The sequence below is a fragment of the Aquila chrysaetos genome, chromosome 1 (assembly GCF_900496995.4).
Source record: "Aquila chrysaetos chrysaetos chromosome 1, bAquChr1.4, whole genome shotgun sequence".
Taxonomy (NCBI): domain Eukaryota; kingdom Metazoa; phylum Chordata; class Aves; order Accipitriformes; family Accipitridae; genus Aquila; species Aquila chrysaetos.
The window spans coordinates 60,061,476-60,305,268 of record NC_044004.1 but is presented as its reverse complement, the minus strand read 5'-3'; the positions used below and the strand labels follow the sequence as shown (position 1 = coordinate 60,305,268).

General features: G+C 39.4%; 1 protein-coding gene and 1 long non-coding RNA gene across 3 annotated transcripts; one reads left to right on the top strand and one right to left on the bottom strand.

Moving 5' to 3' along the window:
* Positions 1 to 1,202: 1,202 nt before the first annotated feature.
* On the top strand, positions 1,203 to 9,753 carry LOC115346872. Its single transcript, XR_003925289.2, has 4 exons — positions 1,203 to 1,435; positions 2,339 to 2,750; positions 4,842 to 5,064; positions 5,423 to 9,753. It is a non-coding gene; the product is annotated as an uncharacterized LOC115346872 (long non-coding RNA).
* Positions 9,754 to 15,521: 5,768 nt separating this feature from the next.
* On the bottom strand, positions 15,522 to 165,919 carry FAM241A (family with sequence similarity 241 member A). 2 transcript variants are annotated; one of them, XM_041124480.1, is made up of 3 exons: positions 165,867 to 165,919; positions 113,289 to 113,292; positions 15,522 to 19,342 (listed from the first exon to the last, which is right to left on the bottom strand). In XM_041124480.1, the coding sequence occupies exons 1-3, from the start codon at positions 165,911 to 165,913 to the stop codon at positions 19,097 to 19,099; spliced, it is 297 nt and encodes a 98-aa protein (XP_040980414.1). In that variant the 5' UTR covers positions 165,914 to 165,919; the 3' UTR covers positions 15,522 to 19,096. The 2 variants fall into 2 exon arrangements, with proteins under 2 accessions (XP_040980414.1, XP_029875920.1); XM_030020060.2 differs by lacking the exons at positions 113,289 to 113,292; positions 165,867 to 165,919 and adding an exon at positions 33,668 to 33,826.
* Between the last annotated feature and the right edge of the window lie 77,874 nt (positions 165,920 to 243,793).

Here is a 243,793-nt window from a genome sequence, read left to right as displayed (position 1 = left end):
GTAACACCCTGACTTCTTTCTTTCCTCTTTAAAAAGCAAACCTTAAACGAGCTTTTCTGTTCTCCCCAGTGTGGATAATGTGATGCACAGTCCTCTACACCCAGATTGGCCCAGGCTCTCACTTTCTGTAGAAGTCGGTCTGAAGTTTGCTGCTAACAGATCTGTATCAAAGAAGGGTCATCAAAGCTGAAGGCAGTGTTACAGGCAGCATCCTGTATGTACTCATGATCTAGCTATATTTGCTGTAAGCCCCACACCAAGCCTGCAAAAATGAATGAAAAGACTCCAATTCATGGAAAGCTAGTTCCCAAACATGTATTATTAAACACAGCAGCTTTCAAGCATCTCTGTTTATGTACGTAAACCTTCCTCAGGGAAAGTGGGCCCAGAGTTCAGTGAGACTAACGGTCTGTATGTAACAGGTTGAGCTACCGTGCAAAGGTTCAGAGGATCAGAGGTAATGGTGTTGGAAATCTCAATGGCAGAGAAGTGGTATCTCACAGCAGTAGGATGGAAATTGCCCACCTCTCTTTACTGTCTTAAAAATGAAGAAGTTGGCTTAGATGAGGTTTTAATTGAATTTACCTTTTCCTTTCATCTGCTTTTCAGTCTTCTTATTGCAACTTATAAGGCTTCTCCAACTTCCAGGTTGACCAGATTTAGGGCTCAGAGAATAAGTCCTGCATTTTGGGGGGGGGGCTTGAAAAACAGAGCCCAAGTCCTGTGTTTTGGGAGTTTGAAACCAGGCTCATTTGGGCAGCTTAGGGTCTTGAAAACAGAGACTAAGTCCTGTGTTTTTACTGCTTGAAAAACACGGCCCAAGTCCTGCGTTGTTGGGGCTTGGAAGCAGGCTCATCTGGGCAGCTTTAGGGTTTGAAAATGGAGGCTAAGTCCTGTGTTGTTGGGCTCAGAAACAGTCATGTGGTTCTTGGAGGCTTGGCTCATTTGGCCAAGTTTATGGCCCCGAAATTGAGACGAAATGCTGAGTTTTGGGGACGCAGAAACAGAGACTACTGTTGCATTTTGGGGGGCTTGAAACCAGGCTCTAAATTTTGGGCAGTTTTGGGGCCTGGAAAACAGAGACCAAGTCCTGCGTTGTTGGGCTCGGAAGCAGAGACCGAGTCCTGTGCTTTGGGGCTTGGAACCGGGCCCGCGCTGCCGCTCCAGGGCTCGGCATGTGGTGTGCTCCGGCCCGGGCCCGGAGCGCCGCAACTCCCGCCGGCGGCGCCAGGACGGAGGCGGCGAGGCCGGGCTGGCGGCTCCGGGCGCTCGGGGCAGGCCGGCCCCGGCACGGTGCCGCGCAGAGGAGTCCGCCGGCCTCGGCCGGCGGGGAAAGACGGACACCGGGGCCGGGTAGCCCCCGTCTGCCCCCTCTTCCTATCTCCCCCGCGGTGGGGCGGCAGCGGCCGGGCCCGGCTCCCCCGGCGGGGCCTAGGTGAGGCGCGGGGGGCTCGGCCCGGGGACCAGCGGCGCCGGGGTTGGGGGGGAGGAGGCCAGGAGCGCGGGGAAGGGGCCACGGCCCCGGAGGGGGCGTCTCGGGGCCGGTGCCCGGGCGGCCGCGCTGCCGGTGGCTCCGCCGAGGAGCAGGGGGAGCCGCGGGGCTCGGGGCGCGGCGGAATAAAGCCCGGAGGGCCGCAGCCCGGCGCCCGCCGTCCTCGCCCGAGCCGCCCGCGGCCACGCGGGGGCGGGGTCCCCCCGGCCGGTTCCCAAGCACCGCCCGGGGCTCCCGGGGCCGTCCCCGACACCACACGCGGGGCTGGGGGGGTCGGGGCTCAGCCCCGGGGGCTCAGCCGGGTGTTTGTGGGACGCGAGACCCGGCTCCCGGGGCCGGTGTTGGGGCCCCGACCGAACCGGGCGTTTCCCAGGCTTGGAAGCGGAGCCCAAGTCCTGCGGTTTTGGGGCTGGGAAACGGGCTCCTGGGGCGGGGCTGGGGGGTTGGAGCAGGGACCGAGTCCTGCGTGTTCGGGCTCGGGAACGGAGACCGCCTCGGCTGTTTCTGGGGTCACAGCCAGGGGCCAGGTTGGCCGCTGGTGCAGGGGGGTGGGAGGGTGCTGGGGGCTGGGCAGGGTGCCTGGACCCCCGCCGGAGGTTGGGGGTCCGGTCGCGTTGGTCCCCGAAGCTTGGGAGGCCGGCGTGCACCAGGCCGAACTCAACGCCTGAGACAGTCTCTGGGGGAAAAGGCGCTTTTCACACCGTCTTCACGTGTCCAGCTCTTTATTCGAGGTGTGTACAACAGCCGGAATAGTCATTAACTCATTAGTCCATATTTAGACAATGTACAATTCTGACAGTTCATATTCAGGTTGTGACAGTGATTGATTTATGACCCTGTCGAAAGTCAAGGTTGTTTGTACAAGCACAAGCTGTAATGAGCTGAAGCGGAAATGAACTGGAGCTGGAACCACAGACCAACTGGAGCTGAAATGAAGCCAGAGATGATGAAACCCAAGTGGAACCTAAAACTTGCTGGAAGCAAGAACAAGCTGGAGGTGGACCTGAAACAAGCCAGGGGCAGAAACAAATGAGCTGGAGCCACAGATGAACTGGAGCCGCAAACAAACTGGAGCCATCCGTGAGCTGGACCTGAAATGAACTGGAGCTGAAATGAGCCAGAGCTGTCCATGAGCTGGAGCCACAAATGAACTGGAGCTGTCCGCAAGCTGGGGCAGAAACAAACAAAACAGGGGCAGAAGCAACTGACCTGAAGCCACAACCAAGCTGGAGCCACGAACTCCCTGCAGTGTATCCGGGTGGGCAGAGCTGGGTGGGTGCAGGCAGGGCTGTCCCCAGCCATGTGCAGGGTAGGCGGCAGCATAGTCCTTGGCGCAGGCAGCCTGGCTTCTTCCTGGGGGCTCCACACCCCACGTCAGGTCTCTCTGGTATGGGTGGCTTCTGGCATGGCTGGGGGTCCTCTGTCCATCCCTGCACAGGGAGAGGTGTGGGATAGTCAGAGCTCCCTGTGGTGTGGCATGGCCCAAAACACCCCCAGAGCTGCTGCCCCTGCAACCACTGCTGCCTCCTGGGCACAGGCAGCTCTTCCCAGCCCCTAGCCAGTGGTTTTGGCAGCGACTCTCTGGTGCTGCACACCCACAATGGGAGGGGAAGGAGAAACGGGGATGGGCCACCAGAAACATCCCATTTCTCCCTGGGGAGAGTGGGTGAGAGCCAGCATCTGGCTGAAAACCCACCTGCCCTGTGCAGCAGCAGCAGCACAGACCTATGACCAGCAGCCCAGGGGCTGGGGACGGGGCTGGACCCTGACAGTGTTCACTCCCACCTCCCTGACTAACCCCTTGCAGCTGTGGCCCTGCCAAACATGTGGCACTGACCTGCCTGGCCTGGGCTCAGGGTGGGCTGCGGGGATGGGAGCTGTGGGGCCACCTGGAGTCCCCCCTGTGCTCACAGCCTGTGGCCATGGGGGGAACCCACCTGGGTGGGCACAGGCCCTGGTCCTGAGCTTCCCCAGGGACATGCACCAGCACCCACAGCAACCTACTGGTTCTGCCCCTCTGGTACTGGGACCCCTCCTTTCCCCCAAGGGCCCAGCAGGGAGCCCTGCCAGGAGATGGCATCTGCCCTCCCTGTCCCTTGGCTGCCCTGCTGGCAGGACAAGGAGCAAAGCCAAAGTGCCCCGAGCACAAAACCACTCCCCGAGCTCTGGCCAGGTCTGGCTCCTTTGTGCCCGCTCGGTCCCAGCACCCCGCTCCCAGGGCTGGGGACATGACTGATGACCCCTGCCCGCCCCTCCATCCCCAGGGACCCATCCCCTCCTGTGGCACTGGAGACCCTCCGGGTCCCACCGGCACAGCTGGTCCTACCAAGCAGGTCTGCCGTGGGGGACTCCCGTCACTGGGCACGTCCTCCTCACTGGTGTCCACCCTGGCACTTGCCGCCTTGGGGCCGTGCTCCTTGCCCAGGCGCCGGGATGAGCCTTCCCCACGCTTCGGCCCAGCCACGCGGCCTCGCCTGTGCCGCCAACACCTCCCGAGGGACCGGCAGCACCGGGACAGCCGTAGCTCCCTGTGCCCGGCCAGGCTGGCTTCACCGTGTCACCGATGGGGCTGCAGGCGCCGGCGCGGATCCCTGGAGCGGCCTCTGCTCCCACCGCAGCACGTTTTGAGCGGGAAAAGGTGGTTTTTCAGTAGAAGCAGGGCTTTGTGCAGGGCCCGGAGCTGCCCCAAGGCCCCACCGTGGCAGTGCCCGAGCTCTAGCCCTCGGGCATCGCCTGCAAGGGTGACGCCGGGCAGGACTGAACCCCGGCAAAAGCCAGTTCCTCCCCAGCAGCAGCTCCCACAGGCACCGGTTCGAGCTCTCCCCGGCTCCGGCAGAGCCAGCCCCAGGCCGGAGGGGTTTGTCCTGCCGGCAGCTGCTCCGGAAAAGAGCTGGGGAGAAGCAAGCAGCCGGGAGGAGGGAGCCCAGGGGCAGGAGGGGTCACCGGCTGCCCTGGGAGACTCCCAGCCCCACCAGGTTTCCATTTACCCCAGGGGACATGTACCTTGTCACAAATATTTATTTTCTGTGCATCTGATTGATAATGTTTCATGTCTGTCTTTCTTACATAGACAGGACAGGAAAAAGACAGGAAGGAATGTTTTACTGACAGCCCAAAAATAGCCAAGAAGTTTATTATTAAACTGTTAATAAGAACCACTGTTAGGTGAGGAGATCAGCTGGATGATTTACTGAGATGTGGTACTTCAGGGATGCCCATGTGCTGTTAGGAATCATTGCTGGGTTTTTTTTTTGGGGGGGGGGAGCGGTGCAGGGAGAACCTTGTGCGTATTGTGTCAGACTGATGTGGTCATGCCACTCTGCTTTTTCTTTTGATCCTTCACCTGCAGGTTGGATCAGAATTACAAAGATTGGTGGTTAAACGCTGATGCTTGACCTGCTAGTCGCTGCCATAAGCGCTCTATTACTGAAAGGCTGTGGCTTTAAACAATAGGTTACCTCCCTCCCAGAAGCACTGATTTACCAGGGGACACATCACTGGGCAACAGAGGCCCCCCCCCGAAGCATGTATTTGGAAAAAATCCATCACAGCATCTGGATTCCCCTGAAAAGGTAATGCCACACAGCTCACAGTGCTGCAGCCACAGTTGTGATGACTTTTTAACAACACACTAAGCTGTGACAAATGAACCCCTGCTGTACTTCATCAGGTAGTAAAGATTACCTGTTTCTTCAGTCTACTGTGGCAGACTTCTTTCCACTTCCTAGCACGCTGTCTGGCACCATTTCTTCATTTATTTCAGTCAAATCCCACTGGCTGATATTTTGAGGGTTCATAGCTTTACCTAATAGCAGATCTTGAAAGTCAAGCTTGTTTTTTGAGCAAGAAATGTATCTTTGAATGAGGCTCCCATGTGCAAGATAATGATTTTTCTATTGGTGCACTAAAACTCTTGAATCTCATTTCTAGGTATTCCCATTGGAAGATCTGAAACAGCCAACTGCACAGGATGTAACCACTGTTGGATGATAGCATTATCCTTTCTGCAGAGCTCCCCACGTCCTGCCAACAGCTGCCCAGGCAGACAGAGTTCAGGCTGTGCCTGCCCAGCAGGTTCACCAGCAGAGCCGGTGTTTTCTAATGACATAGTTGAGGAACATTCAGGCCAGTAGAAACATTTATTCTTCTTACTGGAACTGAGACCAGTAATTTGTTACTGAGCTGAATTCAGACTGGTTACCTACATTTTCACAGATCTTGAAATGAGCTCCTGAAGCATGGGCCTCCAGCAAAAGTATGAGTGGGAAACATGGTGAAGTACTAGACTGGGACTCTGGAGGGCAATGCTCAGTTCCCAGCTCTCCCGTAGATTCCTCTGATCTCAGAGAAGTCTCTCAGCTCCAACTATGACCACTCCATACCTCCCAAAGAAAAATACTGTTTTCAGCCCTCTGCCTTTTTTCACTTCCTTAGCTGTAGCTGTTTCTAAAGGCTTATATCTTCTTACAACAGGATTTTACAGCATCAGATGCATGGAGGTTTGCAGGTACTGATGGAAAGTAAATAATAACATATGCTGCCTTCATGTACAGCCTTTGTGGTAGTGGACTCTGCCACAAGGGGGATCACTGATCACCCTGCAATAACATTGCATACGTTGACATAGTATCACATGTCTAATAAGTTATTTAGAAGTGATTTTCTTAAATGACATCTTCTCAGTGTGTTCTCTTCAGCCGCAAAAAAACCCCACATACATGTTTTTAAAGAGGGCATGCACAGATGTTTTAACCACACCTACCAACAAGCTTGGACTACAGGTCTGCTTTGCTGTTGAATGTTTTCCAGAGAACTCTGTGCTCTGAAGAGCACATCACAGAGATGGAGAACTTTTATGTACATGTTGAAGCAGCCTAAACTTGCTGGTCTCAGAATGTCATCCCACTTAGCTTTGATATTCCCTTAAGTGACCTATTTTATATATGTCCCTCTTCCTTCCACCTTTACAAAAGGGGAGATGAAGTCAAGTCTTTCTCCTTCAACAGAAGTAAGGAGGAATTAATCAAAGTTATATGATGTACTTACCCAAAGTTCTAGTCTTTGGGCTACCCCTCCTTTAAAGCTGAATTCAGACTCCCATGTTTTCCTAAGCCTGTATTTTTTGGCTCACTGAATGAAGTACAGTAAATAATGGCACCTGTAACAGTTGCTTTGTGGCCTATGGATTTACTGAGTAGGAACTGGGTTTGAGTCATTTAGTCCAACTGCAGAAGCCCTACAATAAACCCTGAGGTGATAGCAGTTGTGGTTTTCCTGGTGACTTGGATTAGATCTGAATTGTTAGCTAAAGCTGAAAAGGTTTCCCTTGTGCCATGGCTCTCACAAAAGGCTGTTTCTGCCCAGGCATCTGTGTGCTGCTGAACTGCACGTGTATGGGGATGTATGTGCTGTAACTGTTGAGCAATTTTTGTTAAACTGAAAAGGGAAGTGTTGCTCACATCATTGGCCACGAGATTATCAGCTTTTATGGTCACAAGTAATTTAATGTCCAACCCAGGATGCTGAGGGCACATTGCTACAACATACAGTTTATTGAGCAAACCAAAAGCAAGCAAGCAAGCAGAATTTGGCAGTAACTTAAGAGCCTAATCATTTAACTCCTTTCTTTCTTCCACTGCAGTGATGCTAACACAGATCGTATCAGCATGGTTGTTCAATAGGAAGTAATATCATTCCTGCCTCCAAGCTGGAGAAATCAGATATTTGGAAGCAGAACAGTATTAAGCAAATTATAAACTGTGTTATCTCAGAAATGAATCAGTTAAACCAGCCAAAATCAGAGCAAAGATAGGGTTAGATAATCTCTCTGTGATACACAGTAGTGCAACATGTTGACAACAACTAGGACAGGGGAAATGAGCAAAAAGGCAATCTCTCCAGACTACTTAACATGCCCACCCTGCACTGACATCTCTGGAAAAGCACAAGCAAAACTCAGCTTAGCTTTTAGTTGTAGCTGTACCAGAGAACTGGAAAAAAAATCTGATTCAGAGCTGGAGTCCTGTCTTCCCCTCTTGCATGAACCATCCCATAGCAGCTCTTATGGAAACAATCAAGCTTTATGCTAAAAGCTGTTCCCAGTTCTTGCTGGCACTGATGTACTGCTTCAGAATCTAACTCAAATGAGGGTTTGAAATTTTTCCTAATATCTGGACTAAAGTTACTAACAGTTTTTACCTAATTACCCTTCAGCAAACATCACCCTTTTGCTTAGTTTCCCCCACTATGTTTTGCCCTATGACTTCATTTTACCTTTACAAACAAGCCAGCGTCCATAAGATTTTCATTTTCAGGAAATCTCCTCTTCTGTACCAGATTGAGTTTGTTATTTTTTTATATGTATATTTAAAAAATTTAACAAAATTCAGTGCAATGCTATGACTTGTTACACATCTATAGTAAAAATATATTTTCTAGAACATGCTAGGATTATATTTTCTGACAGCCACATCTTATTCTTAGTTCCTGTTTATCCTGTGTTCAGCTAAAGCTCCAGCTATCCTCCTTTGTCACTTTCAACAGATAAGCTCTTAGAGTGCCTTATGAATTCAGAACTATATGATCTTGCACAGCATACTATGAAATTTACCCCCCCCCCCTTTTTTTTTTAACTCCAGGCCTTAACTCCGAGGCATTCTTGCATAATCCTTCCTGTTACTTCTGTAAGTTTATTACACGCCTAATTCTCCTGCTACCATCACTACTGCAAATATGAACATGATAGGTGTACAGACCCCACTGTGAAGAATTCTCTTATAAAATTTCTTCCAGTCTGACAGCTTTTTCTTCATTTCCCTTGTCTTAGTTTGAGTTATTTTACACTTTTCTTCCCACATAGTGTAACTACTTTACTGATTTACAGGTAGGCTAAATCTGCCACATTTCTCCTGGCTATGAAATCAGTTATCAAAAATGTATGGCTCTAAGAAATAAATTCACATTATATTTTATCTAGTTTTGTGAATAAGGTAAGTTTTCTATTATGGAAATAACACAAAGAGCACGGATGTGGGAAGTCTCAAGTAAGCAATTTTAGAAAAGCACAGCAGCTTCCTAATAACTCTAAGGAGTCTGGGCTTCAGGCAATCGGTTCAACAATTTCACTGTTCAAAAGGCAAACTAGGAAACACAAGCAAAAGATACAAAAGTGCTAAACTTCCTGGAAAAGCCAAATACAGGAAAAGGCTTAAAGCTATTTTAATTTTGTTTCTTAAAGGAGAAGACTTGCGTATGAAAGTGTTAAAGCCCCATTATGATCGCACCAGGCTCAAAAAAGCTGAGCTTGCTGAAGATAAGCTCAAAAGTGAGCCATGAGGCACATACATAATTGAAATTCCTTTTTTGACACTCTGCATCCAGCACAAGTTAATGCTACTGCAGAGCTTGGTTCCTGCTTTGCACTTACCACAAACAAGCAGGGACCCCCTCTGAACAACAGAAATGGCTCTTCTGAGACCAAGCAGGAACATGTTTTAGCATGTTAAGAGTCCAAAAGTATTGAAAAAAATGCTCTGGAGAAATGCTTTTGGAGAAAACAGTGACTGAACTGATGCAGAGAGGCACTACAGAAGACTTTTCTCAGAACCAGGACAAATTTGCAGTTTGGCTCACACACGTCCAACCTGTACATTGCTGAGAAGAGCTGGAGATCTTTTGAGAGACCGTACACAACACAGCCTACATACACAAACCAAATAAAAGTTCAGTGTAATTACACAACCAATAGCTCTTCAGGCCACCCAGAACTCAGCATCAGTCCAGTCCTATTTTAAGTCAGTCATCTACAGCTGATTTTGTTCTAAACTGACAAATAACATGCTTGTATGGGTTGTACCTATTGGGTTTCTGATGTCACTGCCTTTCATTGCTGAACACCCCTCTTCGTGATCCTTAAAGTCATTTGGTGATTCGTTCCCATCCTCACGTGAGCTTTTGTTTTGTATCTGCAGGACACTTTTCAAGAACAGTTCTATGTGACTATGATAAAGAGAGAAGTGCACAACCCTGTACTTGCAGCTGGGCTGGGGACCAGAATGGGACCCAGGGAAATGCCAGGCACAGCTCAAGGAAGGAGGCAGCCCCTTCCCTGATGCATGAGATGAAGGACCTATGTTTCAAGAAATAAGATCCTACATAAAGATACTGCCTGCAGTATCTTTTTAAAAATCCTTTGTGAAGACATTTCAGACTGGATTTTGTAGTGCCAACCTAAATAATACAGTGGTTTCCATTCACGTGTATATTACTACTAGCAGAATATGAAGCGGACACTCCTAAAAGAAACAAATCCAAGGTTTAGTAAGTTTTTTGCTTGTGACAGCTCAATGGCCAGATGGAAAGGTAACGTATTACGCAGCTGTGAACTGCAACACTAGAATGGTTTTGCAAATTTTTGCTGTTAATAAAATCATTGAAGCAGGAAGAGATGACCAAGGATTATCATCCCAATGTATGGCACTATTAACTGTTAAATTTTTCAGTGGAGTGCTTTTACAGTAATGAAGGCGTGGACTCTTGTGCCTGTGTACATATTCGATACAGTAAGCTCCATTTCTCCTCCACAAGATAAAATGCTTTTCAGAATTCAGCAATGAACAATGTTGATTCAGAAACACACAGGAGACACCCACGTGCATGCAGCTGCTGAACCAGCCACGGCTAGGAAATAGGCCATAGCACAGCTCTTCAGGCAGCTGTAAGACATCTGGAAACCCCAGGATGTCCCAGGAGGTGGAATGAGAAGTGTTATTTAAAGACTCACTGTATTTTCATTTTACAAATGAATAGTTCAAATGCTACTTCTTTATTTGAGAAAGAAACTATTCTATGTATTCCTTATAAAAAGCCCCAAAGGAGAAAGGCAGAAGCCTACGCTTAGTTTGGTTTTAAAGTTCAGAGTCTGTTCTATTTCAGTCCATACAACTATGCACTTGGCAAAGGATTCCTCTTAAACCATCAATCAGAAATCTAGGTAAAGGCTTTACAATCCCATAGAGTGCCAAAATTATCCTTGCCCAGACACCGGCACAGAGACAGAGGAGAGGCAGCACACGACTTCCCCTGTTTAAGGTCACTGGAGATGTGGGTGACTTCTGTCGCAAAACACATTAACCTTTGAAACAGCACTCTCATGAAACAGTCCCAATGGGCTTTTTCTTAGAGTGCAGAAAACCCAGGATGCAGGTTTGCTTTTCAAACCCACCACGGCATAAGCCTCGCTGGAAACACACCTTGGATCCCAGGCTGACACAGGTGACACACAAGGACATTTTTCTAGGCAGGACTAGAAAGGGCAGGACTGCTGTCCTCTATCCCCTGTCAACAGCAGCATCTAACAAGCTTTCATCAGGAGTGACAACGATGTGATTGAATAAAAACAGCGCAAAAATGTCAAGACGGAAAATGTCATAGCTCAACGCTACTCAGGAGATAAAAATTAACTCTACTGTTCATTGAACACAAACATGGAAAAAAAACCTACCAGGGCATGTAGCAAATAAATCATTAACAGTGCTGAAAGTGGAGGGAATGAAAGATTTCACTACTTCAGTGTTTTATGGGAAACGCCAAAAACCCTTTTTGCTTCTTATCAGATCCCATGACAGTTAAACATCTCAATTCTGGCACACTTCTTCCTGACTTTGTGTAACAGAGAAGGTTATCGCAGGCTGAAAACCCCCTTTGAATTTTCACAGTGATTTTGCAGCAAGGGGGTTTTGGACTGATTCTTAGAATAAAAGGACAAGACCAGTTAGAGTGGGACCAAGAGCTATGCTGGGGTTTGGAATAAGCTCCTTCCATTACGATTTGAATTTAACCCTGGGGACTTTGTGCAAAAGCAGTACAATTGGGCATGCAGGACAAATTCTTCCTTTAGGGACTCCTACAGGGGGCTTGTTTAGAACGCAGCAGCAGACCCAAATAAGCTCAGTCAGAAACCTGCTTTTAAATGTTACTCATCGATGCAAGTAAAAAGAAACAGCATATATAATTATACTGAAGCAGAGCTGATTCCGAGTTAAATGGTTTCCGATTTCCCCAGGAGATGTCTGAAGCACTTAGGAAGGAAAAAGCAGCCTGCACTACCACTACACTGGAAGCAAGTGCCTTCTACCTGGCAATAGCCACACTTTTTTCCTCTACTGTCTGTATTACACAGGGCTTTGGAGGGGAAAAAATAAAGGTGGCAGTCAGGAAGCTTTCAGAAAAGATGTGAGAAGGGTAGTGTCAAAAAGGATCTGTGCTACCCGTCTCAAAATTTCAGTGGAGGATTTAAAAATGCATTGGATTTTTTTTTTAGTAACAAAGGAAGACCAGAGCATTTATGGCAGAGTTGCTCACGAAGACCTGAATTCTTTTTACAGTCTTTAGCTTATTTTCTAGAGTCCCTTGCAATACTGTCGTTACAACACATTGCTTAGTCTCCTGGGAAACTGTAGCGTAGCCACCACTGCACAAGTAAATTCTATTAATCATCTCAAGCCTTAACTAGACTTTAAAACCTACTTGCTTCTTCGCACAGAAATCCCCCCAGCTGGTAAAGCCCAGCTGACAAGACAGGCAGGTCTCATAAACGCTGAAACCCACGCCAAGTGCAGGGTCAAGACGCTAAATTGTCCAACAGTCCCATCTCCACTGAGGTATACGCATAGCAAGGAACAGACTCTCCCCAAAACATGTTAAAAAGCCAAAAAAGCTAGGCTAATGCATTAGCACGAGAAAAAATGGAGGCTGTGAAGGAAAGCTAAAAAAATACAGCAATTTGTATGTACCTGTTGAAGACCCTGGGATAAGAATTTGTTAACTAAGAGCCAGGTTAACTCCATTGCTAACAGAGCTCAGCCAAATACCTTCTTATCTCTCTAATCACAGATGGAATGAAGAAACTAGGAATCAAAACGAAAAGATTTTTTATTCAAACACTTGCATGCCTTTGGTTCTCTTATCTACTAAGCATCAAAAATGGGCAATAGACTCAAGACTCTTAAATTTTTTTTCCCTCTCTGCAACAGGAAGATTCACAGACTTACTGAAGTCAGCTTAAAGGCATAGAAATGTTTGTTCTCTCAGGAAAACTGCATCATCACGCTCTTCCTAATCTTATTAGGGTGAGGACATGACTGCAGTATGCCCGAGTATGTTTCCACTCTTAACAAGAAGTGAAGGACGGTTCTGTGGGTGCCCAGTGGAGATAGGCAGAGTCTGTTCAGTAGCAGAAAAGTCCCAAGCTCAGGAGACTCAAATGCCTGAGGAAATGAGGTACTTGGCTAATGTCAGCTCTTGCTAAGTGCCTAACAAGATGCATGACTACAGAAAGTGACAGCAAAAAAAATGCTGGAGACCTGCTTTAAGGCTTTGTGACACCAGCCAGGGAGCACTAAAGACACGCCAGTCTCTCCCTGTGACCCTGTATGCGCAGGCTATCTTCAGCCCTGCTGGTAACAGCTATTGACAGAGGAGCAGCTTTCAAGAATTTTGAACTAACGGCTTTTAGAAAGAACATCAGTGAAAGAATGACTTAAAAGGATAACCAGGTAAAATGTTCAAGATAAGGAATTAACAAGCCAAAGCACTAAAGAGCTCAAATCTTGTTCAAGTCAAGAAGAGACTTCTCAATGTCCGATACTTACAGAACAGGATTTTCGTTGCCAAAGGATTTTCCTTACCTAATAATTCATCTCTTTGCTACAGACCTCTTGTACCTGGGAAGTATGTTCCAGCTAGCTTGAGGAAGATCGCTACATTAGAAAACAGATAATTCATTCGTGAATTAGGACAGAAAAATGGTCACTTTCCACCACCCATTCTGGACAGCATGCAAACCCACGTCTCTTGTACCTTCGTCATCCACACATCAGATAGCAGCTTGTTCCTCTACAAGGAAGCCCTCAACAGTTTGCCAGTGACTAATTTGGCTCCCTTCTTACACATATTAATTAAACCCTCATCCAAATGAGGACTGGAGGATGAACCCTTTTCCCTTGTAAGGCTTTAAAATGCAATTAACAGTAAATGGTACGTCTAAAATATGCCTAGGCAGACACAGACAGGTTCCAGAAGCAGAAACATTTGCTGCAAGCAGTGTTCATTCTGAACACAAGGTGATGTGCCAGGCCAAGCCAAGAAACAATTGGGCTTAATTAACTTACATTTAATGAACATAAAACCTAGGCACCGTACTCCGTAACAGCTCTGTCTCAAACACTGTCTGATCAAATCCCTTGGACTGTGGTGTAACACTCCTTCCCCTTCCATGCCACTTGGACTCCTGCTATTTCAGTGATGCCTGGGGCTGGGCAAGACGTTTTCCCTGGCACTCTGGTAGCCTGCTGTACCTTGGGAAGGAGCCGGTTCACCTGAGGCTGCACCAGGAGCAGCTCCTCTCATCAGCAGGGCTTTATCCTGTCAAACCCCTCCTGCCACTTGGGGGTAGGGGGGGAGTTGTTTTTAATAAATTCTTCAGGGAAAAAGCATATATTATCTCTGCTGCTTCACTTCTGTATTAATTGGGAAAAATATATAGGCTGGGGCTCATATAAAGACTTCTGACAACTACATACAAGACAAGAACATTATCTGGGTAATACAAGACTAAAATTTGAAAAGACCACAAGCTTGCACACAAGTTAAAAACACTATTGTAACTCCAATTCCCCTTTCCCATTCTCAGCTCCTTTTGGTTCCTCTGCGTAAAACAGCTGATGAAAGCTCAGTTTCTTCAGAGTGAGTGCAGAAGGAATATTGATTTTATATGCATTTGGAGACATTCTTGGAAGAAACTGAGGTATTCGCAAGAGTTAAGGGAAGTTAGCAGTCTACCTGCCTGTGTAAGCTTGAAACAAGCCTAAGCCACATGCTGCTTGACCATCTATTCTCAAAATTCTGGTGCCAATCTACCAACAGTTCTTTACCCTACACCCTAAAAAAGAAGCGACTACCCAGCATATACGTATTTTTTAAAATCCTCTAATTTCCTCCTCTCTGGTGTTAAGCAGGCACACAGTAAAACAAAATATCCAACTAAAAATAGATTTTTCTGCCTAGGTAGCTTTTAAGAAGACTAAATGATGAAAAAGCCTGAACCCTTGGCACAGAGAGAGACTGTTCTAAGAGAACAGCCCTAGAGAAGGCAACGCTACAGAGTGAAAGAAGGAAAGTAAAAAGGGGATAGATAAAGCTGTCATTTCTGGTAGAGGGGAGGGGCTAAGAAACTTCCAAAACATAGAGTAAAGCCCAGGATGGAAAGAATCAAAGAGTCAAAGCCAGGTTGTTCTTGAATTTGCATGCACCCTATAAAAGGCCTGACCAAGATACTTTATCAGAAATAGAACCTGAAGGCTTGAATTTATTCAAGCAGTGAGCCTTACTTATTTGTGCACAACCACCAGTATGAGTTTGAAGGACCAAAATTCAACTTTGCTACTTTTAGGAAACCTATACTGCTTAACTCACTGTGCAGCCTGAGCAACACAGATACATTTAAGTGTCTGTTGGATCTGGCAGAATGACCACTCTTCTGACCTGGAAAAAAAAAAAAAGAATGAACAGTTTGAAGAGGATTTGCTTAGAAACCATATGCTGTTCTATGCATATTTAAAAAAAAACACAAATGAAAACACCCAAACCTTTCTGTGGCACAGCAATTGTCACTTTAAAGGATTTTTCACACCTCTGACCACATCTGATTCAGTCAGAGGCTGCTCTGGATACAAAATAGATATGCTGTGAAATTCAAGCTACTTTACACCATAAAGTTGCCATTATTTGTTAACATCTATCTCTACTACTTTTTTTTTTTTTTTTTTTAATTCAGTGTAACTTGCGGCATACTCAATTACAGAGACCTGACACAGTTTATTCAGCTCTTCTACTGCAGTTATTTCTCCACTAGCTGCAAGTTAACTGATTTCAGTGGATATCTGAACGCTGCCTCGTTTCATCTGGACCTACCATGAAATTTTGAAAGGAGTCAAGTAACCTTGAACAAAGCACCACAAAGAATTCACAGTTCCCATTGATGGCAATACTTTTTATTAGAAAGAATAACAAAGTGCTTTCCATAGGATTCATTTAATACAGAGTTTTTAAGAAATATGATTTTTCCTTTTTATATGGACAGTTACGATGTGATGATTTTTCAGTGCAAACAGGGTTCTCCAAGATTCTCCTACACGTAGAGTTTCTTCTCTGTACACAGTCATTCAAGCATTTATGCATTTGGCAGGTGTGAAACAGTAGTGAAGAGTCCATCCTTTAAAAAACAGCTGTTATGTAAAAAGCTTTCAATATTTTAACACTGACCAACAGGAATTACATCATTTGTTGTTTAACACAGATTTAAGGGACATAATTCCTTCATACAGTCCTACACACAGATGCATAAAGGTGCTTTCAGTTCTATCAACAATAATAATCACATATACCAATATAAATAACATTATCAATTTTTACTATATAGACAACAGTGAAATTGTCTTTTTTTTATATTAACCACCCGCTTTTTAGCTAGGGACATCCTTTGAATGTTTGGTGCTTCCTCTGCCTTGGAACTATGTCTGGATGGAAGGAAGAACACAATGCAAGGACTGTTCATCCATTCCCCTCTCACTTTTGGCACACTTTTACGATCAGATTTCTTTTGACACACATATGCATCATTTCACCGCATTCCATTTTCCAACTCTTTCTGTCCGATTCTGTCCTAGTCCCCTTTTTTCCTTGACTGCTCTTTCCTTTCCTGCAAATGACAGGAAAGTCATAGCAATAGCACAAAATTAGGACAGATGATTCAGTGCAAATTCTTATATACAATGGAATGTATGAAACCAAACAGGTGAGGGGTATCTTCCATGCAATACGTTATTTTTCTTTTTTCATTAGTCAACCTAACTCCATTAGGAGGGCTATTTTTTCAGGTTTTTAAAAATGAAAAACTTCTGTGAAGGACAAGATGTATTAAGTTACCCTTAAGAGAAACCATATAAATCATTCACTGTACACACTCCAAAAGCTACCTGTATACAAACATGGAACATTGAAAGAACAACTGAAATGACTTCATGAGTGAAACAGTCATAGTTATGCACATACTAAAAGGTAACATGCATATAAACAATGTCCTCACTGAACTTGTCAGTCATACCCTTGCTGCATTGTTCCCTATTCCTTACGTACAGAACAAAATCACCACTTCAAGGAAATACTACATGCCATCTCACAGCACAGTGTCTTTACACAAGAGTATTACTGCCACAAGGATATCACAGAGACACTTCTTCCTACAGGACAAAAGGAAATGGATGAGATCCTCTGAACAGTGACTTGACTGTGGGAAGAAAGGAAGGATTTTTTTTTTTTTAAATGACAAGATGCTTTCATAGTACAGCCCTTATACAAGAGAAGAATACACATAAACCCACCATTATATCTATACAAATATGCAAAGGTGTAAACAGATGTTCTGCTTTCTGAGTTTCTTGAAACAAAACCAAAGTTTACCCCTAGGCACTTGTGAGTACAGAGCTCCTGCCTCCGAGTTCAGCCTGTACTTGCTGTTTGCTTTGGGGCTTCCAGCTGTGAATAAGAAACCCCTGTATCCAGGGTCACCTTCTGTTGTCAAACATTTCCCTGTCACCAGCGTAACTATTTAACGAGGTGCCACTCAACGCCGGCTGCCATCTAAACACACAGCTGGGCCTCAGTCCCACTCCCCCGCAGTCCTGCCGGTCCAGCAGAGCATCTGGGATCCACAGCCAAGGTCATCTGAAGGTCTGGAGAGGAGACCTGGCTCCTCAGAAGGTAACTACGCATCCATTAGAAAAGCACAGAGACACGTCTACAGATGGCGTTTAGGCACATAGAGGCTTTAGAGGAGCTGGGCCTTCACGTTCACTGCCCTAAATAACAATTATTTCACTAATAGGAAAATCTGTAAGGACTGGGGCCAAGGGTCCTGGAAGTAGAGCCCAGCAACCAACATGATCCATGTAGGCATAAAATCAGCCTTCAGAATCCAGTTGCAGGACTGGGAACATAAAGAAGCTCCCCTTAACTTCAAAAGTCTCTGGATAAGACAACATTTTCAACTAATCTATTGTTGATCTCTGGTAGTATAAAAATGTTTAGGAAAAAAGTCACTGCAAAAGGTTAAGTAGTTTTCTGTAAATTTCACATCTTCTATTACATTTCTTTAAGTAAATGTAAAATCGCACTCCACCATAGATGAAGTCAATTTTGCAATTAAGTTTCTTACTAAAAGTAACGTACAGCAAATATTAAATTGGTAGCCTATTTAGTAAAGATTCTGTCTCATTTTACTGTTTTGCTTTAAACGAGCAGGTTCAACTTGGAAATATTCAATATACCCCTGGTGTGGCTCCTGGGGAGCCAGAGTGAATTTTGCACCTACTCTTGAATGTATATATCCTATCCTCTGATTTGTGTTGCCCATGATATGCACCTATAGCTACGCATTTTTGTTGCCGCACATGGAAATCAATCAGTTAAGACTACTAAATAAAATGACCACCTGATTTCAACTACATTCTTGCCTTGCATGAGGAAACAGGTCTGATTTGCTTATGTACGCAAAGGTTCTAGCTTGTATTGGGTCCACACTGCAGCAAATTAGGGAAGCGTTAAGAGATCTGGTCTGATACATATCTGGTTGTTCAGACACTTCACACACAACCCAGAGGAAGCAAACAATATTCTAGCATTGCCGTCTGGAATGGCAACTCTCCAACACTGCAGCTGTAACTACCTACAAAGTCCATGAATTATCCAAATATTTATCCCAGTATTTATCTTCAGAACAAGGGCTGGGGGAAAGAGCAAATATAAAACAAAAGAAAGAAAAATAGCAGCAGGAGCCGAGTATGTTTCCAAAAACAAGGCAGAGCTACATTAGACCATTTGGCCAATATAGGACTGCGATTCCTCCTAAACAACAGCTGAAGCCTTGTGTGAAGTCACTAGTATTAGTATAAAAGCATTTTGCTGGCATAGCTTGTTTCCTGGGGGAAAGCCTGCTATAAACTAAACTAACCAAAGATGCTTTTGTGTTGGGAAGTTGCATTCACCTTATGAATGTTTGCCATTGTAGGTTTGTTAGCAAACCTCCCTTGTGCAGATTTAGCTTTTCAGCAAAAACCTAGCAAATTATGCAGATTCAGGGAACAAACAGTACACAAGCCCCCCCCCCAACAGTGAAACAGGACACTCACATCAAGTGTTCTCTTACAACCAGACAAGAAATTTTCACTATACAAAGCAAGAACATTGCGGGAGGGGAACAAAAAGCCAATCCTTGGACTAAGGCCCCAAGAGTGCTGAAAACAGTACATTGGACATCATTGTGTTTCAAACATCTCCTTTTTTGCCCTTCAAAGATGTAGTAGGGCACTGCTGACTTTGCTTAATATGCATAATTTTAGCACCCCCTCACCCCAAATGTTGGAAGTTCAGTGAAATGCAATTCGAAGCATTGCAGCTTTTGATATGCCACCCATTTACCTAAACACGTAAATCCACTGACATAGTGACAGTGTTGAAATACATAATTTGAACAGCATCTATAAAATTTTACTGTTGTACATAAATAATGACAAGGCACAGAACAGCAACCAGTCCAAGAGCTTGTAGGCCAAGAAACCAGAGCATTAGCCAGAAGAATATAATTATTACAGGTTCTACTATCCGTTCTCCAAAGTACATCCTTGTGAAGCCTATTCTGATAAGGCTTTTGTTCAGTTCGCCAAAGAGAGTCCCCATCTTTTTATAGTCATCTATTACAGGTTCTGTGGTGTGGTTTCTTGGTTCTTGCTGGACCTGCGGACAGAAGACAAAATTAGGAAATATGTTGTACAATCAATTCTTATTACTGTGATTCTGAACGAGTCTCAGCCGTTTCTATTCAAATGTGTAAAAGTAAGATATACATGGTATAAAGCTACTCCTTAAATCAAGAAATTGAAAGTGTTATGTAGCTTGTGACTTCAGTACAACGTTAAGGATGACACTCACTTGTCCAGACTTGGGGCATCTGAAGTGATATTACAAACATATGACAGCCTGTCTCCCCTCCAAATGCCACTCTAGAGGGGTAAAGCTCTCCTGTAGGTCATACATCTTACCTGTCTGTGCAACGTGGATGTCAGGGCAACCAAAATGGAATTAGATGCTTGTAATTTCAGGGAGGGGATTTGACTGAAGTAGATTTGTTGTAAATTATTTCCAGAGTATCTTCAGAACCACAAGAACAATACAAAACTATTAAGCATGAACTATTTCACACCAAAGCAAAGGGAACTGAAGGGCTGCTATCACCACTGAAAGAAGGGCACTGGATTCGACTGGGAAGAAGGCAAACATCCATCCCCACATTGGCATAGAAAGCCGTGAAAGTCAGGCAAAGGCAGACAGACCCAAGGACCGCACAGATGCAAAGTGGTGGTACAAAGAAGCAAAGGGGAGGGGAAACAAGTTCTGCACTTTTCCCCGAAAGAAAAATGATGGGGCAAATGCATAGGAAGGCAGAAGCACATCTTTAGATGAAGATGCCATATTTAAATATCACTGCAGAAAACATGTTACTGTTTCAACATGTAAACTGTAACTAGATTAGAGCTTGAAATCCCATCTTGCCTTCCCCAGTGTCCAGAGATCCTTTGCACAAAACCTTATTGCCTTGTGTTTGGGTATGACAGGGAGAACACGCTTTCAAGATGATGAACACGAGTCTTCTAATCCTTCCATTAGGCAACAACAAAAACACATGCGGCAGGTACTCATCAATATTTCAGTCAACTGATCAATAGGTCCAACAAATTGCCTGCAAACTCTATGTGCAATTAGACTACTCCTGGATTCAAAGCAAACATGTATCTTTAGTCCTTTCTTCAAGGATGAAAGCTATTCTGTGTCCCTGGTTATACAGCATGGTCTCGGTGGAGAAACAGACATTCCCTCCCACAGCAGTGCCAGGCTCTCCATTAGAGAGCAAATAATAAAGTGAATTCCCATTCCCATGGAAAAAACATCCAGCAAAGACCAAAGGAAGCTCGTATTTTTTTCCTAGGCCAGACTTTAGGCCACGATGCAGAACCTTCTGACTGAATGAGGGTTGGGTAAAGCACCACAGCCGCTACTGAAAAAAAACCCAACAAAACCCCTACGGTCCCTCAGCTCTGTGTGCTTGCGTATTTTTTTATTTGCTTATTCATAAAGATTTTGGTTTAAGCTTCAGTACTGAATCCCAGGAAGGGAGGGGTGCAAGAAGCCTAAACAGCAATGAATATTGTGTTCAGTTCTTCTGTGGCCGACTCAGGAGCCTGACTGTGGAGAACTGCAGTACTGGAGGTTCCGTGCTGACCGGCACCGCCTTGCCTCTTTTCCGCCTGCTTCTCAGGCCCAGGTTGTTTTCTCCTCCTCACTGGATATGGAAACCCCAATTTTCAGCATTTTGGCTTTAGCTGTGCTTTATTCAATTCAAATAAATGTTGATGCCTCCTTAATTCCAGCGTTTCAAGATTAGTCTCCTCAAGAAAGGCAGAGCCTCTTGTGAGCTCCTGCAGACTCAGCAGGGCAGGGGCCTTGCCACCCCGGGGACACAGCGTTATTACGGGAACGCTCATCCCTCCACTCCCACAGAGCACAGGGAGACAAACAAACGATTAGCCTAAGTGGTATATTGATCACAACGATTACGGAAAAGAGAAAGGACGTGCTGGGAAGGGAAAATATATTTGCTTGCTCCCCGCATGCAGAGACCCCAGGGAGCATGAGCCTACGGGATGACGGCGGAGGGGGTCAGCGCGCAGCTCGCATCAAGCGGCACGGAGACCACTTCTGAGAGAAACAGGTAACGTGTGCTGGAGAAATCATTGTATTTTCTACCAAAGTAGCTTAGGCTTTGAGCCAGCAGCCAGCGCAACTAGGAGAGGGAAAACAAACAAATCACTTCTTTGCCTCTGGATTATTAATGGTACTCAGCAACGTCCTGGAAGCCTTTGCACGGAGCAAGCAGAGTGCAGCACTGGCAAGGAGACCGCCAGCAGGCACGTGTCCACGAGCTCCGTCTCACCGGGCCAGCTAAACACGATTAACTGTACCTGTCCGCGCTGACGACGTCTCCCCTGGTACGAGGCAGCTGCAAGACACGGGATTTCCCTAGCAGCCCCACCCTGCTTTGATAAGATAACAGCAAGAAGTTGCACAGAGTCTCTTAAGCAGGTTACAGAGTAAATACCACCTTACTTAGGCTGCCCAGGTCTTTTTTATTTTTTTTTTAAGCAAGACATTATCTCACCCTCTCCTCAAACAAGGTTAGATTCACGACATCCTAAAGCGATTATGCAAAGCAAGCTTCTAGGCACAGAGACTGACAAGTGTGTAATTACAAAACAAGTGTCAAGTTATTTTTCCAAATATTTTCAAGAGCTTACAAAACCTTTCAGAATGATCATGGAAATTCTCAAGATTTCAAGGTCTGCTTCAGTTAATTCAGGCTGAGTATGTCTTGCTTCAGGCAACTCAGCAAAAACCAAGTGAAGCTTAAAACAGATGATCAGCCATAAAACACACATGACATATTTTTCTTTACTATTGCATAATATCTCACATGCTGGACAAATATGTTTCTTCAGAGGTGTAGCTAAAATAGTACCATTAGGGCAAACACCAGTAATGTTACAATACTCCAAATTGCTAAAAAAAATTAAATAAGCTTTAACATTGCAGCTAGAAGTTCTCTCACTAATTTTCAGGGCGACAGTAAAACAGTGTACAGTCCCGCATCTGTGCCAGTAGCTCTCAAACCATATCCTTAGAACGAAATACTTTTTTTTTTCCCCCAAAAGTACTTTTCTAAATGTTTTTAGAAATTGTCTGTCTTCACCAAGCACACAGTTCCCTGCTGACTCTTAATTTCCATAGAACTGTTTTCATAATAAATCTTGCTGAATCAGCCTGAAGCTGGACAGACACTACCATAACAGAAAAATGCGGAAAGAGAAATGTACCCATTCTGAGCAGCCCCCGCCTCCAACAAAACAGAGCTTCCTCATTTAAAAGCAAAAGAAGTTTCTGTTTCAAAGTTGGTAGTTTTAAAAATCAATGCCACTGCCTTGGTTTCATAACTTTTAAGAATTTTTTGTGTATCAAGAGAGAGCGGAGGGAATTTCTTTACCTGCACTAGCCCCAGAGAAAGCGTGCTTTCAAGGCCTTTACAGCAGCTCTTCTCCTCATAGCTAACATGCGCTATGCAGGGGGCACCCCCAGACTTCATTTGCCACAATGCAGGAGGGAACCTAAGAGAGGTCTACTTCATCTGCATTAATTTGTTTGCCTATCCTCACTCTTTGAAAGACAGGAGTGATGAAGAAGTTCAGAGGGGCTTGGGGAGCAGAAATGCCGCCAGAGATCTAGATGGATATAGATGGATGCCCAAAATGTCTCCTGAAAAGGGAGGAACAGCAGTACTATCTCCCCAACTTCCCTCCCCTCCTCCCTCCAACTGGCTGAAAGACACTCACCAGATACAGACATATGGGATTATTCCTGAAGGCGAAAGGAGAATGGGACTTTCCTGGGTGAATGAAGCTAAAAAAGAATATATTAGAAATGCTGATTGCCTTTGTTTCCTAACCTAATGTTTCTTATCAAATTGCTGTAATGAATTACTCGTTACTGTAATTTAAATTAATTTTACATCTAAGTGATACTGGCATCATCAACACCCTTAGAGCAAATTACACTAGCAGATTCCTTTATACAAACGTACAACCACTGTGCATGGCTTCATTGCCTCAATTGCCTTTTCATTTTATATACCTTAAATGCTTTCATATAGTGTAATAATTTTTTTTTGTCATTTAAAAATATTTCATAGAATTGTAGAATAGTTTGGGTTGGAAGGGACCTTTAAAGGTCATCTAGTCCACCCCCCTGCAATGAGCAGGGACATCTTCAACTAGATCAGGTTGCTCAGAGCCCCATCCAACCTGACCTTCAATGTTGCCAGGGATGGGGCACCTACCACCTCTCTGGGCAACCTGTTCCAGTGTTTCACCACCTTCATTGTAAAAAATTTCTTCCTTACATCTAGTCTGAATCTGCCCTCTTTTAGTTTAAAACCATTACCCCCGTCTTATCACAATAGGCCCTGCTGAAAAGCCTGTCCCCATCTTTCTTATACTCCCCCTTTAAGCTGTGAAAGGCTGCAATAAGGTCTCCCCGGAGCCTTCTCTTCTCCAGGCTGAACAACCCCAACTCTCTCAGCCTTCCCTCAAAGGAGAGGTGCTCCATCCTGCTGATCATCTTCACAGCCCTCCTCTGGACCCGCTCCAACAGGTCTGAGTCTTTCCTGTGCTGGGGACTCCAGAGCTGGACACAGTACTCCATACTCCATTTCATATTTGGTTTCTATTTTTTAACTTTGAATTATTTAAAATTAAAAATGGAGTTATCATATAGAACAACGAGGGAAGTGTCTGATCTGTCCTGTTGCTCAGCACGTATGTACAAACAATGTTCTTCGCAAGCCTACTGAAGTACCTGAGGGTTCCCAGCAAGCACCCAGTTTTCTCTTGTCTTTTCAGATGTTTAGTGTTATAAAATTTCCCTCCCTATTCAAACTGGCACATTTGCATCAGCAAAGCTGTTGTCTGCTGTCTCCCACTGTTTACTGGCAGAAAGTCAGAACTTGAAGATCCACACTCTGAAGAACTTTACTATGGAAACTAACCAAATTTACCCAGCTGTTATGACCAAAGGGCTTAGGGGCTTGGATGCTTTAAGGAGAACCATGACGTGCCCTCTCAGACGCAGGATGCCATAAAAGGACCTTTTTCAGAATTAAAGTCTCTGAGGAGGTCGCAGAGGAGATACTAAGCTCAAGTTCTGTCCACTTCCAGCACAGCTAGTACTCCTACATCCCTGAAGTGCTTCTGACAAAAAAATCTCCTGTGTAATTGAATGTTTTCCTGGACTAGCGTTAAAACAACAGAGAAGGTAAAGTCAACTCAGCATACTAAACCCAACAAACATCTGGCTGTGGCTTCACCAATTATGTCTGTCATCAGCATAACACGCAAAATTACATGTGTTCTAACCACTGACTACCCTTGCTTATGGCAAACTTCCACACTCAAACTCACTGTTGCCTAAATTCAGGAAAGCACATGGTAAGTCACAAGCAGAGGCCAGTCCACACTGGTCTGACAGCAGGAACTTTTTCTTGCTTACCCCCTTCCCATCAAGGGTGTTTTGACCATGCAGAGAAACAGGAGAGCCCATCAGAACATACCCCCCTGCAAAGAATCCATCTTTGCAGTGATTCATACGCTACTCACTAGGAAAGAAGGATAAAGTTAGCACTGAACTTTTCACAGTCATTTAAGGCTGATCCCTGTCTGCACCTCCTAAGTATAATGTAGCCAGCTCAAGGTCTTTTCCCTTCAAATTGCTGGGAGCACAAAGTTCCTGCCCCTGACCGTTTGCAGATCACACCGAGTAACTTTGCCAAGCCCTCAGAGGATGCAGAACACGAATGGATCCAAAGGGGACATGAACCTACCCAACGTGCTTGGAAAGCTGTTCTCCTGTGGCTCATCAAAACAGCATGGAAGCACAGATTTAGCATTTTTTTCTGCTATCAGCAACGCTACCTCACTGAAGGACAGTATCAATGATGTCCTTACACAAAGACTAGATGTCCTTACACAGCGTTGCCAACAGGATCTGCTTGGAAGTCCCTGCAGCTTCTCTTAGGGGCACTGCCACTGCTGCAGCACTTCCCTCGGCAAGAGATGGAGCCCGGTGCCCACATTCAGGGCACCCCACGCTTGCTGGATGTGGTGGATTTGCTGGCCACGTGCAGATCACATGTGACAAACCACTGCAACATCTGTGTGCAGGTGAATCTCTGTGTGCTCAGGGTTGCCAACCCTGCCAGAAGAACTTGGGCTTCCCAGGGCTCATCCTTGGACAGAGGTCTGAAAGGAGCGACCCCAGCTGCTCCAGCAGCTGCGGCCGGTGCCTCCTGCCAGCCTCCGGGAAGAAAGACAGCCCTGCTTCATCACACACCCCTCTGCCACAAGGCTAGCGTGATGGGTGAGGTGCTACGGGGCCACCAGGAAAGCCAGCAGTGGGCTGGATGAATTGTCTGGGAGGAACACAAACTGAAGGGCTCCGAAGCGATCGCAATGATTCTCAGTCCTGTAACCTCACCACTGCACTAGCCGTGAGGAAAACAGGTGTAGTTGTGGTCTTGCCTTCCAGGCATTTCATCTGCTGAAGCAGCAGCTTGGTCCAGACTATTCCGCACTTAGCCTAAGGATCTTGAGATGGTTTGCGTGGTTTGCGATTTTCTTGCGTGTGTGGAAAAAAAGTCCTAAGTCACTGACTTGAGTGAAATAATTGGATGAAGTTCAACAGCCTTCATTCTGTGGGAGGAGGGAGTGGGTGAACATAAGGGACCTGCTCCACCTAAAGATTCAGGATGTTTTGTTAAAGAAAAAATAAAATCCATTCAACTACTTTGAAGGTACAAGATCCTTCAAAACAAACCAAATAATATCCGTCTTCCTATGTTTCATGACTAATGAATCGAAGAAACCCCAACAGTCTTCCGTTGCTCAGACAACTTGAAAAATTCCCACCCCGCACTCAACTTGACAACAGCACCATGCCGAGTACAAGTCTATCAGTCTTCTCTCTTCTTACACCAACTGCCCAAAAGGCCATTACACAAATGTGAACTCCAGCAATGGAGGAGAAGAGTCCAATGGACTGGGAAAATAACTGCTCTCCACGTAAAACCTTGTGATTTTACAGTTGAGTAGCTGCTGCTAGGCAAAGAAAGCAAAGAGAAAGAGGAGTGGGAAAAAGGTATCCACAAAGTTCATCCCCAACACAGAAAAGCAGCAGTGTCTCCAAATTATTTGTAACATGCTTCAGATCACAACTGGTCACATTTATAGTTATAAAAGAAAGAAAAAAGAGATGGCATATTTAAGAGAATTACTTCCACATTAGATAGAAAAGAAACCTCTTTTGAGTTTAGTAGCAAACACGTGTTTAACAACATCTGAGACATTAAAGAAACACAGGGATATCACATTTACATACCCACCTGCACATTTTCCTTTTTTTCAAGTAAACTGTCTCCTCTGCAGTATTTAACTGCTCCCTATCTATTTCACTCCAGTCATGGTTATTTTTACTCCAGGGAACAGGTGGTATGTCTGATAGCTGAAGCCCATAGGCACTTAAATGTCAAAAAAGCCAGAGATGTGACTTTAGGAACTGAGAAACTGAAAAATACTCCTGTATTTTTGAAAGCCGGAACATTAACGTTCAGAAGAGAGCACCTCACAAAGTCATCTCTTTTTAGAGGATGTAAACTAAAACTGAAAATACTTCAAGCTCACTCTTACCGAAAAATATGAGAAGAAAGCGAGCAGACGACAGAGACCAGGATGGAAGAAACCACAAGTTCCCTCCCCTCCAAAATAAGAGCCCAACTTCTGTTGGGTGCAGACGGGGACACGTACCAGCCAACACACAGCTACAGATATTTTATAGTTAGGTAAGTCCCAGAGGAATGAATTAACCAATCTCGCTGGTACTCGGCCCCATCCGACTGCCCAGCGTACCGACAGCCCACGGACCGGCTTTGGAGAGTTTCAGCAAACAGCAAGTTCCCAGGCCGTGGCCGCCTCTTTCTCCGAACCGCAGCCTCGCCCCATCGCAGGGCACCAGCACAAAACCCTGCGATGCGTGGGTCGGCCGGGCGCAGGCTTTCTGCCTCCTACTCCTCCGCATATGCAAACTAGACAGTTTTCTTATTAGTAACACCTGGCACGTGACTGGGATTTCACCCTGCCTTCCCGTACTTAAAAGGATTTCTTACGTTTAATTAAAATTAAGTGAAATTTGCCCAAGAAGGGCAAATAATTTTATTGGAATAAAGTTTCCGATTTTCTTCCTTTTCTACTACAGGAGGAAGAGAACAGTATCCCTTTGTGTCCTTTGCTAGCATGAAACTAACAATTAGTATTTGACCTTGTAAATGTAAGCAGTAAAGAGATCTTGATACTCAGCCAACAGACTATTAAGACAAAAAAATTAATTTCAACTGGAGAAAAGAAAAAAAGGGTTCAGTTCTCTAGGCTAATTTTAATCTGATATTTAAATATGAAAAGATTAATAGATTAGGAAAAAGTCATACCTCACATCCAGATGAAAAACAAGACAGAAAAAAAAAAGTTTAACTTGTTCCTCTGGGAAAAAAAGGCAAATGCAAGAAAACTAGAAAAATTCTTAATACCAAAAGTGCTTTACAACAGCTCCAATAAAAGTGACATACTTAGAGGGAGTTTAAATAAAAAATTGCAGAACAAAGATTGGGTTAAAGTTCATTTCACAGCAAGAATCCAGACACCATTTACAAAATAGAAACAAGATGTTTCTATAGAAACAAGCAACAACATAAGAAAAGCAACTGCACTGGACTCCCTTTAGTCTGCTTTTACGGCAACTCAAGTTTAGAATCAACAGTTGCTGGAACAAACTTCGAAATACCAGGAGCGGATTTGTGTTAAGGAGATGAAAAGACTTTTCCAGATACTGAACTTGTGCATGTGCAGAGGAGAGACAGCTTCAAGAGCAACAGAGGCTTCCCTCGATAAACTGTGTTTGAGTCCCATACTTTCAGGAGTAAATTTCCCCACTAATGCGGCACCAGATGAGAAAGTGTCACAGACAAGAACCCAGCACGGGAGGGTTAAGATCCCCCAGTTAAGATCTGCTGCCTCTCTCCCCCATTTTAGGCTCCTGTTTATACTCTTCCTTCCCCTCCTGCTACTGTCCCTGTAACTTGATCCCACCCACGCTGCAATTTTAGATAGAGGCTAGATCAAAAGCAATTTCTAATCCACCTTTTCCTTACACCTGCAACACTTCGTTTCCATAGGATTTTGTTTATCAAGGTTCCCCCACTAAAAATGGTCAGCTTGACCCAGCAAAAGGCTTGCAATCCACCACCGTACGTTCAGCGTGGTATCAATGCACTGGCTTGCTGAAAACCAACAGCTGTTAATTTTGCCTTTTAAGGAGAAGAAATTTCTATTCGCTTCTATCTCCAGAATACTTTTTTCTTTAAGAAAATGGGATCTTCACATTATTCAAGCAGCATGCTATCCTATCAACTGTAGGTGCTACAGATATGTCTGAAGGGGTTTTTTGTTGTTGTTTTTCTTCAAATGCTGTCAAGCCTCAGAACACCCACTAATACTTTTTAGAAAGTTATTACCACATATTATTTTGTAGCTATGAACCTCTGCAGCAGAGTTAAATTATTTGCAGAGCCAGAACACATTTGGGATTAAGCCCTCCCTGTCAGGTATTACTATTTTCGGTTTGGAAACAAATCCCAACAACTGCAAGCAGGAGAAACCTACAATTTTCAGATTATCTCAGTGTGGAATAAATTAGAAATAGGTTTCTAGCCTTAGGCACTGTCATGGTTTAACCCCAGCCAGCAACTAAGCAGCGCGCAGCCTCTCACTCACTCCTCTCCCTCCCACCCTGGTGGGATGGGGGAGAGAATCGAAAACAAGCAAAGCTCATGGGTGAGATAAGAACAGTTCAATAATTGAAACAATAATAACGAAAAGGAAGGTAACGAAAAGAGAGTGAAATACAACCCAAGAGAGCCAAGTGATGGCTCACCACTTGCCGACCGATGCCCAGTTAGTTCCCGACCAGCGATTCAGCCCCCACAAGGCCAACTCCCCCCCAGTTTATATACTGGGCATGACATCACATGGTATGGAATACCCCTTTGGCCAGTTGGGGTCAGCTGCCCTGGCTGTGTCCCCTCCCAACTTCTTGTGCCCCTCCAGCCTTCTTGCTGGCTGGGCAAGAGAAGCTGAAGGATCCTTGACTTAGTCTAAACATTACTTGGCAACAACTGAAAACATCAGTGTGTTATCAACATTCTTCTCATACTGAACCCAAAACATAACACTATACCAGCTACTAGGAAGAAAATTAACTCTATCCCAGCCAAAACCAGGACAGGCACCACAGTTTCCACACACACAAGCTTACTTTAAAACATTCTTGGCCTCTACTGACTTACGACTGGAATAATACTGTTCCAGGCAACACAGCACACATCCATCCTACAGTCCGATGAACAATGAAACATTTACATGATGGATACCACAAGGCTGTTGCTATTACCCTCTAGTTTTGTTTCTGCTCATTCTTTCTGTGCTGGAGAAATACTAGTGATACTGGAAGCTTACTCAAAAAGTTCAGGACTTGAACTTTGTTAAGACACCCATACCTCTTCAACATAATTCTCAGTGGAAAACACCAAAAACCTTTTGTAATAGCTCCTCTAAATCTGAACTCATCTATTAGAAGATAAAATACTCCACTTACAGAGATAAAACGCTGTTCTAACTAATAATACAACATCCCAAAGGGTTACAAACTCAGGTTAATGAAAAGGTGACTGTCTAAGCTAATTTATCTACTTGCGAATACACGTATCACATATTAACTCTGCATTTAGACAGTTTCTAAGAGAATAATTGTTTTTAGCTTAGCTGTTGGACAGCACTTCGGAATCTATGCATCCTAAACCAGCGCGAGGTGGAGATCCTGGCCTCACTGAAGCAACTGGGAATTTTGCCATTGCCTTCAACTTAAGATTACAAGAGACTAAAACCCATTACTGCCCAGACAGACAATTTTCAGTACAGAAAACAGCCACAGTGCCTCAGCTTTCAGGAACCCTGCCTGCTGTAACACAGCTCGGCTCCAAAGTCCCCATGGATGGACCAGGTGGTGTGTCTCCTGCTAACACCACACCTCATGCCCTAGTGTAATGCAGGACTTTTGCCTCCCCTTTTATTATTACACACTCGCATGCATTCCACTTTTCTATTTTTATTTTGTCATTTAATTTATAGGTGTTGATGAGATTTAGACTGTACTAACATGACAAAGGCTAACCTATTTTAGAAAGTGGGTTAGGGAAGGCGATTAGAGGTCCTTAACTCTAGCAATGTTGAAAATACAGGACAACTTGTATGTCTAACTCTCAACAGTTAGGAAAAAATTGTGAACTCGTAGGGTGAAGCAGCAACCTACTCCCGTGGCTTCAGGAGCACCTGAATCTTTCAGTGCCTTCACATACCACTTGTGAACACCAGCAATGCAATACAGAAGAGGTGGAGGAAACTACCCAGGTTCTGCAGCGCTTTGAAGACTGAAGTAAGCGCAATTATTCTCACCTTTGCACGCAAACTTATAAAGGATATTAATCATGTTATCATCCAGTTCAGCTTTTCAATCTAATCACTGAACTACATAACTCTACAGTCTATTGCAATCATGAATTCCAAAGGCTACGTATAACATTTAGTAACATATCCTTCTATTCTTTTAAAAATGTACCTGTCAGTAATTTCATTAAGCATGTCCTTGCTGACATAGTAATAAGCTTCAATAGAAGATTAAAGCCAGAGGGTTTGGCATTAAATAAATAGATTTCTTTCCTACAGAGTACTCTCTTTTAAAAATATATTAAAGGGTGTATAGATTATGATTTTAGTCCTGCTTGTCAGGAAGGTATTGTTTTAGCATTATGTTACTAGGTATGATCCTACACAAACTGAGTTTATGTTGGAGGAAACGGGGAAAAAACAAATCACACCCAGGTTACCAGCCCCAGAGCATCACTTAAAAAAACCTCTCAAAAAATGCCCAAGGATTTGGTCTCACGCAGGCTTGGCTTTACACCAGCTGAGAGAAGTAAGAATTTACACCATCGTCAAAGCAGATTTTGACCCATTTCTTTTGCATTGCATGTATCATGAAAGTGGCACACAAATTTATACTTCAGGAGAGAACACGAAACAGGAAAACACAGGCTGAGGACCTGCAGTTGCGTTAACAGTGCAAACACCCTCAGCAAACACAGCGACAACACCAGGCCTCCACGAGGGACTCCAGGTAAGGACCCAGCCTGGAAACAGGATTCCTGCCTGCCGGAATGGCAGGGTTCAGCAACAGCCCCTCCATGAGAGCAGAGAGGCCGGGCGTGAGGGCAATTATTTTGAGAGAAATCTGGACACATTCATGAAAGCGAAAAAGTGACAGCACGCGATTAGGCTTGATGACCCAGGAGCCCCTCCAAATCAAACTACGTGTCTGTGCTTCCCTTGAACAAGAGAATCTGGGACTGTGACAGTCAAAGTTTGCAGCAAGTGTATGTACCGCTAACTCCTCACCCAGCTTTAGTATTCCCTGAACATATAAAAATAAAATACTCCCATTTAATTATCAAATTATGATTATTTTTATTGTTATACAATATTCACATTCTCCATGTATATTAATAAAGGCAACTGATACTCCTTATTTCCAAATCTAGTTTATTATTTGTCCGGCTGCTGGCACCTCAGTATGCAGAAAAAATACTTCACACTATGACAGTGCGACATTTCCAGTAAACAGGAAGGATTTTCTCTTTCTTCCTCATGGCCTATTTAAAATTTCTGCCTTGCTATCCTGATGTTACGCCCCAACTTGTCAGAAAGGGCCGCGATCACTCCCTGTGCCTGAGAAAAGCGGAAAGAGAGTTTCTCAGCCAAGTGTGCCTGTGGCCACCCAAGCGGTACCTTTACCAGCTTCATTTTAAAATGTGTTTAGGAAACACTGGAAAGCAGTTCTTCAGCCCGCACCATCCCCTGAAACCACACCACCACACTCATCACTGAGAGAGCGGCGGTGGTAACCTGCAGGGAGCGAGGAGTTACAACCAGTTTCAGAGCAGCAACATCCGAGATGATCTGATGCAACTTTTGAACCCCTCTTTTCAGGGAAGCCAGCAGCCAGAACCAGTGAATATTCCTGACTCTCCCCCTGCGATATCCTGCGGAAGGGCTTGTGGACACAGAGAGGGGAACTGCTGCGCCTCTCTTAGCGCACCTGGCCTCACCTCACATTCAGGTACGGGCCCTGCTCTGCCCCATTTTTCTAGAGAAAGGGCCAAGGGAGATGCACTGACTTACGTAAATGGTCACCAAGAGAACTCTCAAGTACCAGCGTCTTTCAGAAGTGGCCCGCTCCTAGCTGTAACATCAGGCAAGTACTACCAGATACTTGCAAATATTAAGCTATTCTAGCTGTGAAAGGGCTCGCTTACGGTGGAGCGCAGTCATGACCATCTTAAAAGATTTTTCAACAGAAATTATTAACGAATTAAACAAAACTGTCTGGAAATTACTTTGGGATGTACTCTAGCAGCTCTGTTTGTCCCTGTGCAATTATCAGCGCTAGTGCATTTCTCTTACTTAACCGCTCGAGGCATTCGGAACGGATCATTTTTAAGTACTGAATATGAAAAAGGTCGCGTTCTTTTTTTCTTTAAATGAAACGTCAACAGAGGTGCATTAAGACCACTGCCTTTGTCTGAGCACAGGGACAATGCTGTCTGCAAAACAAAGAGTGCGTGGAAAAGCCATTTTACAATTAACAATAGGGAACCTTACGCGGCTCCTTTCATTTCCTAAGCGAAAAGCCCACTTCCACCCACCACGCCATAAAAACGCATACCCCGAAGAAAGCAGGCGAGCCAAAACAACGAGTCGATGGTTTTCCCCCAATTACAACACACTCAATTTCACGAGTAATAAAGAGACCGAAAGCTTGAAATATTCAAGTGAACAAGCGCCAAGTCTTTAAAAAGACAGGCCGAGAGCTGAACGACCGTGGAATTCCGGGGATGGCAGCGGCACCCCAATTACTGCCAGCGATGCTGCTGCTCTTCTGCATCCGCTCCCATCCTCTCCCACGCGGACTAAGCCTGTCGGAGGGGGGCGGGCGAGTACACTGGGGGTTACTCCAGCACCACGCGTGGGCAACAACCCCAGGCAGCTCGGCTGGGTCGCGTAAACCCAGGCGTTTACGGTTTTCTCTTGCTTGACGGCGGGGGCGAGACGCCGGGAGGCGGGGGGGGGGGCGGGCGCCCCCCCCCCCCGCCTCCCGGCGTCTCGCCCCCGCCCCGGGGCATCCCCAAAACCTCGGCCCGGCCCTCCCAGACCCCCCCCCCCCCCCCCCCCCGCTGACACCCACCTGCTCCTCCGGGCGCCGCCGGTACCGGGCGAACGCCGCCCCCGCTTCCCGCTCGCATTCCCCGAGGAGCGGCGGCAGCAGCTCCGCCGCCGAGCCCATGGCTCGTTGCGGGCCGAAGGGAACCGCACGTTCCCCGCCGGTGCCGCCTGGCGGGGCGGGGGGAGCGTCACGGGGTGCGGGAGGGCGGGGAGCGAGGGGGCGGCCCCTGGCAGCGGGGGCCCGGGGAAGGGAACCCCGCCCCGCGCCTTCGGCCGGAGGGCCCGCTTGCTGCTGGTGGAGGCAAGCAGAGCAAAAGCAGAGCAGAGCAAAAGCAAAGCAAAAGCAAAGCAGAGCAAAAGCAGAGCAGAGCAAAGCAAAAGCAAAGCAAAAGCAATTAAAAGAAAGTAAGAAAACCCAACCCCAACAACCCCATTCCCCAAGCTCGTATTAAACCCAGGAAACGCCAGGTGTTAATTTTAGCACCGCTCCTTCTTGGTGTGTCACCGGGGAGGAATGTCCTGACTGGCAGGCGCGTGGCGGTGCGAGATGCGGTGTTTGCTGCTCTTCCCCAGAGAAAGAGAAAACAGCGGCCTCGCTCTTCTGAAGCGGCCTGAATCTGGTCCTCCTCTCTTAAAAACGAGCTCACACACACGAGGAGGAAGGAAACGCAACAGCAAACCCAGAAGATAAGACTCGGCATCCAGCAAAGCTCGGGGCGGGTAGGGAGGGACTGCGGCGTTGATGGAGACGTGCCACGGCGCAGGGGTGCGCCGGGGTCCCGCTGCCCGTGGTGGAGCAGCGCTGTACCCCGGCAGAGAGAGGCCTCGCTTCTGCCAGTCACCGATCCTGTCCACCCCGGTGCAGCAGAGCCAGGAGCGGGCCTGAAAGGGCAGCTGGATTTCAGCGCGTGGCACTCCCAAGCCGTGGTGGGACCGCTGGCGGCACCTTTGTGCATCTTTTCTCCTCATCCAGAAGGCAGTGCGTGCGTTAATTGTGGCAGGTCTGCTTAGCTCAGTTTTGTCTCCACGGGCAATTACCAGAGGCGCTAACGGGTTGCGTTGACAGTAGGATTCTGCGGAAATCAGACATTCAGATGAATTTTATATGGCTTTCTGGTTGGGTGTGGGTCCCACTGTTACTTAGAGGGAATTCTGCCTGCTTTTTGCTTTTCCTGTCATTACTGTTGGGCAATGAACAGCCAATAGCTGCAGCAAACCTAAAACCATCACAAAGAAACATTCAGTGTGTCGTGGTATAGTCGCATCTTCAGACTGCAAGCAAGTGTTCTTCAAAAATGCGGAACAATACGCAAGCCGCACCAATTGTCAGGCCCCTCGGTTTGGCTGCGGGGGCTGAGGGCCAGGGCAGGGACAGCTGGGACGGGGCACTTCTCGAAGGGCCCCTGCTCTGCCCGCCTTGCTGCACTCGGCTGCAGCTCCTCTTCCTGATGGAGCAGCTGGCCCCAGCTGGCCAAAAGCAGTTTGCCTTGATGACTAATTGCTTGCCCAGAGTTCTGGTCCATGATCCGTTTGTTAGTGGTGTTTCTCAGGTATGGGGACAGGCTTGGAGGAATATCAAGCTGTTGAAACAGTGCCCATAAACCGTTGCAATCCCTCTGGCATGGGGAGATACTGGACACCAGGAAAAATCCCACGGACTTCACCACTGAGGGCCATGGTGATATATTCTGCGTATGACCTTGACTGCCTAGCAGCAGGTCTGTAAAACATCCCCGAGGTTCTCTGCTCCTCGGGTGATTTGCAAAGAAATGAAGTGTCACACATAGTACTGACATTCAGTAAACTTTCTCTGGAAAAAAGGTCTTAAATAAAGCATTGATTAGGTGTCCCTTTCAGTGAGCTTTTTAGTACACTTAAATCCATAAACCTTTGCTGGTTTGTGGATCACAAAAATGTGTATTAGAATATTTTTTTAAGTAAAAGTTGATGCTGAGGCCTCTCTTGTTCTTTACAGCACAGCCTCTGATCCCTGCTGCCTCTTGGGGACCGGCGACCGTTGTGCCAGGAGTACTGTAACGTGTGCTGGCTGGCTTGGTGCTGCAGTTTCCTCCTCACCTATCTGCCGTCCTACTGGTTTGATGTTGATCTCCCCGTAGAGGAAGATTCTTCCATAGCTTCCGCAGTGCAGGAAAGCTCATTGTACTTCAGAAAAAGCTGCACTCCTCCCCACTGCAGCTATCGGCCTTTGACTGCCTCGTCACACCCTGAGCAACAGCCAGATGCCCAGTGCACAGGAGCTGCCTCCGGCTCCCCGGCACTCTCCGTGGGGGGAAGCACCTCTGGGGGCAATAGTCCCAGTGTCCAGGGGAAGAACGGGGACTCGGAAGCCCTCACTGAGATTTCTTAGGATGCAGTTCACCATTACAGCCTGCGCAACTTCAGTAACCTCAAAGACACCTGTTCCCCTTTCATAGCAAACACTCATAGTAAAAGCAATGCCACAATCACATCACTATCTCTAGCTCTTCCTATAACCAACTGTGCTGGTTTTGGCTGGGATGGAGTTAATTTTCTTCATAGCAGCTGGTATGGGGCTGTGTTTGGGATTTGTGCTGAAAACAGTGTTGATAATGCCGAGAGGTTTTCGTTCCTGCTGAGCAGTGCTCACACAGAGCCAAGGCCTTTTCTGCCTCTCACCCCACCCCACCAGCGAGGAGGCTGGGGGGGCACAAGGAGTTGGGAGGGGACACAGCCGGGACAGCTGACCCCAACTGACCAAAGGGGTATTCCAGACCACGTGACATCATGCTCAGCAGATAAAGCTGGGGGAAGAAAAAGGAAGGGGAGGACATTTGGAGTGATGGCGTTCATCTTCCGAAGTAACCGTTACGTGTGATGGAGCCCTGCTTTCCTGGAGATGGCTGAACACCTGCCTGCCCATGGGAAGTGGTGAATGAATTCCTTGTTTTGCTTTGCTTGCGTGCGCGGCTTTTGCTTTACCTATTAAATGGTTTTTATCTCAGCCCACGAGTTTTCTCACTTTTACCCTTCTGATTCTCTCCCCCGTCCCACTGTGAGGGAGGTGAGTGAGCGGCTGCATGATGCTTGGTTGCTGGCTGGGGTTAAACCACGACACCAACTTCCCTGGGCTTCATGTGCTCTGAGCACTGGTGCCTGGGTCTGTGAATGTAGCTGAGCTGCTGCAAAACTGCTTTGAGTGGCTGACGTTTCGACTTTGTCTTACTGAAATCAGGATTCTTTCCAATTATTCACAAGCATGTGGTAGCTTCGTAAGGATCTAATCACAAGAATAAGCTGAAGGATCTAGGTCACCAAAAGAGATCCCCACAACTTAGCAACTTTCCTTTTGAGATCACTGTCTGAGTGAAGTTTCGCACCCCCTCAGACCTCTGGACATGGCTGACCTTCTGCTGATGGTACCTTCTCCCAGGATCAATAATCTCAGAAAATGCCAGGATAAATCCCAGCATAACTTAATGGTAGGCAAAAAAGCCATGTGCCAAAGGAAATTGCAGAGATGCAAGTTAAAGGGCAGATTCTGTAAAATAGTTGTTTTGCATGGGGCAACCTGTGATCAATTTGTAATACAGGTACAGACCAAATACCTCCCACGGGGTAAAGAGAGGTCCTCTTGCATGACTGTCATTTGGGGATCACTAAGGAGAGTCAGAACCTCACGGTAAAAATCTGTAATTAAAGGATTTTCTGGAAAAACAGGTGCTTGCAGTAGGAAGAAGACTGAATGCTGCAGCTTTGCTCAAAGCTAGGACAGGCTGAGCACACTGGCCTTTCTGAAACACGGCTCTTGACTGCAAAACGTAGAAACAGCTGGGGTCAGTGAGAGTAAAACTCCCTCTAGATGGGTATCTGCTCTTAAACTGTAGCCAATAGTAGGTGCCGAGTAACAGATGCTGCAGCAATACTTCTTGAGAGTATTCTTTTGGCTTCCACTAACCTGAGGTTCAAAGACTTCCCGAGCCCAGGCGCCGAGTTGGATAGTGAGGGCAGTATTTCGGTTGTGGGATCAAAGGCAGCTGAGGAAAGGCATGCTACCACAGGGATCACATGCGGCCAAGTCATACAGACTGCTTATATTGGTCTTGTTGCCCAGGGGAATGTATCCCTTTCATCCTGCGCTTTTTTTTTTTCCCATGTCCCTGGCATTCGCTAGGGCCTCCTTAGACTGCTGTCGTGGCTGGGGCAGTGAGCATCCCCTCTCCAGGGATGTCAGCTGCTCCTGCCCTCAGGACTTCCCCATCCCAGCTACCTGCCCGAGAGCACGAAGGCAAAGATGAAGCCTGCCAGAGTGCAGGCTGTGGTGTGATGATACAATAAAACCAGTTTTAGGCCATTTAATTCCAGATTGAAAAGGCCATAGCCATGCAACACAGAGACACCTTGCTGGTTCAAACAGGTCAAAAATTTTTCATTGGTTAGCACTGTGTGTACAGGTCTTACGCCACAGCAGGTACCGTGTGTCCTTCTCTCAGCTGGCAGAAAGCTGGCATGAACACCTACCACCAGCCTAAAATTGGGCCTTATACACTAGCCGATTCAACAGATACACGACTGTGTGCCTGCATCTGCTCCAGACCGAGTTGGGCCTTTGGGGTTATTCTCAACACAAAACTTACCCTTGTGGGGACTCGGAAAGGACAGGGACAAGATACAGTGGATGCGCTCAGTTCTCACCTGCTTGCTACCTGCCATTTCCTATCAGTGGCAACTCAGCTAACTTCCTCTAGTAAGTATGTGGTTAAGGACTTCAGAAAAAAAAAAAAAAGGAAGAAAAGACTATTTTTTTTCTTCATATGCACCTAACGGATGTAACTGACTTCAATATGAGATTCACTCAGATTGCTGAGTGCACAGTTTAATCCCAAATCTTTCCAAACTCCAGAGTTCATCTAAATATTAAAAGGCTTGGAAAAAACAGAGGTTCTTTAAACCTCTGGTAATGGAAACTTTTGTCATAACTGGGAAGAGGTCAATGTGGTTTTGTACAGTATAATGGATTTACTGATGAATGGAACATTTCAAACTCCCTGATGGGTTTTATCTACTTTATATTCCAGATGCTAATATAAGTAAATTCTCTAAACTCTCAGACAATTTGTCCAGTATGACCATGCAGCTTATGGTGGTCATTGGAGCTCTTACATGGATTTTTGAAGTAAAGCTGTTAAATTCTGTAATTTCCTCAGATCCTTCAAGCATATTAAGAAATACAAGAAATGGCTTTTCCAACACTGGATACAAAGTGAACTAGGAGAAATTGGAATTCAAACCATGAAAATATATTAGAGTATACTGAATAAAAATGAAATGAAACAATTAATTTGGTTCCTTTTTCTTCCATGTGTAATGACAAAAGGACATTGAAGACAGCCCCCATTAGCAATCCCTGTTCTCCAATAGTTGATATATATCATGCAATCTCATTTAAGGGCCAAAGCAAAATACACATGGGCTCATATATATGGGCTCAGAAAGAGAGAAACAAAACAGTAATGGAGAAGTTCTATTACAAAAGGTCACCTGGAGCACTCCCAGGCATTGGAGGGTAGTTTTCTGCACTACCTTTTCTAATGCATTCACCAGTCTAAATTTTTTTTTTTTTTTTTAATGTCTCAAGTGAATTCTGCCATTTCCCTTGGATATTATTTCACAGCATAAAAAAATCTGACAAAAGGCTCCCCCCTAGCTATCAAGTCTAAATTTTTCCTTTTTTTATTTCATTCTATTATTAGGTTAGGTTAATTTATCATCCTTGATGAAAGCCTGATTTTCTGCACAGCCAGCTTGCATGATCAATATTTACCTCGAACCCTATTAGGATTAGTAGGTTTGCAAAACAGAACCTTAATTTTGCTTACTCCGATCGCTCTGGTCTTTCTTAATTTAAGACCTTTCTTCTTGGCTACCATTTGAGAAGAGAGTTTTGATTTTTTTTCTTGCCATGAGCCTTTTATAAGCATTTACTCCACTGCAGTATAAGCTCAAAGCAGGCAAAAAAAAAAGCTTTGAAAATGTATAGACAGTCCAAATTCATAGCAGTGTATTTATTTATTTGTTTATTACTGCAGGACACTGGAAGTATGGGTCCAGTTTGCTGCTTGCTGCCACTCACAAAACTCTTGTGCTTCCACCAGTTCTGCACAGTAACATAGCCTTTTCTTTTTGCAGTCCTCTTTGCTGTGTTCGATAGCAATATAATTGTTCTCTCAGTTCGTCTTTAAGTTGAAATAAGTCTGACGGGCTCCTGATATGATGCTTTGTCTTTGCAGTGCAAACCCATTTGTGTGCCATACCAGTTTCACAAGTCCCTCCCTGCCTTTCCCTTCCTCATCCACGCTGGTGGCCCATTGCGCTCCCACAGCTGTTCCCACAGACTGCACAGGGGGCCGTGCTGTGGGCCTGGAGAGAAATATATTGGCCAAGTATTGTAAAGGGCTCGCGATCATTCCCAGCCTAGCCCCATGAACAGTTTTGTTGCCGCTAAAGCAAGATGGTGCTTTCAGTCATAGGAACAGAAACAAATGGCTTGAGGCACGAGAAAGAGAAGGGAGAGGGAAACTCCTTAATAAGGCACTGGTGCTGAACACTTTACATCATGGATCTATAGCCTCATCCCCAACGTTTAATTATGCTTCCTCTCCTCCACCGACAATCTGTGTTTAGATGAAAAAAAAAAGCTTTTTTTTTTTCTTTCTTTTTATTTTGAGAACAAGGATATTCAGGCTATGGGCACCTTAACAAGTATGAGCTTGTAATGTAAAATTTGTTAGGCTAAAATAAAACCCAAGCTTTCCTTAATGTTGCACCTTGTGCTGTCATTTGTCCAAGTGCAAGTAAGGACAGGCCAGAATGGCAGGGTGCTCTATGGGGGGTTTGTGTGTGCATGTGTGTTAAATCTCGTGTGGACAAATGAATTATGGGTTTAAGTGATTCTGAGTATATAAAACTTAACTACAGAGAGAACAAAAGGGATGCTAGATATGTGGCGGCAGGAAAGGTCTTTTTGTTAAAATTGGGAAAGGTTACGTTAATTCCTGATTAAAATCCCAAGCATCCAGGCAAGCAAAAGGGATTGCGGTAACCCGATATTCTCAAAGAAATAGCGATGAATTTATATGAGCACAAAGTAGACAGGATAAAATGAAGAGGAATGGCCTTACTCAAAGTACTTCATTGAGAAGGCTTCCTGGCACCCCACAGAGGGCAGATGAACAGACATTGGGAGAAAGACTGACAAAACCCACACACAATTCATGTTTTGTTTTCAGCCTGGCTGAGCCTTTTTTTTTTTTTTTTTGCCTGCAGTAGAGACAGTATTTTATTTTCTGACAATAGCAGCCTGTGAGAAAGCTCCGTGTGTGTGTGCATGTGTGTAAGACTTTGCAAGCCAGGCTTGAGGAGTCAGGGGTATGCTTGGTGATGACTTCAGTTTATGTGGCCCCAGTTTCATTTTCCGTAATTATTTTAACATAACTACAAATCTGATAAAGTTCATCCAAGTGAGTTATTAAAGACTCAGAAAGGCCTAAGCGATATGCTTTAAACTTCATTTTTTAAATTTTTTTTTTTAACAAAGCCTAGTTACTTGAAGCTCTCACATACTCTTGTGCTTCAGGGAAGGGAGTAATAAATTAGGATCTTTATCGCGCACTAATTTAAAGTTTTCCATAAAATTATGTGAATAATTCATAATGGATAATTTATCTGATGAATTTTACCTCTCTTCTTTGCTAATTGTCCCCAAGCAGAGCAAGTCTTCCTCAAATGTGTTAGTTATTAAAAACTATTTATTCTTTTCTTTAAATAAAGTTCTGGGTCTGCAGCTCATCCATGAATAAATCTCTGTGAATATCTGACAGTCATCTTGTGTGACAGGAAGATAGAGCAGGATATGTTTTCCTGACTGGGGTCTCTTGTTTACTGAGTGGCCAAGTCCCTCAGGTGGGGACCCACTTGGAGTGCTGCGCGGGTCTCTTCTGGCTCGTGTGCCCACATTTCCTTCCCCGAGGAATCAGATGTGGAGAGGAAAAAGATAAAGTGATAAAAAACTCATCTTGTCAGCCTCAGGATGTCCCTGGGAAGTGATCTGCATCCCAGCTGCACCATTGACTATTTGGATAAAATTTCCATTATGAAAGGTGAAGACTGTGAACTCATTGGCTGTTTCTGGGGTATATGCCAAAATAGCTGCCTAACATTTGCCTTGCTTAAGACTGCAGCATCCTCGGAAAGAGGATGCGAGAGTCAAGAACATAGTCAGAGTGTTTAGACACCTAAGGATGCAGATAATGCCACAGCTGGATTTTTAAAAGTGGCCTGAGATGTTTGTGAAAATCCCAGGGAACACCTACTTGTACCTTTGGGCACATAAATAACCTTTAAATCTGGTTAAAAGTAATATGAACCATCACCCTTTGAAATTTTCCTGCTCTTTCTTCAAGCCCTAGCTATCTACATTTCAGTATGATTGAACCAGGCACTTCTAACGGCCAAATTGTAACACTTAGTTCTTGGACAAGAAGAAACGATTACAGATCAAGTCTTTAATAATTTAAACTACAGAGAGCTAAAAATCTCAGAATTCTCTACCGGATTGAAAAAACAATCCAAAACAATGCAGCAGAGACCTGTTGTGATGACAGGCTATACTTTAACTAAATGGCAAGACTTAATTAACACTGCCCCAGCCTGGGTTCAGAGTAAACTAAAGCCTACTATACGATTAACTCCTCTGTGCTTTAGTAAGAGAAAGGGAGATTGCAAATGGAAGCATCTGGTGCCTTTCAGAATTTAATTAAAGAAATGCAAAGAAGCTACTATTGCTACTACAATTTCTCCTTGGGGCAACAAACATAGCAAATGGGAAAAGAGAAACTCAGATATATGAAGGACACCCCCCCCCCCCCATCCCAAATAATTGAGTTTTTCATGGCTGTCAGACTTTCTGTTCCTCATCTCCTGAGCAAATTGGCTTAAATATTATCTATTAAGGTACTGAGAATACTGAATGAGTTCTGCTTTGAAATGACTATTATTTTTTTAAACTTTGTTTTTCCTTCCACATCAGTGTTGGAGGGCTAATATAAAAGATTATTATGAACTTACATTAGAGAAACAGCTATTAAGTCTTTAAAGCCACTCAGGGATTGTGATTTGGCTTCAGTAGAGGTTGTACTTAGACAGAATGAAAAGACTTACCATGCCTAGATGACTTGTCTAATTATGGAGAGCTGGTGTAGTTCATAAAAAAACTAACTGAAGCCTTTTAACTTTTAAAATACCCTAGGATTTTTGCCTTTTCAGATTATTTTTGTACTTCATATTCAGGGGAGATATCCAAACAGAACAGAGCAAAGTTATCACCACCAAAGAACTGTAAGTCTGATTCAGTACCGCATGTCTGTTTTCCTTGTTAAAAAAAAGGAAAGAAAATGACTAATTACAAGGGGAAAAACAATGGAAAAGGAAGTCAGTGAAAAGCTTTTCTAAAAGCTGTTTCATGTTCTTGTTTGTGTCCTCATTCCTCCCTTTTTAATTACTAAAACTACATAGGTCTTTAAAAAATATCAGAACATAACACTACTGGAGTAAAGCTATTTTATTTTTAATGGGGTTTCCACTCTGCACAGCTATCCTGGAACATTCATAGTAAGACAGCTTATTCCAGTCCGATCTCACAGGCACCAGCCCGTCAGACCAGCTTTGCTGATCTAACAGATGCTAAAATAGTTATTCAGTTTAGATAAACTCAGGGCAATGATTTTGAGAGAGAGACGCTCATTAAATTAAGACACCTAGTCAAGAAGGAGGCAAGCTGTTGAACCCATGCCTGTTGTTAATCCAAAGTTTTGTTTAAACTGTATTATGACCTTCTTGGGCACATTTAGCACCCTGTAGCCTTTCCTTCTAAGTGCGGTGCCAGTGTCACCCGAAAGCCAGCTGCCGGGCAGAAATGTGCTGCTCACGCTCAACATGGCTAGAGCAACAGGAATCAGAGGAGTCGTAGGCAACAGCACCATATTTTGAGGCTTGAAGGAAATGTTTGGTGCATGATTGTTAGAGAGGAGAACTGATGCTAAAAGCTATAGATGTGGCGCAAGTCTAACGTGAAATTACAGTGCCTTTGACACTGCAAACGATTATTTGAAAAGTGCTACTTTACCTGCAATACTACACATGCAACCTCAACCTGACTTCACTCACTATAGAAATTCCCAGTAAGTTTCATCACTGTCATGTGAGTGAGGGTATGACCAAGCAAAAGAATAAGGAGAACTTGTGTTGCTCCAAAGCAGCAAAGCCTGACTGCGTAATGCAAAAAATCCTTTATTTTGGAAGTATTTTTATAAGGAGAAAATGTCAGAAATTTTAAGAAATGGTTATGCTGAAATGTTCCTAAATATATTATCCAATAAAGCTTCTGATCTTTACATTTGGAAAGGCAAGTGCTGTGAAATTAAGCTAAACCCCATTTAAATTCAAATTACTTGCTCAATTCAATGCCTTTCCTGCTTTTTTTCTTCATTTTGAATTTCTTATCAAGTTATGTGATCCTTAGTTTTTCAATTAGCATTCCTTGTCCTTCCTATCTGATTGGCTTTTTTCTCTTGATGTCAGCTGAGAGATTTTGTAACTTGATGAACTTTATAGAGAGGCATTTCTGCAAACCACAGTATAAAATTATGAGGTTGTGTGCTAAAAAGCTGCACTGAACTTTGACTATGGTTTTCATTGTTTTATGCAATTGTTTAGTAATGGCTATGGTATACGTGTGATTCTATGAAACACCACTGAATCCTTTAAAATAGCAATCAAATAGTGCATATCACTATAAGAAACCCTTTACTGATCAAAGCAGCTAAAAATGTAGCCATTATGAGACTTACTTGTGTATCGAGTCCACAGATGAGCAATACTGACACACCTCTAGTCTTGTAAAAAACGTGTGTAAGCTTAAACTTTGCTTTTAGTCCTTGCCTTGGTGTGGAGAATGTGAAAAAAATACATTGTCATTTGCAGCTCCAGGACTGAAGTTGGAACCAAGTGTTCACCAATCTCTTTCCTTTGAAGTGAGGTCTGGAAGGGAATATATGTGCCTGGAACAATATGTCAAGGAAAGTGGTCTATGACTCCTTAGTAGTGTTGTTCCTCTGAGATCCTGGGTCAAGAGTCTGGCACTGGGTGGCATTAGGAGGAATCCTAAAACATGAAGGGGACTGCCTGCTTCTCATCAACTGAAAATGTTGTTTCTGCATGTCCATGTCTTAGCCTCCTCCTTCCTCTCTTTTGTCACCTCTCTCTCCTTTCTCAGTAGGAGCACATTCTCATCCTTGCCCTTTTTTCCCTCTTTCCTCTTTGGAGATACTATCATAAAACTCTCAAACATTTAATTTCTTTTCTTTTTCATGGCTCAGAGATTTGTTTGGTTTTCTGCAGTTAATCAGACTCCCATCCAGGGACCAAGTTCTTTAGCATAACAGAAGTACAGGCTGAAAAATGAAAAAAAAAAGGTACTGCCCTAATTTTGATCACCATGGCTACAATGATAAAGTATAGTCTTATTTCCCATTTTAGAGCACCATTCCTGTAGTACTTTTTGGAGTGAATTTGGTAAAGGTAAGAAATTTTTCCCTTTAATTCCTTTTGTAAAGCATTCCAATATTAATTCTAGGTTGAGGGAGAAGTAGAACTAGGGTGGAACTAGCAGGATTGGAGGTGTGAAAGGAGGTGGAGATGACAGCAAAGAGAAGGCTAGAAATTGTTCCTTTGCAGAAAGGTTTTACATCAGAAGATGTTCCTCTGAGATGTATAATGAAGATCTGCTCAGAGGCCTTCAAACACCTCCATTGTGGCCGGATAATTAGAATAATACAACGACATATTGAGGATCTAAGGCATAGCAGATAGAGCAAATTTTAAGCGAAGTAGCCTATCTCTGTAGGCAAGACCCAAGTGTCAGTTTTCATTTCAGTATTTGTTTTTAACAATTCAGCTAAAACTTATCATGAGAACACTAGCAAAGTGTTTCAGATCAGAAATAGCAACAGCATGATTCCAGGATGCTGTTATGTTTCTGGTAATTGCTTGAGCTGCTTATTTTCTACAACTGTAAACTAATTGGGCCTATAATTTCCAGTTCAGCGTCTCCTTCCAGTGACGGTACAGGGTCAGGCAGATTCCTACCCCATAGTGTAGATTAGCACACAATTGCACTTTGTAAAAAAAGCTGATTTAAGCAAATGCCCTGGAAACAGTTGTCCTTAACAGAAACAAATTGGTCATAGTAAATGGGAGTTTTATGCCAGTTTTGTGCATTGACAAGATGAAGCTTTTTATTGTTTCCAAGTAAGAGAACTAGATATTTTAGATACTGTTTTCTTGTATGTGCTCTTACAATCATTACTCATCCACTCGAAGCCTTTTTCCAGCTCACTTACAAGCTATTGATATCAAACCCCGCTTTTTCAGCAGAACAACACTAGCCAGTGTTCAGGAAACGTTCAATAATTGTACATGTATTGCACTAAGGAGACAGAAACTTTCATTATTTTAACAAGAAGTTATGTATACAGAGTGCTTTCAGCAGCCTCTGAGAAGCCTGGAAAGTAAATGGAGAAGCAAAGCACGAATGGTTCTAAATCACTCTTGATGAAAATGAACAGAAATATAAGGCCAAAATGTGAGCTGGCTAGTTGGGAAATGAAACTCTTCTCCAGTTCCATGTCTTCAATGCAATATTCCCTAATCACCAGCTGAGACAGTGTCAGAGACCTGTTGTAGCACAAAGGCCTTGGCAGATCTTCTCTGTGATCTCACTGTGTTGCTTCTGGGAAAGCCATCTCTGTCAGAGAGCTGCTACGGAAAGAGAGGAAAGGATTGAGAGGGTCTAGAGGTAAGGCCTGAAGTTGTCTGTCCGGGAGTGTATTGGTTGCGGGTACTGGGGTGCACTGGCTGCTACCACTTGAGGTGGATCTGTTCCACTGGGGAAACAGTTTCAGATTGCATCAGTATGTTGCACATCACCTACACCTTACATTCCTACATTTACCTAAATATACATAATCATGCAAATGGTGCAGAATAGAATAAAACATTTTTAAACAAGATTAAACTACAGGTTTTGCACAGATGACTGGTAAAGAGACAGTTTCCAAACTCAAACTGTGCTGCTCCCACCAGAGATATTTTTTCCCCCTCATTTACACTGTACAAATATCTTTACACTGTACTAATGTCTGCAGCCTAACTTCCAGCTGGTATGGTGGAAAAGGAACATCAGACACCGTGTGTGTTGGACTAAAACTGCATCAAAATAAAGGTTTATGAGTTCTATACTAGGATGTTTTCCATCAGGGCAGGAAGATCTTGCAGAAGGTGTTAATCTGCACACTTGCAGTACTATCTCTTTGGTTTACTCATTGTCCAAAATTCTGAGTTTGTGCTACTCAGTGACTGTCCCCTTTTCCATTTCCCTTCTCTGTTGCATTAGATATAAATCACTCACCATCACTCATATAGCTCTTCTAACAAATCAGAGAGAAGAAAAATAGTCTGTCCTGCAAACTGCAAATAGATTTTGTTTCCCTAATGGTTCCACCTAATTGAGGCCAAATTGCTTTTCTTCTAAGTCAATGACAGAAATCCCATTCCCTTCATTAAGATCAAAATCCACCCCCCAGAATAGATCTGACTGCATTTCCAGAAACAGACAGATCCTTGCTCCATACTACTTCACACCTGGTATAATCATAACCTAGTTTGTTTTGCCTTCAGGTGATTTTTTAAACACAGAAGTCCGATAACAAAGTGCCGCCTGGTGGACAAAATGACGTTTTTTTTTCTGTTCCACACCTAACTGCATACTAAAATTTCTCCTTCCAGCAAGACTTGAGCTATAGAAGCCTCTAGGGAAGAGACCTAAATAAATTAATTTTAAATTTCTCTATCTATATCTAGCTTTACCTATAGATATGTTGGTTTAAAAAAAAAATTTAGAAGTAGCCAAGGTGCCCATCTATTGTTCCTTGCTACCATAACTCCTGCTGTCACAAAGAATGCTGACAGTTCTTGTAGGAGCAGCTTCTGTGGCAGGCATGCAAAATGCCAAGAATTAAAAGTCATGTAGTGTGAGTAGCTGGAAACTCATCTCCCTGAGGAGGAATCCTTTCCTCCAACTAGCTGTTATCACTGTCAGCTGCAGAAGTAGTTTTTACTACTAGTGTTTTCCTCTAAGCTTCTGCAAGAGCCTGATTTTTTGCGAATTTGTATATTGCTGCTAGGATCCATGGCATGGGGTTGGGAGGAAATGGGAAAACCTGGAACTCCTGAATGATTTACACTTAGAGGTCAATACACTCATGGGCTTGATTTTGTGAACTTAGGCAGGTACAGGAAAACCAGCAATCAATGGGAAGTAGATGCCTGAGGGCTTATTGTATCTGGATCTGATACACTGAGCAAGATAGATAAACTCTATTCACCACCAAGCCCATGCATGTTTGGGCCACAAGAGCTTTGTAGGAAGATGCAAGAAACTCCTCACTGGACATCTATAACACAATCTACCCCAAGAATGTTTCTTTCTAACAATGACAACTGATAAGATATCTCAAACATGATGGCTGAAGTCTTTCTCTACAGCTCATTTTTAAAGTAATTCTATCTCAAAATGTAACTACATTAAAAGGGAGATCCTGTTGACATTAAGACTGAACTCAATCACTAGTAGTGCTCAACATGAGTATTAGTGTCCTTCAGCATGGAAACTTCTCTGGTCTTCACTATATTTGGCAACACTGTTACTGTGTGGACATATAATACACATAATATGGTTTCTAAAAATGAATGAAAATAATAATATAATATACATAACTACTATATATCTGTATCCATATATAAAGCGTAGTGAAGATGTACAGAGACTCATTTAGATCTTAGCCACTAGGCGGTAGTATAAGATTAACTCATGTAAAAATAACAGGTAGTTTTGTATTAATTTTGTAGCAAACTTTGAAACACATGCCCGCTCCATAAGAAATTTTGTAAAACATTTTCTTGCTTCTTTATCAAATCAGGAAGACACTTGGAAGAAAAATGTGTCTCACAAGATTCCACGGTGGGTTAAATGCATTATTTGAAGCCAATTAACCACAAGGACAAACGGTACCTAAAATCCCCCCATCTTTTTCCTTCACCTTATATGTTTGTGATTAGTAAGGTTCAAAAAATGCAGTTTAGCCATTGTGGAATCTCATTTAGATTAAAGAACTACAATATGATCAACTTCTTCACAGTGTGCCATCAGTCTTACACCAGAGCTGAACTCAATGGACTAAATATTAGATAAGTTCCTCTTTTCACAGACTCACTGAATGGCTGAGGTTGGAAGATGCTTCTGGTGGTCATCTAGTCTGTGCCTCCCGCTCAAGCACGGCCACCTAGAGCGAGTTGCCCAGGACCGTGTCCAGCTGGGTTTTGAATATTTCCAAGGATGGAGACTCCACAACCTCTCTGGGCAACCTGTGTCAGTGTTTGACCACTCTCAGAGTACAAAAGGTTTTTCTTGCGTTCAGATTTCATGTTTTTTAATCTGTGCCCATTGCCTCTTCTTCTGTCAGTGAGCATGACCGAAAAGAGCCTGGCTCCCTCTTCTTTATTCCCTCCCATCAGTTCTTTATACACATCGATAAACCCTCCTAAGTCTCTTAATTTCATTTTTGCTAGAGTTTCAGATAAATATGGAAATTTCAATTTGGGTCTAATATGACAAATTAATTTTATAGGGTTAGAAGCATAAAAAGGAAGATTATATGTCTACAGTACGCAATACTGAGTGCGTTTTGGGAAGCTCCCAGCTGTAATAGAGTAAGTCAGCCTGGTTCCCTTCCTCTGCTGTGTTTGATTTCTCAGTGCTCATGTGATAATGTAGTTGATTGCCTTCATTGAGTGCTAAAAAGGTTATGCCAAAAATGAATTTGGGTAACAAAAAGGCTAGGTATGCAGCATTTTGGGTCTTTTTCATGCAAAAGAAACAGTCAGGTCTTTCTGCAGCACCACCTGGGAGACCTGAATACATGGTTTTTTTTGAGACCTCATCTAATGTTCTTTTGTTCTACCAGGCATGTATAGTTCTTCCTAAAATACCTGGGGCTATTGTTTACTGTAGCACTGTACTGCAGTATCTCTCTTGGATTTATTTTTTATTGATGGGGGAATGCAGGGAGATCACCAGGAAGAAAGCCTTTTTTAGATTTTCATCATTTAAGAATATTTTCTCTGGTGGGAAGAGGAATACAGTACATTATTAGGAAGATTAAAAAGTTCTCCCCAATTTATACTTCTTTTGCTAAGAAAAGACTAACTTTCCTTTGCAGTATATTTTTCAAAAGTTTGGTTTTTTAATGTTTGGCAACATCCTTATCAATGTGCATTTTGTAGAGTGCTGTGTGTATTCAGAGTATTGTAAAATGAATTTTAAACCAGGCCATAAAGACCAAAATGAAACAGTAAGGTGTTTTAATTTCAGGATTTGTTTTAGCCTGTTACGCAGAGAGGAGCCAAAAGCTACATGAGATTGTGGGCTGACCCTTTTTGAAGAATAAATCCTATAAACGTTCTTATTTGACTGGCGTACTGCCCTTTAAATACAAACAAATTCATGAAAGTTCATGCTCCTTAATTCTGAATTCTATATGGTATGCATAAGCTAGCAAGCATGAAAAGAGTAATTATACTCCAACTAAAACTACCTCAGTCTAACTAAACCTTCCCACAAATACTAATTTGTACTAGCTTATTTTCATCCTGAATTTGAACCATCCTTGATGAATGTTTGCAAAACCAACCAGGGTTCTGTCCATTTTTATTTTAGCACAATATTTTTGAATTGTGGGACCTGATCCCTCACGGAAAATGGAAAGACTCCCAGCACCTCTAATAGTGCAGGAAGAGATCATACAGGCTAATATGGAAAAGTCTTTTTTCCATCTCCTTTCATCCATTTTAAGTCTGATACAAGTCATGTATCCTCAAGACCCTTTCCCTTTTTATTTTCTGTTCTTTTTGGAGGAGCTTCATCCTATCTATTCCTCTTTCTCTGTTGAACTGCAACATGAAGACAGATATTGTGGTAAGTACTGTGGGGGGGAGGTCTCAAAAAAAAAAAAAAGCTGTCCTTTGCTTTTCTGTTTTTCTCATGAAGAAATTTCAATTAACATGGGTCGTGGTGTGAACAACAAACGTGACACTGCAGTTCCCTTTGCTGTGTGATAGTATAGCTATTTCTTGGTTTTGTAGATATTGATATATTACATAAAAAGGCTTGAGGTTCTTTCTGTAAAATAATAATATTAAACCCTTGCATCTTAATATATTACCTTGAAAGCTCAAAGAGTCAATAGCTATTTTAGGAGGCTATCCAAAGGTTAACCAGGTAAATTTAAAATTATGGTCATAAATAATCCAAACAATGACCAGCCGTAGAAACAGATGGTGCTTCTGGAAGGGCCCAAACCATTTCCACCCTTAATTCAATGTAAACCTCTTGTTTGGACCTCTGCAGTTGAGGTCTTTCGTGCCTGCCTTTAAATGCATTGTTTCTTCAAAGGTGAGATTTATGACACAATGTGTGAAGCTGCTTTAACCAGAAAAAATGCTAAGCCCCTGCATGCATGATTGACAGAAGAATTTGGATAGTTCTCCTGAAATCAGAGAGACTGTTTATGGATCTACAGTTACACAAGTTGCAACCAAAAATAACAAACCCAGTCAGCCTTAGTTTCTACTGCTGTTTGCTTACCGTTTGTAGCACCAATCAGTACCTGTTAACGGCACTGAATTTTCTTAGTTTAACTTACCAGTACAGATTACTCCATGACTGAAAACAATAAATTTTGCTACCCACTTTTGATCTTACCCTAGTTTTGTTCTAGTACAGCTTCATTTACTTCTGTTACTGGATTTGTCAGAATCAGATGTTTGGTGCTTGAAAGATACCAAGTTACTGAGATGAATGCTCCGAAACAATCACCTGAGTGAAATGACTTAAATACCACGACTCTGCAGGGGCTGGTTTCTTAGACAGCATGCAGGTTACCTGAATGAGAATGAATCCAATAAAGGAGCGTGCAGATCAGGCAGTGGTGGTGTCCTCCAGCAGACCTACTCCCAGTTATAGGGCTTTTTTTGGCCAGTTCCTGTCAGGGGAAAAAACAAACAAACAAAAAAGTGGATGTAGGGTTATTGCTAGGATGTGTTTACTGGACAAGTTCTTGCCAAAAGCCCTCTTTATGGAACAAAAAAATCATTACATCATAATAATTTTAAAGAATTATGTGAAATAAGTGCAGGATATGTTCACTCCATGTAATGTATTAGTTCCTGTGCTTCATCAATCTTTCAGTCTCTTCTGCAACAGCTTATTTTTTACTTCCATGGTACAGAGGTCTGCCATTCCAGAAGGAGGTAAAGTTATCCAAAGTGGGAAAAAAATGTCTGGGAATTTATGAACTAGATACATGCAGACATAAAAAAATCATAAAAAGATTAAGTATGAAGAAGGGGTGCAATAATTAATAATTACAACTCTGGGGCAGCATAAGGTAGGAATTAAAAGCACTTCCTCCTCTTCTAAAAATATATTGGAATAAAAATTTAAGAGTTAGTTGCATAAACTTACTTTTGCTCTGAAGTGGTTGATTATAGTTGTCTTTGATCTCATTCAAGAACTAGGAATCAGCTGTATTTATTTATTTGATTGGCTTATACCCATAAAGGATATTTATAACCATGGATAAAATATGTAAGTCAGTGGATGGAGGTATTTCATACAGAATAATGCCTAATGAGTCACTGAAAAGGAGGAAAACATCTTTTTTGTACCCACTTACAGAGTCAAGGTAACACAGCAACATTTGCAGCTCCAAAGACTAGATAATGTTTAATGCATGTAGCTCTGGAGTTTCAGGACCATCTCTTGAATAAGTTAAAAGTAAATACCTTTCAGGACAAAGAAGTTAATATGTTTTACAGAACATGGGCGCAGGGAGGAACAGAGAAAGAGAGAGAGAAAGAAAGCATATGTGAAGGGAATAAATCTGTCTAGACCCCTGGAGTACTCCAGAGGACATAAGTTTTAAAAGCTCGCATAAGAACAGCTTCCAAATATTTGTGTAAAAGGCCTCTGTCACTAAGGCATCTGAACTTTAAAACAATACTAAATAAATAAACCTTCACAATATTTTAAAAGAGGAGGAACTGACCTACAGGGACACTAAAACCCTGATTTCCCTTTCCTTCAAGTAGGCTTACACCATTACAGAGCCATGGATGTGAGAGAAAGCACTTCATGCTCGCAGCAACACGAGTGGGAGATGTGAGCAGCCCCCAGCTCGTCCTCTTGGGGGGCAGCTGAGAGTGCCAGATATGGGACCCAGCGTTGTGTACATGGAAACCAGTGTGCCCCTCAAAGCCTGAGCTGCTGAGCAGTGTTTCTCTGTTACCCCACGCGTGCTTATCAGCTTCTACTGGCCAAGTATTATCCATCGCTGTTGCAGTTCTTGCCACTTACATCACTGTTCATTATTATCTTTTTATGAGTTAGTGATGCAGAATTACATTCCAGCATACAGCATGAAATACTTCTTGTCCCTTTGAAGCAACATGTCCAGATGAAAACCGGACTGATCTGGTGGCTGTGTGGACAATGAGTTCCTCTGAGAATTGAATGAGGTAGATTTTCTCTACAAGTATTACTAACTCCCAAAACGCTTCAGGGCAAAATGTGATTACTGTGTCTTACTGCACATCTTGGAGCTTAACGAGGCATTTGGTGTTCGGAGGATGAGTAATTTCTATTACAGGAGTGACTTTGCTGAGGGCTCTCCAAATTGTTGCAAGCTTTCCTAGGCAGCCGGTATGCTATTACCAAGTTCGCTTTAGAGCCTTGCACAGTAGCACCTTATCTTGAGTTGTGCTCCTGTGCTCTACTGTAATATAAATATTTCCTAACAATATAGTGGTAAGTCAGAATGATTCAAAGCATTGGCAGTGTCCTGAGGCAGGCCCAGGCACTTCAGCATTTTCTCTATCTGTATCGTGGAGCTGGTCCTGAGAGAGGACATGGCCTGGTTTGCCTGAGTTGCCTTCGAAGAGTCTGTTAATTCTCCTGTGCTTTGGGGTTCTCTTGTTCCTGATGGTTACTCAGCACGGTTGATCCAGAGAAGTGAATTTTAGTTACTGATGATTGTTTTCTTTTGCAAGGTTACTTATATATAGACATGTTTATACATAGATTTAAACATATATATGTATGTATAAAAATATGTAAATGTACATATGTAGAAATATAGATATATATCTGTTTCTCCAATGGCCAAAGGAAAAGGAGAAGGAATAGGAAGAAGAAACAATGGAAGAAGCACAAAAATGTCAAAGAATGATGAAAGATGAGTTTCTGGTTTACTGAAGGTCAACTTTATCTTGATGACAGTGAAGACTTTGCGGTAGCAGGAAACATCAGGCTTTTGTTTCACTGAATGAGTTCAAAGATTTTAAATAGCACTTTTTCCTAGATATTCTTCCAACACCGAGGTAAGCCCGACAAACAGGCCACTAAGAAGAGTGTTAGCATTTCTACGCAGGAGGAGAACTCTGTGCTCCTTTCAACCTTATCTTTCCACTAGCCACTCTCTAAGCAGAAGCAGCTTAGAGAGTTTTCAGTATCAGCACATGACTCCTGCATCTCCCTAGCTGTTAGTATTACTGAAAATATTTAATTGTTACTGCTACTTCCATGCAAGATGTGAGAATGACTGTTCTTTTCATTAAAATGGAAAAAACTGAACAAAGACCAAGCAGGGACGGTTTCTGCCAAGTAGGGTAGCTTAAAATACGTTAAGCAGACTTGTTTGCAAAAAATTATTCCAGCGTTAATCCTGAACTTGTTTCAGTGATGTTTCTCACAAACGGTTGTGCCACCATTCTCACAAACAATCTTAGGTGTCAATCCTATTTTCTGACAAATGATGACCATAGGACTATCTCAAAGGTATCTTGAGTTCTCCTCCTGCTTATAAATATTTCTATCACCTAAACAAGGACTGCACGACATGATAGCGGTGTAAAGTTAGCTTGAGCATTTACAGATGCAACCAGTACGGCTATCTCACAATTATCTTTGGTTAAAAAAATAAAAAGACCCAGTTGAAAATTAGACCAGAAAAGAATTTTCTTCTAGCGTAGCTTCATTAATTCAACGGAATTACATTGAAATTACTAAGTTCAGCCTAATCATCATACAGTTAGAACAGAAATCACACTTCCCACACTTCTGCCAGTGTGAGAGTTATAGCTGAAACAATTACTGCATGAGATGATTTTTAATTTCCACAAAAGCTGTGCTTACTGATTCAGCACTACATTTTAAGTTTACAAATCCAGTGTCAGAAATCAATGGCATAATGTTCTTATGGTAATCTAGGGAAAAGCCTTTTCTAAACCTAATGTACATTGTATTTATTCCTAAAATCTCATCAGCTAATCCCTTAGAAATAAACTGTTGTGCTATAAATGTCATGTATTTTCCTGTCTGTGTTTTCAATTCAAATGTATGCTTCCTTTTCTGAATTCTCCCACAGAGTATTTCTTACCTCTCTGGATACAAAGAAAAAGCATTATCCTTCCAGGAAGATGGAAGACCCCTATGCAGAGTTCATAATAAAAAGTATGTACGCATGTATTATACACCTTCAGCGGGCTATCCGTTGCGCACAGGTCATGTAAGGTGTTGTCAACAGACTTATGCTGGGGAGCCAGTCTGCTGTAGAAAGTCCAGTTGTATGATGTACAAAAGCAACCCTAAACTGTACAAAATTAATCTGGCATGGATTCTATTTGTGTAGTTCAATGGAGTTCGGATTTGTTTATATAAGATTTGACAGAAAACCCCAATTAAAAAATAGATACATCTTCATTGCACTGTTCCTTAGAAGAGAATGGGCAAGCATTAACTCTAGTATCATTTTAACCCAAATCATTAACAATTTCTTTTATATATGTGCTTCTATTGCAAACACTTGCCACTTATTTTTTTGTGTGGAAGATCGCTGCCATCTATTACCACAAGGGACCTATTTTTTCCCTAGTGTGACTACATCTCAGTCACCCGTTTATTTCATGGATAGTCTGGGACAGCTAAAATTGCTCAAGTCAGACAAGGAACAGGTTTACAGATGGCTACACTTCCACAAAAATGATCTGAAGGTATTTTGAAAAATATATATGTGCACTCACACACACAGAGTCATGGAAACCTTTTCATTTTTGGACTCTGCAAGGAAACTCCCAGCAATCCTCAGGGACGATGCCATTTGCATACCTTGCCTCTCAATGCCCGGGCATTAACTGGCCCTCCAGCTGGCCTTTTGGTAGCGCAAGCACTCACCCTAGCTGGTAAGTTACCGTGGCTCTTGGGAAGGCAGGACCTACCACAACATATCAGATGATTTTTCCATCAAGGCTGGTATTTTTCACTTGCAAGCAGTAAATATTCAATGTCCCAGAGAAAAGCAGAAAATCCCATTGGAGGAATATGGTATAGAAATAGAAGAACATACCAAACTGATGCTGAAACCTGACTACTTTTCTAAGCATGCTAAAATCTTTAATTACAGGCAATTAGATTGGTGAATGCTTTTGAAAGTTTAGTTATACAGCTTAGCCAGTGGAGTCCCCATAAGAACAATCTCACTGAGATTTTCTCACAAATGGCGAAGACGATCTACCATTTCCTTTGCCACCTATCAACTGCAGAAACAAATTCAGATTCAGGTGCTAAAACTTTATTCCTTGATTAATGGGCATTCAAATCCGGAACTTTGGTTTGGGCCCATCTCTAAACAGAAAAGTTATTCAAACAACTAGTACGCTGCTGGAGAGTCATCAGTGCAATAACTGTGTTGAGTAACGGTGCTTCACAGAGCTGCTCCATCACCCACCATCGGCTGTGAGAGCCTGCCTTTAAAAATGACTTTGCATCACTGATATAAAACCCTACAGGAACCAACGGGAATTGAAGATTTAGTGCAAGAAATCTTATGCTGCGTTGTTTGACAGTAAAAGGGCACTTGGCTCTAATAGTTTTCCTAATGGCTTGTAGTGCATTACAAAACTAAACTACCCAAAGACTGATTGCCAAAATTAACAAACTATGAGATCACTCACTTTTGAAGGAGAGAATTGAAACTCTGTTTGCAGTAGAAGTTCAGACAATTAAAATGTGCATTCCAGATAGGACCACAACATTAGCATCGCTTCTTTGTGCTAGCTTAGAAGCCTATCTTTTAAAATAAATTATGTATCCATCAGAGGAGTCAGTTCTGAACCTTGTTCCATTTTTAAATTCCTCTCTATCAGGCGGCTCAGAAGTCTCAATGCTCTCATTTCAGATTTGGCCAAAAATAATGAAAATACAACAGATAAAATAAAGCTTAGTGGTATATTTGAGTATAAAATGGCCTCATATAAAATGAGGTCAGCTTGGCTTATGTTATACTCAGAGCATAAGTGAACATGCTGAACTTTTTTAGTTGTTCTTTTTGCATGCTGTTCTTTATATAGTATGAAAGGCATTTATGATATATATTGTCATTTCAAGTATTCTTGCCAAGCAGTTTCTTAGTCTTTTCATAAATTTAAAGGAACTTTATAACAGTTCAGCACATTTAATAAACATACTTTATATGGAAATAACTTTTTGGATAGTAGCAAGATACAGTTTATCTTAGAAAGTTCTGCTTTAGCTTTGCAAAAGCAAGCTAATCATAATCTGATTTAAGACCTTATGCTAACAATAACTTAAATGCAAATGCAAGCATAAATTGTCTGCACTGATAGTCCCTTACTGCACTTTAAAGACTGCAGATAAATCTGGAATGTGCTCAGAGACAATCTTGCAGTGAGAACAGAGAAATAGGAAAAAAAAAATCTAAGTTTGTAACAATGATCGGCTAAAAGTATACTATGCTGCCATGGGACACAGAATATAAGATGATTCAGACAAAGAAGTGAAATATGGCATGCAGTGCAGTAGGGGAAAAAGTACATTCACTTCAATTCTCAGCTTGCAACAGATCTTTTGTGCCCTCTTTGGTGAAAAGAAATGTGTCTATTTGCCACAGAATTTCATGGAAATGAAATTCACCCACGTTGCAGTGGGTGAGTGGCAATGTCTCACATCATGCTGGCTGTCTTCTCCTCCAAGCCCCGTGCAGCACTGCTGCTCCCACAGCAATATCGAAGCTCTTACCCTGTGACTGCTTTGACACTGGTGCTGCCTCTTTGCCTGATGCTTTCTGAAGGGGATCATTCACAAAATGGGACAGAAGCTATGAAATGTCAGCAGAAGGAACAAAGCTGCATATTCCAGACTGACTGTTGCTAGGAAAGGATCAGAGATGACGGAAACAACAAAGACTTGTAGCTCCCCTCCTCTTTATCAGTAAATGCAATCATTACTTATTATTTACACGATGGTTCAAAGTATACTGGGCATTGTACCCTGGATGTGCCACATTCTTATGTCTTCTTTTAATCTGCTGCAATTTATTTTGAAGTGTCATGCTCAAGTATTACTGTATGTTTTGCCTCCTGCCTTGTTGCATTTCCAAGGCTTGATTAAGCAGGTTATAATCCCTGAGAAGATGTCTACTCAAGGCTTAGTGAATGCCACAACATCTTGCTTTCTTATGTACTCATGCAATGCTTACAGATTTCTAATATTTATTTTCTAACCCCCAGCAAAAAGTATTAAGTGCTTTTTCTGGACCAGACTTCCTCTCACCCCTTCTCTCCCAGACCTTTTGTGAAAATCTCTTCACAAGAGGGTATGGGGCATTCATCCAGGCTTAGCTATACTTCTTTGTGAACTTGATGAAAGGGAAGTGAGGGCTTTACAGCATGCACCACTGCAATACATTCTGCTGTGGGATTTTGATATGCCTTAATTAATCAACACTCTTGGTTAGAAATAAAGCAAAATCTAACGGTTACTCAGAATGTACCACTTCCATAGGGATTTTTATCCTACTGCTTCAAGTAGGAAATTGTCTTGCTCAATTTTTACAAAGACCTCCCACCAGATGTCCCCCTTTCCCCACCAAAGTGATGACAAAAGACTACTTAACTGACAATTTAACCCCCTCTGTATTAATTCAGTTCTTCATTACGCTATATATCCTGTAAAATTAGTTACCATACTTGCACTTTGACACAAATAGTAGCTGCTTTTATGCATGATGTAGTAATAGCCTCAGCCTGTAGGAAGAGTAGGTGATCTCAAAGTGCGCTTTACCTTCAGAGAGCTGGAGCTGGGCAGAGCAGATACCTCCTTGCCTATCTCACAGCACATGGGAAATGAGGGGATACTTCAGATGCCTGTTTTCCAGCACTGGCAATTACCTGCAAACCGACTGGGATTGATTTTGGTCACATATTTTTAGGGAAGTCAAAGAAAGACAAAGGTACATTTAAATCTTTTGGCCTACTCATTAGGAAGATGTGATTTCTGCACTTAAAAGTGAAAAAAGTGGGCTGAGCTTATGCATCTTTACATAGTTTTAAAACGCTGAATAAGAACTAAGAAAAGAAATCTCAGGGGCAGAACTATCATCTTTGATATTTTACAGGATTACTACTTGGAATATTTATTCTGATTCCTCATTGTCATTTGTTAGGATGCCAGTAAATCAAAGGGCATGTTTTAGCATTTACTGTACCACTGAATATGGCAAGCTAGTTGCTATTCCCACTTATGCCTTTGCTAGCATAAATTAGGCTTTCTGATCTTAAAAAAAAATGCTTTCTGACCATTAAGGGGGCAATGCAGAAATGAGAGAATATAGACTAGAGGACAGAGACGTGTAAAGTTTGATATAACAAAGCCAAAATATTTCAGAGAGTCTTCAAGAAGTAATAACATGCAACTGAAATGGGCATTGCCATGAGGTGAGAATTTTTGAAGTGCCCTTTTATTAACATGCTTGCTGGCACATATGTCACTAGCCATGATGGTGCACAAATGAGCCTGAAAAATATTGGTTGCACTTCTCAGCCAGATTTAATTTCATCCATGGCTGCAACAATTAAAATCACTCTTTCAGATATAGCCATCTTTCTTTCTCTGCATACACCTGTTTCCACTCATTCTGACAGTTTAGTACTTAATGTGGAAAGGGCAGCAGGGCCTGACCATAAGATCCCGCTTACATTCCACAGAGTCTGAGACGAACAGGAGAAATGAGTGCATGACACCTACTTCATAATGCACACAGAATAATGGGATATTTCTGGTGCTTGATTTCTAGAAATTGACAATTAAATGTGGACTCTTATAAGAAGAAGTGTGCTTATTTGATATCTTGCCAACTAAACCATGAGGCAAGATGCAGTGGATTTATTCTTCTAGCACTGCTAGTCACAATGTGAGCCAAACCCAGAACCTCAGTATCACACAGGGTAAATTGGTTTAAGGGAGTTGAGAGCCCATGATAAACCTAGCCAGTTTTTAGACATGGTTGGGAATAGAATAGCATCTGCAAGCCACAGATGGTGTATTAACCCAATCCTATTGTCGTATAAGCTGGAACCTCTGTGTTCTAAGTGGGATCAGCACTGTAAATACACAGCCATCCCCCCAAAAACCCCAAAACCAAAAAACCCAACCACAAAAATCTAGGAGCATGAAGACAGTGAAGTATCTTTACTTTCTCTGTATCCCAGCTTCTTATGTATATAGCAGAATTAAGGATATTTCTTTCATCCCACCTTTTCTCAGCTTTACACTGTCCTTGTACATCCCTTAACACAGAGGAGGTCTTCATCTGATAAACACATTGGATGGTTCAAGTAATAGTAATAACAAACGGTGGGGACAGCTTGACTGACATAATCTATTTACAGACACAAGGTGTAAGGAGCAATCTTGCAGGGTGCTTCTCTGCCAAATCAATGGCTAACAGTACTGGGCAAAGATAGTATTTTACAGGCTTAACCTTGTAGTTCCCTTCTCACTTTCTTCATGCAGAATTCTGACGTGTAAAATCTGACTAAACTCAAAAGGCTACATGAGGAATAAAAAGGGGAAATCTGGTTAATAAAAGGATTTACTTCAGCTATTAAAAATAAATAAATTCCCAAACCTCCACTGCAATTGAAATGGACACTTCAAATATTCTAAGACAGACAACTACTCAGTTGTAGCTCTAATGATTACAATATGAGCTTATGATTTGTATAAAAAGTGGCATAATTACTGTGAATATCCTACTGGATTTTGCAATAAGGAAAGAAGGAATTTTCATGCTTTCTACATTAAGGATAAACATAATTGATTTATGATTAACATGAAGGTCTAGGCTTATCTTCCAAATATATTGTATTTCACAGACAAATGAGGATAAAGGCATTTTTCTCATTTCTGTTGAAACAGGGTATCTGCAAGCCAGAGCAGCTAGGAACAATCCTGGTGAGAGCTCCTACTAGATGAAGACTTGGCCATCGTTCATGCTAGATTCAAGTCCATCTGTTGTATGGCAGGAGAAAGATGAATGGGAGGTCGAAAGTCTAAAGAATAATATGAACAACGTTTTTAAAGGACATATTTATAAAGTAACACAATTAGGAGAAAATAGCTCCACATCTTCCTGTCAGTTCACCACAAATTAATTAAGCAACACTGATCACTAGGCATTTCTTGGGAACTAATGGGAGTCAGAGGTTAATAGTCCAAGCTTGTGCCCCAGACCACCAGTTCTTGCCAACTTCGCATGCCACTAAAGTGCCCCAGACTAAGGCTCTCATCGTAGTTTAGATTAAAAAAAAAAACAAACAAAAAAAAACCGGTACAAATATATTCTAAATTTAGGAAAGCTATATCAATCATGAAGCAATAGTTATTCCTAAAGGGTTGTAGGTCTGATCCTGAGAAACACCTAGATTCACCAATTCCCATCAATCCCTCTGGACCTCTGTTCTTCAGCAGCTGACAGAGGCTCTGGCAAGTCTCACTGAATCCCACCCTCAATTTCATGACTTTGGTAGTCCATTTCAGATAATAACACAGAAGATGACTACATCTTCAGGCATTTCAGGCATCCTCAGCCGCCATGAATACTGCAATAAAATCACAGCAGTGGGTCAAATTTTACACTCTGCACTCATTTCCAGAAACTCTTGAGTTACACACAACCCTCTCCAAAAAGGTCTCTTGCAAGGCCACACAAAATCAGACTGCTTCAGAGAAAGTACGGGAAAAGTTTCGGAGACCTGGTGAGTGCTAGAAAAGGCCTGTTCCCTCATTAAACCTTGCATTTTAAACATCTCTCTGGAGTACTGAATAATTTCGCAGCATCCTGCCCTGTTCAGCAGCAAGGATGACTCCTTACAGGTGTAAGATGGATGAAAGATTACGTGTGAATCCGCTGTTAGAGAAGGATAAGTATGATTCTGACCATCCCATGTGACAGGATGAAAAAAGCAACTAGTTGTCATCTCTGTGTACATCTGATCCCTTACTTTCTCCAAAGGTTAGACATGTCATCCGTGGCAGGATAGCCACTCCATGTCTGTATGGCTGGCTGAAGTGCCAGTCAGCTACAGAGCTCCCTGGCATTAAGGATTTGTGGTCAGGAGTTTCCAAATTCGAGACACTAGTTTAACCCGGACTAAACTGCCAGTCTGACTCTCACTGACATTGATGACAGCGTTGGCTACAGCTCATTTCTTTAAGACTTCCTCTGAAGCTTCCCTGCTCCCCCCACTATCCCGGGATGATTCCCTGCAGTGTATAAAAACCAGCAATTTCACGAGGTTGTTTTAAACACTAGTCCTTATATCTAAAATCTCTCCCTTGTTAGCTTTGCTAAAACACATGGCACTCAAGTCCTGGGTACTTTCTAAATGGCTATCAATGGACTCTGCACTTAAAGGGCAAGTGTAAAAAGAACAAACCGCACACATGTATCATATACCTTTTAGGGCTGAGCCATTAAAAAGCAGAAGCCTAATCTTTGGAATTTTTCAGTATAAATAACTGAGCCTGTTTATTCAACTCCTGAAAATGTCTTCCACACTTTTACATGAAATCTTCTCTAGCTAGTGCTTTGAGGAAAAAACTTCTCAGCTTTTCACACTATCATTTTCACTGTTTTCAATTCATCAAAAGCAAATACAGCTTATTAAAAGTTATTGCAGTGTATTGCTCTGTTTTAAAACACAAGGAGAAATGCAAGACACTGTGCGAGAATATTCTGCTTTTTTGAAAAACTAATTTTTTGATACAATTAATCTATAGTTGTTGCTTTTATTAAGAATGACCTTCCTGACTTCTCCAGTTTGACAAAAAAAAATCAAGATGGTAGCCACAAAATACAACAGAGATGGTGGCAGTCTGCTCTGTCTGTTCCTTATCTCCAGAAGAATTGAAATTATGGCCACTGAATAAGGGTAAAAAGCCATATGTAATGCACTTTACTGAACGTTGATCTCTGCATATTTTTCAGATGTCACTAGACAAATGCTTGCACAGTGTTTTAAGAGTGCAAAGTATGGTTTGAAAAGTTGATAGTATTTATTAAGTGCTAAGACCTTCTCTAAGCTAGTATACAATGAAATGGAGCAACTCTCTTTAGAAGAGTTGTGCATGTATTCAATATTAAGAGCAGACACACTAAAATATATGTGATTATTTAAACATTTCTAGTTAATGATGTTGTCCTACAGAATAACAGGAAAGGAGACTTTATAAACTGCAAGCTACAGCCAGTCAACTGTGTACTCTGGAGTTTACAGCCTCTCTCTTTATTGATTAATAAGGTACATAGGCCTTAACCTACATTCTTACTTAAGCCAAGCTCCATGGCATTTTGCTTGAATATACACTGCAAGGTTGCATCCCAAACACGGAGAACACTTGTCCTTGGGCATTGCTCCTACTACTGCAAGTGGGTCTTGCTGACCACCAGTGGCATAACTCAGCCAGGTAGAGCTGAATCTGTGCTTGCAGAAAAATTCCAAAATGCTTCTGAAGGTAAACCTAATTTCTCTTTAACTTTGCATATATCAGGGAATTTTCTGAGCAAAGGAGATGTGTCCTTTCATTTGGCGACTCAATACAAGGGATATGACCATAGCTGCTCCAAACAATAGTAACAGCCAACCTCAATGAGCATGGAGAGAGCCAAGGGAGCTGGCTTTTGTGAATGCCTCTCACATCATGTAGTCAAGTATGAAGAATGAAAGGCAGTTGTACTCCCAGCTGAAGTGAGCTTCACACAACTGCCAGTGAAGATACTTTCATGTGATTACTGAAGTATTGAATATTTCATTATGGAGTATGCACTTATTAGTAAAACTTGGTAGAAAGAGAACAAAAACTCTTAAAATATAAAAATGGAATTGGTTAGATTTGGCTTTCCCTTCTACTTTCGTGGTTAATGTAAGCTAAACAGTAATGTTATGGTTTTCAGCTTAATAAATGCATTGACATGCAAAGTCTGTATAAGATGAACGTGTTACACGTTCTCATATGCAGCAGGGTGAATATTCTTTAAAGCTGCTGGTACATAGTCTATAGTTTTGCTCTGGGAAAGAAGATGTGAAGTAGCAAGGGAAATAAGGGATGACTTTGGGCTTGTAATAATCCTGTAAATTATAATGCCAGTGGGTGTTCTGCTTTTCTTTTCTATGCATACTCCTGAAAAAACTCTTTGTTATTCAAAATATTGTGCCATGGTTTAGCATGAATGATAGATTTATTACGCATTGCTCATTTGGGGTTTTTTTTTGGATGAAATTCTAATTCTTCCCTTATTATTAGAAAGTGTGTGGCCAGGAATCTGAGGAAGGACTGGTGCCCAGGAACTGAATTAGAATTAGGATTCTGTGCCTATGACTTCTTTCCTCTTCTGTCTATGCCTTTAGGGAAATTTCTACTTTACCTTCCCTATGCATAAAAGCCTACATATCTGCAAATTTTAATTAGATGGAGTACAACACCTTCAGGATTTTAAGTGCCAAGCATTATTATAATCTATGACCTTCAGCTAATGAAGGAGTGCTCTGCTTTCACATAAAACATGTCAGGTATTAGATCAAGATACTGTTTGAGCGCTCTGTCCTTCTGATACAAGCTGTGCATGACCTAGTATGTTGGTAAACCCTCGCTTACACACATACGCAACACCGTTGAAGTTTGTCAAGGTACAGTGTTTAGTGCAAGTCAAGGGTGTGCATGTTGTAATGTTTATATTCAGCTTATGCAAAATCAAAGCCTTTTACAATAAGCCCTGAGACAGATCTCAAAGTAAAGGAGTATGATAACCTCTAATTTAACATATCTCAAATTACAAGATCAAATGCAGATTCGGACATGTTGGAATAGAAGTTCTGCACTGCTGATGATAGCTAAAAGAATTTAAATAATGTGCTCTGATATGGCCTAGGGACCTCTTACAATTTCCATGGAAAGTAACTAATTTTTCTTTATTTCTGTCACTTTTTCATAGTTAAAAGATTTTTTTTCCTTCTCCCCTAAAGCTCATAATGTGGTGAAGAAGCTGTCGGGAACAGTTAAATCAGTGTATAAATCCCCATGAGAAAGAGTCCATCACATGTTTTGCATATCTCAGGGGTTCAAGGACAGTGGGCAGGAATCTGATCTGTGTTACAATAATTTAAAACCAGACTAATTTCAGTGAACTCACTGGCATTCCTCCAGATGTCAGTTAGAATAACAGAGAGCAGAGTGTGGCTCAGGAAGTGAAAAATAAAACAGAAGACCTGTGTCTTTCACCATTGATGCTGTAACTTGTGACAGAAACCTTCTCTGAAGCAGCAATGTGCTGGTGTTCCAACCATGCTGAATTAATTTACTTTGGCAGTTTCTTGATTGTTCCACTGTCTATTTATTTGAAATGGAAACCAAGTCATGTTGCCTGCTCCTTCTCCCGGCATATGATTACACAATACATCTTCCATTTTTTGCAATCAATCACTCCCACTGCTATTTTCCCATTGTGTACCACAGTACCTGGCTTTTGGAGAGGTTTCCATTTGAACATCAGCGTAAAGGAAAAAGTTAAAAATAAGAGAAAGTGTCTATGCATTTGCAATGTGTGAAGAATGTCTACGTTGTTCCATGCATTTGCTCGGTCATTTAATGACAGCTGATTTGGAACATATGCTTCTCAGACATTCAGTGTGCTTCTCAATTTTGGGTGTCAGAGCCAGAGATTTTAGTGTCAGATAAGCAAACCTTGTTTTTCAGAAAGAGTCAAGACCTGTCATTATTATAGACATCTCCTAGTTGGCTAGGCGCAACTCCGGTAATGTGGCTGTTCAATATCAGAGACAGATGAACCAAATGTTTGGTATTCTTTGGATTCTATTCAAATTGTTCTGCAGTCAAATAAAGTAAAAACTAAAATAAGGTAGATAAGAGACAAGTCACATCTAACGAATTATATGCAACACTTGTTAAAATGCATTTCAAATGGAAAGGAAATGCATTAGAGAATGTTTTGGTTTTTAAAAAGGTAATTTAATCTAATTAAAATATTTTTTCTCTCTTCTAAGTTCAGAGGTCGCATGTATTGGTTGATAAGGGCACCCTTAGAGAAGTCATTTTATGGTTATTATACAGATGTAGAAACTGAGGTACGTAGATTAAAAAAAAAATGCCCAAGATAACCAGCAGGCCAGTGGAAAAGCAAGGAATAAAGTTTAAGAGACAGGAATAAAACTGAATAAAGGCCATATCTGAAACCAAAAAAGGTCTCAGATAGTGAAACTATGTGTTGCAGGTGGCCACTGGCTTCATCCAAATGCTGATGAAGTTCCCTTCCCTGTTGTGGCACACCTATGTCTGCCAATATCTAAGGAAGGGCACAGATTCTGTCAGCAACTGATTTACTTTCGGCTAGTGCTTCATCTGTCTATACAAAAGGTGCAGTAAAGCTACATAATGGATCAACTAATGACTCAGGAAAAGTGCTTCTGTCACCAAGAGTCTGTCATTCTCAAAGGGTTGGGATTTCCTCTCTTATTCCACTAAATCACTCTTCTCTGTCTCCTAGATGGCTGGTGTTTCTCCCCACTGGCCATGCTGACCTTGTGGTCCTTTCATGATGCAATATCTGCTAGTGTCCCTTCCCTGTCACCCTCTCCTTGTGCCTCTTTGTTGCTTGTACTCCTACCACTGACTCAAGCCGCTGTTACTGTCTCCTCTTTCTTGACCTGTTTCATTCAGTAACATAGAGACTGACCCTATGCACAGAACCATTTATTTGTTCTCTGCATTTTACTTAGTCCCTCTGTACCTCCACTCATTTTGCTGATAGAGGACTGATGCTTTAAGGAAGGAGCACTGCTTGATTTTGAAGCTCTGGAGGACTGCCACTGTATGGAGGCACTGTTCAACGCCTCAGACAGGGGCGATGGAGTCTTCTTGCATCATTCACTTCTGCATACAGTAGCCACAACCTGGTCTCTGGCTGCAGAGTCATCAGACCATCATAAGTGTTGCAATCACAAATTACTGAAGAGCTAACTTTTCAAAAGCTGGGCCCACATCCAACAGCTCTCTTCTTTGACAGTTACAATTGCAGGGATTGCACATGCACATGTACTCCAACTGTGGGCGTAAAAGGCACCTCAGACAGAACAAGTGAGATCATTTTTCTGGAGAAGACTACAAATCCTACAGACTTGAATGGAGCAACCTGGCAGACACCTGACACATGCACAGGGCTCATCAGGCTTAGAAGAAAAGATTTGCAGTTTTGTTGCCAGACTTCCTGAAAATGAAGGGACAGACCCTGGGCAAATGTAACTTGGGACAGTGGTGTTGTAATGATGAGAGCTACATTATCATGCTTCCTAGAGGAGCTACTTTCATACCTTCCTGCAGTGTTAAACCAGGTGAGCAAGTCAAATGAAGAAAATGAAAACTTTAAAAGGAAAACCAACCAAGAGGAGGACTTATTTTGAAATGTATTTGCGGTTAATCCCTTCTATGCTATTATCAGGGAAGACTGCCACAGCTGCAGGGTATGTACATCTCAACCCACTGACATGCTTAACTGGAAGTGAAAAAACAAGGGGTGAAACTTCCACTGAACTGGCATCTAAATTACACCTTATTAAACAGAAAGGTGACATGCGGAGCATATGAGTTTGGACTTGCTTTTTTCAGCATCTGAACATTCATTTGTAAAACTGGTTCTCTCGTTATTGTGTCAAAATGAGAGATTCCCAGCAGGGTGGTTGACAGGTTAGACAAAGAGTCTTGTTCAATAATAAAATAGTTATGCAGGTGTTCTCCAGTTTTCCCTCCAGCATTTGCACAGAGCATATGAACTGTGCTTGGGCCTGATACACTCTTGCCCTATCAAGGATTTGATAATTATTGCTATGGAAGTTGAGAAGAAGAGATGTTTGGACTAGCACTAGAATATGTGAAAGAAAATAAGAGGGTCAATAATATTTTGCTTCTCAGGAAGGTTGGTGACGTGTTCACTGTACCCATTTGTTGCAGTAAATGTTGGTAATGTTTTCTGCATTAAGCACTGATGTCAGAGATTCGGTCTATCAGAAAGATTATGATTTTTCTCAAGAAACATATGACCATCATGTGCCATAGGTACAGGCCAGAACTAAACTAGGGATGGCATAGAGGCAAGTGCAGACCATCCACAGCCAAAGCTGTTGCCTTCTTTTATGTCCTCCTCCTATTTGATAAGTATTGCTTGTAGCCTTATTTTCTTTCACATAATTACAAGCCACACCTAGCACAGACAAGAATTTGGCTTACTTAAGTCCCACTGCAGTTAAAGTTGCAGGCTCCCTCGGATGGCCTTCGGAAATAACCATTTCTTGGGATAAGCATTCAGCTGAAGAAGTTCTAAAAAAACAGTCTGAAGTTCCCTGATGTGTGAGTTTCATCAGTTCTTGGGTTCTTTGAGAGTACTGTGCCCTTTTACAGCAAATTATTCAAAGCCATTCTCTTCTCAAAGCACTGTAGAAGAGGAATAAGTTGACTGACATGGATGGAGCTATCCAGGAGCAAAACAGGCATACAAGAAGTGGACCAGTTGGCGTGACATGGAACAACTTACATTTAAAAGAAACCTCAACTTGAACAAAATACCGAACAAGGCCCTGAGTATCTTGAGCTAGTCTGTTCTGCTTTGAATAGTGGATTCAGCGAGGTGACTCTAGAGGTCCCTGCTACCTAAATTATTCTATGATTCTGTGAAAAGTATGCTATTTGTTAGAGACAGAAGATGATGTTGCTGTTCTTCACCGATACAATATAAAGCTGCATCTGTTAGCATCCGGCTTCACAGACACCTTTGGAACTGTTACCAAGTTACTAAATACAATTAGATTTTTTTTTTAATCAGTAATATCTTGTGCTTATTAGCCATTTATTCAGTAAATGATAGCTTCTCAGTCCAGTTAGTCTGCACATATATGCAGCCAAAGCACTAGGCCTTTCCAGGAAGCAAATCCCTTGTGAAGTGTTGCCCATCCTGGTGTCTAGCGTAGTGTGGTACAGCCCAAGTATGAGTTCACGCTCTATGGTTATTTGGAAAGCAACTGTGAAACAGGCAACCAGTAAAGATGGAAAGTATATTGTTTATCAAATCATTGGTGCAATCTCATAGAAACAGTCTGAGGAAGGCAGAAGCTTCCTATCTTCCTCTGCTTTCATCCAAACGCTTTTTTTTAGATATTATCAAATAGTTCATTCCTTTCCCCTCACCTTGTTGATGACTATACACCTCTTACAGACTTAGGAAGATTCCTCCTTTCCTCTGTCTCACCTTCTCTTATCCCCAGTTCTCCAGTGGCCCTAAAATTTAGCCATTAATACTCTGCCAAGCAAGGCCTACACACACTACCCAAGGCCACTGCAAAACCAGGAATTAAAAATTGCAGGCTTTTCAGACTCTGCAGTGGTCGTTCCTCATCAGTCCAGGATATGGGAAAAAGCCTGGCCATGTGACTGTTATTCAGACCTGCAGTACACACCATCGCCACAGAACGTAAAGCAATTCACCGGGAGGACCTTTGTCTCTGTGTCTCATGTTTTGAATTTCATTGCTTTTGGTCTTTTGGTGTCTGTCACTGCTGAAGATGCAGTTCTGTAAAAAGGGAATGCCTACTGACACACCAAGAGGACAGGTGGCCTACCAGTAATACAGTACATACCAAAAGGCAACCTTATGTCACATTCTCCTGAGAAATGTGCTTCAAAAAGCATCAGATATGATGCTTTTGCAACCACTCTTAGGTATGTTACTACCCAACACTCTTTCTTACCCAATAACATTCCCTAATAGAGATAGCTACAACCAAATGATATATCATTTCTGTCTAAAAAAAAAAATTGGTGTTTGTTGTGTTTGTGTTACTCCTGGTAATGGGGCAGACATTCTCACATACAATTTGAAATGGAAAAGGGAAGAAATTGCTCATTCTTGCTCTCAAAACCTATATTTATATTGCATTTATATTTGCAACCCTATCAGCTCAGGTAGCAAGAAACATAACTCTCCCTGAATATCTGCAGGGGAATACTTATCTGTATTTGATGATCACAGGACCAGGAGTGCCAACACTTACTTTCTCAAATGCCAAGAACCTTTAACTGTCAGCAAAGCAAATAAAATAAATCATACATGTGTGCTGGAGGAGTGGTATGTAAGGGAGAAATGGATATAGTGATTATAGTTCATACTGGAAACAATGGTAAATCCCGATGCATGACTAACAGAATTTGTGAAAACATTTCTAAAGTAATCTTTGTTACGCTTCTCCCCCAGCATACAAGGCCAGCTAGCCAAAAGGAAAAATGGGGACTCAATACACAGTGTAGAAGAGACAGGAAAGTATCTTGATATAATGCTGGAGAACTTTTGGTGCTCCATCTAACTGAAGTAAAGCCAGACCTGCATCTGAGATAATTGGCAAAGATTGGGACTACATAAGCAGCAGCTGGGAGAAGACCAACATATATATAGTGACAATTCCAGGAGAACAAAGACATTTGTTAGGCATTAATGGGATTGCTATAATTTAACAGGCAGTAATAAAAGTTCAGACAGAAGATACAAATGCCCTGGGGGAGGAGCAGTTGATCAAGTATTACAGTGTAGTAGCCACCAGTATGTCTTGCACATGTCCACATCACAGTGTACAAAGGACAAGCTACAGTAATTTAACACAAATGAGCCCAAATTAATTTAAAGAATTTAATGATGTCCTAGACAGTCACAAAGCAGAAAGTTACGAAAGTAAATGGTGATGGATGCAAGAATAATCTAAGACAGAAACAGAATGGTAAATTTTCCACATTGCAAGATACCAAGCAATGGGATGTATCAAGGATTTAATTTGATGAGTTTAGTAAGGATTTACTTTCCATTTCTGTGAACACAAAGAATCATAGAGCCACCGACGCTGCTTAGATGCCCAGTTAAACATCAGGCTAGAAAACATAATCATACAGACAGCTGGTGAGAAATTTTTAAGTACTCCGTAATGGTTTAAACCCTGTGTAACCATTGCTGATCTTTGACTAAAATGAAACAAGCCAGCTCTGAAGACTTTTAAACTGGCATCAATCACACACACAATTAGTGCAACCCCCCTCCCTGCAACCCTCCTCCATTAAATTGTTGGTACAAAATTAGAGACTAGTAATGACCAAGCTGAAAAATCAGAACATAGTTATACATTTTCCTAACTTTCAGCTATAAAAATTTACAATTATTCCATGTACCCATTCACTGTTGTTACTACTTTTAAATATTTAAATTGCTCCCCAAAATGACAGTTACCCAAAGATAAATAACAGAATCACTGACAAGACACGGTATTCCTTTTTCAAGAACATTTATCGCATATTTTAGGAATTAAATGCTTCCCCATTTCTAAATATTTTTTCCACATTGGGCTATAACACAAAACTCTATATGGGCATAAATCATAGCTTTGATGTAAAATTAATTTGTTCATAAAATTCAGGTATGGTTTATTATTGCAGCTGAAGTGTCTGTCTAAAGGAAAATTAATATATTAAATATTTTTCCATAGAATAGTCTCCATAAACTAGAAATGTTTGAAATAAGCTTGATCCTAAGGAGATGTGAAGGAGGTACTATTTTTAACATGAGAAGCAAATCATAGCTTCCAGTGTTTGACTTCCCAAATCCCTTTTAAGTTTCTCATTCACTTTCAGATTGGTCTGTTTACTAGATCTTTTTCTCTAGTAAACCTGTATTTTATATATTTGGTGTGTTTGTGACATGACTTTCTGATCTTTCTTAATTCCAGTCTAAACCAGTGAGGCATTCTGGCAACCTGAAAATGAATTTAAATGATCCTTGCCTTCATTTATATGAGTATTGTAAATAAATATTTATGCCTTGATAAAACAAGGCACTTAACTACGTGCATAATTTAATCACATCCCTATTTCCTGAAATATAAACTCTCAACTACATGGAAAGGATCTGGGGCTGTTTTCCCATGTCGCTTTTGCCTGTTTCTTTTGTTACCCTGACATTTATGCACATACTGGAAAATAGTCACAAAAGAGTTCAGCACGTGGACTCCAGAGGGTGATCCACAGAGCGGTGGCAGCACAGTGCTGCCACGGACACCTTGAAAAGACAAGTCTAGTGCATTTGCACAGCTCTGAACAGCAGTGAAGGGAGATTATTGCAGATAATTGCGCATGTCCCCAGACTGGGGGGTAGCAACCAAGCCCTGGGCCTGAATTTAGCTGCATACACAACCACTTGAGTTTCTTTCTGCTGGCTGACTACTGTCAATGTTGAGTTACAAGCCCGTTTCCTCTCTGCAGTATCAGCTCATGGATTTCCTTTTATGTTTGTGCTGCCTTGCTAGGCAGCACCTGTCTGTGCCGCTTTCCTCATTTCCTTTAAAATGAGGCTAATAGATAGCAGCCTGCCTCTGAGATGCACTGCGGGACATTCCTCTTTGTGCAATGCTTAGATCTTGTGAAAGCCTGATTTAATGCCGTCAAACCCAACGGAACCCATTCTCGTCAATATTTGTAGTGCCTTGGAACACAGGACAGAAAAAGTCCAGTTGTCAGCCCCACCAGCGCTATTGGCGAACTTCTCAGCTTACAGTAGCACAACAGCTCTGCGTTTAGACCCACTAGTTAAAGGCAGGAAACAAGAGTATTTGTTGTCAGAGCCTCCACTGTTTCTATTTCCAAAACTCACGGAGAGTGTGATCTGGACAAAAGTTTCTTGAAGAAAAATCTGGTACCCCAGGATTCCAAAATTTAACAAAAACATGACAGTTTTCATTGTGATAAAGTGCTCAGATCTCCAACAGTAGTTTAGTCGTGCCCAGTTTTTGTTACCTTCTAACACAGATGCATTAAGAGGTCTGTATCTGATCTAATACAATATTTGAAGAATATGATATGCTGGCAAAGAAGCAATTTTCTGCAAAGATTGATGCCAGACTATCAAATATTTAGATTATTCATAATTTTAGAAGTATACAACAGTACATATGCATCTGATGTCAGAACTAAAGCATAAGTTACGCAAAGCACAATAGCTTTGAAAATATATAGCCTATTACTAAGAAAAAGAATAACCCTACACAATTTCAGAGACTTTTTTTCTACAAACATTAAAAAAAATTCTGGATGAATTGCCAAGTTTACAAATATGCACACACATTCCACATATGGATATGCTTTAGTAATCATCTTTACAAACCTTTTAGGCTACACATGGCTCTAATAAATAACCCATTCACAAACAATATATTATCATCTAAAAAAAAGGAAAAAACCCCAAACCCTTTTCATATATAGCCCAACAGTTCGAGCCTTCACTTTCAACCCCCAGCTTCATGATCAATCATTACGTCAGTGTTCATTTTTCATGGTTTGGTGTTGAACAATAAATGGAAAAGAAAATGACTGAAATAATTAATATTGTCTCTGACAATGAGCAAAGCTCAAGAAAGAGCTTGCAAGCGACAGCTGAGGACAGTCTGCCCTCTGTAAGTTGCAAATGTAATAAAATCTGAACTTTTTTTCTCTTTTCTTTTTGAACAAAGTTCACATGGGCCAAACTGCATGATGGGAAGGCTCACATGTCAGTCCCTTTGTGTAAATAGTAAACAGCTGCAGTTAAATGTTTTACCCCTTGAAGGACAATACTTATTAGCTCAAGGTTAAGAGCCTTGCAGAAGGTCAGCCTAGCTACTGCAGAGCTGTGAAATATCATCCTCTGGCTATCTGCTGACACACAGTCAAGGGCTGAGTTATGTGGTATGGGCAATGCAAGCTTCATTGCTCAGAAGACAACAAAAAGTTGTGTTCCCCAACCCCCAAATTATTGGGGCAGTAACTACTTCTGATTGGTAAGACCCTTTCTCAGCCTTGATCCCATGAGTTGTCCTCACTCCGAAGTCTCACTGGATTCAGTTACCTCTATCACAAATGTATGCTTCTTGTGTACGTGAGAGGCAGACAAAGACCTTTTGTCTACGCGGCCTGTTTTGTGCAGGGATGGATGCAAGCCAGGAGGAGCGGCAGAAGAGTCCGGGAGAATATATGACCAACTGGCTCAAGTTGTTCTCTCCCCGTGTGTGAGATCCTGCGTATCTGTCCATACATAGGCCGGCTTCATAACAGGGAAAGACAGTAATGCCAACGCAGCTGGGTAATTATGCCTTTCTGGATGTTTTTTTTGAAACTGGGTTGCCCTTACGGGAGGGACTGACAAAGCCTTTTTGTACAGTGGATGTGGAGCTGAAGCAGGAGACACTTGGGAGTGCGGTGCTGGGACAGAGGGAGGTGAGGGCTGTAGGAGAGCAAGTGCTGAGGACCATGTTGTCTGAGCTGGGAGGTAACGGCATGATCTTGACTGCACTGTCTGCATTTCCCCTAGTGTGGTGATGGAGGTGGCGGGGAGAGGGAGGTGACACACTCCCCCACCTTCCTCCATTTAAATCTGTGCCTGATATATCTAGCCAAAGTGCAATATATCATATTCATTCATGGTCTGCGTTAATACTCCTTCTTCTACTAAATCGCACATAAAAATAATAGGAGGGCATAATCTGGCTTTTTTTTTTTTTCCTCATTGTTATTATTTTTTCTTACATTTAATGAGGATTCTGACTTCTCAGATTTGTGAGAGTTAACAAGAATATGCACCTTTTCCTTGTCATGTAGGACTCAAACTTCTCGTCTTAGTCTAAACATGCCCAATTTTTGTTTTCTCCTAATACCAACACATTAGACATTCAGCCTATCCCAAGATACGGAAGATGTATTTACCTTGGCAAAGAAACCATTTTGAGCCTGACTGATGCCAGACCCTAGGCAGTACTGATTATTTCTCTTTTTGGTGGTATGCAAAAGTCTTTCATCAAAATTAAGGCCCAGGGCATTCAAATCCTGATATATTTTAGCTGAATGTGACCATGGTTATGTTTCTGGCACACTGAGCAGCTTTTGTCACAAAAATAAAATGCTCTGTGTGGCTCTATTTTCAGTCTGTATCATCTTTGTTTATCTAGTGCCTAACAATAGAATATACCCACCTGTGAAACTCAGTGTGCTTACAGAGACCATTTCGGCTTTCTGCAGGTTGTTGCAAACTACTCCAGTACTCATTTCGTGTACAAATGCTACTTGTTTGATTGATGAAATACACCTCTGAATGCAGAAGGTAGGTACATAATAAAAACAATAAATTAATAAGATTCTAAAAAAAAAAATCTCCATCATAAGTCTTCCTATCTCAGATCTGACTGCACAACACTATTTCCCAGGCAAAAGAGAAAGTAAAAAGGTGTCTTGAACTGCCAACAGGTTTCAGTTCCCTTGGACTAACACCATCCTGATGCCTCTCCTCTAAGAACATCTTGGGTTAGAGTGGGGTCCTGGACACTGCAGCTGATCTCATCTTTCTCCCAACAAAAAGAAGCAGTGTCTAATCCAAACCGACTTCTAGAGAGTCAATCAAAGCATTTCAAAGGATGAGTTTTTGTTAATGGGTGAGTAGTACCGACCCCTTGTGTAAGTTTAACGGGGATGATAAAGGACCTCCCTATTGCCAGCAGTTACAGCAGGTTCTCTGTTTCCTCCACAAAAAGAGGTTTTAAGGGTCTGGTCTCAAGTTCTGATTTTTGTAAGTGGCAGTGCAATAACTGTAGATAGTCCCCTATTACCGGTCCTGTGAGAAATAACCCCAGCAAACCCAGCAGCACTGAGCACTGTAGCACTTAACTGGAGGAAGCCTAGAAGGGAACTGGGCCCTCCGCCTGTTGTTTGCAGTGCATGAGCTCACTACGGTTTGGAGACACAGAATAACACGCTCCCTGCAGCTAACAGCACCGAGCAGGTGGGCAGCCACATGTCGCACTAGCCTACATTTCCAAGTGACCTTCACTAGCAGCCCCGTGCACAACATATTGCATTAATCCTTTCTGGAGGTCACAAAATCATGGCTAAGTGTGCCGCGGTACAGATCCAAGAGAAACAGTTGCAAATGCCTAGCCAGATGCAGATGGAAAAATGTGCTTTTCATGTAGCCTGTTCAGAAGACTGAATAATTTATTAGTGCATCACATGCTATTTTTCAAAACTATGCCACTTTGAAGGAAATCATATATTTTAAATTATAAGCAGGTCCTACTAACAAAGTGGATCGCAAATGCCAAAGCAGACAAACCATTGTGCGCCTGCCAATTCCACGTCAAGTGACTTTGATTACATCATTGCCAATGGATAGCTTAGAGAGAAACAGCACCTCACAGTAATGAAACAATTACTGCTGCTCCGTTCAAACAAACATAACGCGGTGCGCTCAAACCTCGCTAGAAAGCCCTTGGGGTAACCCTTCCCGGAGTGCCCCCAGTACCTCCACCCAGCCTCTCAGTAACAGACTATCAAAGGCTGCATAGTGGATTAATTCCAGTGGCTTTTCTGGAGTTGAGCGAGGCTGACAGATGAAATACAGTTTGCCTGTCTCAGGGTGGGTATTGTTTTCTGCACTGTAATGCAGCACAGGTGTTGCAGGCCAGGAAGGAGACGCGCTGGCAGAAGCGTGATAAGGAAACTCGTGAAGGAAACCGTGCCACGGAAAGCCGGGGAGAGGAGGTGAGACGAAGGGCCCCCTGGCCCCCGAGGGTACCGCTGGGCCCTGGCGTTCCCCCAAGACTCACGGCGTATCTCTAGGTGCCATATGGTTTGAGGATGAACTTCCTGTGCTTCTAAGGGGTGGAAGAGACGGAGGAAGCATCTACGTATGGGGAGAATAATTGCTTCCCTCTTCCGCTCCTTCTCCCCCTGTGCCCCGAGCATCAACTTCACAGCACCATAAGAATGAGGTGCGGTCTGATCTGCAAGGAGGCATTTGTAGATAAAACCTCGACTGAAACGCATGGCACAGCGGAGAGTAAAAAGACGACAGGATAGCACCCTAGGAGCACATGGTGCGTCTCGCAACAGCAACAGCCTTACTGGCGTTTCGTGGTAAAATGGACAGCCAGTTCAGAGGGCCTCAGATCATCAGAATCAGTTTTATTCTGGTTTCAAGAGGGATCTGTCCTATGTTTGCACCACACTGGCTTCGTAGTCGTGCAGGAGTCTGTGGCTGTACATGCAGTGACAAAAGATTTGTTGCTACCCGCAGCCCAGCCTGCCTTATCACGTAGGTGTTATTGCACAGAACCATGTCAGAAAATCTGACAGTCCTCACCAAAAATTATTACAGTACATGATGAGCATCATTTGTGATTGGAACAGGATGTGAAAAACGGAGGCAATTTTGTTGTGATGTATCACATTTCACAGAATGTAAGGATCTGTGTTATTTCTATTAAGTTAGAATTCAATTAAATTTTCAGCAGTGAGGATAGGGCACTGAGTTGGAAAAAAAAAAAAAAAGAAAGGAAAGATGAAAGGGCTTGAAGTCTGCAAAAGCACTAGTCTATGGAAACTCCACCTAGAGGCAGATTTTCACACACATCTGCCAAAAAAAGCAGCACAATATAGGCTCAGTTGTGGCAGTGGCATGGGTAACAAAGACACTCAGTATATGCACAGGTTGATACATTGCTCCCTACCCTCATTATACCCGTAGTTTCCAGATTACATATGCGACTCCAGACAATATTTTTTCATTAGCAATCTGGATATGGTTACACAGAGAGCTTTAGCCATGTGCTAATGAAAAACAAAGAAACCCTGCTGGTGGTCAAAAGTAAACTGGTTCTCAGGAAATTGGAAATTATATGCAGTAGTGTCTGTGTCACATGCTTGTCTAACTTCTCCAAAGAAACTTCTTATTGACAAGCACAGGTGTAGTTCTCTCTTGTGTGGCCATTTTTTTTTTTTTTTTGATACCAGGGCCAGAATCATACTCAGAAGGTTGTTATTAGTCTCTAGCTTGGGCTGAACTGGCAGGATCTGGCCCTCATTTAGGAGAAATGTCCCTATTTGAAGTGATGATCATTGGTTCCTTTATTTCTGTAGGTAACCTGAAATGTGGGATGACAATTTTAAAATCCTATCTCAATGAATAGATTCAATCAAATTACCTTAAACTTAAAACTAATAAAATTATCCTTATCAAATAAAAAATCCTTATGTCATAAAAAAGGTTATATAATTTTACATATTTTGATACAGAATTAGCAATTCAATCTCAAAGTTTGAACCCATCTTTTCACAAAAGCTGCAGTAGGATAGCTCGGCTATTTTGGTGTGCTTGCAATGTCACTGGAGGTGATCTTTCTGGGTCAGATTTTTAGAGCTGTTCAAATGCTTAATTTCCAATGAAATCAACCTTTAAAAAGCTGGCCCACTTTTTTCCAAATTAAAGTGGGGAAAAAAAAAAGAGAAAAAAAGAGAAGCTTATTTGAGAAGTGTTTAAATGTAAAGTGAAACATGGTAATGCAGACTATAGATCCCTTTCCCTTCTCTTCGACTGCTCTACTTCAGTGTTCTACCCTGGATGACAACCTTAGCCCCCTCTTTCCTCTGAGCAGGACTGTCCACTCAAGCTTTCACCAGTGTGTTGGGTGGCACTCACACCATTTGCCTACCTCTCCAGTTAAAAAGTTGGTTCTGGAATTTACATTAGCAAAGGCGTGACTGCATGTATTCTGTGTGGCATACTTAAATATACACGTCCCAGTTAGTCTTTTGCTTTGCTTTTACGTTAATTTAAGTCAGAGGATTTCTTCGAAGTCCCACCAGAGCCAGTCAAGAGTAAGAGGAGTTAAGCTCTTCATCCATACTTGGTACAAAACAGGTTTTGATTTTCCTTTTTTTGCCTTCTTTCAGCTCCTGTAAGAGCCACACCAAGCCCCTTCCATTGACACCTGTGGAACTTATTGCAGAAATCAGAGTAAATCTATGCCCCAAAAGGACAATTGTCATCCAAAGGGCATTCTCCAGCATATCCCAATTAACAGATCTGTGAACTTATCAGTTCTCCAAACTTTATTATGTCAAGCTGATGAAACTTCTATTTGATCTTCTAAATGTTTCCATGCAAAGCATTTTATGGCAAGGAACCATTTCTAAGCTAGATGCACATAAACTTTTAAGTACAAGGAATTAAAAAATTAACACTTTTACATCCTCATAAAATACTGCTGATTTTTATATTGATTTCCTATCTCTTTTCCTTCCTCCTTTCTCTTTCTGTCCTCCTGTTTTCCTGATTATTTGGGAGACTGAACATAAAAGATTTTTACAGAATCATCGGATATGTCACAGATTCACTGTATTATTGGCAAAAGCCATATTGAAAAGGACTTTGAAAAATAACTCCTTTCCAGTGGATTCAGCTTTCCAAATTCCAAATGTTCACATCTCTATTTACTATTACTTTAAATAGCTTCATTGCTGTGGATGCCTGATGAGCTTCCCAGATGGAATATAAAACTTTATGTAGCTCTTGAGGTGCTCCTTTTGCTCTTTATGAAGAATAAAGGAAGAAAAATAGCTTTCAGCTGGTAGAATTTTATGAAAAATAACTGTTCAGAATATGGAAATATTTTCAGACAATCTGACCAGCTGAAGATTTTTGGCTGTAAAATATTTGGTTTGCTTTGGTGAAAGTTTTTAAATAAAGATCAGACTACTTCTGTGCACAAAGAAAAGTAGCAGCATGACAGTACCTGATGCATTAAATGAGTGCATAGTATGCCCTGTTGTTTCACTGCTTTTTCTTAAGTCACTTAAAGCACAGCTGCTGCATGCCTAAGAGTTGTGAGGAACATGCTCTGCCCTTGCAAACATATCATTTTCATTCTTAAACAGCAAGGAAAAAATAAAAAGTCATGTTTCTCCTCTATTCCAGCAGCCTTTGATTGAAGAGCCAGAAAAATAATTTGTCATTGCAGCTTTGGCTACAACCCAAGCATTGAAGTCAATGGAAACACAGAAGTCCAGCCTGTGATTCCACGCCCCATTATAAAGGCCCTCCTTTTACAAATTGTTTTTTTGGGTAGATTTTCTTTGATTTTCCTGAAATTCTTGCATTTAAAAGTGAGAAGTGAAGAACAGCATCAAAGTGGAGTGTTTGTCTTCTAGTTCAGATAGAGCAACAAGTCAGAAAGATGTCATCTGGCTAAAAGCTGTGTTTAAGTGTTATGGTTAAAGGGCTTGCTCCAAAGACCACTGAAATAAAAAAAACCCCACCAACCTCTTAGTGTCTTTAGTACAGCTTGGAGCAGGACCCAAGCATGAGGAAAAAATACCAGAGTTGCAGACTAATCTTCTGTTCACGTTTGGGATTAAACTCTGCTCCATATGAGACTGCTAAGGTCCATAATAAATAGTTAGAGGCTACCACAGAGATGGGAAAGCAAGGGAGATTAGGGGGACTCATTTTTATTTCATTTGTTCATAGCAAAATCTGCAAGACAACAACAGAAAGGGGAAACAACTTTGTATTTATTATTATGGCTGAGCTGCATGTAATAAATTATGGAAGAAAAAAAGACTGAGGGATAATTGACTGAAAAAACAAATGTCAGTTAAAGTAAACACAGCAGTTTCCACTGAACCTATTTGTAAAAATGTCAGAGGAGTTGAGTTGTTTTCCTTCACAATATTTGTGCTGGTATAAAGGGACTGTGGTTTAATTAAATTTCCCCACAGAGACTAGGTATTCCACTAGATGTCACTTTGAGACTTTGCTAAGATGAAGGACAGCATCCTGATGAACGGATGCAGCATACCCCACTGCAAAGAGGATGGGCTGAGAGCTGTCTTGCAGCAGGAGCTCCCAGTCAGGAATGTAACACTGGGGTATATTAAGCACAACGAGACTGATTACAGATACATAACCACCTGCCAGGAGAAAAGCTGCCATCTAGAAATGTATACTAGCAAAGATTACCCAGCCAGTAGAAACTTTTTGCACTGCTCTCAAGGGAAGGAGCGAGGAGACCACCGTCTTTGCCAACAATCCACCCTGTCCTCCCCACAGCGACGCAGTGGGAACAGGGTCAGGCTTGGTAGGAAAGGGGATGGCTCTTGGGCAGCAACCCTGTGTTCCACAAGAGATTTGATGGATGCACGCAAAGCGCTGATCCAGCAACTGCCCTGAACATCTCTCATCCCTCAGCAACAGGCCCTGATGTGGACATTTCTTCCCACAGCACCTTACAGGCAACATGAAGCAAATTAAAACCGTCTCCAAAGAAGGGAAGTAGATGACTGAACCTTGTTTTGAAACTGCCCTGTTCTTTTGGCAATCAACTGTTATTTAATACACCAAACAAAGGATGTCAAGGTTTCTCTAAATATCATATGCTGAATATTGAATAACAATAGGGAAAGTAAAATATAGCACGCTTGTTCTTTTAGAGGCAGGTGAAAAGTGAATGACATGTCTCTGTTCCCAGTAAGGCAATAAAAGAGTCATCACGGTGGCAGAACCCTGCCTTTTTAGCCCAGTCTAAAGAGGCTTAATATTAATCAAAAAAGGGAGAGCAAACCAAAACAAAACCCAGTTCATACCCTCTAACAATGCTGGCACACAGATGTCTCTGCGTGGAGCAAGACCTTGTGTTTGCACCTACACTCAGCTGTGATAATCACACAGAATAGGCCGCTGGGACACAAAAATCCAGGAAATGTTAAAAAAAAAAAAGAAAAAAAAGGCAAAAAGCACAAAGAAATATGTCTGCGCATTAAATACGATCTACCACATCTACTGCCAAGGGTGCCTGTCCAAAGCTCCGGCAAGCTGCATACTGTTTGTGTTGTCAACAAGCAGCAGCTTTTGTACCTATGCACGTTTGTTTACTAAATATATGAAAATAATGGAGCTCAATTAAAAGTAGATTAGCCACACATGTACCAAAGGAATGTGTACTTAACTGACTATGGTGAATCTGGCTCCAATTCAATCCCCTGGAGAGGCTGCTCTGGCATGTCTGCTGAGGCCTTATTGGTATCCCATCTAGGCCCAGCGGTGGTTATGCCTCCTCTAGAATATATTAAATGGATCATATAATAACCATTGGGCAGATGTTGCAATAGCAGAAGTTTGCTGCGAACGCGCAGATGGGGCGGCAGATTATCCTGGGAAGGGAACCATGAGTGGATGGGTTCATTTCCATTATTGCTTGGCAACGCACCACATGCGTCACCAGACAGGCTGGAAAACCCCAGAAAACCCCAAGGAACCAGCAATGAAAGCTTACCCAGGGAGATGATTTATAAAGGAATACTGTCAACTGTGCAAGCCTATGGAGAGAATGTTTGAGGGAGTTTCTACTTCTGACTGTACTAATGAGAAGAAAAGAGAGTGCAAGCAAGCAAAGCAGCTGGCTATGAAAGTATATCTGAAAAATTACAGAATTAAATACATCTCCTGCCAAAGACTTCAGGTCCTCAGTAACTCCGAGTCCTTCTAAGCAACAGTCTGACTTAGAGCTGTGTCCAACCCAGCCCCTTTGATCTAAGCAATTCCTTCAGTCAGAATATTCTAAAGATTTTCAAATAAATCCAAGCTTTATGCTGACTTGGGTCAAAATCTTTCCATAGTTACTTATGGAAGTCTGATTTATGATTAGCAGCTACTGGATTGAGATAACCAAAAGCCACTTCAGTGATTTTTTTTTTTTTTTCCCCAGATTCTCTTGCGAAGGGCTCAGAGAAGAGTTATATCCCACTTTCTTTTTTTTTTAAATTCAAATACATAGAGGAATATTCAGATGATTTTAAAAGTATTTCACTCACCAAACCCACAACTTTTATTACTTAGAAATGTATGATTAGGACAATATTTCAGTGACAGACTGATACAAAAATTACAGAAACTGTATATGAGTTAGATAATCATGCCACAAAAAGGTTTTGCCTTTTTTTTTTTTTTAAAAAAAGAAAGATTTCTTGAGGATCTGACTTCACAGGTGAAAAAGTTTTGTCAGCGATAATTAATTGCTTTGTTGCTTTTGCTGATGAGCACAGCTTCCTAAACGATCATGAGGCCACAGATTTGTGTGGCACTGCAGCAGCATTTCTGGTATGTGACAGCTAGTTTGCTGGGGAACCCATCCCATTTTTTGACAGTAATATTAAAACACATATCCACGATGCTATATTTGAAGCACTCTACAAAGAATTAACGAACCAGTTTAGCAGCCCTAATACAATGTTTTTTATTTGTCCCAACTAAAGCGGATGAGTCAAGGAGAGGCTAGGGGATACTCCCCAAAAGAACAATTCAGTTCTAGTTAGATGTATAATCAGAAACTCATACCACTGGTATCCTTTTCTAATGATTAAAATGAATTCTCTTTGCTTATTGAGGTAACTTAAGTCCAGTATTTTAACTTAACTGAACTCCAATAAACTCCAATAATTATCCAATATTTGTTCTAATAAAAGCCAATATAATTCTGACATTACCTTTGGTAAAAGTCCTGTAGGATCTATACAGAAAGAAATAAAAGTTTTTTGAAAAAAACCCCAACAACCCACCTTTCAAAGAAATGCTTAGTTATCCCATCAATGTAGTTACAGAAGTACTTTCATCCTCTAAAATTCAATAGCTTTGGTTAGCATTTCTATAATACAGCAAGAAAATGATGTGGAGGAAATCCAGGCTCCATTTAAGTCAATGGAAATTTACAGGCTTCAGTGAAGCCAGGATTTTAGCATACTAGGTTTTGGAATGACATCTCTAGGCATGTATTAAATTTGCATACAGATTGTTGGGTCCACATCCTGTACCTTCTATAGTACTTTCCTATAAACACTCAGTTTCCCTGGCTTTTGGCACAAAAAGTAGATACAGTATTGTGGTGTGTGGTGTGTGTGGGAAACATAGCACATTTGTTTAGTAAGCTATACAAACACGTTCCTATTTTCAGATTAGAAATAGTCCCATTAATTTGATAGAACTGGCTATGTATGTACAGAGATGGTGAAATTAGAACCTTTATGAAATGAAGTAAAATGTTTTTTTGTGCATTACTGTTTTTAAAGTAGCAATGCATGTATCTTTTGTGTTATCTTTTTTGTTCTCAGTTACTGAAGAGTTTGATCAAGCTCCACTGGAATCTAAAGGTAAAGGACTGGACTCTAAATCAGATCTGGACTTTTCTGAAATAGTTGAAAATGTCAACAAACAACTTGCACTTATTTCTCTGAAGTATTTCTGTAGCAATGATGGTATGCTTTCAACTCTGTTTATTCCATTACATAGATGTTCTGTATAAAATTCAAGATTCCATACTACGTTTTTGCACACAGCTTCTTTCTATTACCATAACAAAATAATAATATAAAAAATATCACTCCTTTTCATACAGTGGGAGATAAAGTGGATGAAGTGAATGCACTTTTACAAGTCTGCTTTTCCCCCTTTCTCTTCCTCTTCCCATCAAGGGCTGCGTATTATTCCAGTGTTCAACTGAATAAATGTACAGCTATGAATAAATTTACACTCACATGGATTCCCTCCATATTACTCAGAATGAAGGCCTAAGACAACTCTATCACCTTTACACCTAAGCTAATTAGGTCTTTGCTATCTCTAGTATCTTCTGCAGCATAAATGCATCTTTGGGCTCAGAGAGATGAAGGGTTAAAATAAAAAAACCCAACTTACTTCAGGTAAACCCAGTGGTATTATGACCAGTTCAGAAAAGCATCAAATATTCCGAAGTTCTTAGATAGCTAATTTTCAAATGGATAGTAAACAGACACCAAACACTTGCCTTAAGTACAAAAGCTCTGGTCAAATTACATTGCTGTCAAATTTGGTCAAAGTTGGTCAAATTTACTCAATGAGTATAATTTTAAGGTGTATATATTAGCAGAGTTACAGCTACTTGTCAAATAAATTGTTGGATGAATGCTTGCCGTATTTGTTGTAATACATTATTAACAAGCATTTGGAAAACTTTACTGCTAGTTTTTAGGTCTAAATCTTATAACTGAACAAGAAAAAACCCCAATCTTTTAACCATGTAAGAAAATGACACCTACTTATATGTTCTAAAAGGATTAGTAATAGATTTATTGGAAAGATTTTTATCTGTCTTATGTTTGATTGGTGGAGAAAATGACAATTTATACAAAAGGACCTTTCATGTATACCTACACACACAGAGAAGCAGATCACATACATCTATTTATTACGCAAACACACATATTGTACTTCAGAGTAACAGTGATCTGATCATCAGGATTAATAGAAAATAATTGTGAAGACAACAGATGTATTTTAAAATGCCAAACATACTGATATTTGGCAGACTAATACATTCAGTTTAGTTTACAATTCTAGAAATGATCATATTATCCACTACCAAATATCCTGTTACGTAAACAGAGATCCCTTCTGGAGACTCTAGGGGCAAATGATATTCCAAAGTGTTTTCAAATTAAAAAATCAATTATTTCAAACATATTGCAGAAAAAATATCTATTCCCAGATCCATTTCACTGGTTTATTCAGGCACTGCCACTGGGAAGAAAAACACTCATCGGACAATAGAATTACACTCTCCTCAGTATCCAAGGGACACCTCATTTACACTCCTGCCAGCATATGAAATTACATCTTTCATTCTCACACTGAATGATAGTCAAAAGGTCATTCTGCAGGCCTGATTTTGGGAGACGTACCCCCTCCCAGATTTTTAGGTATTTTACCTCTTGCATGATAACATTTTCTCAGTGCTGCCTCTCCTACTTCATTCATTTTTGTTTAGCCACTTTAGCCATTTTAAAAATTGATTTGACTTGAACACTTTGGGGTCTATCAGCTGACAGAAAGACATTCTCGTGGTTGCAATGCAGTTTCAATCTGATTTAGATATAGGTAAATATAGTCGTCATACATCTACGCTGCCATTGACCTACCAGGATTCATTTGTTAGACTTTTGGTTCAATCCCAATGATTTTCTTTCAACTCAATACATGTGGGAAGTGGTTATATGAGACCATTACACTGGTTTAAGTGGTAAAAATTGGTGTAAGTGGTAAAATGCTAACAGGTCTTTGAAAGTTTGTGGTAGATACAATTGTTGCCTTTTTCTTTTTTAGCACAGGGAATGATACCTGAAGATGGAGCTGTTTACAAACTTCTGTAGGACAAAAGGGAACTATATTTGCAACATAAAGTTCACTGAAACAAGCACTGCAGTTACTTTTATTATGTATAAATAGATGTGCCAGTTTCCTAAACACTAGAATAAATTCATAAAGTGGGGATATACCATATATGTATTTTTTCCACAAGTACTTATAAAATGTTTCATTCCAAAAGCGAAGAAGTCAATGAAACATTAAATGAATGTTAACTGACAAAAGGCTTGTATTTTTACCAATATTTATGTCTGATTTCTAATGGTGCTCAAAGTCTCCAATCCGAGGTCTTTATTTTTTCATATTTTATGCCTATGTGTGGTCATACTGATTAGATTTTGTTATCATATCGTATTCATAGCTGACCTCTTTCCATTAATCATGCCAGAAAAGCTGTTATGCGCAGCTACAGATGTCAATCTTTTCTTGCCTTCTGCAAATCCAAGTTTATCCCCATGAGGAAGAATTTTCAGACCTGGTTCAATGTAGCCAGAAAGCGGTATGCTTGTATAGGATTTCTTTTTTCAGCATGGCCACCGGTGCAACACCTACACTCTTTTCTGGTGGACTTTCACAATCCTTCAGTGTGCAAAAATGATTCACATGCTGAAGTTAAGCAGTGCATAAATACTGGAAGAATCAGGGCCTAAGTAATCACAAAAGCTGTCCAAGTACACATATAAAGATGTTATATGCATATTCAACATATAGTCTCTACTGTGGTTTACAGTATCTGCAAGAGCACACATATCCTCCTAGGAACTTGAAAAAGGGTTTGCCCAGGTCCCTGTGTTTACTTCACTGACAGCCATTATTATAACCTTAGCTTTTCATGTGGCTCTCACCTTCCTTCCGACAAAACATGCAATGTAAGCACTGCCTGAAGGTGCTCAATCCATTACTTACTTTAAATGGATTATCTACCCGGATTATCTACCTAGCTGATGTACAATTACTATTTTTTGTTGTGCAGTTAGACAAAGTTTTGGCTTTGTAATAAACTGTACTATTCTCACACAAGCATACGTACACACACAATCACACGCTGCCTTTTTCTTTCAATTGCACCAGTTTAATTAAGAGATTTTAATCAAGCTCCAGTGCTGTCATCAAAAAAATTAATCTTACCCACCTATCTGAATATAAGCAAGCTGTCAGCTAATTTTTTATCTAACTTTTTAAAGAGCACCGCATAAATAATTCAAAATACCATCTACACCTTGTCTAATTACCAGACTTAAATCCTGAAGCTTCATCAAGTCTCAAAACAAAAACAAAAGCAGAAACAATACCCAGGGTGTACTTTACTCTTTAGGGTAACTAGCATCAAACATACCTACAAATACTTTTTATTTTGGACTGCAGCCCTATCTTTTGTACACAGAACCAAGAAAGCCCAGCGGTCATTACTGACATTTGGAATAGCCAGGGAATATAAAAAGTTAATTTGGTCAAAGGACTGTCAGCATTCACAAAGAAAATTCTGAATTCAGATCCATGCAAGACCACATAGACTAAGTTTACTAAAGGTTTCACATTGTACCCTTGACCTTTCTGGGCCAATGTTCTTCATAAAAAATCTGGCAGCAGTTCCTTACTCTCATTTAATTTGTCAGTACCAAGATGTATGACAAGAACAGAGACACTGTAGTACAGCGACAGGAATGACTGCTGGATAAAGCACAATTAACTGCTTAGGGTCTATTGAGAGAAGACAGACAATACAGAAATCAGAGAACTGGTATCATATGCTACAGCAGCACTGAGCAGCAGCCTCCTTGTTTTCCATGGTGTCTCAATTTTGCGCATAGAGCTAGGGTGGAGTCATGCAGCACACACTGTGGGAATCCATTCTTAAAGACAATGAAGATACAGAACACAGCAGCAAGATCTATGTCTGAAAGGAAACATTTCACTTCTTCTTCCCTGTCAAGCCCAATGTTCTCAAGGAAGTTTACAAGCCTTAGCTTTACCTTTGGGTGGAGGCAATGAGATCATTTCTCTGCGTGTTTTAATATGTCTTGCAGATTTTTGCTCTTGTCTTCTCACCACTGAGATAGTTGGCTCTGATTCATTCAGTTAGTAAGTGAAATCAGTGGTTATTAGGACTTATGGAAGACAGAACACCAGCAATCTACTGTGGCTCTTTCTTTTTAGCTTGGTTTTTTTTTTTTTTCCTCAATTTTTTTTTTTTTTACAGTTTCTTATTTCAAAATAGTCCTGAAAAATCTCATTTGCTCCATCATCATATTTTTTGTAGTTCTACAAAACATCTTCAGTCACTGGTATCTTGAGGCTTGACTAACTATTGTCCTTGGGAGATTATAGGTGGTGAGAGAGGAAAGGGAAAAGGCAGAATGACTGTTCATAGCAAACCAGAAATCTGAGTAATTGAAAATATCTCCATAGATTTCCTTGGTCATATGTTCAACAGAACTGTAAGATTTTCTGGCAGTTATAAAGAGAAAACAAATGCTATTGTACTCAGAATCTCTGACCAACTGTTTATCTTGACTGCATGTGATTTCCCTTCTCTGCCTTTGTGAATATTTATCAGATAAACATTAAGATAAACAATTTGTGCAACGTGCTCAGCTACTGACGGCTTGCTTGGGTGTAATTGATTGCAAGTTGAACTGTGTGTTATGAGCCAAGGGTGAGCCTTCTAATAGGGTCAAGGTCAATGGCATTACCATAGGCAAAGATTGCTGTTAGTTGAATGAACCACTAAAGAAAATGTTGTGGTGTCATCCAACATCACCGATAAACCTGTATTCAGAATTATGACATGTAATAGCCTCTGGTAACTTTTCTGCTTTATTTTGCTGCTTCGTTTTTTTTTAAAGCAAGCAACAGGTAGTTTCAGTGGATTCATGATATGCATTAGAATGCACTAAAACCAAAAGATCAACTGAAAATTTAATCTGGAATTTTTTAAATTGATGCCATATTGTACAGACTTCCTCCTTGCGAACTTTATGTTGCAATTCGCACATACAAGTCTTTAACAAAAATCTCTTTGGAAAAATATTTGGATCCATAGTTCAAAACCAAGACCCAATATCTGACATGACTCAGCTCTATTAATAGGAAAGACCTAAGATAAAATGAGGATTGAATTACCTAGCCAATTATGCTATATTTTAATTTATTGCTCACAGATTCCCCAGGTATATGGCAACTGTCAATGCTATTGCTGGATTTCATCTGAAGAAAAATGTAGTTCCAGGCTTACAAAACTGCCTCCTTACCTGCACTGTATGTAGGAGCATATCTGTTGTTACACCTCTAGGGAGCTTTTTACTTGCTGGAAAACAGGCTATTTGGCATTTATTTTACAGTATCAGAAAAAAACAGGTTTTATGCTACAATGATTGATTTTCAGTTGAAAACTTTTACTAAATCTTGTCTAGAAACAAATACTGAGGCTCTAGATATGAATGAAAGCAAGCAAGCCAGATGTGGACATCACTTTGTTGCTAATTTTTCAGAAAATACTTAGTTCAATGGAAGTTCTTTAATCAGAATCCCATTAGACAAGTATTCTGGACAATTTACTCTGTTTGATGGACAACATCTCTCCCATATCCAATGCTGAAACCTCATCATGCTTTATATTTTTCAGCATTCACTGAAGAAAAAAGTCATGCCTTTTCAAAGTTTAAATGTATAGGAAAAAGAAACTTTGATGGGCATTATGCATTTAATTACAACTGGAAACTTAAAAAATTTGTAAAGTAAAATTTTTGTCTAGCAGAAAAATTACAAGTGACATTCTCATATACATTATATTAGTTCTTATTGTTTTGTTATTAAGTTGGATTAAACATATGCATGTACACTTGATTTCATCAAGTGCTTTGACACTAGCAAAAAAATTTCAGGAAATAGTGTTTCTGAAGAGTCTTTATAAGGTAGAAGAAGAATATCTGCAGAAAAAACGCAAGCAATGTTAACAACAAAGCAAGCTGTGCCCTGCATAGCAATATACTGCATTCAAGAAAAAGAGAAAAGTATTTTGCCAAAGCTGGTAGTAGGTGAATTTCCCTTGCCAAATTAGATCTGCTTTACTGGTAAAGAAAGGCTGAAAAGCCAAGTGATTTAGGGACAGGCAAGTCTAGATTTCTCTTGAACAAAAGCCTTCCTTAAACTTATAAAGTTCCTGCACCCATTTTGTCAGTCCCTTTTTGTGGTGGTGTCTGAGGTCAAGCTGAGAACTGACTTCAGGAATCCTGAGTCACAAGCCAATGCCCAAGCAATTAGCTATCCTTCCTATCTTCTACTCCTGAAAAACTTAGGAACAACTTTGACACTCATGTATGAAAGCTTCTGAGGGTAGACATTCCAGTGCAAAACCAAATCCCCTGCACACCATAAAAACCTATCCCTCCTTGTGTGCTCATCAGCAACTGCTGCAGTTGTTTTCCATGTGTCTATCCATAACTTGTTCTAAACACATTTAGGTAGAGTTGTTTGAACTTGCAATGTATTAAAATGTATATCCATATGTCATTACAGAGGATCAGAGAGTGGAAGGCTATGATAGAGAAAATTAGTTACATTCAAATAACTCTTCATCAGTTGCAAAGAATTGCTGAGTTCTGGACTAGTGTATGACCTTTTCATGTAGCACAGTCAAAAGTAAATGCAATATTGTCCACTTCTTTCTGGCCTATGAAGTACTGCAGTATGTTGAGTAAAATGCCTCATTCTTTAAACAGAATGCAGTTAGTATGATTTGTGAAAAAGTCTACTCTCAGTAGACTTAAAATTTGTATTTTTAAAGACAGATATAATTGGCACTTGCCAGAATATAGTTTGAAGTCAAAATTATTTCAGCTACTTTGGGACCTAGTCTGCCTTTTTTTTCCCCCTGTCTTTCTATTATGCCTTTCCAGAGCTCTTTTTCCATCCATAGATTCAACCAGCTGCTCCTGTACTTCCAGGTAGACTTCTTCCCTTATCTTCTTAATGGGCTCTCCATAGACTCTCTCACCTTTTACTTCCCTGCATTGATTATTGGACTAGCTCCTTTCCGATTCTCCATGCACATCTGGGACCAGCTGAGAGAATCAAATATAGCATTGAATATTGAATTGAATATTGATGCAATAGTCCCTCTCTTCCCCTCCAGCTCTCACCCACGTCCATTGAAGCTATCTGGTGCAGTCTGCACATCTGCTACAGAGCTACGGACAGACTTAACGTGAAGCCATTGTAGACACCATAGAGTCATCAAGTTTTTTTTTTTCCTTCCATCAGATTTGCATCCAGTTGCCAGACAGCATAGGCTAAGGTGACAAGGCAATTCTCTTCAGCATGGCTAAGTCTTCATCAAACATTTTGCTGACAGTCATACTGGACAAGCTATGTGATTCCTTTTTTGGCACTCCCAGCCAACATTAATGTCATTGGCAAAACAATCTGCAGAGACATGCTCAGGAAAAGACTTTGGGCAAGGAAAAGCAGCAAGGCTTTGGGCTACCTGGGTTCAGGCATCCTGCCCTCACCTTCTGCAGCCTTCATCATCCTAAGCAAGGCTAAGTCAGCAAGCCAATCTGATGTCCTCTTTGGTCTCAGCTCTCTCAGCCAGCCCAGCTAGAGCCATAGCCACATCTTTCTGGTTTCTTTTATGTTTCTGTAAAAACCTCCCACCAAATTCAAAGTAGCTTCTTCAGATAACTCATTTCAGCTTTTACCTGCTCCCAGATATGTGTCTGCTCAAAGAAATGTTTCCCAGTCAGTGACTAGCAATCTTCTTGACATCTTTAATACTCTTTCATGTCTGTCTGTGCTCAGGTCCAGGGAGGGCCACCTTCTTTACAACACAAACAACAAAGGCCTTAGGGCCTGGGTATGGAGTTGAATGACATTCAACAGAAAGCAATAAAGAAAGAAGCAGATTTTGCTTGCACTTTCATACTGAGAGGTTAGTACTAGGTCCATGGTTGTCATACCAGAAAACTCCAGTGATCAAATCTTTAGAGGAACACAGAGGCTTGTCATGCTTTTTGCTGTGGAGATGAGAATAAGCCTTAAAAACTCAATAATACAGGAATGAAGGAGTCTTTCCACTGTGGGCTTGGTCTTGACCACTGGCTTTAAAAACCTAATGATAGGTGGTTTAGCTATGCTGCTTTGGAGTGCTGCCTCACCACTTATTATTATTGCGCTGGTACTGCTCTTTATAATTTATCTGCATGGGGAAATAAAATATTCTATTGAGTTATTACTACACGCCTTGCATATGAAAGGTATATGGCCATTTCTCTCCACACTATAATTATTTGTTACTTCACAGGAGTTTGTGTTGTTTCATGAAGACTAAAACTGAAAAGTTGTGCTGCTTGTAAAAAGTTGGTTGTTATGAACCATTATATATTTCATTTAAGACCTTATGAATATAGGATTACTACATTCACTGTTTCTTTCTGTACCCCTAGTGATAATACAAATACATACTGTGAAAAGATGGGCTTCACATCAGCTTGGGGGGAATCTCACTCTGGAACTACAGCTAACTTGCATATTTGGGGTAGAAGATTTACTTTAAAAAAAGCGGTTAAGATGAGTGATTAAAATCAGACTTAGCTTTCAAGAAAAAATTGCACCCATTTCTCTTATTTCTTAAAAGCAATCACAACTTCTCTTAGGGTAAAAGAAGAAGTTATATTTATACCGCCTTTATTTTATACAGACACACCAATGAAACTGCAAGATCAATTTCTCCAATTTAAAACCACCAACTACCCACACATTATTCATTTACCTGCCTTGAAATTATTCAATATCAGAGAGTCTTTAACTACATGTGTATGTATTTCTTTTTCAATGTTATTCCCAATACTAACAATAAGAGATAGGAATCAAACTAGTGGAACCTTACAAGAGCTTTTAAGTGCCATCTCTTTACACAGGTCCATGCAAAACCACACATTTTGAAAGAACATCAGTTGCAAAATAAAATGATCAAAATGATTACTTACGGCATTTATTCACTTTTATATAAATTATGCATCAGTCCTTAACTGCATGGTCGCATACATATTTTCAACAGCCATACTTTGTTCACAACAGGTTTGGAAGGACACAGCATATTTTTGTTTTTACTCTTGTGTGATGGGAGCACCTCGTGATCCACTGAACATCAGCCAAAAATCATAGTGAATGTTCTGAATGTATATTCGGTCTCACAATGCAAGTGGGAAGGATGCCTATTTATATACACTGCATACTAGATGCTCCTGTCAAAGCTTAGAAGCACTTTGTAAGGGCAGCAGTTTTGAGATGGTCTCTACATATCCTCTAACCTTATATTTTCTTAATTTTAATTTCTGGAAAAAGAAAAGAGTACAACACATATGCTCTGAATCTCAGCTACATTCCATGTGCAATATCCACACTGTCAAATGGAGGTTCAAATGTCACTGACATAAATACTTATTTCTGTGTTTTTACATGATAGCAAATGTAAGAAGCAGAGTTTGTCCCAAACCAGGATCAGACAGACATTTCCTAGCCAACATTTCAGTGACATGCTGAAGAAAGGCAGATGCAGTCAAAAGTACAGCAGGTACAAACAGGAAGTAACTTTATATTTGTGAAGCATATGTGCAACTAAGCACCTACTTTGATACAGATACAGGGAGCTGTCTTGACATAATTTTTAATATTCTCACTAGATATGTGCATTGGACAAAATTTCAGGCTTTGGGAAAAGGTAGTGACAGAAAAAAAATTGAGGACAGAATTAAGGTGGTGTTTTTTTTTAAAGTAACAGACTTTCCTTCCTTTAGTAACGGTAGCAGGATTTGTCCTATTATTCATATAGCAGTGTGTTTTCATACATGAAGCCTCACAAGCATTAGATACATAGACAGAAAGAGAAGACTGACTCCCTGCCAACAGCGTTATACAGCAAAAGGGCCCTTTACCTTCAATAGTCATTCTAAGCTTTACCACACTAAAAGTTAGAGGAGAACACAGGAAAATGGCAGAAAATAGACAATAAATTAATCTAACAAGCATAACTTTTCCCTTAAGGTTTTTCTGCAACCTTTCATTAGATGTAGCTCATATTTTCCAGTTTGATTTCTGTTACAGTGGGTAGCTTTTCCTCTACTTCCTATTCCTGGCAGAGCAGCTATTCAAGAGTGGGGCAAAAAAATTATAGCGATCACAGGTGGTCACATACATCTGTGGTTCAGACTAGGGAGGGCAAAGTTTAAATTTATTGACGATACCACTCCTAGATGTCTGATCTCCAGACATTTGTTTTTCAGCAAACAGGACTTCTGTAATCAAGCCACACCTTTTGGAATAACCACAAACTTGTCACAGCAAGGCAGGAGGGGGCAGATCTAATCTTACTCACTCATAGCTTTGACGATAAGGTAGCTGTTAGGAAATCAGACGTAGCAACACAATGTGAACTTTATTGTATTAATTTCCAGACTGTAAAAAAGTTATAATGAAATATCTGCCATTCTCAATAGTGAATATTGATTGTTTACCGAAAGCATGTACAGATGTTGAAAGGGACTTCTCTACTGTTGAGATAAGAAAAACAGATTGCCATAGGTATAGCCTACAGGCAAAGAAGAAACTTTTGAGGTGCAACCACCATAAAACCTATTAAAAAATGCTAAAATAATGTTCCAGGCTGCATGGAAAAAGCAGCAGTAACTAAACATTTTAATTTGCTGAATAGTAAACAAATTAGAACGTTTATGCTGATAAAAAAGGACAACTCTGTAATATGAAAGCATTGCTAGTTTGCATATCAGAATTTTGGGGGCTGGGCTGATGACCTTTGAGAATACGCCCCTTTCTTTGGCTAAAAAGTGGCAAGCTAAAGAGTGGCAAATCATGTTCTGTTCAGGTTCTTCTTCCATTCCTATTTACATAGATTTTGAGCATGTTTTGTATCTGAAATGAAGCTCTCATTGACCTTAAAGGAACCCTAGAATATTTCTTACAGTGTCCAGAATCAGGCCACAGTTTGCTTACTGTGTTATTTCTACTCCTCATGTCCAGACAAATATGTTTCTGATCCATTTTCCCAAGACTTTTCTTTGCAGGAGATGCGGATATTCTAAACTCTATGCCTATTTTCTGCCATAAGAGCCATCTGCTTATGGCAGAAGAGAGAAGATGAGAAGGAAAGCCCAATATCAGAGGTGAAAGAGATTAAAATGCAAATAAATGACAGTACATACAAGACTGCCATGGTAGTTTGTATTTGACAAAAAGGCAGCATGGCAGGTTTTCCCCTGTTACTGTGACAGGTCACTCTTTCTAATCTCAGGGTCATGTCCAAGTTCTCTCTTTCATAATTGCTTGGGCTGACATCTATTTTGACCTTTTTTCATTCTGGCCTCCCTGAATGAGGGAAGTCACAGAACCATAAAGAGGCAGAAGTTCCATAAAATGCCACTGGGATTATGAAATGGGACTACTACCCCTCTGGCCTTTGCTACAAATGTATATATAATGTGCCATGATATTTTAACCCTTGCAAGTTGGTAAAGTACACATATTTGCCCTCTTTTGGTATAATTTGAGAGCTACTTTTACAATACCTGCAGTGTTATTTGTTTGTGATGTACTATGAAATATGTACTTAATTATAGATTCTCCCTATTTTTAGCAAGGAATGATTAATGACTAATTAGCTGTATTTGCTAAGAATTGATAGTAATTACAATTAATCTCATACAATTATTCCCTCTGCTATTCTGAACAGTCCCAGTATCTGTCTTGTGCCCATTTTGTTTGACTCTGCTTTCTATTTAGAAACATTAGATTAAGGTCTACAGCTTTCTGTGAAATATCTGTGAAGCTGGAAGCTGTAGAAATATTACACTGACCAAAATGCACAAAGAACAACTGAATCTCAGCTAGCCAGCTATGATGCATAAGCTCTCCTTCTTGACTACCAGCTAAACAGTGCTGGCTAGCTTCTTAGTCACATTATATTGTGATAAAACTCATATTCAGATATCAAACTGATGACAAATGACTGAAAAGCAACTGTCAATAGTCCTTTGGAAAGCTTCTCATATTGCAGACATGTAAGGTTGAGGAAGATGAAGTTGAGCATTACAGAAGTAGCACTTGAAGGACCCTCTATCATCAGTTTAGAGATGTGTTTAGATTCTCAGGGCTTTATCTATAGCCCGTTTTCTCCTGGTATTATTTTCTCTCATCTCTCCTTTGCTCTCTCTCTCACTAATATCATATACTAGTAGTAAATAGCATTATTATAATCCAGAAAATAATTTCATATCATACACAACTTCAAATATAAAAAAACCAACAGTGAATTAAATGTTTTGCAATAGTAGAGTCACCCAGGAAATGCGTATTACGTCTGAAGTTGTCCAGCAGGCAAATAATATCCTTTTTAATAACTATAGTGCATCATCGATCACCCTAAATGATAAATTAAGGGTATTATTTGCTCAGAAACCCCTCCTACCAGTATGATCTTTCTCAGACCAAGAATAGAACTTCTTGGGAGGTGTAACTGCTGAAATGAAGTCTGCGAGATCTGCAAGCACATCAGATGCTGACACAACATAAAATGATGTAGTTCTCTTATAAACAAGGCACCCTTGATGTTTTGCAGCCAGGAAGAGCCTTGCCCCCAATCTGGTAATATCCTTGACTGCCTATACAGCAAAACATAACGCTCTGTGCTGGGAGCCAACATAATAAGTGATACCTTGTTTCTTGATGTATGTGTAAAAATACCTTACTTTTTTCTTTTAATCTTATTAGTAAACAAATAAATAGTCAAAGGTTTGTCATTTTTTTTACTAGTTCTCAGCTTTACTCTGTGGAAGAGTTCACTGTCCTAATACCATACTAGTGTAGTCAGCACATTGCACAGATCATTATGCAAAACCCACTGCATATATCATTTCATTAGCTTTTAGTAAGGCTATATATGGAAGCCAAGTGATTTTTTTCCTTAATCAAAGGTACTTATGGGATATGTTAGTACAATGATCTATAGATTATGCATGTAGTGTTGTATCATGTCCTAGCCATATTTTCCACTCAGAAGAATTTGGAAAGCATCACATAAGGAGCACTGGAAATACCTGATTTTTAAAGAATATGACTGCAAAATATCAGCAAAATAGGGGAGCAAGTTCTTGAAAAATTAGTTGGTTTGCCTTGGAACTATAGAACAGAAATATAACTTCATAGTTCCATATAATTGTAGTTAATTCATATGATATTCTCTAAGGTAAAATAGAACTCGGAATGGGAATAAAACATTTAAAAAGGTGAGCTACTAAGCATCTAAGCTGTATTTCACTGAAAAATCTTGCCTTCCGAAGAGGTCACTCTTAAGTCTCCATATTAGTTTAATGATAACAGAACAATTCTAATGCTACAATGATTTTCACAGTTTAGTTACATTTTATCAGATATATCTTTTTTCTTTTGTTCAAGTTATGTAATTAAGCACCATTAGGTACATTTTTGAGATTTGATTAAGTCATCCTTAAGTTAGTACTGAAAATAAGATGAATTGCTTTTCACAGTTAAAATGTCAGATCCTGGCAAGCTCTGGGAAAAGACCTCCTGAAAATACATTGCCTCTCTGTGAGGTCATAAGAAACAATGTAAGGACGTTAGTGGAGTATCCATGCAAACATACCAGGACTTTAAGATTAAAAGGCATACCCACTATTTTTATAGACTATACAATACTTTTCACAGTGCAGCTGCATCCTGAAAATTACTTGCAAATAGTCTTTGCTTGCATAAATAGCTCTGCTGGATTCTCTGTAACAAAGACGCAGTAGTCCTTACCAGGTGACAAACCTCACTGATCCACGCAAGTGGTATTTTGGTAGGGTGAGACCATAGACCTTGAAAAAAAAAAAAGAGTAACATATGTTTGAAAGATGAGTAGGTTTCAGTACAAAGAACTCAAATCTAACCTAACTTCACAGGACAGAAATAAGCACAGCTGGTTTTACACTCCGCATCTCTGGTTAATGTTTAAAACAAATGAGTGCTGAAAACAAGAAGAAAAAGTAATTTGGAGAGCCTCTTAGAGCTCTGTCAATGCAAACTCTATTCTTGCTTTCTTTCTCCTCTTCCCAACCCACATATTAAAAAAGGAATTTCAGATCTGTCTGGCATGTTGTTCAGTGACAGGTTTTATAACATTTGGTGAGGGTAAAAAACAGACGCCAAAAAGGCTGGTTTAAGACATTTTGTATTCTTGATAGGCATTCTTTGATTAGAAGTAGCAATCCCTGAAGAAGATGGACAGGAAAAATTCCTGATTTAGTCTTCATTGCAATGTTAGCTTTGGTAATTAGCTCTAGATGTTGGGCAGCAGGTTCACCAGTGTGAAGATGGATGTATAAAGCTGTATCTACGTACTGCCTTCCACTGGGACTCAGAGCAACTCTCGTGGGGAACTATAGTTTTTGTGGGGTGGACTCCAGCTTTTGTTCAGCGGTATAGTAAGGCTCTATATTATTTTGTTCAGAGGACTGCGGAAGAACTTGTTGGCTTCTGTGGTGCACAAAAGGAACTGTGGGAAAGTGGTGGAGGACTTTCATCAGACAAAAGGATTAGCCTGTTTCTCTGTGGTAAAGCAGGTGGCTGCCAGCTGAAGTATGTGCAGCATTTGTACTCTTAATTTTTATTGCATCTAGCCAGCTAGCTAACTCAAGTGGGAACACCAGGATATTTATGTGAATTAAGAGCTTGCATCTCAACTCTCCACATAAGACTCAGGAACATCCAGGAGAATGAACACTCATATCATCTGTACTGCTCCAAAAAATGGAAGTACTTGTACTCTGGGGGATCATATTGATACACTTCATTGCAAGCAAGTAATCCTGGATGAAAAAAGTCGGGTGAAAGAGACATGACATTTCAGCAAGCAACTAAGAGAAAGAAGCATTTCTTAATCAATGAGGTGTTTAATTTTAATAGGAGAAAACAATGCCTAACACTGGAATCATACTAAAATGACAAGTAATTTCAGTGAGACCTGTCCATAAACAGTAGGAGATCATGCTTTTATTGACATAGGTACCCCCAACTCTAACCCCTGTAAATGTCACAGGGAGAAGATAATTGAGCTCATCAGGATCTACGACTTCATGCATTCTCACTCTGCAGGAGTATAAAAGCCTACTGTGCCAACTCACTCACCAGGAAGTATTTACACAAATTTTATATGCCAAGGAAGTTGAGGCCCTGTCTTGACACAAAAGCTTCGATAGCTGTGGAAAATCTCTACAACTTTACTTCAGCCATCCTGTAGCTATACAATATGGTATACAGTATTTACTTACCCTGTGTGTTCCAGGGGCCATAGGACAGACGATACCCACTTTACAGCAAAGTCATATTAGTCTTAGCGTCACTGTTCAGTGATAGCTCTAGGCATTATTTACTGAATGTTATTCTTGATCTGCTATGTATTCTGAATGATTCATTTCCTCATAGTCCTACCCATACAGTATCCAGCTGTATCACAAATATTGACCTGTCATTTTAAAGGGAGGTGAATGGGGGGTAACAGTATTCATTCACGTGCTTATCCAGTTATCCAGACTGAGAGGCACTGACTCTTGATTTCACAGCGTACTTCAATTGTTTGCCCTCTTTTATAGTCATGCCTGGTTTGGACTTCAGATGCACTTGTGCATGCTCACTATTTTTACAAATTAGACCTCAAGCTCCTCTGTTGGATTTCAAGAAAGTGAATGAAAAAGTAGAAAAAACTGCTTTTAAAATGGCTTTCCTATCACATTGCCTCAGGAGAATTCTACAGAAGATGCAAAAAAAAAGGTCATTTGTCCAAGGAAGCATTTCCCTATAATACTTAGGTTAACATTCCTTCCTATTCTTGCCAGTCTATGCTTCAGTTACTGCACATGTTTAAATTCCTAATAAAAAAGAACCAAAAGTCCGTCCAAAACCACCTTTATTCTCCCACCTCAGTTCTTCCTTCTCTGAGGCAATTTCATATTTTCAATGGACCAACAAAACCAAGTCCCTCTTTCCCTACTCTCTAGTTGTCTAGCTGTCTTTTCTGTCAATGCTTCCATGGCTTGTCAAAAAGATGGAACTTCAGATCCTCTGTCGAGACCCAATTCCAGATCAGGGTAACAAACATTAGGGTTGGGAGGCTCATTTTGCTGACATTTGCAGAAAGCAGAAGAATGATGAAATACTGGAATCTAGGGCTCCATTCTGGGCCATGGATAACATTCTTTGTTGGGTACAAACTGTCCTCTGTACATATAATGTTGCTACATTTAGTCTCGTGGGTCCTTTCTGCTTCAGCCTCTCTCATTCTGCTCTTTCCCAATCTTCAATGCTTACTCCAGTTTTATCTTTCCTTCACCCTCGGCTAGTCACTGTCTCTTTTCCTCAAGAAGGTCTACTCAAATAGCTGAATTTGGTCTGCATTTGGATCATGAATAAATTTTGCATGGACTGCTCCAGGCAGATGATGCTCCCTGCAATGCCAAGGCAAATCCTGCATTTCAGACCATTCTCTTAATCGCTCAGAAACCAATCGCCATGTGCTAAACTCTGTGCTGACCTGGAAAAAATGGAGCTAGCATACACCTTCCAGCTAAATGGTCTTGGACAAAATCACCTGAATAGCCTTGTTCTCTGATTCTCATACTAATCCCAGTCATTTACACTCATAGTCTCTCTAGGAACTCAGTGCCTCACTCTCTTTCAAGCTCCTGTTTACTTGCTCCCCAAATCCACTCTTTCTGTCCTTGCTCAGCCAGTCCCAGTTCTCCTTCTGTTGGTTCCTACTCCCAGTATTCACTTATCCACTCTTTCTGGCCTGTTCTCTGCACCTCTTTGCTCGGTTCTCCTCCCATAGCTCCCTACCACTTGTCCCTCACCTTTCCCCTTGTTTCTTTTGCCCCTCTTTCCTTTCCAATTCCTTTCACCCTCTTCCAGTGGTTCCCTGTTTTTGTTTTTAGCTCAATCATTCACATCCTCCTTCATCAGTCCGTCTCCTGTCTCCACTCACCTATTCCAGCACAGCTGCTGGCTCCCTGTCTCTCACCAGCTCCCAGGCCCCTTCTCAAACTCTCCTGTTCCAGCTTCTCTGCAGCTTGTTACCCCTTTCCAACAAGTCTTTGGTTTCATCAGAGTTTGGTTAAAATTTCTTGTCCTAGGTTTCTCTTCTCCCCACAGCCTCAGCAGAAAACCAGTCTAATATTTGTCCCTCTGATTCAGATAGGTATTCAACCACAGTGTTTCAGAAGTGAGAGCTGCTGAGGCCATAGGGATGACAGACTGTACTGCTGAGCTCTCCCACATGAGCTTTCATCCATCTGATGCTGATCCTGCAGCAAAAGCTTTGGTGTCCTAGACCTGCGCCTTCTCAAGTACCTGCCAGAATGGCACCTGCATTGTCCAGACATAGAAAAGGGCTGAGAGGGGACACAATATGCTCAGCTGGTCAATATCAATGACACATTTTGCAAAACCTTGATCAAGAATGGGGAGCTTTCCCTGGGGAAAAAAGGCACATCTCTAACACAAAAATCATTCTCCTTCTAAGTGTCATGTTCCATGCCAGCAATATAGAAGATGTTCTTGTGCTTAAAACAAATAGCCTTATTTTAGTTTCTGTTTGAGTCCTCATAATCAGAAACAGGTTAATAATTTTGACTAAAAATAAAAAAGGAAAAAAGAAATATTCAGATTGTGGAAGACACTTCCACTCAAAAGGTTAAAGTCTTGAAAAGTTAAAAACATGTGAAAATAGGTCTTATAATAAGAAATTGCAAGCAGCCCATGCTGCCATAACAGAACTAAACATCCCTCCTATGTGTTAAAAAGGCTCTTTTCAAAAGGGCAGTTGAGGGATTGGAGAACCTGTCCTGAGGAGAAAACCCATGCTGTTTAGGTAGTCACCCACCACTTTCGCTGTCTCACGGAGTTTGCCCTTCCAGGGGAATGGCATTGAATTTCTTGTGCAGACTGGAGGGAGCCCAGAAAGAGATGAGAAGCACCAAGTCTATCAAGTCACAGAACATCTCCCACAGGTCATAAAACATAGGCAGGACTGCAGTCCTCTATTCAGATAAACTCAGCAGTTGCCTCACATCTTTTGGGAATGCCACTTACTGCAAAAGGCCCCAGGATAATGTGGGGTCATGGCTGTCTACTTATCTTCAACGTGGCCTGAAGATACAAATATTTTGTAATAAAAACCAGCTGGAATCAGCTATAAATAATAAGATTCAGCAAAAGCTGTCTATACTCTCATGCATTGGTATTCTGATAATGTTGGAGTAAATGAGATAGCTACAATTACCATAAGTGGACTATAACTCCAGGTAGTCAACTTCCACTTACAACCAAACTGTAAAAAAAAAAAGAAACTAGATGATAAGAAAGTCTACTGTGCTCCTGACAGCTGAGATACCGTCATTACGGACAGTCTGGTTCATTTGAAGTCAGTTTCTTTTACTTACAGATGTCATGCATCAAAATGAGAAAGAAGTGGTTTTGCCACTGGCTTTTGTTGAAATTTTCTTCTTTGAAAAGAACATAACTAACCACCTCAAGGTACATTTCCCTTCATCTTTCTATCCATACAGAACTCTCTGCAGCCAGAATGTTTCATTATTTTTATGACCATTTTGCTTAATTTAAGAGGTGATGAACTATTTTCAAAAAGTATCATAAAACAAGTATTATCGGTGCCATGATGTTGCATGCTAAATTTTAACATGATGCCAGTGATTGCAGAAACATCTGAAACACAAGTAAAGAGGTGACTTGGGACCTGCAATCAACTGTAAATTTGTACTGACAGCACTCAGCCATAATCTTACAGCTCACACTGTAGAGATTCCTAAACGGGACAGAAATTGTTGCACCTAAGCTTTGTCTCTGTAAACAGCTGAACAAAAAAGCCATGATCTAATGCTTCTAAAAAGCTTTTAAAAGCAGATGTTGCACAGGAGGTAAAGAGAAGTTTAGCCTTTATTACTGTGGCATAGTCAATTTTCTTGATTTTTCTGACAGCATACTATAATAATTAAAGATGTAGCGTAACTCATTCTGTTAAAAGTTATCCTCTCTACCTCTCTGAAATACTTGGGTCTTCATCTCTTTTCTGTATGTTATATATTCATTTACTCATGCATTTATATCAGCGTAGATTATTGCAAGCATAGCCATACAATAAGACCATTTTTACAGGGCAGAATTTTACACCCTTTTTTTCATGGGCCACTGCAGAATTAGCTCTGCAGGTATGCCAGGCTGAAACTGCGCATCTGTGAGCCCAGAAGTAGGACCTTTGAAACCAGATACCTGAATTAGGAATCCAAAGCACAACTGAAGAAGAAATGAACTTAAATCCAGGCACTTAAATCACTTGGACATTTCTAAAAATTTATGCAGAATCTTTCTTTTAAAAGAGTATAATCTAGGAAGCATGTTTGTGAGCAAAGGATTCCTGTTAACATCTAAAATAAATGAGCATTCTCTCACATAAATGCACAACCAGTCAGTCACTATGAATCTCTGCAAGAATTCCATGCAATGGAAAGGTTTTTCTTTTTTCATTTTCTTCTTTCGCCACTCAAAACCAAAGAAAAAAACCCCATTCACTTAAGAAGTGATTGTCTGTAGACCTTTGAAGCCAAGGAGGGTGACAGCAAGGGCAAGAGGCTTATTTCAAGGGTCACATTTCATTTGCATAAGCAAGTAACCATAGGGCACTGTGGAATGTCTGTAAATGGATTTCATTACAGAAATTCAGCTTAAAGGGACTATAAATAATCCTCTGACAAACATTGTATATTGCTTCAAGTTCTTCTGTAATAAAAATATTTTAGTAACACAACAATCCGTGAAAGCAGGAAATGAAACAGGAGGAGCTGCACATCTTCCCCTTTTCTCTCTCAGGGCAACATTATATTGTAATATGTTTTAGAGGAAAAAACGTGATATTCATATTATTTTAGCAAAGTAATCCTACAAAAACAAGGTTATATAATTCCATATGGCTGAGACAGGGTGGCTAAACAAATACCCAGATCTTTACTAGCTCTTCTCCCCTGGAGATCATCTGTCCAGCAAGACAGGTGTGCAGGCTGCATGGTATTCTGCCCAAAGGAACATCTCCAAATATATTTGAGTGTGTAAATCTTCTTGGATGAATTTCAGTGGAGAAGCCATTTAAAGAACACATTTTAATGGCTTGACCTTTTTTGACCATATGAAGAAATAATGACTGTCTAAGGCCCCAGTTCAGCCAAAGCATTTAAGCAACTCACTAATTTGGTGCACACTTAAGCCCTGTTTACTTCAGTAGGACTTAGCTATATGGTCAAAAGCTTTCCTAAATGGGGAGGGATGTACTCTCATACTTAAGAGTTAGTGCATATTTAATGCTTTGATGCATTAGTCCCCAGCACTGTAGGGTGTTCAAAGCTAGATGCAGCAGACAACTCATCAGATTTCACTTCATGCACTGAACTTCTGTGAGGGCCAGAAAGTCACCGGAGCTTTTGCAGTTCTCCTCTGTGTAGAAATACATCCACTGCAGTATCCCCTTAACAAGACCTGGCTTGCCATCTTCAGAGAGGAGTTTGGGATATTATCTCATCGCAACTTCATCCCCCTTGGGGTACTAGTAAGGAACAGCCCTATTCTGAAGGGCATGGAAGCTCTCCTCTGCACCGGCAGTCAACTCTGTGGGAGAGTTTTGGCAGTGCCCCAGTCTAGCAGAAAAGGTCTCACCAAGTAGTCTGTCTCTATTGTTTCTAATAATATACTCGTAAAGAAAAGAAAAACGTAGATACTTCTGCAAAAGTAAGGAAAAAGTGGGCCTTTAAAGCAGTAATTTAATTTCCATTTATGTTAGGTTTTGTTTCATCTTGTTTACCTTTCTAATAACTACAATTATTCTCACACTGGCATTACTGTTTTCCCTGGAATAGATGTGCTCACAGTGAAAAATCCAATTGAATCAGAGCATGTAACGAGAAAATGTAATCCATCGTTATTAAAAAAGACAGCTTACCTTTATCTGGGTGTTAAATAGTACAAATCCACGAGAGTCAGTGAATGTTTTGAAGTAAAAACGAAGGGCATTATGAAGGCTGAAGTGGATTTGTCACTGAATTATATGTATTACCTCAGAAATGGCCTAATATATGGTTGGGGAAACTATGTATTTAGCGGTGGGAGAAGAGAAAATAAGTCCATTTGCTTGTTTTCCACATTTCCAGAGACATTGAATGACATTTTAAATACCAGGCTATTTTGTGGAAAATTGTGAGATGAGAAGGAAGCTGAACAGAAATCACAGTTGTATCACTGTTTATACCTGAATGCTGCTTCTGATTGTCTGTGTATCAGGAAATGTGAACCAACTTGCTGTATGTGAAGCTAGGCAGCATGGTCACAGGTACCAGCACAGAATGGCAAGTTCAGCAAGGTACTCCCTGTCTCCAGCTCTCCAGACAGCTGGGTCAAATCACTCAACTCCCTTCTGCTGTCTCCACCATTAAGGAGGTAGTACGAGTTACTCATCTTTATGACACACTTCAAGAACTACCCACCACAAGAAAGCCACAGGGATGCTACATGATTGTAGTACTTTGCGTTTTTGTCATTCTGAAACAACAGTTGCTGTTGACAGTGGAATAGACTTACTGCACCTCTGAAAATAAAAATCTAGCATACTTCATACCTAGGTTGAGGTTGTTTGTACTAGAAGAGTGTGAAACATTTGTTAGAAACTCTGAAAAGAAAGCAAAATGGCTTTACTGGAAGATTTCTTTAGAGCGGGCTCAAGTTACAAGGCTTGAATGCTTGTCATCCAGGCGGGTGCTCTGGGATAGGGTTTTGCTGCAGTTCACTGTTGATGCAAAACTGGAGCTGGACTTCAGGTGGAGTCAGGCAGTGTTTGTGAACTTCGCCAGTTTTGAATAAGATAGGAGAAATTTACACAAAAGTCCTTGGATTCTAGGTCCAATTTTCAGAAATGTTTTCATACTTGATCTGCAAGTTCAAAGCAAAAGCTTGCAATCAAGCAAATCTGCCAAATGGTCAGTAAATGAAACATACCTAAGCCCAACAAAACACTTGCGTGAATCCATGGTCCTTCTAATGCCACACACGTGCAATGAATGCCTGGCTGCCAGAAAGAACAGTTGAATAAAGCCCAAACTTAGCCTTGTCTTCTTCCTCACAAATTGAATGTCTTCCTTCATTCAATCCCTGATTGTGCCTTTTGTTTCAAGCTGGGAAGCTTTTTCAGAGGAAGTGATTTAGGAAGCTTGGGGCAAGATCCTAAACTATTACAACTCCACATTTGTTGGCAAAGTAGTGGTAAACTTGCCATGACACTTGTGAACCCTTACTGTCTAGGTTCAAAACCAACTCTTTGTTAGCTTACGGTGTACATAGTCTTTTTTTCCCCAGTGTCCTCAAATGATGTAGCCTCACTCAAAATATTTGATGGATGTAGAGAAACATGTATGTGTTGTTTAGTTTTTCTACTTATTAAGAATTATACTTCATGGTCACACAAGGAAAGACCGCTTACTCCTAATCTAAATTACTCAGTACCTGGGCTGACTGGCAAGGGATGAATTTATAGAGATACAACATTCAAAGAAAACAGGTTGTGTGGTTCTGTAGTTACCCACTCAAATACTAGAAACAGCTCTAATAACTTCAAGAGTGAATGACGTTTAGGTCTCCTAGATCAAGAAAGAGCAACATAACACTGAATTTTGATTAGGATGGGGAAGAAGCATATGCTCAGGATTGAGTGGGAAAAGTTCTCTGTACTGGAGAAAACCTCATTTCTTATCCCCAGGATCTTTAATTCTAAGTTCTTTTCCTCTCAAACTATTGTTTTCCTGCCAATATATTTTCTCTGTTCCTGGTAGAAATAAATATAGGATAAAGATCTGCAGAAATTTCTTCAATATAAAGGAATTTTGGAAGGTAGAAATAGTTTCACATTGACAGAAATGAATATTAATTAAAAGAGTAAAATTTCTATTGCAGCTTATATATTCTAGAATTCATTTCCATAATTGACCTAGAAAAATGTACTCCTAGTAGTGACAGGTTCCCCCAAATCTTTAGGTTTTTTACAGATAATTCTAAAATTTTTGATCACTTAACCAGGGAAGAGCATTACGAAATCTTATCTTTTCTGTGTGCCCAGTGTCAAACACACTAAATGAACTCCTAGATTATCTGGAGTAGAGCTTTTTCAATAGAGAACAGATGGCTGTAGCCAACTAGGAGGGACAAATGCCAATATTTGGGTGGTAAAGTGTCCTTTTGACCTCTAAAACAAGGTAAATCATTGTATCCTGTGTTCATTATGATAGTACAGAGGGAAAAAGTATGCACGTGACTCAAAATTAAGTGAGAGAATCATCTCACAGAAAGGCAAGATAACGAACGTAATTGTGACAGGCTGGCACTCCTGGATCTTTTTAAGATCTTCTAGGGATAGGAACATCTGTGTTGCCAAAAGGCAACTGGGAGAGTTGGCCTTGCTGGACCTGGCACTGCATTTGACACACCATGGTATGCCATTTAGTCTCCCTCTTTCAAGAGCTATTTTCATTTGGTTACTGTTGTCTGTGAATAGAAGGGGGAAGTGTACATGGCACATGCATCTGGAAAGGGAATGGAGCAAATCAAATTATTTCTGAAGGGGGATGGCAACAGTAAAGCTGGGGATCTCTGATTTAGAGAATAGGAAAAATTGGGAAGGGGTGTGGAGCTAATGTGTTCAAAGAAATGGTTTTGTTAAAACACGATCAGCTCATGGACCATTTAGAAAAACAGGCAAATAGTGGTCAATTGTTCGCAATGAATTATTCACCCTGTTCTATTGGAACACAACGATCCCAGAATGCTAAATTAGGAGTTAATCAGGATGCAATCTCTCACTCCTCCTGTTTGGCATTGCCATTGACCTTATTGTTAGAGAAGCTGTATATGGATACAACACAGAAATAGCAAAGCTTAAGCAGTATGCCAAAGTGTTTAGGTTTTAGCTGGCAACATTACTCCTATAAGTAACAATCATCAGACAAACAATGATCAAAAAACTCTGTAATATTTTAAGAAAGATGGGGTTTATCATTAATTATGAACAAAACAAATTCAACAAAGTTAGCAATTCCTCTCCCAGGCATTTGGTAGAAATATTTATACACCGTAGATGAGTAAAACCATTTACATTCTTAGTAATGGCAACGTCTGAGGGAATAACTAGAAAAATGTGTAATGAATCTGCAAGGTGAAAATAATCAGAGAGTTCAACAACTATTTAATCTCAGAAATTATCTAGGAGAAAGATAGGATTATCTTGTATAGAAATAAAAATAAAATGTCTGCCATGGCAGTCTTTGGCTGGCTAAGCAGACCCTTCATTGAGGAGGGTGCACAATGGGGAAACTAGTGGGACTTAATGCACAGGATTTGCAAAGTGCAGGCCCAGGACACACAGACTGGCAGGGCATTATTCATGCCCTAAGCAGTGCTGGATTGTCTCAGAAGTATCCAGCACCAGATACTAGGAGTCCCTCAATACTATTCCTTCATGTAACTTTGGTAAAAACTACACAAGCTATGTACACAAGGTACACAAAATGATGCTTTTCAGGACTGACAGGCTCTCCTGTATAAACTGAAATCTGCTGTATTCTAAAGCCTGTGTTTCTTATTTTAAAGGCCTTAATCCTAAATACTACTGCTTTTCTACAAGCTGCAAAAAGCCTGAATTTGGATTTTTAGGAATACAGAAGTATTCCATGTATTTCTCTAAGAAACATTACCATTAATTGCCAGAAGGGGCTCCTGTTTTTGCGGCCTCATCTTCAGAGATGATGTAGACTCCCATCCACATTTTGACTTAGTCTAAGAAAAATGAACACATTTTTATTTATATATTTACTGAGTATTCTTTAGAGGGATAAGGTTTGCCTGTATAAATCCCAATCAGCTTAAAGATTTGATGTCTTTTCAGACTGGAGTATCACTGCAGTTTTACCTGAGTAAAGTTTCTCACTTTAACAGAATAAAGGATGCATCTGAAGCAAACCAGCATCTTAATACCAAGATGTTATCACTTACCTCTGCTAGTTGGGCTCTGAAGTAAAGAAATTATTTTAATTCTGGTCCTCAAAAATAAAATAGTAACCTTTCAGTCAATTTGTTTCTTTTCTTGTTTCCAAGCACTCAAAATCTCCTTGGGAAAGGTGTTGCACAAAAGAATCTTTTCAGAGGGGAAAGAAATGTGTTCCAAAGAGACATATGAGACCTGTGTATGTAAACATATTTGTGCAAACAGGAGATGGCAACCCAGAAGCTATACAGCAGTCAGTCCCCCAGTTTCCACTATGACACATCTTGCCCAAATCTCACTTTCTCTAAATTGTACTCTCATGTCAAGCCAGCTCTCAGAGAAGAAAGGGGCAAAGTTGCTCACCTCTGCTAATCTCCAGTTCTCATGGCTGGGCTGTTGTGCCAGATTCTGTTTGGATAACTAGCTTCAGCTACTGGTTCAGCAGAGGGCTTGCTCTGTTGTGAGAGTATAGTTACATGCTCCCAAATACTCCTGGATTTGGAAAACAAATAACCTTTACTCTTTTCTGCTGTCTGCTTGCCCATGTGTCTTTGTAGAGTCAGGTCTTCTGCTTTACAATCAGTCTCCTTCTGGGTTCTGTAATTGGGCTTCCAGATAAAATAATCTGGAACAAATAATAGCTTGGAAAGAATTCTTAATCTTCATTTTAGTGTTGTATTTTAAGACCATGTTTTCCTTTTCAGCTCCTGTGATCAGAGCAAATTTCCTAACATTAGCTCAGATGTTGTTCCACCAGCATATATATATAGCATACATGAGCAGCAATCACCATTACCAATTATCACCTATAATTCCTTAATTATAAGCAGAAGCTCAATTTCTTATTTGAGGAAATAATAAGTAAAAAATATGCTAATTAGAACTAGTTTTTCCCCTTGTCTTCAATGGGTGGAAAAGGATTTTATGTAATCAAATTCTTAGCATACACGCTGAACAGCATCTATTTACAGCAACTTAGATGCTGGACCCAAGAGTACCATTTTTTCTCTTTGTGTTTGAGGATTCTACAGTTGCTTAAATATAGTAAGTTAACATTGCATTCACTTAGCCGTCCAGCAATTCTAAGAGTATTTTTATATTATCTGTTCCAAGGAGAGAAAGTCACACTCTGTTCTTAAACTAGTAACTAAATTCATTAGTCAACATAATTTTCTCTTCAACAGCCTTCTTTTAATAGACTTCTTTTACCTATCTACTATGCTACAGAATAAAAAAAAAAGTAAAAGACTAGCAGGAAAATATACAATTCAACATCAGAAAAAATACAGTGTACAATTTGTTGCCACTGGAATTTGCTATGCTTATACTATTTGGTGCTAAAGGGGAAGCATAAAGACAAATGTATGAGGACATTGCTTACTTGGATTACTTTTATTGCAATTTAATTATCAATTAAGAACAGTTTAAGAAACTTGTATTAGCTATTGACCTTGATCTTTTGTCTCTGGATACTATTAAGGAAGTCAGAATACAAACCTCATAACACTGTAGTTAACAATTTTATGATAAGGGTATATATAATGCATTCTTTCTATCTGTTAGGTGTGAACCGGTTCCATGTAAGATTTTCCATGTAAGCATATCTACCGTGGAGACATCCATTAAAGGACTCATAGGTAGTAAATTAAACCTGACTTCAAAGACAACCCTTCCTCAGACAAATTAGGCTACAGAGATAGAAAAGGGCAGGAGCAATCATTAATCTATTGAAGGCCACCTTCTGAAATGTACTGTTGTTTCTAGGTTCAATGACTATTTCAAGATTAATTGTTCATAATTTTACAATGTGTCTTTATAAATTATGCACTATTAGGTGATAAAATATTGCATACTGGAATCAGTTCTCCTTCATTCTACTTATCTTAGCAAGTCAATTGCTTTAATTCAAAATATATACAGGGTCACTCTGAACTCCTGAAGTTTAGAAGTTAATTTAAATGAAAAAATTTTCATAATGAGGTCCACAAAGTTGAGTCTTCTGTGAGATGTTGCTTGGGTGTAAATGAATTACTTTATAAATTTACTAGGGCTGTTTGCCTCATCACTTGCACCATCACTTAGAGTGCTATGAAGGGAGGAAAAGCACAATAATTCTGATTGTATACTAGTCCATAGCAGAAGATGAAGAACTGGCATAAGGTTTTGAAGAGTGTCTTTGTCCAACCTCCAAAATTATGTTTCAATCTGAAGAAAATCTGAATAATAGAATTATGTGAAAGATGAAGTCTTGGGTTTATTGGCTGAGATAAATTAGTTTATGTTAAACCATAATTTCTTCCCAAACAGTTTAATAAATCAAAGTACTACTCATCTGCAGTAAACTTTTTTTTTATTTTACTGTATTTCAGCTTCAAACCTTTCAAAGGATTTTCTCCTCCTTTTTTTTTTTCCTTTTCTTTTTTTTTTTTCTAAATGTAGGTTGGTTTTTAAAACAAAACCCTGCTGTTACAGGACATATAAACCTAAAGATTTCATAAAAATATAATCCTGGAGAAAACTGTAAGATCATTTGTTTACATACAATGCAGAAAGAGAAGACATTTGGCAAAAAATCCAGATCTTCCCACAAACCTGGGAAGGATCACCTGTGAAGAGGCACTGAAGTGTCAGGCACACCTCCACCCAAGACATGCGAGTTGTGTGTTACAAAATGGTTACACACTCATGAATGCCTGATGTGGGATCTGGAGTCATGATCACCTTCACTTCCCAGATTGATAAGTGCCTGAGGAAACCTCATTTATGTCAGCTGATTGGGAAAGGTGGTATGGGAAACACCACCACAGAAAAAGAAAAGATGAGAACCAGCACTGTAAGGTGTCCTTCCTCTCATCTTTATTTGTAAAATGGGTCAAATACATGATGGGACCATGTGGCTTATGGAACAGTTTTTATATTTTTATAAATATATATATATAATATGTTAAATATTCATATATATTATACATAATATATTTTAATACCTATTTCAGATTTGTGAATTCTTGTTGCTCAGCAGGATATTTGTTTTGTACACATTTTGGCAAAGCTTTGCTATTTCAGAATTTATTTTTAAATTAAGTGACTTCTACTGCCTGTAGGTAGCTTGGGCAAAAGGACTGAACTGAAAGCAACAACAAACAGACCCTCACTCCTGAGTATTTTATTGTTAATTTATAAGAGATGTTATTTGTAGAAACATGACCCGCCTGCTGGTTCACTGAGTAAAAAATAAGAATGATAGCTAAGTCTCCACCAACTTTAGGATTTCACAGTGTTCACAAGTGGGATGGCAGAACGATGCTCATTTGGGCAGTAGAGCATGTTGCAACCATTCCCCTTCCTCCCAAAGTTTATATTATAAAGACAAAGCTAAAAGCTTGAGGCAGTACCAATGCTGGCATATTTGTTTAGCTGATCCAAAGATGACAATGCAATATTAAAAAAAACTACCTCAGCCTATAATATTTGAAACAAAAGGGACTGCAGCTTCCATTTGCTCTCCTAAGACGTCAGTGAAAATACAAACAGCCCTAAAATAACTCCTGTGAATTAAATACTTAGCATAAGAATAAGTGTTTTCCTAACCTTGATTTACGTGAGTTTAAGTTATTTAAACAGTTAAATTTAAATTTAACTACTTTAAAGAATGAAACTTCAACAATTTTCTAGGGACAATTAAATTAAAATATCAGCAAACTCTACATACCTAACTGCCCCCACAAAATTTATTGAAATCTTTGATTTAAACTTTATTGCTAGCACCCTGAATCTTTTCCTTTCACCTCCCTTAAAACCTGACTTGTATTAAACTTAGCATGAAAGATGGAGAGACAGAAGAACGTAATGAAAATATATCTCTTCCCAGGCTCGTGAATGTTGGTGAACACTTTAAAGTCAGTAACATGTGTGTGTGTCTGTGTGTTGGGGTCCTTCTGCTTGCCTTGGCCTGGCCAAATATTTTACATAAACAGCTTTTCATTCATAAGTAGAAGCTGGATAAGTAAAATTATTACAAAAAGGAGAAGAAAGAAGCACAGGGTGCACTACTGACAAAGATGGGAAAGAAAATATTGTCACCCAGTGCTCTTTTCAGTGGAACCCTCAGTTTCCCCCTCATTCCCATGTATCAGGCAATTTTTTTAAAACCAAACATTTTAGGTAAATACAAAAGTACTCACAGTAGGTTAATTTGTACTTCTGGTATGTCCTAAGCCCTTGATGGCGTACCAAGTGCTTCCTTTTCAATTCCATTTGGTATTTTGAGCGTGCTATATTTATTGACAAAAAAAGCCCTCCAGAGATAGGCAGTTCTATAAAACTTGCCACACATCTGTTGGATTTTTGTTTATGTATTGAAATGTAATTGGGCAACTGGAGAAAAGTGGATTTGTGAGGTGTTATTTTCCTAAAGATTACATTTAATAATGTTGGTGTACCCTCCATAATTTATTTGATTAATAATATTTGATCTAAACCCAAATTATGACTTCCCACATATATGACATAACTAATGAACTGTGAAAGGAAAGCTGTTCAGATGGTCACCAATAACCAATGCTTAGTTAATCCTTTAAATAAACCGGAGCTCACAATGTGTCCCTTTGAAGTCATAAATAATGTATATTTTTCTTTTGACTTTTAATAAGCCAGTGGAGTTCATCTCACAGTCTCCAAACACATATATTTTATTATGGGCCTCTGCAGTTTACTTTAATTAGTGTGTCTGAGTGCTTTGGGAGACTTAGCCCTACTGAAAACAAACAGAGTCTTACCATCTATAAAACATTAGCTCCCTTTGGTTTATCCTGATACAGCCGAGGCTCAGTGAGAAACACATGGTGTAAGTAAACACTCATAATTGCATTAGAATTCCCGGGTGTATTGGTAATTCAAACCCTGTTTCATGATATTGTTAGAGCAGTTAGAGCAGGTTTACCAATCTCCTCATCTTCTGGGATTTCATGAAATTCCATTTGGAGAGAACTTTAAATGACAAATCTAATAGAAACAGCAACAGACAAAACAAGCCACACAGGCTCCGAAAAGGAAGCACACTGCTAAAAACCCCCTTGGTGTAAGTGTGTTTTGTCATGTCTCTGAAATTTCTCATTCCTCTAAGCTCCTTGCTGATGTGTTAATTTTTGCATAGGGTGGGTATGCCTGTGTCTTCTTCCACTGTCCCCTGCAGAACTTTTGGTCCAATCTGTCAAACAACCTGATATTCCTATTTCTCAGCTCATTTTCCCAGAAAATGATGCAGTCAGCTCCAAAATGAAACATATAAACCAAAATTAATACTACGGTTTTAGTAGTATATTGAATGATAACAGGTACATTTTTTTAAGAAAGGAAGAAATCATTGTTGAAGGCTTTCCATTGTAAGGAGGATTTAAGTAATTGAAAATCCTTCACATGTCTACAATTTGCAATTTCTTTTTCCAAAAGAAATAAACCATCCCTATGAAACAGACCGACTTAAAATAGAAGCAGACTGGTTTGACTCTAGAAAAAACCACAGCTATTAGACTTAAACCAAATATTATTCAAACTGATGTTGGAAACCAAATTTCACTCTACTTAGGCCGTTACCCCAAGCCCCACATGTACTATCTCTGCATCTTCTGAGTGCTAATGCAGTAATTTTAAAGAATAAAATGTTGGCTTCTTTTATGTTCCTTCCATAATGCTGATGTAAAAGTGTGACTGCTTAAACAGCTGGATTATGAATTCAGTATAAAATGAATTGCATGGGGTTTTACTGTTTGCCTGAAAAATATATTTTAAAGGTACAGTGCTCCAGTATTTCTATGACAAACTTTTCCAAACTACAAAATGTCTCCTCTAAACAAAGATTTTTCAGCAACATATGACTTAGTAGCTTTACGAAAGAGCAGAAACTTTTATATTTAAAAAAATCACAGAAAAAAAAATTCATCTAATTTTCAAAAGCAGTTCAGGTGTGTATATCTTTACGTAAAGTATTCTGTCTTGGTGGGGCCAAATGGCAATGCCTACCACTAACAAGTACTACCTGCAATTTTTCTTGTAGTCTTGCTACTCATGAAATACAGAAATATTTATTTCATTAAAGTGCTAAACAGTTCTGACAAATAAAATGAAAAGACATTTCATTCTGCTGTCTGATCCTTGAGGTCCTCTTGAATCATTTGTACCTTTGTACTTCTAGAAACTAGTCCTTCTATATTTACTGGCATTTGTTTCAGCATTGGCTTTGTTGGCCATTATGTTTCTTTGGTTTGCACCTTCTGTTTTTGCTCCTATGAAATGCCCCTCTTAAACCTGTTAAGACATTTCAAAATCTAGTAATTTTCCTTACAGGACATTTATAAATCCCTGCCATTGTTTTATATTATAATGATCAGTGCAAACAGAACACTATCAATAAAACCCAAGCTATATCCGCTGAAGTCCTGAACTCAGAGAGGGCTGAAGGTGGGTGGCCGGAGCTAGGCTTCCCGCACTGTCCCAGCCAGCAGGAGACAGGATGAGCTGGGACTTTGGAGTTACCTGCAAAACGCAGTGATGAGCGCTGCTGGGCCAGTCTTGCTGGCAGCCCACGCTGCCACAGTAGCCGTGGCTTGCCCTCCTGCACTGTGGAGCCCCAGAGCTGTTTCAGAGGTTATAAGCTGAAACCGTGAACAAGAATTCACTGCTCATTTTCCCTTTAGAAATGCTAAGCCACTTGTTAGCTGTAGCCTACACATGCGGAGCACAAGTTTTGAAGATTTACAACTGCATTTTAACGGTGACATTTTGCTCACCCTGCTACCCTGTCAGCAGGGAAACGTGGGCAAATGGGTCTTTCAACCATGTTTCTGCCTCTGGAAAATCAGAGTTGAAAATCATCAGCTCTACCACCACAGTATACTGTTGGTCTAAACGACAATCTTTGCTGTGGAGAACTGGGTCATCTGGCCCGATATCCACACCAGTTTCACATACAAATTGTGCTAAGTGACTATGGCTGGATGAATTCAGTGTGTTCTTAAACACCAATTAAACTTACATAAATACACAACCTCTGACGCTGAGACTCTAGCAAAGCTGCAGTACTAATAAGGTTTGCTGAAGCTATCATTCTAAACCCCTCTGCATGGAATATTTCCTCTTTATTATATTCATCTACAGAAGTTATGCTGAAATTAAAAAAGGACAAACCAAACCCCAGTTTGTCAAAACACACCATATTTATAACATTAAATAATTGAAGCTATAAGTAAATATATACAGTGTCGATAAAATCGAATTATCAGGCAAAGCATAATTGGGGTTTATTTAAACTGTGATTGACTCCATTCATCTGTTATTCCAGTGGATATATAAAGATAAATTATTTTCTCGGAAATTGAGACACAATCTTTTTTTTCTAAAAGATATTTTTCTTATCAGGTTTTCATTAGACAAGGCAGCCTGCTTTATATGTTTGTACAATTTAAGTAGGCTCTTGGTCTGTTTGTTAATACATCATGTTTATTTAAAACTCCTGAAGGAAGTTATTAATCTGTCAAAACTTTAAAGATTTGAAGCTGATAAATAAATGAACAATGCTAAATAATTCTTTGTGTTGTCTACAAAAACACAAAACAACTCTTACTTCTCTAGAAGGTGAAGCCTGGATTGCTTTGAAATTACTCAATATTTGCCTACACTACAAGGCTGCCAAAGCCTGCACTGGCTGATAAGCACACCCACTGGCTTAAACAAGGTGCCTTCCTGACTACAAAGGTTGGTCAGGAATCAAAAATATGCTTTAATCCAATTTTCAATTTCATATCACAAGAGTAGCTATGGAATGATTGCCATTTGCAAAAGAAAAAGACAAGCACAATTAAAAGCTGAATCTCTAATCCCTCTGCCTATGGCTTAGAACCAGAGCCAAAAGAAATATTGCCTTAACAGGTACATTTCCCCTGAGGGGAAGCACACCCTCGACCACCTAGCTGGTGAAATGAAGAGATAATAAGATGTTTGGGCATATCAATGGCCAACAAATTGTGTGTTGGCTCCTGACAGAAAAGCCTAGAATTAGTGGGTGGCGAATGTGACCTCTGTTTTCTGACAGGGGCTGTTTCAGCATGGTGGCAAATCAAACAGCGTTGTTTTTCAGCCCCTGTCTCTAGCAGCCAAGTTACATACTGGGCTGTGAGAAAATCTGTGTGTAACTGACATTTGTCTAAAGAGACATCAGAAAGTGACTGAAGGGCAACGTAAACTGCTAACCACTAATTAGGCTAATTAATAGTAAGGGTGGATGACACCTATTGCAACAACCCTTACACTGTGTCTCACTACCTGAAAGAAATGTGGCTATTAATAATTTTAGTCTATGAAGACTGAATCTATTACTTTAATACTTGGGAAGAGTGGGCTTAAAAATATTTTCTCCAATTCACTGAGGAGCTCCCCTGTTCCTGCAAATGTTTTGCTCACCAGCAGTAACTCAGATGTGGCAGGTGAAAGATTTTACTTCCTTTTAGCACAAATAATTTTTTTCTTGGATCTGGTTCATCTACAAGATAAACCTGCAAATGTTCCTCTTTGTCTAGATTAACAGACAGACCATTACATCTCATTTTAACAGGGCACAATTTTGCATTTTTCATGTAATCTCCAGTAGAAAGGGAGTGTGAATAAGATTCTGTGACCAGGCTGTGGTGCAGATTTCGGAATGCTTTCTCACGGCAGTAACTGTGAGCCTTATCAGGCCTTCTCCTAAACACTACAGCATGGATCCCTTATGACTACACGGTGCCACTATCGAGTCAGGAATAGATAATTGTACGAAATGGTATCAGGTAGAGATGGTATTGCCAACTTTCTCAAGTTTTTCTTGCAACATCTGTCATTTTTTAGAGCCCTATCTCAACACAAGAGAACCTTAGCTCTCACTTTAAAATGTAAGTTACTACCCTCTGGCTTCAGGACAAAAGTTTGAAAATGCAAACCTGAAACGTTCATAGATTATCTTGGTCACTCATTACAGAACTCCTAATGCTATCTGGATATACACAATTCAGGTACAAAATGTAGTATCACACAACTTTTGTAAAAAACAAACTGCACATTTTTTATATGGCAGATTGTTTCTTTCCTCTCTCAAAGTGTCTGTAAATAGACTGCCAGTTATTTAAGGTTCCTTTATTTTATGATGATTACTAATGCTGTGCCCTAAGCCTCAGGTTGTAATAAATGGTCAACTACCATTGTTCCAAACTGAGGTATTGAACAGGCCTGTACATGATCAGTTGTGGTTGCTCTCATTTCACAACACAATTCCCCCCCACCCCCCCACCCCGGGTTTGATAGTCATAACTCTGACACAGAAACTGTGAAAATGGTTTAATTGCCTATGAAGAGGCATAGAGCACCTCAGGCACTATGAAAGAATTCATTCTTATACAGCCTTTCTCCCTTTTGGGACTGTACTGGCCTTGGCCCTTACACCTGCTCTATGAGATTTACTAATTTACTGAAGGGTTAAAGTAACATTTTCCCTCAAAAATTCTTAAGAAATAATAAATCCCAGTGTTATAAATATTCACTGTACTCTTAATTCTAGGCAAGCATATGCACGTGAACCGAAAAGTGTAGCCATTTCAGAATGAGAGCATGCTTCACCAAAATTGTTTTGTGGAATTAGTCAGCAGTGAGACTCAGGAATGTGATGTCATACTCAGCCTAGATTTTGCATTTTCTGGGGTAGCAAGAACTCTGTTGTTTGACCTCACAGCCATATTTTGCCACTGTATAAATAAATACTCTGGGACTTCAGGGTCAAATGAGTATGGTCTCTGCACATAATGCAGAAAACAAAGCTCACCCGATTCAATTGTGGTTCATCTGTGCTCAGCAGTGTCTAAGCCACAAACTTACAGGATGAGTCCAGCTCACAGAACCTTTGAATTCCTTCCAAATCAAACAATTCCAGCAACTGTAAAATATTCCCCTTTTCTGATGATGCACATTATGTAGGTTACATTTTGACAGGACCCTATTAAACAAATAGAAAGGAGTGAATCAAAGCAGAATCCATTCTCTTTCTTTCCATCTTACAAAAGACAACTGTTCATATCAAGCTTTCCAGTTTAAAGAACACATCTGTTTAAACTAATGTCTCCCATGCCAGTTCAAACTACCTTAAGATTTTCTTGAATTCAATCATATTTCATTCACATGTCTGTAAACGGGCATCTTTCTTAATGTTCACTGCTGTATTTTACCGTATGTTCATACTTACATATAAATCCACTTTTTTGCACACGCTGTCTGAAATAAAGGTTTCTTCTCAATTATATGTGCATACATCTACAATTACTTACACATGCAAAGAGCCATAACTCTATTAAACTGACAAACTAAATTTATCCTGTTCTTATTGAATTGGCTTATTAGACATAACCATAACACATTCCTAGATAAGAAGGGGCATTGGCTTGGCCTGGTTAAAGGAGTGGTATTTTTCAGTTATTTTAACCTGACAATGCTTTCAGGCCAGAATAATGTGACAGTTCTCTCAAAATGAAGGCTTCCAAATGGTACGTAGGCAGCACACAACTCCTTTCCCAAGTTAAGATTTTATTGATTCAGACAACAGTCACTGGAAGATATGCTCCAGCCTATATCTGGAAAGACTGCTTCAAAAACTTAGGAAAATGGCTTAGGCTTTATCAACCACAAATGTAAATTAATAGCAGAGTGTCTTGCAGTGATTTGTGAACATGAACATAGCCTCTGAACTCTTTCACCTGGGAAGTTTTTTCACATTTTACAGATGGGAGTACGTAGGGAAGCTAAAGGCCTAATGCAGAATAGCATTTCGACACCGAAAATAGGTGTTAAGTGAAAGTTAAGTAAATAGGATCAAAATCTTTGTGAGCTGCTCATTAATTGGCACAGCTTACTCATTTTTAACCTGTAATTTCTGAAAGGATTGAGACAGTAGGCCCTTTTGTAGAAGGCATTCCAACAGAGCGCAGCATTATCTATTTCTTAACAAAAATAGGTTTAATAAGCAGACCCCTTGTCCAGATTGCAGACAGTCTAGGATCAATTCCCACCACTGTCTGAAGAGACTCAGTTCTATTGCCAAGAGACTTAACTCTGCCATCTCTCTAGGGAGAGCTGCTCCCTGCTCAGTGTATCAGTGTCTTCGGGCCCCGCTCAGGGCACCATCCATGTCTGGTGGCATAATCCAGGCTCCTGGATTCAGCTTTTGCAGCCAAACACACAAAACTGTGCTTAAGCCTTGCCCTAAAGTTTCATAGCCATCCAGTGACAAGGCAAGCACTAGAGCCCACATTTCCTAGTAAACAAAACTGTTTTCTAAGGTTTTGATCCCTAAAAGCCCTCTTGCTTGCTCTGTGCTCTAAGTGCTAGGCTTCAATGCCTGCTCTCCTCACACCCCAGAAATCCACATGCAATTATTCCAGAGACTTCAGCAGGCTGACCTACTAAATACAGTAATCATTCTGATTTTTCCTTTAGACACTTGGTTGTGTCATACTGGAGTTGGTATGACAAAAGGTACAGTATTCAATAGCATTTATAACTTGAAATGGGAAAATGCAGCTGCTTCCTTTTTTTTGAACAGTCAGGAGTCTTGATAGAGCGCATGTAACAAGTTGAATACTATAAAGATGAAATTTACAGCTAACTGGGGATACACTTCCTCTACATAAATTGTAGTGAAATCAGACCTATGTCTGTACAAATGGTTATACTGTGTTTCTCATACATTGTTTCTGACTCCAGTAGCAAGCTACATGTTAGGGTTTTTGTTGCTAATTTACTAAATAAAATTAAGTCCTCTATAGGTTGCTGCCAGAATTTCAAATGCTTAAGGTTGTCCATGTTATAGCCTGTACCTTGCAATAATGAAGTGAATTGTAATTTTGAAGACAATTACACTCCACCACAGAGAAGAAGTGGGAATGTGTCCTGTGCCTGGAGTTTGTGGAAACTATTTCACAATGACTTTTTTTTTGAGAGTGACATGGTGTAAAAATACCTCAGGGTATGCTGTGTATCTCCCATTTTTTTCTGATTTACAACAGCAATAAGCACAGCATTCCTGGAATATTAGCAGAAATATTCAGATAATCACTTGGGTAATAAAAGGGACGATTTTATCCTTTGTTCACTGCGGAGATCACTGTCATTAGATTGCTAAGGCTTTGAGGTCATTCACTGTGGTAAAGAAAAGAAGACAGAGGTAAACAATGGAAGGAAAAAGGAAGTGGCATGTTCAATGCAAATAGGCAACTGCGAGACTTGGGACATTAATGAACAAACTGCTGAATTTTTATGAGTTTAAGAAGTAAATACCCTCAGCAATCCACTATATTTCCATAGCTCAGGCAGCAGAACAGAGAGTGCTCAGCTCACTCTGGTCTTTCAGCTCAGACTGTCAAGGAAAATGGCTTTTGGCTGGAGGGCTGGAATTTGTGCTGAGGTGCTGCAGCTCAGATGGCTTTCCTGGGCTGGAGGTTGCCACAGAGAGGTGAAAAATGGGGTAGGAACAGAAACCATGGCTGTAATATTTGCCAAAGTTCACTTCTCATTCCTCAGAACACCAAATAAACCAACAAATAATATGAAAAATCACTGGTGTTGTCTCTAAGCAGTGTTTTTATGTATTCAAATATGGGGAAAGTGGATTATAACTTCATTTAAAGGCAAGTAGAAGGGGGATGAAATATTTCTTTCTGCTCTCCACAAGGCAATAAAGAAATTATAGCAATTCCAAAAAGTCTGTCTCTTTCAGCCCTTTCTAAAATGCTTAATATTTCTTAAGGCATGGCCTTATGAATAAAATCGGGGTAATTCTAGGTTGGTATAACTCATCTTTTCCTTCCATCTATCAGTCTGTACACTACAGCCACCTAGAGCCTTCTAGACAAAACAGAAATTACATCTCAGCAGGTGTCCTCAAGGTACTGGAAAGGAGCAGAGTCTGACTGATTTAGGGAACTGAGTGAAAAATAACACTATGGATCGCACAGCAGCAAAGATCAGAGTAGACTCATCCCTGAATTTGATTGCTTTGTATTTGAGTGAGGCTGGCTGACTGAAATTATAATTCAAGTTACTCAACTGAAGTATCAAAAGCAGCCCCAACATCTAAATGTCAGTATTGTTCACGCAATTTTTCTAATTTACATTGACAGGCATTTTGAACCTGTGCTACACCTCAATCCCTGTTGGGATGCCAATAAAGGCAGGCAGAAAATAGAAATGTCCACAGGAAGAGAGCAGTTATGTTTTAAAACTGGTATCAGCATTTCTAGGAAGACTTTTTATCTCCTTTTGCCGAGTTCCATGCTTAGGAGAAGCTATCAATTCCAAAAGCTGAGAGAAATACATCATGTGAAATGCAAAAGTTTTGTTTTGGAAATTCATGAAAGATTCAGTCTGAAGTGTTTTATTTAAATTCATGTAGATTAGACATGGATTTTTTTTTTCCTCTATTTGCTTTGAGGAAGCAGTAATTTCTCATTAAGATAAAAAATTTCTAGTATTAAAAGCCTTCAGTTGAAAGAAAAGGGAAAACATTTAGTAAGAAGAAAGATTTAAACCTTTTGAGATTTCATGCACTCTTCAGTAAGATGAAAGTAACATTTTTAAGTCTTAGGCTCACATAGAAACATTTTGAGGTGTGCTGTTACCACATCTCATCAGCTTTTTGCACTCCAGAGCCATTTCAAATCTTATTGTGGTATGTTTGGCAACACACTTAAAAGATTACCACTTAATCTAGTTAAGTAAGTTTGACTTCAAGCAAGTGTCTGTCTGTCCATCCAGCTGCTTATTACTTTTTGTTTCTTTGGAAAAGAAAGGAAATGAAAATCATTGAGGAAAAAATGGGACAACAAAGTCTGATCTTATTCAGTTTTTCTTGCAGCTGTGAATTTTACTAGACAGACTTTTTAGTAGATGGATTATTGCCATTAATTCCAGTGGGAGCAAGGCTGTTTCCGGAATGCCTCATTTTCTATGGCTGACTTTATTTTAAATGAAAAATGTTTCTGGCTTTGAAGAACCAAAGTGAAAGAAAGTTTTGCCCTCAAGTTCAAAGGCTGCCTAATGGAATCTGACATGTCACATTTCCAGTTACTGTGGGGATGAAGAGAGGAGATAGAGATGCACTTTAAGAAGGTGATAAGCACCTATAGGTATAGCAGTCATCTTTGTGTGACAGAGGAGTAGCTACCCCACTGCACAGCAGTCTTCTCTCTTGCCATTCAGAATGTAACTCTACCTAGTCCTGATCTCAAATATGCTATCAGTTACTGTAGCCCATACAAGTTTGAATTCCATGGATAACTACACAGACATTCTAGACTTGCACCCAGAGACTGCAGCCAGCTAGGGTCTGAACTCCAAATCCTCCAGTTTCTCATGTAGTTTGCTAAATATCCCACACTTTTCATTTTGCAGCATTGGACTTGCAGAGACAGAGCTCTAATGAAAGACAGAAGGTAAATAGGAGAATAAAGAGAGTGGCAAAATGTACTAGAGAATGGAAGTAAGGTTTTACGGCTTGCCTTAACTCTAGCATTTCTTAATTTTTCACCTTACGTTCTTCTGTAGAATCATTAATTCCCTTGGGTTTTGAAGTGAAAAAGATAAGTAAAACTTGAAAAGATGACACTGGTCTGTATGGTAGGAATAGAAACAGCCACTAAAAATTCTACTGGTTAGCTCTGAAGACAGAGCACTAGTGCACCTTCTGTTGTTCATAGAGGGCTTGATTCAAAGTCCACCAAACGTGATAGGAATATTTCTACTGACTCCAAAGGTCTCTAGCGCTCATGCTGTGTGCACTGAGCTTTTAGTGTTCATACTTCATAACACAGAGTAGTGGGAAATAACTTTCAAAAAAAATATTTTTTTTTTAAATTCAAAATTTGTGGCATGGGCCCAGGGTACTTAAAATCTTTGTAACCTTCAAGGGATTTCACCAGAACACCAGCTGAGTTAACAGAACCTCATTACTGCCTTATCTTTGGTTTTCACACTTTGAGATACCAGACTTATTAAAAAAAACCCCAAACAAAACAGTTGCAAACATTTTTTGTAACCACAAAAAGCGTATGTTAACTTTTTCGTTAAACAAAAGCAACAGTGAGTTGGGAGTTTTCTGTTTGCTTACTTTTTAAATCAGGAGATCTTAAATTGCTTTGCACAGGACAGCAATACTTCATAGTTGGGAAAGTTACTGCAAACTCGTTCAGTAAGCTCAAAAGTGGGAATAGAATGCAGGTTTATTAGATCCCTTCCTGCAGCTCTGACCACTAGACATTGCTACTGTCTAGTTCATATTGAGGAAAAGCTTAGACACATTAGCTCAGAATTAACAGTGCAGTTTCTGCAGGGGGGAGGAACCAGGCTTTGGAAGTTTGACAATGCAAGAAATGGAAAAGGACTTTTAGAATGGAAATTCTTATGCTACTGCTACTCATCCTTTCTATATACACAAAGGTATGTCTTGAAATAATTAAAGATAATTAAGTTGTTATACTGCTATTTTAAACATTAAGATTTCATTTGCATTAATAATTACCTGCATGTATATACATGGTGTGATTCCTGCAAAACTTAGCAATTGTGCTTGGCTTAGAGAGCAATAACAGTAAAACATTGCCTGAAGGAAAGATATTGAATTTGAATTTATTTTACTTAAGCAGAATATCAATTTTGATTTTTTTTCTAGACAGCTTCACTATTTTCACATTAGATTTTGTGCATTTTCTTCATTGTGGAAGGTATAACTAACTTTGTTGCAACAGCAACATACTGGTAAACAACTCTTTTATGTTTATGTTTCCACCCTCTGTTGCAGTCTGGGGCTTGTTTTTGTCTCCTATATAATGCAAGAGACACCTTCAAAAACACATTCTTTTCTATGTCCTTTCCCTAAAGAAAACCCGATAAAGTTGCCATCAACTGCCTTTTAACTCTCCATCCTTTTCCATTACCTGTGATAGAAATCAGTGGTGATGTTCAACTTGGTGCATTTTCTGCCATAAAATCCCACCCAGTAGTGAAGAAAATGGAAGAAATCAGAGGGAAGTCAAAATAGAGCGATAACATGAAATGAAAGACTTGTATTAGCAAAGCAATGACCCTAAAATATCTTCTCTCATCTATATGCTAAACATTTGGATTGCACTTTCAGTTAACAAATTCTTGGAGGTTTCTATTCACTGTAAAAATAAGCACCACAAATGCAGCCAAGCTAGTCCATTTAAATAAGCATGGAAATGAGACTATTTCACCAGGTAGACAAATATTGTAAATATTTATACTTGAATAACAACAACAAAAACCTACAGAGACCAACTACAGAGAGACATCTCATGCATGCATGCGTAAATGTGTTTTCACCTATGATCTATAGTGGATGTTAATAGCAAGAATGCATTGAATCTTAATTGTTACTACTATCCTTATTCCAGATCTCAAATAATAAAGGACACCTGAATCATCTGCTCGTGATATCAGCTTGTAGGAGAGCTCTGCAGGCTAAAATTGCTACCTTCCTAGAAACAGATTATATTGATAATACTGAAAATATTGAATTAAAGATATTCTTAACAAATGTTCCTCTGATGTATTCTAAGAGGACTTCAGAGTCCTATCTTTTGACCATGCATAGAGCTCTAGGAAACAGCTATCATATAAATCCTCTGTTATACTAGCTGAAACTTCACAGACCTCAATGAGAGGGCTTTGCCCTATTGTACACCCTATTGAACAGGAATGAACCCCATAGAGATAAGTCAGTCAAGAATTTTTGTCTTTAGAGTCGCAGGCTGAGTTGTTGTGGTTTTTTTGGTTCCCCCCCACCCCCAAGAGCTGGATTTGGCTAAAGAAATGAGAATTTTTAAGAGAACTTGCTCACTTAAAATAACATATCCCGCTAACTTAAATTGTTATACAAAAAGTCAGATGGGCTTTGGCAGTAAGTTCAGACAGTCTGTGTTGTACTGAAGAGCACATCCTGTTCTCTGCACTAAGATATCTGACATGTCTGGACTCATACCTTAAAAGCTACTGTATTAGTGTCAGGAGAATGTAGGACACTTTCCTACTTTTTGTAGGAGATGGAAATGAGAGAAAATAATCGATCTTTTCTAGTGTATACTATGTGTGACTGAAGCCTGGAAAATAGCTGGATAGATCCTGCAGTTATAAATAATGAAATGAAATGATCTGATCTTTTTTATTATTAAACAATATATCCATCAATTTTCACTATCCTGATGCTGAACTTAATCTAAGAGAAAGCTAAGACATTACAATAACCACAGGAAGAATCATATGGAAAAGAAACTTAAAGAAGAAATATGTGAAAAGTCAGTCTGACAGCACTAAAATCATAAAAAAGATAAGGGAAAATAGAAATTTAAAAGAACTGACAATTGCACTGATGCTGTTTCAGTATGTGATACTCATATGGAAGATTGAAAGAACAGATGGCAGTGAGAATGAATCCAACAGCCATTCAACATACACTTATTTGTGTCTCTAGAGACTATTGTTAATTTTTTTCCTTATCCCTTAGCACTGAGAAGGGTAGGGATAGGGGTACTCTGTTACTGCTCTAGCAATTTTGTCTCCTTCTCTATCACCTAAGCAGAGTTATCAATACTAGAGACAGGCCTAAACTGTTTGATTAAGATCATGATCTGCATTTCAAATAGTCAACACTTAAACTATTGTTTGGAAGGGGATTTTTGTATTCAGTGATGTATGGTTATCTATGGATATAGAGATGCATGGGCACAGTGTGAAACTTGAATCTGGGTTGGACTCTGAACATTAGTGTTTGGGGACTAAACAGGTGGTGTACACTTGTTTGGTTCAGACTACTCAGTAAGGATATATATGGAGGTACAACATGTAACAATATAAAACAGTTCATAAACTATATATCTTGATAGCTTTTTAAAATTAGAGAAAGGTAGGTACAACATGAAGAAGGGACAGAGGAATCCTAGTGCAATAGCTGTGCCTCTCGAGAAATGGATCATACAAACCAAATACTCTCCCAGGCATCTACTGCACTGGTCAATACATGGCGTATGACAACCTGAAGTGATGGGGGACATCTGGTCTGAAATCTCTGGGTTTTAACAAGTAGAATTAATTCAAGTTAAAAAACAATAATCACTTTTATGACTTATAGATATACTTTTATGCCATGTTAAGCAACAGTCCTAAAACACCTCCTCCTCCTCATCCCCCTCAAAAAACTCAAAGAAAACAAAAAGAACCCCTTGGGCGATGAGGTGAAGCTACTGCAATGAAAATATGTGCCGGCCTTCCCAGTCTATAAACATACAATAGAAATTTCTCACTGTTATCTAGAACCAGCTGGAAGCTGATTCATAGGAATGGTGAAATAAAAGCAAGATGGCAGTGAAAGGTAATGCAGGCATCTGTTACAGATATTTCAGCTACTTATGCCACTACTGACTGATTCTTCATGAAGGGTTGATTGCTCTCATTTCCAGTGGCTTAGGAAGATGTCAACCTCTTAGCCAACATTAAAAAAATACAGATGAGACCTGCTAGTAGTGAGCCAGCTTGCCATATCTGGAAAATATTTCCTTCTCAGTGCAGCTGAGAACAGATGAGTGACACTAAAGGGCCAAAATAGTATTTTCAGGATATCAATTAAGTTGGGAGCACTGTGCGAGCTACAGTTTATCATGTACCTGTCCTGCACTCTTCTGATGGAGCTGTGCTTCTAGGTCCTTATTTCAGTTAGCACCAGCATCGTTGACTTGCATCTGCTAAAAAGAGGGCAAGGAAGTGGGGAGATGAATTGCCTTAGTTCCCGTAAAGACCACGAGAGGTCACTCCAGCTATCTAGACCACAATTTCTCACAGCGTTTCAAAGGATTTGCTAGAAAGGACTGCCTGTTCCTCTCTGAGCTTGGGAAAATTACCTTTTCCAAACAAACAAATGGTTTCCATCACCTGAATGCATTTCAAAGGTTATTTACAATTGATTCATAAAATAAAGAAGCTTAAGGAAGGGTTTGTATGATTTAAATATTTTACTGATAAAAAAAAAAAAACAACCAAAAAACCCAAATGAAAGACTGTACAAATACGAAAATACTTGGATTTGAATTCTAACACACACAGACACACAAAGGCAGCTTCATGTCTTCAGACCTGAAGGTCTCCCTTCCCACCTCTCTTGCTCCCTCCTCCCTTTTCACTGCTTTGCGCACCCTTGATACAAGTTTGAAAAGAAACGGGCTGGCAAACACAGTGCTTTATTCTTCCCTTTATTGTGCCAAGCAGGATAAGAGATGGTAGCTGTATGAGCAGGCTCTAGCGATTTGTGACAACTACAAGTTTTTCCCAACAAGAAGTCAACAGACAATGTTTCAAGTTTTCTATCTTTGAGGTGCCTGAACAGTACAAAGCCAACAAATCCTTATAAGACTCACCCCTCTAAAAGCAAACAAGCAAGCAAAAAAATTACATTCTAAACAAATCTCAAAGCTATGCTACTGTTCAAAATCACATCTAGGGATGCCTAGAGCTCAATTTTTGTCCTAACTTTGATTTGATGAAGCATCACTTTGACCACTTGCCAGTTATACTGTGCATTTGCTACACTGGAAAGATAGCAAAGTTAAAGTCCTGGGCTCCTGGGCCTCTGTTTATTCTGAGAAGCCTACTATACACACAGCCAATGCACCACACAGCTTACTTAGAAAAACTTTAACTCCGTCCTACTGCCAGTTAGTCTTTTAGCCCTATAGCTTTCCTTGATACTGTCATCACATCTACCTGACATGATGGTAAGCTTTGCAATGCAATCAGTTGTTTGCTTAGACTGAGATCTCTGGTCAGCAAATAGTATGGTAATGTAACAACATAGCTTCATAGAGCTTCAGACCAGGAGGCATGACATTGACCCCTGGTTACCTACACAGCACAATTTTTCTAATTTCTGATTGAGCAGACCATCAGATCTGTTTGATAATACACGCAAGGCTGAAAGAAAGATTTCACATAAAGAGTTCATCACAGTTTCAGGTACGCTATTGAAACAGTGAAATCCTTAGTTAAAAAGCACACATTACTCAGAAGTTGGCCATGGACCTGGGTGTAGGACTCTCAAATCCACCTCCAAATCTTAGTTTAGTTCTCTGTGTGAGCCATTACAACTCTTCAGTCAGCATGATCTACCTGATAATCATACCATACCTGCTGTATACCTAGAGTTCTCCAAGCATACCTGATACTAATTATGCATTTTGTCAAATCAAAATGAAGCAAAATATTTCTTCTGTGAGAGAAGATGCCTCCAAAAAAGCACAATGCACAGAATGAGATAATGAGTTTGTACTTTAGCCATGAGATTCACATAAAAATGGATTCCTAGTGCTTGTAAAAACAACCGGAACATGAGGTCTCTATCAGGCCTACTTCTGTGTAATATACTTTATTGTTTGGAAGAAAAATAGCTTAATTCTAACTACAGTCATACAGAGTCATCCATGAATAAACACCTCATATAAAGGTATCTTTATGATGTTTTCTCTGCGGGTTGGATTGCTCTCACTCTCCAGTGTTAGCATAAACTGTGGCAACTAATGCACACCCTGAGCTACTGGTGAATGAAAGACAATACAAAAATCTCATGAAGTTTTATTTGATTGAAATGTTTTATTTAATAATCCAACATTTACCACTGTTGTACAATTACACAATGGCAACCAGATTCTGATAATGGAGTTTGGATTTATCAGTGAAATTGATAAGTAGAACTTCTTTTAAGTGATACTTTAAAGTCATTTTTTCTTTGCAATTAGCTCTAATGCATGAAGAACATTTAGTACTGTAAAATGAAACGAATGAATGTGGACTTTACCAAAGACTAAAACTCCCTGTATCATATGAACTCTATATATCAGAAAGACAGCTGATGAATAACTCTGATATAGTGCATATGGTAGAAATGGCAACCACTCAACCCTCCAGCACTGGGTGAACCTCAGAACGTTTGAAAGTTTTGTTTTGATCACCTTCCAGAAAATGAAATTTTCTCAACATAGCCCAACCTCTTTGAGTCTATAAATCAAATATGTTATAAATAGGTTTTCTCGTAACACTTTTGACACTTTCTGGTTTCAGACAAGTTGAAAATGCCATGAGAAGAGTCTTAGAACTAGTATGTTCTAATTTTTATTTTATTGGAAATTACTCATTTACCAACACACTAGAGTTCACCATATTAATCTCATGTTGTGCAGGGATGCAAGGAATGCAAACAGGCTTTGACTGCTGACATTTCAATTGGCTTGTGGGATTAAAATCCTATGCAGTTTAGAATTTTTGGTTTCAGTGAAGCTCACAATTCTGCACTGTATTATGGAAACTTTTTTAAAAAATTGCCAAGAGAAGTTGCCAATCACATCTAGATTTGCTGCAAAAATTGTCCATATTTTTTGCTCATAAGCACTCAAGTTTTATCTCCAGTCTGGTCTAAAACCTTATGTGCTGGCATTTGCCATACACACTGGACTGTATTCCTGGGAGACATAGCTATCAGACCTGTCACCACTTCTTCCTCACCCTCCTCATCCTGTTTTTCTAGAAGTACTATAGTTCATCACTTTCAAACTAAAATGGCTAAATTTTACCTTATTCCTTCCTTAATTTTCACAGGCTGCTCACCCACGGGCTATTTTCTGCTCCAGAGAGAAAGGAACTACTTTTCCCTTTGCATTCATGTCAAGGACCTGGAGAGCTTGTGTGAATGCAAGAAGAATTGTCATGCCTGTGTCAGCTGAGTTACAATAAGCTACAGTCCCCCTCTTCAGGTGTTTAACTTCTTTTCCAAACATCGACCAGATAAAGCCCTTATTAACGAAAGTATGTATGGCTGAGTGTTGATGAGGACAAGGTGTCTCACAGAGACAGGATAACCTACTTTGCTGAAAAAGCACCAATTTAGTGTGGGTATTATGAGCAAAGATGACTTGCAGTTGCTACTAGTGTCTTTTCAAAAATACTGCTGGACTGAGCACATACAGGAAAATCTTAGGAGTTTTACTTTCACTAAGCCTGAAGAATGACTGCAAGATTTTTTTTCTCCTACACCAGTGGATCTGCCTCTTCTGTGAATACTCTTCAAAGGCAATTATCAGCCATACTCTGTATTTCAGAAGATGTATAAATAGTCCTGGAAAAATCTTGTGCTAATTTTGCTGTTTCCTTAGAAGGTCAAGTTCAGGCATCTCTAAACTTTGCAGCTCACATCTTAACCGAACAGTAAAATTTAAGCTTCTAAAGGCGTGCACAGCTGTAATCCAGCCTCTGGTTTCTAGGGACCAAAGGTCAGCACATTAATCTATTTGGGATAATTCATAGAACCTCTTTGGAGAAAAGAAAAACATTAACATAAAAATAAGCCATGTTTCCTGAAAATGAATCAGAACATTTTATGATATAAAACAGCATCCCAATGATGACCCAAAACAATTACTTTAGTATGTTCAGGCTCAGACTTACTCTACTCTGTTTCACTTTAGGTATTGCAGCTCTTTTGTTAAAATAATTTTTTGGAATAAGTAGTTTTGCTCTGATTATGAAGTCAGTTGCTTTGAAAAGTAGGAAAAAAAACCCCAAGAAATGTTTCTGAACAGCTGTGATATGAAAATAATCAAACCATCTCCCACTGCATCATAAACAGCAATAAAACCTTTAATAACAATAAAAATGTGTGTGAAAATCTGTTGTTCCTACCACATTTGAAAATGACTGACATTAGTTTGCAGGGAGTGTAAGAGGTTTTTAACAAATGCTTTTTGAAGTGGGTGTTAGTAAAGCATTACAGAACTTTGCAGAACCCAGCCTCAAATGTCTAAAGTTGAAGCTGACATAATTTATATCATTTACATCAAAGATAGATTATTCTTAGCCAGTATTTTCACCTAGCTTCACTTCTTCACTAGGTTTAATTATTTCTATTTTAAATACTGCTTCTTGCTATTTTTGCATAACAATACATGGAGGTAACTGTTCTAATGTACAGTGATAAAATTTCCAGTTTACAAAAGACAAGCTGCCCAGCAATGACAAAAAGAATGTAAAGAAATAATCTATATGAGAATATGAGAGCAGGAAGGGGTTTTAATTTTCAGATGGTGGGGTTTTGCTCATGGCAGTTCTCTGCTACCGCATGTGTATTTCATATACTAACAGAGACATGGAACTGATTTAGATGTGAAGTTCATTGTTAAGCTTGGGCTTACTGTCAAATTAATTCAGTTATTGCTCATAATGTTAATGCCACTGATGTAAAGAGCATAACTGAGAGCAAGAGCAAAAGATGAAGCATGTGCATGTGCTTGCATGTGTGTATTTATATCTGTTCACGTGTGTTAAGGGGACTTCTTAACCTATCCAGGTTTGTTTTCTCAGCTGGTGAAAGACATGTGATAGCTGTCACACTTATACTATCCCCCCAGAAAGATTATAAATGGCCCAACTGACATCTTCTCCTCTCTCCCTCTTCCTGCAAATTCTCCAAAAACTCCAAAATCCAAATCTGGGTGAGACACAAGACCTGGATTGACACAGGCACAACTGAACAGGCATGTGGCAGGAAGCCTAAAATACTTCGGAGGTTTTGTGGGTGAATATTCCCTTCTGGCTTAAGAATTGTGTAAAAAAAAAAGTAACTTTGTTTTTAAACCATGAATCACTGTGATTCTGGTGACAGGAATAAACCCATTGCAAAGAGCTGATGACCTAGAGAAGATATTTTCCATGAAGCTAAATAAAAAAAGTATGATTAGCACATTTCCAAATCTAAGAACAAAGCAAGTGGGGAACCATACAAGTTCTGAGGAACATCAAGTTGTATGCAGGGCAGCCAGTGCCATGGAAGAATATGCTCTTTGCATCCATCGCAAATTTTGTGGAAATGTTCCATAAGCACGAATGAACTGCAGTAGCTGTTCAGGGACTTGATTAGCATGGATCCATTGTCTCCAAGGTGCTTGGCTGTGGTGTGTTTTTACTGCTATGGAGAAGGACTGCTGAGAAGGCATATTCCAGAAGAGATTTCTTCTGCTGTGCGGTACCTTCCATAGGGGATCCACCAAGTCAATGAGAATTTTGCATGGCACAGCATCATTAAATATCCAAGGATTAATTCATTTGCCTCTCTATGAACTTGGTATAACTATGAAGAAAAATGAATAATGAAGATGACAGAATGATCTTTTCTGAATCCCTGTGCTGTCATGCAACATGGATAAATAATGAGAAATAAGTTCTTGGCAAATGCTAAGTTTGGCTCCTGAGAGCTTAGACATAATGGTAATATGATATTCAAAGAGTGCAGCGCTCAGTCAATTAGATGAATAGCCTGCTTTTGCTCGTCCTTGTCCAATAAATTTGAGAACAAATGACATTAAAGAAACCCAATTATTTCTGCAAACTAGGTACTGGAACCTGGCAGATGACTGAGGGATATTAAATGATCCTTCATAGACATGCTGGTTTGGAAGGGGGAGCTGTTTAATTGCAATGCAGTGTTAAACAAGGCAAGAAATGCCTCATGTAGCCACAGAGTTAATCCAAAACCTTGTTTTGTTGCCTTTTCTCTGCTGAAAAGCTCAGCTACTTATTAGCCCTAAATCAGACTTGTCAAAATGCAGAAACCTGTTGGTCTTTTCTGCCTAGTGCTATGTGCTATATAGAATTCCTGTTCTGCTACCCTAAAGATAGCACACAAATAAGCTTTAACTAATAACGTTTGATCAATACACTTATATGAGCATGATCTCTTCCAACTGCCAGCTGCCTTAAGGCCACAAAGGGCAAGACAATATAAAAAACCAAAATTGACTTGTGCTAATTCCATATTAATTAAGCTTCTCTTGACCTGTCTTGTGTATTCTTAAGGAGACAATGGAAGATCTTTGCATGCAGAGCAGCAAACATGCTCTTTTGGGATAATTTCAATAATCTCACTATATCAGGAAGATTCATGCCCTGAATTCATGCCCTTAATCAAGTTGCAGCATGTTAGGGCAATCTAGAGAGGGTGAATAAAGCTATTATTCATTTCTGCACGAAAGCCAATATTATAGCTTAGCACAAGGCAAAGGGTACAAATTTATATGTGCTCAACTACAAGCCTTTTTTTCCTCCACTGTACAGAATATATGATCCCTGTTTCTTTACATTCTATCATAACTTTTTAGGCTTGAAATATTCTCCCTGTTATTCACACATATACTATTGTAATAAATGTAAACTGAGAATCCAGCTATCAATAGGCTAATCTTAAAGGTTTGTTTATGGCTGAGGTAAACACATCAGCAAATATAAGGCTGTCAGCTTGTATGTTGCCCAAACACCATCAGCTCATGCCTCTACCTGAGGTAAGGCAGTGGCCTCTTATAGTGATTGATTTGGGCCATTAGCTCCAAATTAAAGTCGGTTTCAGTTCATCCATCTTTCTAGAACCTCAGCAAAAATGTTATTTGAAAATAAACACTGCCTCTTCATCTCTTTTGTCAAAAGAGCAGCAGGGAGCTGATCGACATGTCACTAACTACATCTCCATTTCTGCTGCCACAGCAGCAGCCTCCTGGAAGCCACGCTGCTGAATTTAGGTATCTTGTCTACTTACAGTCCCAAAGTGCAGGTCTGGAGGAGGAGAGATTGCACTTCTTTCCAGTAGCACTGAAAAAAGGTTTCTTATAAAGTCAAGTCTGCTGAACGTAAAAAGCAGACTTTGATACTTAATCCCTCAGTCCAGCTGACCAACATTTGACTCGAGATCAGGAAGTGGAGGGAAAAGGCATTTTTAAACCACGTTTGCAAAGCCTGGAGTATCAAAGCAATAACTGCCAACAAAACAAAGCACCTGGGGGCTAGCTCTATAACCTACAGCAGCGTGACCCTGATCCCACTTTGGGTGCTGAACACATAGGGATTCACAGGACACTGTAACCATGGTGCTACCTAGGCTTGACCTACAACAGAAATCAAGGTGACCTGGAATAGAAGTGACTTTGCATCCCTTGAGGTTTGCTTTAACAAAGGACAGGTTTACAAATGGCTGGTTAAAATGGAGTTTGCCACTGGAGTCTGTCCAAGGGCCTGGCCTGAACACAATTAATTCAGAGCAGCATCTCTGTCTGCCAGATCTATGTTTGTAATGATAGGCCTGCAGTATCAAGTGTTTGCAGGTGCTTGAATCAAGGATTAATTCTGGGGACGAGATTTAACATTTGTTAATTACTGAAGTTCTGTCTGCCATATCCTAGGCAAGCTGAGTGCCAGGGTAGGTCCAAGCCCCAGCTTGATGGATGCAGAAGCTCACGAACCTATCACTGCAGAATTGTGTCATGTACTGAGGGGAGGCCTCTCTAAAATGACTGCTATTTACATGTTTTGTGATGCTTCAGACATTCTTCTTTTTGCGAATTTTCCTTACAATTTAGAAAATTGTCTTTTTAAAAATGGTACTCTGCTGCTGCAAGCACCTGCAGCTCAATGGTTTTTGGGTTTTTTTTGTTGGTTTTTTTTTTGTTTTTTTTTTTTTTGGTTTATAGCTGTTCACGTTATGTTTTCACAAGCTTGACTGAAAGACTCCTCTCAAAAAACGTATCAATCAATACTGGAGTTGGGTATTCAAGTGTGGGGGATTACCCCACAGCCCTTTCTTCTCCAATATCTCCTTAATGCTGATTCTGCATAACCTGCCTCTCCTTGACTGCCCTCCCCCAGCTCTGATCTGACTGGAGGCAGGGGGGCCTCTGAGACAGTGTGGGTTATCTGAGGACTCCTTCTCCAGAGCCTTACTACTAAGAGAAGGCAGTTTATGCTTGTGGAAGTACAGTAATTATTCAAAAGAAGTATTTTTTGATGGGGCCTTGTTACCATAAGAGTCTTTTTTCCTTTGCCTGTCTTCATTGAGAACAATGGCAAATTTCCAGCTTTTTTTTTTTTTTGGCTGGGAATGGGCATGCTCTGAAATCCAAACCAGCTAATTGTTAGTAACTTCTGATGTAAGGAGCTAAATAAATGTGATGGGGAGAAGCCACCAAAGCTTGGGCTTAGCTTCACTGCTAGGCTTAGGCATTAGAAAGAGAAAAGGTTTCTTTGTACACTTCATTGGATAAATACATGTTGTGAACTGCAGTCAATATTTTTCTTTAGCATTTTAGGAGCTGATAATTGTTAACAGGAGGCCTTACAAGGGAAGATTCAATGCTCTGGCTTATCCTTCTGGGCTACTGATTGGCTTGTCTCTGTAGGAAGACATGGAGAGACCTCCTCCTGCCTTCTGTTGAGAAAAAAGAGGATTTAGTACAAATTGAGAAGTCACCTCATACAGAGTGTTGAAAGTGACCTCATTGTAGCTGGTGCAGCCGGCTGAAGTCTGCTGGATCCTGCCATGTTTCGCTGGGTCAGATTCCTTGCCTTTTGTTATTTGAGCTTCCTTCTGAGAGCCTGGGCTGCCTAAAGGGGTAACACGACATTCCCTTTCTTTGCCCTTTAATCCAATCAGAGTGGCCTTGCTTTCTCACAGAGGGCTGGGATATACACTAAGGTTAGCTGAGCAGCTGTGAAAGTGAGGTGAAGATTAAGACTTTGACTCTGATCATACATTTCAATATGAATGAAGCCAATAAAAGGGAGATTATCTTTCTTGCTACTTTCCAAATTTCTTACCGTGAGGCAGCACTGTTTACACAAAGCTTGATGCAGTTGTCATATCTTTGCCCTGTCAGGTGCAGAAACGTTTGGTCTTCATCTTAAAAATATATTTGGGGAGAGTAGGCAGGAAGAGAGGAGGAGAAAAAAGTGAGGGAAAGTCAGTTTTGGATGGTAGCAGATGGGAGCATGTCAAGTAAGAAATGCAAAAGTACTCTTCTGGTTGCAGTCTGGCACTTCAAAGCAAAATGAAGAGGCATTTCAAAGAGGATACACATTATCTGATTAAGATTCAGCTTCCTGGATGAAATGTGCATACAATTATTAGCATGATGATAGTAGGTTTCATAAGAGAAGTTTATTATCTCTTTGTTATTGGTTCTTATTAGCAGTGGATTCAGCCTCCTACCATATGTATGAACTTCCACTCTTTTATTCAATTTGCATATATTGATGTCCAAAACTAGCTGTATCCTTTCAGTTTTGAATACAAATCAGCATCACATGGGAGGTCTGTCCCCAGATTTGGGGTATGTAGAGAAGTTGTACTCAGACAATACTTACACAGTACCTTCTTTGCATCTCTTATTGAGGCTTTCTGCCTTCCTGCCCTCTTAGGATTAAGTTCTTACGATGAGGGTGGTGAAACACTGGAACACTGGTTGCCCAGAGAGGCGGTAGATGCCCCATCCCTGGAAACATTCAAGGTCAGGTTGGATGGGGCTCTGAGCAACCTGATCTAGTTGAAGATGTCCCTGCTCATTGCAGGGGAGTTGCACTAGATGACCTTTAAAGGTCCCTTCCAACCCAAACTATTCTATGATGCTATGAAGACTCAACATGCACTCAAATACAGGACTTTACCACTTGCCTTATTTCCTCACACTGTTACCAACAGTTGTGACACGCAGGCTTTTTAAACCTCCTGATTTTATATTCAGTGTCTTTAGAGACAGGTCTGCTAATATTCCTCAAATTTCTCTTCTTCAGTCCTGCTGAGGACCAGGAGGAAGACTTACTGCCTATATAAAACAGGCATATTCTACATGACTTTCTGTGGGGCCATGAATAGCCTGTCTTTGAAGCTTGCCAGGGACTTTTCACTACTTTTCACCCAGCTAAACTGAGATATTTCCAATCAGATCGCAGAAAGAACTTTAGGAATTCAAAGCCTGGACATAGGCCTGCATTTTGCCACAGTTCATCTTGCAAATTATGTTGCAAAAACATAATCCTTAAAAACTTAGAATCAAGTGGTGTCAAACCTTGTTCCCAGTCAAAACAAATTTCTGAGGAGTTCAATGGAAATGCTTTTGTAAATCCAAACTTGAGGCCAAAAGCAGAGACAATCCAGTTCCTACAGGTTTTACTTTTTTTTTCCCCAGAGGCTTTGTAGAAAATGATGAGAAGTGTGAGACACAACATAGAAGGTCCCGTTCTGAATCAGATCAGCAGTCCGTTCTGCCCAGAGCCTTTCCCTCAGCAGTGGTCAATACCAGCTCTTTCTAAGTAAGGACCAACTGGTGGTCACAGATAAGCCTCTGCCATAGAAAATTGCCTCATACCCTCTTCAAGTAGGTTAACTAAGTCTAAACTCGTTTTCTCTCTTTTTTCCCCTTGTCTTTTAAAAATGTTTACTATTGCAGACATAAGTACTTTTAAATGCAAATAATTATGCACTTTCTTTCACAACCCTTCTATCTTGTGGAGAAGAGTTTCATAGGTTAATTACAATCTTGAATTACCAAAAGAAAGAGAAAAAAAAAAGCTGTACTGGCTCTAAATTTGCTGCCTTCTGATTCTAGGGAAGCTCCTTTACTCTGGTATCATGAAAGAAAGGACTCCAAAAGTTTCTTGTATTTACAGTGATCACTGCTTTCAACACCCTTATAGTTTCTCCTCCTGTCTAAAAAGCAAGAGTACAAATTTAAGCAGCCCAAATCTTCTCTGTTCCTGTGTACGAGTCAGCGCAACTCCATGAAATATGGACTTCGTAATGCTTTCGTAATGCTTTCTATGACTGAAGAATGAGACACTTAGTATTTAAAACATACCTAATTTTGGATTGCTATCATATTAGAGGTTATCAACAAAATAATGTCTTCTCCTACACAGTTTCATTTCATCTGTTTCTAGACATATTGCCTTCTCCAGCAAAAAGGCAGAAGAGGTTTGAAAAAAGAGTTTAAACCACCTCAATGCAACCTTAGGTAAGGTGTCTCCATCAGACCTCTCGGAATGTAGCATAAAGAGATATCACAAGCAATAAATATAAAATATAAGCTATAAAACACTGAGCAAATTTGTTTATTCTTAAACTGGTCCCTTAGTCTTTCTGTTATTCTTTCCTTGGCATGGAGGGAGCTTTTTTTTGCTTGGAGCAGTAAATATGTTTAAATACTTCCAATAGACCTGCTACATTGTTTAGTTTCGATCTTAATTCACATTTATAGGAGAAATTGAACAATCTGTGGGTTTTTTTTCCCCTCCTATCTGAAGATTTCCTAGTGAGTCTACACTCCCAGAGGGACCATTCTGATTAAAAAAGATGAACTCAGTGCCTAGTGGACAGGTACTTATTTAACTAAGGCAGCCATTCAGCAGGTATCATCTGAAGCTCTGGTTAGATAAGAACTGACGAGGATGCAAATACTACATTATCCTTTCACACAAAGAGAAGGTCCATTTAGCCAACATCTTTACTATTCTCTGAATTTAAAGTCTTGCAGTAGTGAATATAATTCACACTTATTCCTGTGTAAATAAGAAATGCTTATGATTCTTTGTGTAAATACAAGTTAGGTTATTTTTAATGCTAATACGGAAGCTGTATTTATCTCCATATTTATCAGGATTACCTTTTAACATTTTTTTTAAAAAGCAAATAATATTTGTAGTTGCATAAGGGAGCCAAGATGTGATGTCTCTTGGAGAAATGGAAGCAGAGAAGAATTACAGTAGAAATGTCACTAAGTTAAACTTACATTTTTGCCTTTTTTTTTTCCCCCAAATAAATAATGGATTTTGAAAAATATCTATAAAGTGACTCTATTAAGGATGCCTTTTTATCATGCTATTTGCATGAAAGCATGTTTGTGTCCTTATGCAGCTTAGATTTACAATTTCTGGCTTGATACTGTGGTAAATTTGCTCTCTTGATGTGATTATCACTTACTACCATTTAGACATGCTTTTCTCAGATTTTTCTGTGTTTTGCTTCTGTTACTTAAAATCAGATGTTGCAAGCTTTAAGACTGGTGCCATAGCTGGTCAGGTTTTAGATGAGTGTAAGAGGCTCCTGGAGTCTGATGGAAGTCACATAAGGCTTGTGTTTCCAAGATTCCTCACTGGATCTGGACTTGTCTGGTCTCTGGCTTGGAGTTCTTTGGATTCTCTTAAGTACTGTTATTTTATAAGTCTACTAAGTGAACTGCATTTAAACTCACTGGTTTCTATGCTGGTCTTCAGTAACCAAGAGGTGTTTGAAAAAAGAAGTTGAATGGGCATCTACTTCTTGGGCATTGTGCGGGGAAACAGGAAACCTGTTTTTAAAAAACTGATTTTATAAAATCTGGGAATCCCGAATGGAAAGAATTAGAATGCAAAGCCTACTGGGTGCTGGATAGAACAAGAGGAATACTAAAGGAATTTGTTTTCTTAGCATAGCATTATGTCGACTCAGAGGTAGAAAAATCACTCGGCTGCTTGACTCAAAATAGCTGGATGTGAAACCACTGGTGCCATCCACTACTTGATCCCACTGACAGATTTACTGCTTGCTGCAGAGCTGCTGCTGCTGCATGATGGAAATGGCAGGTGCACTCTGCTGCTAAAGAGGATTTCTGTCTCAAACTTCATCTCCATGCACACGTGTGACTAAGAGCAGCTAGAGGTCACAGGGGGACAGCTCAGTGTTTATAGTGACTTATGAAGAAATGTTGCTATTGTCTTTAATGTTCCCGAGGACAATCTCCTTGCTATCCCATGGTTGTATCTCAGGGCAGGGAGATTGACCAATTCAGTGGCACCTGAAATACACTAAAAATTAGAAAGTGGCAATAATTATTGGACAAATAAACAATAGGCACGGTGTACTATTTACCAAAGAAAAATATCTCTCACTTCTAAGAAAAATTTGGAATATAAACCTATTAAAATAGCATACGGAAAAATCAACTGGAAACAATGGAAGAACTCTAAAATCCATTAAGTGGGGCCAAGTCATAGCCCAAGGTCTAGATAACCCCAAAGGCCTGAGACTACTAAAAATCTGAACCTGGATTTAAGCGGTGATATTAACTGAAGATACCTCTTCGTTACTATGTAGATAATTACTGTATCTCAGTATGTATCTCACAGACCATTCAGAATACAGTCCTTCTGCTTGTTCTGAGATGTTTGACTTGGCTATGAGTCTTTTGCAACTGAATTTCCACTTGTACCAATCAAAAAATCTCTTGCCTTCATCCTGGCTTGACTTTACATCCAGTTTGTAATTTCACTGAAGTAGAAAGACTGTATTTGGAGTGAATTAGGTTGATATTGCTCCATTTTACTTTTATGTCAAAATAAACCCCCAAATCTCAGAATTCTTCACTTAAGGTCTTTTGAAGTCAGACTCAAGTCTTACATATAAATTTTAGAACTATGTGCAGGTTTCAAATGCCCAATATTTGAAATACACATACAGGGTGCACTAGACAGGTTGAGTGAAGGGAATTGGCCTTCTATTTGTATCTCCCCCAGATTTCTTCAAAGACTGGTCAATATCATTTCAATTAATCCTTGAGGCCAGCTTTGTAGCACAAAGATTCACTGGGACCAGATTCCTATCACCAATGATATTACCTTATTTTTTGGTAAGCACAATGTAACACCATTCTGGCAGAAAATTATAATAACATTTACATACAAATTCCCCAGTGCACAGTGTCAGCAATCTTGCCCAGGATCCAGCAATACCAGGATGTTACAATCAAGCCATACAGTCCTCTCATTAAATCAGCTAGCATCTCTTGCAGAGAAGGATGAAACCAGAGATATCTTCAGAGCCAAAACCTAAGGACGAATCTTATCTTACACTATCTTATAGCCGTGTTATTTTACAATTTTCAGTGAAGTTCTTTCTATAAAGTAAATTGAGAATGACACCCCTAGGTTTTCATTCTGTCAGGTTTTTGTCATTACCCTTTCTGATTTAACATACAAGTTACAGGTAGCTTGTATATGTTTTCGATACCCACATAGTGTTCTGTTATCAGAAGGACAAGGACACTTGTATTTGTATTGCTCCTTTTTTGTTTGTCTCCTCACTGTCCTTCCAAACACCTGCCACTACAGAGAAAAGGCTGTGAGCAGCATGCGTGTGGCTTAAACAGGTACTCACGGGCTGCTGAAAGAGGGCCAGCAGGCACATCTGGTGTGATGTACACTCACAACATTACCTCTGTTTGGCATTGCCCTCTATAATCGGTCATCATTTCTTTCATGAAACTCTGACCTCCGTTTATTATTACTTTTTTGTATGAGATGGTTATCTTTGCTTTGCACTGCAGGCTGTGTGCTACCATTCCAGGGCAGTGAGCAGAAGTCAGCTGCCCAAATGGCTTAGGCTTGTGCTGTGGCTTCACTGCTCTCTATCAGTGGATAACTGTGCTGAAGGATGGCTGCCCATAATGATCCCTTTTCCTGGGATGAGGGTAATGTGCAACTGACTTAAAACGTGCAGTCCTGTCATGACTGGCAATACTGGGAAAAAAGTGACCGACTTTGAGATACTAAGCTATAAAACAGTCTGGCAGGTGGTGCCACTGAACTGACCCCATTTTTGACAGCACATTATCTGTTTTCCCCATTTCTAGGCTAGGGAAAGAGGAGGGGAGCTGCTTTCATTTGCATAAATACTTTTTTAGTAGTTATGAACAGAAAATGCAAATCCAGATTCGAAAAAGTCTGTATGAAAAGTTTGATGTTTCCCATTACACCATTGCCAAACCATGGGAAGAGAAGAAATTAAGAGAAATAGAGCAACTGCTTCCTTAAAAGGAGTTGTAGTTGAGATGCAATTGTCAAGAAGGTCACTTTGATATTCTCCACCCATCCTCTGGTATTATTTATTCCCAGAAAAGACACAAAAAGCAGATTTAATGAACAGAACAAATGCCAGAAATGAGAATATGGCTCACTGTTTCTCTGGGATATTTTTGCTATAAACTAGAGACAAATACTTTTTACACCTTGCTGCTTAAAAAGGCATCTATTCATACCACACATCTTTCTGCCACATGTCAAACCTTTCCTTTCTATCTGCACCTGCCTAAGGAGGATCTCATGGAACTGGACTGTAATCTTTCTGTTAGTAGTTCCACAGCAATTTCCATGTAATACATTAATCGTGCTGATAATTTGCAGCCTGTTTTGAGTTCTAAATCTCTGTAAAAAAATGATGCTAAGTTTGGAATAATCAGACATTTCCAAGTTTGATTCTGTAAGTACAAACGTTCTGCAAATAACGTGTGGTATCTGCTCAAGCAGAAAGACAGGTCTGCTCAGCCAAGGAACAGGTTAGAGATATTCATAGGCAAAATCTAAACTTTTTATAGCCAAAGGAAGGCAGGATTTTCTCTTCCAAAACCCAATTTCTGAGAACTTCAGAGTCTCAGACTGGGTTTTTACTATATTACAAGTTAACAATGACTGACTCAACACAGAGGAAAGCCCCAGAAAGAGAAGTGCACATTTTCACTGATCATTGTACTGGTAATTTCAAATCCTACCTGTAGGGTTCATAAGCCACCAAGGCCAGTGCTCACTCTTATAGTGATGAATAAGCCATGAAAAATAGGCTGAATTTTAAAAGAAAGTAGTAAAGAATCAGTGTGTACCAGCGGGGAAAATCCCTCTGCTGAAGAGCTCTCCATCAAGGACAGTCTGTGCACGTTGACCACTCTTACATCCGAGGCAGGTCAAGGCTGAACTACCCATGGTTCAAGATGCCTATAGACATGCGCTAACAGGATGTTATTATTCTACTGCCATGTCTGCTTGCATACCTTTGATCTCATGCAGTTACAAACAATTAAAATAGATTAATAGATTTTAAGCCTAGAAGTGACCATTATCATCTTTTTAACTTGACCTCACATTCTAGTAAAGGTCACAGGATATTACAGTTTTATCCCCCAAAATGGCATTTGAACTGCAGCATATTTTGCATAAAGATGGACAATCTTGTTTGATTTTATATGCTACTCTTAACTAGGTGAAAAATTGAAATAGGAACTGAGCAGTGAAAAAAGCTACCAGAGCCTGCTACCAGTCTGTTGGGAATAAATGGAAGGATGGATACCGACAGCAGAAGCTAGAATGACAACAGAAAAATGGATCTGAGCAGGATCTTAGAAGCTAACCTACAGAAGCGTTTCCTCTCAGAGGCTAGAGTAATGCTATCTTAAAACAGTGTCTGATTCACTGAATGAATGACAGAATTCCTGCTAACATCACTAGTTGAGGCCACCCACCTTTTTTACACCATGAAGCAAGCATAAGGATTAATATATTAGGAGGATAAGAAAGGATTTTTGTTGTTGTTCTCAGGGCAGAGTTAAGGATAAAGATCATGATCACGGCACACAGGTAATCTCACATGCTTCACAGCCACAATAATTGCTCATGTAGACTTGGTTTAGCAGAAGATGTAACGATATGTATTAAAGTTGATAAAACGTGCTTTGAATCCTTTACTGAATGACTTTCACTGACCTCTCTTCTTCAGGGAAAATGTATTCATTTGTGGATAGTTTTCTATCTGCAATTAGGAAGGTTTAATGTGGAAGCTTTTGCAAGAGTGCACTTGAAAAGTAAGGGTTCAGTAATGCACTGAAGACAGAGGCTACTCATGTGAGTAATATTGAGCACACATATGCTGGATCTTGATCCAAGACCACAAAATCTTGTACTGTGCTTAAGACTATTGGATTTTTACTTTCTTTCTCCTTTCCTTAGGTTTTGTAATAGTCACTAATTCACACTGATTAATACTCAAGATACAATTTTGGAGAAAAGAGAAAATAACTGAAGTGCAAATAACCTTACCTGATAAAAAAGTATACCCTATTCCAAGAGCACTGGATATCACAGAAAGTTGTATGATGCTAGTAAACAGGAAATAAAAAGAAGGATGTGGATAGCCAAAGAAAATTCAAGTCTCATAGGACCAATACATAAACATAATGAAGTGCTGGTGGCAATTTGGCATTTCTTTAGCTTTGGGGAATAGAAGGTCAGGTCTAACTGTGCTGTAGAGAGGAAAAGGTCTGCAATGTGGGGATGTGTTAGGAACCATCTTCAGAGTTGGAGCTAGGGAATTAGTAAAAAAAGAAAGATAACCAAATAGTTAAACAACAAGGTAATGAATGACAGTGTTGTTTATGAAGGACTGAGGCAAAAAGACAGCCATTTCAATACAAGTCAAATGTACAAGATACGGAAGTGTGAATATACTGTCAGGGAAAGATGTCATTTTGAAAGAATAACAGCTCTGAGGTCAGAGATGTGCAACTGGTTTAGACAGAATCCTAAACTGAGATCAAGGTGAGTCTGCATTTGTAGGTATGCAATCCTTACGGTCAGCTCCAGAAACCCCCTATTTGCTATTAGCATCAGGAATCTGCCTTGAGTCATCTTCTATTTCTGAAGATCTGCAGCACCCAGTTCTTTGCTGACCTTCTGAGACACTTGCCTTGATTTTCTTCCTTCTGTAAACCGAGTCATGTTCTGCAGCTTCTATATCCAAACCCATTTCCTTCAAAGCATAACACTGTTTCATGTGGTAGCATACTGCTCATCTGCTCATAAGAGGTCCTTAAGAATACACAACCATATATTGGCCTGGAGCAAAGCTTAAGTGAAAGCATACATAAATTTACAGATGGGAATGGAGTGGAGCAGAAGGGTACCTTACCAATCTATGCCAAGAACACAGAAATGCAGTCCTCATAATACAATTATTACTATTATTTACTGATCAATGGTATTATGTATGCACTGGAGATAAATGTATAAGGAGAGAAAAAAAAAAAAAGTGAGATGCTTTTGGACACTTATGGAGGATGGTTGCTTCTCCAGAGAACTTCTTTTCTTAAGAATGTTGCTCAAGAATTGCTTGAGTTGATTGAAAATGGCTGGTCTCACTTTGATCTGTCCCTGCTGAAAGTTACCTGTGCTGCAGATTGCAGTAACTGGAAAACTGCCATCTTTACATTCACTTTGGCCAGTGGCTCTGCCCAGAGGTTGAAAAAACAGTCTCAGCATTTGTTGGTTTACCCTTAACATATCAAGAAAAGAATGATCATTCTTAAACCTTTTCTAAAGAGGGAGTATTAAAGCTGGAAGAAGCAGCTTTGTTAATTTGGAGATCTTCCTCTGGCCAGTCCAAACCCACAGGCCTCTGCCCCAGAGAGATCTGATTTAATTATTTTAGATTGGGAAAAACAAAAATACAGTTAATGTCGAGAACTGAAGTTTTCCTTTCTTTCTTTTAATAGGTGCATCAGACTTGATAGATGGCAGAAGTCAGAATAAGTTTCTAAAATATGTAACTAGAATTCATGCTTTTTATAGCTTGATCCTGTTCCCAACTAAAAAATCAAGAGGAGGTTTGCTGCTGACCTCTGCAAGAGGAGAGCAGGGCCTTCAAATTGCATAGTAAAATATTCTTTATTCCTTTCTGTTTTAATGTCTATATAGATGTAGGCTGGAGTAGGATGAAAGTGTCAGTTTTTACATTTAAGGATTTGTGCTTTATGAGCCTTGATATGTTAATGCTTCCTCTGGGGCTATTCTGGATGAGTGCATTGCACAGGTGGCCCACTGCAATTTATAGACACAATAATTGAACAAGAGAAATAAGAGACAAGAGTGTTTTCAGCACATGGGATGCAGCTGGTTCAACTACTTTAGCAGAAGGCATAACTTTTGTATGACAGAGTCCCTTTCTAAAACATAGGAAAGAGGACTTTTTTCATGGACAACCATGTGCTGCTTTTTGCACTTACCCTGCTTGCTTCACATACCAGAGCATGCTCTGAGAGTCACTTTGTCATGCCCTTAAATGAGCAATTTAGCCTACTATAATTTATACTGCTAAGAAACTCTTTTAAAACAAACATCTGTTAAACCAGGAGTTGACTTGAGAAATGCATAACTCCCATGAACTGGACAGTCCCATAACCAAGGAGCATTAAACTTAGCAAAATGATGACATAATGCAAAAAGCAAAGCAACTGGCTATTACAGTTACTATTAAATAAAACTAAGCTCAAACTAACATTTTCATTGCTCTCCTATCAGTTGTTGTTAACCTGGACTTTAATGTTGCAAACTGAATGTCTTGACATATGAAAGAAGTTTTTCTTGAGGAAACTGGAAGAAGATGTTCATCTACAGCCATTTGTCTTTCTGAAATGTAAAATTATGAATAAACAAACTACTACTACTGTTACAGACAGAACCTGCTAGGAAAAATTCTAAACTAAGGAAGGATATGGAGTGCAAATATGGAAGTATTTAGGTTTCTGCTTTTTTTAAGGAAAACACTAATTATATCTCAATCTTTCTGTGGATTTAAAAAAGGAAAAACTGTGATTTTACTCTATTAAACAGTAACAGTTAAAAGACGAAAATTAAGACTTGATTACCTAATAGCATGTGTTCTCATACCACAAGATTAGTGGTGTCTTTCAATCAGGGTTTGAGAATGGAGGCAAGAATCTTTTAGCATTTCTGTGATGCAAGTATTTTTAAAATTTATTAATTCATCTTACATGAAGGTATGCTGCCTTCAACAAATATTCCAGTAATTAGTGTCCTTTCTCATGTCTTGATGTATATCAGATACAATTTCTGGTTGGGATATTTTGGAAAATAGAAACTTAATTACTGTAACTCACAGTGCTTACTCACAAAAGCTGTTCTTATTTTAAAAGTTAATTAAATGCTATAGTTAGCCAATTAGTTCCATTTTATTCACCGCTTCTTCCTCTTAAAAAGTAAATAACTCATTGCTTAATACCCAGAAATTTTGTGTCTGCATGTCCTGCAACAGTACAATTTTTAAGTTCTCCCTGATTAAATCCAAGTTTATGCTATTGCATAAGGACATTTTGTCTTAAGGATGAAATGGGGAGGTGTTTTGGGGTTTTTTTTGTTTGTTTTGGGTTTGGGTTTTTTTTTAAGCATTCTGCTTTAAATTCTCACTCTCAATCTAAAGAAAAGGCAGAAGTACTGGCAAACAGTAAGCATTCTAATCTAGAAATTACATTAATGAGGAAAACACACAGATTGGAGACATTTTTCAGCACATGTGGGATGAGGCCATGAGTCACTGACTCTGGTGTACTTCTAGGTTTAGACAGTTGTAAATGAGCATCAGTGTAACTCATGTTCTTACCCCATCTGGAACTTAGTGCCAAGTTTCACAGTCCTAATTTTGACTAACTTTAATTATTATAATAACCACGAGGTATAATTTCTTCTGTCTGACCACAGTTTACATAAAGATAGAGGGGGACGGAGCCTATCATCTGGTTTTGGCATTAAGAAAGTACTTATGTGTATGCGTAAGAATTATCATTAAAATATACATTCGTCACACAGTCTTCATAAACTTCACTTACATCAACAAAAAGAATCTGCACACCAAAGTCAAAATAACATCATCACAACACTGACAGAGGCGGACGATTTACACACACTCCACCCCTCATCCCTTCACCACGGTATAACAACAAAACTTCCCCACAATTATTTAAAACAGATTTAAAACATAAGAAAGGTTACTGAAGTCCATGAGCTTAAACGTCTTACTGAACTGGGACTACAGACAAGGAACTGAGTTTAGACAGAAAAAAGCACACATAATTTCAAAGCAAACTTTTTTTAATAAATAAGAAGAATTTGCAACAGGCATGTCACGGATTTCTACAACAATGTGTATTTATAATTTTGTCAGAAGGGTTCCTGCATTATCCCATTTACTCCTCAATAGCAGTCTTTCCATCCTATCATTGTCAGAAGGGCAAGGGAGAGAAATTGATATTCCTAGGTAATACCCTGATAATCTACGGAGCTCTATTCCATACAATCAGGATTTCAGATTTGTGACTTTCTATTTAATACAGAAAAACAAATTATGCTTGAATTAAATGATCAGTGGGAATGATGCATACTCTTCCAGAGGCCTCTACAAATGTGATGGAGACTTGATAAAGGTTTGCTATTAAAACAGGAAGTTCAGCACCAAAGAAATGCCCAAGAAAGGCAAAAGGATGTCATAGTGGTAGGAAGATTACTGTTGTTCTATAAATTTCCAAATAGTTTAATTACTTTTGAGACCACAATTTGACAGAGTGCTCAAGCAGATGTCTACTGTTAAGCTCACAACGTAAATGACACCTGCTTTGGCATCTTGCTATCTATACAAGCTTCACTGGACAGAACATCCTTGGCAGTTACAGGTATAACTTAAACAATCAAAAGTTTCCCATCTGTCTCCTGTTTTTATAGGCTGTTCTCATTTCACAAGAACAGCTCTTTGCCACACTGGCCCAACTGGGCAGTAAATGCTCCAAATATCCTTGGCAGCTGCCTTCACAGCCATCACCATGACTTAATTTTCAGCAGCTCCAAGCATCTACCTTTTCTAACCAAAAGTAAAAGCCAGCCTATGTCTGCAACTCAGGCCACATCAAGCAGAAGAAAAAAATGTCTACTTCTTCATTTATTGTTAATTACTCATTTTAATTTTAATTAGGTGCTTTAGATAAAGGCTGAAAATTTTATACTTTGTAATTTTTCTGCTAGGCTGCAGGAGTAGGGACTACACTGACACGTACTTCAACTGGTACCACACTTAAAACCAGAAAATTTAATTTCTGTTATGTATTTACTATAATCAGCACTAAAACCACCTTCACCAGAAATAGTGATGACATAATTATGATGTCATATATCCGAGTGTATCTGGGTTTCTTTGAGTTCTGTACTCAGCCACAAACTTAGGCCAGTGCACGCCTCTAGTCTAAGAGTTCTAATTCTAAAAATAGATTCTTTACATTTTTCCCTGTATTACAGTGAACTTAAAATCCAGTTAAATGTTGTTTATAGAAGAGAGATGAAGAAAAGAAATTGCTCCATCTCCATGCATTCTTCTTGCTCTGCCAGAAAGCAAACAATTCTGCTTTGCTCATTGATTACCAAAATAGTTTCTTGATGACTTGTTAATTTGATAGGTCAAGCAATTTATTAGGTGTTTCCTGTGTTTCCAGCTACAGTCTGCATTGCAAGGAAACAAGTACTGTCTGTGGCATGGAAGACGAGTCTGTGTCTGATGAGAGCCATGTGTACCAAACTCCCATTTTTCATAAGTGCTGTCATTTTACAGATGTATGACCCTCTTCTCCTGGTTACAGAGGAGGGGGGGGGCTGGGGGAAGATAATGTACAGGGTTCAGTAGAGAAACCCTTGTAGGCAGAAACACAAATCATGTCATGCAAACCAGAACAGGCTACAGGAACATCACATCGCTTTGCAGAAGACAATAACAGATAGGACAGAGAAAGATGGAGTCTAAGATGATTAGGAAAACAGGAATGGTTAATGGATAACAGCAACGTGGCGCCAAGGAGTTCATTCCATGTCATAAAGATATGAGGCAACACAAACAGAGAGCAGGTAAAAGGTCTTTGAAATTCATCCAATCAATGCAGATGCAGATTTGTGTTCCCAGTATATTTGACAGAGAATAATACAGACTGTGGAAAAATTAATGTATTTCAAATTAAGTCTTTTGTTTTTGTAGCATCTCTTATTCTCAGTGTGCAGTATATCAACTCCAATTTGAAATTACTTTTTCGGTTTTGTTATTTTTTTTTAAACAGCTCTTCTCTGCAAATTCTAAGCACTTTCTTTTGCCTTCAAACCCAGGGTTAACATGTATCTTAGGAACATCATTTCTCTTTTACATCAGACCAGTAAGCTTGAGAAACAGTCTGAAACACATGGGAGTAATTCCACCACACTCCTCACCTCCTGTGGAGGTCCCTACTGTACTACTATTGCTGCAGAATTTGACTGGCTCCCATTGCACGGTGAAGGCATAGAGGGATCAGTGCCCCTAAGCCCCTGACCAAGAAGGTACTCAAAACTCTATTGCATACATATATGGGGCAAATTGAGATATTATACTTCCTCTGAAGATTTAGAATTAGTAGGGAAGACAGATTAATCTCTAATTCTACTCTGCTTCATTTAAAGCACTTTTTTTGTTTGTTTCAGTAGAAAATTACTCGCAAACCCTCAAATTTTGATTGGCAATTTGTGGCTGCCCAGTTTTGCAGTACTTGGCACATGTGTCACAAAGTACTAATCCTGGAAGAGCATTGAGAACTTAATTTGTGATGATATAACTATTCAGACATCAAGGGTTCAGCGTGTTTATACGTGAAAAGTGACTGGGACCAGGCTATGGCTGACTTAGCTGGTGTGTTCGAAGGGAAAAAAAATTCCCTGAAGTCCTCACTGTTCAGAAGCTTGGATCCCTGGCATGCACAAATTTGCAAGTACATTGTGGATCTTGTACAACCATCAGGTTCTCAGCAGAAAGCAACAAGAAATGAAGTGAGGGCATGACAGCATCTTTTGAATCAACCAGAATTGGCCTGAAAATCCAGTTAAAGAGTTTCTGCTCTTTCTTTTCACATAACCACTCCTTGTAAGAAAGGCAGTAGTGTGTAGTCACTGTGAAGTGACCATCAGTGGACATAAGTAATCGAAACCTACTAGTATTGGATAACTCCTTAAATCTAAATGACAGAAAATACAGGAACACAGCCAACAGGCACTTCAGTAATGTGCTTGTTTTCCACTAAATCATTTACTTTGGTTTATCCTTACTCAGGCAAAGATTTCATTGACTTCAGTGGAAATTCTGACTGTACAAGGAATGCAAAATTTTTTTCCTCCTGTAAACAGAGGTTCTCTGGAATTGCAGCCTGCACATAATAAACCTCTGAAACAATTCAGACCCATCATTCTAATTCACTGTGAACAGAGCTTCGGTATATCTCAGTTAACAATAAACATAGGCTCTCCTCCCAGTCCTATTGAAATCTATGGCAAAACTCCCAGCGACTTCAATAGGAGTTGTAGCAGACCCTGGGGCTTTCAAAGACCAGACGTGCGATGGTTTAGCATTCTGCCTACTCTAACTATAGGTCAAACCTTTGGTTTTGTAAAATACAAAAGAGAAAAAGAATGCATTTTCTGCCTGGCTGATGGGAAAAAAAGGTACACCAGCAGTAACAGGCATTTATAATAAAAAGTGCTACATGGAGACCATGAACCTCATATCACTCAAAATCAATTTTATATACTCATCCTATAATAAAATTCAGTCAATATAATGCTTTCCCACAGGTTCCAAATCACTAAAGGACAGTTAAGTAGCATCATTTGCCCCAATCAATTACACATAGAAGCTAAATAGATCAAAATAAGTTACATCTAACCTATTATAAAATAAAGAATGTTAATTATTGCAGAGTTAAGACTAGAATTGAACAGAAAATGATGTGGTTTGCTAGATAACAAAGTTAGGAAAACATACAACTAAATCTCTGTATGCCATGATTACATCACATTTGATAACACTGTCCAAGATGCTGCTGTTTATTCTTTAGATAAATGTCCCAATCAATAGATACATGAAGACAAAATAAGAGTAATTGAGAGGGTGTATTTGCCTCTCTACTGGTACATATCTATTGAAAGCAAATAGAATTCTCATCAGCAAAAACTACTTTGAGTCTAATTTGCAGTTTTTCTTTCTATTTATAGCTTTTAGAAACATCATGTCAGGGATATGGCAAATATTCAAGCATTTGCTTAGCTAAAAGATAAAGGGCTATAAAGCCAGCTGAGATATGATACACAAAACAAGGTTTAGCATAGTATACTCAAAACTGCAGGTCACCTTTCTTCAAGACCAGAAAGAAGTAACATGTCCCCCATTGCACAAGGGTTTATGGACAAAGAGTCTCTTAAATGCCTGGTTCTTCACATGATTTTTTGTCATTGAAAACAGATGGAGCAAATTCTAAAAGCTAACACCTTTATGCCATTATCTCATTCAAAAAAAAAAGTATTAATAAAGCCTTATAAGGGAAGCTTTCATTGTGCTAGGACCTATACAAATATATAGGCTCACTGTGAACTAGCAGTACAGAAACAACCAAATGCTTTTGATTCTCAGGGCATTTTAAAACACATTTCCCCAGGCAGCAATACCACTCCAGTTCAGTTTAACCCTACCTCTAACACTTGCTGTAATTGTCTGATGAATCTGCTATAATTTAGATCAGTAAAATTATCTAGGTTTAGAAAAACCAAAAGACTCCCAACTGAATCTTCCTCTCCCCTCATCTCACGTAAAAAAGCCTGAGGATTTAAAACATAATCAGGATCATTTCAGTGGCCTGGTTTATAGCCTGGCTCTCCAGACTGTTACCTCAGCACAGCTGAGGAGGGCACAAACTGTGATGTGGGATTATGAAGCTAGAGTAAAGAAGGACAGAGAACTTTTCACAGTGGCTTTGCCACTATCAAACCCATGAAAATAAACTACAACCCAAGTCTGCTTTTTTACTTTGACAAACTACGTACTAAGCAGAAATAAGCATGTAAAGAAAAGCTCAGCTCTGCTTAAGTCAGGGAGTTACTCATCATTTCAGTGAGGATTTCACCTTTTACATCTAACAGAATTTGTCTTTTTCAGTGCAGGCAGCTGAGGGTGATGGTATGCATATTTTCTATCAGCTATGAGTGCAGGGCTTTCCTTGCCCCTAAAGAAAACAGCTTCTGAAGATCAGACCCAAACATTCATTTTCTGTTCAGTATTCCTGGAATGTCCTCCTGCTTCCTTGGGCTTCTTAACTATTTGTACCTCACAGTATCCTATCTGTAAAGTGGGTGTTAAAATATCTATCTCACATGGCATTGATGACAATATTTATGCTGAGCTTTGAGAGACTAGAATGAAAGTTAGTACAGTAAAAATGCCTGGTTTTGTTCCTACTGTTCAGAAAAGCCTTTACAAAGCTAATACTTTGCATTAAGGATCTTTCTGATGGACAAGGAATGAAATTAGTGAATGGAACTACTGGTGTCACATCAAAAGAGACCCTCTATTCACCCCATCTCCCTTATTTATTTTTTGGCATTATCTTTTTCCTTCCTATCTTTCCAAGGCCCAAGGCATCAAAATTTACATTTTCTTTGCATTCTATCCTTAAGAAGGAAAGGAGGGAGGGAGTAGGAGGGAGATAAAAGGAACAAACAGCTCTAGATATCAAGCAGTGTAACCAATTCCTTAAAGTTAGTCTGTGCTTTTGAATATTTTATAATTTATAAACTGGAAACACATTATGCTTTGATTTTCAAATGGCAGCTGAAGTCACATGCCTCTCTAAACCTTCTAAGGGATAAGGAAACTGATGGAGATAAAAAAATATTCACTTGTTATTTTCAGATGATCCTGGTGGTGTTCCAAATTTCTATGGCAGGTGGTGTGGAAGGGATTTGGGAGGTGGTGGAGAGAAAGTATGAAAAACATTTGGAAGGATGCTTAAGAACAGTTTTCAATCCTGTGAAAATGGGTCCAGATTCTCCCCTTAATCACTAGACCACCACCATTACCTGTTGCTTTTTTAAGGCTTTATAGTTTTAATGGTGATATTAAGTACAATAGCTGCTGTCAGGTATGCAAAATCGTAAGACAGAGATTTTCTGCGTTCATTCAAAATTGCCATTTTATGATGTCCTACTGTGCTTAAGGGCCATATCTTTAATTCATTTGTGACAAGAGAGTGTGATCTGACTTGCCTTAATGTTCTGTAGTGCTCAAGGTAAGCTTTGTATTATAGTCCAAAATTCATTGCATTTCGTTAAGAAAGACTGCAAAGGAAACAATATACCACTGAAAGCAAACTGATAACACATCCATCTGAATGAGAAATTCAGCTATATATTAAGAGGGCCAGTGCCTACTAAGATGATAAGCCCCTCTATCTGTGAGCACACCAGAACAGAAGCCCTGAGCACGGCTTTACATGCAAGATGTGAAATAGTTCTGTCCCAACTTTCAGCCAGAGCGGCAGCGTAAGAGACAGGCAGTACAGGGATACTGTACAATTTCAGCCCTTGAATTCTACAACGATAAGGCAGACTCCCAGGATTAACAGCCCTGTCAAGGGTAACTCTCTGAAGTGCTTATTTGTTTAGAAGAACCACCTCATTTGTCATTAAGGAGTGATAGAAATGGAAACCCTCTGACACAATATCTGAAGTCTACCTGGATGTATGTTTTCTTGGTATCATAGAAAGCAGGAGATAAAACCTTGCTATCTGGTTTTGAAAACAGTATTAAAATGAAATACATTACTTGTTTTTATAATGTCTGGTTTCTAAGATATTTATTTTATTGCTTTTCATAGGAATATTGCAAGCCAACTTGAAAGTATGTACTTTCCATGATGAGCAGAAGTATACCTATAGGAACACAATCTTAAGTACAGCAATACAATTTAATCTTAAATTACCCCCCCCTTTAAGAGAGACAGTTTTTATTTTTACTTTCTCTGAACTTTAAATAGACGTTTCTGATAATGAGTAATGACACTTGTCAGGTAAAATCACAAAACTGATTTTTTTGGTAAGCTTCATTTACATAAAAAGTGAATTCAACTAAAATGTGTAATATGAAAAACCTGAACTACTCATCTAAAGATTTTTATTACATGGAGATATTCCATGAATGATCCCATACTGCAAAATCAGAACCCGTTTCTTTAGTGGCTTGGATTCCTCAAATCTGAGGTTTTATTCACAGCCCATCTTTCCTCTATATATCACTTAAAATTATGGCGGGGAGAAAGGGTCTAATAAACAACATCTTTTAAGAGCTGTCAATGACTTGTAAATAATTTTCTTGGAAGCCAGAAGACTAAAATGAGGATGGTAAGAAGCAATGGAGACTGAAGAATATAAAACACTACAAGTAGTGCTGGGAAGCAATCCCTCACTCCGTTGGTGGTCTTCTAGATACTGGACCTAATTGGATGTTAGGAATTAAAGATATCTTGTTCTGTCATTTTGACAACGTGTGTAGTGAAGCAAACTAGAGAAGCTCTTGTTTTGCCAATATATACTCCATTCAAATACATACATAACTTTTCCAATTCAGAAATAAACTGTCATTTGCTGTAAGGGCAAGCATAAGGTGTCAATAGAGTTGTGGTAGGAAATGGTAATTTTGTTTTGTTATCAGTCCCATGTTTCATAGCCTGTTACCCTCTGTTAAATGCACTGGGAACAGAAAAAAAGACAATCCAAACAAACAAAACCCCCTTGTATTCAGTGTTTCATTAATTTTCTCTTTTTTTTTTTTTTTTTTTTTTGCTGCTGAACAAACATGTATAGGGAAAACTATTTTAAGTGACCGTGTGGGGTATTAGCACACTCCTAACCCATATAGGAGCAGACTGGCAATGGAGAATTTCACATATTTCAGTAAGAGGAAAGAATTAGGCAGAATCACTGTCTTCAACACAATAATGGTGTGACTAAAAATACTAAATTCTGTCAATAACTCGGCATCAGAGTTGATGCTGGCACTGTTTTTAAAATTAGTAAGCGATATATGTTGTGTACGACATGGTGTCAGTCACCGTACGTTTGAAATCATCATAGATTTCTGCTATGTTTCTGATTTTGTGGGTTTTTTTTAAACATCTGATTACCTCTGACTATTCAAGAACTGCTCCCTTAGAAAGTGCTAATTAAGATACTGAAGAGTCTCATCTAATATTTATACTTCTGGTGTTGCACTAGATCATTTTGCAGTGCATGAACAGCGTCATGAAGAAGGAATTAGAAGCAGTATAGCTTTGAGCCTCAGATAATCCTTCACTGATTAGTGAGATTCGCATCATCACCTATTCTGAATGCACTCCTCTCAGGATGTTGATAAAGCCCTTCAGTATCACAATATGGACTTCCAAGCACAGCTACGGCTTTTCTACCCAATCAAAGTGAAACCCTCAGTTCACCTGGTTAAGCTAGCTAATCCTAAATCGGCTTTTAGATTGTCACTTAACAACTCTGAGGCACTCCAGAAGGATCCCACACAAATCCTGTGGTAAATGAGGCCTAGGCTGAGTGAAAATGAACAAACAAAAAGCTTTAAAAATGGACAGCAAATTCTTTATCTAAGACATATTTTTATTTCTTTAGAGTGAGAATTAAGATGTCAGGAGTTGGACAGTTTTGTTAAATTGGTCTTCAGATGATGATGTATGCCTGCTGAGATTTCAAATGATGACATATGGCTACATATTAAACTGCAGACTAATGAAAATAATGTGCAGAGGGTTTGCTGCTTTGTAATTTTTGAATATGTGGATGACTAATAATACAAAATTACAGGTTTTAATGAAGATTTTGAAAAGTTTCAGTAGTTCATACGTATTTGCTGGCTTTAAAAATACCTGAACAATCTAAATTTATTGATGAACTCCCCAACAGTATGTCACCATCTTCTGATGAAATTTTTACAAAAGTTACACTCCTATGTTAATGGCTGTACCTTGTAGGAAACGCTATGCTGTCAACTAATCCCTAGGGCTACACACTATACCAACAGTATTGAAAAACCCTTCTTGCTTTCAGAAGAAAATCATGTCCATTGTGGGCAGGTACCAACTATAGGCTGGCAACAGTGTGGCTGTAGCTGCTGATTGGCAAGCAGAATGCAAGATAACTCTTGCATCCGTTACTAGAGATGGACAATAGGTGCTGCCCAAGTAGGTTTGCACTTAGGCTTCTTAGATTTCATAGGCTGTGCTGTAAAATTATTCCATTGAATACACAGTGACTTGAAATCTCATACTGGAATTTGCAGTAAGGTAGTAATACAGGAAATATGCTCTGAAATTATCTTAGAATTAAGTGATAGCTGGAAATTGAACTTGTAACACAGAATTACTCAAGTTTTAAAAATCTTCCTTTTGCAGTGAAATGAGGGAGCAAGATTCCCAGCACTACCTGACAAGTGAAGGCACTCACAGCAAAAGCTATGAGTGGCAGAGAATAAAGGTCTTGCCATCTGAAGCAGATCACTCAACTACCAATGCCAGATTAAATAGAAAAAACACACAGAGATCTAAGTTTATTATCTTTCATACTGAATTGTTTAGAAATAATAAATAGAATACACAAACCCTATACCACGGTAGTTTATTTTGTCTTGTGGGAAGTTTTAACAGTTTCTGGGATTAAACGGCTTTCCCCTTCTGTGAAGGGTCTGATGTAAACTCTTGTACTGAGGCTTAAAGTCTTAAGGTTGTTAGAAGTTTCCATCAGTCAGTCTGTATGTCAATGGATAAAAAGTTGGTTGCTGATCTGACCTGTTCATCGCTCTCTGGAAAGATGCCATCAAACTACAGACACATTCGGCAAAGCTGGGGGAGGAGGGGGGAATGGGAGAATAGGGTTATTCAGTGAGAAAAGCGAGTTCCTCTATGCATTAATGCTGGGACATTGAGAGAAAGCCTTAGAAAACTCCAAACCAATTTTGCACATGCGTATGCTCATTTTGTAATTAAAGCTTCCACTTTATAAAACTCTAAGAATTACATACATTTGCCTGTTTAACAGAGGAGAAAAAAAATGGGCTATTTTTTATTTCTGAGACAGGTTAAAACAGCCTTTGTTATTTAACACGCTAGCTCCATGATTTTGCTGAACAATGTATGCCTGCAGAGTTACACATTAGTTCACTGCAGAACAGACTAGCAAAATGTCTAAGAAAACTGCAGTAGATAAAAATGACTGATAAGTTAAAGTTATCTAATATCCATTCACCTGGATAAGAATAATAGTCACAGCACTTTTCAAGTTTATTTTGAAATAATTTTTGCATCATTCTCCTAGAATTTCTGAAAGCTGCAAAAACCTCTCACTTAAATCTAGCGTATTATTTTTTTCTCTGTTAACATGCTATGAATTTATTTCCACTGATGCAGTAACCATCTTTTACGCTGAGACTGCTTTTCCAGTTGCTTAAATTCATCATTTTAGCTGCTTTTAGTTGTTTTTCCAAAGCAACAGTCTGATTTGCGGGTGTCATACCAAAATGTCTTTAATGAGATTCAGCATTTTCTACCACCTGACAAACTTAAGTTGTGCTTTTGTTTCTCACTCTTTAGATCCAGATGTATCCATCTCTAAATTTATACTTGCAAATATTAGAACAATCCAGGACCAAATCCTGAAGCACAGTATTTAGGCAACATCCTTTTTTTTTTTTTTTCAGCAATGGGATTCTTGCCTCAAAAAGAAGCAAGTAGGAAGGGATTGGCACTTTGTCTGCATTTTGGCAAAATACGTTTCCTGCCTCTAGTGATTCCCTTAATTCAGTTGCCAGCAGAGAGTATCTGTAGCAAGGATTTAACCTATAAATTGAAGGGAAATCTTATTCTGAAGCATCAGAAACAGTGGCTGCTACAGGCTACACCCTGAGATTAGGTTTTACTGCCCAGACATTAAGTTAAGGTACGTGTAGGTAGTTTAATGACCCACAGAACACAGGCTGTTCTTTGCATACCAGTCCTGCTCTGCAAATTTACAGGAACCCGAAAGCACTGCTAATTTACATGGTTTAAAATATCAGGACCATATTTAGAGGAAGCTGAAAGCACTTTTAATTTACATATTTAAAAATGCGGTGACCATATCTGGAAACGAATAAAACAAAAAAATAAGGTTGTATGTTCTGAAAAAAAGGCAGCTTAGCTTAATTGAGGGAAAAAATGCAGCAGCCTCTAGAGGTATTTTCACTGTGGCCGTATATCTTGAGGGATATTAATAGGCCTAACTTAGGCATTACTGTATTAATAGGCCTAACAAAGGTTTAACGAATGGGATCCAGCTCACCTAACTTAAGATGTCCACACCAGAGACTGGAGTCCCAGCAGACTACTGATTTCCTCTGTATAGTCTGCAAAGAGTTGTAGACAATTTTCATGTGTTACCCATCTGATGTATTTCAACAGCTATTTCAGACTGAGGTGGCCTGCACTGCACTTGCCTCTAACCATACAGACTGCCCGCAGCAACCAGTCTAGATGTAGATACCTGAATATGGTCAAATGCGTCCTACTGTGTGAATGCAATATTTTGTCTTCCAGACTAGAATGGACAGTAAGTCCAAAGACAAGTTGTTTGTGGAGGTTTGTAAAACTACCCTTCCATGCTGTATAGGAAGCTATAATAGCTTTGATAGCTATACTACATGGTCTGCTTTGTAGGCTACGGGAATCATAGCTCATCCCCTCCCAAGCAAAGTTTTCCTACAGGTGAGAGACTGTCTAATGCATGTGTTTTTGAAAATGGCATTTAGAGATCAGCTATACCTGTCTGGCATACAGCAGGCATGTCACATGGCAGAAGTTGATGATGAAGGTGCTCAGGTCAGGGGTGCGTCTTGTCACACCCTGTTTGTAGTTGACCAAAACAAGCTAATAAAAGTTAACTAGGTTAATTTTTATAGCTCTTTCTATTAGCTGAATGCAGAGTTTATCATTCAGGAGAAAGGTAGTATCATGATAGATGGAAACCAAACATTAAGCACAGACAGCACAAACAGAAGCCAAGCATAGGTCACTGGACAATCAAATCAGGCAACAACAATGGTTTAGGAGTGACTGGGGGCATAGTTCAACACACAGGACAAACCCATTGGTTTGTAGAAAGGAGAATATTCTTTTGAATTTTATTGATTAATCTTTTTTTCAGAAGGAAGAGTTGAGGAGTCTTTTGAAACCTGTCAACAATTCATTCCTCTTGTCGAATTTTCTAGAGGGAGGTGGAGAACTCCTATCACAAACCTTTGTGGTAGGTCACTCTGTGATGATCAGTATCTGATGGGGTAGAATAAGGATGTTACACAATGGTGTAGGTTATAAAACCCCCAAAGAACCTAGTACAGACAGAAAGGGTCAATATACAAAGAACAACAAAACAGCTGAAAAACTAGGCCCAAACCACGTCACCGAAAATGGTTATAAAACAAGGCATGCTTGCGTCTAATAAGATAGATGTTCTTGGCCTTGATTTCCTGGAAGATTTCCCTATACGTCAGTATTGAACCAAGCACTTTGGAATAGCATTAGGAATTTATATCCTGGGGATGCCATCTTTTAGAAAAAATAAAATCCATGTCCCAACCAGTCAGCACTTTTTTACTGCTTGTTCCAAAATTAAGTATCTTTATCTCCGGTCTTCAACAAATTCCAGATCCTGTCATAACTCAGTTCTCACTGCAGTTTCACTTAGATCTTCAAATCTACATTACAGTCCAGTTACATTGTGTATGAAAAAGTGATTACAAACTACCACTGCTCTTGTGGCACCACATCACTGTTTAGTAATACTAAATTTGCATGGAGCTGTATTTTGTAATACATTCACAAAGAAAGACACTGTAGTATGCAGCATGGCTACTAAAAGTATATTCCTGTAAAATTACCATTTACAAACCACTGTCAAAGGGATCTTCTGATTTCTTTCATCTGTTTTTAAATGTTTTATATTTATGAACAGACCAAGTATATGTGACCTGGGCTAACATGGTTTCTTCAATGGAAAAAAAAGGAAGAATATTACCATTGTAATATACTAGTGAATGAAAATAAAAGCCCAACAGGATCAGAACCTAGGACTGCTAATGTAAGAGACAACCACATTTACTAAGTCTAAACAGACATTTGTAGGAATAAACTGAATATATTGTCCTTTAACTTGAAAAGAAAGGAAGAGAAGGGAAGAGCGTACCATTATATTCAGGAAGCTGTTCTAGAACAGGTGAAAGAGAGAAAACTTACTGATGTCGATGCCAGCTATATCAGATGCATTTGACAGTTGCACATTGTCTAGTTTATATGTGCATTTGTGTATGCCGATATCTGTTTATTGGCACTGCATATGTTCCAGTTGTTTCAAGCAAAAGGTCACTCAAAAGTCAAAGATATGCCCAGTGAGTATGGCAGAAAATAAATTATGGGTTTTTTTTACACCATCCTATGGTTATCTAAACCAGACTATATTATTAATTTAATTCCAAGCTCCTAATTTATGGAAAACTTAAATTAAATCAAATTCAGTCCTGAATTTGTACTGAATCTAGAGCCATCTCCAGTCTATTAACAGTACAGAGGTGTCAGAAATGAGACATTTCAAGTTGGCGAGTTTTAACATAAACTGGATTCCAGGTGATACTGGCTTGTCTGGAAATATGTTTGAAAACACAGTAAGACAAAAACTCACTGGAAAATGAATCTGCAGTTTACTAAATCTTTGGCAAATTTTCCACTGACTTCTTGTGATACCAAGTTTTCTTGCCATAATTGAATGAATCCTAGGCATTCAAAATCTGTGCAACTTTGGTCTCCTTGTATTTGCATTAAAAAGAAAACGTATTTGTAGCATATATTGTGCAGTTTTCAGCTAAACAGACTTTCCAGAAAAATATAGATGTACATCCATATTAACGGACACTGTTTCTTTCACGTCTCTCAAGCCTGCCCTGAATTGCAGCCTGCCCTGAACAATTCTACCACATGCAACTAGGACTAGCTCACAGACCCAAATCTAATTCTGTGTCCAGCTCCTTCCCTCCTGCTTCAGCACGCTCCTCATCTTGGCCCCTAATAGAAATGCTACTAGTGGAAAACATAGGGAATTTTCACCTTAAAGTAATAAACCTAATTCTAACTATTCTAATAACATGCTAAAAGACACAAAAAAAACCAAACAAAACAAAAACCAAACACGAACAAAACCCAAACCAAAACAAAAAAGCACATGCCTTAGGATGGGCTTTCTAATCCTAGAAGAACTACGGCCAAATTTATCAGTTAAATGAGAACCCCCAAACTCCCAATTAAATCCATGGTTTGGGAATCTTACTACAGGTGCTGGATTTGTTGTTTTTAAGAACTCAAATTATAATTCTGAATCTTGCTACTTTAGCAATTGCAACATAAGGTTGTGCTGGGATGTTTTATAATCATCCTTTTCCAAACAATCTCATTACTATGTTCAGCAATTCTTGGAAAAGGCAAAAAGTCCCCATACATAGAACCAAAAATGAAGAGGATGACAAAAGATCCCGCCTGATTTTTCAAAATCTTATAAATAATTTGAGCTTTGGTTTACTTCAAACCCATTCTTAATCTACCTTAACTGTTTTGTTCATCTGTTTTTTCTAAGATACCACCCTCCCTAGTCATAATAAACAAGTGACCATACTGAACTGAGGAACTGTGAGAAGAGGATCTGGCAAAGTAAATAAAAAATCCTAAATAAGAACAAAAATATCCCACTACAGGAATGCAGAATTCTGTCTGCAGCACTGGCATGCTGGAAGGCTGAAGTGTTTTATAGGCAGTACCATATGCTAGAGAGTAGAAGACACTCATGGGCATTTTTATGAAAGCAGGGAATTTGCCTTTGGGAAGCTTTCATGTGTTTGTGGAAACTCGCAAGCTTCCCATCATTTTCAGGCATCTGTGATTTTCTTTCTTTTTTTTTTTTTTGGTAACATATGGAACTGTCACTTCAAAACATGCCCTTGCATCACTATGAAATGTATATTTCATTTCTCTAATCCTCTATGGGAGCCAGAGAGAAAAAATATTTAAAAACATATTGTATTTGTTGTGTAGTTAAAGGGATAGCTTGAGCTTCCTGTATTGCAACTTCAAACTTGAAGCCTCCTCATCAATGAAATAAAAATGGCTGGTAAGCACTGCTTTTGGGCTGTGACAGTTACCACGTCTGGTGCTTAAAACCGAGCTAACATCATAACTGAAAGCACAAAGGAACAGTAAGTTTAATCCATCTAGGATTTTGGATACAAATATCAGTATCAAAAGTCCAGGAAGAAGTGTGGAGAAAAAAAGAATCTGTTCTGTGATTTCAGAATATTTTATGGTGTATGAGAGAACTAGCCTTCCTCTGACTCCATTGTGTTGTGTATACGTTATACTTGAGCAATTTACAATATAATCGTACTGCAGAAAAGGTTTTGGATATGAAATATGAAGGATGAAACTGGTTCCAGGTGGAAAATATTACCAATGCCAATATGCATTACAGCTGCTAGGAAAATGTCCCACTTATCAACTAATACTTGAAACCAGTATTGCTTTGTAAAATGATTTTCTTTGAGTTCATTACAGAGCTCTGAAGATCTCTACATTTTTAGTTTGCGTAAAAAATAACAAGACACATCTTTCCCTCAATCTCAGCAAATTCCTAAGTCGCAGAGAACCTGCTAGCATAATATATGTTATAAACATATATAAACTACAGGAATGATTATTAGTACTTCTTCAAAGTGCCTCCAAGCCCCTTCACAGTTTTCAGATGAAAATACAAACTCATCCACCCTGTAAGCACACTTCTCAGCAAATATGCATATACTTGGAAAAAATTAGGGTTCTCCCATACTTCTTTTCCACTTGCAGGACAGAAAAGGGAGAAGCAGCTGAGCTATCCTAAAGTCTCAGACTACAAATGTTATTCGGGTACTTCAGAGGAGAGACACAGAAGTTGCCTTATTTTCCTTCTCACATGATTATGCCTATGATGCCTTCCTACATCATTACCAAGACTACATACAGTTCGCCATTAACAACACAACATGTCAAAGAAAACCGGTCATTAAAAATAGACCCCAGAGAGGGTCTATTTATTTATTATTATTTCATTCCATTGTTTTACACACTGACATTGAAACGTACTTGTCTATGTGAAACAAAAAAAGTATGCTTATTTTTACTGTGCTTATTCATTTGAACATTTTAAATGAACTCTGAATCACTCATGGTTAGCTCTGTACAAATAATTTCAGTGAAATAAATGGGCATAACAAGGTTGAGCATGTGTAGCATTATTTGCAGGCTCTTCTAAGTCACTAGTTCATAATGAGTCATCTTCATTACACCCAGAGAAATGCTATTGCTAGCAGAGTTTTGAAAGTACCTACAAGAATTCATTTTTGCCATTCAGGCTTAACATGCATAGCTCAGTCTTTGAACACACTGGGATGTTTATATAGCTGCACACATAATATACTGAGACAAGGTAAATCCCCACTTTTCTTTCTTGTCTTTCAGGTATTTTTAGTGGTTTCTTTGTGTTTGTCATTCTATTTGAATTTTGCAATCCTAATTCTCAAAACCAGCTGAAGAGTAAACAGAGAGGCTTTGTGACATGAAAAAAGGAGGCAGATGAACAATAAATAACAGATAATGCAAGCTTCTCTTGCATTTCTTCCTTTAAACAAAATAAATTCAGAGTAAAAGCTTTTCTCAGAAAAAAAGGAAATGCTAGGGGAAAAATGTGCAACATGAAATAATTTTAACTGGCTAAGAAGAGGCATTCAGTATCTTTGATACATACTCAAACCCCTTTGTCAGGATTTTCTCAGTGTTTTTTTGCTCAATGTCTGTGGGAATTACCTATTTTCAGTCAACATCTGCTGAAAAGGCATCCCCATGGCTCCCATCTCTGACACTGCAGTCCATTCTGTGGACTCTTGTCCAGCTTCTCCTGGGGCTCCCTGGAAATAAAAATCGTATCACTAAGTCAATCGTGCACTTTCTTTCTGTTTCTCTCTAGATGGCAGCATTTCCCTTAAGGACTTCCCTCTACATGAACATTTCTCACACAGAAGTAACAATAAGGGCTCAAGAAAAATACTGTCAGGGACCGGAAATTCTTTGCCATTTGTTTTGGGTTGATTTTCATACTTTTCACTGTTTCTTTTGCGCGGATTTTTTTGGGGGGGAGCACACCTAACTCTTCATGTCGATAACTGAAGTTGTTCTAGCACAAATAGTTAAAAGCTAAATACCCCAGTGCAATTGCATGTATGAAATTGAAATACAGTGGGAGTTCAATTAACAGAATAACAATATGCACAGTGTAAGCAAAATATATTAAATTGACATGGATTAAAATTCATGAGTTGAAAACTTCCCCCCAAATTCCAAACACATCTGAGACAATGTTTAAAGCCTGAAAACAGTTGGGCTAGCCTTGCTTTCAATTTCTGAACCCTGTATGTTTGGTATAATTCAATATACTGAGAAATCCTGTTCTTGCACATTCCTGGTTTTCATACAGACCCCGGAAGAAGCAGATTTATAAAAGATTTATTTCTAAGGATGAACATACCTTCACATTTTAACATCAAACTTTGAATCATTTGATATTTGCCATTTGCTAAAACTCTGATCTCCTACTCCATACATTTAGGGGAGGATCTCAGTCCAGTTGCATAGCCTCATTGATTTACAGGGACTAAACAGAGATGTTTGACTGCAAGCAAGGAGACTCAATTAAGAGAGACAATCTACACTGTCGGGGTGCATTACACACAGTATAACCAGCTGGTCAAAAGAGGTGATTATCCTGCTGTTCAGCATTGATGTGGCCTCACCTTGAGCCCTGTGTGCAGTTCTGGGCCCCACAATTTGAATTTGTCCAGAGAAGGGCAACAAAGCTGGTCAAAGGACTGGAAGGCATGTCCTATAAGGAGCAGCTAAGGACTTTGGGTTCATCTAGTTTGGAGAAAATAAGGCTGAGGGTTGACCTCATGGCTCTGTACAGCTTCCTAAGGAGGGGAAGTGGAGAGAGAGGTGCTGATCTCTTCTCCCTGGTATCTAGAGACAGGGCATGTGGGAATGGTTCAAAGCTGCACCAGGGGAGGTTTAGACTGGACATTAGGAAGCATTTCTTTACCAAGAGGGCGGTCAAACACTGGAAGAGGCTTCCTCGAGAGGTGGTTGATGCCCCAAGCCTGTCAGTGTTTAAGAGGCATTTGTACAATGCCCTCAATAACATGCTTTAACTTTTGGTCAGCCCTGAAGTGGTCAGGCAGTTGGACCAGATGATCATTGTAGGTCCCTTCCTACTGAAAATATTCTATTCTATTGTCAGGTAGACTACCATATTTTTTCTTATTATATTCCCCTATCCCACATATTCCTGGTGCTTGCTCATCATTAGAAATGGCTATACAGTTTGATAGTCCTTACTGTAGTCTTATTCATCCTTTTAGTAATTCATAACCAGACCCATTAGTTCTACAAAATAGTTACGCTGAAAACTGCTTAATTTTTTATTTGTGAGAGTATGAGGATGTGATATCCGTAGCCTGCATTAAATGAAAGAAATGACAATTACCTAAAATGGGAAAAATCTAATTTATGATTAATGCATTTTTTCAAATAAATGGTATTCATAAAAAAGACACATATATTATTAGGTGTATGCCACATACAGTCTTGGTGGCTTTCAAGTAGATCATAGCTGCATTATACATCCCTTTAGTAAATTTGTCCATCTGTAGCCTTCTCTGAAAGGATACACTGCAGTCATAATTAATCTGCATTTTTAGTGTATCACCAGATGTACTCACAGTGGGAAAAGAATGCTATCGGTTGTAATTTTTTAGTAAACATATATAACTCATTCCCTATTTAATGCCTTCCATGTATAGTCACTGCAACAATGTTTCCAGATTTTTTTTTTCTAACTTGTCCATCAGCCAGACTTTCACCGCCAGCTCTGTGTGTACTCTGACTCTCATACAAGCTAGAGATTTTTTTTTTACATGAGCCCCATCTTCATTTTTCTCATGTTTCCTCCCATCTCCCCAGTTTGCATTTGTCTCTTAGTACCCTAAAACTTCTTGACTATTACTGTTTGACCTGGGCTGGCAAGCTGAGCCCATGGATCCTTGGCTGTCACAGCCATGGCATTCCCCTGGACAAGACAGGCCTGCTTAAGTTCTGTGTGCCAGTCTCAACTGGAATAGACATCTTAAAAGGCTACAGTGTAAGGGGAGATGTTGGCATTTCACTACTTGTTATTAACAATTGAGAAAAGGAAGAATATGTTCAAATAAAAAAAAAATCCCTAAATATACAGTACAAATGAGCCAAGCGTTAACTCATCTAGCAAAAATATTTAAAGTAAAAGCTTAAAAATTTAATGCTGTAGCAGTTTGATCCAGCCTCCCTATTTTATCTGCTTATCTCAGCCTCACCTGAGGAATGCCTAGCCATTCAAGAATTTATTGTCCGCTCTCTCTCAGAGAAAACTTCTGAAATTATTTTTAAAAATAGTGTTGTGGAGACTTGGTGGCCAAATGCCTATTGATCATGTGGAAAGATACATTATTCTTCTGACTTGAAAGACCACAGTGCTGTCCAACCAACTAAAACTGGCAGCCAGAATTCCAGGGGAGAAATAAGTAGGGGTAAGGTCAGAAAGATTGTATCTCAGAGTGAGGAAAAGAAACAATCATCTTCAAACTCTTCACTTAAATTACAGCAAAGGTACAAAGCTACTGCAAGGTGCCAGACTTGTTGGAATAACTTTTGAGGATAATAAGAATTATTTGAATAAATGGATTATAAATCTACTTGACAAAACCATCTATAAAGTTACAAAAGCAGCAGTTCTTTCTTAAGCTGATAGGAACAGAGAGGTCATGTTTAATTTAATAATCAAGCAATCCATGGACATTAAAACAAATGGCATACTCCAGATACATTTTCAAAGAGGGCGGAAAAAGTCATCATATTGAAATCAGATGCCATGTGCATCACACATCATTTCTTCCTGTACTCTACTCCTGCCCTGTCCTGTTTTTTCCAGCTTTAGAAACCTGTTTCTGTTTCTTCTCCCTCAGTTGATATGATCCAGTTAAATCCAAGCTTTGGAGACACTTGCATGAAACATCAGTGATTACTTGATTTCTCAGCATATAAATCTAACTACAAACCTTACTATGCAGGGCTCTGTTATGAGGTAACTTTTCCTATGTAACATTTTTGCCTCAGCTGCTTTCTGCCCTGAGACCTGTATTAACATAATACTGTTGAAGCTGATCTCCATATAACATATTAAGCAATTGTTTTCCCAGAACAACCTGATAAAGTGACAAAAGGATTAGACAGGGCCTTTCAGCTTTTCAGTAAGCAGCTTCAATGTAAGTTCAACTCCAAGCAGCTTTTAGCTTCTAAAAATCAAGGCCGCAAAGAGGTCTGTTAGATAAGATCTGCTTAGAGAGGAAGCTCGCGCATTAGCTTGCCACTCTTCCATCTTTCCCAAACCCTTCTCTGCTTCTCAGGACTTTGTCCGACACTTTTACACCAAGCAACTGCTAAATTCCTAGTCCCCCTTCTCTCCACCTCACCTGACCCCTGCAGCACGGACGATCGGATGAGCAAGCAGAAGGTGTCTGTGCATCTGAGCAAAGGGTGCAAGCAGACCACGAGGGCAGGCAGCAGTGGCAGTAAGTGGCAGGCAGCCTTCCTGATTCTTAGTGGCTGAATTAATCAGGAGAGGTCCTACGGTAGAAGTTGATCAGCCTAAGCACTGTTTCATCCCATGCCTGCCCAATTTTGTCTGTGCTACTGCCACTTCTCACAAGCATCGGAGGCAGAGTTGTGCCCATGCCTTAACTATATTCTACTGTTGCATTTCATTCTGTCCATAACTAAGCAAATGTCCTGATTTGCAGGTTTTGGCATGCCTCAGCCTTTGCCTGGTAAACCTCCTCAATCCGAGCTGACAGTAATACTAGATTCTCTCACTTTCATCTCCTAAGTTTATGCCACCAGAAGGGAACCCCAAAAGCTGAAGGGAGGACAGAAGCTGCACAGGTTCTGCTTGCTTCTGTGGGCACAGTCAGCCATCGGGAGAACTGCAGCACAAGTACCTGCACAAAACCCCATAAAACCTTGAGTCCTCTCTTCAGATGTTTACGGGCTGAAAACCTACCCTGGTATATTAGTAGGCAGTCAGAAAAGACCTTCAGCAGAAACTCTGATAAAGGTTTTACATATTAGTGAGGTTATTTTATTGCACACGCTGTTCGTGTGCTTATACCTTGCTTTCTTGCTAAGGAGAATGTTGCAATGTGGCATTTTGAACAGCTATTACCTATTACTGGATGTAAATGCTGGTATACAACTTTGGGGCCCAATTGCCAATTTGGCATCAGTTTACTATGCAGTATCAAAGGGGCTATATATTATACCTACAGGAGGCCAAATCTGAACAAGGTACTAGATTTTAACTAGAAAATAACCAATATAAACACAAATTCTGAAAGCAGGAAGAATATTAGCCAAACTGATTCACACATACGATGCAGGTTATATTACTAAGCTATGAATTTCCTGACCTGCTTCACATGTAAGAAACTCTTTTTCAAGTCATTACAATTAGTTAGCAGTATCCATATCTTTCTTTACTAAATTGAATTTTTCAAAAAACTAAAAAGGGTGTTTTGCATGGCTTCATAATTTTGCTTGCCAATCCTTCTAAGAGCTCTAATTACTCACATTTATTGCAACACAGTGAGAACTTTTATTATATAAATATAAAATCACTTGTTCAACACTATCCTTATAATTTACAGATACGCAAAAGAGATGATCTTTGTATGCAGCTGAACAATATATGCATATACATATAGAGAAAAGCATAAAGGAGAAAGTCCAAGTAATATTTTTGCTCTTACACAGTTCAAATAAAAGTGCTTCAGAATAACCATCTATCCTGTGGAATGTTTGATACTGCCCTAAAGCTGAAGACACAAAATGGAGTTTGCAAAGTAGCCACCTAATGAGCGATCTTAAAATCCGCATTTGTTTGTGCAACTTGATACACAGGATTGCAGTTAACAGATAAGGCTCTGCATCACAGGCAGATGCGAGTTTACCACTCTGTGATCTTTACCAGATGCTCTAACCTGGCTCTGGTCTTGGACCTATGACAGTTTTGCCTATTCACTTTCAGATGTCACCAGCCTCCACTAGCAATTAAGGGACTGTCTTTCCTCGCAAATGTATGGGTTTTACACACTGTTTAGATGACTGACATTGAGAGATCAAGAACTGATCCCACACCATGGTATTTCCACTGGCTGAAATGGAACCTGTGTGAATAGGTGTATGTGAGATGGTTATTTGGCTCTCAGGTTGAAATATATTTAATGCATATATTTTATCATTTTGTCTAATTTTCTAGTTCAAGTCTTTTAAAACAATTACACTATGTGAAACTGAAAGAAAATTATATCAAATATTTGTTGCTTTTTTTTTTAAAGAGTAATATGGGAAAAAAATTCCTTAGCCTTTACAGAGTGCAAAGACACAGTTGGGTTGTTTCCTGTTTGATACTTTTCTTTACCAGTAATAAATACTTCTGACTTCTAGTGCACATATCTACTAAAGTACTTATACCACCACAGTTTTATATGTTCCTTAAGGCCAAAAGGGGTTTTCTTCTTCCCCCTTCCCTACTTTTTACTTAATGAAATAGAAAAAATGAAATGAATACACCAAGTATTTCTTGATCGTTATACAAAAAAGTTATTGCTTTTCAGCAGCCCTCTTTATTCTGCTCTAAAAAAATGCTTCAATACAGAGAACTTAGTATGGCAAAAGTTGGAATGTATGATTACACAAAAACATGAGCTTACTAATAACTGTAGTGATCAAGTGATACTGAAATCACAGAAGCAGAATAAGAATTTAGACAACAGTCTAGATAAACAGTAAAGTCATGTACCATATCTTTTACAGAGACTTAATTATAGACTACAAACATTAAGAAGGCAGAAGAATCTGTTTATAAGACCCTGAAGTTTTAAAACAAATCTTGGGGTTGTCTAGTATATGTCATAATAATTTCCATATTCTGAATCTCTTGAGTTTTTTAAAACTGCATTTTGATAGCTCGATCCAAGAGTTATTCACAGTAAATTGAGAACTCGCTTTGCAAAAGACTATAGCAGCATTTCTGCCAGTAAAAATATAAGAACAAAGTACAGACCCCACTTGGCTCAATTTGTCTTCCCCCCGCCTTTTCTTTTCTAAAGTGCTCCTTGCTCATCTTTGCCCTGGGACATTATGCAGCAGGCTGATCACTGAAGTTCACATGCTTTTTATCCATTAGTAGCCTATGCCAGAAATACTTCGGCTCTTCCTGGAGCTAAGACACAAAGGCTGCCAAGAAAACGGCCTGGCTGCCTGCGTGCTCCCACTCCACTAGGTGGGCTCACTGGCCGGACTGGAGGCAGCACCCACACATCTCTCTGGAATGGCTGGCATTCACCTTCCAAGGTGGCCTCTCACCTCTGGCAAGACAGGTTCTCATCTCCACCGCATAGCGTTTCAGTATGGGACCAGGTGGGTCATCCTGCTTCTGAAAGAGTTCCCGTGTATGCTGTGGTATGGTTTTACATAGCAGTCAGAGGAACCAATAAAACCGTAAAAGAACATACGACCGCCCCCCACCACCCCCCAATTGTTATACAGAAGTTGTTGTTTACTGATGATGTTAAAGGAGAGGCCCTATACTCCGTAAGGGAATAAAACTCCAATCCCTTTGCCCATAAATATTAAGACAAACAGTCCTGCATTGTCCATATCCCAGCAGTCCCTTGGGCTTTGTGGGCAACAGAAGGATTGACGTGCTCCTTGTTGCCTAACACAAGCAAGTGATCCAGGAGGTCACTTTGGAAACTTGAGCTCTTTGCCCTAATGCGGTTCTAGAGATCTCCCTGACAAATAATCACTCCCCCTGATCCACAGTGGCTTCAATCAATTGAGAAGAATGAGTTACTCTAGTAGTAAAAATGCACAGAAATTAACAGTGAACTGAAACCTCCTTCTAGGAGTCATGGTCCGTTCAGCTGAGTTCCTATTTTAAGTTTTGGGATTTTCATTTAAATATAAATAAATTTTAGTTTCTTAGGCCATGCCCTTCTGGTAATCACATACCGAGCTGCCCAAGTAAGAAATTCCTTCAGGGGAGTTCTGAAGGAACACAAAGTGCAAATGGACATCCGAAGAGTGTCATTTGCTGGAGATGGCCAGGAAAGCTTATGCTGACTTTAAACCTCCAAGTTAGTGGTCTCTTAAAGTCCAGCAGTGTGAAAAAATTGAGCTTTTAAAAAGATAAATTGTTGGTCTTTTCCCACATAGAGCTGGTGACGGTGGGCTATTTTCCAGCCTAGTTGTCCAGAAGGGGGTACCTCTAACTGAGGCACTAAATAGTTTAACAGAAAAGCTCTCTGAGATCTCTCTGCTCCCTTTGCCCTTTTCTGCGCTGGTCTTCATGCTCTTATTTAATTCCTTGCACACACATTTCTCTGCTACACGTTCCAACAGGGGAGTGCAGACTTTTGGGTGCACTGAGACATTCTACAGCAAATGCCTGTTCACAAGGGGAAAATTCACCCTTGCCTTTTACTCAAATTGACGGGAAATCGTTTTCATGATACATATTCTAAACTAGGCCTCTATAGGCACGGAAATTATTAAAACCCACTCTAACAAGAGCATTATTATGGAACGTAAAAGCTATTGCTGCATCCTTTGACCATTTTTCCTAGGCAAAGAAGGGAAAATATCATGCCAGTATCTCGACAATTTCTGGACAATTTTGAAATGCAAAAGAGGGAAACATAACAAAAGACTGTGTCACTTCATAAAAACATGATGGAGGATAAAAACCTGGGTTCTTATTTTCACACCCATGTCAAGCAGGCATGTTTTTCTACTTTTCCAGTCTTACTATGTCTTCAGCATATAGCTGTGAAGTTTGTGAGAGGCCTGAAGAGCATAAGCTATACAAAGTCTATGGTATGAATTGAATTTTTAAGCCAAAGATAAGATGGTGCCTGAGCAAGAAAATTGGATCTATGCTAGGAGAGGGGTGAAATTAGGGTGTGAAAGTGCCAATGGAGTACAACAGCTCAGGGAGTAACCAGAAAAAAAGGCTATTTTTTCCGTTATATTTACAAAAGTCAAGGCAGTTTGCTGCAAGTGACTGAATGCTTTCAGGCAGATAGTTTTCCTGTGCCGAGTCATACAACTTTTTAAAAGTCTTTTAACTTCGATTGCTATTTAATATTTCTATTAAGACACTGTTGTAAGGAAAAGGGGGCTTCACTGTGCTGGACATTGCACAAACAGAGAAAATACACAAACCTTTTCCTGACAGTTTTACAAAGTAAAGCTTTCTTGATTTAGGGCCAAATTCTGTGCCCACTTACATTCACACAAGCCCACCACTTTGCAGATGGAGGATATAATAGAACTAGTCACCTTGTGTTTACAGTTTGAGATAATAATTAACAAACACATTAAGCAACGTTGTATATAGTATCACTAAAATTATCAATATGAGCATGGCAGCAAAAGGGTGTGCCCACTGAGTAGCAATCACTCTGTGATTTTCCCACATCATGCCCTCATAATGGAAAAGGCCAAATTTAAGGAGGGGAACCAGTAGAGGAGTTACTTAGACTAACCACTGGGATGCAAAGCTGTAAAGGCAGGGGTTCTGGCTAGTGATTGCCCATGCTGGGAACCTTCCACAGAAAGCTGTAGCTCTTGTCTAGGCAACATGCCACATGTCATCTCCATCTGGAGTCAGCCTGGTTCACTAATACAGAAATAACCACTGAAGTACATCCTGGGGCTTTAGGCCTTTTTCAATAAAACTCAGGAAAACAACTCAGGAGGGAAAGTCTTTTCCACTACACTGGACTTTTGATAAATGGATGTGACTCAAACCTCAATTGCTTAAATTAGTGTCTTTAAACAGCCCCTTCATGGTTTCTCAGCAGCAGGTAAAAATGGAGATCTGTATTTCTCTTAACATCAGCTATACTCTATAGCAAACCGGCAAACTATAGCTAGTCTGTGACAGCTGGTTACTGCAAGAAGCTGACTATACACTGTGAAGTGTGATGAATCTTACCCCCCATCAAAGTCAATAGGAACTCAGGGAGACTGAAGAAACCCATAAATCAGATTCAATTATTTTCGAGGTAGTGTGTGCTGCTTTGATTCTCTACTGTTAACAAGAACAACTCTGTCATCTTGCCTCTTTTCAATATCTGCCTGTTTCAGCAGGTAGGAGATGAGATGGAGTACTGCTAGCCCCATTTCAGCAATAAGATACTCCAAGCAAAGCATTTCTGGGGTGTTTTTAGATGCCTTGGATATATCACTGCCCATGAAGTGCGATAATCCCTAAGAAATGTCTGAAGTCACTCACTGCTGTTCTGAAATGGGATACGGCATATATAGTAGGAAAGTATGGAAAAAAGGAAGGGAGAGTAAGAGAATGAGAGGGAATTTGCCACATTCTGCCAAGTTTCCATGAAAAACACGGTGATCACATGCTAAATCTTCCAATGGCTGTCAACTGTAATGCTGTCAAGTAGTCCTCCGCTGCTTGTAGAGCCAGAGATGAGACTAGTTCAGAACATTTTAGGTACGTCCACTATATCCTACTAAGTGAGAATATCTCCACATTTTCTCTTTATTACCATAAACTGCTGGAAAGGGAACCTCTGCTTTACGTATGATAAATGAATAAATGCTTGACAGCCTGGAAAAACACTGCTTCTGGGAGATCATCATTGTGGGAGTACCAACAGACAGGGTGAGGTGGTTGGTAAATATAGAAATGACCAGCATTAAAAATCCATTGTCCTATCTAGATACTGGTTGCTATTCTGATAACAAAGGATCTTCAGTCAGATAAATTTCATGCTCTTTACAAGATCTGGTGCCAAATATACAATTTATGTGTACACTAGACCAGACATTCAATTTCAGATCAATGCTGATTATTTAATCTAATACAACATATGGATTTCACATTCTAGGCTTTCAATTTTGTGCCTCAAAGTATCTGTGGGTACAACAGTTGGCAATTTGGCCTCACCTTGATTATTAGAGAGCTTTTAAAATGAGACAGACATCTTTGGTTACCCAATTACACTGTCATGATATTACTAGAATAGTTGCACAGAAACACTTATAGAGAGGCAGTGAAATAGAAAAGAATAATAAACTCATTCTTGTTACTATCTTTTCGCATTTTAATCTGATAGTAGGCATGCCAAAATCATAAAACATTTCCACCAACACCAGATTAGTAATGAAAATATTTCACATTCAATTCCCAAGATAGATGTGGCTATAGTTGGCTTTACAGACATCTAAATCAAATCAAATGCAGTTTCTTTCTACTTCAAAAATTCAGCCTCTGAATTTTAGTTTTACAATTTTTAATAACTCTAAGATCCAATGTACATAAAACTAAGTCTATTTCACCTTTGAACTCTGTGTTGAAATTGCTGTAAATGCTAATTAAAGAAGGCTATGCCCTCTTCTTTATTCCTGCATTTAATTAGAAAGTTTATTTCATTTTTCTCTTTGGAAGTAGTATTCACCAATGTAAATAAAACTGTACAGAGCAATAGTTTGTCAATACATTGCAAATTGCAGAGAAGAGATAGTTAACATGTATACTTTCAGCATATATCTTCCAAGAATAAACTATAATGAATAATGGCTACTGCATTTACAACTGCTTTTTTTGGGGTTGTGTGTGACTGGAAAGTGAATTTTTCTTCTTGTTGGAACTCAACATACAATTAGTGATATGCTTTTATTTTATATATATGAAAAAAATTATATTTTTTCATGTGTGTACATATGCACATATCTATCTATCAATCTGTAACTATCCTCCTCTAAAGCCAGACAGGTATATGAAGGTGAAGAATGATCTAGATAAAACTTAGCCCTGAGCATTACACAATATGTGTTCTATTATCACTGCATCACAGACACCATCTTATCTTCCAATCTGTGTTTGCTGACTATATCTGTTGCCATTTTGAACTTTTCTTATAGCTACTATTTCTCTTTATAGAGTTTATCTATAATGTGTTAAATTCCTTCATCTTCCTAATCAATTTAGAATCGTTTAATAGTACCCTCTGTTAAGTCTCATTTCTCCCCTTTGCCTTTGACCTTCCCAGTATGTATTATTCCTAGTATTATTAAATGGAATTGAGAAACATGTCAAAAACGGTGTTGGAAAAAAAATTCTAACTTTATGAAAACGATTCTAGTTACTACAGAAGAGATTCATGTAGAAGAGCTTACTTATAATCAACATGAACAATCTAAAAATGTAACATTACTTGGAAAATAAATAATTTTCTGCAAGAAAAAAGAGCCCTCTCCACATCCCTGCCCTCAAATACAAGTATGCCAGAAAGAGTCTCTTATTAGTATGGAATATATTGTCTCAGAGCTTTATAGCTATATGGACTTGATTTTTAGCAGCTCAGTGCACTTATAACCCTGATAGATTTCCAATGGAACAGTACATGTTTAACACTTTTAAAAAGGTAAGTTCCTCATAGAAAATTTTCAATTAGCAAAATATAACTTGTGAGTTGTCCATCATCCTTCCCCCCTCCCCGCCCTCCTTAAATTGTGAAACAGCATTATATTCCATTTGCTTGGGCAACTGCAAGCTGATGAAAGCCAACACCTGCTATTGACAGACAAGTTGGTATTAGCTACATGACAAAATCTCTTTGGAGAGTGGAAGAAAATAACAACTGAGAGAAGATGAAGGTGAGGAAGGAGGAGAAAGTAAAAGAAAGAAGAAGAAATAGTGCAAGAATTTCCTCTCCTTCCTGTCCTCTTCCCTATTGAAAGAAACATGTATTTGTGTTAAAATTTCAGAGACAAAGTCTTTTTCACTTTTCTCATTAGGATACGGGAACCAGATAATTCAAAGTAAACAAAACTGTGTATAGCTATAGATTGCAAATATATTGCAATTCTAGACAGGGACAGCTAACTTTTTTAGTACTACTTTTTCAGTTAGAATATGTGTTTTTACTACAACCTTTAAATTTTTCATAAAGTGATACATCCAGTATAACCTATACGTACTATGTATATGTAAACCTATATGTTTCACATATATTAGGACATTATTGACACAAAACTACTTGAGTGTTTCTATTCAAGGAAAAATTTGACCGTTCTACCTTCCCTGAAGATTGGTATACATTTCTACACTTGCATGCTCAGCAGAAGTGAAACTGCTTTTCCAACCAGTGAAAAGCACTTGCATTTTTGACAGAAGACTTTCTCTTCTTTCATAGAACAGGGGTGGCCAACCTGTAGCCCTCAAGCCACATCTGACTTGCAGGCAATTCAGTTGTAACATTTGTGCTGAGACAAGAACATGTCATCAGCAAAGAGTGGCAGTAGAACAGACAATTTGTCACTGGTAGGAGGAAATGAGCCAGCAGACACTATTATCACCAGGTCAGGCTGGGGCTTAGCCAAACTTCCAAGTGTGGCACATGTGGAATGGGCTGTGGGCACCCATCACCATTTGCCATACTCCTAGAGTGTGCACCCACTCAGTCAAATACAGCTCAGCCATATAATGATTTGGTATGTGGCTTCTAAGGTCAGACAGGTTAATCATCTTTGTTTTGCAAGTAACTGTAGTAATGCAGTGACTGTAAAGCTAGAAAGGTTTGTAAGGAAATGTCACTTCCCTGTTAGTAGTTGCACAACTGAAATCTGATTTAGATCACAGATAATAACCAGCAGCATATACCCCAGCATGTCCAGCCCTGTGAGAGGGCAAACATTTCAAACCACACACTGACTTGGTATTTGAATCATGCTCTGGTCAATGAACAGCACATACACCTTCCAAGAACAAGTGATCCTTGAAATGAACATCTTAGAGTGGGGTTCCCTCTGAAATTTCAGATCAAGTGCATTGTGTTCCCAAATCAGAGGCTCTAATTCTCTTACCGTGCACTCTTCTGACTGCAATAAATTAGAAAGGAGAATAAAGACATTAGGGATCTGCCCCAGCACAAGGCTCACTTAAGTGGCAAATAGCATTAGCAAGACAGCTCTATACTTAAAAGTCAGCTCAGAGTAGGGCCAGGGAATGGGTGTGTTTAAAAAACCTGTTAGCTAACGCTTGCCCACAAAACAACCTTCTGAGTGAGAAACAAAACCAAAAGGCAGAACTGTAATTAATCTGCATTAGTTTATGTCAGAGATTGGAAAAAATTCCTCATCATTTTGGAATCAGGGAAGAGGGGCTGTAAAGGTGGAATGCAGTCCTGTGTATCTGCTCAGCTCTGGAACAGCATGTACAAGTTAATGGCAGAAGATACCCTTTTCCCCTCCAAGTCAGATTGCTGTTGTCAATCCCATCTCATTTCGTTCATGAAACGGGCACCAGACTAGAATCAAGCTCAGTCTTTGGATTTACACCAACTCCAGCAGATGCCGTAAATTTGCACAGAAACCGTCTAAAACTTGGATTGTGTTCAGCTGCTTTGGTATCCTTACAAATCTATCCAGATTCACCAACTCATGTTTGCAGAACTCAACTCATTTTCATCTCCTGTCTTAGCAGTATCTACATGATAAGCCTCACGACAGTATGATGTCCTACTGATGATCAATTCAGGAACATCTTTTTCCCACCTTAAGTGTCTCTAATTGAGAGACCATTTCTCCCATGCAAGCCCAGGACCAGGTGGTCTGCTTCACTTTGTTCCCTGACCTTTGGGATTTTGTCATTTATTTTGGAATGAGACTTTGATAAATTATTATTCACTATTGTAATTCAACATGTTTCAGTAGTGCTACAGGCTAGCATTGTAGCAAAGTAAATATAGCTGATAGAAAAATCCCTTTTGAAAAAACTAGAAGTATGGGTACCTCACTCACAATCACCAAAACTCTGAGCAAGAACAAACAAGTAAATAAGTTATTGTTAAGCTGCAGTCAGCCTCTTCTGATGTAGCAGAGTAAGAAAAATGTTAGTACTTTATGACCACTGGCAATTCCCAGATACATGAATGCAGTCTATCTGTGTGCCTGTACCATCACATGGTTTTGAAGCCAAATATGGGACAGATGAGACATATGGTCACAATATTCTTCCTTTATGGATAGGTTGAGACCATCTAACTTTCAAAGGCCTGAATTAAGAAGACTGTCCATCATTCTCTGATTCCCATCAGTTCCTTTTAACAGTAGAGAGGAAAGGCACTACACTTTGATGTGGTAGGCTGCAAAATAGCAGTCTGCCCCACCTGCCTGATACAGAGTACTTCACCAAATACTGCCCACTATCAAAACAGTATGTTAAGTCACGCAACTTTATTCTACCTGCAGTTCCTCCAGGTTATAAATACAGGTTTTTCATTTTGGTGCTACAAATACACTGTAAACATAGCCCAACCAGGGAATTAAACTCAGGTTTTTACTTTCTATTATCAGAGGAGAAAATAATTAACAACTGCCATAAAAAGCTATCTAACAGATACTGTGGATTTAAAATGGAAAGAAAAGGAATGGCAAAAGGAAAGAAAAAGAGAAGGCATTTGCTTTAACCATTAAGCATTAGGTAAGGCTATGTATAAGTAGACCCAATCATTTCTCCTTTGGTATCATACAGCGAAATTAAAAAAGCAGTAATTCTAAACATAAATCTACTTCCAGACATGGCATTAATATCCGTCCCTAAGAGATAGGTAGGTCCCTATACAAAGAACAACCATGGTGATTCTGATTGGTCATAGAATATGTTACACACACACACAAAAAAAAGTAAATAATTTATTAACTATTGTGGAAAATAGGATCACAGGGAAACAAGGAAAAGGAAACAAGTAGAGATTAAACTGGCAATAAAATCTTACAGTGAAATTCCTGGAAAGTAGTTCCAGCTGAGTACTGAGTAGAAATACTGTAAAGCCCCAAGAAGCCAAGCAGTAAGTATTATTGCAGAATAGTTCAATAATCTTCAGAGATTCTTTTGCCAAAAATAATCAGGATGTTTGATCTCAGCTTGACTGAAACATGCAGCTAGGAAAAAATTACCCCATTTGCTGCAGGAACTATAGGTACTATGTCTCACTGGTAAAGATAACAACAACTTCCACTCAGACAATCCCCTTTAACTGAGTTTTTAAACAATGTTGTATCAATTAGGGGGATACCTAGCTTTTAAACATGGGTAAACAAATTCTCTCTTTCAAAACCAAATGTCTATACTTCAGCACTAACTTACATAGTATCATTAATAGTAACTCGTACAAGTCTACCAGAGTTGCAGGTTTTCTTTCACGGTTGCATACAATGGATCAACACATTTTCCCACCTGTATTTCACTTCTAAAATGTCTAAAATACTGAAGAGACAGACAATCCCACAAGAAGGATATTAAATTCTGAATGCTGGTTGTAGAACTTTCTGTTGAGATGGTTTTCACAATTACAAAACAAACACTTTTATTGAAGTGGAGACACACAACACTGCAATGACTCATAGAGATACACTTTAATGACAGATTGGCCAAAAAAAGGAATATTTTTAAATGTTTTTTGAACTTTGCTTTGTGAAAAAAGGGTAGTTATTTTCCTTTTTTGTCTAAGCTCAGGGAAAAAAACCCCAAACATAACAGCAGCAGCATCTAAGCAATGAAAATTCAGCTTTCAGCTAGCCATAGTAGCAAGTTTAGTTACACATTTCTTATTCCTAGCTCCCAGTCCTGATGGCTTGCCCCAAGCTCGCTTTGAACTTGCACTACATTTTTCCCCCTCCTTCCTCTTCCACTTCAATTCCTTCTTTGCCTCCATCATAGATATAACTTTGGGGAAGTGTTTCTGGATTCCTCATTCCTTTTTTAAGGATAATTAAAATAAAACATGGTGCTTCAAGTAACTGGTATTTCACAATATGAATTTATAAACAAGCTACCATAAAATAAGAGGAGGTGTGAACTTGCAGAGAATTTTTATTTTGCTGTAAACAACATTTGTACACAAACTTTTCTGCAGTAAACGGCAAGTAATTTTTTAAACTTTACTAGCTAACTTTCTAACAGGAGCCCCCTTTTTTTTGCCTGAGTGGTCAGGAGGGCATATTTTACCACCTGTAATGTCATCTATGTAGGTGACTGACAGATATGGAAATAATCTTTGGGACACTATTTGTCTATCCTCAGAAGCTTAAGACCTGGATTAAACCATGACAGTGGGACTGAGATACTCACTCACGATTTATATACACTTTACTCATTTGATATATATGAATGTTAATACCTGTAGGAAATATTCTGATAACTATGACTGCGTTTCTCTTTGTTTTAGGGGTTTACACATATGTAAAGGGATATGGATGTGGTTTTATGGAGTTCTATGTCCTACAATTTTCTACTCACTTTGAGCAGAGATTATACAAAAAATTAGGACTTTGGTACTTTGACAAAACTGGGCTACGAGGCCATTAATTGGTTTTGTATTTCTGAAGAGAAAAATTTGTCAGTAAATATATAAGCTTCTCTTTTTAATGATTACATTTTTTGCAGAGCTAGTGGAAAGAGAACCTTGTTACATTTTCCCCTTTTACATTTTCCCTGTTACATATTTTTCCTTTTTAGCAAAAGAGTTTGAGTTCCCATATTAATGTTTAGATTTGTAATGCTCTCCATTCTCCTTTGTAATGTCTCCATTCCTGTTATTTCAGGAATAGTGCAAAAGGCATGAGGCTACAAGCACAGCACTTTCCAAGAGGCCTATGTTCAAGGATGTAATGTTTGAGTTTAGGATGAATGAATTTTATATTAGGAAAAATTTCTTCACTGAAAGGGTTGTCAAGCATTGGAACAGGTTGCCCAGGGAAGTGGTTGAGTCACCATCCCTGGAGGTATTTAAATGACATGTAGATGTGGTGCTTAGGGGCACGGTTTAGTGCTGGACTTGGCAGTGCTAGGTTAACAGTTGGACTTGATGATCTTAAAGGTCTTTTCCAACATAAACAGTTCTATGATTCTGTGAATAATGGAGGTTGGCTGCTTCAGGCAGTGAATAGGGTGCTGTTGTGCTTGAACATCACACCTTGCAGTGGGAGTCTCCAGGAACTCTTTGAAGACCTAAATTTAAGTTTCCTGAGCACTGTCATGCAGGAAACTGATTAATTGGCAGCATGGCTTGGGGCTTTTGGATTGTTCACATCCTTTGCTTTGCAATCAATCACTGAAATGTAATCTTTCCATTATGGGTGCGAAGGCTCTACAAAAATAGAAAACTTCCAAAGTTTCAGGACTGGTCATACAGTAATTGCTTCTTTTAAAGGGTATGACTTCTATTTGTACTTACATAGCAGAACCCTTGTGCTTCTCGGTTTTCTCTAGACCTGTTGGTAAAGCATTTGTTAAAGATGTGGGAACATGAATTGGGTTTTCCTTCTTCCCTGAGGGGTTTGAATCCCTATTGTCAGGATACTGCTGTAATAAGCATGCAATATTTTATTAGAGAGAGGTTTTATTCCCCTTCCATTACAGATAGAATCCCTTGTATCAAAGGCTGAAAATCACTCCAGTCTGGTGATAATGACATGTGTCAAAAAGTTATTTGGTAGAGTGGCAAGTTTCATCAGGTGTATTTCATCAGGATGCAGTACCAACTGCAGAGCATTAGAAATACTTGCTGCTATTATCACTTACTACTTATTCCACAGTAACTAAGGAACAGCTCAAGAAGTGGATTTGAACTGGACTAACTTCCATCTCCGCACCCAGAAATGCTGGCAATCTAGTCCTCAAAAAGAGCAGCAAAAGAAAACAAAATCAAAGCAAAGCAAACCTGAGAACCTGGAACCTAGATATTTTATGCAGTAGTATGTTACTTACGTCTTATTTGCTACTCTCTGAGGAAAATTCTGTTTGTGCTCCTGGTAGAAGGGGCAGGAAGAATAAAAGGCATGAAGAAACTACTTCATTTCTAAATTAAGTAGGAGAGAAGAAGTAATGGCAAGACCTTCTCTCTATTGGTAGTTTCCGCCATTGCAGAATGAGAATCAGATTTAAAACAGGATGCAAGTTTCTCTGGAGTTGTGGGAGAGAGCTGAAGGAGTCTGACAAATAAGGGATTACAGATGAAGGTAGAGATCAGTGAAGGAGTCAAGGATTTCTGAAAAAGTTCTGAGAAATTTGGTTCCTTTCTGTTTTAAGTTCTTTTGCCTCTGTCCTTTGAGATTCTTCTGTTCTTTTTCCCCCAGCCTTTCTTTCGACACTTTTATTTCATTCTTCTCCTTTCTTCCTTATAAACCTCAAGAGACTCCATTCCTCCCCACCCCCCAACCTGACCTAGTGAGTTACCTGACCTGATATATGCCCTGATCTTAAAGTGTGATGTGACTGATGAGGTGTACGCCTCTGACCTGTCACCTTCTCTGGTAGCCTACTTCATTCACATCCTAACACTTGGGGTCTCCCTGTGGTTCCCAAGAACTAACAAGATCTGAAGACAGTAGCCTGTGCAGAGGAGATTGCCAGCTTCTCTGATATGTGGGGAAGGATTCCAGCAAGACAGAGAGTTAAAGAGGGCTACTGGAAGTCACAGAGAGGCAGCAAAGTATTTATCTAAGCTTTAATGAATCCAGAAGTGGTTTGCATTCTGTTCAGTACAATGAAGATTGGAGTAGCTTTTAAAAAGAAAATTTCATCCATATCAAACAAAAAGAACCATAAAAAAAAAATAGTTTGAGGGTAAGGAGTATAGCCTGAGTGAGCTGGAAAGAAAATAATGGCACATGGAAAAAGGTAAACTTGCAAAGGCTTGGATAAATTTGTATGTTTAAGATAAGCATCCTGTTTGGGGAGCCCTTTCTGAATTAGACCTTTCAACCTTTTGAGTTTTGGCTGTCGTGAATGTTTACCTCACCACGAAGCGTGCAGAAAAAGAGAGAAAGAGAGGGAGAAAGAGGCTGATTTATGAATCTGAATTCTTCGAAGGACAAATTAATTGCACTGTGGCACTTCTCTATAAACTAATATTGACTTAAAAGACAGCAGGAAGAGATGAAGACAATGAGTCCCTGTAGCACTTCCATGTCACAGAAGCCCATTAACCAAATGCGTACCGAAGCAATAAATTTGTTTGGAAAAAATAAACGTACATCCTATAGGTGAGTGCAGTAATAAGCATTTGACGAGGTTCTATCCTCTACAAATTCCCACAGGAATAAGGCTTTTGAGATTATCCTTTTTTTTTTTTTCCTTTTTATAATTTTTCCTCTCCTTATCTTTCTAAATACTTGTTTTGGATTCCTTTTAACTTCAGAGAGCTTTAGAAAAATCCCATTCATAAAACTGTATACATTCCCTTTACACAGAGTGCTGTGTACCAGACTATTTGTATTAGAGTATAACTGAGTGCAGTCTCCCTAGGACTCTCACAACAAGACAGGTGTTCTGCTTAGGCCATCTCCAGAAATAAAACTTTATATACAATGTTCATTTCTCACCAGAAATGTAGGAAAATAATGACTGACAAATTGAACAAAGTCTCTGCTCTCTGATGACAACAATACTGAAATATTTGAGGAGAAAATACAAATAATATAAACCTGTATGTCTTCAAACCACTCTCTGATTTATTAACTAAAGCAATGACTTCTCAGCACCATAATTTAGAAATCACCTCCTCACCTCAAGCTCTTAGCATTTTCACTGCATGGTCTTTTGCATTTAAAAAAATCACATTAACCTGTAATATGCTCTTACATTTCCAAATGAGCTCATTAGGTTTTTTTTAAAAAACAACTGTGGAAAGTGAAACCTGGTGTGATTATGTGAACTGACCTTGCATAGTCTGGGTTTGAGTGTATCTGGAAAAATTTATATGATTAGAATTGTCAGTAACACTTCCTGGAGCCATTAAACATGAACATATCTGCCAATGCATTTATTTGACAGCTTTCAGTGAGCTCACTAGAAATGATCTGCAGACCTTTTCCCCACAGTTAAAAAGAAAAGAAATTGCAATAATAGGATATTGCAAGAAGATTTTAAGAATGAGGCTAAATTCTTCAAGAAATAAATACTGTGGGGAGTTCAGTTGTTACGGAGCTAAATATCTCATATTTCCAATCATTTAATCAAAAGGATAAAAATTTAGAAGATACTTACAGAAGTGATATGGTTACATAACTTAAACTTGCATGTGTCAGCCACCATAAAACACCACTAAGTAATTAAATGCTGTTTGTGGGTTATACCCTCTGTGAATGCAGAAGAGTGAGAGCTGGTTCCAGAAGCTCTCCTTCCTGTCTACCACAAATCCTTTTCCCACTTATAAGCCCTACTATGTGACCAGAACTAATCACAGGTCATTTGCTTTGGAGAATGAAGAGGACATAAGGACTGTTCTCACTAAAACCCTTTAGGGAAGATGCAGCTAGGATGCAGGCAGTGCCAAAAAGGCTTGAAACATTTTGTGTGCCCCAGCAGAGTCATCTCCTGGAGAATAGTGTTGCCTATGCCCTTGTAGCTCTGCAAACAAATGCTACAATGTAGAGCATGAGACAAATGTGCTTCTTACAAACTGTTCTCAGAAAAAATAAAAAGGCAAAGGAGATGAACCTCAGTCTGGAAAAGTTGATAAAGACAGGAAAAAGAAAGGTGAGGAAAGGGAAGGGGGATGGGGGGAGGAAAGGGAAACAGCAACAGCCTCCTGATGACCATGACATATCTACTACATTCATAGTCAAACATTCCTGAAATTCAATAATAGGTGACTTCTATGCTGTGTGCCATTTTTTGTTGCTATCCCACTAGCTGTTTGTCAATTCAAAGTCTTCTGCTTCATCATTTGTGCCTATTTATCTCATTACTATTTCCATCATCATTAATATATCTGGCAGATTTTTGCCAACCAGAAGTTATTCTCCTAAGATGCTTAAGTAGTTGAGTTAATTTCCAGGAGTCCTGAATGTCCATATGCTTTCACAGAAGTTAATTTTAAGTCCACTTAAAAGTCCACTTAAGTCTACTTCAAAATTTTTGTTAAGAAAGTAAATATTTGTAATTGCTCCCATTAAAAGGCAGGTATGGTTATTTTATAATGTCTGTACTATGCCTCTGCAACTGAGTCCAAGCTGGTTGGCAAGTTGTCACCTCCATACAAAAATGCTTAATAAAACAATAATAACTACCATAAATTGATGAACAAAAAATTAATCAATTTCATGTAAAAGCAGAAATGTGTGTGTCAGAGACACTAACTGTTAATTTCAAGTTATTTCACAATGTACAAACTACATGAAGTATACTGCAAACATTAGATTAGGCTTTGTGTAATCCCTAGAATCCTTTGAATTATGTTAATAAACCCCTTTCTATAAATCCCCTTATAGATCTGACGGAGAAAATACATTTTTGGCATGCCTAGGAGTCATGTGTAGGCGCATATTTTGTACAGGACACACCACTTCGGGTATTCTTAGAATCACAGTGGTACTGGTTTGACGCTCCTGTCCACCAGCTCCCTGGATAGTATAGGAAGCACCATGCTATAGGCCACTGCGAGTGGGGCAATGCATATTTTCTGCTGGAATTATTTCCTTTCAAAAATAGAGTTAAAATGTGATTATGGACTGTAATGCAGTGACTGGGCCAGAGTGGGACCCAAACGCTGAAGATATCACACAATCACTGCCAACATTTCGCAAGTAACAGATGGGTTGTACTCTATCTCTTTTTAAAAAGAAATGAGTCATGTACCTACCTCCAAGAGAGGCTTCCAGTGACAATGTCAATGTGACCTCTGGGACTAAGCCCCTCTCTACCTGGAGAGTTATAAAAAGTATTATTCTTCACAGCTTTTTGAGATGAGTGGAGTAGGCTGCTCACCATTCAGAAGCTGGCTATTTTAACAGCTTTCTGAGGTACACAGCCTCCATGTATTGTACAAGGAAAGCCTATGGATTGCACTCTGATAAAGCCAACTTGTAGCATTGCTTATGTGTGTTTCTGCACTTCGCCCTGAGTAAGGGACTTCACTCCATAATCACAAGCTTTGCTCTCTGAGAATCAAACAATTCAACTGGCAGCGAAGCAAAAATGGGAGTCTGATTTGCCCCCCTTACCATCATACACTCTCCCCTCCTCCCTGATTTCAGTAGTCTACTGAATAGGTCTGGCATAAGTAAAAGACAAGGGTTGTCTAACTCTTGCCCCAAAAAATGTTTTATAGTGAATCAACCATGTAGCTCATTAAAACAATTGGGTTAGAAGTCATTGAACTAATGTATAATCCATGAATTTTTAAGCTACCTTGAACCTTTCTCCTCCATGTAATTGCGAAACAGCACAGTATTGCTGGTGCTAAATGCAGGGGAGATTGTATCTTAACATTTCAATATGTTGATTAATGCTGCTGTAAAGATACACCAACAAACTGCAGAATCATTTTACCTCCAGTTTTTTGCTAACTTAGCACATCAACAAACCAATACTTGTAGACAAAGACATGCTATTTTGTGATGAAATGTTCTTAGACATTGTCTGCTAAATCCCTATAATTAGCATGGCCCCTGGTGAATGTCACTGGGTATTTGATGAAACAGGGCATGAACTCTGCAGCAACACCCAGGGGGGTCGGTAATGCTATCCAGAATGACTCTTGGAATTTTTAACTACTAGATAGGTTCTCCTTATCTAGGAAACTCAGGGGAGAAAGGCATTTGTCCAGTCTAATGACCCCTGTTAGCAGATTTATGCCACCTCCCTCTATACAAACTGTCTTCTCTCTCCTCCTTTTGGATATTTAATTTGAGAGTAACTATACTGAATAGTATATTTTAGATGAGATATGGCATGAAAATGGTAAAGAAACAAACCAGCCAAGTTCTTTTTTTTCCATTCTGCTTATGCCATTGTTCTTACTCTTCGAAACACCACAAGAGCAACAAGTTTTGCGGGTAACAAAAAGAAAAATAAAAGACAGCATGACTGCTGCAGGTAATTTCAAGGGTCCTAATAGAACTAAAATTTCTTATTAAAAGACATCCTACCCTAGGGAAAAAAATACTTTCTTGCACTACTATAAAGAACAGTTTTCCTTGGCTGTACAAATATACCCACAAAACTGAAAGGTGCTTTCCTCTGTGCTGGGAAACAGTACACTAAAAAGTATACAAAGTTCCTTTTCCTTACAGTTCCTAGATGTCTGCTGGTTACTAAAATTTACCTGAGGCCTGGGAGACTGAGTCAAAAACCTGCTGTGAAACCGGCCCAGTAGCTGTAGTCCAAACCAGGGTTCTTATGCCTCAGGTGAGTCCTCTAGCAGGCATAGTGTCAGCTGTTGAGACAATCTGATTTTGAGAGAAACTCCAATGCAGGCATGAGAAACTCTCTTGATAAAATTTCCATTTTGCCTGGCACATTTCTCTCAACAGTTTTTTTTTCCCTGCCATTCTGCATTTTGTAGCCTTAAGGATTTAATGGTAGTATTAATCTTGCTTTAGAAAACATCATGCATCTTCTGCATTTCAAATGCTGATAATTCTTACATGAAGAATTATCTTGGAAAGCTATGGAATTATTTCAAAATAAATTTCAGAGCAGTTTAATATTAATGGCATTTTTTTCCTAAAAAAAAAAAAAGTCTATGTTAGATTTAATTTTGAAAATCCATACAATTTTTGAAAATCCATCTCTCTCATACTACAAGGGATTGGTTTTGTTTCAGCTGGGCTTGTGGGTGGATTGAATAAGAAATTCAGTTTGGCCTTTTCCTAATTTTACGTCCTAAACAGTGCATGATATCAAAATGATGGAATGAGCTATAGCTAGGGTTAGGGGGCAGGGGGGGAGGCTGTCTATTGTATTAAGGACTAACTCCTTGATTAAATGTAGACTTAAAACAAATAACCTCTGTGCGTGTGTTAACTAGCCTAATTAATCTTCATGTTAGATTAACTTGATAAAATGTTGACCTAATTTGGGATTAAAAGATTACAAGTAACATTTTCAGCTGAAAGCTGTAACATGCCTCATGTCAACACAGTAATGACAGAATTAACCCTGCAAGCCCTCGCAAACCTCTGCGCTGGATGCCACTGCTTAAGTAGAGTTTGGATGACCTGTAAATGCAGGAAGGCTGCTATATATAAAAAAAGCTAATATTGAAACACTGGTCTCTCACTCAGTCTCACAGGCCTGCATATACTAAGAAATATCACAAAGCTAAGGGAGGAAATAGAGATGCATCATCCATGGACTCTTACAACTTGTAAACTTCTACAAACTAAATATATACTATGTGTTTATGTTTAGATGTAGAAATTGGAAGGCTGGAAGGAAGTGCATTATGAATTTGGTATCATTAAGAGGATAATAAAGATGAAAATGTCTTTGAGAAATCTAGGAGACACAAGACTTAGAGGCAGGAAAATTCAAAACCAGAAAAGCACTGTCAGTTGTAGCCCAGAGGAGCCTGGTGGAATCTATCTGTGTGTGAACAATGGAGATCTGTTTCCCGTAACATGTTTGGATGTGATATTTCAAGCTTGTATTCTAAAGCGTTTTTTCCTGAGTTGAGTTAGAAAAATTTCTGAACTTGTGAAAAGTATCTTGGTGATCACTCTTCTCTTTTGAAAAAATGTGGGGAAAGAAGAAAGAGGAAGAGAAGAGACACAAACTCACTTCTCTAAGAAATTATTATTTTAGCTCATGCTATTTTTGTCTCTTAATTTCATATCTGCTCTTTTCATAGATAAAACTGTGCTCTCTCTCACTTACCACCTTACAAAGCACTGGAGTCTCAAAGATGAGCTAGGCTTTTTTCAGCTGACAGCATCATTAAGGCTGTGGCTCTTCCCACAAACAGGACTCAGAACCTGTGCCACCATCACATACACACAAAATACTCCTCTCCTTCCACTATAGCTCTCAGCACTAATTTTGAGACTACAAAATTCTAAGGTGGCTATTGAGAAAGTGAGTGTCTCTGGCTTCTGGTTAGGGTGGTCAGATTAAAAATCAAAAATTTTTAAAAAATGGTGCACAAGGCCATGGTGTAAGGAAATGGTGTCACATACTAAAAACTCATCTCTCATGTTAGGCCATGGAACCTAATAGAGTATCTCTCCCCCATGAAATGGGACACTTTCCTCAGCGCTGTTCAGATGAGAGTGCACAGCTCTTGTCTGCTCAGGTAGGCTCTTCTCTCATGTGCTTCTACCAAAGTCCTGGGAATGCATCAACTCTTGCTGCAGTAGTGCAAGTGTAACCAGCTGGTAAAAGTCAATATCCCTAATAATAATCCAGGACAAAACAGCATCCAGAAATCAGTCCTTGAAATACCAGGACAGAGCCTGCATTGCTAGACAAACCAGAATAGTTGATCACCTTATTTATTATATGGACATAGAAATAAAAAGAGCCCTTGCATGCAACTGGCAACAGAGCAGAGTAGAACTATAGTTCTAGTTCTGAAATAAGTACTTATGCCTAAGAATTGCCTAAAGGGACATACCAGAAGTCAGGAGGAGACTGGGTTAAAGACAGTGTGAACTGAATGCTGGGAGAGGTCTTTCTTTTGAGGTGAGGTTTGGAACCAACAATGTAATTTAAACCTCACAGAATCAAGGATGCTACACTGCAGAATAAAGTATAATATACAAGTAATCAACTAAGGGAAAACTTAGGTTTTTTGCTTACTCTTTGCAACACAATTTGTTAAAACAGTGTTAACAATACTGAAGTCATATTCTTTCAGTAGCTTGGAAGATTTTTTTAGTGTGCATACCTAACAAATGCTTTCATATAAATAAGTCATGCAGACTTTTATTCCCCTAGAACAGGAGGATATATGCAATAGTTTTATGGACTCATTTCCATTAAAACTGTATGCCCCTTGATAATTTACTACTTCAGTTATTTCTATGTGCTATTGTCTAACTTTTCCTATATGAAAAAGGGAACAGGATATTAAAGTTTTCCTAAAGCTACTATTACTAATGTCACAAAAAGGAGCATTCTGAAGTTTTTTATTGTACTCTGTCACTTCCCATAAATTCATGACAAAGAAATCAATGACTAATCCAAGTTTGGTCAGACAACTTGGCCCAAAGTGGACAGGCTTAAAAGCTGAGTAACAGAATTAAGAGCATTTCTCTTGTTTTTATTCCCATGGAATAATGATTTGCAGCCATAGCAAACTGTGATGTGATTCCCATCAGTTCTGAAAAGTTAGGCAAGCCTGGAACAGACCTGTCTTCGGGAAGGACAAACTATAGCAACATGCAGCTCCTGCTGGCCGTTACTTAGGTAGTATTCTTTCCTGGGAGAGCTTAAGAGACTGATTAATTTAAAAGATACTACAAAATTCTGTGTCTTGACTATCATTCACCATTAGATACTGCTCTATATTACTGTGAACAGCTGTTAATTAAATTCCTCACATAAGTTGTACTGCATATATGCCTGTATATTTCTGCAGTTTTGTTTGACCTTTAGCCCAATTATTGTGTACATTTGCTGAGTTTTCACTCTAGGTCAGCAATAAATGAAATAACCACTTGACAGCTACAGATTATGGAGATGTTTATAAGCTATTTCTGAAACATGCAGGATGAAAAATGTCCCAGGCCTATTCTCTACTTCAAATACTTAAGCTTGTGAATATGGATATTGTGAATGTCCACAGAAACAAATTAATAAACAAGTGAATTATCTTAATTCTTTTGTATATAAACAATGTTGACAATATATATTATTTAAAAATGTGAACCTGTAATACTTATCTTAGTGGAAAAGGATTGAAGAAATTCAAGAAAAGAAATGTTCCTCATTATGGACAACTGGTTACAAAATCAAAATATATCTGTAGCAAGCCATTTAATTTTTGTTTGCCTTTTAAACATATCCTTTGCTACTCTAGCACTCTCCTCCAGGTACTTTTACCTTTAAGGTGACACAAACAAAATTGTATTGCTGTCCCAATGTAATTGTCAGATCATTTCAAAATAGTTGAAAAAACACTTGTAGAAGACTTCTTGATGAATAGCCATAACTAGAACAAAGATTTATAATGCCACTAAAATTTTCATCTGGATTGAAATTTTAGAGATGGTAGTACAATATGACTACTTTTGAAAAGTTTGATTAGTTATAAGCACTGACAACTATGTACAATCAAATCACTGAACTTTTATCCAGAAAAAAAAAAATCCCAAAGCATAATTTTCAGTCTCTAAAACTTCTATGAAATACTATTACCATTTTCAAGGGGAAAGAGAACCCCAGAGAGATTAGATGGCTTTTACAAGACTTCTATCCATTCAGCGCAAAACAAGAATACAGTGCACCAACAATAGTGCTTCCAGGACCAAATCTAGCCACCCTGAGTCAGACAAGCAATGAAGCACACACTTAATATTAAAAGAATATTTAATATTTTTAAATTTGACATGCAACATGGCCCAAATTAATCCAGCCTGAATTCTACTCTGTGCTGTTGTTTCCTATTAAGGAAGCAGTTCTAAAGATGTAGAGAGTCAGCCAACAGCATATACGAGGTGCAGGGACTCAAGATGAGTTTGGGCACAAACGTTTTACTCTATAGGAGATATTTTTACTGCTTGCTTACTCACACTCCCAGCTAGCCAGCTAATACTTCTAAAAGATTATATGGAAGATAAATGTCCTGAGATTATTTTTTGAATAAACTGATGTACATATGCACACACACTTATGTAGCATCTAATACTAAAACAGTGATAGTGTGTTACATCATTCACTCTGCTATTTTAAATCGAGGGGATAAGACAACGGCATGGAAGCAGCTGTACAGAAGTTCATTCCTTCCCCTTCCCTCACCCAAGAGGTACTCTCCAGAAATTTTCTACAAAGACCTTATTATGAACCACAAAATATTGCTCTATTTTTCACTTATTAAACAAGGCTGCTACCAGCCAATTGGAAATCAGTGTTTAACTTGCACAAAATAACAATTTTATACATTGCAATCAGAACAGTAAAAACTTCCTATGAAAATGACACTTTATAACTCAACAGAGATGCCTTGGTGTCTTACGTTCAGAAGGGCCAACAGCAGCAAGGGAAAATACACTACTACTCTTAGCCAAAGCTGAGTTAATAACCAAAAGCAAATTCTACACAGGTAAGTAAAAGTTGGCTACAGCAATTCCTCATACTTTTCTACTTACTTTTCAAGAATAATTGAGCAAACAAAGGAGCTACCAAGACTGCTTTCAGATAGAACACATTTTAGGGAAATATAATAAAACTGGGAATGTTAGCACCAAAATCTTTCTTATATCACTGATTAGGAGGCAGAAACTTCATGTACTTTTCATATGCTCACTGCAAATGAACCCAACTTACCTCAAATTTGATATATCAAATAGCCACAAAATCTGCATACAGATGTAAATAGACCAAGATTAATTCATAGACAATGTTTACTGTACTCTTCCAAACCCAAATGCATTGATTCTATATTTGGATAATTCATAGGCAGAAAAACAAATTTAAAATCTATCATATAAATGTTTTGCTGCAAATTATTTGGCTGTACTGTTACAATTCTAGTCCTAATACATTTATGAATTGTTTTACTCTGGTAACACCTCAGCAACAACATAATCCAAACAGTTGTAACTGATGAATCATTTTTTCTTGTATTAAGGATGCCGTAAAATGGTTTGGGCATTTTAGTAAAGATAAACTGTGCAAAAACTGAACAAATCTGGTATAAACCTGACTAACAAAGATCAAGTCCACAATACTTTTTACAGTCTTTCCCTGACTTTATTTGGTCCTTAAGTAGAGTTTCCATTTAGTGTGTTCCTTTTTTTATTATAAAAGAGTAATTGTAGAAACCTCCCCTTCCCCCTGCCCTTCCCTTGCTCCCCCCCCCCCCCCCAAGTAACCTTCTGAAAATCAAATCTGACTGAAGTTCATGAGCAGGAACTATTCTATAGCCAAAGAAGTCATTGTTAACAAACTAAGTGACATTTTCAAGGACAAACAGTACTTCAATGAAAAATGATGCAATTCTTTCTGGTGAAAAAAAAGTTGGTTGCCTTTTTTTTTTTTTTTAAATGTTTTTCCCCTCTTGTAAAACAGTAAGTACTTGAGCAGTAAAATAATGAAATAACCAGATGAATAAAAACAGGGAATCAACTGTGTTAGTAATATTGGTAATGCAATTGCTTTAATAGAAAGAATAATGGAATGTTGCTTCTAATATGTTGAAGTAAATTATGATCACACAAAGGAAACCATAGAATAGGAAAAGTATGTAAATTACATTCAATTTTATCTTTCACCACAAAAAGACAGAGAAAAAAACACCACCTCCCCACCCCCAATATTCCACATTAAGCAATTCCAGGTGTTATGATTTCTAGATATTTTTCCCTTTGGTTTGTACTGTACTATTGCAATTTTATATTTATCTTGCCATCTGTCACAAGAAAGAACAGATATAGAACAGTGGCAAAATTATGTTAAAAAGACTGTCTTGGGATAACAAAGAGAAAAGTTAATGGACATGGATTTACAAATTATTAATGATTTTTCTTGTCATTTCTTGAGAAATGAAAGCTATGCACGCTGTCTCTTTCCCCAAACAGATTGCATTTTATTCCTCTGCAGTTTGTCCGTCAGGCTTCACTCTGACAACATAATCCAAAACTAATCCAGAGCATTCAGTTTTCCTTGTTGGCTCTCATGCACACTGCTTAGACAAATCCTGCTACCTGTCAGCCCTCCTGTGTGTGCCAAACAGGCTGCCAGGTTAACCCCTGGGGAAGCTGAGAGACCTGCTGACTTAACCCCTGCTTCCCTTCAAATAATCCACTGTAAATACATAGGACGTTAACAGGCTAACTGTTCTAATCAGAGCTGGATCCCTTAAAATCTGTTTCATACACAACCCTTAAGAACTAGGGATCTAAGCATCACTGCTGGAAGAGGAAAGGATTGCTTCCAATAATACAAGCACTAAATAAGCAGATGGATAGAACACACTGAAAGGTTTTAATCCCCTAAAGGAGTTTGAGAAAATATACATATCACTTCAATTGCCCACCTCGTTGCTTATAAATTTTCCCTAATTGTCAGGACAAGATCAGAAATAATTCAGTACAATGAAAGAAAGTCTAATTTAGTTACAATTCAGGTTCTCAATGGCAAAGTTTCTACCCACTGCTTTTGTCCACTTTCATAAAAATTAGTTTCATAAAAATTAGGTATTCAGTGCTCTAGGGTTTGTGTTTGTTCATTTGCATTTTGTGGAGACCCACACTGAATGTAATAAAAGTCACTAGCTAAAACAGATTTTCATAAACAACATACTTTACAAATAATGACATTTTAAATTACTTTACTTTCTAAAGACATATAATTATTTCCCAGCAGCACTTAAAACAATTCATTTCTAATGCTTTAAGCCTGAAATAGAGAAAAATCTGAGTTACAAATCTTTTAAAAATACTCACTTGTACTCAAAAAAACAAAATAAACCAACGCCTTCTCCTCATTGGAATTCAAGGCACATCACTCTATCTGCTGCTGCAGCATCAACAATCCACAGCAGAAAATAACTTGCGTAAGCACGGCATACCGAGGAACACTTAAAAGCCACACTAAGCTTAGCCACATGAGAAATGTAATAAAACATCGCACAGCTCATTTAATGTTTGGAAGGCATGATGTCCAGGTTAATATCTGAAGTGGGGGAAGGTAGAGTAAGCCATGGGGAGGGCTCCCGAACTCTGCCACAAACAAAACTGGGAAGGTCCATTGTGCCTTCTGATAAGAACATTTATTTTACCTCAATTAAATTTCAGGCTTTCTCTTGAGAGGAAGAAGGCAAAATTGTTCTTCCCTCCCACGCACTTACACACATTCATATTTATGCTTTACATATACATGCAAAGCACACACCTCGGTCTCAGGAGTCCTGGGAAATGTTTAAATGGTTTTATTCACTCTTAGAAGTGTTGTGCTTGTGGCAGCTAATAAATAGATCTTATAAATGCTACAGATTCCAGAGATGTTTAAAATACTCTTGCTGCTTTTAAATGCAGGGATAGTTTTAAAATCCCACTCTTTCTAGATGTGTTACTCATTCTAACAATTTTCCTATTTTTTATATACGGAAGAAGTGTTAATCCTTAATGAGCTTTTAAATTTGCCCTTGTTGCTCTTTTTAGATCCCCACAAGCCCTTACCTAAGCAATACAGAAACAAATGTTATGTAAAAGTATTAGTTACTTCTAAAATAAACTGATCTGAAAAATAACTAAAGCAAATGTTTTCTCATTATCTATGCTCTTTTTTTCCCAGCTCATCTCAAAACAACAGTTATTTTGTTGACAGAAAAGTTCATTAAGGTCTCAGACAGTAGTTTGTCTTTGGGGAGTTGACAACTTTTGTTAGGGAGAAGGCAGTAGTTTAAAAGATATATCTTATCTCTCTGTCAGATAATTTTGCTCAAAATCAGAACTTTTCATTTTCTTCCCTATAAAAGCATTTTTTCAAATAATTTATTCATTATTAGTTAAAGTTGGAAAGGTGAAATTGTGAATGGATTTTTGAAAATCAGCCTACATCCAACAATCCTTTTTAGTTTTGCTTTTGTAAAATCCTGACCCTCTGCAAGTCCCTAGCAAAACTCCCATTGACTTTCATAGGACCAAGATTTTACTCAGTGTCTAGAAGGCATGAATCCTCCTGGGCAATTAACTGATACACAACAAAGTTGTGCATATGAAAGCACATGCTTGTGCTTAGCCTTTCATCTACATAAATTACAGGCAAAATACTGATGCAAAAGACATTCCACACAGTTCCATAACAAATTTCAGTGTTATACCCATATGATCTCCTCTAAGATATTGCTTCTTCCCCAAAATACTTTCAATAAATTTACATTTTGCAAATGTTCTTAGGCTCCATTAAATGCCCACAGCACCAGAATTTTTAGAGAACATCAGACAGCTAGTTTGTTAATCAAAATACAGTGCCACAGGAGTTACACTAGAACTTACAGAGTTGCCACTCAGGAATGTTATTCATGATTGCCAAATAGCATTCAGTCATCAGGGATACTAAGCAAATTTACTTAAAAATAACCATACCTCAGTTACCTAGGAAATGCCTGCTTTTAAGGAGAAACATCTCTTTGCTTTTGTACTTACTGTTTTGAACTAGGTTCATAATGGCAAGCAGTGTTTGAAAAAGGTCTGTTAGAAAGCTACTAAGTTTATGCTATGGAGAAGTTTATTAGGCACAACTTAAAGGTCTGCCATTACACTCAGAAATGGAGTTTTAGCATGTTTGATGATCCAAATATACACGGTTCAGTGGTCAACATTACAATTGTTTAAAATGCAGTGACTAATCTGTAACTTATCAATATATTACAAACCAACGTTGACAATGCTATGGTCTTTGTTGATAATTTTTCCTTTATATAACACCAGCTGGAAGATGTTTCCCTATTATTGATCATGCCACTTATCAGCTATTCACAACATATTTCTTTGTACTTGGTACAAAATCTAAACAGTGTGGACTTGGTTCATTAACCTTTTGATATTGGGCAAAAGGGGGAGTAAGGCAGGGAGAGGAGAAGCACTAAAAGTAATTTCATTGTTATTTGGATTTTCATTTTTGTCAAGACATCTGAAGGGGAAAAGGGCACAAACTTTGTAGGAATGAAATAGCACTTAGAACTTGGTCTGAAATCTACAGAAGCAAAAGGAAGGCCTTCTACTGATTTAATTTTCACTGGTTCAAGTACTGAGCAAAAGGTAAGTTTCAAAAGCTTAAAAATAAACAAACCCCCTATCTTACAGTGGTTCCCCTGAGGACATGTTGGAAGTGGAGCTCTACAAGGAGTTGGCAGAAAAATCTTAAACTGTAGAAAACAGAGACAGAAGGTATCTTGCAGTCTGAAAGTCAGAACAGAAATTCTGCAACAAACCTCAGTACAGATTTTCAGAAACTATGCACTAAGTAACAGTTTAGAATATTTAAAAAGCTCTACACAAAAATTCACAGGTTCAGTCCGCACTATATTTTTAATATAATTTATCAAGTGCAAAGTCAGACTGAAATGTAAACTGTACCTGCCAGATGAAATATTTGCATGAATGTCTGAATCTGGTAGAGCTATACTTAATACATACACACCAGCAAGTAAACTGATAAGAAAAGGAGGTTAAGGTTGCAGAGCCAAGCATAACATTAACACTTTTGAATTCAAGCTCTTTACCTAGAAGGCAGCTCAAAATGATCTGATCCCCTACAAGCTTTTTATCGTTCCTCATCTCCCACTTAGCCACACCCTGTCCCCAGTAACTTGGCCTCTTCATCCCAGTATGAACTGGTGCTCAGACCTGTCTTTTTTCCTGGAACTTCTAGCATTTTTGCAAGAGGAGAAAAACAGTGATTTATATTAAATATTTTTTGTGTGTGGAGAATCTGTACTGTAGAAAAGTCATAGCTTTAATAAAAAGGAAAATTAACACATCTGACTTGTAATGTTTAATGTGAAGCTTGAAGTATTTCTACCTGTCAGTGCTGTCACAGGATGCATAGGAGTTGTAGTTCAGCTGCCTCATGTCCCTACATCCTCTTTATGTGGGGTAGCCCATCTACATCAGCTAATAATGCTCATGACGCAGGGTCTCAAAATAAACTGAGGCAGCCTTGTAAGAGGAACAGGGCTTCCCAAAGGCTTTGCATGCTGTAGTACTCCTGCACGGATGCTGACTCCCGCTGGGGAATCACTGGGTTGAACTGGTTTGGGTATTACACAGTCCTATCGCAATGCAGCCTTACGTCTCCTTACCACGGCTGCCTCATGACTAGCTTGAAGCAGAAGAGCGTGGGTCCACCTGCACCTATTCACACACAGTCTTCGAAGAACTTCAGTTTTATGTCTAGCTCTCCTCCCCTCCAATCTGTTAGTAGCTGCTAGGGTAATATATGAAGCAGTAGTTTTCAAGGTTTAGCTTAAATATTTCTTTCTCTAGCTTTTATAACAAAAAATCTAGGCTTTTTAACCATTTTTTTTTTTTTCCCATGGCAGCTGTGTCAGCCTAAGTTAAATGCAAAGCCAGGACAATCTTGGCTTATAACTAGAAGACACTCTAGAATTCAGGTCTGCAATAGCAGTCATTTTGGCTTGTCAGAATTAAGTCTGATATTTAGGTCTCTGTATAGTAATAACCCAGTCCTTATTCTGGCAAACTCCTAATGCTTTCACCTCTGTCTTATCAGAAATACCATAGGAATAGATACAGTTTTCTCAGTTACTATGCCAAGGTAGATTTACTAGTCACTGTGGGAAAGATAGAGATACACTCTCCTTGTTCCCTTTTGTTTTATTACTTCATACCTGCACGGGTTTTAAGAATCAGCAGGGCCTGTTCCCTCTGGCACACTGCAGTACATGAGCATAAAAATGAGGGAAACTACTCCAAAACCAAATCATCCTCCAGACCATCAACAGCTAACCTCACTGTTACTCACCTCAAGTCTGCCTCCTGCCTTCTCCACTACAAACTTTTTCATTATTTCCTCCTTTTTGACAGTGGTACAAGGTATAATCATACATATTTTAAGATCAGGCATAATGGCAGGTAAGCAAATTCATTGCATCAAGAATTTATTGTTTTGTTCTCTAATCTAATTAATAATACATGGCTGCAACTTTTTCCATTAACATGATTTACATAAATAATATATGCAGAGCAAGTTAGCATCCTAATCAGAGGTTACTCACAATTTAAGAAAATATCAGTACTTATAGTAACTCCCCCAGAACACATACTAGCCATGGTTTTTAAACTTATACTGATCAAGTTTTCACTGGCTGCAGTGAAAGTAAACTAATTCAAGTGATACATCACGAGAACAACAGAGATGGCACTTACTAAGCAAATAAGGATTTATTTTATTTAAATTAGATGAATACATTAGTTTACATTTTATGTATGCCCCAAACCATTTATTTTTGTTTTACTGTGCTACTATGAAATTATATCACAGATCTACATGTGTTCTTGGAAATATACCTCTTCACTCTTTTCCAGCAACTTAACCCTAATTACTTACAAACATTCTCCTGGTATTGCAATATACCACTTACATTTTATTGTATTGCTTTGCAAAGGTAGCATGAATATTTAAAACACAGAAAAACTTTAGTGTATTTCTACCCATAAAGGATGAATGGTCTATCTACCATGCTATCATCATGCACTGCCCTGAAAAATCATGGCCGGGCTACTCCCAATGCTAAGTTCAAGGCCCCTCCTGTAAACATGGTTTTAGCTTTGTTTCCTGCCATTTCCTACAGTTTCATCTAGATTTTACAATGAAGAAAGGAGCAGGAAACAAAATTAAATCTTAATGTGACCTTTAAGACAGTAGCATGCCTAAGGAAGCAAGTGTGTGTTCTTTTGTCTACTTGCTCTCTCCTTCCATGGGCTCTTTTTCTCTTTTTCTTGTAAAGAATAAAAGGTAGTGCTGAAAGACAGTAATGATCATCATCATTTCTGTAAGCCACTCTGGAAGTCAAAGGAGACCAGAATATGAGAAAAGTAACACTGGCTTAAAAGCAGTAAAACCAGCCACAATAGCTGCTGCAAGTGCTCTCTGCTATGTCTTTCTATTCTGAAACGTCCTTTGCATCCTTTCTGGCAATCTCACCATTGATGACATAAAGCTTCTCTTGTCACAACTTGTTCCTTCCAAAATTGGAAAGAAATTCCACTCTACAATGACACATGAACAACGTTTGGCAACCCATCTTTCCGCTCAAAGCAATATCCATTCTCATGCCCTTCACCTGCTTGCCTCAGTTTGCCCTGGCCATTCATGGAGGTTGCCTGGCAGCTGTAGAAACCCAAGTGTCAAATTCTGGAATGAAGTTTTCCAGGACTGGAAAGTCAGTGTTAATGTTGACCTGTGGATTTGGCTAATTAAAGCAATATACACTAGATATTAATATCACTGGCAGTTCCTAGTTAGTCAGCTCTCCAGGCACTAATTAGATGTTTAGAATTCCGCTGTATGCCATCAGTGGAAAACATTCTTAGCTAGTTTGCAAAGCTTCATTAAAGAAATGAGAAATACAAATTCATCTAATCTAAATCAAATCTAAAACTGAAGTCTTTTCGTGTTTCATTCAAATGGAAAAACTGTATGTTCCATAGTTCACTATAGGCTTACTCTAGCTTAACTCATAAAAGCTAAAACTGCCCTTGCCTATCTGAAAAAGCCAATCAAAAGATTATTATGAAGTAATATTCCCACTGCACTTTTCCCTTGAACTCTTTTAGGTGCTTACTGCTGCAGTTCAGTTTCCATTTTATGTTCTGCAATCTCATGGGAATAGTTAGCTTAAGAATTTTTTGGACTAGAGGCACTGGCACATTCAAATATTTATCTCAATTCAGAAAAAATTTTGCTGCTCTTACATTGGTCTAGTATATTGGACTGTTATTTTTTTTTGCTTTTTTGAGAGCAAAAAGCAAATTGTTCAGAATACAAGTATTTCTACAGGAAGATTTCTGATGAGTAGTTTTATGCAAAGGGAAAAAGAGGAGGAAAGGAAACCACCCATTTTAATATGCAGAATAGCCCAATCACACTAGTGCCAACTAACTTGAAAGTGTTTTAAGAGTAGAAGAATCCACAGAAAGAATCTGCAATAACAAATAGAAATGGAATAGATAGAAACACAGAGTAAAATGTTGCATCATGTCACAATTGCAGTAACACTGTAACTTCAGATGAGTTCTTAGAGTTACACCAGTGCAAGGAGAAAACAGTTGACTCTCCTGCAGTGGTGATTACTATGACACATGCATATAGATTGCATATAAAACCCAATTCAGAAGGCCAAATTCGAAGTTTACCAACTATGAACCTGAGCCATTTATTTTATGGGCTGCTACAAAATCTGTTTGGCATTCATGGTCTGTGTAAATGTCAAGGTAGCTAACAAGCACGGTCTCCATTTTCACAGTAGCAATGTTTCCATATTCTTTTGGCAAGCATTGTACAGGCAATGTGTCACAGTAGCAGGTCTGAACTAGATGTGTTGTATTGTATGTCTTTACATCAAGGGCCAAATGTTTTAAAGATTTTAAATTAAAACTGCATAGTGCTTGCCATGCACAACTCAAAGTGGTAACCACTTCTTGCTGTATGCTCTGATTGGTGTTCATGTGGATTACATTTTAATATTAGGCTGGAAGCTTAATTATAAAGGATTATTAGCAGATCATGAGAGTATTGCACTGAGATGGGGTCATGCAGAGTAGAATATTAAGAGCTGTCTAATCTTTGACCTATTTCTCCGTATCATTTTGGCATCATCGTGCAAATAGAGCCACTCACAAAACTGCTCAAGGCATTCTTTTTTTTTTCCTGCCTTCCTCTCAGAGGGCTACTGCTGGATGTCCTGCAGCAATTTGATTGTTTTGCTGGTAGACTTTTTGGGACAGGGACCGTGTGTTTCCTTCATGCTTTTGCATCTTGCTAAACATACCTTTGGAGTCAGACAGATAATGACATGCTTTGTATGTGGAAGTCCTGTGGCAGTAAAGGCACTTTACAGGATAGGAGATAACATGTGTGAGGGACATTTGGAGTCAAGATAAATTATGTGTGTACAGAAAGTCTATCTGAAAATAGGTCATAATAAAATTACAGTAGACTGTAGGACTAGTAAAGGCAGTTAAGCTTTCCTTTGGTTGATAGGAGTGATCAGAATACAAGCAACACTATTTTTCTGTAAAGGGATGCAGTGAGGTCTTAAAATAGCACTTATGTTGGCTTTTGTCACATTAACTGTGGGAACTCTGGTGGAAATACATTTAGGTACTTGAAGACCATAAGTTCAGAGATAAGCTTGGCCGATACCGTGAACAGCTTGCCTGAGAGGTAAATTGCATGCAGAAACTAAACATGACAGCTAAAGATAAAACACTTATTATGATTAATACCAGAAGATGTAACAGGCTTTACTTACTGCAGCCCCAGGAAACCTCACTTTTACCAGATAATGTTTACAACTCCAGTTGCACTCACAGGGCAACCACATGCTTTCTTAGTAGATGGTCTCTTATCTGCAAAATTTCTCACCCATGTGAATTTTAACTTCTGCATTATTCATGTGAACATTTCAGGAGATTTACAAGTCTGTAAGATTTTATGCGCCTATTAAAAACCTAAAACAGCCTGACAGCAAGACAAATTTTTAAGAATGCTGTGGATGAGGAATGTGACAGTCTTCTTGTGAGAGGCTGATACTATGAAGATCGCTAAATGAACATTAGCTGATGTAGGAAGTGGCAAGTGAGGTTCCCTCCAGTATGTGAATTGTCTCTTGCAAATATCGGCACAAATGACCATACTGTATTCCTCATCTCTTACACCTACAAATGATAAAGTACAATCCCATGTAAAATGCATAAAAACTAGAAAATATCAGAATAAAATATTTCCAGCTTAATTTTAGCATCTATTTTATTTCCCTCTAAGTCATCCTAAGTTAGGTTTTTAGTTCCATTTCTGAAATTTATTTTGCTTCAGTAAACAAGGATAAGTCCTGTTTGAAAGAAATGAATGCCACTTCTTTCAGCTCAGAACCGCCCCCCAATTCTTCTTTCACTTTAAATTTTGTTCCATAACCAGGTAATAATCAGTATCTATACTAGAGGACTAAGATTCCAATATAAACCAGCAGAACCCCCTGAGAGGATTTTCTTCAATTTTTTTTCAAATGTAGCAGATAAAAAGAGAATTTAAATATTTTTTTCTTTTTATACAGGATGAGTCAACAGATAAAACAGTATAAGGCAATATAAAAGCAACAGACAACCCATATGGATCATTACTGGAGGAAAGCATTTCCTATAATATTCCTTAAGTATTTTGAGGTACTAGACCTATTCTACAACATTAATTCTGAGTAGCAGTTACAAAAAGAGGTTTAGTTCCCTGAAGATTATATATTGGACCGGAATGGTATTCTGATAATGATAAAATTAGTTAAAGAAATTAATGAGAAGACTCCTGAACTTTTTAATGGTATTTTTACAGAATTATTTACCTATCAAAACCGTAGTGTACCTAAACATAAGCCAAGGAGAAGATCTCACCCTCTTTTCACACATACACAGACAGAGGATGTATAGTCAAAGGAGGAAGTGCCAGGGAACAGATGCCCTCCTAAAAATGCTCTCAGAGCCAGGAATCTGCCCTCACTCAGCCAGGAAGACAGGCTGACAGTGGTGATGAGACATCAGCAAACTCAAGGGGAGCAGCTACAGCCCTTTCTGTGTGGCTAATGGAAGCAGAAAGCAGATTGACAAGAATGATTCTGTCACTCCGGGACTGCTCTCGATCAACATAACCAGTGCTTGAAAACCCATGAGCAGCTGGGTGATGGGAGGCTGGAGACGTCACCTCTCCACCCCTTCATCCGTCCAGACCCCTCTGACCCCACACCGTCGGCAGGGCATCCTGCAAGTGGTACTTGCCTGCGACTGGGGTCAGACAGGGCTGATGTCCCCATGTCACTCCCAGGCCCTTGAGAGTGTTCAGGGGGGCTGGTTTAGCTGATTTTAGTATAGGAAAGCTGCATGTAAACCAATGTCTTTCCTACCAGTCTCCAACAGTCTGTCCGAAACACTGAAGAATCTAGCAATAGCTGATTTTTTTGCTTCTCTGACTAAAAAGGGGAAGAAAAAGGAAATTAATCTCAGCTTGACCTAAAATAAATCTTTTATTCTAATTTATTGAGGAGAAAAAAATTTCTTTGATTCAACAATAACAAAGAAAGAGAACTATCCCACCTTCTTTTCTTCTGTTTGGGATTGTCAATGTTAACCTCTTTTTCAGAAAGCTAAAGCACCATAAACAATAATATAATTCTGAAACCAAAATCCAGAAGCATAGTCACACACTTACCACTTTACAGGTTATGGCCTGTTCAGTCTTTCCCAGATTGAACAGGCCAGAACTCCCCAACAAATGCAACCCAAATTTATTCTGGTTTTAACTCCACAGACCTACCTCCTTTGTGACCCCACAAGGTCGTCTGTCTCATTTTTATTTTCTGGCCAGTGAAGTACTGCACAAAACAAAAATTAACTCATTTCCAATATTGGTCTCTTATGACATTATGCATGTAGCAGCAATGGAGAAAAATTTCTTGAGACAAATGCCAATGTTTTTGGGTTTTTTTTAAATAAAAAGGTTTTTTTCTCCCTCCCCTTAGAATATGTCAATATGGCAAACAATCCTGTGCTCCATATGTTTGTGCACTAATTTAAAAAATATTTTCAGTGGGGAGGGTTTCTTAGCATGATGCTGAACTTCTGGTCCAAGTGGGCCATGATCCAGGCGCTAGACAGTCAGTGGCATTAACAGCTAAGGCATTAACCTCGTATTCGAGAGCTCAGCCTCAAACTCCAGCTCTGTACATCTAACCTAGCGACCTGAGCCTCATTCCCTGCTTTTTCCTGAATTTTGTTCCCTGCAAGGAGAAAAATTTCATGGCATTCAATCAAAATGTGTCAGATTCTTCATAAAACAAAATGCTGTAAAGTTTATACAAACCATTTCTCTCTAAATAGAAACAACATAGTATATAATTTCCTGGCAATAACTAAACTCCAAGACATTTTTTTCTTAATTAAATTAGGCATTAAATCATTGCAGCAGATTTATTTTCCTGTTTGTGTTTTTTATTAATTAAATCTGCACCATCTGCCTCTGTTTATCTGTTTCACAATCCTTTCATCTAGCATTGTATGTTTATATTTTAAATGCATATTAGCTTTCATGATGGATTTTGTAACTGCAGAACGGTAGCTGCAAAGACAATTGTCATAAATGGATATTCAAATGCTACAAAATAGCAGCACAGAAAGCACCACAGCACAGAAAAATAAGAGACAAAATCATATAACAGAATAGGTAATCAAAATAATGCTTTATTAAAGAGAAGACATTTAAACACAGCAGCATAACACTTAGAGACCTTCTCTTCTACATGAGCAGGGATGTGGGATTAATTTAGTTACACTCACATTAATAATTCAGAACATAAACAGAAGAGAAGACATTTCAGATCTGTGAATCTTAACAGATAAAGCACACTTCTTTTTACTAAAATAGGCAGATTTCTCCCCAAATGGATATTAAATGGTTATGTATCCTGTACTAGCGTGTAAGTTACAAAAAAAGCATGAGTGTGTCTAATACTTACTCATGGACTTGAGCTGACTCTCACCATCTGATATCAATTTAGTCTTTATTTCTAGGGATTTTTCCTCTCTTAGTGTGAACAAAATTCTCTAAAAATTTCCTCTTGAAATTGCATAATGCACCTCTAAGTACATGGACCATTATACAGAGTACTTAAGACCAGACTAATTTATCCTATTGAATTGCAGGTGGTACCATTCTCCCCAACTGACTGAAGTCAAGCATTGTTTGCCACAATTAATGGAGACAAGTCTTGTAATGTGCTTTCAGGATGAAAAAGTACAAAGTATAGTAATTTTTAATGCTGAATGGCTGAATAATAAAACTTTCTGTTCTGATTTATGTCACGGACTGTGATAAATTATGAACTTTTACAGTTTTAAATTATGATGAGAGATACTGGAGTTCAGCAGAAGTTATATGTTGCTAATCCATTTCTAGCAAAATTTTTGGTTTTGTCTGGTAACTAATTTTTAATGAAGTTACATAGGCATGAGACTCATGTGAAGAGTTTAGGTCATTCTGATCTGATGCAACACAATAAAGGAACAGTCCCCATGATCCTCTAGAGGATACAAGTGATTTCTAGAGCTATAGGTCACAGATTTAACAGTAATAGATAAGGAAAGGCTGAGATTGTAGGGGAATCATTTCTCAACCAGTACTGATGGACAGAAGGTATACAAAAAACCACATCCTCTCTTTCCTTTTTTTATACAACTCAGTGAAATTAACTTTTCATGCAGTTTAGTTTGGAGGAGACTAAGGCATTTTAGGTTTGTTTGGGTTTTTTTGTTTTTGGTTTTTTTTTAAGATCTGGAAAGATAATTTTTTATCTTTCAGTTGAAATGTAGAAGCCCCCTTTAAAAAAAAGAACTCAAACCTCTCATCAAAATAACCGGAAAGCAGAAGCTTTAATGGAAAACTCGCATGCAGCACAGTTCATGTATTCATTGAGCAGCTCCAAGGTATCATGAAATATTAATGAGTATGTGTTTAGAGGTGATAAGAACTGTAAGCACACATAACACTAGAATTACCTATGAGTAACATTAACTTATCAGTCCTGTCCAACGCTTTCTCTATCAGTCCTCTCCAGGCCAACTGCAACTACTATGCCAAGTTTCTTAGCTACAGGTGACTGTTATTAATAATAGACAGAGACACACAGAATGAGCTTCTATAGAGGCATTATCTATTTTTCTGTAACACTATTTTGGAGGAAAATTCCACTGAGCAAAGGCCAGCCAGTGGGCAATGATCAGTCTGAGCAGTTCTCACATCACTGCACATTACCGGTAGAAAAATGACCTTGCTATGTAACAAATCTAAGTCTCCACACTGATTTGGAGAAAAAGGCAAGTTTAAGAATTGTGCTCTGGCTCCTTATCAAGTTTAAATCTTTACCAGACAAGATTCCAGTGGAAATCCAAATCCGCCAGTTCTGAAGGATCAGCATTTCTTCTAAATTACCCTCAGACAGCTTGAGACAGGTCTAATTTCACTAAACAAGTGCAAGCCATCCTTTCAGTGTGCTGTTTCCATGTGTCCTGAGCTGTGATGTACATACCGCAGCCATTCTTGCACACCCAGTCAAAGCGTCCCACAGGTGCAGCTATGGCCCTGCTGTTCAGCAAGTCGGCCAACCAAATTCCTTCCTCCCCCAGTGCAAGGATCTTGTGCTCCTCTTGGCACACAGGAGGTTTGAATGCATACTTTTCATTAGCTCAATTCAGCAGTCCATTCTGAACTGTCTTATTCTAAGTACAAAGAAAAGCCAAACCTTCATACATCCAAGCTCTCCACTTCATCACTGGCCTAACAATGTCTTAAGCTCAGTTCATGTCGTCCTGCGTAAATATACATGCAGGTTTTGTTTCTGTCTACCAGGTGTATTCTTTCTTAAATGTGGAATCATTCTAATTTAGGGCCTAATTCTCTAAAGACTTGCCACCCTGCCTTCTAGGCCTTGCAAGACTTTTTTTATATTCATCATAAGCATGATAAGCCTGTCCACAGCTTTTTGAAAAACTGGGCTTGTTAAGTAACCAGAAATTATTTATCAAATTTTAAAAGGACAGTCCTGAAACTGTATTTTTTTAATCTATTTGCAAAAATCTGACATTATATTAAGATTTCTGATTTTTTTAAGTTAAGAATCAGTTCTTTCTTCTTCAGTTGTACTTAAGAAGTCCCACTGATTTCATTAAAGATCTGTGGAAGAATACGGGACAGTAAATTTAGCTTGCACAATACACTATTCTTCTGCTAAAAATCTTGATTATTCATCGAGTTTGGAAGCCTACCATAATCTGCATTTTTATCATAGGCAAGAATAAACTGATACAAAACATATACCTGAAAAACTCTCCAGATTTGAGGCCAGCAAAACCTGAATCTAGCTCTGCATCAGGTATTTTGTGACTTGAGCAGGGACTAATAATAAAAAGAAAACAGATGTAATAATTAAGTAATTGGTTCTCAGCTGTGCATGGGATGAATATCTTTATTCAACATTTCAGCTTCAGCTTAGATGTATAAACCAGAAAAACAAATGTGAAAATACTAATAATCATATAATTTCAACTTACAGACCTCCAGGCCCCAGTTGGTAACAGGGGAACTCAGGAGGACTTAAACAGCATGTGGTTCTACTTCCCCTCCTAGAAATGACACCTCCCAACATGGTTTTGAGCTAAGCTAAAGTCTTTGTTCAGCATGGCAAATGGGCAGAATCAGACTCTCATTGACTTCAGTGAGAGCTTAGAAAGCCAAAAGAATCTTATTGATCCCAACAGGCAAGCATAAATTAGACCTACTGCACATACACCCCCAAATTACCATATGAACACATGGGCACGCAAATCACTGAACATGGTAGGTGGAGACTGGGTTCACTGTAGATCAGCTTTCTGTACAAATGCAGGGCCCAGTACCTCCAGGACTCTGGAGACAATCCTGCTTGGAAACCTGCAGGTTTAAGATCTGGAATTCAGAACTCCCACACAAGTGTGCAGGGGATGCACAGTAGCTACAACGTCTGGCATAGCACTTGTGCACTGAAAATTGATTGTGGAGGACTGCAGGGCCTCATTGCAGGGCGCTACAGCCCCCTGTCTCAAAGGAGAACTGCTTCCAAAACGAGTAGGTATTTCTAAATTATTTCTAGGATTATTAAAGCATGCTCTCCATACCAGATGTGAGCTCTGCAGTGGCAGCCGAACTCTGCAAGTCTACCCGAGTGCATTAGAAGAGTGGGAAGCTCTATGACCACAGGAGGAATGTGGGGCTTGCCCATTTCTGCTCAATTTCAAACAGCACTTCTGTGAGTGTTTAGGAGACAGAGACATTTAGTTGTACATTTCTCTCTCTCCTCCCTTCACCCTCCCCCACATCTTTATTATAGTAAAGTGTTTCATGCATTGGCCACAATATTTCCTTTAACAAAATTCTTCCTGCTGCCTCAGAACCACTCACAACCCGGCACTTGGGGAAAATTTTAGGCCATTTTACCATATGCATCATGTCTAAAAATAAATCTATGAGCTTTTTGACTACAAAGATAAAAAGGTCATCCTTCCTCTGCATAGCCTTTTTTTCATATTTGAAAAAGAGCTGCTGTGAAATACTACTGTGTTAAGTCACTTGTGAAGGGTCTGTAAATGTAAAAGAGCAACTGATTCAGATCTGCCAATTAATTTCATCTTACCATAATTTTACTCATCTTTCTGGCAAAAGAATTTCTTATAATGCAATCAAAATCTGAGCTAAATAGGCTATATTGCTTTTAATGAGGTGATGCACAATCTCTCTTTCTCATTCCTAAGTGTTACGCTGTTTTTCACAATGAATTTCTTAAGGTGAATGAATTTATTTCTGGGCATAGTTTTTTTACTTCACATATTTACATATGTATTAAAATACTGTATATGTGAGTGATAACAGTACCTTTGTGTAGACTTTTCATTTTTGCTGATTTTACTCTGAGAGTCTGCCTAGCTTCACAAAGTATCCAGATAAGGAAAATTGCTCATGTCTTATGAACTGAGTATCTCATAGAAGCAAGTTCTGCCAATAGCTTTTGTGTATTTGTGCCAGTAAACTGTAGAATACTCTGAATTCATTATTTAAATTTGAATACACTATTAAAAAAAAATCCAGTCAATAAAGAATACAAACAAATTATCAAGTTTCAGTTTGGGCTGAAAAAAATGAGTTAATTCTTATTTGTGCTAGAGGTAGCTGATGTATCAAATTTACAGAAGCAGCCTGACTTTTTTCTGGACAAACTAATCAAGTAAGCACTTAAACAAAAAAATCAAGATTTTTCTGGATGTTAAAAAAAGCAGTGCATCATGGGGTACTTCAGAAATTATTTAGGAAGGTTGCTCCTTTTAATTCCTTTTGAAACCAAGCATTTTTAAATAAAAGCTACACGGGCTCTTGAATGAATTATGGCCTTTGTCAAACATTGCACTGCCAGGTCAAAGCCCCCCATGAATCAAACAGGTTTGGTGAAATCTGTAAACTAGTATTTCACTCTCATCAGAAAAACAGACCAGTATGTGATGGAGGTTTATAATTAGGACATTACTTTTTAGCGACAAGACACAACCAGTCTAAATGACCTGTGCTTTGAAGGTGGAAACTGTGAATGACAACAGTAATGACAAGGAGTACTATGAAAGAACTAACAATGAGTTGAATGAAATCCTAACAGGAGTCTGATTCCCCACTGCTTTGCACTATTTCCTAGTCATAGACATCCCTACAAAGCCAGTATGAAATGCTATCAAATTAGACAGGTTTTCACACTGATTTTGCACTGATATCTCATATTAAAGGATGGACAAGCAGTTCAGATTTAGATTTAAATTTGGTTTGGCCTTTCTCATATTTGAGTGATGTATCTATATTGTTATATAGATACACAGTTTATAGATATAAGCATGCTATATATAGATATGCAAGATTTAAATATATACATTTTAAATATGTATTTATCTACACACATATATATTCCCCTTCTTTATTGCTGAAAACTGAAGCTTTAACAAATCTTTGTTATGCAAACAAATGAAGAGCAACTTGAGTAACTGGCTTTAGTCTGTATCTACTGGATAATTTCCGTATGTTTGCTTCTAGTTTTAAGCCATGCTTGCATATTATTACCAGTGACAGTAAAGCACACATTTGTAGGTAATGCTCTAATCTCACAGTCAACTCCAATAATCTTGCACTGTGACAGGCTTCTGAATGAAACTGTTTTACAGTCGATATGTATGTGAAATACAACATTGTGTATGCATGGCAAAAATTATAGCAGCATAGTTTAGGTAGAGGAAAAGGAAAAGGGTAATTAGTCAATAGTTTGCAAAACCCTGCTAGACGCTCCTACTATTTCACAGGCAAAAAATGGGGTTTTGCTGCAAAGCGTCTATTCTCTAAGCCTTTGTCTCCATGGGGAACTCATTCTACAGGAATTCAGTGCGACTTTCCCATGTTGTCAATAGTACATACACATTTCCTGTGTGAGCAGCTCTTTGCAGCACTTTTTACTCCGTTTTGAAAGTGGGATAAACTGTCCTACCTGGAGCTAATCTTATTATTACACGTACATGTGGGGAAGCTAACATACCATAGCTGATACTCCACACATTCACAGTTTACCTAACTATATAGTAACTTCCCTATATAAAGAAACTGTCAAACCATGGAAGAAGACATAGGAAAGATACAGGCTAAAGATCTTTTACTTGAATTAAATTCCTATTTTTCTGTACTAACCTGTAGGCTTCAACTCCTTTAAGTTTTACCTGTTTTACTCACACAATTTCCATGCTCTTTGTTAGCAAGCAATGTATCTTCTTTTTATTAACTGAATAAATTACAAGACTCCAATCCAGGAGAGTATTTGTCATCATCGCTATATTCTGCAAAGGCTTTTGCAAGTAACTGAGTCCACATTAATAGACCTATGGACTTGCATAAATACATCCAGATGCATAATGTATTCTCATGATCTAGTCCTTTATATTATAATCGAATTTATGATCTAGTCCGTTACATTATAAAAACCTCTCACACTGAAGTTGGTTAAATAATGAACCGAAAATACCTGTGAATAACAGCGCAGGTTCATTCTGTCCTTTATTCAAGGACCATCTTACCTATTTGTAAGCAGATGACTAGTGATTATTTACAGTATCCAGAAAGCTCTCTAATGATTAATCTCAAGGAACATGCATAATCAGAGAGTGGTAGGGCATAATGCAGTACTGTTAACTAATGCATAGTAGAAACACTACATAGACCTCTAGGAATCATTCATACACCTTCATTCAAGCTGTTTGATTAATACTGTTGAGAGCATTAAGGCTAGTTTGTGACTGATTCGCAGATGGAAGACAAAAGCACAACAGAAACACTTAGCAGGTTTCGATACCCTGCCTTCACACTGGATTGGAAGTGGACACCAAATCACAAAATGGCTGAGGCTGGAAGGCACTTCTGGAGGTCTGTCATCCAATCCCCCAGCCAAAGCAGGCTCAGCCAGAGCAGATGGCTCAGGGCCTACCTCCCCCAAATCAAATGTTGTTCTTTTTCTTTTTTTTTTTTCTTCTTTTCTTTTTCCCCTCTCAGCATTTTGAGTTCTTTTGATTTCCCTTCTCTTCTTATGAAATTTTAAACTGCATTCTGGTGGAGAACTGAAATCACATTTAAACTGCAGGAGAAGCTCGCTAAAAAAGCCCTGGAAACTAAGATTCTCACTTTTCACATTTAGAATGTCAAGCATTAGGTAAATAAAAAGATATTATGAGACTTGCAATATAACTATGAAAAATGGCCTTACAATACAGTTCATATAGGTGGAAATTTGCATATATTCAGTGGTCTAAATTATGTGACTAAAGCCAGTCTTTCAAGTCCTATGTTTCATATTACATCTCACTGGACCCAGGAGACTGAGAAAAAGTATTGCCTTTCACCATGTAATTTCACACTGAATTTCAGAGGAAAAGCTGCAGTTGGCTAGGTGGCATGAATTCAAGAAAAAGATTCAGTGGACACTCTGAAGGTTTAGGGATAACTTTTCTTGTACTGCAAAGCTCTACCAACATCTCCCACTTATAATAACACATTTAATTTCCTTATGTTTCACAACTGGGTAATCTTTGTTGTACTAGCACGTTTTGTTTGAACAAATGAGAACTTGCTCAGAAAGAATCCTGAGACACACACTTGCTCAGAGAACTTCAAGAAAAAAAAAAAAAAAAAGACAAAATGAAGTTCAAGATTTAACTGGATTTAGAAGAGGACATTTGTCCATAGCCCAATGTAATGGTCTTAGTCCAAATTAGAATAATAATTGAAATGACACCATGAGTACCATGTCACTGCTTTAGCATATAAAATTCTGGCAGTAAACCAAAGTAATTCAAAATGGAGACAGTACCATTAAGTACATGGCCAGTGGTGAAAATATCCAGCATAATTTAACTAAATAAATTTAATTTGTTTTATATAAAAATAATCCTTATGAGATCTTAAGAAGCCCAAACCCATTTTTTCACCTGTACAAGAATCTTTCCTTCAGTCCTAAAGTGATTTCCTACCTCCCAATATGGCAAGGATTTGGACAAACACACAGACAGATAAGAAACAAGCAAAGACACAGACCATGAAACTGTATTATGAGAAGGACCCTGCTGACATCAGAGTAGCAACCTGCATAACATAGGTAATTGCTTGCAAGCACCAGATGTGCAGATACCAGAATGTGAGGATGCCACCCCACAGTCACCACCATGGCTGGGCTAAGAGGAGCTCATTTAAGCACAGCTCATCTTGCACCTCTGATTGTTATGAACTGGAGCTGAATTCATGATGTGCTACCCAGCATATGGCCACAATGAAGTCTTTTCCCTGCTTGCCCCCAAAGGACCCAGGGCATGTTTGCAGATGCAAAGTTGGTTGCAGGAAGAGCTTTCTAAGGTGGGGGAGGATGTACTATCTCTTCCCCCTCCCCAGCTCTGCAAGGCTCCAATAACTGCTTTAACTTGTGCAGAGGGTCAGATGGACACAGGGTAACCTCATGAACCAAAAAATACAAGCTACCATCAATGAGTCCTCACATCTGTGTGGAATGAATTCAGCCTCAAACGAAGGTATGTGGGGGCAGAAAGGCAAAAGAGAGCTTGCCAATGAGAATGAACACTATGAAAACTGAGTCACTTCCTTTGTTTTTGTTCCTTTCCTGATTAATACAATCAGATAATTATATTAATACCTACAGCTCAAAATAAAAAAAAAGTACAACATTTTTCAAGAAAGCTAAATGAAACTATTTGGCATTTCTTATTTATTGATAATGAATAAGCTTGATAGTTGCTGATATAAAGCAGCAGTCCAGGACTGACATTAACCAGCACAGTCTGTGATGTCAATGTTATAAATCACGCATGGGAGTCTCATGTTATGCAACATCCCACAAACTGGAGCACTAGCCATTTTTTAAAGTAATAAAGTTAAAGGGTAAGTAGGTTACTTATCGCGTTACAGCACTCAGACTTCAGCTAGTACAACACTTAAAAATATACAGATGGACATTGCAGTCTCTAAATCAATTTGTAATTTCTGAACTGGAATTATAGACCAAAGCCTAAAAAGCCATGTAGTCCCGAACGAGACTTTGAAAAGTAAAACAGAAGAGGTATCATTACATAATTATATCTGGGAGTAAGAAATGCCGTAAAATACTGTAATAGATTCTAAAGCTAAAACTGTATCATGAAATAACCTATTTTTGAGCTAGAAAGGTTAAACATATTTTTAGAGGAACTATAGGAAACCAACAACTAAATGGCTATAGCATACTTAAAAATATGTTGCACTTCACCAGATTAAAAGTTGGTTTAGTTTACTACTTTTACTGATAGGAGAAATTCAGAGTTGAATTGAATCTACTGAAAAGTCTAAAAAACCCACAAAAAAACCCCCAAACAAACCACCTTTTCCTCTCATGCAGGGTTTCATATATTCAGCAATCCCTCCATTTAAAAAGTAAGAGGTGACTTTAAGTTCCCAGGCTGCTCAGGGGCAGAAACAAGCAAAAATTAACTACCTTCATTTTCCCACAGGAAGGGGGAGTAAAAGAGGAAGGTGAGCTAGAAAGTTTTCTTTCAACTGAGGTAAGACACAAGCCAAAGTAAATCAGCTTTGATCCCTTTCCTCCTCAGTATCTTCTTTACTGAGAGAGGATGAGAAGAAGGAAGAATGTGGCTACTGGGGATTTGGCAGAAGATGCTCCAATCTGGTGGCATGAGCAAGAGTTAAAAACAACTACAACTTCCTATCAGCCATTCTTTACTTCAGTTTCATATAAAATTTAATGTTGGTAATAAATCTAAAATTAGCACACAGCAAACACTCAGCCTGTCCCCAAATTGGTTTTACTATATTCATGGAAGCCAGGATTCCTATGCCTTCATTATATACGGGCCCTTGCATGTGCAGAAAGTGTATGCATAATACTAGCAAATCTAAACAATGCATCTGTGTCATGTCAGGGCCTGTCCTTGAGATCCTTGAGAACAGGTCAAATGGAGACCTGGCAGAAGGGGGAGGCAGCATGTAGAGGAGCTGCATGCTGCAAGGATGTCATCTGAGGTTGTCTTTTTAAGCCAACAAAGCATCTTTCCTGTAGACAACCCTTTCAGCAGAGGCTCACAGTAATTGCTAAATTTATATTATTTTATTAATGATGGACTATAACAATGAAGTAAAAAGGGAATTTCCCCCTGAAAGCAGAAATCCTGCCAAGTGCCCTAGAAGCTTCCTGCATTGCTTTTCTTGCTTAGGCTGTTTTTTTTTCTTGTGTGACCTCGTGAAATCCTATCCCTTCACATGCTGACAGAACGATGATTATAGAGCTATTCTTAGCCTTATGACATATCTAATGACTGGTTTAGCTAATATTCCTTTTCAAATCATACAGATCCATTCCTCCAGGGCTATCGTGTTGTAAACCTGTTGCTACGAGTTTCAAAATATCTTGCAGATATTTGTTTTACTTTTATGTTCAACAGTCTAATATGCTGCTAATTTATAACTAAGGAATATCTAAAAAAATGGCCTCTCAAAAAAAGCTTCTACTGACATCTTGAATGATGATGGGATGATGTTGAGATTTTCATTTTGGGAGCTACCAAGTGCAATATTCATTTTTGTGTCAGGGAAACAAGTATGACCACTCTCTTGGGAAGCGTTCATAGGACCAGGTCCTTATTTTACCAGGCTGTGTTCTTTAAGGATACAGTGAGCTGGCTGGAAGAGAGTTTGCAGATCTACCCCACCAATTATGAACAATCCTGCACACATCAGCTGCATAGCCTGCAATGCTCACTCACTTCTTGGAGCTTCAATGAAATTACAGTGAAGCTCATTACTTCCCTTCTCAGAATGCTATGTTGCTGTTATTTCATTACCTTAAACGATCTATCATTTCAGGGTGTAACTAGAAATTTCCAGCATATCCATTCTCAAAATATGCCTTTGAAGCCAAAGGCTTTTCTTTAGCAAGTCCTTATTAGAGATAGCCCCTTTGATACCTATGTTATTTTGTGAAATTCAGTAGTATGGGCCCTACTTTAAGTCCTTTGCACTACATCCAGACATAAAAACTCTTGGGATTTTTCAGTGACTCCAACTGATAAAGGTGAGATTTATTCCAGTAATTGCTCGCTCTCTTTAGACGTAGCAGTTTTATGTGTTTTTTTAACTCTGCTAGCACCTCTGTGCAGGGTTTTCTCAAAACGAGACTTCTTCCTACCTGCTCTGGAAGTTCCAGCCAGGGACTGTAAGCAGGAAATTGGTGTTCAGCTCTCTTTCCAATCCTCTGTGCTCCATGCACACACACACACACACACACACACTCTCTTTTATCCTTTCCTTATCTCTCTCTCAGCTTTGGCTCATAATCCCCACTTCAGGCCACTTCCCCAAGTCTCTCAGGAAAACATGCTATTACAAGTCTGACTTCATTCCTGCCTTTTTCCTCTGTAGCAAAAGGCTTCTCCTTGACAATCCTTTCCATCATGCCAGTACAGAGCCAAATGTTCCCGTTTTCCACTTCGTTCTCTAATGAAAACCTGTGGTTTGCATTTGATGTAGTAACACTAATTTTTGCTGTAAGACCTTTAAGCTTTATTATTTAACTAGTAATGTCACCTTTCTTTAACATTTAATAGACTTCAGTATTTAAGATAATTTGTCATGGGTTCTCCAGCTGTTCTGCTCACTCCACGCAACTTTTCTACACCCACTACAGTTTAAACTCTGACACATACAACCGGAGAGTGCACAGTGAGTTCCTGCAGCAACAACAAAACCCCACAAAAATCAATGATAGTAACAGAGCAACTCGGGAGGAAAAAAAAAAAGGATTTAGGTTTAGATACCTGTTTCAGTCCCATTTTACTCCAAAATTATTTTGGAGTAAGTTCATAGTACCCGATGCATGGAGGGACTATGCACACTTATGGTATAATTTAATGGAATCACAAAAGACCTAGTCTGTAGATGCTTGTCGTACTACAGGAAAGTGGAGATAAAGTTACAGTCTTTTCTGAGGTAACTGCAACCATCTACAGCTGTCGCTAACATCATATAGGCCATTACGACTATGCACAGATCATCTCCTGGACAGTCATAGCCCACCTGCTCTGCCTGTGAAAAATATTCTTTTTGTTTGCAGCTTTTTCAGCCCCAAATCAGATTACAGCAGAAGCATTCTGCAGAACACAAGAGAAAACCTTTCCTCATCAAACACTGCTCTTCAAAGTCCAAAATGGGATGACATTAGGTTGCACCTTTACCTCTATCAGAGGGCCCAGATTGCCAGGAGTATTTCTGACTGCCAGCCAGTGTTCTGGAGAAATTTGTGAACCTGAGATCCCTGCACTGCAGGCATCATTCATGCAGCTATCTCCTTTGGTTGTCTTTCCAACAACTAACAAAATCCAGTGACTTGTTTTACATGGCATGGTATCCTTAGACATTCAAGTCCTGTAAGTTCAAATCTGTAAACCAGATCAACTTGAAACCAGATCAATATCACAGCTGGCAATCTTGCACAGCCCACAGAAAGCCTTGTAAAAGCACACTACAATGTAAGTAAGGAGCAAAAAATGTCTGTTTGAAGGGTATGATTAAACACATGCATTAAGACACACATGTAGGCATGCTTAAAAACTTAAGGTATTTATGAATCTCCATATATACCTCCTAGATGGTTAACTCTCAGATCTGAAAGGCAACAATATTCCTCACGAAATTCACGATGTATGTTCAGAGGGAAATCCTCATGCTTCATACAAAACATTTTTATCCCAGTATGTATGTAAGGCAATATAACTGTATTCTGTAGCCATAGAAGTGAAGCAAAGCTGTGCCATTGGCTATGATCCATGTTTCCCATGAGATAAACAGCACTTTGATATGTATAAAACCTGGCTGCTTAAGACTTTAGGTTAAGGCTTTTCTACATCTGTTTGGGTGTAAAGGTATAAACAACTGTTCACAGAATTTATATCATATAAACTGAAAAGGCAAAGGAGTATTTTTCACTGATAAGCAACTCAATTTTACATACTTTTTTGTGTTATTTGGTTTTATTTTAAACTTCATAGAAAATATAGAACAGACTCTGTCTGCACAGAATCAATTGCTCTGAAAAGCTTCTATAAGATAGTACACTAAATTGTTTTTGTGGTGCAGTAGCATAGCAATATGATTTTAAACTCAAGGATACAGAAAGATTCACCAAGATATATGAGAAATTCAATTATTCACAAGAGAAGGAAAATCAGGTAAGTAAAACTGTTTTTTGTCTTGAGCATACCAACCCATCCAGTGTGTATCATATGAGGTTATGCTTACTGGCAATATTCCCAACAGGTAGGAGAGTACAGAGGACAAATTTGGGAACATAGCAGACTTCTCAGTTGCTGTTGAGGGTTTCAGCTTTTATTAAAAGGAAATACTTCCAGCTATTATGTGTATGGAGAAAAAACTGCTTACTCAGAGCCTCATAAAACAATACCATGTATGTCAATGAGTGCTAACCTAGAGCGAAACCATAATGCCATGATTTTAAAAGTCAAGTTCCTAACCATTTACCTGTAACAAAAGAACATCGCATTATGCAAATTGACCCTGAGTGGAGCAGAGGCATAACAATGCTAGTTAAGAATGTATGTTTTAAGACTCCTGGCCTTTAAAAACACGGAAGAGGTGCAGGTGTAGATGTCATGTTTTTCTGAATCAGTATTTACATACTGATGTATGGGAGACATCAAGCTAAAGCATTTGACAAAGGAAAATGCAGCATCAGTACTCTTCATTTCAGTTAAATCTTTTGTTGTTGTTGTTGTTAAAGCATATATTTGTGCAGACTCCAGCACCTGAATGAAGTCTGAGGGCAGTATCCCATCCTACTGATGAGGTATCAGAACAGCAGTGATGGTTCAAGATTTCCCAGTATTCATTTCTATTTTCCTCCTGTTTATTCACAGTATGTGTGTAGAACACAGTCCCAATTGTGTTACAGTCTGTATAAATGAAACATAGGGGCAGCGGTCCCTACCCTGAAGTCTTGTAGACCAGATATAGAAGAAAGGAAAAAAAGCAGGAGAGTAAACAGAATCAGAGGTGACTTTTGACCTCCTCCAGGTTAACCATTTAGGTGTGTGACAAAGAAAGAAATGGAGCTGCCACCAAGCCTTCAAAGGAGCAGTTGTATGGCCACATTTCTATTCTGAAGTGATCATCTGTGTCATATCCCCCGCACCTGGCAGCACTGGTTTTCCCTGTAACCTATTCAGCACATTGGCAGCAAAACAGCTAACAGACGTTCCCAAAATAAACACAGCTCTGTCAGAAGCTTTCTTTTGGAAGCATTCACACTGGACATTAGGATGAGCAGTTGCTTCCTTACTGTGTCTCTTTCAAGCAGGTTTTCAAAATCTAGCTTAGGCCCTTTGTATCCCAAGGGATTCAACAAATTGCAGTTTTCTTCTCTATAGGTGGCACAGGAATTTATCAACTTGTCCCCTTCCCTTGTGACAGGCAGGCACATAGAACCTGAGGTTGCTTTCTGGTCTGCCCTGGTTAATGGATGTATCTGCAATTTTATTCAACTGTATTTTGTACGTAATCCTTACACACCTCATGGGAATTGAAACAGACGTGTTCAACCACACTTTGTGGAAAAGTCCTATGACTGAAGGTAGTAATGAGTCATGACATTTGGGAAAGGAAGAACAACCACCCAACAACATGAGTTAAACTTAGACCAGCCAGTCCTGTGATATAAATATACAGCTTTTTAGGATTGCTTTGAAGAATTGTCCAGGTAGAAGTGACAGTAACAAGAGGGTGTAAGAAAAAATCTGTTTAAATTGTCAAGGATGCAAAAAAAGTCTATGAGTAGAACAAAGACTCCTGTATGAAAAAAGGTTAAACATAGATCATCATTTTGTCTAGTGATTATTATTAGCATAGTGCTTCCTGCGAGAAAGTATACCTAGCTGGAGTTGTAAAAGCAGCAGTAGATAAAGCAGAGTGCTCACAACTTAGCAACAGCTTTGAAAGTATTGTCAATAAAGCTACAGTTTGAAATAGGGCCAAGTGATAGTACGTGATAATACTGCACAATTGAAGCAGCACTTCAGTATCTAATCTTGGGATTAGAGCAGATCTGGAGGTTCACACTATTGAAACCATGTCAAGGCTGAATTTATAGCTCTCCTTGGCAGATATAAATAACAGCTACAGATTATTGGAGGCAAACTTTGATATATTTCACCGAAAAAATGCCTATCTTAAAACCATGGAAACTTTCTTTTTCATCCAAAAAAAGAAAAAGAAAATTCTCAGCTGCAGTAGATGCTGAGGCATCTGTTTTCCACTATCACTGTGTTTATATGAATGTTTCTAAGGATCCAGCTCCTTGATATTACGGTCTTTGATAAGTTCAGTTGAGCAGAAGACCTGGCTACAAACCAGCCTTTTACCACACACAAGGACTTCATATGCATGAGACAATCATCAGTCTCCCCTGTGGACATGCAGATATTGTAACCATTGGAAGTGAAATATTTAGCATAGGCAAATGAATTCTTAAGTCACACAATTCCTTAGTGGTAAGAGTATTTCATTTTTATTGTTTCTTTAGTTTGTTTAAAAATTTTTTTGTTGTGCATACACACACACATACATATATATATAAAAACATCAAAAAGAGGAAGGACCCAAAGAGACGATTGGTTTGGAAGCCAGGAAAGCGAAATAAAAAAAGAAGAAAAAAATTTTGGAAAAAATGGGGAGATGTCATATTGGAAGGTGATCTTTTAAATACTGTTTTTCAAAGCTGTGCTTAGAAGCTGTCCAGGATACAGCCAAATAAGATTATATCTGTTGTACCAACCTCTCCCTGTCATACTTGGCTAGTATCATGCATGTGATACTCCAAGTGTAGTTACTGTTTGTTTTTTAACAGCTACATGATCCATACATTTGGCAGAAGTTGTTTATAGATTTTTGTTTCTTTTATTTCCATATTTGCATGGAAATTTCAAAGTGAAAATTATTGCCATAAAATATGGTTCCTTTTTTTAGCCTGACAGATGCGTCTGCTTGAGCAAGAACAAAACTCAACTCTATTAAACTAGTAATCCTTCCATATGACATTGTCACACAGCACAGATGTCCTTTCATAGGATTTCTGTCAAGGGGACGGCTTGCCATTCCACACTGACAGGTAGGGCTGGGGATGATCAGCAAATAGATCAGAGATTACTTAAAATGCCTTTCATCAAATTTAAACCAACCTTTATGCAATTCACTGTGGAGCAAAATTAATTATTGCCCTGCAGTAATTGCTTCCATTTATACACACCTAAATGCTACCAAACTTTGGGAATATGAGAACTTCCTAACTGAACACAGAGCACCTGCCATTAACTCTTGAATGTCTCAAGACTGGGGACTTCAAAGCAGTGATTTAAACTTCCTTGAAAATTTTTCCACACTTTCCCCACTCCCTGTCTTGTTGGAGCCAGAGTAGCTAGGATGCCTTACTTAAGATGGAAAGATATGCAAAATAGTCACAAAACATTTTAGTATTTTTAAATAATTCCTAATATAGTTTTCCTGTGCTGAATATACAAAATACTTGGTGTTATGATCTAAGGCAAAGGTTTTACTGGCTTGCATATGACTCTCATAATTCACCTGCAGCTTCACCACCCACAAGTATTATGCCATCATATCCATCCTGAATACAGTATGCATTGCTGCTTCTCTATGGACAATACAACTTTGACATTACAGTCTAGAAGCCATAATAATGCATGCACCACATATGCAGGCAAACAGCACTGCAGGACAAGGAAATGCCTCATTTGGGTATGCTTCCTTGGTGCTCTTGAACCAAAACTGACCATAGCAAAGTAGAAGCACTTTTTTTACCAGTCCAATATGTGTGCTTTCTCAAAGCACGAGCTCCCTTGAACAATTTTTCTCTTCTTAAGAAGCTCCTTAAATAAAGAACAGCATGTTTCCTCATTCTAAACATGAAAATCTGCAGGCTAATAGAGAAGCAATCAGACTTTTACTTCTTTGTCCTTTGGTATAAGAGAAGAAAGCTTTCAGAAAGACACATTTATTTCATTTGCAAGAAATTAAATCCAGGTTTAAAGCTTTTCTCCAGCCCACTACTGTTTGCTTTCTTTGGAGGGAAGTTACAGCAATGCTAGGTCCTGGGAAGAACTTTGACATGTGTTGGCAATCTTGCAAACTGAATTTAGAGTCCCTCAGATTCAATATTGGGATATTTATTAAGAGCAAGTCTTGCCTGAAGCTCTTTATGGGAGGTTATGTTAAGCCACTGGCACTCTCTTCTAGGGTAAGCTTCCTGTTGTTTATCCCTGATGATGTTTAGAGCAATGCTAATCCACTTCCTGGGGCATCCTGCTGAGATACAATTCACATTATTAACAGCTAGTAGTTTTGATCATGATTTCCAACAGGGCCATGCAATTTGGTTCCTGAAATCTCCTGCATAGCTTTTCATTTAGAGAAATCGCTGCTAGCTGGGGAGAAAAAGTAAAACCAAAATGGAAGAAAAATAGAATTTTCTGTAGATAGCATTTTTTTGTACATGACCTGTATTCCCATAACTTTCAGCAGGACTGTGCAAAGTGTAGGACGGATTTTTTTTTTCCTTTTTTGTGAACAAGGTATACTGTACAGGCAATCTACTACACATCTTAAAATATGGAAGTGACCCTGTCAGGCCTCTTGTAACAGTGATTTGCGATCAAATTCCCAGCTAGTATGAAACTATCTCTATGGAAATCAATATTAGAACATAAAAATCAATGGCTCTCACTACTAGCTTTTCAGTCTTTATGGAGATTCAAGCCCTGTATGTACATATATATGTATTCAAAGGCTTTTATGAAGAGGAAGCAGCATGCTTACTTATTCAGGCTTTCAGTTTTAATCACCACCTCTTACTATACTGGGGGATCATGAAACTGCCCGGGCACACCAGGAAGCTGGGCACAAGATGCCATTTCTGCCTTTGCAGCTGACTGACTTCATGTTTCTCAGCTTTTGAGACCTCCCTTTTACTTACTGAACAAGACTCAGAAGATACTTGTCTGCTTCAGGGATTTGAGACTACACAGAACATACTAGCTCTCCCAGTTCAGGGAGCATGTAGGCAGCAAAAGTTCAAGTTCACAGCTTTCCTTCCTCTGTTCTCTCTTTGCTTTGGAAGGAAATAACTGCAGTCTTTGTTATGAACCTTATTTTCTCACTCTTTTGCCACACTAGCCAGGCTAGGGATGAAGTATAATACTTCCATGGTGTCATTCTCGCACTGCAGAATAACCAGTTGGAATAAGGAAAAAAAAGACGAGTTTGTAGGTAATATCATTCAAAAAACAACCTGAAACCTGCACTGTATAGCTCTTTACTCAATATCTCCTCATTTATATACTCTGATCAGCACTTCAGTGATCAATGAAGTTGATCAGTGAAGCCAGCTGTTGTATCAGCTACAAAATCAGAAAGGAAAGGTGCAACTTGTAGTTGCATAGGGTGCAAGTTGTACATAGTTAATGACATCAGACTGTGCAAACTCAGGTATCCATGGGCACTGTGCATTTCATATGCTGAAGTTCATGCATGCACAGCCAAAACCGCAAACTCTCAAGAGTAAGTGCTTACGTGGGGTCTTGCTACCACCAGAGGCTCTGTCTGCATGAGCTCAGACTCCAGCCGGGCATGCCATGGAATACTTTTCAGTGGAGCTACACAAGCTCATAGCAGCAAGTTTCTGTTTCTGCAGGCAAGAAGAGAATACACCAAATCTCATGTCCTTGGCTCTAAACCATTGGGTCCCACCATTCTTGTTGCCTTTGCTCAAGAAAGTTTCATGCTCCTTTCCCCTTTCAAAAGCATTTCCTTATGTGCTTTCAGATTAAAGAGTACACTTACAGAAATGGACGTACCATTATGTGAAATCAAGAAGGTAAGGCTACAAGCAGGGTAAAGTCAGTGCACTCATGTTTCATTATACAGCTACGACTGTTTAAAAGAGTTACTTTGCCATAGCAATCACAGCAAAAGGGATTGAATTATCCTTTAAAACGTATTGGCTTTGCTATGGTTGCTGCAGCAAAACAAATTAATTTAAGCTTCCCTCAGAGGTCCACATGCAGAAGTACATACAACTCCCCTACCAAGAGAAAGGCAGAAATGAGGGCTGAAAAAGGAAATTTCAGATTCATGCTAATTTTTTTTTCTCATTAAGTTTCTTTTTTTTTTTTTTTTTCCTTCCAGTAAACAATTTGTTATTGCAATTGGGACAAGCTTCCTATTGGCCTTGGGGGTATTTCAGTTTGTGACTCAAGTAGTAGCTCCTAGTTTGTCTAGTACTAAGGTTTATAAACATTCTTAACCATTCTGCAACACCTTAATTTTTCACAGGTTGTGACGAGCTTGGTGAAAGGGAAGTTTAAAAAACAAAACCAAAAACCAACAAAAAAACCCTCAACACATTCCTGGTAGGCTCAAACAGTGGATGCACTCTCAGATGACCCCTTGACATTTTCCAGTCATTGCAGAAAGGCTGTCCCCTCTCTGGAAATAATCTAAACACTGATCCTCCTATCTGTCAGAAAAGAACCAGAGATTAGGAAAAAAAGTCTATAGAGTTTTTCTGATCAACAATCTTCTCTTAAAACTGCCAATGTATAGCTGAACAAATGTTTGCTTTAACTGGTAACAAACAAATATTTCTGCAGGGTTACATCCCACAAAAGCAGCAATAGACTGTGTCTATGACATGGTTATAGGAAAGAGTCTACAGAAGTAGTAGTACTGTGAAAGTCAGATTGCCTTGTTAGGGGTTTCCTTTACCAAAGCGACAGTGAAAATTTGAGATCAACATTTATCCTCCAGGTGGGATTGGAAAAAATTATCACCTTTATATCAAATTTAGCAAAAATACATTGCAGCATAGGATCTAAAGGAAACAAAAGTACAGGTATAGCAATAAGTATAGGCAGAGATAAACAACTCTGGTGTTGAAGGCAACAATTGCAACACGGCACTTGTACTCAGGGAAGCCTGAATTCAGAAAAAAGCTGACCTAGAACACTACAACATATTCTGTATCTTTGGAACAGAAAATAACATAAACTACAGGAAGGATTGAAGCAGGATTAACTTTATGTTAATAATTACACTGTGTCTAAGCTCTTAGCAGAGTGATAGTGGGTATATAAAAGTGAGAAAGCAACAAAAGAATTGGGAGTAGTACTACTTTGTTTTTGTTGCTCTGTCCTCTGTACAGCTTTGGGATAGGTCATCGAGCAGGGCTAATGCTCATGCCTGACATCAACTTCATTATTCAATCTCCCATTCAAGAGCAGCACAGATTGTATCTCAAAGGGATCTAAAAAGGAGAAACAACATCATAAAAATATGTTCATTTAATAATTTGCTGAATTTTCCATAACTCTACAGAGCAGTATTTGTAGAAAACTCTCTCAAAAATTTCTAAGGGTAGAACGCACATCTGTCAAATTTAGGTCAAGCTTCTGTGTATGAAACTTTAAGTACTCCAGGTAAACCCAACAAATATCAGGGAAATTTATGTGGAACTTTTAGTGCAACTGTGGGGGTAAGATTTAAAAAAAAGAGAATTTACATTATGGCTAGGTATTCTGTTTTATTTTAAATAGGAGGTTGTATACAGATGGAAGAAACTTCACTTGCAGTTTCTCAGAGACAGGAGGCAGCAATCATGTAGTACAACAGAGAATCAGGTCTAGCCATGTACTGATAGACTTCTCTAGGTTAACGCGATATTATTAAGCAGTGAATGTTTTTCAGTTGATAGGGAACAGTAGAATTTCTGAGCCTCTGCCCTTGTAGAAAAGGCTTTAATTTGTTTAACATTTATGGGAACAGATTCACCCCATTGAACATTTATCATTTGACTGGTCTTTATGATTGTTAGTATTTCCATCATTGACCTCAGAGAAAAAAACTTGTGGGTCAAAAAGAGTTTGCATTACAGGTGAGAGGAAATGAGCAATACAATAGTGTACAAAAAAGTACAATAAAATACTGCCAGATTTCTTTACACTAGAATGAAATGAGAAAGGGAAGGGGAAAGAAACATCAAATCAGCTCTTTTACCACTAACAGGATATTTGTTGCATGCAGCAACAAAACACTGGTTATATAGGCAAGATCAGAGTTCCTTGCTCTGAGAAATCTGTAAATGGTTAAAAGTTACACTTTTCTAGTTTAGCCATTTACACTTGTTTTTTTTGCTGTGAAATACCAGGCAGGTGAAGGGCCCTACAGCTAACATAGGTTTTGTGGTTTATAAAAAAGTCTTATAAATAAAAAGGAACCTCACTCATTCACAATATAGCCTGAACTGCAAATTGTAATGGTGCTGAAGCCCCAAAATAGGGGATATTTACTTCTAAAGAAAGCAGAAAATAGTAAAGAACATTAGATGCCAAGAGATGTTAGGAAAGAAAATCCATAGTTGCCAGCAAATGGTTGGGTCAGCAAACAAAAAGGAAAACAGGGAAGACAGATGAGACATCCATACCTTTTGTCAAATCAAAGAGGTTGGAAAAAATACTATTTGTTAAAACACAGGCTGTAAATGAGGAATAATCAAACACTAAAGATGAATCATGTTTTACTTCACACCTGACACTGTATGACACTATGCCTTTTTTTTCTTGTAGTTAGAGAGATTTTAAGAAGAGGTGTCACTTGAAAGTTGAAGTGTTATCAGTCCGTCTGGGAAACATCTGTTTGAAGGAATTGTGCTGCCTCTAAATTTTTGTCTGTTGCTGTCATCAGCTGAAGTCTTGTATCTCATCTCCAAGAATTAGAAACCAGTAGAATTACTGAAGCTAGTGTGAAAGGAAGATGGGAAAATGTCCACTGTGCAATCCATCATTTGCCTTTTTTAGAAATGTTTAGATGTGAAGACTTACAATCTTGTACAGGGCAGTACTGCTGAAAATATCAATGTATATTCTAAATCTTGGAAAAGGGAAAAGTGTGGGAGATCAAACATCTCCAAGAGATAGAGTTGGGCATAATGACCTTTCACCTTGAAACTGCAGTTTAAATCTAGTTCACTTAAAGTACTAGAGATGATTATGTTTTGAAGACTTTTCTGTAGCTCCCTTGGATACCAATTCTGCCACCTACCTCTAGCTTACCAGCACCTCAGCTGGTCATATCTCACAACAAGCCTGGTACAGAAGAAGGAAGAGCAGGAAACCTCCACTGCAGGGAAGAGATAATATTTGCAAGTCGGTGTGAGAAAACTCATAAATTGCTTATCAGCTTCATAAATAATCTGATACTTCTGAAGACCTGTATGTCCTCTGAGAAATGCCAAATTCCCTGTTATAAATACATCCAGTGGATTCCCAGATCTTTATTTATTTCAGGACACATTTCCACTGGCTGTTTGAGACCTTTTATGAATTTCACGTGTAGCTTGCTGTAAACAAACTATTTATCTGAACATTTTTTGGAGGCCACTTAAAAATAGCCTCAGAAGACTTATGAATCACTGATTAAAAGCACAACCAATTAACTTTAAAACTCAGAACCTACCAACGGTAAGATCCACAGAATGTTAACATTTGCCAAGCATGAGAATAGCATTCTGCAGGTACCACCTATTCCAAGACCAGAGAAAAGTGGGTACATTCATTTATGGCCCCATAGCACTTCACATTTTCAAAGTCTTCTGCAAACATTAACTAATTAATCCTCATCTACTCTTGCCAAATACACTATTGTATTAAGAATTGACCTAATGTAACCTTAAATGTTAAACAAAGCAACACTCTACAGAAACGATAAAGAAAAACTAGTGAACCAGGGAGCTGGGAGGTGTCCAACTCATTGTTTGTTTCACAAACATTTAATCATTTTCAAGATATTAGCCAAACTGATCACTGGTTGGTATACAAGGGCACTGCAGTTATATCAAAGGTGAGGCTGGCTCACTAAATAGCATTTATCATCTGTGAGGAACTCTGCAGCATCCTGTTTCTGCAAAGATGAATTTGATTTAGTGACAACGGTCTCTTTGTTAGTGTTTACAGGTTTAAAGGATTATAGAGCCCTTTAGATTTCAAAACAACAGAAGATCCCGGAGGATTTTATTTTAAACTCCTGTTTATTTCCTAAAACATGAATTAATACAATTTTTGGATATGAAACACACAGTGCTAAGTACTCTAGTGCTAAAGTAGCATAATCTGAAAAGTGAGGTTTAACAATGGAAACACTATGATTAATCTTTGTCTCTCTCTTGTTCAAATTGCCTTTGAGGAGCAGAACAAGAATCATCTCTGATCTTTAAAAGCAAGACATTCTCTTGCACTCTGCAGCATACTAATTTTATGAATACCATATTTTACTGAAGACTGATGAAGCAAAATGTATAGGCACAACCCAAAGATTATGAAAAGAATACAATGATGTCCAAACCCCAGTTTAAGAGAATGAACGCTATCTTTTTTACCTTGCTGAATAACAATTATTAAAAATGCCTCAAGAGATACAGACAATAACTAAAATACAACTACCTAGCTGCAAATTCAATATACATAGTAATTCAGAAATGCCTCATTTACTGTCAAAATGTTAAAAATATGACAAAAGAAATTACACATACGCATCTTTATTTTCCTTCCTGTGTTTTGACTTTAATGGTACAAACAGAAATTAGGCTATATCCTGTCAATATTTCAAGGCTTCTGTATTCGTATATCACTAAATTCACGAGGTGGTCCAACAATTAGCATATACCTGTTTAAGTTCCAGAGAGATTATTTTGCAAGTTTCTCTATGGCATGTTATTGGGGAAGAAGAGAAATCCTACAAATATGTTGTAAAATTGTTAAAAAATACTGAGTCAAAAGATGTAACTGCCTCACCATGAACATTTTAGGAACGTTTATGGTTTTCTGGAAACTTAAACACTACATATTATAACTAAATCCACTGCTTCAGCAATTTTTCAAAGCTAGACTTATTGTTAAAGTCTTTGGGGTGGTTTCCCCCGCCTCCTTTTTTTTTTTTTTAATATTATGGTATGGCTGAGGAGGGTAACATCAACACTGCACCCTCTACACCTTTTGTGTTGTGTGTGCCATTGTATCCACATGACTCATACAGAAGCTCCTCCAGAGTAGCAACATGCCTCTGTTTTCCAACCTAATAGATAAATGAGTAATAAAAATTAAAATAACAACTACAGCAAATACTGCAACTGATACAGTTCAATAAATAAGAGAACAGTATGCTCTGATAACAATATTGTTGATACAAGGGCAAGGGCCTTTATGACAGTATAGGAGCACAACATGAATAAGCTGGGTGAACTTTACACAGGCTGATGCTATTAATAGAAATAATTCAGTGATTTTTGCAACTATAGTGTAATGGGATCAATGGTTTCCAGACTTATAACTTCAGAAAAATATTATTGATCTTGGTTATCAACTTCCACACAGTTTGTTTAATGCTACTGCTTATAAATAATAACTTTGTAGAGACAATAAGGCTGATGTTCTAACAGACTTTACCTTTTGTTTTCTAGACATTTTTCAAAAGGTCTTTTTAGGGTCAGGTACTACACAGACCAGGACTGACACAGCATGTGAGACACTCCTCTTAAAAAGAAGCTCCAACCCTAAGTCATGCTCATCTTTATTGGTTCAGCTACAGAAAGACCTCCCTCACTTGCTCAAATTTCTTGGTGTATTTTGATTTGCTGTGGATGCCTCCCCTTCTATGTAAAAATTATTTTCTTTGAAGAGGTTTGCTCCCTGAAAAATCTATAGAAGGAGCACTAATAAAACATAAGTCCCAGACACAAAACCTGAGTGGACAACTGCCCTTAAATAAGGGCATGCATGTTATGCATACTTGAGACAGATGTCCTGTTTGTGCACATCTGGATTTATGTTGAGAGTTTCTTCTCCTGCCTGCTTCTAACTGTGGGTAAGAGCCAGGCTACAAAAGAAGAGAGATGTACAAACTCTATGTGCCTGATCCATCTGCATGTACTCACTGCATCTTCACTATGAGTAATTAGCATTATTTATCAGTAATTAGTGTTATTTATTAACTACTGTTAAATGCAGTAGGGGCCTAAACCCTGGAGCAAATATAGAGGGATAATCTCAATTCAAAATAACAGAACAGTGTGGAAAAAATAGGTGGGGAAACAAATTCAAAGGTGACAATAATCTGTTAGCTGTTTTATATTGTTATATAACAAGAATTGATATGAGAGCCTCAAGTTCCTGATACTGTCTCACCTCCCCTCTTCTCCACTCCTTATTTACCTAGTCCTCAAATGTAAAGGTTTTAAATATGCCAAAGGGTCACTGACATCCCAGCATAACTAGGATCACGAAGGAAAGCAGTGAGATTGCTGTAAAAGGATGTAGTGCACTGAAGCTAGTGGCGACAAGATAGAGAAAGCTAATCAAGAAAGAAGATCAGGTTAGAGAAATAGATACCAGGTACTGAAATAAAAGCAACAAGAAGAGAGCGCTAGGATGCAGAGGAAGTGAGGGAATATAATCAGCAGACAGGAAAGATGTCTGGAATTTTTCTTTTGCATTATTATTTTAAATATCAACCTAAAAGGATATTGTGCAGTTGCTCATGTGTTTGTAATTCGTTGTCTGCTACTTGTGTTTTAACATGAGGGGTCAAGAATCGGTCTTCTGCACTTCCTTCATGACCCTGTCTGCATCCTTGGGCGCATCGCTTTACATGCCTTCATTTCCTTATGAGAGGTATAACAGCAGTATGCAGCGTTTCGAATTAGGACTATTACTTCACATTTCAGAACTAATAACTACTGAACATGCACCCAGCATGTTCAAGGTTACTTAAATGTGAAGTACTTTACTTAGCATCTTAGCTGAACTGTCAAGAAACAAGGGGAAGAGGCTCACTCTGCACTAACCAGGAAGCTGCAGATAGGTCTGTTTGTGCAGGGATGCCTCTGTTCTCTTCCAATTCAGGAGAGTGTGTCAGTACTTTTTTCACAAGGCTATCCACAAAAAAAAAAAAAAAAAAAAAAAGTACTCTGTAACTCTTCTTGATTGTTCCAGTGTGCACAGACCCATGATAAGCACTGAACATGCATTTCTAAATAGATAATTATCCCCCTGAAAAGATGAGTAAATTCAGGGTTTTTTACAACTGATCACATAACTATTCTACTGCCACCGCACAATTTCTCTTCATGTACCACCAAAATATTAACACTGTCCTGCTATGTAATCAATAAGTGAACCATCTTCTCCAATATGCATTTTGTAAATCACTGATACTTTACATCAATAGTCACTCATGCTGTGCATAATCCCCCACCTCCCAAAATTTTAAACATTAAGAAGGACATGAAATTTAGAGCACAATTCTAGATGCCTTCACACAAGAGGCTGTATTGCAGGGGACACCTAGCTCATAACAGGAAAACACTGGATGATGAAACAGGCATCAAGAAAATGCAGTTTTTGTGAAACGTATGACAGAGACACAAGCCCATCCATGACTGATAAGATTTTGCTCTACAAATCCTCTGTGGGTGGCAGTGGGTGAAAATCAATAGCTGACTAACACACATCTTGGAGTGGCTTACTGCATTGTAGACCATTGTATTTGGTCTAGGTGGCAATGTCTTGCTAGTAGTGGGGTGTAGGGGTGGCCTCTGTGAGAAGACACTGGGGATGCCCCATGCTGGACACAGCCAGTTCCAGGCAGCTCCAACGGACCCACTGCAGGGCACAGCTAAGCCCCTCTGCAAAGTAGCACCTCTGGGAAAATGTATTTAAGAAAGGGCAAAATACTGCACAGCAGAGTGAGGCAGGGGGGTGAGGGGGTGGGGAAAAGTGTGAAACAACCCTGCAGACACCAAGGTTAATGAAGGAGGAGGGTGAGCAGGTGCTCCAGGTGCTGGAGCACAGATTCCCCTGCAGCCTGTGGAGAAGACCATGGTGAAGCAGGTATTTCCCTGCAGCCTGTGGAGAGGACCACGCCAGAGCAGATATTCAACACTGCAGCTCATGGAGGACTCCACTCCAGAGCAGGTGGGTATTTCATGAAGGAACAGCTGCCTGTGGATAGGACCGACACTGATACAGAGGGAAAGCATAAGCAGGAAGGAGCAGCAGAGAGGATCTGTTATGGACTGACTGCAGCCCTCGTTCCCCATCTGTGCTGCTTGGCAGGGGACAGTAGAAGACTTGGGAATGAAGGACTGAAGTTGAGCCTGAGAGGAAGAAGGGACAGTTGGGGGGGGGGGGGGGGGGGTGGGGGGGGGGGGGGGGGGGAGGGGGGGGGGGGGGGGGGGGAGATGTTTTAGTTTGTCTTTATTTCTCACCATCCAACTCTATCTTTAATTGGCAATAAGTGAAATTAATCTTCCCCAAGTTGAGTCTGTTTTGCCCATGACAGTAATTGGTGATTGCACTGCCTTTATCTCGATCCCCAAGCTTTTTTCATCATATTTTCTCCCTTTGTCCTGTTGAGTTACAGGAGCAACAGAGTGACTAGGTAGGTGGCTGTCAGCTGGCCACGTTCAACCCACCACGCTTATTGCACTTCTGTGGTGATTTTATGATGTGTACAAATAGCCCATGTATGAGGCACACTGGGATGGATTCTTACTACATTACAAAAAATGGAGAAAAAGGGGGAAGATAGTTTGGGAGCATTTCTGGGATTGCTGAAACCAAGCAATACAGAACAGTATAAAAGATAGTCTGAAAGAACAACTTACTTTCTGTTTTCATATCAGAAAATTTCACAAAATGAGGAAAAGATACCTTTGGTATGTATTAGAAAAAGATGAACCATTATGTAACTATTAAAAGCTTGATCATCACTAGCTCCCTGGAACCCTGAACACCTATGCCAATTAAACAAAGAGATAACACAAAATAAACGTAACTGAGAACAGTCTTTCAGCTCCTAATTATGATGTTGTATACAGAATCAATAAGACTATCAAAGATTGGGTCATCACATCTCGTCAGCCACCCACCCTATCAGGAGAACAAGGCAAATAATCATATTTACATTTGACACAGTTGTTGCCTTTCCCATCTACCCTGCTTAAATACCTTTATTTCTTGGCTGCTGATCAACCTTCTGCTCTCAAATACCTTCTGTTTCTGAAAAGTATCACAATTCCCTTCTAAAACCTCAGTGAAAATTAAGTGTAGAAAAGCAGATATCTCTGCAGCATATTAGTTCAGTTCTGTCAGCAAGATGTGTTTCAGATATCCAGAGCTGAAAGGTGACAGAAAAAACTCTGGCCCTATCCTAGACTGGAATGGAAAAGGAACAGCAGCTCTCTAAAGCAAGGTCAACTCTTGAAAGTCAAAAGTCACCAAAAGCCTTCCCCAGCATACTGTGGATGTGAAGTGACTTAGGTGACTGGAGTAAAATCACAGAGATTTCTCCCACCTCTTCATGTAGGGATTCCCTCCTCTTCTTTCCTAATAGTTCCTTAAACCCTCTTTACTGGCACTGCAGCAGAATTAGCTGGATTTGTGGCTGAGGAACCACAAGTGCAGGAGCACCTCTAAGGCTCAGATGCTGCTGGGGAGCTCCCCTGGTGAAAAGCCCCACATCAGGAAGCACCACCTGTCAGTCCAGGACTCCTCCTGCTCTGTGCTGTGAGGGCTCAGATATTAGAGGCACAATTCACACATTCTCTATCACCTGAGGCCATGTTGTACAAAACAGATTTTAAACCTTTTGTCAATGCTTTGCTGCATTATGTCAGATAGGCTCTGAAAAGATCAGAAAAAATTCTAGGCATGACAGATCAAAAAGAAGCCATCTGATTTTTGGGAGGAGTGGAAGAAAGGTATAGCATGCCCCAGCTTTTTTAAAGGTGACAAAATTACATTGCATAGTTAGTCAGTGTACATTCAAATGCAACCTGCTGATACTAGAAGATTGAGCTGGAACTTAATGCAGGACAGGAAAGGATGCATCCATGCTTCAGGACTGGACTAATTTGGCAGTTACATTTAAACGTGCATAAAGCATTTGAGACATGTTTTTAAGTATGTTCATGATGGAAAGGTGTGTGTGGAAATGAGGACTTGCAAGCCCATCCATCACAAGTTTTGGGCCACAATCTAAAGTAAAAAATGGCTAGCTGACAGCTGGGTATGAAGCATTGTAGAGATGCTCCTTTCCCAAACTGGAATGTCTTATATCAGTTTAATGCAATTGTTATCCCAAGTACTCCAGGCTTACTACATTTTCTGTAGTTCGAGAAATTTTTCAAAACACATTTTGGACTACTTAAACTAAAACAATTAAAAAACTCCAACCCTGAAATGAAATCTTCAAATCCTTAAATTAAAACTTCATATGTGCCCAGTCTCTGTTGTCATACTCTCTTAACAGATCATTTTAAATCTTAAGCAACTACACCGCATCCCTTTGGTGATGTTCCCCAAAGCAATGTTTTTTTCCTGTCCTCTCCTCCAACCCTCAAAAAAAGAAGAAATTATATATATATACACACACACATATATATAAACATACATCTCAATAAGCATTTATAGCTGTGACAAATTTATTCTCACTGTCAATTTAATACATCTGTTTTCCATTTGAATTTGATATACAGCCTGGTGTTTTCTATTAGATCATATAAACAAGTGTTTGATTTAAAACAGGATTATTTTTCTTCACTGAGATTGAGAGCAGCAATAAACATCACTCTTTCTGGGAATACAAATGAGGTGGTAATTCCATTAAATGTAACGATTAAAATAAGACAAAAATCATTAAAGAACAAAAAAACTTGACCACAGGCCTGTTTTGTCTACTGATCTTCTGGACAGAAATTGTTCTTGCATGACTGACTTCTTCAATGGATTACTCCAAAATGAGACATACTTCATTTTTCCAAGTGTATGTGCTTGGAAAGACCAGTCAGTCTGCTGTCATTAGCAGTACTGGTGTGAAGCCCAAAGCAAGAGCTAGGTAGGCACTTCACCACTCTATAGGATGAAGTTCCCTTTCTGTTCTAGATTTTTTAATCACTTCTTAGAAAGATGGGGGGGCGGGGGAAAGCACTTTCATTTTCCCTAAGAACATATTTTTATTTTTGTAAAGAGAACTGCAAGTCTGCAGATGTAGTTTGGAAACTTTAAAACCTTCAAGGATTTGAGCGAGAGCATGTCATCTCACAGTGTGGGATTAGGACCATAACCAATAAGGCAATAAGATCAACTCAGAGAGGGGTATTTCATTGTCAGCATACCTTTAGCAAAAGACAAAACAAATGTAGATTCTAGCTGATAAGACACCTTATTCTGTCCAAGTAGCTGGCCAATGCAGGAAGAGTGGGCTGATGGTAGGTACTACCACAGCAACCAGCACTGCAAAAGGGAGAACACCTAAGCAAACTGGATTTTGGAGTGTGAATTATGGTCTGGCTCACCAAACTGCACCAAAGAAAACCATTCACTCGTGTATGGAAGGAATAAATCAGATCGTTTCGGCTGTTTTGCCTTATCTCATTATTGGAAATTATTTTACAGTGAATGTAATGCCCTACAGATCTAATCATAGGATCATTTAGATTGGAAAAGATCCTTAAGATCATCGAGTCCGAATGGAAACCTAACACTGTGAAGTCCAACACTAAACCATGTCCCTAAGTGCCACATCTACACATCTTTTAAACACCTCCGGGGCGGTGACTCAACCACTTCCCTGGGCAGCCTGTTCCAATGCCTGACAACCCTTTCGGTAAAGAAATTTTTCCTAATATCCAACCTAAACCTCCTGTGCCGCAACATGAGGCCATTTCCCCTCGTCCTATCTCCAGCCACCTGACAGAAGAGACCAGCACCCACCTCACTACAACCTCCTTTCTTCAGGTAGATGTAAGAGCAATAAGGTATCCCCTCAGCCTCCTTTTCTCCAGGCTAAACAATCCCAGTTCCCTCAGCCGCTCCTCATAAGACTTGTGCTCTAGACCCTTCACCAGCTTCGTTGCTCTTCTTTGGACACGCTCCAGCACCTCAATGTCTTTCCTGTAGTGGGAGGCCCAAAACTGAACACAGTATTCAAGGTGCAACCTCACCGATGCTGAGTACAGGGGGACAATCACTTCCCACATCCTGCTGGCCACACTATTTCTGATACAGGCCAGGATGCTATTGGTTGCCTTGGCCACCTGGGCACACTGCTGGCTCATATTCAGCCGGCTGTCAACCAGCACCCCCAGGTCTTTTTCTGCCAGGCAGCTCTCCAGCCACTCTTCCCCAAGCCTGTAGCGCTGCATGGGGTTGTTGTGACCCAAGTGCAGGACCCAGCACTTGGCCTTGTTGAACCTCATACAATTGGCTTTGGCCCATCGATCCATCCTGTCCAGATCGCTCTGTAGAGACTTCCTACCCTCAAGCAGATCAATGCTCCCACCCAACTTGGTGTCATCTGCAAACTTACCGAGGGTGCACTCGATCCCCTCGTCCAGGTCATTGATAAAGAGATTAAACAGAACCGGCCCCATTACTGAGCCCTGGGGAACACAACTTGTGACTGGCCACCAACTGGATTTAACTCCATTCACCACAGCTCTTTGGCCCGGCCATCCAGCCAGTTTTTTTTACCCAGCAAAGAGTATCCCTGTCCAAGCCATGAGCAGCCAGTTTCTCCAGGAGAATGCTGTGGGAAACAGTGTCAAAGACTTTGCTAAAGTCCAGGTAAACGACACTCGCAGTCTTTCCCTCATCCACTAAGCAGGTCACCTTGTCATAGAAGGAGATCAGGTTAGTCAAACAGGACCTGCCCTTCATAAATCCATGCTGACTGGGCCTGATCACCTGGTTATCCTGTACGTGCCACATGATGGCACTCAAGATGATCTGCTCCATAACCTTCCCTGGCACCGAGGTCAGACTGACAGGCCTGTAGTTCCCCAGATCCTCCTTCCTAGCCTTCTTGTACATGGGCGTCACATTTGCTAACCTCTCTTGCTAATCAGGCTCTAAATAATTAAACTGAGTTTCATATATATTCAACCCAGACAGTGAATCATTTGGATATATATGGTGGTGGAATTGAACTGAGATTCAGCCTGTTAGGATGAATGCCTTGACACCACCTGCATCAGGACTAGATCTGCTGAGCTGCAGTGATTTACAAAAGCACTACTGCTGATGGTAGATCATCTGTGATACACAGGACAAAAGAACGGGGGGGGGGGAAAGAAATAGGGAATAAAAATATAGAGACAAGTAAAATACCAGTAAGCTAGAACAACAGTGAAATTCAAAAGCAGAAAAGATTATCTACTTGTCTTTTAGTATATCCTGGTTTAATATCAGTATCTGAAGAAATGTGGCTTCCATTAGAGTATCTGGTAAGAAATAAAGGCACAAATGAGGTTTACAACCTGGCATTATTAGGTGGGTTTTTTTCCCTAATATTCAAGAGAATATACAAAGGAATAATAATAAAATAAGAATCAAAGCAATTTATAGGAACTTGCAAAGTCACTTAAGCTGAGCTCATCCTAGCAAGTGGCCAGTAAGTTAGAATAAGATTTAAAAGATCTTGAAGGTCGGAGAAAAACAGGAATTTTTCTGCTGTGTCTAGATACAGAATAGTGAGGTTTATATGACTCTACAAAGGGTCTTTGAATGGACTAAGTAGTTTTTGTTTACACAAGAAATGACAAGAAACAACATGTACACTGATCTGGTCCGCACTGGAGCAGGCAACAGGACAGATGTTTTGCAATCAAAATGAAGCAGAGGCACTATGAAAACTGCACAGAGCTTACCAGCCTCAGCTCTCTGCCTGTCAATCTACTCCTTGGCACTGTGGCCCAAGTAACCATTTGCAGATAAAAGCTGGGAAAAGTTCTCATCAGTTCTTAGGATCCAGGAGGAAAAATACAAGAGATTACAAATCCTGGTATGTATTTTACAGTGCTCCCAAAGTGTACATGAATAGCTTTTCTTCTAGTAAAAAACTCAAACAAGATAGAAATGGATATAATACAAAATGAACCTTTACCCCTTCTACTGTTTTGAATTTTTTTTTTTTGAAGCTTCATCTTTTCACACCTAAGATTCAGACTATTTTATTTCCTGATGCAGCAGGTAAGATGTGGAAATCAAAATTTTCACTCATCACATCACATTGGGCTTTCAATCACAAGTGTAGTACTGCAAAGGTTTCAGCTTAAATGATTAAGTACTATTTTTTTTCAGGCGTACTTTAGCTTTATAAAGTTAATCTCAGTCACCTCAATAAAATATAAACAGTATTTTCATTATGCTGAATGTATTCCATAGCAAAGCTAAACTAGTAAAAAAACCACTAAATGGGATTTTTTTTTCCTAAGAAAAGGTAGTACAGCATATGAAATATACCCAAACCAAATGGCAATACTTTGGAATACCCCTGGGGGTTTTCTCTGGGAGTGCCAAAACATTTTTACATACTCCGCTAGGACAAAAACACCTTTTCAGAATTGTGCTGGTTTTGAGCCCCATGAAACCAGCTCATGGGGCTATATTTTGCCTTGCCTTCCACTGCAAGTCTGCCCAGTACCACTACATGAGACAAATCCAAGGAAATAGGCTTGGTTTTCAATTTTGTTGTTTCTGGGATCGGGACAGAGATGGAGAAAAGATGGGTAAGTATGAATTAGAACATCCTTCCATGGATTTCTTGTGCCACACTATGATCAGAACTGTTGCTCCAGGAGTTCCTCTGATTTATCACATTATTTCCTGAAAACTATAAAGCTGATGGGTATTGAGACAGTCATGCTTTTATTTGGACTATTTTGTATCTCCTGTGCCATCCATTGTAACAGAGAAATGGACCCTGATAGGGTGGATGCAGAAAAAATGAAGGTTTCATGGATTTAAGCAAAGACAATTCGCCTAGCTGAATCATTACTATTAGTGATATTACAGGACAGAAAAGCAGGCTGAGTGCCAAATTGCTGAACCCTTAGGACCAACAGTTAGGAAAAAAAAAAAAAAAAAAAAATATATATATATATATATATATACTTATTTACTTATGAACTTGGTATTTTGACTGTGGAACATACTGGGAAAGAAACATGGAACTCCACACACTCATTCTTCATAGAGGAAAACACATTAAGGGAAGTCCCATTTTCTCCGGCTACAATGTTTGAAAAACCTTGCAGCATGCAGCACAGAACAAAAGTACTTCCCATAGTCCCCAGTGCATATATGCCAGATACATCAATACAAGTAATTGTTTTGTTATCCTCAAGGGATAACTACGGATACATATACGTTATACATAATTTATAAACATATTAATACAAAGATAGCAAGAGAAGACATGGAATGATACACATACTTCTAACAGGTCAGTAGCTGGAACAATTCATTTCCATGTTACCTCGAGCTAAGATGTTGGCATTTTATACACTTATTCTTTATGGTCAGATGAGACAGATGTGCAAACTGTAAAGCTTCCAATTAAGGAAATGAAGGTCATACAACATCATGAGTTGTATTTATTCAGCCATCATCAAGACATTCTCTATATAGCAGGTGATTAGAAAAATGTTAGTTTTAACATTGGAGACGTTTTATGGTACATTGTGCATTGTGTTGCACTATTCTGTCATCAAATAGCAAAGAAATGTTAGCACCAAAACACTAAGACTTTCATGCATTTTGAGTATAGCAATTTTGCATAGTTTAAGGAGGAATGACAAATAGTAAATATTTTTTGAACTGAGGGTTAGTATAACCTGTCCAATACCATTTAAATTGTGGTAGAAAATCTTGCATCCCATGGGTTTTTTAGCATCAAAAAAATTTCTGGAAGTTTTATGAAATCTAAAAAGGAAAAATCTCACTTATTTAAGTGATGACATATTAAATTCATATACTTCTCTTGCAAACCTGCATAACTGGTATTTTGAAGTCTGGACGTGCCTTATGAAAAGCTATGCCACTGCTGCTGAAATAGACAAGTTTTGTAAGGAACCTTTTGAACAGATGCATCTGTCTGCAGGACATCATATACACATACACATTTTGTGATAAAACAGAAGAATTTTACAAGCAAGTTCACGGAATGAATGAATTACTGATGGGTGCCATATTCACACAGAAAGTGAATTGGATATTACAAACAAATGACGCCAGAAAATAAAGAGAATTCAGCACCATGAAGTGCATCTAGAGCATATTTGAAATTTACCAAACAAAAAGGAATTAACTGTAAGGAAATACACTTCTGGAAACAAACTTGTTTTAATTCTTTCTTATGAAAGATGAAAATGTATTAGAAGCATTCCTGGAGTTTTTTCCTTAGTCTCCTCAGTGCTTCCAAGGACAGAATTGAATTGATTGACAAAGCTGCAGAAATTACACTGGATGGTTGAGAAGTTTCTTTCAGGACTTGTAACTGTATTTAATATTTCTACCAATAAGTCTACAATTGCTGCATAAATTAAGTTAATATTTAATCTTACTCATAAATGTGGTCTGCGCAAAAGGTACTTTTTTTTTTTTTTTACTCACTCCAAGCACAAAAAGCCTACCTACTTTAGTGAAAAAAAAATATGCATTTATTTCTTTTTCTTCTAACTAGTCCTGCAACTCTGCTGTGGAGGCTGGATTTTATTTCTGCTTGTTCATCAGGAACAGAATTGGCCACCAGGGATCTGATCTTTCAAACATGTTTAAAGTTAAACACATGAACAGTTCCATTGGTTTCAGTGGGACTACTCATATCCCAAAAGCTAAGCACATGCACAAATCTCTATCATCTTACACTTGTGCAAAACCAACACAAGATCTCTGTGTGGGTTTGCTCCCAACTGATGATGCTTTCAATGCAGGAGGAAAGCATGGTTAATTAGGTTGGGTGAAAATTTAGCATGGCTGTAAGCACATCTGAAACCTGAACTAGAATTGGATAATATACTATTATACAGAATACAGAAACCTATTTATTTAGATCTCTGCAGGACACATCACTGTGTGGTGTAGGGATACACAGAGACTGACTGCTTCATTTCGTGGCAGAGTTGAGTTACACTGCTTTGACCTGTCCAGTGCCTACACAGCACAGCAGCAAGTTCAGGTAGGTTAATTCAGAAACCTGCTGAAGGTACAGGTCCTTGCATTAAATAATGACTCCAAAATGGACCATCAGCTTCAGTTTGGGAATCAGTTCTCAATGCACCATTCAGGCAACAATTTATAGCATCCCTCAGATAATTTGTATTATTCAATAAAAAGTACAACTTATGAGATACAAAGATTGGATACAAAGATTAATGAAATTAGATGCCTTACACAAATCAGCAGACAGGCAAGTTTAGAAGGAAAGCCAGACAAATGACTGATGGGAAAGTAAAGCCTAGCAGACAATTTTGGACCCTCACAGTAAATTTCTACAACTAAATCCATCAGAGGGAAAGAAGTTAGAAGTGATTAGAAGAACACCAAATTAAGCTAGTTATGTTACAAGAAAAATAAGGACAGTGAGCAGATCTGTCTCCAACCAATGCTGGTTACATTATTACACAATTTGTCTGATGTAATTACAGTTTCAGGACAGACGTAGAGGCGAACACTCTTACATTTGAAGCAAGGAGGATTTAGAGCCACAAGACTTAAATTGACCTGAGGCTGGAAATGAAAAACACAAAAGA

Coding starts and splice junctions, on each gene's coding strand:
- FAM241A (XM_030020060.2), bottom strand. CDS start 33,766: ATGGGCTCGGCGGCGGAGCTGCTGCCGCCGCTCCTCGGGGAATGCGAG. Junction 19,343..33,667: donor GGCGGCGCCCGGAGGAGCAG/GTGGGTGTCAGC, acceptor TTCTGTCCGCAG/GTCCAGCAAGAACCAAGAAA.